This window comes from Saimiri boliviensis, chromosome 2 (assembly GCF_048565385.1).
Source record: "Saimiri boliviensis isolate mSaiBol1 chromosome 2, mSaiBol1.pri, whole genome shotgun sequence".
Taxonomy (NCBI): domain Eukaryota; kingdom Metazoa; phylum Chordata; class Mammalia; order Primates; family Cebidae; genus Saimiri; species Saimiri boliviensis.
This window is the reverse complement of record NC_133450.1, coordinates 206640767-206929124: the sequence shown is the minus strand read 5'-3', so window position 1 is coordinate 206929124 and position 288358 is coordinate 206640767. Positions and strand designations below refer to the sequence as shown.

Here is a 288358-nt window from a genome sequence, read left to right as displayed (position 1 = left end):
CATGGGGGCTGAATTCCCCCTTGCTGTTTCTTGTGATAGTGAGCGAGCTCTCATGGGACCTGTTGTTTAAAGGTGTGTAGTACCTCCCTGTTCGCTCTCTTTCTTGCTTCAGCCATGATGTGCCTCCTTCCTTTTTGCCTTCCGCCATGATTGTAAGTTTCCTGAGGCCTCCTCAGCCATGCTTCCTGTACAGTCTGCAGAAGCAGAAGCCAATGAAACTGCTTTTCCTTATAAATTACCCAGTCTCAGGTAGCTCTTTATAGCAATGCAAGAATGGACTAATACACCTAGTTAGAATATAGCAACAAACATTGATTGCCCTGACCTTACATTCTAGTTGGAGACAGAAAATAAAGGAAGCGCATACATGTATAATGTAATTTTATAAGTACCACAAAGAAAAGCAAAGCAGGCTAAGTGTATTGAATATGAAGAGAAAGATGGAGGTTATTAACGTTGTCAATTACTATATAAAAAATTATAAATTTAGGAGCACAACATGATAGCCATTTCTATGAGCATGGATTCTATGGGTCAGGAATTTGGGCAGGGCACAGCGGAAGGGCTCTTCTCAACACCATGATATCTGGGGCCTCACCTGGAAAGATCCAAATGGCTGTGGGTGACTGGGACAGCTGGGGCTAGAATTACCTGGAGGTGTCTTCATTCACATGCAATAAATAGAACGAATGCCCTTCCCATCTCACAGATGTCCACAATCGAATCCCTGGAACCCATGAAATATGCTACCTTACTCGGCAAAAAGGATTTGCAATATGATTAAATTAAGGATGATGAAGTGGGGAAATGATCCTACATCCTCTGTGTAGAGCTGAAGTAATCATAAGAATCCTTACAAGGGAAAGAAACAGGCACAGAAGTCAGAGAAAGAGTTGATGACAGAAGCAGAGGTCGTAGACAGAGAGAAATCAGGAGATGCCAATCTGTTGCCTTTGAAGATGAAGGAAGAGGCTGTGAGCCAAGGAATGTAGGAGGCCTGCAGAAGCTACAATAGGCAAGGAAATAAAGTCTCCCTGCTGGCTCCTTGATTTTAGCCCAGTGAGACTCCTTTTGGACTTCTGACCTTCAGAACTGACTGAGAATAAGTTTGTGTTGTTTTAAGCCACTAAGGTTGTGAGAATTTTTCATAGCAGCCCTGGGAAGCTAATACAGCATGCTGGTCTGTTGGCTGGGATAACTGAAAAATGCGCCCAGCCAGCACAGTGATCACAGCACCTACACACGACCTCTCTGTGTGGCTTGAGCTTCCCCACAACATGGCAGCTTCCGAGTGGTCAGACTTGCCATGGTGGTTCAGAGCTCCAAGAACAAGTGTCCCAGCAAAAACTGCAGATGCCCCATGGCCTTCTATGACACAGCCTCAGAAGTCATCAGAACAGTCACAGCCCACCCAAACCCAAAGGGAAGGGACAGAGATCTCACCTCTTGATAGGAGGAAGGTCAGAGAATTACGAGCCATGTTTTAAAAGTCACCATGAGGCGAATCTAGTTAGGGCCATCAGGAAAGACTTTGAGGAAGTGGCATTTGAAGAATGCCTGGGGGAAGTGAGGGGCCAGAGCAAGCAGAGAGTCCAAAGGAGAGAAAACAGCAAGGGCAGGGTCCAGAGGCGAGAAGGAGGAAGGCAGATACCAGGCACTTCCACTCCACATGGCAAGTGACTCAGGCTCTAGGGGCTATAGGAACCCAGCTGAAGGCATAGAATACAGTCTGAGGGGGCTCCTGCAGGAAGCGGGTCTGAGTAGAGGGCTTGCGACTGATGATCGCCGGAGAACTTGGCAACCCCTCTCCACTCTCCAGCCACCACCCAAGGACTGGTGCACAGATGCTTCACTCACTCTGGTTGCACCCAGGCTAGGACCCTGATGCCTGTGTCCCAGCCAGGTGCCCACGGCCCCCGCAGACCTTGGTAGTGGCTTCTGCTTCCTGGGAATTGGGTCAGCTCTCTTTCTGCACCCCCATCACCAGCCCTTTCTCGCAGGCGTCCTTCCACCGGCTCCATTAGATGAAGTCTTACCTAACTACTTGAGGGCTCCACCAGCGCACTTTCGCATTAAGATAAATGGAGCTGGGGAACAGGGAGGCAGTGTTCACAGGGGCGCCTGTCTCCAGAAATGGATACCCCCGACCTGTCCAGCTGCCCATCATTCACCATTCGAGGCCCAGTCAAAGTTCTCTTCCCTTTGCAGCTACAGCTGGGGAAGTGGGAGGAGGCAGCCCCAGGTGTAACCAGTCAGGAAGCAGTGGGAGAAAACCTTGCTCTGGTCCTTGGGGTCAGTACAGAGAAGTCAGGTCCTTCCTAGAGAGGCCACGGATTCCAGCACAGGGCCTGGCGTGTAGAAGATGCTCAATAAATATTTTTAGAAAGAAAGAGAGAGAAAGAAATGAGAGAGAAATAAAAGAAAAAGAGAAAGAAGGAAAGAAAGAGAAAAAGAAATAACAAATGAAAGAAAGAATGAAAGAAAGGAAAGGAAGGAGGGAGAGAGGGAGGGAGGTAGGAAGGAAAAGAAGGAGAGAAAAGAAAAAAGAAATGAAGAAAAAGTTTTTTCTCTGGTGCACAACAAAAATCATTAAGAATACAGGATCTTGTCTTGGGTTCAAATCTTGGCTCTGCCTTTTACCTGACTCTCAAGTCATTTTGCCTGTCTGAGCCTCAGTTTTCTCATCTATGAAATGGGGATTACCATACCATCCTTAGAGAATTGTTAGGACAATTAAAGAGATCTCCAAAAAGTCCTGTTAAAGACGCCGTGAGTGACTCGCCTAAGCCCTTGAAATGGGCCAGACAGAGCTCTGAGACCGCTAAGAATCAGTGCATTTCATCTTCGTGACAATGCTAGGAAGCATTTTACAGATGAGGAAGTGGAGGCCCAGAGAGGTTAAGCAACTTGCTGAAGGTTACACAGCTGAAAAGTCACATACTGGGAATCGAACCCAGGCAGTGCAGTGCCTGAGCCCGCACTTGTATGCACTCCCGGAGCCTGGCCTGCAGAAGGAGCTCATTAAGGGGTGGGTCCTCTGCCCACTGGGTGACTCTCTTCTCTCCCCCGTGGTGAGCGTCTCTAGGGTCAGGCTGCTGATTCCTGCCTCCCATGCCCAGGACTGGGCTGGGTCCACAGGAAAGTTGCCAGGATGGGTGTGGCACCAACACCAGTGTCACTCGTGTTATATCCTTTAGCGGGATATGAGTGCTCTGAAGTCAGGCTGCCTGGAATTGAATGGCACCACCACTGACTGGCCCTGAGCCTCAGTTTCCCTAACTGTGGGTGGGGGGAGGGGCTCCGTGTACCATCTCACACAGCCTGTTACTGAGATCGGGATGTGCAACGCTAAGCAGAGTGCTCAGGGAGAGTATGGCGGGGCAGGCACAGCTACGGCTACCATCACATGGTCATGTCTGCTGTCCTTCCGTACCCCAGCCAGGCTCTCAATAGGACCCTGGCTTTGCAGGACCAGGCCATCCTCCCAGGCAAAAAGCAGTTAACCAGGCTCCGTCTGATGGCAGGTAACTCAACTCCCATCTCCCAGAAGCAGAGGCGGAGGCCAAGGCAGAGGTGAAGCTGGAACCCGAGATAGGCCCTGGGCCGTGTGCGCCCTAGCTAAATGGCCAGAGCTTTCACCCCGGCCCTTTCTTCTCCCGCTTTCCAGAGCAGTGGTCATTGATATGGTGAAATGAGATCGGCTTCAAGCACGGCTGGGATTGGGAAGGTACTGGGAGGTGGGAGCTGGCAGGTTGAGGGTGTAACACAAGCTCTCTCAATGTCCCTCCCAGACAACACGGAATCTGCCCTTCCACGTTCCTGGAGACTCAGAGAGGTTAAGGCCCTGGGCCTGTATCCCACAGCTTATCTGGCAGTCATTTGGACTTTCTGAACCTGGAAGTCCTTAATTTTAAACCTCTGTGACTCCTCGCCCCCACTGATCTGGCCCAAATCACATCTTAGGGGATGGGGAGACAATAATGGGGGTTCCTGGAGCCTTGTCTTGGACAGGGAGCCAGGCCAGAGCCTCCAGAGTGGGGAGGGCAGGGAGCCGCCAGGCAGCAGGATCGGGTACCAGGCCTTGCTTCCCTGCCCACGATCTGGGCCCTGGGGAGGATCAATTGCTCAGAGGAGGAGAGGAGACCTGGGGCTCCCAGGATGGGAGGCACTGGAGAGAAATTTCCCTGGGGGAGGTGGAGGCTGTCCCAGCCTCAGTCTCCTTTTCTTGCTCTGCACGAAGCCTGCTCTGACCCTCTCTGTCGGGCTCTGTGTTTGCATCCTGATGGTCTCCGGCGGTCTCTGTGTTTTTCTGCCCTCTCCGGCTGTCTCTGTGTTTCTCTGCCCTCTCCGGCGGTCTCTGTGTTTCTCTGCCCTCTCCCTTCTGCCCTTCTCTGTGTCTCGCTGTCTCTCTCTGCCCATGTCCCTCTCTAGCGCCCTTGCCTCTAGATACTTGCTCCCTGTCTCCCTCCTCCTCTCCTCATCTCTTTCTATGCACCTCCTTCTGTTTCTGCTTCTCTGTGGCTCTGACTCTTCTCTCTCCTCTCGGAGGTTCGTCTCTCCCTCCGTGTTTCTGGGTCCTGTCTTTTGTCCTCTCCCTTCCTCTTCCTCCTCACCCTCCTCTGCCTCCTCACCCTTCCTCTCTGCCCTATCACCCACATTTCCTGGGAGGAGATAAGGGACCCCCAGGTAAGAGAGTGACACAAGCAGGACTGGGAGTTTGGCCAAGTAGCCAGGGGCGGGGGCAGCAGTGAGTGGACACAAGGCTACTGCAAACGTCCAGGCAAGAGGTAGAAAGGTCTGTGGCCGGTGAAAGCGGTGGGGCGCTGAAGGGAGGATGGTTGGGAGAAAAACTGCGAAGTGGGCGGGCATTGACGTGTGGGCTTGGAAGAAGGAGCAGCAGTCACGGAAAACTTCCTGAAAGGTGAAGAGGAAGGGGGATCAATGTGAGCAAGTACAAGGGGATCATTCAGGCTGAACTCCAGGTCTGTGAGTGCGGTGGGTGGGGCGAGGCGGGTGCGCGGACCAGGAGTCCAGGCTGGGGCCAGCTTGGGGAGGGCCTTGAACTCCAGTCAGGAGTGTGGATTCCCCCGTGGGTGGAGGTTCTTCTCGTGAATCTGATGAGACTACAGAACTCACCCCAGACGAACGCATATGCCCGTTGACTGGCACCCATGTCAAGGCTTCTGGGACCCTCTGAAACTCCTCCGTGAGTCACAGACACCCAGGATATGAAGTCGGTTCCAGGCCCTGGGGAGCCATTGGAGGTGTCAGGGCCAAGGAGGTGGCAGACGCCGAGCTGTGCTTTCGGAAGGTGACTACAGAGCTGCCGGCTTCGTTGTTGGGCAGAGAGACCATGACAGACTGGCCCGCAGAGCCAGGGCCTCTCCCTGTGTTCCCTGCTTCCTGGAGACCTGGCAGGGCTATGTGGCCCTAACCCAAGGGAGCAAGTCCGAGCCCCACACCAGGGTGGCAGCAGCCCAGGACACCCGGCGTTACAGGGAGGCGCCAAAGTGGTCTCCTTGCTACCACAAAGGACCCTTGGTCCTGAGCACCTGGGCCTTATCTGAAAGTACTGGACCTTCACTAACTTCTGCATGATCAGCCCAGGGGCCCATCCCAGCCTGGCCAGCTCCTTCCCTCCCACCTCCTCCTGCCTGTACGCCCCACTCAGAGTCTCCACCTCCTCAAACGATGTCTATTTAGACAGGCAGCAACCCCAGCATGGGTGCTGACCTCGTTCTGCCAGCTCGGCAAACCTGAAATGTGCAGTGGTAAACTCCTCTGTCCCGACACCCCATTGGATAGATGGGGAACCTGAGTCCCGGAGAACTGCAAGCCTTGCCCACTTATTCCCCAGTAAGTTGGTGACCCGGGCAAGCCACCTGTTTATCAGCCCTAGGGCTCTTCTGCCTGTGCTTACAGGATGGTGCTCCAGCTCTGGAAAAGCCTGAATCCTGTCCCGGCCATCCCCGTCACCCAGGCTGCCCCAGCCAGTTAGAGCAGAAGTCCTCACCATCGCCACAGCTGCCATCATGAAGCGCCTACTCTGCCTCAGACACTTGATATCATGACATCCTTCCAACAATCCCACATGTATAGGTGATAAGTTGCCCCATTGTACAGATGAGAAAGCTGAGGCTCGGGGAGATTAAAGAAACCGGTGTTTATACTGCTAGGAACTGGCAGACCCAGTTGTGTCCAACGATAAAGCCCAGCCTTTCTCCTACCCCACATCCCTTTCGCTTTCTGTCACACACCAGGAACCTCACTGGCTTGCCTGGAAGCCTGGAAGACCCAGCAATCTGCCTTGAAGACCAAATGTCCAGGAACCCCGTCTGGCACCCAGAAGACCAGCCTGGGTTTCTTCAGTAGCAGAGCCTTAGGGGAGCATGGGATGTCCATGAACCTGGGTTCTAGCTCGGCTATTGACTTGCTGTGTGACTGTGGCCTCGTCACTGCCCTTCTCTGGCTGTGTCTCTGTCTCCCTCTCTGAACTTGGGGAACTGGGCTCCAGGCTCTGAGAGGGCCATGCCCAGTCGAGTGCCTACCATTCCTTGGCTGGAAGGAGATGCCTTGGTGCCCTCTGGTCAGAAGCCTCGCCAAGCAAGGGGTTTGGCATGCCATCTTTGCCTGCTCTGTTAGAGGGTGACTGCCTTATTCCAACAAGGAGCCACCCCTAGGGTGGCCCACTCCAAACCCCAGTGAGTCACTTGCAGAGTGAGGGGCAGGCGGGCGAGAGCTGTTTCTGTGGCTCTTGGCGTCCAGCTGAGCCCACGGGCCCACGAGCCCACGCCGGGCGGGAACTTGAGTCAACCACTGGCTCCTGGAAATCGCAGGGGTAGGACAAGGTGGGACTGTCGGCGGCCCCAGAGAGAAAGCTGAGCCTGTGTGCTCTGGGGAGGTGACCCCGGGGGACCCTGGGCTGCTGCCGGGGGCGTTAATGAGCACTCCATCTGGTGCCATCCTCAACCACTAGCTGACGCTGACACAGCATTTCAACCTGGAGAGAGAGAGCATGTGTGTTCCCAGGCTAGCAAAGGCTCAGTTGTTCCGATACGGAAAAATTCGTTCAAAGAAGGGAAAAGTGCAGATGGGAAGCTGAGGATAGCCTGATTCGTGTCTCCTCAGTCTGTAACTTGAATGGTCCACAGCAGACTATCTCTGTCAATGTGGAGCTGTGGAGACTCAAGCTCAGAGAAGCCCAGGCCCCAGGAGGAGGGCCATGCCAGGGCCAGGATGGAAACGTGACCTTTCTTCTCCCAGCCCAAGGCTCTGACCATCCTGCCATCCTGCCTCCCTTAGTCAGGAGCCAGCTCTGCCCTTGGCCCCAGTGAAATGTGTACCCTGGAGTTTTTTGCCTCTGATTTGGATTTAAGATCATCCTTTCTCTAACGCCACAGAATCAACACGTACTTTTTACTAGGAGGCATAGTAGGCAGGGCCCCCAGAGCCCAGAGCCCTCTCTTAGGAGGATTTATTATCTTTTCCGGGAGACAGGAGGGAGCATAGACATGAAACCATAAAAATGATCATTGAGACCAATGCTTACATGGTACTTGGCACAGCTCTGTTCTGTGGGATGTCCATGCATTCACTCATTTAATCCTTACAACAACATGGAAAGCATTGGCAACCTCATTTTATAGATGAGGAAACTTAAGATTATGCAAATTCCTCTTGATCACACAGCTATGAAGTTGCAGAATTGGGTCTCAGACCTCCAGGCAGCCTGGTTCTTGTGTCTACTCAACCAAAGAAGACACTCACATGGTAAGTGTTCGTCCTTCCAGGCCCCATCCTCAGTACTGGGGACCCAGTGGTGGAAAGAATAAACCAGAGCTCTGTCCTCAAAGAACCTGTCATCCTTCCTTCACTCACTTATTCATCTACCTAGCCACCCATCCACCATCCATCCATCCATCCATCCATCCATTTACCCACCTATCCATCCATCCATTCACCCATCTATCCATATGTCCACCCATCCATCATCCATTCATTTATTCATTTGCCCACCCATCTTCTAACCATCTACCCATCTATTCATCCATCCATCCAGTATCCATCCACCATCTATCAGCCATCCATCCATCAACCCACCATCCATCATCTATCCAGCCAGCCAGCCATCTACCTATCATCCACTCATCGATCCATCCACCCGTCCATCTAGCCAGCCACCATCTGACCAGCATCCATCCCTCCACTCATCTAGCATCCATCCATCTGTGTCTATTTTTATTCACTATGTATCTCCCATGCTTGGCATAGTGCCTCAATCAATATTCGCTAAAGGAATGAAGGAATGAAGACAGACTTGGGCCCCACCCAAGAGCCTGGACTCTGTCCTTTACTCTTTCCCGGTCACAGTGCTATAAGGTAGTAAATGCTGCCATGACCACCTCATGGGATTCTTGGGAGGTTTTAATGGCAAGTAGGTGAATGCTTTGCAAACTGCAAGGGGCTGTATGGGTGTAGTCAGCATCAGGCTACTGAGCTGGTGTGCAGGCACTGAGACCTGAAGAGCTCTGTCTCTCCCCAGTCTGGCTGGTGAGACCTGTCAGACACTTCCCCTCGACCTGCCAAGAGGCCCAGAAAGGAAAGGAAATTGACATTTAATGAGCATCCATGATGTGCCAGGGACCTTCACATACTTTAACCCTCTCTTCTCTTTTCTTGTACAAATCAAAGAAATGGAAGCCCAGAGAGGTGGACGATTTGCTCAAGGTCACACAGCCAGAAAAGAGCAGAGCCCAAGTCTGAGCCTCAGTCTGTGAGCCCCCAAGCCTGTGCTCATGACCCTACCTAGGCTGCACCACTTAAAGGAGATGCTGCCAACTTTCCCTATGTCCCCACCGTTCAGGGTCACGCAGCAAGCTCCTGGCAGAGTCTTTTAAAACGTGTTTCCATCTAGTTTTTCCATGGATTATTTCCTTTTTGTTTTATAGGACACCCCCTGCCCCCACCGCCACCAACCACCACCTTTTACTTGCAAAGAAAAACCAATGTAAATATTCCCTCATTCCCAGGTTAACCCTTGTCTGGCAGAGGCGGATTCCGTGCAGCCCTCTGGGGGAGAGGATGAAAGATCACCCGTGCTTGCCTGCACCTCCTGCAGAGCCTGTTTTACAGACCCTCATGATAGTTCACACACACGTGTCTGCTGCCTCATGCCATGAATGGCAGAAACCCCTGACTCCCAATTTACCAGCTTTTCATGAACCTCGGCACAAACCAGCCTTCTAGGACCCAAGCAGAAATCCCCGTAACCCAAAGCCAAGAAGACAGTCTTCCTGGAGTCTCTACTCTTACACTGTGGGCTGGGACAGAAAAAGCAGTGCCCTCAGCCACTGTTCCCGGACCACCCACTGAGGCCCTGGCATAGCGCTGGGCACTTCACCAACATCCTCTCACTGAGTCTTCTGGAAAGGAGAGCTTGGTCTCAGTGACCCCATTTTACAAATGGAGAAGCTGAGGCTTAGAGATGCAAAGTCACCTCTCTAAGACCACACAGCTGGCCAGGGGCAAACAGCATAAGGCACAGCCCTTGCCTGTAAGTTGCTCTAAGTCCAAGGCTGAAAGGAAGACGCCATACATGTGAAATGACAAGACAGCCCCTCGGGCCGGGCATTACCCTCAGTGCCGGGCACGTTGACCCAACAAGAAACTGGTTGAAACAAGTCCCAGTTCTGCTGCAGACTTGCTGAGTGCCCTTCAGCTGGTCACCTTCCTTCAGTCTTTTATGCTCTTTCTTATGTAGCGTCTGATAAAAATGTACAAAGTAGGACTTGGTAAGGGGGTGGGAGAAGATGGCTGAGGTTGGTGGAATAGCACAGCATTATGGCTAAAAATTAACTACAAAGCCCTCCTCCCACCATATAAACACTCCCTCCATGAGCGCCCCAAGAGCTAAATTGCCAGGCAGGAGAGTTAAGATATACTGCGTTGGGGAGCTGAGAGGGGAGCTGTAAGCCCTGTGCCAGGCACCAAGGGGTGGAAGGGATGGCACGAGGCATTCCACACTGGTGGACAGGAATTCTCTCCAAGTGCGAACTCCAGCTCCTCCGCAGCCCCTCTTCCCAGGCAGCCTTCACCCCAAGACCCAGCACCCCCAGTGCCCCCAGCCACAGCCCCCACGGCAGAGGCTCCTCCTGGAGTTGGCTTCAGCTCCAGCAGGCCAGCCATTGAAGGCTCCACCTCACCCCTTTAAATTCTATTTTTTCAAACCACATTCTTGAACTTGGCAGATAACGTGGCAGCCCGACAAGAGCCCTATTTACTCGGAGAGCCGTGAATGGGCCCTTTATAACAAGCTTCATTAATATTTCTACCTATTGGCCAGCTCTCCGTTTCCTCCCCCTATACAAACAGATTCTCCACACAGAAAGACTTTTCAAATGCTCTTGTTGACTTTCCCCAAACAGGGAGGGCAGCCGAGCCGGCAGGGGTGTGTGAGTGTGTGGAAGTGTGTATGCAGGGGAGGGGGCGGCCGTGGGCTTACGCCCGCCAGGCCTTATGCAGGAAGGAAAGAGGCCCGCTATTCATGGGCAGGGGCGGGCAGCTCGGGTGAGTCCAGGTATCCGTGCCTCACAAAGGCACACTCAGCCCAGCCTGCCCCGTGAATTCCAGAGGCCTGGCCAGCGGAGCTAGACCGTCCCTTCTCAGCTCCTGCTGCCTGACCAGTGACCCCAGGCAAGCCCCTGACTTGCTCTAGGCTTCACTTCTTCTGTCAGTTGGGTCTCTACCTTGCTACTCAAAGTCTGGTCCATGCACCAGTGGTATCAGCAGCCCCCGAGAGCTTCGGAGAGATGCAGAAACTCTGCCCAGATGTGCTGTTCCTGAATTTGCATCCTAGTAAGATCCCTGGGTGACGTGTGTGCACCATCGACTTTCAGAAGCTTCTGATGCGCACCACGTGCCTCCTCCGTCATCCCCCTGCCACCACCGCTAGGGCTGTTCTAGGGCCCAAAGGCCACGATGGACCTGACACCTCACCGAGAAGGAGGCCACCAAAGCTGTTTTGCTCTCTAGTTCAACACCACGTCCTCACCCATGGTTGGGGCTCAGAAAATCAATGAATAAACAGAAAAGTGTATTGTCCAAGTCCGCAGCCTTGTGCTAATGACAGCAATTCTTCTTCTGCGGCATTTGAGAACATTGTGAAGAACTGCCCCTTCCATTGCTCTGAAGGTCGTGGAGCATTGGAAGGGACTTTCTAATATTGCAATGGATGGGATGAGCGCCCTGTCCTCTGGAGCTATGTAAGCAGAGGCGGGAGGGCCTGTGAAGGGAAGTTGGCGGAGACACCATGCCCCATGTATAAGGAGCATGCATTTGCAGCTGAGAAAAAAAATCACTGCAGGGAATATGGTGTCCCCACTGACCACACCCACAGGTGAAATGGGGGCCCCTTGAGAGACAGGCAGACCCAAGTTTCAATGTTCGCAATGCCTTCTTTAACAATGAGGACATGGGCAAGGGCTTTCACTTCCCTTCCGTCTCTTCCTTCGTAACTGCTGACTCTGTGTGTCAAGCCCTCTGCTGGACGTTGGGGGCCTGATAGTTCCTAAAATAAACTCTTTATTTATTTATTTACTTTTTGAGATGCAGTCTTGCTGTGTCGCCAGGCTGGAGTGCAGTGGCATGACCTCGGCTCAATGCAACCTCCAACTTCCTGGTTTAAGCTATTTTCCTACCTCAGCCTCCCAAGTATCTAGGATTACAGGCACGTGCCACCACACCCAGCTAATTTTTGTATTTTTAGTAGAGACAGGATTTCACCATGTTGCCCAGAATGGTCTCAGTCTCCTGACCTTGTGATCCACGTGCCTCGGCCTCCCAAAGTGCTGGGATTACAGGCTTGAGCCATCGCACTCGGCCTAGGCTCTTTATTTTCAGGGGGAGGGAGACAAAAATCAATAAAAAATAAATATGAATGCTTGGGAGAAAGTAGATGAGGTGACAGAGACAAAGGTGTGTGCACGGGAGGTGGGGGAATACCTGTGAGTGAGGGGAGCCAGGGAAGATGTCACTGAAAGGTGACCTTTTACATTCAGACCTGACGGCAAAGGAGCCAATCACGTGAGAAGCCAAAGGAAAGGCATCCCCCGCAGAGGGAGAGCATGCCCGAAGGGCCTGAGTTAGGAAACCCGGGGCACTTGGAAAGGGAGGCAGCGTGGTGATCACATTCCTCACACAAGTGGGAGACGAACCTGTGGGAGGCGGGAATTTCCACCTTACAGAGCTGCAGAGCGTGGATGGCACCCAGTGGGCGTTCAGAGCAGGATGTGTTTGCTCTTCACTGACCCACAGGCCCTTGTCAGAATGGCTGTCTGTTTCCATCTCCCGAGAACAGCAGGGGCAGTGCCTCAGCCTGGGGGCCACGGCCCAGGGCAGGGCCAGGTTGCTGCAGGGGCTGAATGAGCCGCCTGTGTGCGTCCTGGCTATGTATTCCTGCCTTTTGGGGGAGGGAGTAGCCTGCCCTCTCCTGGGATGCCCGCCCAGCTTTGGCTGCCCTGGGTGGCTTGGACAGGAGATCCTGACCCCCTGCCCAGGTCTCAGCAGCCAAAGGCCAGACCCTCTTGGGAGCACAGAACCTGCCAGCCAGCCCACACCCTCCTCCCTAGCCAGCCCTTAAGTACCAGGTTGGAAATAACCGGTTCTCTCTGCCCCTTGAGGCCATGGGCTTGCCCACCCCAGGGGCTGAGGTGGCTGGACAGGGAATGGCAGGAGGGATATCCCAACAGAGGCTTCTTGGAGTCTTCTAACTGGGAGGCTCCCACCCTCGGGTTAATAGGGAGGAGTTGGTTCAATCCTGTATTTGCTGCTGCCTCTCCATAAGCCCTTCTGCCTTAGCATTCTGAGTCTGGTTTTCCTTATCAACACAGCGGAACTGATCACCCTCTCTGAGGGCTGCTGTGAGAATTAAATAGCAGTATGTGAGCTTTGCAAACTGTGACGTGCAATGCACACAGAAGAGTTGGTGGTCGGGTCGGACAGTTCACCTTGCATTCGAGGTCGTGAAAAGACTGAATTCTAGCATCTGGTCCCAACTTCACCTCTCAGCTAGATCACAGCAGTTCTGAAAATCTCAGTGTCCCCAACTGCAATCAAGAAGCTTTTGAGGTAGGAACAACGTTATCATTAGAATCCAATTTATTCAAACAACACGTATCGAACACCTACTACATATATGGCTCACAGTATTCTAGATATCTGTAGAGTCAGGTCCCCTTTCCTTCTTTGACTTCAAAGAATTCTTTCTAGGTGACTGAAGATAAGACAAGGAAATACTCATGAAAGCAGACAAAGGACAAAGGAGGTTGAGAAAAAGGTTCTAGTCCTCAAACTTGGTCCCTGTCGTTGGGTTGCTGGTTGAGGCCTTGGTTCAGTCTTTTGCTGTCTCTATGAATTTGGGCAGGTTACTTAGCCTCTTCAAGCCTCAGTTTCCCCATCAATAAAGGAGGGAGGTTATATTGTCAATCAAAAATAAAATTCTAAGCGCCCCACCCTCCAACCAGCTGGACTCCCTCCTCTTGGTCAAGGCACTCCGAAGTTAACTTGAAAGACTGGTTCAGGCCACGATGGGAAGCAGAGCTCAGACATGCCTCAGTACGCCCTCCTCCCTTTTGGGATTCAGGAAAAGCCGACTCCCACTTAACATCAACACAGACCTAAAGTCTCATCAGAAACACTTACAATTTATTCTTTCTGAAGCCTGCTACCTGGAGGCTTCACCTGCATGATAACATTTTGGTCTTCACAACCTTTTATCATAACCCAGACATTCCTTCCAGGTGCTAATAACTCACCCAATTACCAATCAGAAATATTTTTACTCTGCCTGTAACCTGGGAGCCCCCCACCTGCACCCTGCTTCAAGTTGCTCGCCTTTCTGGACTGAACCAAGTCTATTTTAAATGTGTCTGATTGATGCCTCACGTCTCCCTAAAATGTATAAAACTAAGCTGCGGCCGGGCACGGTGACTCATGCTTGTAATCCCGGCACTTTGGGAGGCCGAGGCAGGTGGATCACCTGAAGTCAGTAGTTCAAGACCAGGCTGGGCAACATGGTAAAACTCTGTCTCTACTGAAAAATACAAAAATTAGCCAGGTGTGGTGGTGCACACCTGTAGTCCCACCTACTTGGGAGGCTGAGTCAGGAGAATGGCTTGAACGTGGGAGGCGGAGGTTGCAGTGAGCCGAGATCGTGCCACTGCACTCCAGCCAGGACAGAGTGAGGCTCCATCTCAAAACAAAAACAAAAACAAACTAAGGCGCACCCAACCACCTTGGGCCCATGTTCTCAGGGCCTCCTGGGTGAGGGCCTGTGTCGTGGGCCATGGTCACTCCTATTTGGCTCAGAATAAATCTCTTCAAATATTTTACAGAGTTTGATTCTTTTTGTCAATAATATTATACCACAGAAGTTTGTTGCTATGATTTAAATTGTATCAATTGATACAGGGTGCTTAGCTCAGTCTTTGATCCATTGTGTGTTTCATAATGTTTGCTGCTGTTAGGAATATCCACAAATAGTATATAGTCATCATTAGAGGAGTAGTAAAGTGGTTGTAGTATAAACACTAAGAGAACAGGGGTGGCAGTACAGCAGTAGGCATACTGGTAAGCATAGTAAGAAGTACTATGTTTTAGTCCATTTTCATACTGGGCATGAAAATGACTGGGTAATTTATAAACAAAAGAGGTTTAATTGACTCACAGTTCTGCGTGGCTGGAGAGGACTCTGGAAACTTGCAATCACGTGGAAGGCGAAAGGGAAGCAAGTACCGTCTTCACAAGACAGCAGGAGAGAGAGACAGTGAGCAAAGGGGAGGTGCCACACTTTAAAACCATCAGATCTCATGAAAACTCGCCCACTATCACGAGAACAGCATGGGGGAACCGCCCCCATCATCCAATCAACTCCCACCAGGTCCTTCTCGCGACACGTGGGGATTACCATTCAAGACGAGATGTGGGTGGGGACACAGTGGAGGCAGTAGAAGCAGTAGCAGTAGAGGTCCTGGCTGCGGTGGTCACAGTAAGAAGTGCTAGCAGTGATAGTAGAGGCGTTGGCGGAGTCGTAGTGGAAGACAGTGACAGCAATACTGGTAGAAGTCAAGGTCGTAGGACCAAAGTTGGCATATGTGCCAAGGGAGGGAGGCAGGACTAAGAGAATCCAGCCCCCCTTTAATTCTGGGGAGAAAAGAGAGGATCTAGTTTATGAGAATTGGAAAAGAGAGGGGTCTAGGCAGACGAGAGGCTAGGACTCTGTCTTGAGATTGATGAGAGTCTCAGCTGGGGTTGTGGGGGGCTGTGTCTTCCCCCAGGGAGGCAGAGGCAGCATGTGCTTTCAGAAATCCCAGATCCCTGGAGCAGGCAGGGTCTTTGACACCTCTAGCCCACACTCCTCCCCATGCACCTGTGTATGCAACACTGAGGCTCTGGGGGCACGTTGCAGGGTTCCCTTGAGAAACAGAGCAGAGAATCATGACTGCGGCTCTGGAGATGGGCTTCCCGCTGCTCCGGAGGGACCAGCTTGGAGGACTTGGCTGCTGGACTTGTGTGGAAGTCCCAGCTCCACGTTCCAGCTCCTTGGCTGCCAGGGGAGCAAGTCAGCAGCCGGGGCTGGCACCCATCCAGCCCTGGGAACTCAGTGTCCTCCTTGCAGATAAAGCGGGTGGAGCTTCCCAGGAAAAGCCTGAAGGAGGGAGCATCCCCACATTCTGCTCATCCAGAAGAGGGAGGGGAAATCAGTTTTTATCGAGGACTGTTCCCCGGTCTTCTGTCCTCTGAAGGCTTGGAATATGACCACCTCTCCCCCAATCCTTCCCAGCCTCCCACCTCACTACACAACACTTCACCCTTCTGCTTGTCCCACCTCTGCTGTTCCCTTTTGCCTGAAATGCTTCCCTTCTTCTGCTTCTGCCTGCCCCCATTCCTGCCCATCTTTTCAATATCTTTTCAATGCCACCTCTTCCAGGAAGCTCGCCTGGACTCTCCATCCCTTACTCTCTGGTCAGGAGTCTCATTCCTCTCCTGGGCTCCCATGACATTCAGTTTCAGCTGCTGCTGTTGTTGTTGTTTAGTTTAATGAACATGACCTGAAAACCTATTCAGTTTATCAGATTATCTTGCCCCTGTCCTCAGAGAGCTTCCATGAGGCAGACAGATGTTGACACCTTCTCCGTACCACCGAATGGGTAAGATAATGGGGCTGGTTGGTGCAGGAGACTGCAGGTCCTCAGAGGAAGGTTCCTAGCCCCAATCCAGGAGGGCTTCTTGGAAGAGGACACATCTGTGTTCACAATCAAACAACACAGTGGGTCATCAGCACCCGGGTAGAAAAACCTAGGAGGGAGAAAAGGTCTGGAAAACTCTAAAAGAATCCCAAGGGCCCCTCAGGCAGAACTTGTAGGCAGCTTGACTCTATTTGGCTCATGATTTCTCAGTGAATTCCAAGCTAGAAATGAATAGAGAGATTCCAGGAAACTCAGTGAAATGGCTCATCAGAAAGTTTGGTCCCAAGAGAAGGGTGGACAGAGTAGAAAGACACACACAATCCTCAAAATAACCACAGAGGCCACGTGCAGTGGCTCACGCCTGTAATCTCAGTACTTTGGGAGGCTGAGGTGGGCGGATCACTTGAGCCCAGGAGTTCCGGACTAGCCCCGTTTCTACAAAAAAAAAAAAGATGGCAAAACCCCGTTTCTACAAAAAAAAAAAAAAAAAAAAAAATTAGCTGGGTATGGTGGCACACACCTATAGTCCCAGCTACTTGGGTAGGCTGAGGTGGGAGAACCCACCTTGAACCCAGGAGACTGAAGCTGTAGTAGGCCGTGATTGCACCACTGCACTTCAGTCTGGGCAAAAGACTCTATCTCAAAAGAAAAAAAAGAAAAAGAAAAATACCCACAGGACCCAGGAAATTACTGTGTCAGAAGCTATCCCAATACATATGCTGGATTAATGACTTGGACATCAAGGAAAGTGAAAAGCCAAGGTTGTCAACCCTGGCTGTGCATTAGAATCACCTGGGGTGCTTAAAAAGGACAGGTGCTCCAACCCCACCTCAATTAATGAGACTCTCTGCAGCTGGGGTCTAGGGTATCCAGGTGATTCTGATGCCAGGGTAGAGCTCCACTGGCCTAAAGCATCATTCAGGATCTCCCAGGGAAGAAGGGAGGGCAGTGTGCAAGATGGTATAGAAACATGTTTCAACAGAGATGGTTAAACTAAGGCAAGTTGTCTATTTAAAAGTTCGACTTTGGCCAGGCTCAGTGGCTCACACTTGTAATCCCAGCACTTTGGGAGGCCATGGCAGGTGGATCACCTAGGGTCAGAAGTTCGAGACCAGCCTGGCCAACATGACGAAACCCCGTCTCTACTAAAAATAAAAAATTAGCTGGGCATGGTGGTACACGCCTGTAATCCCAGCCACTCAGGAGGCTGAGGCAAGAGAATCGCTTGAACCTGGGAGGCGGAGGTTGCAGTGAGCCGAGATCGCACCATTGCACTCCAGCCTGGGCAACAAGAGTGAAACTCCACCTCAGAAAAACAGGTCAACTTCAGTTATCCAAGAAGTTCTGCCTTGCAAAACTGCTCAAGGAAGCAGGGTGCAGAAAGGAGAGGATGGAATCCAGGGACCAGTGAGAGAAAGATCCCCACTCTGCCGCTTGCCTGTCTGCCCAAAGTGGGTGTGGGACTTGGGACGAATTACTGAACATCTCTGAGCCCGTTTCCTCATCTGTAAAACGAGGGCAATCATGATGTCAGTCCCCGAATCTGACAGTTTGTTAAAATGAAGGAAAAAAATAGTGCCCACTGTTCAATAAATATTAATTCCCATCACTCTGACCCAGAAGGTTCCAGATACATGAGGTGTCATTGGGCAAGAGATGGACTTTAATGCCCCTTAACATTCTTACATAGTGACTTCTCATTTTTAGAGGAAAATATCCAGTTCATAGGTAAGCCATTCATGGGTGAATGGTAGGTAGGCATTGACTCAGGAGAAAGCTATGTGTACTCCTAGGAGAAGAGCTAGATCCTGGAAAGGACAGGGAGTTTCAGCAGCCGTGGAGGCCTTTGGTTTCCCAGCCACCCATAGAAGCTTGTCTTTACTAAAAGACAAAACCTGGCTTTAGGACGCTTCGTTTCCTCTTGTTGGACCATCATTCCATCATCAAACAGACATTTAGGGAACGTGTCTCTGCATCAGGCCCTGTTCTGGGCAATGGGATGTGATCCTCACGCTCAAAAATCTCCTCATTGGCTCACACCTGTAATCCCAGCACTTTGAGAGGCTGAATCAGGTGGATCACCTGAGGTCAGGAGTTCAAAACCAGCCTTACCAACATGGAGAAAACCTGTTTCTACTAAAAATACAAAAATTAGCCAGGCTTCGTGGTGCATGCCCGTAATCCCAGCTACTTGGGAGGCTAAGGCAGGAGAATCGCTTGAACCCGAGAGGGGGAGGTAGCAGTGAGCCAAGATCGTGCCATTGCACTCCAGCCTGGGCAAAAGAATGAGACGCTGTCTCAAAAAAACAATCTTTCTCATCTAGTGGAAAGCCTGACGTTAGTATCCTCTGGGGTGGAGCGGGACCAGGCAGTTAGAGGAAAGCATGGCAGCCCAGGGGCACCAACGGGTTACTGCAGCTCTCTCCATCTCTCCCTGGAGTCTCAGCTCTCCCGCCAGTGCAACTGCTGCTCCAGCCTGGCCTGGCCTCCTTTCATTTTCCCATCTGTAAAATGCAGCAGGAAGCCAGATCCAAGTGAGTTCAATCATCTCTGCATAGAGAATCTGCGGAAATGTAATGAGTCTTATGGCCTCCACTTGCGTTTTAATTAAAGATGACAGCAAGCTCTGTTGGGAAAAATTTCACAACAGGCCCTGGACCCATCTGCCTTTTCCTCTGCAGGGGGTACAAGTGGAGCAGTGACAGATGATTGTCGTGCGATTCGAGGAGCACCTCCTTCCTCGTCTCAGCTCCGCGGCAGTTCTGCGCCTCGCTGTCTGGCAGGGTGAGCCCCAGACCGGCTCCGCCTCTTCCCCCCAAGACTTCAGTCTCTGTAGCTGAAAAATGGCTATAAGCCCTCCTGTGTGACGTGCTGCTGGGGTGCTGGAAGGAGCAGAGGGCGGCGACACGGGGGCTCACCTGGGCCTAGGAGAGCCTGGCCTCCATCCTCTGGGGATTCTAGATTCGCATCGGACGGTTTGGTCTGAGAGGCCAGCTTGGCCCAAGCGAGGAGAATGTCACCGTTTCTGGGCGCATTTGAGAGCAGCTTTGTGACAGGAGCTGATGATCTCCATGATAAAGGAGTCCCTAAATGAATCCTCACATCACGGAGCTGTTTTTTGTTATCCCCCAGAGGCAGGGAGGGAAGAGAGAGGGAGGCCGGGGAGGGACACAGGGATGCGCCCGGCCTCTCCCCAGCCTCCCGGGCTCCTTTCCTTCCTTCCACCCGTCTTTGCTGAGCTCCGCGTGCGTGCTGGGTCCCCGTGCTGGCTCAGAGGCCCCAGGGAGGAAGCGGCCACAGTCCCTGCCAACCGGCAGCCAGGAAGAGAAGCCCAGTGTCATCAGCGCTGCAGCGGAGGAGCCGGGCAGGCTGTGGGGACCCGGAGGCGGGCTCCGGCCTGACCTGGCGGGTAGCGGGTGACAGGGAAGGCGCCCTAGGGAGAGCCTGCAGGGCGACGCCACCGCGGAGGACACCAGCCCTGAGAGAGAGGGATCCACTGGCCCAAGCAGAGGATGGAAGCAAAGCTTTGGGGATGGGAGCGCGGGAGGCAGGGGTGCAGGGTGGTGGAGGCGACAGCCGGCGGGCGTCAGCAGGAGCCAGAGCCCGAATGGCCTCGAGTCCCAGGCTGGGAGCTCAGACGCTTCAGAGGCCCGAGGGAGTCACGGCAGGGTTTTCCCAGGAGAGGATGGCCGGGCTGACTGGAGGAGAGAGGATTGAAGGGGATGCACCCGGGGCAGGGGGCTGGGGGACGGCCCCCCGATTGCTCGCGCGGCTTTCTTCGCTCCCTCGGAGAGTGCATCTTGACGGCCTGCTGCTCTCTCACCACGCACCAGCTGCTCGGCCCCTCCAGAGCCGGGCACTGGCTCCGCAGCGAGCTGCAAAGCGCAGGCCCGCACTCCACAAAGCTTCCTTTGTGAGCAGCCCCGGGCCGCGGGGGCGTGGTGCTCTGCTGCCCTCTAGCGAGGGCTGCGAATACGCCCTGCGGGGCTCAGCCGGCTGCTAAGGACACCCTGAAGGTCCCCGCGGGCCTTCCATCTGTCCTGTCCTCAGTCGTCGCAGGGGAAGTGGAGACCCACTGCTCCCGAGGAAGGGGTGCGGTCTGCAGACAAATATCAGGGTGAAGGGGCGGGGCGGACACAGAGGAACTCAGCCCCAGCTGTGGGAACCCGGAGCACCACGGTCGCTGCTGGGAGCCCAGCTTAGCAGCTTTCGTTTCCGGGAGTGAATAAGCCCAGACTCCGAAGGATGGAAGCGTGGTAGTAGTGAGGATGGTGGTGGTCACGGTAGAGATTTGACGAATGACGGTGCAGATGGGGTTTGCAGTCACTAAATGACTATGGTGCCTGCTGGCTAAGTAGGTATTGGTGGTGATGGTTGAACTTTGGTGATGGTGGTGATGGCATTATGGTGATAGTATTGGTAATGATGACAATGATGGAAGTGGAAATGGTGTTGGTGATGGAGATGGCTAAACAGCTACTATGAACAGTCTCGTACGTCTTTTTTTTTTTTTTTTAATAAGACTGGGTCTCACTCTTTTGCCTAGGCTGGAGTGCAGTGGCACGATCTCGGCTCACTGCAGCCTCGACTTCTGGGCTCAAGAGACCCTCCCACCTCAGCCTCCTCACTCAACTAATTTTTGTAGAGGTGGCATTTCACCATGTTGCCCAGGCTGGTCTTGAACTCTTGGGCTTAAGCGATCCTCCTGCCTCAGCCTCCCAAAGTGCCAGGATTACAGGTGAGAGGTACCGCACCCAGTCTCATATATGTCTTTTGTTGGATGTCTGCACTCTTTTAGGCAGAGACCTAAGTGCAGTTGCTAGATCAAAGGATAGGGATACATTTAGCTTTAGCAGATATTGCAAAACTGTTTTCTGGAAATGATTCACTAACAGTATTGCCTGTCTTTTTAGTTGTATTTATTCTGGTATGTGTGTACTTGTATCTCATTATGGTTTTAATTTCATTTCCCTGGTGACTAATTACGTTGAGCAATTTTCCTATGTTTATTAGACACTTGGGTATCATCTTTTATGAAATGCCAGCTCAAATCCTTTGGTCAGTCTGAAATTGAGTTGTTAGTCTTTTTCTTACTGGCTTGCAGAAGCTCTGCATATATTCTGGAAAGAAGTCCTTTGCCAGATATATGTATTGCAAATAGCTTCCCAGTCCGTGGTTTGCTTTTTTACTCCCTTAAATGCAATCTTCTGATGAACAGTTCTTCATTTCAATGTGGTCCAATACTTTTACAGTTAGTGTTTTTTGTGACTTGTTTCAGAAATCTTTGTCTACTCCCAAGTCATGAAGATATTATCCAGATTTTCTTCTAAATTTAGATCTATCATTAATTTTAAATGAATATCGTCAATGATGTAAAGTATGAGATCAAGGATTTTTTTTTCTTTCCCTAAATGGACATCCAATTAATCCAGCCCAATTTACTGAAAAGAACAACATTCTCCCAACTGAGGGCAGTGCTTCCTTTGTCATAAATCAGGTGACGCATATGGGTGGATGTGTTGCTGGAGGCTGTTTGGTTCCATTCGCCTGTCTTGGCACCAACACCCCGCTGTCTTGATTACTGTTGTTTTACGTTAAGTCTTGGTGTCTGGTAGTAAGTCCTCCAACTTTGCTCTTTGCCATTATTATCTTGGCTGTTGTAGTCTTTTGCATGTTCATATAAATTTTAGAATCAGCTTGTCAATTTTCATTTTTAAAAGTCCCTGCTGGGATATTGGTTGGGATTGCATTGAATTGACATGTGTCAGTTTGCAAAAGAGTACCATCTTCACAACGCTCTATCTTTTAATTCATAAACATAGTAATTCTCTCATTTTATTTAGGTCTTCCTAAATATCAGCAATGTTTTGCTATTTTCTGACATTTTATTTCAAACCTTTTATTTAACATTATTTTTAAGACATTGTGTTTTTTGATGCTGCTCTAAATGTTAAAATTGTAGTTTCCAGTTGTGTATTATATATGTAATTAACAAGCAATATATAATATATGCATACTGACACTGTATCAGAGACTTTGGAGATTCTTAAGAATTTTCTATACACACATATATCTGTGTATGTATGTATACTGTGAAAAATGACAGTCTTCTTAATTCTTTTTTCCCAGTGCCACATATATCCATTGTTTCTTTTTCCTGCCTTACTATACTAGGATGATGGTAGGAGAAGAGGAATTTATCTTTATTATTAAATATGATGTTATTATTAAATATGATGTTATTTTTATTATTAAATATGATGTGGGCTTCTTTTTTGGTAAAGAACCTTCATTCAATTAAGGAATTTCCATTGTATTTCTAGCTTGTTGAAAGCTTTTATTTTTATCATAAGCAAGTGTTAAATTTCACCAAATGTCTTTTCTGTATTTATTGAGATGACCATTTGATTTTCTCCTTTATTCTACCAATGCATTGAGTTACACTGATTGACTTTCAAATGTTCAAGCAACTTTTGAGTTACTGGACTAACTCCACATGTATTATGCATTTTCTACATTGCTGAGTTTGACCGATAATTATTTGGAATCTTAACAATTGTGCTCGTGAGATAATGGCCTGCAGTTTTCTTTTCTTATTATGTCATTGTAAGGATCAGATATCAGGGTTAGGCTGGCCTCATTTTTTAAAAAGTGAATTTGGAAATTCTTCCTCTGGCTCTTTTGCTGACATTTTGTCTAAGATTCATTTCATTACTTCCTTAAGTGTCTGGAAGATTCCCCAGTGAAGCCATCTTCTAGGCTACTAGTTTCCTTTGTGGGGAGGTTTTTAATTACAAATTCAAATTGTTTAACAGATATAAAATTATTCAGACATCCTACCCTTTTCTCTTATCCATTTTAGGAAATTGAGATTTCTAAGTGATTGTTCATGAATTCACAAACATGGTCAAGTTCAGATTTATTGACATAAAGTTACTCATAATATCCTCTTATTTTTTTTTTTTAATATCTGTATGATCTGGAGTAAAGTCTCTTTTTTGTTTCTATATTTGTACTTGGAATTTTCTCTTTTTATTTTCTTTATTAGTTTGCTAAGCATTTATACAAGTTATCGATCTTATCAAAGAAACAAGTTTTGGCTATTATGTGTCAGCTGTGGGTTTTGTTGCTCTCTGCTCTTAGCTGCACAATTACTTTCTCTTTTTATTTGGGTTTAATGCGCTATTCTTTTTCTGGTTTCCTGAGATGGAACTTCAAGGACTGATTTTTTCAATTTTTTTCCTTTTCAATATAAGCAGAGCTTATACATTTCTTCTCAGTGTAACTTAACTACATAAATCACCTCTGGATCAAATAATAAATCATGATGATGATTAGAAAATATTTTGAAATCAACAATGAGAGAAGTCAATCACCTCCTTGTAATCTTGTAGTGATTATCAACTGGAGGTGATTTACTTCCCTCATGTTAATTTCAAAATATTTTCTAATCATCATCTTGATTTATTATTTGATCCAGAGGTCATTTAGAAGTGTTTTTGTTGGGTTTCCAATTATTTGGCAGTGGGTTGGGTAGATTTTCTGGTTATCTTTCCATGACTAATTCTAGGTTAATTCTTCTATGGTCAGAGAATATATTTAACATTTTCAGTCACTTGAAATTTTTGAGGCTGGCTTTACAGCCCAATATCTATTTTGGAAAATATTTCATGTACATTTGAAGATAACGTGTATTCTGCAATTATTGGGTATAGTGTTTTGTATATGTCATTTACATCAAGTTGGGTAACAGTGTGGTTCAAATCTTTTATATTTTTACTGAATTTTTACCTCTTGTTCTTCAATTACTGAGATACTTGGGTTAAGATTCGCATCTATGGTGGCGAATTTGTCTATTCCTTCTGGTAGTTCTGTTATTAGATGAATATAATTTAAGATTATTGTATCTTCCTGTTGAATCACATAATATAATAAAATGCTCCTCACGATCTCTTGATACTTCTTGCATTGGAGTCCATTTTGTCTGGTGTTAATACAGCTGTACTGCTTTCTTTTGGTTAGGGCTTGTGTGATATAACTTTTTCTGTTCTTTCATTTTCAGTGTATTTCTTTTCTTAAGAAAAAGCATTTGAAGTGCACTTTCATTTTTTCAACATAGAAACATTTTGCTCTTTGTATCCAATCTGACAATCTCTTATCTTTTCTTTGAAGGGTTTAGCCCATGTACAATTAATATACTTGCTGATACAATTGAGTTAAATTCTATCTTGTTATTTGTTTCTTATTTGTTCCTTGTGACTTTTTTCTTTCTCCCCACCCCACCCCTCCCCGAGATGGGGTCTTACTCTGTCACTCAGGCTTGAGTGCAGTATCATGATTATGGCTTACTGCAGCCTTGACCTGGACTCAGGTGATCCTCGTCCCTCAGCCTCCCAAGTAGCTGGGACTACAGGCATGTGCCATCATGCTCAGCTAATGTTTGTATTTTTTGTAGAAATGAGGTTTTGCCATGTTGCCCGGGCTGGTTTGAACTCGTGGGCTCAAGCAATCCAGCTGCCTCAGCCTCCCAAAATGCTAGGATTATAGGCATGAGCCACCACACCTGGCATCTTTGTGACTTTATATCTGGTGTTTTTTTTTTTTTTTTTTTTTTTTTTTTTGGTCTTCTTTTGAATCAATCAAGTAGTTTTGATTTATTTTTCTCTATTAACTTCTTAGTTTTAACTTCTCTATTAGTTTTAACTTTCTCTATTAACTTCTTAGTCTTATTTTGATAATAGTTACCTTAAAGATGTCACTATACATCTCTGACCAACTACAGTCTACCTTGAGTTACTATTTTTATCACTTCCCAAACAATTGAAGAACCAGTGCTACAATTCTATGGTTTAACTCCATTAACTCCTCTTATCCTTTATACTAGCGTAATGTCTGTTTGCTTCTATACATATTATAATGGCAGCAAAACATTAGTGTTACTTTCTTTTAAACAGTAAAAATGATTTTATAACCATCCCGTATTTATTCTCTCTGGTGCTCTTTATTTTTTCCTTTAGTTCTATCTCACTGAACATTTAAAAAGTTCCCTTGAGTCTTTCTTGTAGTGATTATCAACTGGAGTTGAATTTCTCAGCTTCTATTTGTTCAAAAATGTCTATTTTACCTGCATTTGTGAAGGATACTTTTGCTGGGCATATAATTCCAGGTTGGTTTTTGTTTTTTAATCTGGGCACTTTAAAGATGTGCTGCCCATTGTCTGTTGGCATCCATAGTTTCTCTTCAAAAGTAATTGTCAGTCTTCTTATTACTACTTGGAAGGTTATGTATTTTTCCCTAGGGCTGCTTTTATGGTTTCTTCTTTGTCTTTGGTTTTCAGCAGTTTAAGATGGGCTAGATCTTTCTTTATATTTATCCCTAAAGTGACCTACAAGGTTGCACATAATCAAGCTCCTCTTATCCTTACAACTTTTGTCTCCCATTCTTCTCTTGCTGTGTTGCAACCACCCTGGCCTTTTTCCATGCCTTGAACACACACTGGTCATATTCCACCTCAGGACCTTTGCACTGGACATTTCTTCTGCCTAGGATAATCTTCCCCCAAATAGTTACATGACTAACTCACATTCCTCCTTGAAGTCTTTCCTCAAAAGTCACCTTCTCAATGAGGTTTTCCAGGACTATACTACGTAAACGGCAGCCTGTTCCCCATCACCAACACCAACTGACATGATTTCCATGGCACTTTTCAGCTTTTAACATGCCATGTAAGTTATTTATACGTTTATTTTTATTATCTGCCTCTTCCACTTCGCTAGAGGGTAAGCTCCACAAGGGCAGGAATTTTTATGTTTTGTTCACTAATGTATGCATCTCAAGCACATGGAAACTTGCCTGACAGCTAGAGAAGGCTAAATAAAAACTTGCTTATGACTGTTCAATTTAAGGGTAGCAGACATTTGCATTCACTGTTAGAGAACAGAACAAGGACTTTGCTCCTGCATTTGTGATTCACAGGACATCAAATCATGCACACATTCTGATCCAGGTTGGGAAGCCTGGTGCACAAGTCCCCACTGACCAGCTTGCAACATAGCCTCTTCTGCACTTTAATCGAAATCCCTTCAAGACTGAGCGTGGTGGCTCACACCTGTAAACCCAGCACTCTGGGAGGCTGAGGTGAGTGGATCACCTAAGGTCCCAAGTTTGAGACCAGCCTAGCCAACATGGTGAAACCTCATCTATACTAAAAATACAAACATTAGCTGGGCATGGTGGTGAGCACCTATAATCCTAGCTACTCAGGAGGCTGAGGCAGGAGAATCACTTGAACCCTGAAGGTGGAAGTTACAGTGAGCCAGGATCGTGCCACTGCATTCCAGCCTGGGTGATGAGAGAGAAACTCCGTCTCAAAAAAAAATCCCTTCAGTGTGGCTCATGTCATTCTAGTCTGAGAAGGGACAGCAATCTGATTAAACCAATGCACACGAAGATGCAAGTGACTGGTAGTCTTTAACAATTTCTTTTTTTTGTTTGTTTGTTTTGTTTTTTGAAGATGGGGTTTCACCATGATGGCCAGGCTGGTCTTGAACTCCTGACCTCAGGTGATCCACCCACCTCGGCCTCCCAAAGTGCTCAGGGGCTTTTAAAGGAGCACCTTGTTCATTTACTGGGTTTACACCTGACAAAAGCAATTTGCCACAGCAAACAGCATCAGGATGTACAGCTCATAGTTCAGGGTTTAAACTCTCAGTTCTGCCATTTGTTGCCTTTCTCCTTAGACAACCTCTCCTGCCTACCACTGTTTCGCTCTGCTTTCTCCTCTGAAAAACAGGGATAGAAATTTTTGTCTTAATGCACCTCAAGGACTCAAAAAATACAATAGGTTAAGGAACTTCAGAGTTAAAAGGGACCCTAGAGGTCATCTGGGAATTTTTATTTTTGTTTTTAGGCAATTCTTTACAACTTTCACTTTCAATGACACTCTCTCATGGTAATCTCAGAACAACCATGTCAAATAGGAGACAGGTCATCCATCCCTTTTTACAGGAAAGAAGCAAGTTCAGAGAGGCCAAGGCTCTGTGGCAAGTTAGTGGCAGAGCTGGGGGCAGTGGTTTTTTGTTCTTCAGAACTGCTCCTGTGGCCCCTGCCAGAGGCTCCTCTAATTGGATCTTTCTTTCTTTTCTTTTTCTTTTTTCTTTTTTTTTTTTGAGACGGAGCGCTCTTGTTACCCAGGCTGGAGTGCAATGGTGCAATCTCGGCTCACCGCAACCTCCGCCTCCTGGGTTCGGGCAATTCTCCTGCCTCAGCCTCCTGAGTAGCTTGGATTACAGGCATGTGCCACCATGCCCAGCTACTTTTTTGTATTTTTAGTAGAGACGGGGTTTCACCATGTTGACCAGGATGGTCACGATCTCTTGACCTTGTGAGCCACCCGCCTCGGCCTCCCAAAGTGCTGGGATTACAGGCTTGAGCCACCGCGCCCGGCCAATTGGCTCTTTCTTACACATCCCCATCACCTGGGGAGCTCAAGCTCACTGCCATCCAAGACAGCCCATTCTTCAGCAGGGTGGCTTTGATAGCTGGCTGCCATTTGCGGTGGTACAGAATGTGTTACATTGAGAAGTAATTTTTAGGGCTGTCACCCTAATGTGTGTTTGGGGGGCAGAGCGTTTGCAGAAATATTCAGAGAACATACAGAGACAGCCAGAATGACAATAATAGTAACAATGCCAATTTGATGGTGTCACATCCCTGTTTGCAACCCTTCAGTGGCTTCCTGGTTCCCTAAGAGTGAGTCCCGACTCCTTCATGTGCCCGCCATAAGCTGGGTCCAGCCTCAAACTACCTCTCCATGCACACTCATCTCGCCACCCCACCCTGGCCATCCTGACTCCTGTTTGCTTTGCCTGGAATACCCTCACCTCCTCCCCACCCCCACTGGCTCCGACAGGCCTCTGTACTCCCCGTGAAGGCCCTAGACACTGCTGAATTGTACTTACCCATCTCCCCAGCCAGACTGTGAGCTGGGAAGGGGCAGGGGCTGCATGGGGTTCCTCTGCCCTGGTGCCCAGCATGGAGATCAGCACAGAATAAGTGATTGCCACATCCTTGCACATTTGCAAATGTCTCTGCAGCTCTCATAATCCAGACCAGGAGAGGGTTAAACAATCATGCTGGCCTAGGATTAACTTTGGCATTAGAGAGGGAGGTGCCCAGGATTTACCAGACGCTTGGAAACCTGTTCTCAGCTCAGCTAAGAGACTCCAGCCAGCCAGGTGGTCCCTAGAGCTGACCTGTGCTGCTCCATGGGCCCTGAGCTGAGCTGCTGGGGGTGGGAGAGGGGGGTATGTGGAGGGAGTAGAAAAAGCTTGGTCCTGTGCGGGCTAGCTCTGTGCCCTTAGTTGTGTCCTTCTTATCTGCTTGGTTATCCCCATCTGGGCACAAAGGAGGCCGGTCTGGGTGGTCCCAGGCATACCTCTTGTGAGGACTGGACAAGAGCAAGGATCCTCAGACTCCAGAACCCCCTAGCTAGGGGTCCCCTAGCTTGGGAGAGACTTTCTCCACCGCAGGGGTGGGGAAGGGTAAATCTTTAACAAGCTAGCCCTGGGCAGGCCGGAGCCTTTCCGGATGAATGACTGCCTGGGATGGGGGGTGGGGGTGGGAATGCAAGATGTGGGTGGACAGTCCCAATGTTGCGGAGAAGGGAGGGTATTGGGGAGGGAAAGAAAAGATACGCGGGCGGAGCTAACTCCGTGTGCAGAGCAAGACATGGAGGAACGCGGGTCGCCCGACGGGTAAGCAGATCTTCAGAGAGGTTCGTTAGGGGAGCCCTGAACAGCCGTTAGGTGCAGGTACGGTAACTCGCATTGCTGCCCACAGGGACCCCGCGCGGAGCCTGGAGCAGGGGCCAGAGGGGCCGGAAACGCCCATCCAGGTGGTGCTCAGGTGGGTACAGGTTGGCTAGGAGGCACCTGGGCGAGGCAGGGATCGATGAAGACATCAGGATGTATCATGTGCCCTTCTGTCGGACCCCAGGGTACGTCCCATGAGCGCGGCCGAGCTGCGTCGAGGGCAGCAGAGCGTGCTGCACTGCTCAGGGACCCGGACTCTGCAGGTGAGGAGCCCCTTTCTCTATCTCCACAACTAAAAATCCCGGGGACGCCAAGTCCCTTCCCCCCCCAGCAATTTTGCCCTAGGCCCCGCCCTCCCCTGGAGTGTTTCGCCCCCAGGTGCCCCACCCTCCCCAGAGTGCCTCTTCCTTCTAGGATGCCCAGCCCTCCCCCTGGGTGCGCCGCGTCAGCCCCTCCTAGTGCCGCGCCCCTTCTGAGTGTCGGCCCACCGAAGGTGCCCGCCCTCCCCCAGAATGCCCCGCCCCTCCAGGGTGTCTCGCAATCCCCAGAATGCCCCGTCCCTTCTGAGTGTCCATCCACCCAGGGTGCCTACCCACCCACTGAGTGCCACAGCGAGCAACCTACCCTCCTCCAGGGTGCCCCCTACGGTGCTCCGCCCCTCCACGGTGCCCTACCCTCCTCCAGGGTGCCCCTCCCTCCTTCAGGTTGCCCCGCCCCTCCACGGTGCCCCGCCCCCTCCACGGTGCCCCGCCCCCTCCACGGTGCCCCGCCCCCTCCACGGTGCCCCGACCCCTCCACGGTGCCCCGCCCCCTCCACGGTGCCCCTCCCTCCTTCAGGTTGCCCCGCCCCCCCACGGTGCCCTGCCCCCTCCACGGTGCCCCTCCCTCCTTCAGGTTGCCCCGCCCCCCCACGGTGCCCTGCCCCCTCCACGGTGCCCCTCCCTCCTCCAGGTTACTCCGCCCCCCACGGTGCCCCGCCCCCTCCATGGTGCCCTACCCTCCTCCACGGTGCCCCTCCCTCCTTCAGGTTGCCCCGCCCCCTTCGCGGTACTCCACCCTCCTCCAGAGTGCCCCGCTCCTCCTCCCACCCTCCAGGTAAGCCCCCCAGGCGGGGGTCCCGAAGTGGCGTTCCACTTCGGTGCGGTGCTAGACGGGGCTCGCACGCAGGAGGACGTGTTCCGGGCGTGCGGCGTGCGGCGCCTGGGCGAGCTGGCGTTGCGTGGGTGAGTGAAGTTTCGCCTCCACTTCTCGCCCGGCCTGGCGGGGTCCCAACAAACCCCCAGTCCCCACCCCGGCCCGCCGCCAGGGTCCAGCCACGCCCTTGCGCCTGCAGCTTCTCCTGCACTGTCTTCACCTTTGGCCAGACGGGCTCCGGGAAGACCTACACCCTGACTGGACCCCCTCCCCAGGTGGGCGAGCGCCGGCGGAGACCCCGCGGGGCCGGGCTGGGTGGGCTGGAAGCCCCGGGAGCCGCAGGAGGCGCAGACCCCCAGAGGGAGGGGACTGGGACGATGCAACCTGGCCCATTTATTTGCAGACAAGGACTAGAGAGAAGGGACTTGCCCAGTTTGGAGCATTTGGGGTTCAACTTTGGCCCCTTCCTAGCCTTCAGTTTCCTCATCTGTAAAATGGAAGTGACAGTACCGACTATGAATTAAATGAGCCATTGAGTGGGAACTTGGCGCGTTTCCCCGGGCACAGTATCATACATGCCCTACAGAGGCTAGTCATTACTCTGGCGATAACGAGGGCTCAGCTGGTTTTGCCCCCAGGGGGAGGGGGTGCCAGTACCCCCCAGCCTGGCTGGCATCATGCAGAGGACCTTCGCCTGGCTGTTAGACCGTGTGCAGCACCTGGGTGCCCCTGTCACTCTTCGCGCCTCTTATCTGGAGATCTACAATGAGCAGGTAAGGGAATTCAAGGAATAGAAAGACACCCCACTGCTTCTTTCCAGGGAGCCTGGGTCAAAGGGCAGAAGGGGCGGTAGGGACTGTTGTCAGTAAGATCTGGGGGTTGGTAGACTCAGAGAGATCCCCTTCCCTCTCCCTTCTTCCTCCACTCCCAGGTTCGGGACCTGCTGAGCCTGGGGTCTCCCCGGCCTCTCCCTGTTCGCTGGAACAAAACTCGGGGCTTCTATGCGGAGCAGCTGCGGGTGGTGGAATTTGGGAGTCTGGAGGCCCTGATGGAACTTTTGCAAATGGGTGCGTGCTGACAGCGGGGAGTTTTGCGGGTGGGGGTGCCCATTCCTCAACTGTTCACTGAATGTGGACTTGGTGCTCAGGTTGCAGCTGCGATTTCAGAAATGACTCCTGGGGGAGGTGGGGAAGGATCATAAACTGCAATTCAAAGGCATGACCCAAGGGTACCGACTCCTCCCACTGCCACCAAGGCCTGCTGATTCTGCCTTCCAGACTCCTTTCAGGCCTCCTCCTCTCCAGCTCAGGGCCTCGGCCGCAGCCAGGCCTCATTCTCGCTCTCTGGTGGTCTCTGCACCTCAAGGCTCTCCCCTGCCAATCCATTCTCCTCTGTGCTGCAAACCCCACCTCTCTTTGCCTCCAGATCCTCCACCCTTCCAAGGCCCCCAGGATCAAGGTCACACCTCTTAGCCTAGCCTAAAGGCCCTTCCCTTTCAGCCTCATCCTTTTTTAAAAAATCAAGTATTTATTGGGCATTCCTCTTTTGGCGAGCACTGGAGCTTCGGACTGTGGATTCTGGCCCCAGCACTGTGCCACACCTCAGCAGAGCTCACTGCCTCAGTTTCTCCCCCTCCTTTCACGAAGCAGTGGGAGAGATGTTCATAAAATGCAAATCTGAGTGTCATTCTGCTCAGTTTTCTCTATCCTCCATCCACCCATCTCTGCTAGAGCTGGACCCAACATCATTCCCAGAACAAAACCCACTTTGTTTGCATGCGACTGACCCCTCCACCAGGATTCCTTTGCTCCTTTTTCTTCATTGGCGATGACCTGTTCTTCCTGCCAGGTCCAGCTCCTAATGTTTTTTCCTTCCAGGTCTCAGCCGTCGAAGGAGCTCAGCACACGCCCTGAACCAGGCCTCCAGCCGAAGCCATGCCCTGCTCACCCTGTACATCAGCCGCCAAGCTGTGAGTGTCCCAGCCTGGGAAAGTGCTCGCCCAGGGCCACCCAGCAAGGGTCTGTATCTGGACATACAAGCCAACTTGGGCATGCGCTGGGGGGGTAATAGTGGAAACCCTTGGCCCTGTCACCAACCTTGTGGCTTTGATGGGGACGTTCCCTCCCTAGTCTGCATGAAGCCCTGATCCCTCAGGCCCAGCAGATGCCTCCTGTGGAGCCTGGGGAGCCCCCTGTTGGTGGGAAGCTGTGCTTTGTGGACCTGGCAGGCAGCGAGAAGGTAGCAGCCTCGGGATCCCGTGGGGAGCTGATGCTGGAGGCCAACAGCATCAACCGAAGTCTGCTGGCCCTGGGTGAGACCTGGGGGCCGCCAGTGTGATTTCCTGTCTCTCCTCTGTGCCTAGCTCACAGCTATCCACAGCGGGGGATACCAGAGGAGTTGTAGTACATAGAAGAGGGTTAAAGAACTGCAATCCAGGCCGGGCATGGTGGCTCACACCTATAATCCTAGCACTTTGGAAGGCTGAGGTGGGCAGATCACCTGCGGTCAGGAGTTTGAGACCAGCCTGGCCAACATGGTGAAACCTTTCTCTACTAAAAATACTAAAGAAACAAAAATTAGCTGGGTGTGGTGGCAGGCGCCTGTAATCTCAGCCTATTTGGGACACTGAGGCAGGAGAATTGCTTGAACTCGGGAGGCAGAGGAAGGTTGCAGCGAGCCGAGATAGTGCCATTGCACTCCAGCCTAGGCAACAAAAGTGAGACTTCGTCCCATAAAAAAAGAGAGCTGTGATCCAGGAACCAGAGGCCTCATTCTGGCCCCAGCTCTGCTGTTAACTTCTCCCTTCATAAAACTGATTATGAATCTATAAACTCTGAGGGTGTATAAAATTACATGCTAATTTGGGAAACAACCACTCATCTGCACAGGATGAACCCTCAGAGACATTTGGCGTGTCGCTTGTCCAGTTGGGAAGACTGAGGCCCAGGAAGGGGAAGGGACTAGATCTTTCTCCCCCTCCTCATCCCAGGGTACCGGCCCTGGAGATCCTCAGGGGCTAGGCCCTCAGCAGTCCTCTGTGGCATGTGTGGGAGATGCCCACAAAACTCCTTTGTGTTCAGTCCATTTGTTACAAGTTTCCTGCTGAGTGCCTGAGTACCAGACCCTTTGCTGGGCCTTGAGGGTCAGGGTGTACAGGGCCTTCTCTGCCCTGGAAGAGCCCCAGCCTCGTGGTGGAGACCAATCTTACAGAGTCACAAAATCATGTGGAAAGATGGGTTTTTAGGGCACAACAGGCCTGGGTAGAGAGCCCAGCTGTGCGGCGTCCCAGCCTGATGGCCCTGGGCAAGCAATGTAATCTTCCCGACTCTTGCTCTCTCCCCAGGTCACTGCATCTCCCTGCTGCTGGACCCACAGAGGAAGCAGAGCCACATCCCTTTCCGGGACAGCAAGCTCACCAAGTTGCTGGCGGACTCACTGGGAGGGCGTGGGGTCACCCTCATGGTACTTAAGCAGAGCCTGGCAGGGAGGGTTGGGTCTTGAGGAAGGGGGCCCCAGAGAGGAGCACTCAGGGGGAGTGCATCCCCCAGGTGGCCTGCGTGTCCCCCTCAGCCCAGTGCCTTCCTGAGACTCTCAGCACCCTGCGATATGCAAGCCGAGCTCAGCGGGTCACCACCCGCCCACAGGCCCCCAAGGTGAGTACAGGCAGGCACAGGCCGAGGGACAGGCGTGAAGATGCTAGGGGATCCGGCGGTAGCTGGAGCCTGAGTCTCTTGCTTGAAGCCTTGGACTGGGTCAAAGTTGGGATTAGGGTTGGAATCCTGGAAATGGTGTCATGGTTGTGTAGGGTGAGGTCAGGGGCCCAGCCAGGGTCATGCCAGGGTTAGGGCAGGTCTAGGGTTGGAGTCTAAGTTGGGATATACTTCAAGGTCTAGCCAGGGTCCCGGTTGGGATCATGGTTAAGTGGGAGTTGGGTCTTATTTGGAGTCACTATCTGGCCCAGGGTTTGGACAGAACTGAGTTTGGGTTGAACTTAGAGACCAGCTCAGAGTGGGGCCCTCCAGGACAGTGCAGTTAGGACAAGGTGCCCCTCCAGGTGGTTGCAGCCTTGTGCCAAGAGGCAAGGCTGATGAGTGAAGCATGGGCTGGATGTTAGGCCCCAGTTACTTCCCATACCCGGAAGGCCTTGTGAAGTGCACAACTTGTACAACCGTAAAGGTGGCTCTGGGCCTCTTTCCCTACAGTCTTCTGTGGCAAAGCATCCCCAGCGTTTGGAGACGGAGATGCTGCAGCTCCAGGAGGAGAACCATCGCCTGCAGTCCCAGCTGGACCAATTGGACTGCAAGGGTATGTGCTCCCTGGGGGCAGGGCAGGGTGGGAATAGGGCCTGGGGCTCCTGTGCATCCACCACTGCCTGCTTCCCTGCAACCCCAGGGCTCAGTGGCAGCCGGGTAGCCTGGGCCCAGCGGAACCTGTACAAGATGCTACAGGAGTTCATGCTGGAGAATGAGAGGCTCAGGTAGGGCCCAGCTCACAGCCAGAGGGACGCTGCCCACAGCCCTCACTACTAGGCTGCTTCTGCCAAGCTGCCTCCTTGCCCTGTCTCTGGCACCCCTATGTCCCCACCTGCTTCCTGGGCTGGTGCTGTGCTGTAATGAGGAGGAGCTGACTGATGCCCCCACCAGCCCCACCGCCTACCCCTTCTTGGCTCATGCTCTCTCCCAGGAAAGAAAAGAGCCAGCTGCAGAGTAGCCGCGACCTGGCCCGGAATGAGCAGCGCATCCTGGCCCAGCAGGTCCGTGAACTAGAGAGGTGAGCAGAGCCACCAGCCTGGAGCCAGGCCTCCAAGTGGGGGGCAGCTGGGAGAAGGCATGGCTGAATGGAATGGTTGAGGCTGGCCTCTAGATTCAGACCAGCTAGGTTCAGTTTCCAGCTCTGCCACCTACCAGCTGTATCACCTGGGGCAAGTCACTTAACTTCTCACTGCCTGGGGTTCCTCTTCTGTCGAACGGGGGTCATCGTCATGCCTACTTTACAGGCTTGTTTTAAAGATCAGAGAGAATGAGTTAACATGTTCTCAAGGTCCCACTGAGAACGGGACCTGGAACCTGGTAAAGGGTCCAGGAATATTTGCTGGGAAGGGGAGCTGAAGGCCAGCCTGGCGGTAGGGTTGGGGGCTGCGGCATAGACCCTACTGTTCTTTCTAGGCGCCTCCTCTCTGCCTGCCACCGTCGCCAGCCAGGCCCTGGCCTGGCCCCATCGTGTCCCTGCTTGATGGCCCCAGCTCCCCCTTGCCACGTGAGTCTCACTGCCCAGCCTGGAGGGGTGACAAGTAGGGACATCGTGAAGCCTCTGACGCACACTTTTGCAGGCACTGCCACCCCTCTGCTCCTGCCCCTGCTGCCACGTCTGCCCGCTGTGTCAAGTGCCCCTGGCCCACTGGGCCTGCCTGCCAAGGGAGCGCCACCTGTCCCAGGTAGGAAAGGTCAAGGTGGGAGGGAGGGAAGGCTGGGAAAAGTGGAGACCTTGATCTAGACGTCATCAATCCAGAGCCCCAGGGATTCCAGGGCTCCAGGCTGGATCATGGAGTGAATGGCTGGCTTAGCACTTCCTCTGCCTGGGTTTGAATAGCTGTTAGCCTCACCTCCCTCCTCCCACCCTACCCTCCTTTAGGAATTCATTCTGTCATTCACGTACTCATTCACATACCTACCATTTACGTATTTACTGAATCGTGCATGCACTCACTCCTTCAGTAACTCCCCAGGCTTCTTGCTCTGTGCCAGCCTCTCTTCTGGGCTCTGAGGATTTAGAAATAGACCACCACTGTTCCTGCTCTCAGGAGGCTTCTAGTCCCAGGAGAGGACATTAGAAGAACACCTGCTACACACAGAAGGCGGCAACCAAGACCTTACCCCTTTGTGCCATGCTGACATTCTTGGTACCCTGTGGGGTAGGCATGGCCGGGAGTCATGGCTAGCACCAGGTAAGTGGGACGCAGGCAGAACTGAGGTCACCCAGCGTGGGCTCTGGTCTTTCCTACAGGTGTTGGGCCCTGAGGCCTCAGGTGGCAGGCCCCCATCTGCCCGACCCCCACCCTGGGCACCCCCATGCAGCCCTGGCTCTGCCAAGTGCCCAAGAGAGAGGTGGGTCCCGCCCTGGGGTGCTGGGGCTGGAGGGGGGTGGTCTGGGGAACTCAAAGGCTCACCTCCCATCTCCCACTCACCCTGGCCCAGGAGTCACAGTGACTGGACTCAGATCCGAGTCCTGGCGGAGATGGTGACGGAGGAGGAGGTGGTACCTTCTGCACCGCCCCTGCCTGTGAGGCCCCCGAGCACATCACCAGGGCTGAGAGGTGACAAAGGGAGAGAGGGAGGGGCCCTAATGTTCTCTGTGATCTTGACGCAGAACCCACCCTCCCCAGGCCTCTGTCCTATCTCTGAAATGGGGTGGGTGTTGAGAGGTGATTTCTAAGATCTTTCTGCTTCCCAAACTTGGAATTCTCTTTTTAGGACCACCTGCATGCCCAGATGTATGTTGGAGCCCATGGTGTATGGGGGTGGGGTGGGGGAAGAGTAGAGGATACCAACCCCCTGAGGCTTCTGCAGAGGATATTGGCACCCAGATGGACGGGGGTGAGGAAGGGCCCTGGGGAGGGCAGGCCTTCAGTCTCACTGCTCCTTAGGTGGGGCCGGGGTTCCAAACCTGGCCCAGAGACTGGAGGCTCTCAGAGATCAGATTGGCAGCTCCCTGAGACGTGGCCGCAGCCAGCCACCCTGCAGCAAGGGGTTACGGAGCCCAAGCCAAGTCCTTCCTCCCCATTGAAGGCCAAGAGGGAACCCAGGAGACTGCTGTGTGACCTCAGACCGGGCTCTACGCTCTTGGGCTTCAGTCTCCCCATCTGCTGAATGGAGACAGCAGCTACGGTTCAACCTGCAGCTGGGCTAGAGGCAGGAACTGGGGGTATATTTAGGGGAGCAGGGGGATTCAGCATGAAATAAATGAATAAAGAGAGGCATCCGCTCCAAGTCTGGTCGGTTCCATCCTCTGGGGTCGTCAGTCACTTCCTCGTGGGGAATTAGAGACAGGAAGGGCTAGGCCTCTTGGCACAGGTGTGTGTCCCCTTCTGGTCTGGAATATCCCAAGCACCCATCTCCTTTCATGTATTATACAAGTTTTGATTAAGCAACTACCACATGCCGTTGGGTAGGGCAGGGGGAAATTGAATGACAAGCGTCTCCATGAAGGAGGCATGAGGGAAAGTGATTTGGTCTGGAGCACTTTGAGATGGGCGGGTAAGGGGCTCACTCACTCTGTGTCACCATGGGTCCTGGTGCTGGTGGGGATGAGGAGGCCTGGCTTCTTGTGCCACAGATCTGTGCTGGGACTCTGGGTAAGCCTTGTCCCCTCTCTGGACCACTCTAGTTTTCAGTCAATTAAGTAGGGGACACGGCTTCCTGTCCCATTGAGTTCTAGAGAGGGTCAAGGCTGTGAGCAATATCTGATTTATGTCATAAGTGCCCAGTAAAATCCTGTATTAATCTATTCTCAGCACTGCTGTAAAGAACCACCTGAGACTGGGTAATTTATGAGGAAAAGAGATTTGACTCACAGCTCTGCAGGCTGTACAGGAAGCATGGCTGGGAGGCCTCAAGAAACTTACAATCATGGCAGCAGGTGAAGGGGAGTCAGGCACGTCTTACCATGGAGGAGCAGGAGAGAGAGAGAATGAAGGGGGAGGTGCTACACACTTTCAAACCACCAGATCTCATAAGAACTCACTATCATAAGAACACCCAGGGGGAAATCTGCCCCCAAGATCTAATCACCTCCCACCAGGTCCCTCCCCCAATATTAGAGATTACAATTCAATATGAGATTTGGGTGGGGACACAGAGCCAAACCATATCAGATGTGGCAGGTCTATGATTATGGAGAAGTCCAAGTATGACATGAGGAATTGGGGTGAGGAGGGAAAGGGCCCATTCCAGAAAGAGCTATGAGGCTAACATAACTCTCCCACTTATAGCAAGGGAAACTGAGGCCCACATAATTCATTCATTTGTTCATTCATTCATTCAACAAACTGGTGGCTGGATGCCTGTAATCCCAATACTTTGGAAGGACGAGGTGAGAGGATTGCTTGAGCCCAGGAGTTTGGGACCAGGCTGGTAAACATAGTAAGACCCTTTCTCTACTAAAAAATAAAAAAGTAACTGGGCATGATGGCACACACCTACAGTCCCAGCTACTCAGAGGGCTGAGGCAGAAGATCACTTGAAAACAAGTGGCTGAGACTGCAGTGAGCCATGATCACACCACTGCACTCCAAAACATCACCGCTGGCTGGAAAACACTGCTGTGATCGCACCACTGCACTCCCAAACACCACCACTGGCTGGAAAACACTGCTGTGATCACACCACTGCACTCCCAAACACCACTGGCTGGAAAACACTGCTGTGATCGCACCACTGCACTCCCAAACACCACCACTGGCTGGAAAAACTGCCGTGATCACACCACCGCATCCCAAACACCACTGGGTAGAAAACACTGCCGTGATCACACCGCTGCACTCCCAAACACCACTGACTGGAAAACACTGCTGTGATCACACCACTGCACTCCCAAATACCACTGGCTAGAAAACACTGCCATGATCACACCACAGCATCCCAAACACCACTGGCTGGAAAACACTGCTGTGATCACACCACTGCACTCCAGCCTCAAAAAACAAAGTAAAACACACTGGCATCAACTGCAAATCAAGCTATAAGGTGACAATTAAGACAAACAAGGGCCAAGGTGGCTTTTCCAGGGCGCTCGTGGTCTGGTGGGGGACAGTCAGGCATTTACAACTCACATGGCCTAGGGGAAGCCCAACCCAATGTGGAGGCACAATGGAAGGTCACTTCATCTGTCACCTTCTGAGTCTGGGTAATTTATGAGGAAAGAGGTTTGAGGGGGTCAGGGAAGGTTTACCACAGAGGCCATGACTAAGGCTTGGAGGGTAGACAGCATTTGGTCCACGGGAAGTGGAGGGGCTGTGAGGGCAAAGCTACAGACCCCTGAGGTTCCAAAGGTGGTCAGGGCCAGGAAGTGCAGGGCCTTTCAGGACACACTCAGAGTTTGGGCTTATGACAAGGGCAGAGGGGAGCCATGGAAGGGTCTGGAGGCATCACCAGCCTAGATTTGTATTCAGGTCATGCTGGCCACCTGTGGGAGATAGCCTGACTGGCAAGGATGAGCTGGAGACGGGGGACTACAAAGAGACCGGCACAGAGGAGATGACGCCTCAGTCAGCAGTGCCCGAGCTGCACCTCAGGCTGGGCATCGCCTAGACCCGCGCCCTGGACTTGAGCAAGTTCTGGGCAGGCCAGCCTTAGCCACAGGCTTGGGGATCCCGTGGGAGGGAGCAGGCTGAGGCCAGAGGGCCAGCCAGGGAGCAGCTGGGGCTGCTAGAGGGAGGCCACAGCCATCATCTGGAAGAGAACTCAGACTGGCCACCATGCTCCTCAGACCTGGCCTGAGGAAATCAGAATCCCTTCACCCCACCACACTCCCCAGAGCAGGACCGAGCAAGCGAAGACTCAGTGCTCTCTCAGTCATCATTCTGGAAAGTAGCTCTGGGAATGTACCTTCTCTTTCCCAGCAGAGTGAGGACCCAAAGATAACAGCAAGGTGTCTCAGGGAGACTTGAGAGTGCTGTGTGACTTGGGGTAGGCTGCTGGGCCTCTCTGGGTCTCCCGTACTGCAGGCCCCTGGTTCCTGAGTCTGTGCAGGGCTGGTCCCTGAAGGTGGGACTGGTGGGGTCCATTTGGGTTAGAGCACCTGTGGTCAGAAATTGATAGACAACACTTGCGACTGGGCATTAGAGGTTTTCCACAGTGGTTGCTTCCTGGAAAGCCAGAATCTGTGGAGACAGAGCCCAGAGACAGAAGCTGACAGCCAGATGCCACAGACAGCCGGACCAGGCAGAGCAGGCTGTGGTTAAGCCCACAGATTGAGCCACCCAAGCTCAAACCCATGGCTGATCCTGGGCTAGTGACTCAACTGCTCTGAGCCCAAGTCACTTATACCTAGAATGAACACAAAACACTACCCCCTTACAAAACTGCCTTGCAGGTGAAATTCCCTGACACGTGGAAAGAGTGGAGCATACAGCTTTGCCAGTTGCAGACAGTTTCACCAAAAGCAACCTTTAGTCAACATGACAATTTGATGGAATTGACAATCAGGTTAAAACAATGCATTTAATATATGTTGATTAGAACTGTTTAAGAACAGAGCCTGGCATTAGAGCTAAATAAATGTTGGTTGTCATTGCTGTTATCATTACGCATGGATGCTTTCACCGCAAGCATTCTATGAGAACCTGCTTTCTTTGGGCTAGCACTGAATAAAGCATAGGACTTTTACCCTCATGAAACACAGACAATAAACAAGAAAGAGAGCAAAATACATAGCATGTCAGATGGTGATAAATGCTGTGGAGCAAAATAGAGCAGGAGTGTGTGCTCTTGTCAGGGCAGGGCTACAGTCCTAAGCCGGGAGTTCTGGTGGAGGCGATGGGTAATGTTTGTACAGACACCCGAGCAGGGAGGGTGAGCCTGATGAATGCCCTAACGTCTTTATTTTCTAATATTGGTCATTTCCATGCCACGTCAGCGTGGGTGGTGCTGTGGGTTCGCGCCTGGGCTCCTCCCCACTCCCCAGAACACTTATCTCACTGCATTGTGGGCCTGCTTGCTGGGAGGTGCTCAGCCCCAGGCAGGGGAGGTCCCTGGCACCAAGCGTCAGAGTGTGAGCGCTTTCCTTAATTGCCTTGAGAAGATGGAGGGGGACCCCCCGGGGGGACCCTGGCCTCACTGGTTGATTCGTGTTTGGATGATGCCTGCTGGAGCCAGCCACGATTTTCCAGTTTCCTGGTTCCAGTTCACACTCCAGCTCAGCAAAACCCCAGTGCCTTCTCCAGAGAGAGACAGAGGACTCAAGGAGACTGGTCTTCACTACCCTTGACTCATAAGCCATGCATCCATCTGTCAGTCAGTGGCATGGTTTGGCTGTGTCCCCACCCAAATCTCATCTTGAATTGTAGCTCCCATAATTCCCATGTATCGTGGGAGGGACCAAGTGGTAGGTAATTGAATCAGGGGGCTGGGTTTTTCCATGTTGTTCTCATGATAGTGAATGAATCTCATGAGATCTGATGGTTTTATGAAGGGCAGTTCCCCTGCCCAAGTTCTCTTGCCTGCCACCATGTATGACGTGCCTTTGTTCCTCATTCACCTTCTGCCATGATGGTGAGACCTCCCTAGCCACGTAGAGCTGTGAGTCCATTAGATCTCTTTTTCCTTATACATTACTCAGTCTTGGGTATGTCTTCATTACCAGCACGAGTCAGACTAATACACTCAGCCTCCTCCCTCTAGAACTGCCACTCTTCCAGGATCCCTAAACCCCGGGGGAATTCCACGGGATCCTGGGGACGTATCAAGACCCTTCAAATGCATTTGGCACTTACGAAGAACATGTGGACTCGGAAGGACACTTTAGAAGCCCTGCAAGCTACAGGCCTTCTGTAGATTGCCGGCACTTGGGGGCAGTTCCCTGAACCCTGAAACATGGTAATAGTTCTCAAGAACTGTCAAAAGAAGGTCTCTGCTACCTCGGAACATTAGAATTGGGGGAAGCTCTTGGAAATCCTGAGGTACTGCAGGAATTTCCCAGGATTCCAAACCCCTAGAAGATCTGTCTGAAATTTTAAAACACTGTAGTCAAGTCAGGAGGGATTTTCTGGAATCTGGCTGGATGGGGCTGCAGGGGGGAAGGGATATTCGTTAGAGTTCTGAAGGCCATTGTGGGCTTTTAGAGTGCTGGCTGCCCAGATCCTCAGTTGAGTTTGCCAGATCCTTGAGGATCCGAACTCTCAGCCCCCTCTCTCTGCACGATGGGGAGCACGGTGGGAAGGGTTGCAGCTGGACGGCGCAAGCTTCCGGAAGAGACCTGTGGACACTTGTACTTAAAAGGCTGTGAGGTCTTCTCTAGGGGGCCGCCTCCCACATAGACCCCAAGCCTTGGAGTCATGATGAGAGTTTGTGAAGAACCCCTTGCTGCTTCAGCCACGCCAGCCTTCTCTCAGCGCCCCAAGTGGGCCTGCTTTCCCTCTCTCAAGGTCTTCCTTCTCTTGGCCTAAGGATACATTTGCCCCAAATTCATAGTCATTTTCAGTCCCTTTATGATAGGATTCAGCCCCTTTATGGCCTATTCTGTGTCCTCTTAAATGTCCCTTTTCCATTTGTATCTTCTCCTTTGGCTTCCAACGACTCATCTTCCCTCAGTTTAGGCAAACCAACATGGCGGGGCAGGTTGGGCAAGTAGGTGTGGCCTTGTTCTGAGCCACAGACTGAAAGCTACTGGAACTTGTAGATGGGTTAGCGCTGTGGCTGGAGCCCAGCACTGGAATCTGGAGACCTGGGTTCAAAGCCTGCCTTGCCACAGACCTCCTGTGTATGCCAGACAAGGCCCTGGCTATCGGTGACATCTACACGGGCTGGCTGGGCAAGAAGACCTTTGGGAGGACTTTTTTGAAAGTCAGGCAGAGGTGTCTTTCTCAAGAACCCTCATCCAGTGTATGGCTCTTCTGCTTATCACATGTGTGCTAAGCCCCCACTTGAAGGCCAGTCCTCCTCTGCTGGGTACAAGTGACACCCGCCTGACCCTGGGCCACTGCCCTCTTCTCAAGGAGCTTCCAGCCAAGTGGGGGAAAGGACAAACAAAGCGACAATCAGGAGGCAAGGAGAGAAATAATAGCAATTCGCAAATGTACCTGGTGCCAGGCACCGCTCCCAGCACTCACCATGTTAACTCACTCATTTCTCACAACTCTGAGGAGTAGGTACTGTTAGCATTCTCACTTTGCAGTGAAGAAAGCAAGGCAGGAAGGGGCTCAGAACCTGCCCGAGGTCATGCAGCCAGCAGGTGACGGAAGTGGGATTTGAACCTGGCTGGCCTCAACCACCATGCCAGGTGCCACCCAGTGGGACCACAGAGGATCAGCTTCTCTCCGACTTAGGAACCCCTGAGGACAGTTGGGGTGCCTTCCTGAGACATTGTTCTCCACCGAAGCCAGGCACAATTCAGCAAGACCAGACAAGGCAGAGGCACTTTGATAAAGCAGAGGAAGGGTCTCTCTCTCTCTCTCTCTCTCTCTCTCTCTCTCTCTCTCTCTCTCTCTTTCTCTCTCTCTCTCTCTTTTCAGGCGCAGTCTCGATCTGTTGCCAGGCTGGAGTGCAGTGGCGCAGCTCACTGCAACCTCCTCCTCCCGAGTTCAAACAATTCTCCTGCCTCAGCCTCCTGAGTAGCTGGGACTACAGGCACCCACCACCATGCCTGGCTAATTTTTGTATTTTTAGTAGATACAGGGTTTCACCCTGTTGGCCAGGAGGGTCTTGATCTCCTGCCTGCGTAATCCATCTGCCTCAGCCTCCCAAAGGGCTGAGATGACAGGCATGAGCCACGGGGCCCGGCCGAGGCCAGGAGTTTCTAAACCTCCCCACCAATGGTGGATCCTTCACCATCCCAAACCAAAGGGATTCTTTAAAAAGTACCCAATGCCCAAGTTGGAACCTAGACAATGAGAAGCACAGCCCTGCAGTCCAGCCTTTGTCCGCAGAACAGGGCCCTGGGTGGAGGCAGGACATCCCCGGGGTCTCCAGGTTACAGACCTTTGGGCAAACCCCCTCCCTTTCCCAGCCTCTATCTGCCCTACATACCAGCTGCGGGAGGCTGGGCAAAATAGTTCATCTCTTTGAACCCCAGTTTCCTCCTTTGTAAAGTGGGGATAAAATTAGTTTACCCTATGAGGAATTAACACATGCTCACAGTGGATGACGTGAGAACTAGAAATGAATTCATCTAAACTGTTTAGAACAGAGCCTGACACATGGTTAGGGCTAAACAAATGCTAGATGTTATTGCTGTTATTATTACCAATGGATGCTTTCAGCGTAAACATTCTATCATTTCTGTACTTGCAAGGGAGGAACTGTGTCAATTTCTGGACTCTCATTATTACAGACTCATGAACTTGTTGACATCCAGCTCGGCTAACTCCTTCCTCCAGGGAGACCCTCCTAACACAGATTCTTCCAGGGAAAGAAGCGGAGAGAAGGATTCTGTTGCCCAAGGGCAAGAGCCAGCGAGGGAGGCGTTCCCACCGCTTTGCCAAGGCAACTGATTCAGAGAAATTCATTTGTCTTCACTGAAGAAAGGCCAGTGAGAATTTCCAGAGAGCTCTGCTAGCCTCGTGGTTTCAGGAAAGAGCAATTTGAGTCCTTCCAGAGATGTGGGGTTGCATCAACTCAATCAGTCAGGAGTTGGGACAGGTCCCTGGAGGTCGTGCTTCAATGGACAATAGGATTGGCCTACAACAAGCAAGAATATACCTGCGTCCCCTTCCTGAACACAGACAAGGCCTTTGGAAGTTTATTCTTTGGTAACCCTTTCCTCAGGGGTGCAAAAGAAGCTACATCCTGGGCCACAAGCTCTGTCCCCAGGGCGCTCTGATCTCAAAGACGCACTGAGCTCCAAAGATCATAGGGGCAGGATGCTTCTCGAGGCTGAGCCACCCACTCCTACAATCAGGAACCTGGATTGACAACATCTAAGGGCACCCCTGACCCAGGGCCAACATTTATTATTTACTAAGCTCCCCAAGAAGCAAGGACATGACATGCTTCTCATCATTTAATTCTCATCCACCCCTATGAGCTCTTATTAACCCTCTTTAACAGAAGAAAAGGAACGGTGAAGTGTCTTAGCTAAGATCAAGCTGGCAGGAAAGGGTCGCGGTCATGGCTGGAGCCCAGGTCTGTCTGGATATAAAGTTCAGCTGCCTCATCACCGCAGCGTGCCGGACGATGCCTTGGGAGTACTCCAGGCCACAATGTAGGGACAAACTCAAATTTGATGACTCAAGGAGAAGCCACAGCAGAGCAAGGGGTCCTTGGTTTATAAATTGTGCCATTGAGTAGCTCAATCATTCCTTCCTTCCTTTGTTCATTCGTTGATCATAAGGTCAAGGGATTTTGGCTGTGGTGAGTCCCATTTCCCAGTCTCCCTCAGCTCTCTCCTGCTGGGGTAGTCCTTCTTGGGGTCTGACCTGAATCTCCCCCATGGTTCTGAGTAAGTCAATCAACACTGTTGGCTGAGCACCTATTATGCACCAGCACAGTGCTAGGCCTCAAAGAGAAAGAGAGGGTCCAGACTAGGTACGGCAGACACTGAGATGGCCCTGGGCTGGGGAAGGGGGAAAACGGGCTGTGAAGAGTCCAATGACGGAGGACCCATCAGCTCTGGGGTCTAAAGAACGTGGCTTAACGTCTGGATAAGAGACAAGACGGGATCAGCAGAGTGCCTGAAGTGTCACAGACGCAGATCTTGCTTTGAACTTCATGTCTGGGTGACCTTCAACGCATGATCACCTGATCTCTTAGCTTCAGTTTCCCTACCTGCAAAATAGGGCTACCAGCAACATAAGATTCTTTTTTCCTTCAACTTTTGTCTGAAGTTCTGAGGTACATGTGCAGGATGTGCAGGTCTGCCGCATAGGGAAACATGTGTCATGGCCGTTTGCTGCACAGATACACCCATCACCTAGATATTAAGCCCTGCATCCATTAGCTATTCTTCCTGATGCTCTCCCTCCCCACCACTCAAGAAAAAGATTCTTTTTTTTTTTTTTTTTTTTTTTTGAGATGGAGTTTCACTCTTGTTGCCCAGGCTGGAGTGCAATGGTGGGATCTCAGCTCATTGCAACCTCTGCCTCCTGGGTTCAAGCGATTCTCCTGCCTCAGCCTCCCGAGTAGCTGGGATTACAGGTGCGGGCCACCACACCCAGCTAATTTTGTATTTTTAGTAGAGATGGAGGTTTCACCACATTGGCCAGGCTGGTCTCCAACTCCTGACCTCAGGTGATCGACCCACCTCGGCCTCTCAAAGTGCTGGGATTACAGGCGTGAGCCGCTGTACCCGGCCTTCAAAAAGATTTTTAATAGAGGATTCAGAACGACATGCTCCCGTGGTGATCCACGTGGACTTGGCAGACAGAGCTTAGCAAAGTCATAGTAGCCTTCGTGGTCTGCAGCAACTGCACCCAATTCTGGTTCCCCAACAAAAGTTTTTTTGGGGGGTTGTTTTTTTTAAAGGGCCCCAACCAAGCATCAAGCTCTCTAGCAGGGTAAGGATGGGCAAGGTAGACGCTAAATGTTTTACATTCACCAGGGGATTTTACATGGGCTTGGGGCAAGGAAGTCTGGGCGCGAGCCCTCATTGTACCTCTTTGAGCCTTTTTGCTCCTGGCCTCTGTCTCCATCTGAACAGAATTATCTGTGAGCGAACCCTGGTGTGTCTTTCTGGAAGTTCTCTGCTGCCCCCTGGTGGACAAGGGAAGCTCACACCTTAGCGCAGTTCCACCTACGGATGGAGTCCTTAGCTAGACCACACGCAGGACCAAGTGCCTACAATGATAGGGTCCCTCAAATGTACACACCTTGGGGTGCATCTTCACAGGTGACCCTCATCCGGTTATTACTTCAGCTCTGCAGCCAGGGAGGGAAAGGACTTCCCCATGGTCCCCCGGCAAGCCACAAGGACTAGGACTCAAGTCTCTGGATGGCCTTGATCTTAGAGGCGGATGTGTAGGGGTGAGTAACGATGCCTAGAAATCACAGGGCAGTGAGAACACCCCTCCACGTCGCCGGCCATGGAGTTATGGGTGCTGTGCAGCTCCAGCTACGCCATGGAGCCCCTGAGTGGACAGGCTGTGGCTCAAGGCGGTAGAAGGGGAACAAGGTCAGACACTGGAGGCAAGGAGAGGTCACCCTGCCATTCCACCAGGAACCGCTTCCCCTCCACCACGCGCCCACCCCCCTGCACTGTTGTCTGACTCACTCCTACTCTTGGGGTCTGACTCCCCTGCCCTGGCCTCTGCGTCCCCAATCACTGCAGCCCCCATCCTGTCTTATCATCATCTCACGTCGTCTGTTCCCCAACCCCAGGTCTTGAGGGAGCTCCAGGAGGCCTGTCATATGCCCATCCTGTCCCCAGCACCAAGCGTGGAGTGCGTATTTGGCAAAAGAATAAGTGGACACATGAATCAATGATGAGGGGAGAGCCTGGGTGCTGCAGTCAGGCCTATCTGGCCCCAAGGTCACACCGGGTGACCTTGACCAAGTCCCATTCCCTCCCTGAGCCCCAGTATGTGCATCTGAAAACTGAGGCCTCAATTCCATATTGCACTGGACACCCTGAGGCTCTGAGGCCTCCTGTAAGGGGCAAGACCCTCCCCCACAACCAAATGGTTTTAGAACTTAGCAATTCCCATGGTCTCTGCCCTAGGAAGGCAGGGACCCCAGAACCTCCAGCCTCCCACCCCAGCAGCCAGAAGGGGAAGAGGGGGCGGCAGCTCTCTGACCACTGCTGGCCTTGCAACCTTGTGCCCCAAGGTTAATTTTTAAAAAGCAGTCAAAAGTCCAAGTGGCTCTTGGCAGCATTTACTCTCTCTGTTTGCTCTGGTTAATAATCTCAGGAGCGTAAACATTCCCGGAGGTAGGAGAAGAGATCAACATCCTGGACTTCTCCTCTGGGCCGCTCCCCACCCCCAGGAGAGGCTAGGGCGGGGTTTCTCCGCCCCTGTGAGTCTCAGGCCTCCCATCTGGACAGTGGGGTTGGTAACCCTGGTCATGTAGGCCTAACACGAGGGGCAGCGAGCCATCTTGATGCACTATAAGCAGGCTCAGCAGGGTGATTTTATTCCTATTAATGGTTCATTGTTATTTATTTATTCTTATACCAGGCCTGGCTTCTCCAGAGACGGACGCCCTGAGCCACCACATAGGTAAGGCAGTGGACAGTTTACAGAACACGTCCTCACATGTTGTCTCTCTTGACCTCTTGACAGACAGAACAAGAACTGTTATCTGCAGTTCGCAGATTAGGAAAGTGGGCTTTAGAGAGGGAAAGCCACCCCCAATGTCACACAGAACAAGGAGAAGTTGGGGTTACCACTTCCTCGCTACCATCATAAACCAAATCATCAAAGATTAAGGAACTCTGTGAACACAAGGAACACAAAGATAACTGTTCCAGAAAGCTAAACCAAGACAAGTTTAACTGTGTTAAACTTACATCATGGCTTTGAGCTTCCTAGCAGCCAAAGCAAGAAGGGAATGCCATCACTGGCCAAGGTTAGGGTGACGGAGCAAGAGAAACACATTATAAATAGAAGCACACTTGTTCCGGATACCAGTGAAAGAGGGATGGACTGACTGAATCTTACAGAAGGGACATGATACGCCATTTTTTTCTGCACTGACTGCGTAGGGAACCCCTCTGTTCTCACATAAGCAGGGATCTTATTCTTGGGACTGCCTGCCTGAAGAATTCATTCCCAGCTCTAGCAGACAGGTGGCTGAGAGTATGGAATGTTCCATGCCAAGAGCAGGAATGATGTAAAGACAGTAGCTTTGACGACTGGAGAAAGGAAATTCATAGAGAGGCCTGCGGTATTGTGGGCAAGAGTGTGAGCTCGCAGACAAACTGACCTGGGTTAAAACAAAATTCTCATTTAAAATCTTAAATTTAGGCTGGGCATGGTGGCTCATACCTGTAATCCCAGCACTTTGGGAGGCTGAGGTGATAGGATCACTGGAGGTCAGGAGTTTGAGACCAGCCTGGCCAACATGGTGAAACCCTGTCTCTACTAAAAATACAAAAATTAGCCAGGCGTGGTGGTTAATTAATTAATGACAATTGATTAATTAATTAAACCTTAAGTTTAATAACTACCATATTAGTTTCCTAGTGCTGCTAAGAAATGTGTCTTCTCGCAGCGCCGGAGGTCAGACATCTGAGACCAGGTGCCAGCAGAGCCACATTTCCTCTGAAGACTCGAGGGAAAGTCCCTCCCTGCCTCTTGCTAGCTTTTGGCGGCTGCCATCAGTCCCTGGCCATCTTTGACTTAACAGCTGCACACCTCCCGTGTCTGCCTCCGGCTTCACACCACGCCTTCCCCGTGCGTCTCTCTTTGTCTCTGTGTCTGAGTCTCCCTCGACATTCTCATAAAGATACTGGTCATTGGATTTAGGACCCCTGCCATCAGTTCGATGCCTCATCTAACTAATCACGTCGGCAATCAGGTTCATTCTGTGGTTCTGGGTGGGCATGGATTTTGGAGGGGGCACTGGTCAACCCTCCCCAAACACTTAGCTCTTAATTCTATGCTGGGACTGTCCTGGGGCATTGCAAGTTCTCACTCAACAAGGCCAGGAGCTAGGACTGTGATTACCCCCATTTACAGATGAGGGAAACAAGGCACCGAGAGGTAAAGTGACTTGCCCAAGGTCACACAGCAGTGAGTGCCACCGTAGGCTGTCTGGCCCCATGTCCATGGTCTCAACCACGCCTTTCCCAGCTACTCCACTCCTGGCTAGGAGATGCTGGGCAAGTCACTTCACTTCTTGGAGACTCAACTCGTCTGCCTGTAAAGGGGGCAAATAGCGCCTACGTCATAAGCTTGTTGTGGGGATTCAGCGGATGCCTGTGGCACATGTTAAGTGCCTGGTACGCAGCCAGCACAGAGCAGGGGCCCGGTGAACGGAAGCTCACAACTGTCATCATCGTTAACATCTCTATTACTTGCCAAGGCTAGGGCAAGCCTGGGGGTGGGAGAAGGAGCTCTGGGGACAGGATACCTGGGTTCTGGTCTTGGTTCTGCTCATACACCTCCCTGAGGTCTCTGGCAAGTCACTTCCTCTCCCTGGGCCTCAGTTTTTTCCTCTGAGAAATGGGCCCAATCAGGCTTCACCTGCTGGCTCACAGGGCTCTGAGGTCCTGATGGCATGACTCAGCAGAAAGGCCAGGTCGCCCCACCCTCACTTGCCCCCAGTGACAGGTGGGGAACCTGTGTGAAAGACTTTTGGGGGACCGAGCCCAACTCTGGGGCCCCAGGGCCCTATGGTGCTTGGCCAATGCCTCTTCTGAAGCAGCCAACCCAGCCTCTTGGTACCGCTGACCCCAGCCAGGCTACAGGGATTGATCGCAGCTGGCCTTGACGCCGTGACTGACCCCAGCTGAGCAGGGCAAACACTGAGGTCACCTGCAAGCCACAGGCCCCTTTCCCAGCCTCAGTTCACAGCTACCCCAGGCAGGGAGGCGGTGGCCCTTCTGTCGCTAGACCGAGCCTGTGGGAGACACCAAGCCCGAGGAGCCCAGAGCCATGAGGAGCCTCGGGGCCCTGCTCTTGCTGCTGAGCGCGTGCATGGCAGTGAGCACCAGCCCAGTGCCGACGCCGCCCGAAGGCATTCAAGTGCAGGAAAACTTCAATCTCTCTCGGGTGAGGCTGCCGCTGTCTGTGCTGGGGTGGAGGTGGTGATGGGCGTGCAGGCAGGTGGGTAATGCCGGGTAAATGCGCCTGTCTCGGTGTCTCTGGCTCCCACTCAGCCGCTCTGGGATTATGGGATCCTTGAAGGTACAACTGAATCCCCTGCCTTTCTGTGGGACTCTGGCTGACTGTGAGTCAAACGTCCTCACTTTCTGCATTGTCCCCGTGGGCTCCAAAGGGAACCCTTGTGTTCACGGGGACCCACTCCCGGGACGGCCTTGTCCTGCCTGCCTCATGTGGGCACCTAGCTTTGCCCAGACCTCCCTGCCCACCCCGCTCCCAGCCCTCTCCCTGTGCTGTCTTTCCCTTGGCTCTTCCTGCATCCCCTGCCCATGTCCCAGCCTGACTGGACAGAGACCTGGGGTGGGCATGTGGCCGGCAGCTTTTGGGTTGGGCGTGCGGGGCTTATGGGAAAAGGTGAGGCAGGACAGAGATTGCAGTTGGGGGACATTCGGAGGCTTAGGCACAGGGGAGACCTGCACAGGGGCGGGAGTTTATCCTGCGAGGTGCAGTTCCAGAGCTGCCTTCCAGCCCCCGCTCTGCCCTGAATCCCAGGGTGGCTTTGAGTAGACGCTTATCCACCTAGGGCTCAGTCTCCATGTCTGTATGAAGGGTCTCAGACCCTTCTAGCTGTAGTGTCATGGGTTTTGTTTACTTCTAGGGACAAGGAAATGTTGTGGCAGAGGGGCAGTGAGGAGCAGGTCCCCTGTGGCAGTCTGGGCACATTGGCCCGTTCCACGGGAGCGTGAGGGTTCCCTCAGCCGTCTGTGCACTTTCAGGAGGAAGAGGCAGGAGGCCTGTCCTGAATGACCCCATCATGTTCATTAGACTTTTGAAATGCTTCCCAATATGAGGCTGTGGGCTACCTTGCGAGGTGGGGAGTACCTCATCATTGGAGGAGGAAAAGACAGGACTCCAGCTCTTGGGGAGCAGTGGTTGATGGAGCTTTGGATAGATCCCACATCTCGATTAGAGTAAGCCCTTCTGCAGGGCAGGCTGGGACCCCAGCCACATACCTGCTTCCTGGGCTCGCTGTGGTGCCTGAAACTCCACTCTTGGGGGGTCTGTCCTCCCTTGAAGGCGTGTGGTCGCCAATTAGTTGTAAGACGTTATTCCTTAAAAAGCTAAGTCATTTCGAGGAGGAGGAGGAAGAGGCGGAGGGTGGGGAGCAGATGTCAGCCAGGTCTGCTTTGAGGCCTGAGACTGACGCAGACCCCCAGAGCTCACCTGCCTCCTAGATCTACGGCAAGTGGTACAACCTGGCCATCGGTTCCACCTGCCCCTGGCTAAAGAAGATCATGGACAGGTTGAAAGTGAGCACGCTGGTGCTGGAAGAGGGCGCCACGGAGGCGGAGATCAGCATGACCAGCACTCGCTGGCGGTGAGCTTAGGGATGGGGCGGGAAAGCCCAGAGGGACCAAGAGACCCCCGTGCCTTCCCAGCGCCCCCCCACCCTGGGAAGTGCAGATCTCTGCTTCCAACCCAGACCTTCCCGCTGAACCCAGATCCCTCTCCTCTCCTCCACCAGGACGGCCCTTTTCAGGTGTCCTATCTCTTCCTCAAGGGCAATGTCCCAGCACTGTGCCTGCTCTGCAAACTGCTGCTCCCCCTTGGATGTTCCTTAGCCCCGTGTGGGCACTCCCACCCCCCAGGGACCCAACCTGGGAACTGGGCTCCTCTCTCCACCGTCACCCATCATCAAGTCCTGCCCGTTCTCCTCCTAAATCCCTGCAACCTGCTTGCTTCTCCCCTCCCCAGTGCCACCGCGCCGGTCCAAGCCACATTCCTTTCTTTCCTGGCTGTCTGCCACAACCTCTGCACTCTTTCCCCACCTCTGATCTCTACCCTTCCACCCCATCCACTCTTCACCCGCTAGCCAGAAAGATCTTTTGAAAACTCAGATCTGCTCAAGACTCTTCCATGACTCCCCACTGCCCTGGGAGTAAGACTCAAACCGTTGATGTGGCTTTCCAAGACCCTCCCAGCACCCAGAACTCCCCACCACACGCTCTGCCATGTACTCTGAGTCCTGCCCACGTGGACCTTCTGTCGGTTCTGGAACTCTCACGCCTCCAGGTCTTTGCACCTGATGTTCCTTTTACTGAGAGCACCTCTCCCCACTTCCCCGGGCGAATTAATTCCTGTGGATCCATCAGAACTTAGGTTTCATGTTACCTCTTCCTGGAAGCCCTCCCGGACACCCAGGTTCAGGTTATATGCCCCTCTGTGTGCCCGAAGAGCACCTCACGTTCTACCTCCCACCCATGTGGCACTTCTCACACTGGTTACATCTGCCTCCAGCCTGCCTTCCTGCCCCACACGATTGCAAGCTCCAAGAACTCCAGGGGTTGGGGTTTGTCTTTTGCTTTCTTATGTACCCCCGCATGTAGCACAGGGCTTGCTACATAGATACTGCCCAATAAATGTTCATTGAGTAAACAGTGCTCATTGGAACAGTAATAGCTAATACATGTATAGTGGTTCCTCCAAGCTCTTTACATAGGTGGGGTCAGCAGATCCTCACACTAACCATGTGAGGCAGAAACTATCATCATCCCCGTTCTATAAATGAGAAAACTGGGGCAAGAGAGACACAGCACAATACACGAATGAGTGCAGGAATTCCTCACTCCACTCCTCCTGCCTCCGTAGCATGCGTAGATTTTGATTAAGGAAGGCAGTTCTAGAGCTGGCTTTGCTAGGAGGCTGGCAAGGATGAGTCTCTTCTCTGTCCCTCCGTCATATGTAAAACGGGGGTCTCTTGGGGCCAGTGTGAGGATTAAAAAGACATTTGGAAATGTTCATTTCCAAATTAAAAAGCAAACAAAAAAACTCCCCCAAACCAAGGCATTTGGAAAGAGCCCTGTGGGAGGGTGGGGTGTCAGGAGCATGCTCTCTACCAGGAGCGACCTTCCTTTCGGTTTGTTCATTTCTAGGAAAGGTTTCTGTGAGCAGACCTCTTGGGCTTATGAGAAAACAGATACTGATGGGAAGTTTCTCTATCACGAACCCAGTAAGTCGAGTGGAAAGAGACATGCACATTCTCTCCTTTGCTTGAAAATACCTTGGTCTCCTCAGCTCCCTCTGCCTCTGTAACGTTTTTTTCCCATTTAGCTGTCATCGAGCCTTCCAGACAACTCCTCCTCTTCCTCCTCCTCCTCCTCCTCCTCTCCTCCTCCCCTTCCCTCTCTCATTCCTTGTCCACCAGTACCCTCGCCCAGAGTAAGTGATGGTGCTGATTTCACCACTCTTCATGTCTTCTTAGGTACCTGCTATCAGCTGATAAAAATTTACTAAGCATCTACCATGTACAGTGAGCATTATGCTAAGTGAGAGAGGGATTTGGACATAAATTTATCTGTTAGTTCAGAAAATGTTTATTGAATATGCTCTATGTGCCAAATAATTATGTTAGGGCTGAATATATGAATGTTTGGCAAGATAGATGGATGAATGGACAATGATTGGTAACTGAATATTTTTATATATATATATATATATATATATATGGATGGATAAATGAGCCAATCAGTCAGTTACCTAATAGGTAAATTGATGGGGTAATGGGGAAAGAAGGAAGGAAGAAAGGAAGGGAGATGGATTGATGTATGGAGAGGATAAATGGATTGAGTGATGGTGGATGAAGTAACGTGAGCACATGGAGGAGATAGATGGGTGGATGAGGAGATGATGTGTGGGTGAATAGGTGATGGACCTCCCGCGAGAAGAGTCTTCTGCCTACTGATCCCTTTGGTCTGCCTGCATCTCCCATGCAGAATGGAACGTAACCATGGAGTCCTATGTGGCCCACACCAACTATGAGGAGTATGCCATTTTCCTGACCAAGAAATTCAGCCGCCATCATGGACCCACCATTACTGCCAAGCTCTATGGTAAAGGCTGATTACTAGATGTGCCCACTGGAGTTGAGGGTGGGAGGAAGTTGATTTGTGGACAGCGGAGTGTGTAAGGACGGGGAGTTTTGCTTCCTTCTGATAAAACTCCAATTTGGAGAAAGGTGCAACCATTGAGTCACCCTGGAGGAGGCAAAATTCTCTTCTTTTGATCTCTAAAATTCCAGGCCCAGAGAATTACAGGGCCTCCAGGCCCTTAAAAAGAATCAGCTGGGACTGGGTGCTGTGGCTCATATCTGTAATCCCAACACCTTGGGGATGTTTACAGAGGCCAAAGCAAGAGGACTGCTTTAGGCCAGGAGTTTGAGACCAGCCTGGGAAACATACTGAGACTGCCATCTCTAAGAAAAATTTAAGAATTAGCTGGGCATGGTGGCATGTGCCTGCAGCGCTAGCTACTCAGGAGGCTTAGGTAGGAAGGTTGCTTGAGCCCAGGAGTTTGAGGCTGCAATGAGCCATGATTGTGTAACTGCATTCCAGCCTGGGCGACAGAGCAAGACCCTGTCTCAAAAAAAAAAAAAAAAAAAAGAAGTAGAAAAGAGTCCTCTTTGTGGACTCAGGAGACCTGGGTGGGAACCTGGGAGGGACCCCTCTTCCTCTTGGGAGCCTGTCTTTCCCTAAGTGGATCAAATAGATTAAACTGCATCAGTAGTTTTCAAATTTTCCCTAAGTGAAAATCACTGGACAAAATCATTTCAGGCCCTTCCACTCCAGGCACCTGGTGGTTCTAGGCATCTCCTCTGCTTCCTCCATGCAGGGCGGGAGCCACAGCTGAGGGAAAGCCTCCTGCAGGACTTCAGAGTGGTTGCCCAGGGTGTGGGCATCCCTGAGGATTCCATCTTCACCATGGCTAACCGAGGTACATAGCACCCCCCACCTCAAATTCCTGGCCCATCTTCATCCCTTATGGGCCCCAGAGACCATCTCCGCCCCTGGATCCTTACTGTAACCCTCTGAGATAAAGAGGGGCCACAGCCTCCCCTCTATAGTGAATCAAGAAGCCAATGGATTTGCTCCAAGTCTCACAGCTTATTCCTAGCAGAGCTTAGACTAGAACCCATTCCGTGTTCATTCTACTGCCATGTGTCTCAGGGAGGTGGTAGCCAGAATCCATAGCTACCTCTTAGGAGGCAAAAGAGCATTGGCTCAGGAATCGGAGTGTTAGGGGATCTTTGGGGCATTGCTTTTCTGGCTGGAAACCGCTGTGGCCAGTGGTATCTTTGCCTGAGTTTTGCTTGGGCCTGCTGGGCTTGTTCCATCCGCTTGGCCTAGCAGGCTGTGCCTGGCTCTCATGCTACTGGCCTGGGTCCTACACTTCGAAGGGAGACCGAGACTCAGGCATGAAGCGGCAAGGGGTGTGTGGGTGAGCGTGGGGTCCAGCCACTGCAGTCAGACCCGCTGGCTGCTGCCATGGAGTGGGCAGCTCCAGGTGCTGGCATGGGCGTCAGCTGTCTGTGAGGGTGTGGCTGGACCAGGTGCACCACAAGCAGCTTCCCAGCTGGCACCATGGAATGCAGTGGTACCTGGAAGCTTGGAGATGCCACGAACTGCAGGGCCCCAAAGAAAGAGTCACAGTCCTGGTTCGGGGAGCTCCCTGGTATGGGCTCCCCAAAGGGCTGCAGCTTTTCTCTCCTTCTCTTCACCTGCAATGTGGTGGGCAATGGGCATGTTTCAGCCCTGTTTGTGTTACAGTTATTTTAACCTTGCCATTTGGTGGGTCCCAAGTTCTTGTCCTGTGACAAGAAGGAAGGAGGTAGGCAGACAATAGGAGGGTGAGCAAGATGAAGGGGAGTTTTACTGAGCAATAGGACAGCTTGGAGGAGACCACAGTGAGCAGCTCCTTTCCACAGCCAGGGTGTTCCAATGAGTGTTCAGCTCCTAGCAGAGAGGAGTCCCTGGAATGGGAAGTTCCTCTCCACAGGCAGGTCAACTGCTGAGGCTGCAGCTCTCAGCAGAGGAGCCCCCAGAGTGGGTGTCTCCTCTCCACAGGCAGGTCATCTTAATGTCTCCCCTTGTCTCTCTGTCCTCTCTTCAAATCTGGCTGAGTCTGGGGTTGTCATCTCTGTCCTTTCTTCAAGTCTGGCTGAGTCTGGGGTTGTCATCTCTGTCTTTTCTTCAAGTCTGGCTGAGTCTGGGGTTTTTATGGGCCTCAGAGGGGAGGAAGTTCATACTGTCTGGCCCATGGGTGGCCATGGGGAGGCCCAGGGAAAAGCACTACAAGCTCTCCATCTGGCTCACAGGACTGGAGGCCCAGCCCCCAGACTTCAGGCCCTCCCCAGCTTGAAGGTGATGCTTCACTGTGGACCAGCCCCCTTCCACTCAGAAGCCTGTCAGCTTCCTGCTACTATTCATGGCACCCAGGCTGTTCATGCAAAGGGTTGCCTGCAGGCCAGTGCCAGATTGCCATCAGCCCCCACTTGGCCTTCTTCCCATGCTTGTTGGTACCCAAAGTCTGGAGGGCTGAGGTGGCAGGGGACTGGGGTGTCAGCACTTCCCTGAGCGTGTGCGCACCTGGCCAGCCTGCAACAGTACCCTGGCTTGGCCTTAATCTTGCTCTGAGATCAAAGCAGGAACCAACAGCAGGGAGAAGCCAGGCAGTGGGAGCAGGCACCCCAGAGTCTGCGGTGGGCAGGGGACCTTCCTGGGCCCCTGAGAGCGCAGAGATGCCTAGGTCAACAGCCACAGCAGGGTGGCTACAGACATATTCAGGGAGCTCCTACCCCAGCAACTCAGAAGGAGGAGGGCTCCCACTGTGCCCAGCTCCCACCAATTCCATGGAGTGTGCAGCCCCAGCCATACCCACTACAGCCTGGGGCAGGGGCTGCAGCTCCAAGCTGGGTCTGTGCCAGTGTCTGGGGCTGAGGTGACACAGTGGCAAGCTCTCTCCATGGCCCCAATGCTCAGGGGTGGCCTGAGGCTCTCCTTTCCTAGCTTGCAGCCCTACCCGAGGGTGGGGCAAATTCCTCCAGGAGTAGACTGCAGGCCCCAGGCTTAGCCGCCAGGAGTGTCAGGCTTGGCAGTCACCCCAATGTGGGGCAGACCCTGGGGACATAGTGGCCCCCAGTGGCCCCACACAGAGCCTCCTCACGAGGCACAGGAACCCAGTGCCCTCAGTGGGATGGACATGGTGGTCACACCACTGGCTGGGTCACTTAAGTGGGTGCAACTCCCATTACCTGTCCTGGGTCCATGAAGCATGGTCCCAGCTCCAAGCTCCGGGCCCACCTCCATGCTCTGTGTGCAAGTACGGCACTGCCCTGGGCCCAGGTCTGCCTCGGGGACCCTCTCTGCCCAATTGCATTGCTCCTCTGCTGACAGGTGACTTGGCCCAACCCCACTGTGACGGCCCCCAGGGTGGCAGGCTCCAGGGGGCTTCTAGGGGTGGGCTCCAGGACTGTCTACCTCCTCCCACACCCTCTCTGCCCTGATGGTGGGCCAGAATGGCAATGCGGGCTAGGGTCTAGAGCAGCAGAGGCTCTGGGCCTGGGAGTGGGTTCTACCTGGCTACACAAAGATGGGGGCAGCACAGTTGCCCCCCTCAGGGACATAAGGCACAGGGGTCCCAGCTCCACCACTGCCACTCCCACAGTCACTCCTACCACCACTGCATGTGCCTCCCCCATTTGATGGCAGTGGCCACTCTGGATGGCCCACTGCTGCCATCACAAGCACCTGGATTCCGACTTAGCTAAATGTGGCCTCTGGCTAGCCACCCTCTCAGAGCCTCATTTCCCTCATCTGTAAATCGGGCATAATACTGCCTTCCTTAGAAGTTGCTATAAAAGGCAATGCAATAAAACCATTAAGCCCAACAGCACTGTGCTCATAAATGCTCAGCCAGTGTTCGTTATTGCTATTCTGCCATGATGCCGACAAAATGATGCAGGTGGGGTGGGGTGGGGTGGACAGATGGGAATGATGGTGCAGCCACCAGTCTGTTGCTTTTCCAGTGAATGGCCTTGAGCGAGCCACGCGGGCAGGACCATTGATGAAGTGGACTAAGGCATGAGAAGTTCCCAGCACGATGCTCACCAATGTTACAAATCTGGGTCTAGGATGGCCCCTAAGCCTGGTCCTCTTACTCATGCCTCTCTCCTGCTCTGTGACCTAGGTGAATGCGTCCCTGGGGAGCAGGAACCACAGCCCATCCTACACCGGGTGAGTGCCTCAGCCCCCCACCCCACCCCACTGAACTCTGCCCCAGGCACGCTGCACACTTGATCCTGCTGTGGTAGGAGGCAGAGTCACGGGGAGGGGTTGAGAGAAGGTAGTGATGGGCATGAGTGTTGAAGTCAGACTCACTGGGGCTCCATCTTGATTCTGCCACCTGGGATAGCTGATGATCCATCTGGACCTCACTTTTCTCATCTTTGAAACAGGATGATTACACTTACCTTCCAGGCTTGTGGTAGAATTTAATGCCATATAGAGAAGTTCTTAACACAGTGCCTACAAGCGTCTAAAAGAAGTAAAACACTCAATAATGAAATAACAATACTCAATAATGAAATAATGATATTCAGTCCATGCAAATAAATCAACTAGTCTCCCTAAAAATCAGCAAACCTGAGAACAAACAGCTTCTCAAACCATCTCTTTTCCTATGTTGCCTCCTGATTTTTGGGGCTTCCTTATGCATCCCTTTTATTTTCCTGCCATTTGCCATGTTGATGACACTTTCTTCATTCTTCTCTTTTCTCTGATCATTTGGAAAATTACATATCCTATTCTACTGTTGTATGTATGTACATGGGTGTATATCTGTGTGCATACATATATAAGTGTAATATTTATTTAGAAAAATATTATTGAAAATTGAAAAACGACGAACCCTCCACAAAAAGACAAAATGTCCCTGTTCCTACATAGAGTCAACAGTTAACACATTATATATTTGCTCCCATATTTTAAAAGAAAATGACCATTGCTCTTATAAAACTAATAAATGCTCACTATAAAGAATTAAAGTAATGCAGAAAAGTATAAAGATAAGTAAAAGATTTGTTGTTGTTGTTTTTTAATCACACCACCTCAAAGCTATCAGCAGTCACACAATTTCTGAGATCTTGCCACACACGTGGCAAAGACTTATAGAAAAAGGACTTATAGAAAAAAGGACAAATTGATGATCATATTTAGATATACTATTATTAAATGGGATTATACTACAGGTGATATTTTTAATTTTTAAAAGCATTATTTGTAGTTTTACTTGAATTTTTTTTTTTTTTTTTTTTTTTGAGATGGAGTCCCACTCTGTCACCCAGGCTGGAGTGCAGTGACATGATCTCAGCTCACTGCCACCTCTGCCTCCTGGGTTCAAGTGATTCTCCTGCCTCAGTCTCCTGAGTAGCTGTGATTACATGCACCCACCACCACATCCAGCTAATTTTTATTTATTTTTTTTTAGTAAAGGCAGGGCTTTGCCATGTTGGCCAGGCGGGTCTTGAACACCTGACCTCAGATCTGCCTTCTTTGGCCTCCCAAAGTGCTGGGATTATAGGCAAGAGCCACTGTGCTAGGTCTTTTGATTTTTTTTTTTTTTTTAAAGAAAGTAAAGTGGACTTCTTGAATTTCAAATTTATTCACAAGAAAGTTGATGTCCTAAAGATTCTTCTAAAGTTAAGGTTGTGAAAAGACAATTTAAGAGGCTGCCATCGCTGCGTATTTTTAAAGAGTGGATTCTGACTGGCATGAGATGGTATTTCAATGTGGTTTTGATTTGCATTTCTCTAATGACCAGTGATGATGAGCATTTTTTCATATGTCTCTTGGCCACATAAATGTCTTCTTTTGAAAAGTGTCTCTTCATATCCTTCGCCCACTTTTGAATGGGTTTGTTTGCTTTTTTTCTTGTAAGTCTGTTTTAGTTCTTTGTAGATTCTGGTTATTAGCCCTTTGTCAGATGGGTAGAATTGCAAAAAATTTTCCCATTCTCTTGGTTGCTGGTTCACTCTAATGCTTGTTTCTTTTGCTGTGCAGAAGCTGTGGAGTTTAATTAGATCCCATTTGTCTATTTTGGCTTTTGTTGTCATTGCTTTTGGTGTTTTAGGCATGAAGTCCTTGCCCATGCCTATGTCCTGAATGGTATTAATAGCCTAGGTTTTCTTCTAGCATTTTTATGGTGTTAGGTCTTATGTTTAAATCTTTAATCCATCTGGAGTTAATTTTTTAATGTTCAACAATTTTCTGCTTTCACATATTCATTTCCATCACTGTTGGCTCCTGTTATATGGATGTATGTCATCTTTTTTTTTTTTTTTTTCTTTTGGTTGCATGTCATCTTGAATTTCAGGGAAGGTTTAAGTCTTCCTGTTTCTTATTGCCATCAACCTGAATTCCAGAATATCCAGAATGTCCCCCATTTAGTGAGGATATTTCTTCAGCACAACCCAATTCTGGCAGTTGCAGGGTTTAACTTGTCCCATGATTTTTCTCTGCTTCTCTATCCTCATCAAGGAAAGCCTATATGCCACCAGCTTGAGACTGGTCTGGAAGACAGTAGAAATTATTGACAGTTTTCACAGTGTGTTGCCCCTGAAAAGGAGATGGGAAATTCTGAGGTTACTACAGGTACCTTCTGAGTTCCAGGTCTCACCTGTGGGCAGGGTTGCTGTCTACTGGCCAGCAGTTTCCTGGTCATCTCTTGACAGCTTTGACAGCCTGCCCTGCTCTGCAGTCCCCACCACCACAACAAGGAGTTAGGATCAGTCTCAGGGTCCCTTCTTTCTCTCTGGATTTTTTTTTTTTTCTGCAAGCAGCTAATGATGATCTGGTCAGCCCTTCCTGCAGACCAGGTGCACCAATGCCTTCACGTCTTTAGAGTGAGGGTGCTGCTCTCCCCTGGCTTCCAGCTCTGGGAGATAGCCTTCTTTCATTACTATATTCTTGTAGGCACTTTGGCTGGAAGTTGGATATGGGGCTATTGTCCTAACTCATGGTTCTGAATTTCATTTCAGACCAGAAATCTGTCCTGTGATGCCTATTCGGGAATTCCGGTTGATGCTTTTGGGAAAACAGTTCATTAACCAGTCTAGGAGCTGTGTTCCTACCTATACTCTGATTCCCAAAGCAAGTTGTTCATTTGTATATTCCAGGGGTACAGGAAAGTAATAGTGGCAAGGGGTGTGCAACTGCTTCTTCTCTTTCTGTCCCCCCAGAGAGCCCGGAGGGCTGTGCTCCCCCAAGAAGAGGAAGGATCAGGGGGTGGGCAACTGGTAACTGATGTCACCAAGAAAGAAGGTAATGAGCACCTGCCTTTTCACCCCCCTCTGCCATACTTCAGAGAGGAAAGGCCACCTTTGGCTCACCCTGGCTGCTCTCATCACTGCAAAGTCTCTTTATCTGTTAGAGGCTCAAGGGCTGGACTGAGAAAAGGCAAATCAAGTACTCTGCACTCTGCCACGGGATGTGGGGGCAGAGTGAGGAGCATGAGGCATGGTCCTGGGCTTGAGAACTGTCAGCTTCATAATGAGACGCTGGTCCTTGCCCTGTCTGTATGACTGTGTGGTCTCCTAGCCTTGGTTTCCTCTTCCATATTATGGGATAAGAACCTGTGGGGCTGAACATCAGGGCTCTTGTAGGAACAAGTCGGGCAGGGACATGGGAATGCTTTGTGTAGTTGACAGTGTTCATCCTCTCCAACTCGCTCAGCATACCCTGAACCTGCTCTGCCCCAGACCCTGTCCTGGGCACTGGGGTCATACAGACCACTTGTGTCATTCTGGAATTCCTGGTCTAGTAGGAGGCATCCAAGGGAGAAGGTTATGGACCCCAAAGGAAGGGTCAGTTAAAGGGCGGGGGAGCTGAGAGGTTTGAGGGGTGGGGGCATCAGGAGACCTCATGGATAAAGGGGAATTCTTGTGTGTCCAGGCAACCAGGTTAAGTTTTATGAAGGGTGGCATTTCAGGGGGCAAGGAACAATGGGAGCAAATGCAGGATTGGTGGGACGTGGTGAAAAGGTCAGGCTGGCCAGTGTGGTGCTGGTGAACATGTCATCAACTACTATTACAGAGTTTTGGGGGCAGACAAGACCCATACAGGGGGACAGTGGGTCTGTGGTTCACTGGCAACTCCCCATGACATGGAGTGGAATGTGCACTGGTTTTGGAGGCAGGGTTTTAAATCTTCTCTCTATGTGACCCTGGGCAAGTTACTTCACCTCTCTGACGGTCAGTTTGCTTATCTAAAAAGAGTTGATAATCCTTTTCGTGAACATTAAATGAGATGACGCATATTAGGCACCCAGCCTGATCACAGGTACACAGTCAACACTTGGTCAGTGCTGCTGGTCTGCCCCTCCCTAGATTCCTGCCAGCTGGGCCCCTTGGCAGGCCCCTGCATGGGAATGAGCTACAGGTATTTCTATAACGGCACATCCATGGCCTGTGAGACTTTCCAGTATGGCGGCTGCATGGGCAACGCTAACAACTTCATCACAGAGAAGGAGTGTCTGCAGACCTGCCGGACTGTGGGTGAGTGCGGGCCCCCACCCCGGTGCACTCAGCACCCTCAAGACCCCGTCCCTCCAGTAAACCACCTGCTAATTGAAAAGGTAGCTAAGAGAGAGCACTCCAATAGAACTCCAGGAGGTTTCCTGAAATCATAGGAATTCCACGTTTGGATGTGATCAGGACTTCAGGCAAATCTTTCTGTGGGCATCAGTTCCCCCATCTGTCAAAGAGGGATGAGGTGTTCTAGATGAGCAGGGCCCTCCAGCTCAGCAGCCCCATGTATGTCTGATCAGCTGTCACAAGGGTTTCTCATGTTCCATGCCTCTCCCCACTCCACAGCGGCCTGCAATCTCCCCATAGTCCCGGGCCCCTGCCGAGCCTTCAACAAGCTCTGGGCATTTGATGCTGTCCAGGGAAAGTGTGTCCACTTCATCTACGGGGGCTGCCAAGGCAACGGGAACAAGTTCTACTCAGAGAAGGAGTGCAGAGAGTACTGCGGTGTCCCCGGTGATGGTAGGCAGCCCTGCGGGGTACCAGGCTGGGGCGAGGCGCTGTGGGAGTCCAGCGGGGAAGGCCCTGGGAGGAGCAGGGGTCTGGAGAGCTGAGGTCAGGACTCTCTATCCGGTAAGCAGCCCATCTACTCTCTGAAATGGGATCGAGCCAGGGGCCTTACCCCAGCTAGAATTGGGCCCAGGGGAGGTACTAGTCAGGCATCGGCAGAAGGTACGTAGGGCTGGCTGAGTGGGGCAGAGCTGGGCTCTGCTTCTGCGCCTGCAACGTTGAGCAAGTGCCAGTGAGTGTCAGTTTCCTCTGTAAAATGGGACAAAGCACCTGCCTTCCTGCCTTTCAGTACCTGATGTGGAGTTAGTACTCAGCTAATGGCAACTGCCGCTAATAATAACAACAATGGCACAAGGATGACAGTGATAGCCTTCCAGGGAACAGCAACCATTCAGGGTGTCTGTGCCTTGATTTTCCCACTGGACAATGGCACCTGCAGTGAATCAGAAGAGGAAAAAACTCCAATCGTTTTGTGGAATGCCCTTTGGCGATCAGTCATTCAGCAAGCAGAGGATACTGGCCCCGGGTGATAGCTGCCTTCCCTCCCCTTGAATGTCGCTGCCCACAGACCCCTCCCTGAGTCTCTGTGTCCACAGGGGACGAGGAGCTGCTGCGTGTCTCCAACTGACAACTGGCCGGTCCACAGGTCAGAGGATGGCCAGTGTCTCTCCCGGGGTCCTGTGGCGGGCCACACCGAGCAACCTGGGTCCAAATAAAACCGCAATTGTAAACGCTGAAATTCTGTGTCCTCATTGTTCATCGTCATCACAAGTATAACCGGGAGGCAGAGGGGAGAAAAGTCCAGGGTGGGGCGATCTGCAACCCCAGCTTTCCACAGACATGAAAACTCCGTTGGAAACGCAATAGAACTATCTTCAGTACATGACATTGGCTATGCATGTTATGAAACAAATCACAGCTCTATTTACAGTAGTGTAAAATGGGATGATTTTGTTTTGTTTTAATAAGGTTAGGAAAGAAAGGAGGAAGCAGCTCTGGGAACTTGTTTCTGGGAGAGGTTTGATGGGTCATCAGTGGCCCAGGCTCAGAGGGAATAATTGTGCTCTGCAGTGCCCAGGCAGCTTGGGGCAGACAGCCCACAAGTGAATGAAATGAGTCCCCTGTGCTTTACCACACCAAACACCTCCCCGGAGGTTTTACATCAGCTGCAGCCACATCCCCAGAACCAGCTGCCTGGAACTGGAAAGCCTCAGGTGTTTCTTTGCATGGCTCTGGGGACCCCATCCCCTGGGACCTTCCCCTGGGCCTTTGTCTTGGAAGGAGAGTGCTCACCGGCCTTCGCATCGTGACCAGGGATTTGACTGTGACACTTGCTGCAACTTTTCACTAAAAATAAATTCACAGTGCTCATCTCAGAAGGCACCAGGAATCTTTCCCAGCCCTTGGTCTGGCCCGGCTTCTCATTCTTAGGAAAGGGACTAGGTGGGCTGTCTAGAGCAGCTCAGGACACACCTGGCCCAAGAGCAGGACTCCAAGAGCCTCCAGTGTAGACACACAGGCTTTACAAACATCTGATTTATAAACACCTCTTGCTATCTGCATCCACCCAGAGCCCCAGCGGCAGCTGCGGCCGTGGAGGAATTGGAAGCCCCAGCTTCGTGGGCTCTGATGTGAAGAGCTGACCCTGGCAGAGAAACCCAGGCAGGGACCTACCTCCTCCCCTCTGTGGGTGACCAGCATCCTAAGGGCCGATGGCTAGTCCAGTCCTGGGTTCATCTTTTATGCTCATTTGCTTGAGAGACCGGCCAGGACAGGAGGGATTCCATAGTTCCGGTTGAGGGGATAAAGCTGGAGACAAGGACTCGGGGTAGAAAGCTTTGCAGTCCCCTGGGCCAGACACATCAAGACCCTCCCTTTGTCTCCCCCAACATCAGAGCATGGGGCTTCCGGGTTCTAACAGAGAAGACTGCCCGGAGGGTCAGCATCTGTGGTCACAGCCAGGACTTTCTGGGCGGAAGCAGGTGGGGTCAGGTGTAGGGAGACATGCAATTGTCCAGAAGTGAGAGGCCATCCGGCCTGGGACTGCCTAAGGTCCTCCCATCCTGTGTCCACATCCTGTTCCTTCCACACGTGCCTCCCATGCCAGGGCCGGCCAGCCACGGGAGTTCAAAGAGTGATAGTTGGAAGTGACTTGAACTGAAAGACAAATGCTTATGTTGGAGGGAGTGCACTGCAGGGGCACAGGCCAGCTTCAGCTGGTGGGTGGACATGTTGCTCACGAGGTATTTTTTTATGTTTTCGAGACAGGGTTGCGCTCCGTCTCCGAGGCTGGAGTGTAGTGCCATGATCTTGGCTCACTGAATCCTTGACTTCCTGGGCTCAAGCGATCCTCCCTCCTCAGCCTCCTGAGAAGCTGGGACTACAGGTGCATGCCACCATATCCAGCTAATTTTGGTATTTTTGTTGTTGTTGAGACAGGTTTTGCCATGTGGTCCAGGCTGGTCTTGAACGCCTGAACTTCAGCAATCCTCCCACCTTGGTTTCAGTCTTGGGATTACAGACATGAGCTCCCACGTCTGGCTGATGTATTTTTTCACAGCTCTGAATCTGTCACTTGAAAATTGAGTTTCCACCTAAAAATCTGGGTTTCTCAGTTCTCTTGAAAATAATTGGCATCCTGATGCCAGCGATGAGCTGGGGCTTCGCAGAGATGCCCCCCTGAAGGGCCTCGCCTTGTGTAACGAGCTCTGCTCGCCGGCCTGCCTAGTCCGGAGGCATTTGACTCTGTGACACTTGCTACAATTTTTCACTAAAAATAAATTTAAAAATCAATGTACCCTAGCTTTTAACCCTCAGGGGTGGGATGGGGGCGCAGTACCTTGTGACCCCGAGTCAGAGGAATTCACAACGCTCATCTCAGGAGGCACCAGGAACCTTTCCCAGCCCAGTGGACACCACTACCTTGAAGATTCACTCCATTCTTAAATAGTCTCACCTCAAATTTCTCTTTCAAAGGTGCTGGGCATACTCATTTATTTCCATTACAAAATAAATGTAGCTGTAGCTGCTTAATAAAGAGATCTTTTTATTTTTTCGCTTCTTAAAGCATTTTTTTTTTTTTAATCCACAGAGGCTGCTCCTTTAGCTGTGACGACTCCCGGGCCATGCCCTGGCCTTATTTGACTGTGATGTTCAAAGCATGGAGGAGGACTCTTTCAGCCACAGCAGGACTCCTGACTTTTCATTGCAGGCTACATAGAAACTCCTCTATTAAACTTCAACCGTCAGCTCAGAACGCCCACATAGTCCACTTAGCATGAAACTCCCACGGCAAGATGGTTTTGAGGGCAGGGCTGGTGCTCCAACAGCCTCTTCGTGCGGTTTGATGGACTTTTTCAGGTGATCAAGCAACACATCCTCCACTTTGAAGCAGAGTTGCCCACACCTGGTTAAGATGGTGTCAAGCCGTGGCCTGGGGTGTCTGTCACTCACTCATCTAGATGGCAGGATGGCAGTTTCACCTCATAAGGGGCTGTTCCAGCGGTAGGCCCCCTAGGAGGCGTGGTCACTCCCTCCTGCTCAGGCCCCAGCTGGCCTGCTGGTGGTCTCTCTTCTCCCCTGACTGCCTCTGCTTTGCTTCGATTCCAGAAGAGCACTGGTGTCTACACATCTGAACGACATCAGGCTTGGGGAGCCCACCAGGGCTGGCCTCTAGCAGCTCATGATGGAGGCCACTGATTCCTAATTTGCTGAGTCCCTCATGCCATCAGGAATTTGGCAAAAGCCACTAAGTAAAGGGGCTTGGGAGCCTCGAAGATGACTGCAGCGCTGGGCCAACCTGCACAGATGCCTTAGGCATTAGGCCTGGAGGACGGAGACTAAATCCACCCGTCTTCCACGGGACAATGCTCCACAAGCCCAGAAGGGCCACATCTTCCTCGACTATGTCCCACCCTCATACATCAAATAGCTGAGCAGGTCCAGTGCAAGAGATGAGCTGTGAGCTCACAGGTAAGTCACTAATACCAGCATCACCATGGGTAAGTCAGCGATACCAGTATCACACAGTGTCCTGCTGAGACGGATGTGCGCTGCTGCCCCGGGTGCTCTGCCTCTGGCCCGTCTCCACTCACCTGTGCCCTCCCTGCAGGCACTCTGCCCCGAACTGGACAGTATGACACAACCCCGAACACAAGAAAGAAATGCCACACGCTGCATCTTCCTAAAGGCTGTTTTATTGTAAAACCATAAATACAACACTGACATGAAATCATTTAAGCAACTGATCCTCTCTAACCGTTAAAAGGTATCTTTTTGCCTTGGCATCAACCAACTGGGAAATAGTGCTGCAAGAATTCAGGGGGCAAGGGAGGTACTGAATCCTGGGCTGGGGCTTTTGGCGACTTAAGGAACCAAGTGGAAGCTTCCTCTTCTCCCTGGGAATGTTCCACTTTTGGACAAGAACAGACAGGTAAAAACAGCAACATTAAACAGCTCAGTTTTAAATTTTATTACTTTGTAAAAATCTTTTTTTTTTTTTTTTTCTGTTCCTTTCCTCCATTTGACATCAGCAAAAGTTTTGAACATCATGAAACTGATTTGGCTGTAAATGGAGAAACGGTACCAAAACAAAGTGAAACAAAAACCCAAAAGACAAACAGAAAACCCTAAATAAACCCTCCAGTTTGGTCTCGGGGGTTTACATATCACAACAAGAACCGTCAACTCAACCCCCATGCAATGTGACTCCTTGGAGAGCTGCTGGATCCACACCAATACAGGAGACCGCACACAACGTCTTTTGTTAATTAACACAGCAAGTGTGACACTAGGTAACTTTTTTTTTTTTAAATACAGTACATGGTACACAGGGTCCCCAAGATGGCCCTGCATAAACCCCTCGTGAAGACTTGAGCCAAGCACCGGCTGTTTATAAAAATATTGTGTTGCTACAAAAGTATAAATTAATGCTACCGGTATTAAGAAATATTAAACACATAAAACTTATAAGGATTAAGAAAAATATTCATTAATACCTGTAGAAAACTCTGGCCTAAAAAAGATATTTTTTGTGTGTTTGTTTTTTTGTAAATTTTTTTTTTTTTTTTTTTTTAAGATGACTTGAGTTTCTTGCACTCGAAGAGAGAGACACAGTCAGATGTGTCTATGGTATTGCCTAGAACGTCTTAACTACTGAGAAAGGACGGGGGTGATGTACACACGTGGTTAGAGTGGGGGTGGGCAGGAGGGCACCAAGGCTTTCTCAAGATTTACCTGATGTGAACAAATCACTGATGTGAAAGTGTGGGGGAAAGAAAAAGGCAGGATCAGAAAACAACTGAAAATAATTTATGCTTTTTAAAAAATCTCTCTGCTTCGGGTGGTTGTACAAAATGATTTCCTGATGCTTGGGATCTGAATGGCCCTGGACGAGCTGCCTGGGCCAGCCCCCCGTGCGGCCCTCGCTCTCTCCTGGCTGGCGAGGCCCAGCCTAGGTCAGTCCACGAGCTCCTTTCACCACGTGGGATGCCGCCCACCCCAGCTGGGTGGGAGGGAAGGTTCTAGGCGGAGACCGGCTGGCACCTGGGTTGTGGGAGGAGCCCCTCCTTCTGGCTGGTCTCAGACCTCATCATCTGTGCCAACCTGGAATTCAGGAAGCGCCACAGGAATCCCAGGCCCCTGAGGTTGCGGACAAGGCTGGGCTGTGCCCCTTTAAGGAATTTTGGTTTGAAGAGTCAAGGTGCCCCATAGGATGCATGGTTGGGCGCGGCCCTCGCGAGTGGTGACGCTAACGCCCAACTGCGAACCTCGCAAATCCTTCTCTGTACAAGAACTGACTCTTTAAAGCGACACCCGTGGTGGTGGGCTGAGGGGGCATGAATTATGTCAAACAGTGACCTGACAATCTTCACCCTCGTTAAAGTGGGATTGGGTGCCTCTTCCATAGAAACCACCGGGCTCCTCTGGCGAAAGCCAGGGCTCCCCCGACCACAATCCTCAAACCCAAAAGAGAGAGGAAGAGAAACAACCACCACAACAAAATCCCCCAGAAAACCCTGAAAAGGCGAAACTAGGAGGGAAACATAGGAGGGAAAACACTGGATCATTGGTTCACCATAACTGGCCTAGCAAACATTAGCCACAGTGAAGCGGGGGGCAGCCTCCTACCCAGTTCTCCCACTGGCCCAGCTGGACACAGGGGCTGTGGCAGGACTGGTGGGGACAGGAGCTCCCACCTACTGGCTCCAGGGGATGGCTGGACCTTACTTAGTCTCTCGGTTCTGTCTAAATCATAGGCCTTGTTAGGAGCCCTCCTTAAGATGCATCCCAGAGATGGAGGCATTGCCGCTGTTCCCAAGGTGAGGGCAAAGCTATGGACTTGGGGCGGCTCACTGGGATGCCTCCTCTTCCAGCACATCCACTGTGATGACAAGATGAGGGGAGTGACCCCAATGGAGCCATCCCACAGCCTGCTCCAACCACTTCTCATCTTCATTTCAAAGCTTCCCGACGACCCTGAGGCCCCCCAGAGAGCATGAGCTGTGTCCCTGACATCTCTCCAGATGCCCACTCTTCAAGGAGTCCAGCTCAAGTTCAAGGGGAAGCAGGTGGCCTTGGTCAAAACTAGGGGACTCCTAAAGACAGAGGTTCAGCTTCACAGTGGAAACACGCCTTATAGAATTTTTCTCTGGTGTTTCTTTGAAAGTGCAGGAGATAAAGGGTCAGACAGAAAGAGAAGACTCCTGCCAGCCTACATACCTGGTGGCTTCCTCAAATCCTGGAGACTTACGGCTTCTCATCTGTGTCGCTGCACTGCCCTCCTGTCCTTGCCAGGAAACCCTGGTACCCTTTTTCGGCCAAAAACCAACCCCCAGATGTCAAGTGTGACACCACCAAGCAGGATGGTGGTGAAGCTTGCTCGTGGGTGACGTGGCAGGTGGCCTCTGTGCAGCGAGCCCCCGGAGATGAAGTGCAGGCAGTTTCACCCAGGTGGGATCCGTTTTGCTCCCTGGTTACTAAATGCCATTCGAGGGAGGCTTGGCTGGCTAAGCCAGGCATTGGGAAGTATGGGCATGGAGAACTGTGCCAGAACAAGGGCATCCACCTGGGGCCCGATGGCACCACTGCTCCTGGGGGACCTGAGATTCCTCGGGCTAGGCCACTCCGAGGAACCACCCGCAATGTTGTGGTTCTTGGCTTGGGCTTTGTTGGTGATGCAAACTGACCTCCGACGAGGAGGAAAAACTTGCCAGGTGGAGGCGTGTTTGGTGTGTTTCCTCCACCTCCCCTCTTGGGTCCATGTAGGTTAAAACAAAGGCCGTTTCTGTCCTGGGGACCACAAGGCTGGAGGCGAGTTGTGTCCACATCAGCAGGCCACCACCTTGGGCTGCTGAGAATATGGTAGAAATGGCCCAACTTCCTGGTCCCAGATCCCCCAAAGGCCTGTGATGCAAAGGCCTTCAGTGGCCCCAGAACCGGGAGGCAGCTGACAAAATCCTTCCAGAAGTGAAGGTCAGGCCGGACACCGGGAGATGAACTGGAAGAGCCTGTCTCGATCCTTTGGCTGAACTAGAATTAGGTGAGGTGGATATTGCTGGAGACAAGTGGGCCAGTGGCGAGGCCTGTGAGATCTTTGGGTTTTATGAAGCTGTTAGTTGCAGCAGGATTTGCACTCCGAGAACAGCCTGAGAAGGCAGACTGAGAGGGCACCTTGGTACAGCCTTTCCTGTTGGCGACACCAGTTTCCGGAGGAAACCAGAGGCTGCAAGAAAGCAATGATCACCTGCTACCTTGTTATCTAACTAGACAAGGCCGCCCCAGAGGACAGCTTTCTGAGTACCTAGCGGCATTCACAGCAAACCTGCAGAGGCAAGCCAACCCCTAAGTACTGAATTGAGGTGGAAAAGAATGGAAAGGGAGGTACAAGCTGTGATCAGTTCTCTTCCTGGAGGGCAGACATCCCATGCTTCAAAGAGGAGAATGCTGAGTGCTCTAAATGCACACTGGGTTTGGTCTGATGGCTTTGCAGGAAAGTGAAACGCCTGTTTTCTAATCGACTGGCCCAGTCATGGGGCACCACCAGCACAACTCCGCTCCAAGTAGAGGGAGGATGGGTTCCAGGGCTCTGCTCTCAAAGTGCTAGGTCACGGTCCCTTCCCCAGCAGTCAAGCAAGGCTAGAGGGACCTTTCACTGTAGGCATCCGCCAATCATCAGTGACACTAAGGCCACCTTCCAGAATGCCTCCAAAGGCCCAACTGAGAAGTCTACTGATGTTTCTTTCCATACTCCCTAGGGAGTGACATGAGGTTCCTGTCTGGATTGCTCTCCCTTCCTGCTCCAGGGTGGACAGAGGCTCTTCTCTGACGGTGGGCCCGGCCCCCCAGGTGGAAACGTTGTGGAGGAAACACCTAGAACTTCTCCAGGAGAGGAAATGGCACGGTAGTTCCTGAGACCACGGCTTGCTGGAGCAAAAGTGGAAATGGTCCACTCTGATCCATTTCAGTGTGTCCAAGACTCGAGGGGAGAGTGGGTGAGTTCTCATGAGGCAAAGTGTGCAGGCTTGGCTTCCAAACACCACCATTCCAGGTCCATGGTCCTAAGCCTTCTTGAGGTTTGCAATCAGCTTTCCTCCCTGCTCCCGTCACGGACCTGTGGGGAGAGGGCTGTGGTACAGTGCTTTCTGTAGTCGAGGTATCTCACAGTTGAGTAATGCTTTATTACTGGGAAGGGGTGGAGCGGACCTTGCCAACCCCAGGGTGATAGAAGGTGCCTTTGCAAACGGCCTCCCACCATGATGGCCATTCTCAGCCTGAAGCCCTAGTATAACCACCCCATCCCATGCTAAGGGTCACCGGGGGAGTGTGACCACCAGCACTTTATTTACTGAGAGGTGCAGTGGGGGTGATCTGTGACAGAACCACCTCTTGTGAAGGGAATGGGGTGTCACCCTTGGCATCTGAACTGTGTGTGTAGAACCTAATTTGCTCACGGCTGGAGGAACAGGAGAGAAAAGCCTGAAGACATCTTTCACAGCATTGAGTCGAATGTGACTGAACGCCATCCCACCCTCGGAACATCAACTGTATGGGCCACAAGGCACCATGCTCACCGCCGTCCTGGAAGGAAGTCGGAGGTGTGAGTGGGGACCCCGAGGGCTATGGGCAGCAGAACTCCCGGAAGCCCAAGGGTCCCGGGAAGGGAGGCGAGGCTGTGGCAGGTCTGGGGTGGGGAGGGTGGATGTGACTATGGATCGACTTTGGAGTCCCGGTGGACCGCCAGGGTTGGGGAAGTGATGAGTAGTGACGCACACTGGGTACCACGCATGGCGGACCAAGAGGGCAGCTCTGGCGCTTACATTCAGAACTCCTGAACCACTGCTTCCCCTACGGCCACCAAACCCCACAGCTGTGGAACCCGCGACTCCTCCCCAACCCCTGGTCTCCAAATAGCACAACCAAGAACCTGGTCCTGGCTGTTCAAATACGTGAAAACCAAACTGTACAGGGAAGGCCAAGAAAGACCGTAGGACACTGAGTATACCACTGAGATGAGCTAGTTTACAGTGTGACTCGAGGAAGGAAAGGGGTAAGCAGAAAAACCAAACTCCAAAACATAAGTTATAGACATTCAGTGCCTCCTAGCAGAGTCTAAATCAAATTTGAAGAAACAAAATCAACCCCCAAACAAGGCAAAAACTGCTAAAATGTTAGGGAGAGAAATTATTAGGGAATGGAGACAGTATCTATACTTCTCTGAAAAATGTCTTTTTCTCCTCTCTTATATTAAAAAGCAAAATGCCAGCTTTATACTCTTAAAGTCTCCTTTCCTGATTTGGGGAGATAGATAGGTGTGTTTCTAAGGCGGCTGCCCCGGGACACCCAAGGGGTATCACGAAGGCAGCAGCTCAATGCCCTGAAGGTGAACGAGAAACAAAGTCCAGTGCAGAAACCGTCCATCTGATGCAGCAGGGAGAGTCCACAGCAGAGCAGCCGAGGGGATGGGGGGGGGGTGCACAATGGGATCAGGAGGGTGGGAGGGCCAGGGGAGGGTTAAGGAGGGAAAAGGGGGACCGGGGTGAAGGACAGAGAGCATCAAGTCACTTCAGATCTCAGCTGCCTGAACATTTCACAACATCAGCTTTCTACCAATCTGCACACCTGAAAACGGAGTCTTCTAAAGCCCCCATACTGAGAAAAGGAGGTGAAGCATCTCCCTCTTTCCCAATTGCTCAGCTTTCCTGACACGCCCAGTTCAATGCACACCCGTCCAAGAACAGGCGTGTGTACATGCACCAGGGTGGTGTGTGTGTGTGTGTGTGTGTGTGTGCAAAGTTTCTCTGGCCCCGCAGAGGAGCACAGAGACCCCCTACACCCTCACAACCACAGCACATGTATTCAAACACATGCACACACGTGTGGCTGTGTACACACACGCAGACACACACACACGCATATGGAAAAAAGCACTTAAGTTTCCAGGGGGCATTTATAATGAGGTCCACAGTGTTTAGAACTTAAATTCCTTTTGTTTGTGACAGTGTTGTGTGGTTTTTTTCTAATGTTATCTTCTTTTTTTTCCCCGAAGTCAAGTCTTAAAGCATGTTGGATTTCAGAAACATGAGTTTATTCATATCTTCCGGACTGAGCAGCCGCCTCCGTTTGATTAGAAGCGCTTGTTCACACATATTTACACACCCGCTTCTGGCACCCACGGCCGGAACCGCCAGGAGCCAGAAGGCGAGCTTGGCGAGTTTTGTGTGCTTTTGGGTAACGCATGACCAGTACTGGAAGAGATCAGGGGTAGCCTGGAAGAGGGGCTCCTGCAGGTAATCGTACACTTCATTTTTGCCCAGCCGATCGTCTTCCTGAGCTGCGGGGTTCTCGCCCACGGCAGAGCGGGGCTTCTTGGCGGTGGGCTCGAAGTCGGTCTCCTCAGCCCAGGACTCCTTTACCTCGTTGATGAGCTCGCAGACCTTGCCGATGATCTCCTCGTGCTGGTAGGGCGGCACGGGCCGCAGCTTCTGCTGCGGGTCCAGGATCATGGCCACCTTGTGGGCTGGGTGCACCTTGAAGTTCTCCTTGAGCGCCTCCAGGAAGAGGTGGCAGAGCTTGCTGACGGTGCCCGCGTCATTGGCCTTGGCCGTGAACAGCTTCTCCAGCCTGACATAGGTGGGCAGCACCAGCTGCAGGGTGGGTTGGCTCTCGTTGCTCAGCTCGATGACCGCCTGCTTCACCGGCGTCAGGATGGCTGCCAGGTTGCTGAGCAGGTGCTTGTTGAGGCTCTGGATGAGGTTCATCTTCTTGGCCCGGCTGTAGAACTCGCAGATCTGCTCGTAGCGCTCATGCACCAGCAACAGGGAGTCCGTCACCGAGTTCCAGCAGGGCGGTGGCGACGTCTCCTCCAGCGACCCGAAGGTCTCCTTGGCCAGGCCTGTGGAGCCCGCCAGGTCCTCACACACGTTGAGAAGCTCGATGACCTCGTGCATGCTGCGGGCCTGCAGCGTCCGCTTGCTCAGCACGCTCTGCACCACCGAGTTCAAGGCACAGGCCGAGCAGCGAAGGCACATGCCGGCCTTGGAGAAGGCGGACGTGCTCACTCGGCAATCTGTCACGTACACTGTCCTGATCTCCGACATCACGAACTCCGACAGCACGTTCTGCACCCAGTGGTGCACGAGGTCGCCGCTGTCGCGAATGTCCGCACCCTTCACACCCAGGACGTAGCTCTTGATGTGGTTGCCCTCGGCCTGGTAGGCAGTGAGGATGTAGCAAGAGTCGGGGCCGACGCTCTGGGAGTGGCAGGTGACACCGATGCCTAGGCAGGCATTGCTACCCAGGGCACAGGTCACTTTCACCTTCACCTGGTTGTACATCCGTGGCAGGTGCTTCAGCGCCAGCGTGTTGAAGTTGCCCAGGATTTCAGTGACTGAGAAGGCCCCGTAGCGGGCACCACTGTCTACTAAGGTCTGGGCCAACTTCAGGAACTCCTTCCCGCTGACCACGCTGAGTGCGCCGAGGTCGGCACACATGACCCTCAACAGCCGCTCTGCGATGTTCTGCCGCTCTTTCTCGGGGATCATGCTGTTGGGTGTTAAACCACTGGTGGTGGCTGGCAGAGGATACAAAGAGAGACGGGATTAACTGTGGCATTCAAGGCTGCTTGGGGTGGCAGTAGCCTAATACTCTTAAGCATCTAGTATCGGGAATGAGAAATCAATTTCCTCTTGCACACACCTTGACGGTGCTGGCTGCCTTTAATATGTGATGGTCTCATAGGGATAAAGTTCTATGATTGATTAGTAATGCCTGCTGTCGGCATGGGAATAAAATGTAGTGGGTATGTATGCAACATAATCGCAGTATATGTCATTTACCTAGAGCAGGCGTCCCCAAACTTTTTACACAGGGGGCCAGTTCACCGTCCCTCAGACCGTTGGAGGGCCGCCACATACTGTGCTCCTCTCACTGACCACCAATGAAAGAGGTGCCCCTTCCTGAAGTGCGGCGGGGGGCCAGATAAATGGCCTCAGGGAGCCGCATGCGGCCCGCGGGCCGTAGTTTGGGGACGCCTGATCTAGACCTTTGAAGCTAACTAGTCTAATTTCTTCCTCAATATAGGAATTTCCTCTAATACAGGAGCCTTCAGGAAAAAAAAAAAAATACGTGGAATCATGATGTCAGGAAAGAGTGGCCAGCAGAAATTGTGGAGAGGTGGGTCTAGTTCTCATTCTGGCACAAATTGGTGCTTTCTGACCACAAAAAAATCCACCTCCTCGCCCTGGGCCTCCTTCTGCCCATCCCCTGAGTTAAGAACTCCTGCAAACAAGGTCTTAGGTGGAAAAGTGCTTTGAAAATTATCATGCATCATCTTGCGACATCACAGGAAGCACACCTGGTGGGAATGAGGGGCAGGGAGGAACAAATGGCACATAAGGGACCCTTCAGTTCCAGCCCTGCGTGGGGAGACCTACTGTTATTGGCGCTGTTCCTCTGGGCCTGAGGTTTCCACTTCTCTTCTACAACAGCAGGTGGTGACCGGGACTGGTTGGAGGCAATGTTGTTTTCATTGTCAGCTGTGGGCACAAAGGGGACAGTGTGTTACCTGGAAGGGTAAGAGGCCTGTTGATAACCAAGACGAGAACTGGAGTGTAGTGGGTCACAGCAGAATGTGGCCATTGGGACTCAGGCCTGGTTTAAAATCCTGGCTCCTCTTTAGACAACTATCTATCCTTGCAAAGTCTTATTGTTATCATCGGAGAAAATGAAGGTAATCATATGGACATTACACAATTGCCGGTGGGACTAACAAGAGTTACAATGCAAGGAGCACTTAGCACAGTACATGGTACTGAGCGAACTCTGGAAATGGGAAGCCCTGCGTCCCAAGCCTGGCTGGGAACCCCACATTCCCTGCATACAACCACGAGTTCTAGCTGATACGGAGGGAAGGGAGTACCGGTCGCACTCCCTAAGCGGCCAAAAACTCCTCACACTCTCTGCCTCAAAGTTTGAATTTTTAAACCATATTGACTAGACATTATATTAAATGGACAGAACAAAACCAAAGCCATGTGTGATACAAAGCAGCAAATTATCAAACCCCTCACTGTACGACATGGAGACTCAAGCTGGGATATAAGAAAAAATTTGCCCAAGATCTCAGAGAAAACAGCAGCAGGGCTGGGAAACAACCCCAGGTTCCCAGTTCCTGGATGTGTTCTCCACATGCTTCTCTCGTGTTTGTTGACTTGCACATACACAGCTGTATGCAGTGATAAGTAACTGGTATATGCCTGTTCTCCTGGATGCATGGTTACTCCCTGATATGTCTGTGGGATCATTTCTGAATAGGAGATGGTCTGAGTCATTCTCGTCACCACAGATGCCACATGGACTTCTGTCATATATGATATACCACAGCCCGCTTCACCACACTCTCATGTCCTAGGTTTCCGGTTCTGCCGTTTTCAGTATTACTGTTCTGCTATGAACCTGGCGGCCTCATTGTGATCCTGTGATGTAATAATCCAGCAACACGCACGGAGGATTCCATACCATGACCAAGTGGGATTTACTCCAGGAATATAGTTAATTAAACATACAAAAATAAATGTAATACACCATGCTAATAAAGGACAAAAATCACATGATCATCTCAATAGATGCAGAAAAGCATTTGACAAAATCTAACACCTTTTTCATGATAAAAACGCTCAATGAACTAGGAATGAAACGAAGTTTTCCAGCCTAATAAAGGGCATCTACCAAAACCCTACAGCTAACAACATGCTTACTGGTGAAACAATGAAAGCTTTCTCCCTAAGATAAAGAACAAGGTAAGAACGTTCACTCTCACTCTCGTTTCTTCTATTCACCTTGTACAGTCATGTTAGACATACGTTCTGAGAAACGTATTGTTAGAAGATTTTGTCATTGTGCAAACATTATAAAGTGTACTTATACAAACCTAGATGGTATATCCTATTATTCACCCAGGCTATATGGCATAGCCTACTGCTTCTAGGCTACAAACCTGTATGGTGTGTTACTGTACTCAATACTTCAGGCAACTGTAACACAATGATAAATATTTATGTATCTGAACATAGAAAAAGGTATAGTAAAAACAGGATACTATAGTTTTATGGGACCGCTGTCATATACACAGTCCATCATTGCATCGTGTGGTGGACAACTGTATTAGAAGTTCTAGCTAGAACAATTAGGTGCAAAAAGACAGACACCCAGATTGGAATGGAAGAAGTAAATGATCTCTAACTGCAGACATGATTGTGCCTATAGAAAATCTTATGGACTCCACATACACATAAAACAATTACAGTAAACAAATTCAGCAAGGCTGCAGGATGCAAGATCAATACATAAAACAAAATGGTATTTTTCTATACTAGTGATAAATATTCCAAAAGTTGAGTTAAGAAAACAATTCCATTTATAATAGCTTTGAAAATAATTACTTAGGATTAACATTTTAAAAGTATAAGAATTGAACACAGAAAACTAAAAACACTGTTGAAAGAACTCAAAAAAGACCTAAGCTATGGTGAACGGGACTGGTCTGAGTCCTGAAAAGATATTCCATGTTCATGGACTGGAAGACTTATTGTTAAAATCTTAAGTATTTCAGTCCATGAACATGGAATGTCCCAACCATCTAGATTAAACACAATCCTTATCAAAATCCATGTTGTTGTTTTGTTTTTTGCAAAAACTGACAAGCTGATCCTGAAATTCATATGGAAATACCAGAGATACAGAATAGTCAAAACAATTTAGAAAAAGGACAACATTGGAGGAATATACTTTCTGATTTCCAAACTACTACAAAGCTATAGTAATCAAGACAGTGTAATACTGGTGCAGGACAGACATACAGATCAATGGAATACAACTGGTAATAGAGAAATAAACACCCACATTTATAGTCAACTGAGTTTTGACAAGGTTATCAGAACAATTCAATGGGGAAAATAGTCTTTTCAACAAATGGCGCTGGGACAACCAGATACCCACATGTAAAAGAATGAAGCTGGACTCCCACCCCACACACATATAAAAATAAACTCAATATGAAATAGAGAAATGTAAGAGCTAAACTATAAAATTCTTAGAGTTTTATAAGGAACCATAGGAAACATATGAATTGATTACGTCTTTGTGACTTTGGTTAGAAAGTGATTTCTTGACACCACTGCCTGGATATGACACCAAAAACACAGAGAACATAGATAAATGGACTTCAAAATTAAATGCTTTTACACTTTGAAAGACATCAAGAAAGTAAAAGGCAACCCACAGAATGGGAAAGAGATTTTCAAATTATCTATCTATAGGGATCTTGTATCTAGAATATATAAAGAACTCTCACAACTCAATAAAGGATATAAAAAATACAATTAAAAATGGGCAAAGGCTGTTCACTGATAATATGACCATATACCTAGAAAATCCTAAAGACTCCTCCAAAAAGCTCCTAGAAATGATAAATGAATTTAGTAAAGTTGCAGGATACATCATCAATGTACACAAATCAGTAGCACTGCTATACACCAACAGTGACCAAGCTGGAAATCAAATCAAGAATTCAACCCCTTTTACAAAAGCTGCAAAACAAAAACAAAAACAAAAACTTAAGAATACACTTAACCAAGGAGGTGAAAGACCTTTACAGAGAAAACTACAAAACACCGCTGAAAGAAATCATAGATGACACAAAAAAATGGAAACACATCCCATGCTCATGGATGGGTAGAATCAATATTGTGAAAATGATCATACTGCCAAAAGCAATCTACAAATTTTCAATGCAATTCCCATCAAAACAACATCATTATTCTTCACAGAACTAGAAAAAACAATCCTAAAATTTATATGGAACCAAAAAAAAGAGCTTGTGTAGCGAAAGCAAGGCTTAGCAAAAAAGAATAAATCTGGAAGCATCACATTACTGGACTTCAAAACTATACTACAAGGCTATAGTAACCAAAACAGCATGGTACTGGCACAAAAATAGGCACACAGACCAATAGAACAGAATAGAGAATCCAGAAATAAAGCCAAATACAGCCAACTGACCTTCGACAAGGCTAACAAAAACATAAACTGGGGCAAGAACACCCTATTCAACAAATGGTGCTGGGGTAATTGGCAGTCCACACATAGAAGAATGAAACTGGATCTTCGTCTCTCACCTTATACAACAAATCAACTCAAGATGGATCAAAGACTTAAATCTAAGACCTGAAATCATACAAATTCTAGAAGATAACATCAGAAAAATGCTTCTACACACTGGCTTAGGCAAAGACTTCATGACCAAGAACACAAAAGCAAATGCGACAAAAACGAAGATAAATAGATGGGTCTTACATACAAAACCTTCTGCCCAGCAAAAGAAATAACCAGTAGAGTAAACAGATAACCCAGAGTGGGATAAAGTCTTCGCAAACTATGAATCTGACAAAGGACTAATATCCAGAATCTACAAGGAACTCAAATCAGCAAGAAAAAAGCAAACAATCCCATCAAAAAAGACATGAATAGACAATTCTCAAAAGAAGATATACAAATGGCCAATGAACATATGAAAAAATGTTCAGCATCACTAATTATGAGGGAAATGCAAATCAAAGCCACAGTGCGATACCACCTTACGCCTGCAAGAATGGCTGTAATTAAAAAATAAAAAAATAATAGACGTTGGCAAGGATGTGGTGGAAAGGAAACACTTACACTGCTGGTGGGAATGTGAACTACCACAACTACTACGAAACAGGGTGGAGATTCCTTAAAGACCTCAAAGTAGATCTACCATTTGATCCAGCAATCCCATTACTGGGTATATCTCCTTTGGAGAAATGTCTATTCAGATCCTTTGCCAATGTGGTCAATGAGCACATGAACAGATGCTCAACATTATTAGCTGTCAGAGAAATATGTCAAAACCGCAATGAAATGCCATTTCACACACACTAGCATGGCCATAATCAAGAAGGAAGATGATAAAAAGTGAAGACAGGGATATGGAGAATTAGAATACTCATACACTGTTGGCAGAAATGTAAAAATGTTACAGCCACCTTAAGAAACTATTTGGCAATTCCTCACAGGATTAAACAGAATTACCTTACAGCCCAGCATCTCCACTTCCAGGTATACACCCAAAGGAGTTAAAAATACGTGTCTACACATGCACATGACTTGTACATGAATGTTCATAGCAGTGTTATTTATGATAGTCCCAAACTGGAGATTAAATGACCATCAGGTGGTGAATGGATAAACAAATTGTGGTATGTCTAGACCATGAAATACAGCTCAGTCGAATAAAGGAATTACTGATAACACAGAACACGGGCAAACTTCACAGGTATGTTAAGTGAGAGAAGTTAGACACAAGAGGCTGAATACCATAGAACTCCGTATATAATAATATCCAATACAGGCAAAACCATAGCGACAGAAAGCAGATGGTAGTTGCCAGTGGCAACAGTAGGAGAAAGGGTATGACTGCAAAGAGGCTTGAAGAAACTTTCTGGGTTGATGGTAATATTATTTTTATATTCTAGAGACAGGGTCTTGCTCCCTCACCCAGGCTGGAGTATAGTGGCACCATCATAGCTCACTGCAGCCTCAACCTCCCGGGCTCAAGCCATCCTCCTACGTGAGCCTCCTAAACTGCTAGAACTACAGGTGTGTGCTACCATGCATGGTTAATTTTTAAATTTTCTGTAGAGACAGAGTGTTGCTATGGTGACCAGGACTGGTCTCAAACTCCTGGCCTTGAGCAGTCCTCCTGCCTCAGCTTTCCAAAGTGTTGGGATTACAGGTGTGAACCACTGCACCCCAAGTTTTTTCAATTTTAATTTTTTTTTTTTAAATTTTTTCAGGCCGGGCACGGTGGCTCAAGCCTGTAATCCCAGCACTTTGGGAGGCCGAGGCGGGTGAATCACGAGGTCAAGAGATCGAGACCATCCTGGTCAACATGGTGAAACCCCGTCTCTACTAAAAATACAAAAAAAATTAGCTGGGCATGGTGGTACGTGCCTGTAATCCCAGCTACTCAGGAGGCTGAGGCAGGAGAATTGCCTGAACCCAGGAGGCGGAGGTTGCGGTGAGCCGAGATCATGCCATTGCACTCCAGCCTGGGTAACAAGAGCGAAACTCCGTCTCAAAAAAAAAAAAAAAAAAATTTTCAATTTTAAGTTTTTTTTTTTAGAGACAGGGTCTTGCTATGTTGTCCAGACTGATCTCAAATTCCTGGACTCAAGCAACCTTCCCTCCTTAGCTTCTGAAAGAGCTGGGATTATAGGCGTGAGCCACCATGTCCAGCCAATGTTATGTATTTTGATTGTGATGGTAAACACCAGCATACATTTGTCCAAACCAATCAAACTGTACTCTTCAAATTGGTAAATTTTATATGCCTGGTAATTTTTTTTTTTTTTTTTTTGAGATAGAATCTCGCTCTGTCACCCAGGCTGGGCAAAAACTGGCTAGGCATGGTGGTGCACAGCTATAATCCCAGCTACTAGGGAGGCCAAGGCACAAGAATTGCTTGAGCCCAGAGGCGGAGGTTGCAGGTATACAGTTGAGATCACGCCACTGCGCTACAGCCTGGGTGACAGAGCAAGACTCTGTCTCAAAAAAAGAAAGAAAGAAACCAAGTGTGGTCACCTCCAAAATCCTACACCCCTGAGCTGCCAGGTTGCTTGCTGTCTGTAAGGTCTCCCAACCCCTCTTAGCTGTGGTCCCCCTGGCTGTAACTGAATGAGGAGGCTGAAAGAGTGACCTCTGAGAGGGCTTCCATCTCTGCTCATCTTCTATCAGGTCTACCCAAAGCTGCACAGGGTGGATGCTGACAGCATGGGCTCTGGAGTTCACTGCGAGACCTGGAATCCTATCCACAGCCTGCCACTGTGACTGCATAGCCTTGGACAAGTTACTTAACCAATGTGTGAAGTGGAGCTGTGATGAGCACTTAATGCCGGGGGTTGTTGTGAGAATTAAGCGAATGAATATACGTAAAAGTCTTAGAACAAGGCCTGGCACCAAGTAAAAGCTCAAATGCTACTGGATGCTTGCTTATGAGCTGGGCGACTCTGGGCCAGTGATTATGTTCTCTGAGCCTCTGTTTCATCATCTGCATAATGGGGATTAAAACTGTCAATTACCTAATCAGGAAGATCTGATGAAATAACTAGGTAAAGCTCTCAGTACCACAACTGATGCACAGAAAGCACTCACAAAACTTTAGCTATCTGTGGTCTTATTACTGCCAAAGCACTTCTCCAACGTCACGAAGGCACGCCAGGTTTTCCTACAGCACAGAAAGGAAGTTTATTAGTGGGAATTACCCTGTGCCATTCAGCAGCCCCATAATGAGATTGGTGTTACTCGAGGCTGATCCTCCTTATCGGTGGCGCTGTGAACTGCGCAGCTCATGACGCTTAATTTCTCTCTATGGAGCCAAGCCTTTAATCCCGATTCAGTGTGGCTGGGATTCAGCCTGGCTTTGCGCTGGATTGCTGGCCAGGCATTCTCTGGCAGCGCTGAACCAGAACAAAGCAGCCCAGGGCTCCACTCAGAAAACAAGTCAAGATGCTTGGGAGAGGTGGGGCCACCTCAAGGCTCAGCCCTGATTTGCATTTTAAAGGCCTCCAGGGATGGGAGAGCACTGGCATCCAGGCTCTTCCCTAATCACAGCTCAGCTTCCAGACGCTGGCAGGGTGCGGGCAGAGTGCTGGGGATTCAGAGGAGGAATGCGGGGGGCCTTGCCGTGGGAGTCTCGGGACTGAGCCAGATGTTCAGGCGGTGGTTCCCAAGAGGCCCACCAGCTGTTGTCACTAGCCTGGGGGTCCTGCTTCCCCAAGGAGTCAAGTCTAAATGCCTTGAGGTGGCATTCGAGGCCTTCCCTGGTGAGGCACAGCTGACGACGAGGAAAGCAGGAGGTGGGAAGCGTGGTGTGGGAAAGGTTGCTGGAGATGGGGATTTGCAGGTCCTCACTTTAGAGACGGAGGCAGAGTTTTCTGCGGAAGGTCACATAGCACCAAGACACACCAGTTAGAGCAGGTCTCAGAGGCCAGTGCCTTGGCTGCCACTCCAGAGCTCTGTCCTGATTTTAAGTTCATTAGAAATAAATAATAGGCTCCCCCAAAAAGATGATCTGATTTAGTGCCTCGTATACAGCAGGTACACAATTACTATATGTTGGATGAATGAATGAATGATAGAGATTACACTAATAGATCAGTACTTAGCCCAAAAGAGATTCTAGTCCTGTAATGCTCTATGCTAGTCAGGTCAGACCTGGGAGACGATATGAAAGATCTGTACAATAACAGTAACAGGTGAAATGATAGTAGCTACCAATTACTGTCCCCCATTATATGTCAGGCACTTCTCACCCATTATTTCTAATGACCCTAGAGAATTTCTCTGGGGAAAGGGGTGGAGGGACAGCTAGCTGACTCCCCAGACTCACGTTTCCCTTTGCAACGTGTCCAGCTGTCCTGGGACAATGGCCCTGGGCATGCTTCCACCCATGGATTCAGGCTGGTCATGTGATTAATTCTCCACAGTGGAATTTGAGCATCTACAGGTGTCACTTGTGGTCTAAAATGGTAAAGAAGTGTGCCTGCCCCAGAGCCCCTCTCCCTATCCACAAAGAGAGAGGACTCTTGAGGATCCAGAAGAGGATGGAGCTATAAGGAAAAAAAAGATCCTTGATCCCTGAGTCACCATGTGAAAGCCATCCAGCTACGTCATGTGCATTAGGCTGTACTGTGAGCGAGAAGTCAATGATTTGTATGTTTAACCACTGAGAATTTGTAATTACTTATTCCAGCAAATAGTGTCTCCCTGAGACCCGTGTTATGCTGTGGTGAAATGTGATAAAAAGGTTGCCTAGAGAGATGACTGAGCCTGGAGCTCCAGAGCGGTGATTCTCAAAGGACGGTCCCTGAACCAGCAGCATCAGCACTGTCTTAAGACTTACCCGAAATGCAAATCCTAGTCCCCTCCTCTGCAGACCTACAGAATCAGAAATTCACAACGGAGCCTAGAAATCTGCATCTAGCAAGCCCTCCTGGTGATTCTGACGTGTGCTCAAGTGTGGGCGCAACCGCATTATGGGACATAGGGTGTTAGTGAATCAGACTGCTCGGAGGCGGGCCTCAGCCCAGCTTGCCTGGGGCTGCATGTCTGGCCATCCCCACCTTTTGCCTCTGCTCACCTTGATCTCAAACCATGTTCCATTTCCACCTGGACATTTTGCTTCCAGGTTAGCTCTGACTTGGCCTCTAGGCCCAGCTAAGAGGCCACCACCTCCAGGAAGTCTTTTCAACTCTGTCCCATCTCTCCGTGTTCCCACAGACCCTGTGCTGCCCCTTCACCACCCCCACCTGCAGAGCACAGACCAGCCCGTGTTAATAACTGACTGACTAGGGCCCCCTTCCATGTCCTGCGACCATTTTCCAGGAAACAGTGGCCTTCCCTGGGGGCCTCGGGTCAGGCTCTGGCCATCTCTTCCATTTGCAGGAACTGAGGAAGGGGAGCGGGAGAGGAGCCGTATCCCTGGTGGGCTGCTGGGACCCTTACCTGCATGAGATTGCATGTGCTCCAACAGGTTGTTGTAGAACTGGAACTGGATCCCACAGGCGCCGCAGGTGTAGGGTTCTGGAGGGAGAAACGAGGCAGCCGCGTGAGGGGCGGAGCCAACGCAGACACCTTCTGCTGGGCTGCAGGCAGCTTTGCAAGTGGGAACCCAAACACACACTGGGTCTCTGTGCTCAGAGCCAAGCCTGCCTGCCTCCCCTGTCACTGGACTCATGAGGGAGAGGCTGGGGAAAAACGATGGAGAGGGAAGCCATGCAGAGAGAGACCATCAGCTCAACCGAGCAGCTATTTATTGAGTGCTTACTGCGTGCCAGCCACTGTTCTGCGCACTTGAGATGGGGGGAGGGGGACAACATCAACATCAACAGACCAGTGGCCCTCTCAGGGCAGAGACCCAGTCTCATGGCGTCACAGCCCAGCTCTCTCTGTGGAACCACATGAGGTCACTTTTGCTAAGTGAACAAATGAATGAGTGTATGAATGAACAAAAACCAAGATAACAGACGTAAGGGAAGGGGTAAGAAGCAGAGAAAGCCACAGAGAAGCAGGAGGAAGTGGGCATCCGATGGGGAAAGGGAGGGAGAGGGAGGGAGGAGTGAGAGAAGGCACGTGTGGGAATGGGTGCAAGGGGCACAGGGGCCCGGATCACTCGGCTCTCTGCTCCCAATACTCATGGAGAAGAGGGAGAAGGGGAGAAAGAAGGAAAAAGAAAGCAGGCTGGGAAGAACAGCAAGGAAAACGAGAAAAAGGAGGGCTGCGATGGGGCTCGGAAGAGGTGTCCTGAGGCTGCCTGATGACCGCGAATGGGAAGGCCTGAGCTCCTGCCAGGGCTGGGCAGCAGAGCCAAAGCAGCTGCTGGTCAGGGCTCTGCCCCACCCCATCCAAACTGCTCCACCCGCCCAGGGCTGGACCTGGGCCTGCTTCCACCGGCTGCCGGGTCTGCCTGGGAGGGCGGCCTGAGGCCCATCGCACACAGCCTGGAGGCTCCAGGAGCATGTGGCCGGCTGAGTTCCCTCCCTGCCCTGCCTTGCCCTCTCCAGCCCCCCGGCCAGGACCATCACTTACTCTGTAGGAGAGGGAAAGGGTTGGAAATCAGGGGACTTGCAGTTTCTGCAAAAGAGAAACAGTTTAGCCATCTCTTCCAGTTCTGCTGTTCTGTGCTGATCGGCATAATTTTTATTCTTAATAACCAGTGAGCCAGATGGGCTTTCAGAGAAGCGGGGAGCATTTGAAAGGCAGGCTCACAATCCGGGGTAGGGTTGGGGGGAGACTTGACACAGAGGCCATGGCTTTCAGAGGATCACGGTTCACTGTGGGTGCCGGGGTCACCAGGCAGGGCAAGACAAGTCACTGCCATCCCTCCGGGACACCCTTCACTCTGAAAGAGCAAGGCCACATGAGTACTGGTGAGAAGACATCCTCACATGGCAGCTCACTTTGGGACAGGGAGCTGGAAGCTACTTCTAGGTTCTGGCACCAGAGTGGGGATGTTTGGTACCAAACACGAGAGCAGCCACCGCGAGCGGCTGTGCTGTGGAGGGCTCCTGCCGGCTGGCATCTCTCCTCCACTTCCTGGCACTGCCCACAGTTGGCAAGCCTCAAACGCAGTAGGCACCACAGTGGGGCCAGATGGACTAGATGGGGAATCCTGACTCCACCACTTATAATCTGGGGAACCCGGAGCAGCAATCCACCTCTCCTGAGCCTCAGTTTCCCACTTCAAAAAGTGGGGATAACAATAACATTGACCCCCATGGGCTGTGGTAAGGAGGAAGACAGATAAGACATATAAAGCTCCAAACACATGCCAGGCACACAGTAAGCGCTCAATTAACGGCGGCTGCCCACAGCAGCAGCAGCAGCAGGTCTCGCACTATTGTTCCTGACTGGTTAGCTCTGGGGGCAGGGGACGCACAGGGGGTGCAGCATGGCTTGGCTGGGAGCACAGGGCACACCCGGAGACCTTGGTTCCAGCCTGGCGCTGCTACTCATTCCTGTGTGGCCTTGGGCAAGTCACTCCCTCCCTCTCTTTTGGGTCTACCTCTTGGAGAGGTTGTGTGGATGACACCGTTCAAAACCTCATTCGCTTACGCAGAACAGCCATCACATCACTTGGTTTACTTAAAAAATAAAAATAACCAACTCTCACCACCGAAAAACCCTGACAGCTGAGTACGTAATCTGTGCCAGGCACTCACTGAGTGTTCACAACCACCACGGGGCTACGCGTGTTCGTCAACCACTTTACAGCAGAGGAGGGATTCAGAGACCAGCCGAAGTCACCAGCTAGCAACTGGTGGAGCTAGGGTTCACACTGAGTATGAGCCTGAAGTGGGGCTCCCATGACGAGGCAGATGCCTCCACACTCCAGTCTGGCTTCCTGGCTGTCTCACAGGGTCCCTATGGTTGTGTTGTGTTCATCACCTGTCCACACCAGGGCAGTGCCTGGCCTAGTGCCTGGCACAGGCCGACACCTCATATGTGGTGAATTAAACTTTAACCATGCAAGAAAGTGAGTGGGTGTCTTCCCCTAATGTCACCACAATGTGAGAATTTCTCTCCCCTCCTGCCCCAGCTCTCCAGGTACAGATCAGCTTGCTGTGTCCTGTTTGGACAGAGGCTGCTGGTGACCAGCCATGGCCACACCAGGCTGACCCTGGGTCTGGTCGGAGAGGCCCCTTGGCTGCTGCTCTGGACGCTCTGGGTCTCTGCCACGGTCCTGCACGAGGCAGCCATCAGGGGGCGCCAGATACCACTGGGAACCTCACCTTAAACCCACTTGAGCAGGTAGGGGCTGGAAGGGAATCTCAGTTCCAATGGCTCCAGGGCCAAAATGAGGCCAGAACTTGGGGCCTCTGGCTCTCAGAGCTCTATTTTTTTCTTCTTTTAGACAGTCTCGCTCTGTCACCCAAGCTGGAGTGCAGTGGTGCGATCTTGGCTCACTCCAACCTCCTGGTCCTGGGTTCAAGCGATTCTCCTGCCTCAGCCTCTTGAGTGGATGGGATTATAGCTACCGTATTTTTAGTAGAGACAGGGTTTCATCATGTTGGCCAGGCTGATCTCAAACTCCTGACCTCAAGTGATCCACCCACCCCGGCCCCCACAAAGTGCTGAGATTACAGGCGTGAGACGTGGCGCCCAGCCTTTTAGAGCTCTTCCTACTGTGCTGAAACTGGCTGAGATGTCTACCCTAAAAACATAGCAGTGGCTCTCTCAGGCCCAACCATCTGGGGTCGGCTGAGTTAATGCCCAAGGCTATGGAGAGGGGTATTGCCCTCTCCATGGGGGAGACAGAGAGGAGGCACTGCCCATTGATGCCCAAGGCTCAGAGGAATGTCCCTGGAAGAAAAGGCCCCTCCTGTCTCTGCGGTCCCCCTCTGATTCCCTGCTTCCAGCTTCCTCCCAACAAGATGCATCATGCACCACAAAGACCCCAGTCCACAGGGTGCTGCTGCAGCTGCCAGGGGGGAGCGGGTGAAGCTGGCAGCTGCCACACAGGATGGCTGTCAAGGGGCACACTCACCGCTGGAGTTCTGCGAACTGCTGTTCGTCTCTTCAAAGTGGTTTTGTGCTTTGCCTTCTACTCTCCGACTGAAAGCGCTTTCTGCTGGGTGGGGGACAGGGAAGAGAAAAGGGAACAATGGTGATTGGTCAGCACTAGGTCTCAATGCAGGGGCAGGCTGGGTGAAGGCCAAGGACTCTGCTGGGGCAACCAGCTCTAGAGAGGGCTCCGAGACCCCAAGCCAGACACTCCGGGCCCCTCTGAGTAGCCTAACACCTTGCCAGGGCCCCAAGAGACCCGCCTGGCAGTGCCCAGGAAGCCCAGGCACAGGGTTGGGGGAGGGGGTGACATGCCTAAAAACACACAGATGAAATCCAGCCAGAGAGCAGATGGCAAATGGGCCTGAGTCTCCATCTTTGGCTCCTGAAGAGCCACACCTGTGACTCCGTCACTGGATCTACCGCCCACCACTTCCTCTGTCAGATTCTGCTGCCACAGGCCCCACCAAAGCACAGGGATCACGACAGCCTGTTTTCCGATTCCACTTCCATCCGCTGGATAGTCCCTGGTGACAGGGAGCACATCCTGGAATAGCAGGCACAACAGGGAGCTGGGGCAACCCTAACCCCCGGAGGCCAACACCAGGCAAGGTCTGCTCAGTGTTCACCCAGTGGAAGGGATGGGTTCCTCCTGAGTGACACCTGGGGTGTCTCTGTTTACAGGCTGCCATCTTCCTGAGTGGCCTGCGCTCTCCCAGGTGATCCCTGGAAACCCCGAAATGCAGACATAGGGTCCAACCAGGTAGAAAACCGTGAATGTAGTCCCCACCCCCACCTGCAGAAGGTACTGAAACAGATGATCCGAGCTGGAAGACAGCCCAGCTTTTCCCAGGTGCTCTGGGCATGAGGGCGATACCAGATGATCCAGGAGATCAAGAGCTCAGGGAGCAAGTCAATTTGGGATGTGCAGCTGACCCCGTCCATTTCTTAAGGAGAAACAACTTGCCTAAAGAGATCAAAGGCTCTGAGAAGTCTGACCGGAAAGGGACCCATTTAGCTTGACTTAACCTTGCCTTCTCCAAACATAAGAGGGGATCCCACAGAACCCCATTTTAAAAACATTAGCTTCTGAAATCTCTCACAAAATTGGTGATCTTGAGGACGCACTTCGGGAAATGCTACTCTCACCTGGTCCACCCTGCTCCGGAGAGCAGGTGCTTAGTTCGTGGGCGCCAAGGGTGTGGATGTCCATGGGGAAGATGGGAAAGGAGGCCAGAGCCAGCACCTGCAGGCCCTGCCCAATCCCTACCTCCCCCGACGGACCCCCGTCATCCCGCCGTAACAACGCCTTGTGACAGGATCCTTCCTGCAGAGGCTGCTAACGTTACAAAGACCACCTTCCCTTCAAAAGATATCTGTGAAATGCCTGGGCTGAGAGCCTCGGCAAGCATCTGCAAACGCATAGAAGGCCTCTCTGTTCTCTGTCTAGAAGGGAAGGGACTCTCATTTGCTGAGCACCTCCTATGTAGCAGGCACTGGTCCGGACGCTTTACACCCATGCTCCCGCTAATTCTCCCAAGAGCTCTGAGAGGGCTGCACTGTCATTCCCATTTCACAGGTGAAAACACAGAGGAAAGAGAGGGATTGTCACGTTCTGGGGCTGGATGTGCTCCTAACCCTCTAAGATGGCAGAATAAGACTTCCCTGCGGGGGCAGATGCTTCCTTTTTAGAAAGGTCTGAGGTAGAGAAGTGACTGCCTTCTCCATCTTCATCCTTGTGTACGTCGGGTGACTGGTACTTCAGAGGACTTCTGACCGGCATGCTGGGAGAACTTAGCACAGGTGAGGTTGCAAACTCTTACACTGCTCAGTTGACAGCGCACATCTGGAGCAGCTTTCCTTGCTACAGGTAGCTCTGGCTGAAATGTGCACCACCAGAGCTGAAATCCCATACAGGGACACGCCCATCCACACACGAAGGGTCACTTATTCCAGAACGAGGAAGTGACTGACAGGGTCTTCCTCAAACACACACTACCTTAAATCCCATGCAGGCTCCTGCCCCCAACTGGATGCCCTCTGGCCCGCCCAGCTGGTGAATCCAGAGGTGACCCCCTGCCACCCACAAGTCTTCTAAGGCCCATGAAGGCAGCCCGAGGCCTGTCCCATAGCTGGCTGAATGCCTACTTAGACACACTGAGGTTGGAGACCGGCCACGTGCCACACCCTGTGGGCTGCCGTCGGCAGAAACTGCAGGCATAAAAACTCCCAGCCACGAAGTGCAAGAGTGAAAGCAAGATTTGAAAGGCATGATTCCATGATTTAGTGGAGCCGACACCTATCACCAGTGAGGCCGTGATGACCAATCTGCTTCTAACTAAATTATGCTACTGTTGAAAACACAACGGTTATTGGCTTTTCTCAACATGGTACCTGAAAAACTGTTACCTTCAAGGTTGATTAACTACTCTCCTTTTGGGAGATCTAAGCACAACAAACATATCTTCAAAGACCCAGACCCTCGCCCAAAATTAGTCTCCTGAACGAAGGAGTAAAGGTAAGCATGGCTTAATCCCTCGGCTGGGCCGTCAGTCGCAGAAAGAACCAAGTGGTTCCTTTTACCAGAGTTCTCACCTTAATCATCTATTTATTTAAGAAATGGCTTTGGTCTCCTGAGGACAACTGAAGAGCCCACGGTCCCGAAGCACCATATCCTCACTCTGCTCTACAAGTCACAAGTCCAGGCAGGTGACCCAGCGCTGGCTCCACCCCAGTGTGAATCTAAGAATTCCTGATCAGCACACAGTGGGTCTGGCCAGTTTTCCTGGAGGAAATAACTGCTGGGCACCTTTTACTGTCTGTTTACCCCTCTGGAGCCAGAGTCCTTTGCAGCGTGAACATAGGACATGGTGGCATCCACTGGTTTCCTGCTGGGCCTGTATCTCATGGAAGAGTTTCACGGGTTGTGGTACAAAGGGGGAGGGTGCGAGACCAGAGATCTCGGTCAACCATCTGGCTTATCCTGCTGTGTTGAGAGCAGATCCTTGTTGAAATGAGTTTTTAATTTTTATTTTTTTAATTACGTTTTCTGAAAGGTGGGAGATGCAAACTCATGCTGACAGGGTCCAGGCAGACAGTATAAACAGATGAACTGGGTTGAATGTAAGACAAACAACAGTGCGATCACAATGAGAAATGACACCTGCCACATGGCCGTTGTGTTGGGGAGGCAATAGGGAATGGTGGGGATTGTGGAAAAGTGGCTCTACTCAAGGAGGCAGGCAATTGTTGCCCTGTAGGGAAGGGGGTCCAGGACTGCCAGAGCTGACTTTTCAATGTCAGGTAGAAATAAAAGTTTTACATAAAATCTGAAATACAAATGATGGCAGTTAACTAATTTTTTTTTCTTTTTTTCTTTTTTTTGAGATGGGATCTCACTCTGTAGCCCAAGCTGGAATGCAGTGGCACGATCTTGGCTCTCTGCAGCCTCTGCCTCCAGGGCTCAAGTGATTCTTGTGTCTCAGCCTCCCAAGTAGCTAGGACTACAGGTTCATGCCACCACACCTGGCTAATTTATTGTATTTTAGTAGAGACAGGGTTTCACCATGTTACCCAGGGTGGTCTCGAACTCCTGATCTCAGGTGAGCTGCCCACCTCAGCCTCCCCAAGTACTGGGATTACAGGCGTGAGCCACAGCACCTGGCCAACTAAAAAAAATTTTAAACCCTGTGAATGTCAAATAAAACAGGCCCTTTAGGCCATGATTTGGAAAAAAATATTCTACTAAAAAAAAAGTTTGCAAACCCCTTGTACAACCCTCTGATTCAGGTTGAGAAGATCTGGCTCAGAAAGGTTAGGTGGCTTGCCACGGTCACAGAGCCATCCAGAGGCAGAACTGGGACCCAGATTTGTCCCAGATCACTACGAGACTGCCACTCTTGCTCTTGCAAGGGAACAATCACCCCAGGCACAGCTGTGGCAGGTGGTGAGAAGGGCGGGGGTGGAGAAAGTGTGGGGGTCACAGAGGCCGTTGGTACCTGCGGTCGCCTTGCTCGCTGGAGATCCCGAATTTGGAGTGCGGAACGTCTGGGTTTGGGTGGCTGGAGGGGTGCGGTGTAAGAGGGTCGCACATCGGACCACGGAGGCCGGCGCTTTTTTCCCCGACTGGTTCGTCTGGGTCTTCGCTGCCACGAAGCGTGGAGACGCGGAGACCTCTGGATGTGAACACTCAGAGCCCGTGTCTGGATCGTCCGGCGGCTCCCACCCGGGGGCAGTACCTGAGAGGGTCACGCTCTCAGTCCCCGAGGGGACTCCCAGCCGGCAGAGTGAGTGGCCTCTTGGGCCACTGGCCCCACATTCCAGAGTTGGGACTGTCTCTGCCCAACCTCTTCTTGTGCCACAGAGAACAAGGATTCTCACTTAACTCAGAGCCAGAGAAAGTCCAGCAGTCTGGAACCTTCTGTCAGCTCATGCTTTGTCATCTGGAGGCCACCAAGCAGCCCACTGTGTAGGTCACCCATAACCCTTGACCGGCCCGGTCTCCGGACTCTTGGGGCAACTGAATTAGTTAACCCGGGCCCAAGTGCATCTTCCAGAACGTTGGTTTCTAAGCTCCTTTTCCTAAAGGAAGGCTGGCTTGTTAGTTACAACAGGAAGCAGACAGGCAGGGATGTGCCGGGGCTGATGGGGGCTGGGAGGAGGCAGAGGGGCCTCGTGGTGCCCCCAAGGTTTTAGGGCAAGGGGCTCTCTGGTGCCTTGCGGGCACTGACTGGGAACTGTGGCTCTCAGGGGACACCGTTTGACCCAATGCCTGATGCTTTCATTGAAATAAGTGTAGCAGTTCCTGGAGGCTGTCTGGGGAACCCTACATCACCATTACCCAGGCCCCGTCTCCCTCACCTGCAAATTCCGTAGAAGCCGGAGTCACTGAGAACCAGGGGCTGACTCTCAAGCGGTTTCCACCTCTGATGGTCTTGGGAGAGCATGAGTTGGCCTCCTTCACCCTGCCCTGAACCCTTACCAGTGGTGGCCCACCCCTGACCCTGGCCACACTCCAACCCTAAAAACCAAAGAGGAGGAGGTAGTGGTTTTCTCATTCAGAGATCATGCAATATCCACAACTCTCCCTGAGGGCAGGAAGCAGGCTAGGCAGCAAGAGGAAGGGGGTCCTTCGGTATTGACCAGAGGCTCATCGAACCCACAAGAATGAGTAACACCAGAGGGTAGTTACAAGAGGACCCAGCTGCTGCTCCCCAGGCCCCTGCAGGTGGAGATGGGCCCCATCACCTCCCTGCTCCTGGGCACTATTTGCAGAGCCCAAATGAAAGGGCCCTCTGGCCCGCTACCTCTGCTCATTCCTGGCACAGATGGCGAAGCTCGGGCCCAAAGAAGCAGGATGCAGGGCCTCGTCCAAGGTCACAGAGGAACTGAGTGGCAGAAAGGAGGGGCCGCTCTGTGGTCCTTCATTTACCATGCTGGTGCATGCGGTGAGCTCTGGGGACCCGGGTTGCCCGTTCTCCCCTGTGGAGGGTCACCCACTCCTTGCCCATAGTGGTGGCCAGATGCCGGGCACAGGGGAGTTCTTTAATCATGTCCCACTTAAACAAGCCTGCATCTGCCCACCCCAGCCCCAGAAAGAAATCTCAAGGCCTCAGTCTGCGGAGAACACTAGTGTCCCTCGTACCTGAGAGCTGCCACTGTCAGACTCTCCCCTTCTGAATCAGGAACTCAGAGGTCTGGGTGGCAAAGGACATCGGTATGCCTTCTCGCCCACTCTCTGTCCCTCTTTCTGAGCCAAGGACCTCAGAGGCTCCTGAGTCCCACCACAGGATTGCTTGTCTCATAGTTTCCAATTTTTTTTTTTTTTAAGCCACAGAATGAACATACACATTCAATGTTCCAACAGGCACCTGGAGTCCGTTTCTAATATCTCTGCTGGCTTCTTGTGTGAGGTGTAGTTTGGGGACCAAAGCTGGTGATTCACTGTAATGGAGCCAGCATGAGTCGGGAGCCAGGCAAATCCACCTCTGAAGCCCGGCTCTGTAACCCCCGTCCTCAGCAATCCTGGGGTCTGTACTTCCTCTCTCTCAGCCTTTTTTCCCCGCCTTGCCTCCACCAGCACTGGGATGACCCTCTCCGCATGTCCAGCCTCACAGGGACTTTGTGGGAATCCAAGAAAGTCTCAGAAGCATCCTGAATGATAAACTGCTCTTCAAATGTAAGCAGCTATTACAGGTATTTTTCAGAGATAAAAACATCTCAAGGCCCAAAGGCTTATTTTGGCCACAGACATAATAAGTTTGTTCATGGCCACACACAAAGTTAGTGCTGAGATGAGAGGGGGCTCAAGTCTGCCGGCTGTGCAAGGATGCCTTTGGCAAAAGCCGTGTGCTCCTCTGCCCTCCACGGCAGTGACCCACACAGGAACAGAGAGTTTCTCTGCAACAGCCTGATCAAGCTGCTTTCCCTCTGAGGCCTCACGCTCCATCCCTGCAGAATGATGCGAGGAGATCCTCTGGATCAGCCCTCTACAGAGTCTACAATTCATGCTGTAAAGATCCTGGCATTCTGAGGGAGAGATCCCCCCCTTTCCCTGGGGTAGGGAGCTCAGGAACGTGCATAAAGCACATGGTATAATAGGCCTGAGGGTATCACCTATGTGCTCCGATCACCCTGCCTGGGACCACTCCCCTCTCCAGCTTCCTCACAGGCCTCTGAGCTCCTCGCCTTCTCATATCCTACAATAGCCTTTCTCTTTCAAGCTCAGGGACTTTGTACATGCCATTCCCTCTGCCCTCAAACTTTTGACTGGGTCCTACATACTATACTTAAAAGATCTCTTCCTTAGGGAGTCCACCTCCCACAAACCCCCCTACCTGGGACCATTTATCTGTCATTCCCCTCTCGTCTTCCCTTCCAAGGACTGATCACCATCAGTAATGACACACGGTATGACCTTTGATTAATGGCTCTCTCCCCATGAGCACGTATACTCACAGATGGCAGGAACTCTGCCAGCCTAGCCCACCATGCAGAGTGTCTGGTGCATTCCCTGAAACGCAGTGCTCAAGAGACACTATGGAATCCGTGTATCAATGCATGAGTGGCCAGAAAAGTTACAGTCAGAACTGCTGAAGAAGAGCATATTGAAGATGGGATCCCAATGACGGCACGTAACAATGCCATGAAGCTATCTGACATGTTACCCTCCCAGTGGTCCCAAGGGTGTAAGACAGATGGGGCTACTAAGGCTCAGAGAGGTATGGTTATCACTTCTGGGTCACAGAGTGGGTTGGGCTGGGCAGGGATCGACGTCCCAGGCTCCTGACTCATTCTACTCAACTGTGTGCTCCCTCTGTTGACCTTACAGGGAACAATGTCATGCTGGAATTCCTACCTGAGCTCCTCCTGCGAAAGAATGAAAGAGTCTCAGACACACATGTGATATCTACACACAAGAGATATCTAAAAAATAACAGAGCACTGTAGTCTCCTTTCTGGAAAGCTGAAAATTTAACTGGAGGAAAAAAATGTAGAGAATGCAAGGATTCAAGAAAAGTCATCACACAACCAAGGAAGTGGAGAGACGGGGTTTTCCTGAAACTTTGCACTGGCGGCAAACAGAATCATGTGCTCAAAGGCTGGAGGTGAGGATGAATGAGAGATGGATGCAAGAGGAGTCAGGCTGGGAACCTCTCCTTGTGGATCTTCATCTTAGAAGGAGAACTGGAGAACTCACATTTCTGGCCATGATGGAATACGTGGTGTAAGACCGGCCTTCTGGCATATTCAACTAGAAAGCTGGACAAAGCTGGACATGAGGGCAGAGGGATTTAAGAGAAGTGATTCAGGAGAGAAGACATGATGTGAGCCCCCTGGTCACACTAGCTGTCTGCCTGGGGAGCCCCTCCGGACCAGGGCTGAGACAGGTGGAGCCCAAACATCTCAGTGAACGAAGGAGATGGTGATCTGAGTTCAGGGCTTTTGAGGTGGCGAGAATTTGCAGGGCAAAATCACAAAGAGGAGCAAATTGTGCAACAAAAGAGAACTCCAGAAATGTGTAGATGGGCCCCCTTGAAATCTGGCTGAATACCAAACTATATTTGTGCAGAGTGAGTCTCTGGAAAGCCCAGCAAAAAATAGCTAACGGGGGTTGGGGGCTGTAGGGCTGTGAAGTGAGTGAAGATTCAAAAGTCACACAAGAGTAGGAGATATTTGGAGTTCCCCGCTGCCAGAGAGGAGAGACCTTGCTCAATACTTTCAGGCATTCAGCTAAGACCCAGAAAGGTTATGCCTCAGAAGAGCTGCTCTAATCCCAGAATAAGAACTCCTCTAAACCTGCCTTAACACAGCTTAAAAACCAGCTTTTGAAGTATTGAGTTGCTCTGTAAGTAATTAACTACCTGCCAGAACAAAACTCTTTTCAAAGGAAGACAAAATCAAGTCAACAACACAGCATTCCCAGGGTGCAGCATGGAAGAAACAATTATTTTCCAGGCAACACAGGAAAATGTGACCAATAATCAAGAGAAAAACCAGTTAACAGAAACATATAGAAATGAAAGGGAAGATGAAAAATAATGAAGAGAAAAATAAAAATTATGAAAGGAACCCAATGAAACTTAGATGAAAAATATGATAACTGAAGTAAAAAGTGTACTTGAGGGATTTTTCTAATTAAGCAGATTAGACACTGCAGAAGAGAAGATCAGTGAACTTGAAGAGGTGGCAACAGAATCTATCCAAACTGAAGCACAGAGTGAAAACAAGGCTGAAAACATGAACAGAGCTTCTGTTGATCTGTAAACATGATCAATTACCTAACATCTGTGTAATGAAAAGTCTCAATAGAAGAGAAAAGAAAGATTAAGAAAGAAAAATACTTGAAAAAACATTGACTGAAAAATTTCCACATTTGATGAAAAATGTACACTCACAATCCAAGAAGCTCAATGAATCTCAAACAGGATAAACACAAATAATGAAATTGCTAAAAACTAGTAATCCAAGAAATATTTAAAAGCATCCAGAGAAGATGTATTATGTACAGAAGAGTAACAATCAGAATGATCTCTTAACTTTCCATCAGAAACAACTTAAGCTAGAAGACATTTTTAAACAAAAAATAATAATTTCTCAGCCTAGAATTCCAAATCCAGAAAAAATATCCTTCAAACAAAGATGTGAAATAAAAACACCTTCAGTTGAGAGAATCTTTCACCAATAGACCTACAATATAAGAAATGTTAGAGGAACTTCTTCAAAAATTTTAAAAAAAATGATAATAGATGGAATTCAGATGTACACAAGGGAAAGAAAAGCAAAGAAAATGGTAAATACGTAAGTAAATATAAAAGGCATTTTCTAATTTCTTAGTTACTTTAACAAATAACTAAGGCTAAAAGAATAATTGTTGGGTTTATAACATTTGTAGGCATAAATGTATGATAAAAACAGCACAAAGGACAGGAGGGCAGTACATGGGCGGTATACTGTTGTAAGGCTTTTATATGTACTGTGTTATGATATAAATTCACAGTAGACTATAATATATTAAATGTGTATATCATAAATCACAGAGAAACCGCTAAAGAAAAAGAGTTATGGCTAGAAAGCAAAGAAGCATTTAAAAAATTCTTGATTAATATTAAAGACATGAAAATAAGAAAAAAATGAACAAGAACAAATGGGACAAACAGAAAAAATACAAGATAGTAAACTTACATCTAACCATGTCAATAAAGTATGTTAAATGTAAATGAATTAAACATTTCAATTAAAAGGCGGGGATTGCCAGACTGAATAAAGGCATAAGAACCAACTATATACACACACTTCAAATACAAAGATAAAAGTAAGTTAGAAGAAAATGATGAAAAGAGATATACTATGCAAATACTAATCCTAAGAAAGCTGTCATGGCTATAACAGGCAAAGGAGGTTTCGGGACAACAGGCATTACCAGAGATATAGAACGGCATTGCACGACTTTTATAAAGGGTCAATTCATCAAGGCATATTGATGCTAACTGTGTGTACCTAATAACAAAGGGTCAAATTACATGAATCAAAGACTGACAAACCTAAAAGGGGAAACAGACAAATCCACAATTAGAGTTGAAGCTTTTGATGCTTCTCAGTAGTTGGTAGGACAAATGAATTAAAAAAAAAATGGGAATGAGTACAGAGAATTGAACAACATTATTAACTAACTTCACCTAATTTACACTGCAAGATACATTTTTTTTGGGGGGAGGTTAAGTGGACATGAAACACGCAGGAGAAGAGATCATAAGGCAGGTCATAAAACTTATCTCACTACATTTTGAAGGTGGGAAAACACAGAATATGTTCTCTGAGCACAATGGAATTAAGTTAGAAGTCAATAACAACCAAAAACCTGGATAATTCCCAAATATTTGGGAATGGAATACATTTCTAAATAATCCTTCCTACAAAGAAAATTTCAGGCTTGAAATTTTAACTGTTAAAATTAACTGTTGAATTCTATAGGATACTTATGTAAAATAATATCAATTCTATATAAACTCTTCAAAAAATGGAAGAGGAGAGAATATCCTTCCCAATTCTATGAGGTCAGCATTACTCTGATACTCAATGTGACGGGAACATTACAAGAAAAGAAAATTACACTGCTGGTTGGAATGTAAAATGGCACAACCACTTTGGAAACCAATTTGGCTGTTGTGAAAAGTTAAACAACTATCTACCATATGATCCAGCCATTCCATTCCCAGGTATTTACCCAAGAGAAATAAAAGCATTTGTCCTTACAAAGGCTTGTACACAAATGTTTACAACTGCTTGATTTGCATCAGCTTCAGAACTCTAACCAGAAATACTCCAAATATCCACCCATAAGCGAACAGACAAAGGAAGTGTAGCATGTATAGCTGGAAATGGACTACTACTTACCATCAATGAAAAGAAAATGAACTACTGATACATGCAAGCATAGATGAATCTCAAAATAATTATGCAGAGTGAAAGAAGCCAGACTTTTCCCCTCAAAAAAAGTACAGACTGTAAGATTCCATATATGTCAAATTCTAGGAAATGCAAACGAATTTACAGTAATAGGAAACAGATTAGTGTTTGCCTTGGGATGGGAAAGTGGTAAACAAATTATAAAAGGGCAAGAGAAAACCGTTGGGGCTGATGGGTATGTCCATTAGATTGTGGTGACCATTTCGTGGGTGCATGCATAGGTCAAAACTGACCAAACTGTACACTTTAAATAACAGGCACTTTATTGTATGACAATATGCTTCAATTAATTTTTTTTAAAGTCACCAGAAATCTTCATTTTCTTAATTATGACCATCATTAACACACCACTGATTAAATACGGGGCACTCTGCTAATCCTAAGAAAGTTGTTCCCTGCCCTCAAGGAGACAGTTGGGAGGGAATGATACTAAAAGTAAGTAAAATTCTGAGAATTTTAGATGGAAGTGAGAGGAAAAAATGTTCTTAGAAACAAATTACTGTATGAATTACTTTGGATCTTTAAGTAATTTAGATGCCTATGGAAGTACTTGATTGTGGGGTTATTCCACAATGTTTACATATGAAATAGCCAAGTTATACACCTGAAATATAACCTATTAAAAAAACCAGAAGCTTCAAAGAAGGAAGTAATTTTTTCTGGCAAAGAATAATCATTCCCAGGTTGTAACTTTCTTCAGTTCATTTTACAGTTTGACTTTCTGATATTCTTAATACGTTTTAATAAAGTATAGGAATAGTGAATTTTTTTTTAATCTATGTAATTCACCAGTATTAACAAAAGAGAAGGATCCATAGACTCACCTCAAAAGATGGAGGCAAAAAACCATATAACATCAATTTATAATAAAAATTTTTAGTAAACTATAAATAAGAGGTAACTTCTACAACTGATAAAAGGCATCTACAGAAACCTACTTTAGCTAACACAATGCTTAACAATGAAAAACTGAACTCTGTGACTGGTAACATGGCAGAGATATTCACTAATTTCTCTTCTATTCAACATTGTACTGGAGGGACCTAATCAAAATAGTGAGAAAGAAAAAAAAAAGTTGAATACAGATTGGAAGGAAATAAATAAAGCTGTCTTTATTTGTGGATGACATCAATATGTACAAGAAAATCCTAAGAAATCTACAAAAAATCTATTAGAACTAATAAGTAAATTTTGTATATTTGTAATATACAAATTCAATACACAAAGATTGATTTTTTTATATGTAATAGCAACAGACAACCGGAAAATTAAATTAAAAAGTCACAGTAGTGTCAAAAACCATAAAATATTTGGAGATAGTGAATGAAGTATGTGTAAGACTTCTCTGAAAAGTACAAGCCACTGCTGAGAGAAACTAAACAAGCCCTAAATATACTTGGGGAAATATACCATGTTCATGAATTGGAAGACCCAACATTACTGTAATGATTCCCCCCAAATCAATCTCTAGATTCAATATATACCAAACAAACTCCAAGTTGCATTTTTTGGTAGAAATTAGAGAAGACTCTAACATTAACATGGAAAAATAAAGTTCCTAGAATAGCCAAATATTCTTAAAAAATAACAACATTGAAAAACTAAAGAGTAGCTAATTTGAGACTTACGAGAAAGCTTTCAGTAAGTAAGACCATGTGGAATAGGCATAAAGATAAACAAACAGAACAATGGGAGAGAAAAATACTCATACTCACACATTCAAATAACTTTCCACAAAAGTACCAATGCCAATGCAATAGGAAAAGACAATCTTTTCGACACATGGTGTTGGAATAACCAGGTATCTGTAGGGCATAAAATGAATCTTAACTCATACTTCACATCATTTGCAAAAGTTAACTTGAAATACATCACAGATGTAAAGGAAAAAAGCTAACATTATAAAGCTTCTAAAAGATAATAAAGGAGGATATCTTTACCATCTTGAGGTAGGCAAAGATATCCTTGAGATAGAACCCAGGAAGCACTAACTATAGAAAAAAAACGATAAACTGGACTTCATCAAAATGAAAGACATCTGTTCATCAAATGATACATATGAAAATCAACTGGCATGCCAGACACTAGGAAAAACTATCCACAACACACGTATATGACAAAGAACCCAGACCTACTAGAAAATATAAAGGTATATATAAAAAACTCCTACAACTTAATTATAAAAAGACAAACAGCCCAACCAAAAAACTGGGCGGAAGACTTGAACAGATAATTTCCAAAGTAAAATATATTAGTAGCCAAGAAGTAAATACAAAGATGTTCAACATCATTAGTCATCAGGAAAATACAAATTAACACCACAGCAAGAATCCACTATCCGCTCACTAGAATAGCTAGAATGAAACAGACCAACACCATCAAATGTTGGCAAGAATACGGAGCAAGTGGAACTCCCAGACACAGCTGGTAAGAGTGTAAGATGCTATGGTCATGTGGAAAATGGTGCATCACTTATTAAAAAGTTAAACGTACTATTCCCTATGACCCAGTAATTCTATTCCTTGGTATTTATCCAAGAGAAATGAACACTTATGCCCACAAAATCCTCATATAAGCATTTTCATAGCAGCTTTATTTATAATAGCCCAAAGCTGGAAACAACCCAAAGTAACAGGTAAATGGCTAACCAAGTCCCATTTTCATACAATAGAACACTGCTCAGAAGTAAAAAAAAAATAAAAAATGGATACATATGATAATGTTATGAATCTTAAAAGCATTCTGCTGAGCAAAAGAAGTCAGACATAAAAGAATACAGATTCTATAACACTAATTCTAAGAATTTCTTCCACAGTCAGCCTATGTCCCAGCCCTGGACACCACCCGATAAAGCCCTCAAGTCCAGCCCCTGCCTCCACAAAGAGTCCACTGGTACACAAATCTCTAGAACCAGACAGAGGCCACCAGCAGGAGCTATCTCTTGGTAAGCCTTGGATAAAACAATTCTCTGTTGAATCTAGGCTAAATCTCTCATGCTGTATTTTAAACACAGATGATCCCTGGGTCCCCAGACTTCAGTGGATAACAGAGATTCATTCAACAAGCTGATACAGAAAGAAAGAGCGTTCACAACAGAAAGCACAAGAAAATGAGGAACAGAGAAAGAAAAGCAGACAGCCCTTCAGGAGAGATGCCCCAGGCTGACAGGGAAAGGCTTAGGGTGCAAGAGACACACCCCTTTCTCCTGCACCATCTGACATGGGATATAGGATAGACATAGCTTCATGGTTGAGTATTGGGTGGGGAGCCTGCCTGCCAGAATTCAAGGCCACGCTCCCCATCTTACTAACTCGATGGCCTTACTCAACTTGTCCCAGGAAGCACTAGAGATAGTCTCCAAAGGCTGAACCAAAGGTTGCAGTCTGGCCTTGTAACTAACACCTCACTGAAAGTGCATTCTGGGTAGCATCCGTTCTGGGCACCAGGCAGCAGGGCAGTCGCTGCTTCATTGGAGAACACAGACATGGCTGCCCTGTACCTGTTGTGAAAAGCTGGATCCCCAGAGGGGTGCAGGCCATGGTGTTCAGGCCCCACCACAGCCCTGCTGCCTGGGCATCAGTACCACAAGTGTGTCAAGTGAACGAGCTGGTGCCCACCCAGTTGGGCATCCTGTCTCCCCACACAAGATCTGGCTCTTTGGTGGATACTGAATGACCCATACGGCCCAGGCTGGGAGGCAGAATATGTTTTTCCAGTGGGGCCATAGCAGGTATCTCATGTCAGAGATGTCTATAACCCAGATCCTGGGCTGAAAATATCTTAAGAGCTTTCATAGATGGGCAACTGGAGCCCAGAGAAGGAGAGCAACAGGCACGAGGTCACACAGCAGTCAGGGTCAAGCTGGGATGAGAATCCCAGCCCAGTGCTTGACCTCAGGACTGGGGTTCTTGTTCACGGGGAGACCCCTCAGCACCTGCCACTCTACCCAGCAGGGAAGCTACCGACACCACCCTCCAAGCTCTGACTTCTCCCTCCCTATCCAATAGCCTTGGTATTCCAACAGCAGGGCTCCAGGAGGGACTTGGGCCTTCCTAGACTGTAAGTGGCTTTGAGCCCCCAGTGACCTCCCTCTCTGTTTGGACCCAACTCTTCCCATCCACAGAATGGGAAGTGGGATTCCCACAGCTCCACTGTGAAGAACAAAAGCACTAACACTCCCCAAAAGGCTGCTAAACATCCAGCTCTGAGACTCTGCACAAGCCCTGCCCCTGTCAGACTTCAGCTTCCACACCTGCACACGAAGCGGAGGAGAGTTGATAGGCCTCCCAGCTCAGATACTTGGGGATCCAAGGATGGAGACCCCTCTAATATCCAGAGGAGGTGGAGGGAAATCAGCAAGGTAGGCTCACAGGCACCAGGAGGATGGAAGGCCAGGATGTCCCTGTGGGAAGGACCTTTAGAGCTCTTTCCTTTCTTGGTCAGAGAGGGAGATGGTGACCCAGAGACAGGATGGGGCCTGCCGCAGGTCACAAGCAGATCTGGGACTCAACAGGGATTGACAGCCAGGGCTTGGCTCCCAGCTCAGGGTTCCTGCCACCTCCTTAGCTTCCCACCATCAGGGGCCAAGAGGGAGCTGTCCAGTGAACCATGCCCCTACCCTGGGCTCCTTCCTGCATCTGTTCAGACTGAAGCTGCATTACGGGGCACTGGCTTTGGGGATGGAGAGTCATAAACCTTGTGATGGGGAGGCACCTAGAGGAGGCGGGGACGGGGCCACAGCAGGGCTTGGACAAGCAATGTCCACCCCCCTCCCCCAGTCACGTGGGCACAGGCCTCTGAGTCCACTAAGAGAGGGCTCTGACTCTGCTCTTGCTTAAGAGGGGAACTTCTCAGCTATTTTGGCCACTATGGGCAGGTGGCCCTGGGTCAGACTTAGACACCTAAAAACTGACCCAGAACTGTGCTCACCTTGCTTTCACCATTTCCTGGCCAAGCTCCAGAGGCCTGGCTAATGGCTGGCCCACTCTGTCTCCGGTCCCCCAACCCCCATCCCCACCGGGAGGAGGTACTCACTGATGGGGGCATGTAAGGCCACATGCTCCTGGTAGGGAGTATAGTACTTGTACTGTTTCCCACAGAATTCACAGGTGTAATTGCCAGTTTCTGTCCAGGAAAAAGATGAAGGCGTAAGAACAGGCAGCCGGCCCCCACCAAGAAGCATCAGCGTGCTCTCAACCCCCAGAATAATTCCTCCCCATTCTGGGACAACCAACTAGAATCAATTCTGACTTTGGAGTTAGAAGGCCCCTATTCAAATCCCAGCTCAGACGCTTTGAGCTGGGTGACCTCGGGCAAGTCTCTTAACCTCTCTGTGCCTCAGTTTTCCTGTCTGTAAAAGAGGGGTCATAATGGGACCACCTTGTAGGATTGCTGTGAGGATTAAATTTAGATAGCAAGTGCTTAGAACAGTACCTGGCACATCGCTCCACCCCAACCCCGGTGCTCAGGAAACGTGCTGACCTCCAACACCAACCTCTTCATCAGCCCCTTGGCAAGCCCTGCCCTCTGCAGTGGCCACACCCCGGGGTCCCCTCATCTCTAGGACCTTCCCTGCCCCCAAGCACCCCCCACCCGCTAGCAGCAGGGGTCACTTCTTCCTCTCAAGTCCCACCCGACTTTATCTTTACCTCTCTTTTGGCACTGCCTAACTTCTTTCTTCTTAAAAATGTCTGATGTAATATTGTTCACTGGGGGAAAATTATAAAATACTGATAAATACAAACACAAAATCAAAACTAAAGAGAAATTTCAATCATCTGTAATCCCCAAACAAACAGCAGCATCTGCCCCCCTGGGGGAGGGTGCCCTGGTCCCCACTCTTTACTCTGTCTCATCTGGGGTGTGCTTCTGTCACTGATACCACCTGTCTGGCTCCTGTGAGCCCTGAATTAGCCACTCCTGATCAATACCCTCTTTGTAATCTGGTGTATTGAATTGACATTACTTTGTGGACATTTGCCCAATCGATATTGATCTCCACTGCATATATTGGCTGCATGGTTCTCACTGGACTTTGGAATTTGCTGAGCCAATCCCCTACACCAAGAGACATTGAGATTGTTTCAAAATTCTTTTCCTATTAAAAAAAAATGCTGTGACTCATGTCCTTATAGAAATTTTTACATTCACCCATTAGTTTTGCACATTACTGCAAATTAAAGGCTTTTCCACATAATCTTTGCACATTATTTCCTGGGGAAAAATTCAAGAGAGGGAAAGGGTATGTATTTTTAAGGCTTTTGATAACCATAGCACCATCATCCCAACCAGAGAGGTGTGAAAATGCCGGTGTGTGCACACTGCAGCCAGCATTAAGTATATCATCTTCTTAAATTTTGCCTATCTGATGAGAAGAATTATATTCCACTGCTGATTTTCTTTTCCATTTCTTTGATTGCTATGGAAATTGATTATTTTTCATGTTTAATTAACTATGATTTTTCTTTTGTGATTTTCCTTTTGTGTTTACAGCCAGCATTTCTACAGGCATACTGACATTTATGAAATCACTAAACTCTTTGTAGATTAAGAGTATTAACATTTTGTTATACACATTAAAATTTTTTCTTAATTAGTTTATTAGTCTGTTTACGGTTTTTCTCTCCCGCTATAGAATTTTTAGTAGTTAAATAACTGTTGTAACTGGTTCATAAACATTGGAAAATGTAAGTTATTTGCTCTTTGTAGGATTCACTGTTATTAGATAAACTGTATTAACTATATTATTTAAATTCTATACAATCTTGTCTACTTGCTCTGTGGAAGACTGAAGATTGTGATAAAACCTTCCATGTCACTATATTTCTAAATTTATTTTGTATATTTGGAAACAATGTTGTTTGATGCATAAAGGCTCATGGGATCAAAATCTTCACTGTGAACTGAATTTAGTAACATAAAACTGTTTTCCAACACAGTGATTCTCAAAGTGCGGTCCCTGGACCAGCAACGTCAGTATCACCTGGAAACCTGTGAGCAATGCAAATTCTTAGGACTCACCTAAGACCTACTGAAATAAAAATTCTAGGTGTTGGGTCCAGCAATCCGTGTTTTAACAAGCCCTCCAGAAAATCCTGATGCAAGGGAAAGTTTAAGAACTTGTGCTGTAACATTTAATTATTCAATTTTGTTAGTTTATCTGGCATAAATAATTTGATAATTTGTCAGAGCCTGATTTCTACTTGTTTACATGTACCTAAAGACATGTCCCTGTATTTTCTCATTACTGTCATTCATTAAACAGGTACTGTGCTAAGTGCTAGTACAAAATGCTGAGCAAAAACAGGCAACGTTCCTGCCTTCAAGGACTTTACAGTCTAACAAAAGGAGATTGAAAAATCAGAGTCACTCAAACAAATTTAAAACTCCATCCACAGTAAGGGCTCTCAAGGAGACATATGCAGTGCTATAAAAACCTATGATAGGGAATTCACTCTAGTTCTGGAAGTAGGAAAGAGAAGCTCAAGTGTAGAGTAAAGATAAGGGATTAACCTTGCCTCTAATAAACCATTAATAACTGGATTATTTTAAATCAACCTGACAAGCTCTGTCTTCTAATAAAGGAGATTATGCCATTTGCTTTTATTGCTATAATTGATTTGGTTTTATGAGTCTTCTTCATGCTCCACCCTTTCTGATTGCTGCCTTAATTCCTAGTTGTCTCATATATGAACTCTTTATTTTTCCATTATTCTCTGATATTCCATAATTTTCCAATATTCTCTATTGTTATAGACAGTATATAAGATCTATTTCTCTAATTGTTAATAGTCAAATGGGAAATGACATTTTAAAGTCTATCATCATTGAGAAAGGGAGTATAAACCAGTGTTTCTCAAAGTTTAGCATGTGAAAGAATCATCTAGAAAGACTGTTACAACATAGATTGCAGGGATCCACCCAGGAAATTCTGATCCTATAGGTCTGGAGTAGGGCCTAAGACTATACATTTCTAATAAGCTTCCAGGAACGTTGATCTGCTGGTCTGGGGCCACAGTATGCGTAGGACTGGCTTAACCTACTTTACCGTATCCCTCACCAATTCTTCCTTCCTTTTTTAAAGAAAACCCTCATTTTTAATATTTTAGAATAATCTTCCTTCTGCAATTTTATAATCAGATTTGGAACATTTTAAACTAACTTCTAGTTTATCTGATTTTACAACTCACAGTTCCTCTTATACTATGAATTTCTCACAATTGAGCCTTTAAATGCATTCTACAACTTAGTTCATCAGAGCATATCTTCAAATAACTTTGTGAAGATGGGTATATAGGAAAAAAAAGTATGTTTTTTAAGCCCATCCTTTTCTCTTTACACACAAACCACAATTTTTCTAGATTACAACCTTTTCCCTTCAAAACGTATCCATTATCTTCTAAGATTTAGTATTGCAGAGAAGTCTGAGGCAAGTCCACCTTGAATTCATGGATAGATACCTTGCTTTTTCAAGCCGGAATGCCTTTTTTTTTCCCCCTTTACAGTCACTGAGATCTATTTAGGTACAGGTCTCTTTATACCGACTCTATCTGACATGATGAGCCTATTAAATCTGCAAATACAGATCTTCCTTTAGCTGAGCAAAGGTTTCTTCTACTAGATCTTAGGAGCGCTGTTTCTCACCACTGGAACTGTAGCATCGACTATCTAAAACTGGCTGCCTGTTCTCCCTATTTATCATATTTTCCTTTCATTATCTTCATCTGTTCAAGTTCATTCTTCACATCACTAATTCCAATTTTGCAGATAAACTCTACTCTTTACTATACAGAATGTAGGTTTTGATTCTGTTCTTATGTTTTCTGCTTCCCTGAAATCCTTCCAGGTCTCACTCCTCTCTACCTTCTTATTCTGTTGATTTTTCACCATACAACTTCTGGGTCCTTTTTCACAGGGGTCATGCTATGGACTGAACTGTGCCCCCATCCTCAAATTCATATGTTGAAACCCTAACTCCTAATGTGATGGCATGTGGAGATGGGGACTTTGGGAGATAAGCAGGATTAGATGAGGTCATAAGGGTGGGGCCCCCTTCATGGGATCAGTGCCCTTATTAGAAGAAAGCACTCTCTCTCACATCATCATGTGCAGAAACATGGTGGCCATGTGCAAGCCAGGAGGAGAGCCCTCAACAGAACCCAGCCATGCTGGCACCCTGATTTCAGGCCTCCCAGCTTCCAGAACTGTAAGAGATAAATTGTTTAAACCATCCAGTCTACAATATGTTATTGTGGCAGCCTAAGTGGACTGTAAGACAGGTCATATTTCCTTGTAAGAGAAGGCTGTCAAACAGAATGGTCTTCTAGATTTTGTGGTAGATCATTTTCAGAAGTGTGCTCTTCTCTTGAGTCTTGTAAATTCTCTTTTTCTTGTTATGTGGAATTTACACAGTTCTCTCATTTTTCTTTTTATTTTTTTACTTTTCAAGTTACTCTTCCTTATTCAGGCATAAAAATAAAGTAACCCATACATGATTCCAGACTTAACTCTGTCTCGACAAACCACATAAATGAATTTTCCTTGATTCTCCCTCTGCCCATTATCAGGAAGTAATTCTTGGATCTGGAGATGAAGAGCGAATTAACACATAGGCTTCCTGGACCAACTCTGTCTTTTCTAAAAGGATTCTCTGCGCCGTCACTGCCTGGGTTTCCTCCAACCTTAGTACCTAATTCTCTAATGTGCTCGGCTGATGCTGATGTGAAAGGTGTACTTTCCAGTATTCAGCCCTGCCAGGGTGCTTCCTCTTTGCCTGACTACAAAGCTTTACTTGGGCAATCGGTCCCTTTGGAATACATGGTTCCTCTACTGGCTAATCCTGTTTAGGGTTCTGCGGCATTGGCCTGCTTACACATAGCAGGAGCTGAAGAAGCAACATTTTTGTCTCAGGAGCCAGCTCCTGAGAAGTAGCAAGGGATGGTCTCACACCACCCCAGCAATTACAGCTCCATTCAGTCCAGCTGGGAGCACGCTGGCAGCCAGATCCAGTCTGATTTTCTCAATGCAATCCTATACTCCTTATAATTTGTGATAATTCCTCCCAGGTCCTAGCATTGGCTGTCTGTCAGACTTACAGACACACAGAACACGCTTCATCTTGTTCAGCATCTTCCTGGGTAATTAACAAGTACCACCTATTTAATGCTTTGCATGCACATGCCAAGGACTACGTTAATTCTTTTACAAACATAATCTCAACTAAGCCCCAGGACAATCCTGAAAGGTGAGTTTTATTGTCATTACCCCACTTAGAGTTACAGAAACTATGGATTAGACAGATTAGAAAACTGGTAGGACATCACGCAGCCATTAAGTGTAGAGCTGGGAGTCTATTTGGGTTGGCTCTAAACTCTTGCCCTTGACTCTTTCTCAGCAACACGTCTCACTTACTACACCTTGGATACGAGCCAGGTGTTTGGCGAGACACCTTACGTGTGCGTGCTCCAACGGCACGGGAAAATTCAGAGACAGGCTTGTCCCCAACTTAGACACTCACAGGGGTAAGCAGCTAGGAGGCTGGTGGCAACAGCATTCAAACCCAGGCTTGATTCCAAAGCCCATCTTCCTAAAGACAATGACATGGTTGGAAGAGCGGCAGTACACACTGGGACCACCGCCAGACCCTGGATAGATGCTGAACAGGGAGGTCACAGATCTGCCGTTCCTGTCCTGTATCTGCCTATGAATGCCTGTCTTTCCTACCAGATTATGAATTCTTTTTTATTCCAGACTATGAATTCTTTGAATGCTGCAAATATGCCCGATTCACATCTATGTTTCCCCTGCAGCAACTAACTTCCTGTATTTGAGTGTTGAGGGTTTTGTCATATTCATCTTTTTTTGGAGATGGAATCTCACTCTATTGCCCAGGCTGGAGTGCAGTGGTGCCACCTCGGCTCACTGACCGCAACCTCCGCCTCCCAGGTTCAAGCGATTCTCCTGCCTCAGAATCCTGAGAAGCTGGGACTACAGACGCATACCACCACGCCCAGTTAATTTTATTAGAGACAGGGTTTCACCATATTGGCCAGGCTGATCTTGAACTCCTGACCTCAGGTGATCTGCCTGCCTCGGCCTCCCGAAGTCCCGGGATTACAGGCATGAGCCATCACACCAGGCCATATTCTTCATCTTTAAGATTATTTTAATGCTCCTATTTATCCAGTGTTTACTATGCATGTGACAAGCACTGTGCTAACCACTTTATAGACATTATCTCATCTTCAGTTTCCTGAATGCTTTCAAAAGAGTTAAGAAAAAAGTAAAGAATCATCCCATGACCACAGACAAGGGATGAGGAAGAAAAAGCATTTGGGGGAAGAGGAGACCCACCCAACCCCTTCCAAGGGCTGGGACTGAGCTCTGCCCCAAAGAAAGTATCCAACTTAGCATTTCAGCTCCTCTGATTTTCCTTCACATAGATATCCTCATCTGCTTGTTCTGTTTTTGTGTATATTTTTCTAAGCTGCCTTAGATCCTTATTGGAAGGAAGCAGAGGCCATAAAGGTCTCTTCTTGCTGGGTAGTAAGTAAGGTACAGGAAACAGAGATAAATAGCAGGTGTGTCAATTCCTGAATGGCTGGAAAGGACAAGTATCACTCACTTGTGGTCCCACCGCACCTGCCCTAGGCTGGCCACCGGGCCCCTCCCAATCCATCTTCCTCCCAGCAGCAAAATTGGGCTTACTAAAATGCAAACCAGATCAAGTTCCTTCTCCACTTAGTAAACTCTCTGTCATTTGCCTGGGGATGCTGCCTGCTGGCATTCAAGGCTCTGTAACACTTGAGGTCATCATCGATTCCTGAGACCAGTACGGCTCTCCTGCCTTTGCATGGGCTGCAGGGGCTCATGCCCTACCCTTGTCCCCACCCAAAAGCTTCCGGCACTCCCCCAGGCCCCCCACAGCTCCCTGCAAGCTCTCTGCGTTGGAACTATCTGTTCAAGTATCTGCTGTCCCCACCCCCAAGTCCCATCTTAATTACCCAAGGGCAGGACCACATATGTCCTGCTCCCTGCTATGTGCTACAACACTCAATACAAGTTTACCGAAAACAGGCCGGACAAGTGTGCGGCTCCTGCCCTCGAGGGGTTTCCTAGGACAGAGACAGAGTGTCAGCCTGTGGCTGCCCTGGACCGCTCATTCGCTGATAGGCCCCTTCAGGGACTATGACGTGTTATTTTCCGAGCACCTACTATGTACCAGGCACTGTGCTAACAAGTGGTTTACATCCAGGATCTCATTTAATCCCCCAACAAACCTGTGGGGAAATGTCATCCTCACTCCACAGGTGGGGAGGCTGAGGTTCAGGATGGCTAACAGACCATGAGGACGCCGAGCCTGCAAGCAGCAGCGCCAGGACTCAGCCCCAGCCTGGCTGCCTTCACTGCCCTGACCTTGACCCTGCGCTGACTGCAGCACCTCGAAAGCTCCAGTCCTGACTGGTGGGCACCGTTGCTGCAGGTAAGGGATGCCACCCACCGCTATGCCTGCTCTAGCAGTGAGACTGAGCCCTGCTTTCCTTGGCCAGCCCCCACCCTGCCCTCAGCCCCAAAGAGAATCCCGCATACTTGGCCCGATTTTCTGGAAGGGTTCCGGGGGCTCCTCCTTCACCTCGTCACTGGCCACGACACCTTGGTCGAAGGGGTCTGTGGGAGAACATATGGCCCTTAATACTGTGGTCCCCCAGGTATCAGGGGCCCAGCTGGGGACAGGGGAGGTGATGAGCACCCACCAAGGACTTACCTGCCCGGTTCTCGGGGGCCCCTTCCACACTAAACACTACGCCGGGGCGGGAGGCGGCAGCCGCAGAAGGAAAGAAGCAAACAGGAGCCCTGTTAGTCCCTGCCCAGAGCTGCCTCTGCTGCCGCTCCCAGCCCCTGGCCCCCTGGGATTGCCTGAAGGCCCAGGAGGGCCGCCCTGGCCATCGTGGAAGCCCCCCAAAACCAGGACAACACAAGGACGCATCCCGACCAGGACACAGCCTGGGCTGCAATCCGTCGTCCTCACTGGGACAGGCACCCACCCCAGCGCAGGCAGGCATTGTTTGCCTAGAACTGTTTCTGATTGCCAGCATGCCTTCAAGGGGCCAGGGCAGGAGAAAAGAGGAAGAGACTGGGAGAAGAGAAAAGAGGAGGTGAGAAAAGGGATGGGCTAGTGGTAACAGGTGGTGGGCCCGGCTGTCACAGCTCGAGGCAGGCTGAGGGCGTGGGGCTAGATGGGGAACCCCAAAGGCCCTTCTAAGGTCACAGACCCTCTTTCTAGGATTCTTAAGATTCAAAAATGTGTTAGCTAAATGTGTTGTTCTACTTTCTAATTCTATAATCTAAGATGCTAAAAGGCCATCATTCGTTTTTTTAAAATCAGTTTAATTTCATCAGAACATGAAAATGCTCAACAGGAAACTATAAAATGACTCGACATGACATTCCAATATTCTGCTGATTTTGACCTATAAAAACGGCAATTTCACTACTTAACCTATATAGAAGTGTATGTGGCGTATGATGGGGACGTTCCCGCCCCCAGAATCCTCCAGGGCTGGTCACCCCCCTCGTGGTTCCGGCTGCTGCCTGGCCTTTTTCTGGGTAAGAGGGAGGAGGGAGACGGGGAGGGCTGGGGGCTGTGCCTTGGAGAAAGGGCACCTCTTGGCATGACTCCAGGGAGTGAGGGCCTGACTCACCATCCACTGCATGTAGGTCTCGGTGCTCCTGGAAACAGCTGTAGTATTTGTACTTCTTCCCGCAGATGTCACATGTGTACCTGAAATTGTCTACAAAGGATGAAAACACATACCTGGTTACCAGGGCGACAGTCATGTAGGGTGGGGTTTTTCTGGCCAGATCATCTGAGAAACCAAAGATGGGACTAGCCCAGTCTGGCTCCAACTGAATGACCCCCAAGGAAAAGTCAGTTCCTGAGCCAGTCTGTACCCTGGCACTGCCCAAGTCTTCTGGACATGGAAGGCCACGGCACCACCTACCCCGCCCCGGAACGCCCAGCTTCTCCTCCCCAACGTGCAGGACAGTGAAGCTCTTGCTTCAGTGCTGGCCCTACCCTCTACCCCAAGCCAGCCCTGTATTGCCTCCTGGGTCCACAGGATGTAGGCCGGGCTTTCAGGGGTCCTCTGTGGAGATCCAGACCACACATCTGGTCCTACATGACTGGGAGCCCAGAAGTGACTCCAAAACCAACCCTCAAACCTGCCCTAGGTGAGCTGAGTTCCTGAGGGCCTGGTTCTTAAATGTCCTGGCACACCCTTCACAGAAGCGCTGTGAGAGTAACAGTCCCTGCAGCACCCAAGCCCAGGTGCTACAAGAAGCAAGGCGGCAGGTCTGGCTCTTCCTCCGCATCTCCTCAATTCTTGCAGCAGAGGGAGAAAGCAGTCTCTCATTTTACACATGAGGAAACTGAGGACTAGAAGGGACTTGCCCCAAGGGCACAGCAAAGAGGGCCTGTGATGAGCGGCTTTGGGGACAGCACCCAGGGCTCCTGGCCTCTTGATGCTCATGCCCTATGTCACCTCTTCCCTGTGAGTCTGAGCTAGACCTGGTAACTGACTTCTAATGAACAGAATGCAGTAAACATGATAGAGTATCACTTCTGAGGGTAGCCTGCAAAAGATCATGACTTCTGTCTCAAGCATACCTTCTCTCTCCAGCTCACACTGGCTGGCTGCTGGCTTGTGAGCTGCCCCATGACAGACCCAGGTGACCAGGAGCTGAGGGCAGCCTCTGGTGAACAGCCAATGAGGCCCTCAGTCTAAGGCCCTGGGGAGGGCAGAACCCTAGTAGGGTTGTTAACCCTGCTAAAAACCGTGTGAGTGAGTTTAAAAGCAGCTCTTGGCCGGGCGAAGTGGCTCACACCTGTAATCCCAGCACTTTAGTAGGCTGAGGCAGACGGATCACGAGATCAAGAGATCGAGGCCAACATGGTGAAACCCTGTCTCTACTAAAAATACAAAAATTAGCTGGGCATGGTGGTACATGCCTGTAGTCCCAGCTACTAAGGAAGCTGAGGCAGGAGAATCGCTTGAACCAAGGAGGCAGAGGTTGCAGTGAGCTGAGATCACCCCACTGCACTGCAGCCTTGGCAACAAGAGCGAGACTCTTGTCTCAAAAAAAAAAAAAAAAAAAAAAGCAGTACTTTCCCTGATCGAACCTTGAGATGAGACCCCGGCCCTGGCTAAGTCCTTGCCTGCAGCCAGGGAGAGACCCAGTGCCACAGGCCCCAGCAAAACCATATCGAAATTCTTGACCCTGGAAGCCGAGGGATAATCAATGCTTGCTGTTTTCAGTCATTAAGTTGTAGGGACATCTGCTACACAGCAATAGGTAATAACACGGGGTAAGAGCTGGATGATCCCCCAGGTCTACCCAGCATCTGAGGCTGGACACAGGACATGACCCCCTCCACGATGGCACACTCTAACGTTTTCACTGGTGCGGCCCTCACGTGTGTGTTGCTCGGGATGATGCGGGGCCTATCAATCGCATCTCCCCAGGCGCAGGGACACTTGGTGGTCTGCTCAAGGCTGGACAGAGGGGAAGGGAGAGCTGGGACTCAAACACTCACTAACTCCCAGCTAAGGCTGAGTCAGTGGCCCTTCTCTGTCTGAGTAAGCCGCACATCAGTTCTTGGCTGGGGTACCTGTCTCCTGGTCCCTCTCCTGCCCCTCAGAACCCAAATACAGGATCTGATGCAATCCTCTACCACCAGGTTACACCGCCAGCTAACTCCGTGGGAAGGTTTCTGGCCCTACCTTCTGAACTTGGGGCACAAACGGCGTTAGCCACCCCTCTCTCCCACCACCTTCACCTCTTCCATTGCAATGGTATTCTCTGAAAATGTCTTACAGATGCCAGAGCCTCACACACAAACTGGTCCCTGAGCAAGAAGCCACAGAAGCCTTGGAGACATTCTGAGGATGCTGGGTACCAAAACCATCCAAGAAAGAGGTGGCAGGGTATGGGGCAGGAGAGGCTGATCCTACTTCCTTGTTTTTCCCCCTAACTGGGGGAGCTGGGAAAGGGATGTAGATGAGCTGATTCCTGGGGCCTCCCCCAGGCTGGTGGTTCCAGGATTCTATGCCTGGCCCAGGCTTTAATCCTTTCATGCTGCCAGCAATCAACACAGACAACTTCCTCATCAGGTCCCGTCCAGATCATGGTCTTCAGTCTCCGCTTTGCAACCCTGCCTTCTGTGAAGGACTCCTGCTCAGGAACAGAGACAGAGAAGTCAAGGCCACCTGGGGTCTGGTTCCGGACTGGGCTTTGCCCTGACTTTCCTCTCCTAAGCTGACGAGTGCTGCCCGCCATCTGCTACCACCTGCCTGCTTGCTTGGCTTTACCCACATAGCCTCCTGGCCAGCTGGGCCTGACCCCTTGCTTCAAGACCACATCTATTACCTTCAATAAAACGCGAACCCCCACGTTTCTGCTGCTGAGAATACCCCCACCCTGCTCCCACACTGTGACATCTCTTTGATGTGGATGGGGAGCCTGTTCCCAGGTCTTCTGCAGCAGGAATTGATTAGGGCAAGAGGGTTTTTCTTAAAGAGGAGAACAGAATCATTTCTTTGTCAGTGAAGACACATTTTCAGAACCAGTCCATTTTCAGACATGAAAGCTCGGTGTCTTTCGGAATGCCGCTGTGGTTCTGTTCAGGGAGGCAGGCTCTGGAATCAGGCTGCCTAATCAAACCCAACTGTACCACTTACAAGTGCGACAGACCTCAGACACGCTGCCGAACCTCTGTACCTCCGTTTCCTCATCTGTAAAATGGGAATGAGAGGTTCTCCATTTCCCAGAATGAGAACAAAGAATAAAGGAACACAATACCTAATGTCCAATAAATACCTGCCAAATGTTACCTAATTCAGTCACAAGCATTAATGTGATGTAGCATGAGGGACTGATCTTTTATTCCTTAGTGGACAGATGGGTGAGTGAATATGTCTTTATGCTTCTATGTAAGACTGCACTATTTTCCTAGCAAATAAATGAAAAGTCCTAGAACTGTTAATAGAATGTGCAAGGCTCATTTCTAGGCCCACCTCCACTACTCACAAGCTGTAAGACTCCCTCTCGCTGGGACTTGGTGTCCTCATCTGCAAAAGGGGTGGGCAGGACTATTCTCAGCTGGGCCCTTGTGGCTCTGTGACTCCACGGCCAGGCCCCTGTAAAGCGGAGGCCAGGCGTTCCAAGCAGGCGCTGCCGGCCTGGATCAGGGCGGGGGCGCAGGACTGAGAATAAAATAGCTCTCGATGGCCGTGGGGAGGAAACTCCACAGGGAGGAAGGGAAAAGTGATGGAAAGTCTAAAAATACCCCCGGCTCCAGAGCCCTCAGCAACCAGCAAGCCCTCGGACAACGGAAGCCAGACGGAACACAGCAGATCACGGAGGGGCTGCCGGAGAGGCCAGGGGCCCAGAATAGCTAAGGAAGGAAAGATAAATAGGGAAGTTCTTTAAATGTGTGGCTGACCGCAGTCAGACCATGGGAGCCGGAAAAGAATGGAGCTATTGAGGGAGATGGGAGCCAAGGGGCGGGCTGGGGCTGGGGCAGGAAGGGCGGGGTTGGAGGGGGAGCGCTGGCTCCCACCTCCTCCCAGCTGGAGTCCTGTGGCAGGTGTCTAGCCGACCTGAGTCTCAGATTCCTGTCCAGAACATGCCGGCCTCTCCTTTGGCATAAGAATCCAAACGGAGTGGACGGGAAAGTGCCTCAGAAGAAATGCTGTCAGGACCCAGGCCAGTGAAAATCCTTTCTCAGCCAGCGGCACCCCTTCAAACTGCTCTGCTTTGGGGTTCTGTTGGGCGGGGGGTGGTGATGTTTATTTATTATGTTAAAAATCTTTTTTTATGACGGTGTGGTGTAACAAGCCCGTAGAATGGGGACTGGCACGCTACAGTCTGTGGGCCAAATCCTGCCCACCATCTGTTTTGGTAAGGAATTCATTTACATATTATCTCTGTTCCTGGCATGTTCCCACTACAAGGGCAGGGCTGAATACTTGTGACGGAGACGTCTGGCCTATAAAGTCTAAAATACTTACCATCTGGCTCTCTACAGAAAAATCTTGCTAACCCCTGGTATAGAAAAGTGTACACATCGTAAGTGTACAGCTTGTTCAATTTCCACAAACTGCTCACAGCAGTAACCCGCACCCAGCTCAGGAAACAGAACCCAGAAGCCCCCTCTCCAGGGGAGCCGCTCTTCTGACTTCTACCGGCAATAATTAGTTTTAGGGCTTTCGCCCTTTCTCTACGCAGAGTCTTCGAGGATGACCTCTGTTCGCGCCTGGCCTCTTTTGCTCACCATTTTGAGTCATCCACGTTGCTGTGTGTAGCTATAAATTGTTCATTCTCACTAACACACAGTAGTCCTTTCTGTTACTAGACTTACTTATCCATTCAATGAGCCCTGGGCATATGGGGATTTCTAGTTTGGAACTGTTAGGAACAGTGTGCTAAGAACATTCTAGTTTGCATCTTTCAGCAGATACGCACACATTTCTGTTGGCGACATACTGATAGGTGAACTGTGACTTCTGAAGCTTCGTATTATTGGGTGGTGATTCCATCCTAGCCTCCACCTCACTGGCTGCTCGCTTACCAGGCACTTGGGGTCTAGAACTGGAGGGAAGGTAAGCAGGGCCTGTGGGCAGCCATACTGTCACAGATGTTAAGGCCCTGGGCCACCCCAGGTGCTAGGATATGGCACCCCAGGGCAAGTCACCAATAAGCAATTAGTGCCCATGGCTATGGGGGCTCAAGAGAAAACGCTCCAAAGCAGCATGTCCCAAAAGTCAGCGACGGAGCCCCAGAGTCATGAGTCAGAGTCAAAAGAACATCAGGAACTGCGAACCCCGCGCTTCCAGGGGAGCTGCAGGGCCACATCTGCCAATGAGGGGCTGGAAATACCCACAAGAAAGAAACCTGCTCACCTCAATGAAACGCAAGGTCTCCCCAGGCTACTTGGCCGGGGAAATCGTCATGAACAGAACACCCACTAACCTTCCCAGAAGGAGCTGGCTGCGGAGCACACTTTGGGAATGGCCGCTCTGAGGCTCCGTGTTGCGGTTTTGTAAGGATGGTCTGGCCCCAAAGCTTGAACCCCAGAACTGTGTCTCTCAGAGGCCACCTGGAGCAGTTCTGGGGGAGAGAATGAGCATCTCCTCTGCCTCCCACCCCAAGCCCTTGCCCCTCAGCAGCCCACGAGGAGGAAAAGGTACTCACTGCTTTGGGAGGCTCCCTCCCCTGAGGTGGCTTCGGTGTCTGCAAAGAGAGAGAGAGAGGAATGGGGGTAAGCCTACCGGCCCAGTGATAGGGACAGTGCCAAGCGCAAAAGAACGTGGAAGCCACAGGGGAAGAGCTCACAGTCCTGCCCTGGGCCGCTGATGTCAGCCTCTCCTCCCTGCTTGCCAGGCTCCGGCAGGAACGGACGCCATCCCTCCTGTCCCCGATACCCACGCTTGTCATGAGGAACACACACACTGACCCTAGCACATGCCCTGTAGGGACCAAACCACTGACCCGAACAGTGATGAGGTATCCTGGGAGGCGTGAGGCCCGAGGGAAGCAGGTGTGTTCTTGGGAGTCCCCCTCCCACACCCGTGCTATCCGGCATCCGGAGGCCTCCCTTCTGCCTGGCACCCTGCCCTACTGATGAAAGCGGGAGGAGAATGGGAAAGGCTGGAGCTCTCAGGGCCTCTGGGGTCACCCACGAGGGGCCCAAGTGGGAAACAGACAGGCAGTGGGAGGTGCAGCCCTGCCCCAGCGATCCTCTCACCTCGGTGTGCCCGCACGTGGGTCTGGAAGCAGTTGTAATATTTGTACTTCTTGCCACAGATTCCACATTCGTAAGACCCTGGAAAACAGAAAAAGAAAAAACTTGTCACCCAACCTGTGTGACCGCAAGGTCCCAGGACCCACAGGTGATGCCTCCAAGTGTGGCTGACTCTGAGTCCCAGGGTGGAGGTGGTCCCTGGCAAGGAGGCAGCACCGAGCTAGAAGTCAGGAGGCCTGCGTCTAGACCCAGGTTTGCCTCCCATTCTCTGAGTGACCTTGGGCAAGGCACCTCTACCATCTCTGGGCCTCAGTTTCCAAATATGTAAAATGCAGCAGGTAACTTCTTTAGCTAACTCTCAGCCCTATACCTTGACGGGAGAAAGAAGATGAATGAAGAAGTGCTCTGAAAGGAATACATTGCATCCACGTAAGTAATCCAATAATCATTACTTAAATGTATTATAATTTCTAGTGACCCCTTTTCCTTGCTGGGATGGGACAGAGATTAAGACAGAGTGAAAGAGACACACCTGGGTCCCTGTCCCTGTGCTATCACTTACCAGCAGCATGACCTTGGTTTTTTGTTTTGTTTTGTTTTGTTTTGTTTGAGACAGAGTCTCACTCTGTCTCCCAGGCTAGAGTGCAGTGGTACAATCTTGACTCACTGCAACCTCTGTCTCCCAGGTTCAAGTGATTCTCCTGCCTCAGCCTCTTGAGTAGCTGGGATTATAGGTGCCAGCTACCATACCCAGCTAATATTTGTATTTTTAATAGAGACAGGGTTTCAGCAGGTTGACCAGGCTGGTCTCAAACTCCTGACCTCAGATGATCCGCCTGCCTCAGCCTCCCAAAGTGCTGGGATTACAGGCATGAGCCACCGCACCTGGCCTGGCCTTGGTAATTCCCTTAGATGCACTAAGCCTCAGTCTGCTGATCTGCAGAATGGGACCACATGCACCCACCGTGTAGGGGTGGCCCTACACTCCTTGTAGGAAGTGCCCAGCCCCACCACAGACATGCTTAGCAAGAAGAGGACCCCCCACACCTGCTGAAGAGTTGTCCTGTTCCCTCAGACACACAGAGACCAATGTGGTGTAAATGCCTGCCTCTAGCCCCTCCAGCTCCTTGCCAGGCCCTTCTCCCAAGAGCAGGGAGACTGAACTGGCCAAGCTCCTAGTGGGCACTACAGAGAGGTTAACGGAAGAACCTACCCATGCAGAGGCCAGGGCAAAGGCCCATGGTAGGAGGCCAAGAAAAGCCCCTCGGATCCAGCCTGGCAGGGGCTCCAGGGGCAGAGTCCCTACCTGCTCCCCATCAAAACCTGATGCCACCTGAGCCCAGGCCTTGCTCTTCCTAACAGAACAGCCAGGGAGCGTGGACAAATGCAGAGGCCTCAGCCCACTCCAGGCTTTGCAATCTAGAGTGGCTGGGGTCGGGGCCTGCCTATTATAAGGTCCCCAAGGAATTCTGGTACCCAGCATCTGGGGATGGGAGAGGCAGACCTGGGCTAAGAGTCTTCCCTCTGCCATATACTGGCTGGGCCTCAATTTCCTTGTGGGAAAAACGTGTATGATTCAAGAGTGTTGGTGTGAAGACCGAGTTTACATGAAGAGTGTTCCCAGCACAAGACCAGACCCTCCGTGAAGGTGGAGATCATTTAACTCCTACTCCCTTGGTCTTGCCTGGAAGCAGCGGCCCATTTCCTGGGTGGGGATCTGAGGCAGGAGGTAAAGCTAGAAGAAGAGCACCAATGTGGAGTCTGAAGCCTAGTTCAGCTCTGCTATCCCTTAGCTCAGGGGTCTCCAATATTTTGGCTTCCCTGGGTCACACTGGAAGAAGAATTGTCTTGGGCCACACATAAAATATGCTAACACTAATGATGGCTGATGAGCTAAAAAAAGAAAAAAAAACACAGACTCATAATGTTTTAAGAAAATTTACGATTTTGTGTTGGGCCGCATTCAAAGCCATCCTGGGCCACATGCGGTCGCGGGTCATGGGTTGGACAAGCTTGCCTTATCTGTTTCATCTCAGACACATCCTTTTACCTGTTCAAACCTCCATTTCCCCACCAGCAAAATCGGCCTCTGATTCCTGTATTTCATGACGGAGGTCCGTATCTGATAACCAGGTTCATCCTGTGAGTCAGCTGGCACACCGCAGGTGCTGAAGAACAGGAGCCGGGGCCACTGGTACTACTGTGGGTCACTCTAGGGGCCACTGTCATCCTAACACGAGCATGGGATTTAGCAGCCTGTTATTTAGTGGTCTGTATGTGGATTACCCTTGTCACACAGGGAAAAATACAATCACGTGGAGGGCAAAGATCAGATTGCATATTTCTTTGTATTTAGCCCTGTGATTGGCACACAGCAAGGGCTCCATAAATCCATGGTGTCTTGCTGTTGTACTCATCTGTCACTGAGTAATAATGCATCCAACTCTCTTCTACTGCCTCCACCCACTCTTCAGCAGTTTCTGCCAATTCCCCTTCAACCAGCAAAGAATTTACAGAGTGACTGCAATGTGCCGGCACTAAGGCCCCAGCAATGAGCAAGATGCGTTCCCCGTCCTCTGTGTAACGGGAAGTAGACAGGCCAGCTGGCATGGGGACAATGCAAGGTGATGGCGTTAGGGCAGCAAGTGTGGGGCCTGGGGGCACAGAGGCAGGACCCTGGCTCAGCCACAGTGGGGAGGCCCAAGTCAGTGGAGTGGACACTGTTTATAGCCAAGCCAAGTCCAGACTGGCAGGCCATGGGGGGTTCACCCCAAGCTGTAGGAGAGCTGAAGGCACATGCAGCCTTACCCGCAGGTGTCACCCCACAGAGGGAATCACGGGGGGCATGATGGCTCCTCAGCCTCTCCTCGGCTGGCTCCTGACCCCCGATGAGGGAGTGAAGCAGCATGTCTGACACAGGGAGTCTCTGGATTGAACACCATGTGCTGGCAGGAGGGACCCTGAGCTGCCCTCCTCATGCAGCCTAAAACCCAGGGCTCCACCTGCAATTCACCCAGCCTAAAACCCAGGGCCCCGCCTGCCCCCAACTCAGCCTAAGACCCAGGGCCCCACCTGCCCCCCACTCAGCCTAAGACCCAGGGCCCCACCTGCCCCCCACTCAGCCTAAAAACCAGGGCCCCGCCTGCCTCTCACTCAGCCTAAGACCCAGGACCCCCACCTGCCCCCAACTCAGCCTAAGACCCAGGGCTCCGCCTGCCCCCCACTCAGCCTAAGACCCAGGGCCCCGCCTGCCCCCCACTCAGCCTAAGACCCAGGGCCCCGCCTGCCCCCCACTCAGCCTAAGACCCAGGGCCCCGCCTGCCCCCCACTCAGCCTAAGACCCAGGGCCCCGCCTGCCCCCCACTCAGCCTAAGACCCAGGGCCCCGCCTGCCCCCCACTCAGCCTAAAACCCAGGGCTCCACCTGCCCCTCACTCAGCCTAAGACCCAGGGCCCCGCCTGCCCCCCATTCAGCCTGACTCTGGGCTTCAGGTTCCCCTATATGCAGATGGGACCAGAGAGGTGAGTGGTGAGAGGTGGGGCATGGGAAGAGTTCACCAGAGTGGCAGCCCACAGTGCAGCGATACCAGCAAATCTGGGTTCAAACCCCGGCTCACCACATCCCAGCAGAGGGAGCCCTGGACAAGTCATGGAATGACCTGCACCTCGGGTTTCCTCTCTGTAACACTGGCCACCCTTCAGCGGGACGGGCTATGAAGGATCACACAGTGGGTCCCTAGCACAGGGCCTGGTCCACAGCCGGCACTCGATACACGACAGCTGCTGTTACTTGCAGTGTTTGCCAAAGTTTATTCTTTGGAACCCAACTTCCTGAATGCACCCCAGGAAAAAGAGGACCATGGCTAAACGAGCATGAGGGAGACCTCGTGGCGTGGCCATCCTGGGGAGGCCAGGGCACAGGAGTAGATGCAGGCTCTGAGAAGTCCTGCAGTGAAAGGTCAGCAGCTGGTTTAACCCGGGGTCTCCCAAACACATTTGGCTTGGAACCCTTTTGTCCCCTTGGCCTGTTTCAGAGTTGCAGCCCGCAGGAAGCGCTGCCAAAATGCACTGGACATTCTAGGCATCCAGATTTCCACATGCTCTACCTTCCCTTCAGCACTCCAGTCCTTCTGGGATCCCAGGACACGGGATGAGGAGGGCGACTCCTCTTGACCCTAAGATGCTAGCAGGGCCTGCTTTCTCGGGTCTGTCGCTGATGGCTGTGTCCAGCTGTGCCCCCACCCATGCTGGCCCCGGACCAGGCACTACCCCTCGGCCATCACGTACCAGATGCATATCTCAATGCTTGGTCAAAAATCCAGGTCCCTGAATACCGGCTTCGCACAGATCCACCGTGGGGGCTGCCTTCGGGCGCTTTTCCATCTGAATTACGTAAGAAATCAGAAAGAGCCCTTAAAGTTGGAGAATGCCTGGGAGGTTAGGGAAGGGGCGAAGTTGGTTGGGGAGGGGCTCTGAGTCTAGCGTTGGCCAGTTAGCTGCTCTTTGAGGGCCTCAGTCTCCCCAGCTGCCTTCTGAGAAGCGTGGACAAGATCATACTGTCTACCTCTTCATTAAAAACCTTCTGCTGTCCACGGGGCAACCATGTGCTCCCCAGGGAGGCTGAGGGACCGCAGGATGCAGCAGCCACGGGCCAACAGCTCCCTGAAGTTTTGTGTTTTCTCTGTATTCTGATTCATCATATGATCAGAACATACAATTTCTACCCAAAAACCATCCGGCAAAACGACCCTCCAAGGAGATGGGCCCCACGGGTGCAGTGCCCATGTGTCCCCCTGGCCTTTGACCACCGCAGACCCAGACTGATGCTGTGGGGCGAGGAGGGTCTTCTTGGGGACTCAGCTCAGACGGTCCCCAGCCCCAATGCCTGACTCCCTGCCCAGCACGTTTCCTCTTCTGCTCATCCCAGCCACTTCTTTCCTCTAGGAACCATGGCTGTCACCATCACCGCCTGTCTGGGTTCACTTCACCCGCAATGTTTCCACACAGACTGACCTCTGCTCTGCTGCACGGGTGAGGAAGCAGGAGCTAGGACAGATGTGTGCAGCATCGAGCACAGTTCACGCAGCCAGCTGGTGGGCTCCGGGTCCTGGCTCAGGGGCTTCTCACACCAGCTCCATTCATCCTCACAATTCCAGCAGGTAAAGGTGATTACTATCCCCATTTTTCAGAAGAGGAAAGTGAGGACCAGAGGGGCAATGCATAGCACCAGAGGTCAGTCAGATCTGATTTGCTCCCAAGCCATGCAGCTAGCCTCTTGGAAAGCACCATGAAGAAATGGGGCTTGTGAACTGCGTGCAGTGAATCCTAGCATTTTGGGAGGCCAAGGTAGGCAGATCATCTGAGTTCATGAGTTCAAGACCAGCCTGGGCAATACAGCAAGACCCTCACCTCTACAGAAAACACAAAAAACACAGGTGTGGTATCCTCCTGTAGTCCTAGCTACTTGGGAGGCTGAGGTGAGAAGATCACTTGAGCCCCGGAGGTGGAGGCTACAGTGAGCTGTGATCACACCACTGTACTCTAGCCTGGGCAACAGAGTAAAATCCTATCTCAAATAAGAGCGAAAAAGGAAGGAAGGAAAGGAGGGAGGGAGGGACGGAGGGAGGGAACGTTTACTGATGACCAAGCACACCAGGTCTCATTTCGACCCACCACTTTCCCAGAAGTCCTCATGAGGCTGGCAATGCCACATCCATTGCAAGGATGAGCATAAGGCTACAGCAGCTCAGCTAGTGGCTGGCAAGGAACTGGGCTTAAAGTAGGCTTTGGGGATCCAGAACCATGCCACTGCCACCATGCCAGGTCACCTGCTGGATGCCAAGTGAGTTGTGTGTTCCTTTCAGTCATGGCACTTTCCTTAAATGCCATAGAGCGGCAGAGCCCCCTACTATGTCTGATGCTGCCACAGGACTCCCAAGAGTCCTTTATTGAGAGCCCTGGGACTGCTGCCAGGGATGGCTGGCAGGGCTCACCAGCGCACAGGAGGCAGGAGCAGACTTTTCCTCTCCCCATTCCTGCTGGCACAAGTGATGCAGCAGGAATCCGCAGGCGCCATCCCATCAAATCTGAGTTCACAGCTCCCACTGAGCACTTTCCCTAAACACCTGGCTTAGCTCCCTCCCAGAGCATCTGACGGACCAGGTAAGGCCAGGGGAGTCTAGCTCCTGACATCACAGAGGGAGACGCTGGGAATGCCTAGGAAAGGATGTAGGCTTCTGAGAAAGAATGTGGGGTAGCCACCCTTTGCCAGGTCCAGAGAAGCTCAGATGCCTTTCAGGATTCACAAAATGCAACAAGATAAAAAGCCAAAGCAGGTGAAGGAGAGGAGAAAACACCAGGGTAGGGACAGAAGGCTGTTTCCTTACAACGGGCAGTCCATACTTAGTTTGGAGCATCTGGGGCGCTGCTGTTCAGAGAACAAATGCTCAGGAGTGCCCAGCCCTCTCCGTTCAAACATGCAACAGGAGCTGGGTCCAGGGCTTGCAAAATGACAGGGATCTGAACGGGGAAGTCATGGACAAGTAGGTTTCCTGGGGATCTGGGGCTTGGCCCCAGACCAAATGTCCTCTGGAGCAGGGACTTCTGAGTGAGGCACAAATCTCCTGGGAGTGTGCGGCAGCTGCCCAGGGGGGAAGCAGGTCCACACAGCCTTAAGAGAATCATCAGCTTCTAAATGTGTTCTTTCCGCAAATCAGTGTGCCCGAGAACCTGGCAGGTGGGAGGCCCAACTTGCTGGTTCTTCCCACTCTCACCTTCACCCTTCTGCCACGTTACAAACAAAAGACGATCCTTTCACCCACCGCTAATCCTACCACAGTGCCTGAGTGCCCCAACAGATGAAAACCTCGGGGCTCCAAGCAAAGAGGTGACCCTACCACACCGGTGCCAGGCTCAGAAAGTGAGTGGATCTAACGACCGGGAACGACTCCTTTTTCGAATCAGGGGATTTCTACTTCTTTGCTCTCAACAAAACTGAAGGAGGATCTAATGGAGCTGTCAGGCAAGAGACCATTAAAAATATTGTCTGATGATAGACCCCCGTGTGATTTCTGGCATACAACTTGGAAGGAAGTCAAAGAATTGAGTGACACTGTAAAACAAAACTCTCTCCATTGCCAGCTCCTTATTTATGTGACTGAGAGCTTTCGAAGCACTTAGACCTACAAAAACCAAAAGATAGGAATTAAATTAAAGCTGCATCTTGTCTCCTTCTAGCAATAAGAAATATTAATTCACAGATACAGGAGCCAATTGAGAAAGAAATGAAGCCCTATCCATTTCATTAAGAGATGCGTTTTCAATAATTTTTTACTTTTACATTTACTATTTACCTAAATTTGGTTTTGATGAACTGTATGCTAATAACAACTCAATCTGGAAAAAAAATGTTGGAGAATGTAGAGCTTTATGATCCCAGGAAATTTTTTTTTTAGAAATTTCAATTTCAATTTATGTACATCTTGTTACGGCAGATGAGTATGAAACAGTGATCAATAAAAGACTTTCAAGCATAAAAACATATATTTTACATTAGGATAAAATCCTGTGGGGGCAGTGGACTGGAAATACGAGCTCAAGGAGAAAAAAGAAAGATGTAAAATTTCTGACTGTTAAAGATAGGCTTGTTTATATGTTTCTGAAGTGATGATGGCGGATATCAAATAGTGGTGGTGTTTGGATTCCCTTGGATACATTTTGAAAATTGGTTCACAGTTTTATTTCCAAAATGCCACCTTTTTTTTTTTTTTTTTTTAAACACAGTATCACAATATCCTGGAAATTATATCCTTTGCAATGATTTAAACTTTGGATAAAAATGTTAGATGTCAACTTAAACATGTGAAAAAGAAGATACAGTTTTCAAAATTCTTTTAGGAGGTACTGAGCAAAAACAAGCGTTTGAAATCCGTGGCCTTTTAGGTTCCTGTCACTCTAGAGGTAATCAGTGTCCTAGAGATATCAGCGTCCTGAGGTTTCAGCTAATGGCAGCGGTACTGGTTTTACGTTTTTTTGCCCCCTGTTAAAAACACTTGCATGCCTATTACTTCCCTCTGCCCCTAACAATTCTACTGGAAAGAGGTGCAGGCTTTATTCTACCTACTGATCATTCAAGACACGGTGGCTTAGAGAAGTTAAGGGGCTTATCCAAGGCCCCACAGTAGGGTAAACCCGGCGCTCTAACAGGGACTCTCCAGCCCTTTAGACCACAGGAGGAAGCGTCAGTAGCAGAGACAGGACGCGCCTGGGAGAGCCGCCAGAACGCCTCCTTTCCGAGTGGCTGCAGCAGAGAGCTGAGAGTTGGTTCTGGCAGGCTCTCGTGTGAGGCCCTGCCAACAACCTATTGAAACAGGAAACTAACTATCAGCTGGCAGATGAATCAGGACCTGGCACCTACGCTGCCTGGGTCTGTCACAGGCTAAAACCCACGTGGCTGTGTCTGAATGTCTGTCAAGCTCCTCTGCTGCTTCTTCCAGCGCCACAACCTAGCTGCTGCCTCCTGGCTGGAGCTCCTTCCTCCTCCTTTCCAGGCCCCCCAGGCTGCCCTGTGTGTGTGAAGACACCTCTGTACCTTGGTCCTGAAAGCTTGCTGCCTAGAAACATCCTTGCAGGATCCAGTCTCCCATCTGTCTGATCCTTGACTCTCCCTCCTGCACTTTGTCCAGTGATCCTCCCTGATCACCTATGTCAGGACCAGGAACTCACTCCCTCACAGGCGCACGTCCAATAGTTCCCATGATCACACAAAGTCCTTCCTTTCACTGAGCTGAAATCCCCTCCTGGAGACTTCTTCGTATTGGCTGGGACACCCCGGAATGCGTCTGCTCCATATGCCCCTTGCAACATGCTGTAAGTTGTGAATATTTAGATTCCATCATCCTCCCCCTCATGCCTCCACTAATCCCAGTCTCCTCCTAACCCAGGACAAACAACCCTTAGCTCCTCTATGGAGCTCTTCTCCGCACCGAGCCGACTCTCTGGGGAAGGACCCAGTGGGTCCCCGTCCCTCATCTGAAGAGAATCAAGTCTGGGTCACGCGTTCTCTCCACGGTCTCCTGCACTGCCACTGGGGAAGCTCAGTAAGTCCCGGGTCTCCGGCCCCTACAGCTCTCCCTGGGCTGCCTTTTTAGTAACCACTTCAGGATTAAGGACCACAGCCTGGAGAGGAGCACCCACTGCTTGACAGTACACCAGATCGCCACGATGGGAGGCGGGCATCCTCCTCTCTTAGAGCCAGGAAATGGTCTGTGGGCTGGATGCCCTGATTCTTGTAAACACAACTTGCCTTATCTTCATCGAGAACAAGAATGGCAAGCAGCTTTCCACTTCTAATTTTTCAGTTCTAGCTGACTGTCAGAGACCTCTTGCTGTACTGTTGAGAGGGATTCTGAGGCGCATTGTTGGACAATGTGCGGTCACCAATTTGCAGTGTCTGCTACAAACATGGGATTGAGCAGGAACAATGGCAGTGCCTTGTGTTTACTATTCCTTCCAGAGGACCCCTGCAACCTCAGGTGTGGCTCTGCCCTTCCTTCTTGGGGCTGCCGTACAGAGCTGTTCACGCAGCCTGTCAGGTGGGTGCAAGCATCTGTTAACTTCCTTTCTTTCACTTCCGGTTTTATCCAACAAAGTTATCAAGTTTAGTATCATCTCTGCTGTTCTTGCTATAAAAGGAAGCTCTTGGTCTTGTCCCCAAACCCCACACCAGCTCCAACGGCGGTGACGTTCTTTCTTACGGTGAGAGACACCCTTCTCTGCACAGGGAACCCTCTGGGTAGCAGAGAAGCAGCAGCAACCACTGCGAACTTGGCAGCCAGCCTCCTGGGCACTGATGCCCCTCCTGACTCCAACAGGAGAAGCTGCCAAATGCCATCTGCGTGCCCATGACCCAGGCTCCTCCACAGGAAGTGCCTTGGATAATGTTTGTGTCACTGGGAACATTGTTTGTCTGATGGCTATTAAAGGGCCAGTGTGGACTTGGGGAGGCTCCCTCATGGCGCAGCACTGGGTAACTGAACAGGAACGCTATTCTACTCCGCAACAGAGCCCGTCTCTGAGCCCGGAGCAAGGCTGGCTGAGCAAAGCACTCAGGAGGCCCTGGGCACCACAGCACCCAGCACTCCCCTGCCAAGTGCCCCAGGAACATGTTAACTCTCCCATGCCCGGTGACCAGCACAATGAATGCACTCTGAGGCAGCAGCTCACTTAAAGGCACAGCTCTAACCAGCATCCCACCCAGCCAGGTCCCTGGGTCAGCTTTCCCTCCTTGATATACTTTCAGAAGCAGGGAGGAGGCAGGGGTTTGGAGGTGGAGTGGGCCCGTCATGTCATGAAAGAAAATGTTACCAACTTGCTGGGTGACCCCGGTAACTCTCATCCTTTCCCTAGGCCTTTGTCTGCCCCTCTATAAAATAAGGAGGTCAGAGGTATCGAACTGACAGCATGCCTAGCTCCACTGCCCACCTCTATCATCCAGGGCAGACATCAACAATTAATCATGGCACCCTTTAGAATCTGCAACAGAGAACTCCTTACAGCCAATAGCAACTGCCTGGACTTGACCCACGAGTTAAAATATACTTGCCCTCTGGAGATGAGAGGAGTTCAAAAGGTTCAACTCTAACACTGATTTTGTTTTTAAATGCCTTTCTTTCCTGGTGATGAGGCCAAGCCAGCCTCCTCTGAGCCTGGGCCTTGGAAGAAATCCCCCATCCCCAGGCAAGAGAGCCTGCCTTCAAACATGCAAGATGAGCCGCCATGACAGCAGGGAGCACTCTGCCCCCGCTTCTGTAGGGCTCCACGGTGGCAGCTCCACACATCACTTGTCACTGGGGCTTCTAAACCTTTTTCACAAGGGTCTGCCCAAAGCAGAGTACTGAAAAGTTTCACAAGATACTGAACGTCCCTGAATTGCAGGGAAGCAGTACTAGAAGGAACACCAAAGTCCAGACAGGCTTCCCAGCCCAGTTCTCAGATGAGAAAACCGAAGGCCACTTGGAACCCGTGTCGTCTAACACCCTCTCCTGTGCCAACTTTCTTCTCCAGCCCATCATTTCAATATATCACACTGGTTTACTTCTCAGATGGGAAAAAGCAGAAATGATAACTATTCCTTTCTCTTGAAGAGGCACTGTACACTATTAATATTAGTACTACTAAGAGTAATAGCTAATTGTTTACTACATACGATGTTGAGCACTCTGCATTCATTATCTCATTGACTATCCAGATAGCCTGATGATTTTGTAATTAATTGTAAGAGCAGAGACAGACAGGGTCCAAGGTGGCACACCTATTAAGTCACAGAGCCTGGATTCGCTCCCAGACCAAGGATCCCAGCTCATTCTCCTCAGGCAACACCGTTTCCTTCCACTGCCACCTTGCATGGCCACACCCATAAGGTGGCCAGGACAGGGACCATGCCTCATTTAACACAGGAGGACACTAAGGCACAGTGAGGCCAAGGACCCTGCTGCCGAGCAGCAGCTGAGCTGGAAACCAGCACTGGTGGCTGGCCTGAGGCTCACAGGCCCTGGGGCTCTCACTGTGCAAGCAGCTGGCCTAAGGAAGATTCCCAGCATTTCACTGGCCTAGCTGCCTAAGGCTTTTCCCACTGAATCCAGACCACTGGCTCTATCCCAGGATTCAGATCCAACCACCCTTCACCGGGCATCTCCTGGTGAAGGGCAGAAACAGCTACTGGGTCTAATGAGTCTTAACACACACATACCACAGAGAGCAAGGGCAGGTCTTCTCCATTAACTAACAATTCCACCAGTGATTAAGATAGTCCCTGGCCTCGGGGAGTGAACACTGGTGGAAAAGCGTCGGTGCAGGCCCCTGAAAAGACTCCCTCACTCATTCAATACTCTCCTAAGTCACTCCCACTCCTCCAAACATTCCCGGTTCACCCCTATTCCATCACTTGGGAGGACGGCATTTCCCAACCTCTTTGAGGTTGGGTGGGGCCGTGTGACTAGTCCCGGCCAAGGACCGTGAAAAGAATTAACACCTCTCTCTCTGGCTGCAGCAGTTAATTGCCAGCGTTAAGTCCCTTCACAGCGTGCTTTCCCTCTGTCACTTGGCTGGCAGCATTGTACATGACAGCTTTTAATCTGGATCCAGAGGGGAGCAGAGCTCCCTCTTGACTCCCAATGGACATGTAGTGTGAACAAGAAATAAACTGCTGTGGTTTTGAGCCACCAAGATATCTTGTACCTTTCAGGATCTTTTGTTACTGCAGCATAACCTGGCCCCACCCTGAGAGCTGCAGCACCAAGGTCAACATCACCACTCCCAGAAACCAGTACTTTGTTTCGTATTGTGTAGTGCAGGCAGGGAGCATGGAGACATAAATCTGGCAGGTCCCGGAGCCCCAATCTCTAGGGGTTTCCACTTTCATGGAAGAGGTATGCACAGACAGGTCCCCTCTAATCTAAAAAGAAAGTAGAAAGTCCACCAACTGAGAAGCAGGGTAGAAATAGCCCACTCTCACCTTAAGAGATCAAGAAAGTCTTCCAGGCCAGGCACGGTGGCTCACACCTGTATTGCCAGCACTTTGGGAGGCTGAGGCAGGCGGATCATCTGAGGTCAGGCATTCGAGACCTGCCTGGCCAACGTGGTGAAACCCCATCTCTACTAAAAATACAAAAATTAGCTAGGTGTGGTGGTGGGTGCCTGTAATCCCAGCTATTTGGGAGACTGAGGCAGGAGAGTTGCTTGAACACAGGAGGCGGACGTTGCAGTGAGCTGAGATCGCACTACTGTACTCCAGCCTGGGCAACAGAGAGAGACTCTGTCTCCAAAAAAAAAAAAAAAGAAAGAAAGAAAGAAAGAAAGAAAGTCTTTGGAGAGGAGGCAGCAGTGGAATTGGCCTTGAAAGATTGGTTGGATTTGGGCAAGTGGAAATGGGGGAAGGCATTCCTGGGAGAGGCAACAGCATACACAAACTATAGGAAGAGCAGACTGTATGGGAAGACCTGACGCAAGAAATGGGGCTGGAAGGTTCAGGTTATGGAGCCTCTTAATGCTCTGGCCTCAACTCTGGAGACAGTAAGGGAGTCCCAGGGTTATAAGCAGGGGAGCAACATGGTTGGTGTTGTGTTTTGGCTAAGGCCTCCTGGCAGCCGGGCAGAGGGCAGGTAAGATGCAAAAGCATGGCTGTGAGCAGGATGCTGCCATGACCCGGGGGGGCTGAGATGGTCACAAGCAGCAGGGAACAGCTGGGAAAGGGCATTTGGGGATGATTCTCAGCAGTTGGGAAGAAAAGGCAACAGGGTTTGAGTCTAAACTTGCAGAAACGAGGCCGTGTGTGCTGCATACAGGATGCGCGCCAGGAAGATGCAGGTGAGCCAGAGCTGGACCAGGAAGGCAGCAGAGGCCGGGGCGGCAGCAGCACTTCTAAGAACACACTGAATCTTGGAAACGTGGAGGAGAGTGTGGAAGAAAGAAAAAGTCTGGGGCCAGGTCATTTCCTGGTCTCCATGCCAGGAACGAGGACTTTAGGTTGCAAACGTGTGCCCACAGGGACTCTGACCCACGGATACGTTTTGTCTGGCAGATTTCAAAAGGTCAGTTGGTTGCCAACATTGAAAGCCAAAAGAATTCTCATCAAAATGTTCATTTCTGGCATGTAGATTTGTCCAGCGACGTGACAACGCTGAGCTGCGTCCCCACCCAGCAACAGCGCAGCAGCTGAGCAGCGGCCGCCCTCCACACGCGCGGCGTGCGTTCTCTAACTGGACATGTCCCCACCACCTGTCCTGTTGGCTCATCTCTATTTATGCTAGATACACATATTTGTTGGGCCTTGTGGGCATCTGAGTCTATGAACCTGGCGTCAGTGCAGAGAGCCCCTGCGGGGTATCCCCTAGCTCATGCTGGAGACTGGAGCAGAGAAATCGTTGCTAAGATGTGTTTCCACAGAGCTGCTCTGGGCCTGGCCCAGGCCAGAAGAGGCAGGGGAGGCGCCATCTGTCACTGATCCAATCCTGATGGGGTATCTGCTCTGAGCAGCACCGGCGCTGAGCTCTCCCTCCCGCCAGCGGGGAGAAAAGCAGAGAGGCATTTGGGATATGGAGCAATAAGGGCTGTGCGGGACTCCCTGGGGCTATGGGAGCCCTAAGACAGACACGGGGAGTCACTGGGCCCCCAGAAGGTTCCAGGCTTTGACTTAAACAGGGCACTGATGGATGGGTAAGGTCCTGCTGTCCAGCAGGAAAAAAAGGGCTCTCCAGCCAGAAACTACACAAGCAAAGACAAGTCTAAGAAGCTGAGCGCTCTCCCTGAAGGCAGAGGGAAGCCAGCAGAGGTTCTCTCAGCCAGGGAAGGGGCAGAGGCGCCAGGTCCCTTCTCTCCAGGACTCCGACCCCGTGTTCCCACCCCGGTCTCCGCCCTGACCACAGAGGCTGGGCACTCACCAAGGGTCTGCTGGTTGCGGACACCACCGATCACCACGCAGATCTCGGCGGGCACGTCGCTGGTCCCGTCCTTGCCGACCGCCTTCTTCTCCTCCTTGGCCTCGCCCTGCCAGATCACCTCCTGGATGTAGTCGTCCGGCAGCTCCGTCTTCACCTTCACCTCCGTCATCGTTCCCTGCTCGGCACTGAGCGAGGCCTCGGCTGGCGCTGGCTCTGGGCCCTCCACCTTGGTGCTCTTCTGGCTGCGCTTCAAGCGCTCCCTGGGAAAGAAAAGAGTCCGTTCAATATCTTCTTCCTCCAGACCTACACAGGAGCCCATCAGCCCATGGCACCACAGGAACATGCAAGGCTGTGTGCATAATGAATGCTAGCCCTCCACCCTGACCCCCTTAGCCTTCCACAAGACCCCCGAGGCTACCCTTGAGGGTCATCCAGGAAACCCTAAGGCTTTAAGGAACACAGTTTGAACACCACCGAGCAAGAAAGACTCCAGCTCTGCCCATTTTACAGTTGGGGAAGCTGAGGTCTCAAGAGGTCTAGATGTGCCCGGCTGGCTTGCTTGCCACTGATTTGTTTGCACTTATACCTGGAGTTACAAGTGACCTAAAAGGGCACCTCCAGCTGGTTAAAATCAGTTCTTCTTAGACTTCAGTGTATATACAGATCAGCTGGGGATCTTGACAAAATGCAGATTCTGGCTCAGCTGTTCTGGAGTGGGGCCTGAGATTCTGCGTTTCTTTTCCTTTTTAGAGACAGGTCTCACTATGTTGTGCAGGCAGAACATGAACAAGCTCCTGGACTCAAGCGACCCTCCCACCTCGGCCTCCTGAGTGGCTGGGACTTCAGGCACTGTACCACCACGCCTCGCCCAGAGATTCTGCATTTCTTTTTTTTTTTTTTTTTTTTTTTTTTTTTTTTTTTTTGAGATGGAGTTTCACTGTCGCCCGGGCTGGAGTGTAGGGGCTCAATCTTGGCTCACTGCAACCTCCGCCTCCTGGATTCAAGAGGTTCTCCTGCCTCAGCCTCCCGAGTTGCTGGGACTACAGGCACCCGCCACCACACCCAGCTAATTTTTTGTATTTTTAGTGGAAACGAGGTTTCACTGTGTTAGCCAGGATGGTCCCAATCTCCTGACCTCATGATCTGCCCACCTTGGCCTCCCAAAGTGCTGGAATTATAGGTGTGAGCCACCACCAGGGCAAAATTCTGTATTTTTAACAAGCTTCCAGGTATGGCCAGGGCTGCTGGGCTTCAAGGTAGGCTTTGGGCGGTAAGGGTTTCAGTGCTTTGATGGGCATGGTACCCAGTGCTGTTCCCTTCATTCCTAGGCAAGTAGGCTTGGGATCTTGTCCAGGCTCTTCCCTGCTCATGTTTTACAAATGGGAAACTCCAATTCAAAAAGACACTGGGTTGAGAGGTCACAGAGCCAACACTGTGGCAGGGAGGGGACTCTTCAAACACTGGAAAACATCCTCAATGATGTTTTCATGTCGGTTCTGAAGCGGGCAGGGCATGGGTCACTGAAGGCCTTCATGAGGGGGACAGTAAGGCTTAAAGCAGAGCTGTGACTTGCTCAGGCCAGACACAAAATTGGGGACAGGCCAAGGCAGGAAGCCAGGTCCCTGCCATCTACTCCTGAAGCACCCTCCTTTCAACACAGCAGTCCATGATATCATCCAAAGGGTCCCACAGCCTTCTGACAAGGGAAGCATCCCCATGACTGCTCTCTGTGCGGTGGGGAAGCCGAGGCGTGCACATACTGGGCAATCAAGTCATGTTCCAGGCCCAGAGACACTGCCCTGGCCATGCCTGCCTCTCTTCTGCTCCACAGGAAAGTGTGGTCTGTGAATTTCAAGGCCCAGACTCCAGGGACACCCAGGCCAGGAAAGCCAGCATTCCAACTGCAGCATAGCAGAGGCACTGGGCTGGGACTCAGGGACTCAGGGACCCAGGCTCTGGTCCTCGATTTATGGGGGGCTTGCTGCGTGGCCTTGGGCAAGACGCTTCTCCTCTTTGGGTTTCAGCAGCCCCCATTATAATTGGAGCATGGGTTTCATCACATCTGTTGTCCTTCCCAGCTTCAGCTTTCCCCCAGGGTGGAGAAAGGCTGGGAAACTGAGCAAAGAGAGAGACAGAGACGGAAGGCCCCGGCTAATGAGGGAGACCATGAGGAGGTGCTGTGGACTGAACTGCGTGCCCCCAATTCATATGGTGAAGCCCTAACCCCCAGTGTGAATGGATCTGGAGATAGGGACTTGGGGAGGTTAAGTGTCGCTAAATGAGGTCACACGAGAGGGGCCTTCATGAGGTGACTGGTGGCTTTGTAGGAAGAGATTGCTCTCTCTCCGACGTGAGAATACAGGGAGTGGGTGACCCTCTGCAGCCAGGAAGCAGCCTTCTCCAGAACCCAACTGTGCTGGCAAGCGAATCACAACCTCCGGCCTCCAGAACGGTGAGAAAATGCACTTCTGTCGTTTAATGAGGCCTACGGCAGTAGGCGTGACAACCCACCGCGTTCCGTTAACAGCAGCCCAAGAAAACTCATACAGGAGGCCAGGACTCAGATGGAACGTGAGTGCAAGGGCACGCTGGGCAAACCAGTCAGGAGCAAGGGCTAGCGTGCCAACCACTTCTTCGCTGTGGGCCTCGAGCCAGCCACCTAACCTCTGAGCCTTGGTTTCCCCAACTGCAAAATGTAGCTAACAGGGTTGTCATGCAGATTTTAAACAACTAACACATGGAAAGTACTCAGCACAGCGCCTGGCCTGGCAGGGCTCTCAAGACACGGTTACCATTACCGTTGTTAATAATGACACACGGTTAGAGCTTCACTGGCACCCAGTGACGCCTCCCCATCATGCATCTGCCCCATCAGAGGCACCAGACACACTGTCTGAGCTTTGGCCCTTCTCCACGGTCAGGGAGTGTAAAACTGCATGATTCCATCGCCTCAGAATGCATTGCCTTCATTTATTTAAGAAACGCACTTAAGTGCCCAGCACTGTTCTAACACACTAATTCCTTTCTTCCTTAGCAGTGACTCTAGGAAGAAAATCTTGGTATTCTCTCCACTTTACAGTCCAGGAACTGTGGCACTGAAAGGTGAGATAATATACCCAAAGTCACATGGATCGTACGAGGCCTGGACTGGGAGAGAAAGTCGCAGAGGACAGCCTCCTCGCCCACAGCTGAGGCCACCCCACGTCACCCATCCTTGACCTTCAGCAACCAGAACAGAGTCAAAACCAAGGTGCTCGTGGGTGAGCAGGAGAACAGGAGGTTCCCTGGCTTTGTGGGCTGATGCCACCTCTGTGGGGGACAACATCATGACCTAGAGTCCCCCTGATCTTCCAGAGGGGAGCACAGCCCCGCCTAGCTGCAGGACACCGCAGGGCAAAAAAAATCTCAAGTTCTGTGAGGCCTAAGATATAACTGGGACCGGCAGGTCCAGCAAGTCACAAGGGGACAGCTGTGGCTTTAGAGAGGGAGGTGACTCCTGCTGCTGGCCAACAAGAAAGGGAGATGCCCTGGAGTTGGTGAGCTCTCCCACATGAGAAGCACTGGAGCAGAAGGGCCAAGTACCAGGTTTGGAAGTTGGATCATCCTAGAGCCAAACTTCAAAACTGTCAGTTGCAGGCTCCTACCTAAGTGATTTGACTCCTCCAAGCCTCAGTCTTCACATCCATACAATGAGGATAAACATGGTTCCTACCCCACAGTGCTGTGATGCAAAATAAGGTAATGTCTACATAGGACCTAGAACAGTAGCTACCGGTAGAGACGTTCTACTGTATCTACCTACTGTCCTTTTTATGGAGGGCCGGGAAGGGGCATGTGCAGAGGATGTAAGGGAAGAATCTTAAGCGACATAGACTTTAGCGCATGGGCTGTGAAGTTTGGGCTGTGGAGTTGGACCAACAATGGTTTGAATGCCGGCTCTACCACTGTCCCGTAATGGGATGCAGGCGGTGAGGGAGTGAGGACTTTGCCTAGTGCTGCAGAGGTGGTCATGCCGATGAAGCTGATAGTGAACGATGTGTATCCACATTTAAGCTGGGGGGTCAGGAAGGCAGCTGACGTTCCCGTTTCCTAGCTAAGACCACATGGGTGCTAATGGTCAGAGTCCTGAGACTCACTGGGCAAAGAGATGGGAGGGAAGGAAACAGAAGGGGCCCCCCGCCAGAACTCCCGTACCCCGGCTTTCTTCACAGCCAGTGTTCTGAAGCTCAGCCTGGGGCCTCGAGAGCACTTGACCATGCCATCTGAAAAGATTCAGGCTCCCTTCCTGCTCCCAAGGTCCACATCAGCACCATGGCATCCTGGCAGGGGCAGGGAGGAGCTGTTGGAGTCAGGCAGGCTGGATGGAACTCTCATCTGCCCACCCACACACCCTGCAGCCTTGGGCAAGAGAATCCCTTCTCTGAGCCTCTGTTTCCTTGTCTATTAAAGGAGGACCAAGACTCTTGCCAGCTGCGAGGGTGGGCACAGAGTAGATTTCCGTGAACGGCAGCTGCCCTGATAATGACGACATTGGTTCATCCTTGCCTCTGGGAAGCCTTCCTGGCTTGCCTGAGGTGGAGTGAGACTCCCTCTCTGAATGCCACGCCTTCCTCGCACAGGTGAGGTTACTCTGACAGCCATCCTCCCACTGTGTCCTAACGAACTCATCTTGGCTCACTTGTGCCCTTCCCGACAATCCAGTCTTGCTTCTAGCTCATTGCCTTTTTTTATTTCCTTTGCAGCCCTGTTATCTGAAAATGCACTGTACACTGGCTCACCAGACTGTACCTGCCGTAAGAGCAGGTGGGGCCCTCGGGAGTATCACGTGCCTCTGATTCCTGGCATCCAGGAGGCCTATAGTAGGTGCTCCATAAATTTGCTGAATGACCAAAAGGATACCTGCCTTCCAGTACGCGGGCCCTGGGACGTATGCCTCCTAAGACTCCCTGGGGCCCGCTGGAACAGCGGAGTAGATCCTTCGGATGGGTTTCCAGAATGGATGGTTACCCATTTGCAACAGGGCCAGGCATGAATGTATCACAGGAGAGGCCCTCTCCAGAGGCACAGGGCGTGCAGCAGAGTCGGAACTAGAACTTGCATCTCCAGACTCCCCAACCTTTGTTCTATCCACTGAACTCCCAGCCTCAGGTCACCTGGAGCTCCTAACACCTGAAGCTGAGAGTCGGGCACGGGGGGATATCTTCCTCCCGTGAAAAGCTGCCTCTCCCTAGTTCCTGCACCCACATCTCCCACCCCAAACACATCAGAGGTCACACTGGCAAATACAGCTGCAGCTGCCTGAGCAGCCAGACTCCCGACTTAGCTCACAGAACATGAGGACCAGTGAGCCACCCTCTGTTGCCCAGGGGCACAGCAGCACATAAACATCCCCTCCCTTAAGTGTGACACCCCCGAGTCCTTGCTGCAACGAGAGCATGGGCAACTTCTTTCTCTTCCCCCCGGCTTCTAGGCTTTAGATTTACATGGCCAAATGATGCTTTTCTCGAATGCTTTGCATTTAATTAGGTGTCCTAATAACAATGGAATCACAGAAGTACTTATATCACTTTGAATTAGTGGCCTGGCACCTTCTAACTTCTTTAAAAAAATTTTTTTTCATATATCATTTTTTAAAATAGAGCTCATTATTTTAATTATATCCATTTAAATGTACGGTGGAGCCCTTGGATATTCTCAGCACGAATCATTAGGTATATTAGTGAAAAAGCACTCGGAATCTATCTACATGCTGACACTCCATAATCTATTCTATTTGTGTCGCTGTAAAATAGATTTATATATAGATAACTACAAAATAGTTGCTCAAGATATGCTATGAATTTTATATTTAACCCAAGACACACTTCAACATAAAATCCAAAGTCAAGCATTAAAAGGGTATTTTTCAGTAAGTACATGCATTCCGTGGTCACTGGTTACTAATAGGGCAGATCCACGAAGAGAGAAGCAGACCAAGTGGATTCCCATCCAAGAAGCTGCCTAAGAGTCCTGGCCTTTCTCTAAGGCAATGGTTCTCAAAGTATGTTCCTTGAAGGTCTAGGGGTTCCAGAGCAATGGCTCTTAGATGCACCCATGAGGCTGGAATGGGGAAGGCAGTGTTGAGCAGGGCTCGAAGACTCCTATTACCCTCCATCTTCAATATGCACAGCTTTGCTTTTTGCCTGATGTGTACAGATTTAGGCTTCTTTCTCTCTGCGGTGGGGTGAGCGGTAGCCCCCTAAAAGATACATCTACATCCTAACCTCCTGAATCTGTGAATGTGACCTTATTTGAAAAAAGCCTCTTTGCAGATGGAATTAAGTTGAAGATCTTGAGATTAGGCTCATCCTTGGATTATCTGAGTGGCCCCTAAGTACAGTAACAAATGTCCTTATAAGACAAAGGGAGACTTGAGACAGACAGAAGGGAAGTTACAGAGGAGAGAAGGCAATGTGCCCAGAGAGGCAGCACTGGAACGATGTGGCCACAAGTCAAAGAATCCTGATGGCCACCAGAAGCGTGCAGTGACAAAAATCAGATTTTCCCCTGGGGCTTCCAGAGGGAATATGACTCTTCCAACACCCTGATTCAGACTTCTGACCCCAAGGACTATATAAACTTCTGTTGTCATGAAGCAACAGAAGTGAAAGCAGCCATAGGAAACCAATACATTATGCAACATGACATTTGAAGAAACAGCTCCAAAGCAGTGACGTTTGTAAATTACTATCTTTCACCACCCCTGCTTTTCTTCCACTTTGTTCCTGCTCATCCCTGCTACTGCGTCTGGCTCGGCCCATGTGCCTGCAGACTCTGCCTGGGGAAGTTTCAAAAACAAGTCTCCCTGTCTCTCTGGGTCTCACCTGACAGCTCTTCAAAGAGCTCATGCCCAACTCATCACGCCTGGCATTCACAAGTCCCGTGGCCAGATGAGGAAACCAAAGCATAGAACCGGGCCCGGGTCTGTTTTATTCACGTCTGTATCCCCAGCCCTAGCACAATGCCTGGCCCACAGAAAGAACTCAGTGCACACAGATGAAGGAAAGGCATGGCCAAGGTCACACAACTTTTAGTGGTGAGCTTAGTCTGAAAACTTTCTGGCTCCTGTCCTAGTACTGTTGCCACTAAAGCTTGCAGCCTAAGACAATGCAACCAAGTAAGTTACCAGTGGATCTGAGGCCCAAAGAGATGCCATTTCAGGCATGTCAGAGGACAGTCTGTGCTGATGTTAGGTGCCTGGGAGTGTGGCAGCCTTGTTTCCGGGCACAATTTCCACATTGTTCTGCCAATAATGCTGATGCTTAAAAGTTCTACCAAGTCACAGAAGATGTGAGTAGTGCTCAGCATCCTGGCCTTCAGTCCTACTTCTGCTGTTGATTCCGTAGGCTGGCTGCCCACCCCAAGACTCAGTTCTTCCATCTGCACAATGAGTGAGCAGGAATCAGAGACATCCAAGGCCCTTACAGAGGCCAGACGTTTACCCAGCAAGGCGTGTGTGTCTCCTCACACAGCGGGGAGGAAGGCGCGCATCGGCGTCCCAAGATTCAGCCTGGGGACCCCTGCTCTTCCTCCAAAGGGTGCCATTTACTCTCATACCTCACCTGCCTTAACAATGTTAAGGGTGGAGAAAAAGCCTCTAATCACAGTGTGTAAATAGTGGCTTGGTTAACTCCCTCTAGACTAAAACTCCACTCCTTAGGAAAGAAGGTTAACTGCTCTCCAGCTGAGCTTAAATACACTCTCCATGCATGGGATGTTAAATGCATCATCAACGCACCTCCAGACATGACTCTGCCCACTGGCCAAGTCCTCCAACTCTACCCATTTCCCAACACTGACTCTGTGAGTGCAAATGATTCTTATCTCTTTGCCAGTATCAGCAGGCCATGCCCTTGGTAATCCCTGTTAAGTCCAATAGGCTGTTCCCTCCACTACTCCACCACAGCGTCTCTTTTCAAGGCTGCCAGTGGCTGCCACGCTGTTCAATCCAGTGGTTCCCCTCTCAGTCCCTGTTGGACTCTGCCTCTAGTAGCAGCCTCTAGCACGGTCCCCCTCTCCTCCATCCAGCTGGTTGCTCGCTTGGCTCTGTGCCCGCCTGGTAGACCTCCGGCCTTCTAGACATTCTGTCTCTTGTGCCGAATTCTCTTCATCATTCCAGCTCTTACAAGTTGATATCCCCCAAAGAACAGTTCTAGAACCTCTTGTATTTTTTTAAATTATACTTTAAGTTCTGGGGTACATGTGCAGAATGTGCAGGTTTGTTACTTAGGTATACACGTGGGTGCCATGGTGGTTTGCTGCATCCATGACCCCGTCATCTACATTAGGTATTTCTCCTAATGCTATCCCTCCCTTAGCCTCCCATCCCCTGCTATCCCTCCCCTAGCTCCCCACCCGCCAACAGACCCCGGTGTGTGATGTGCCCCTCCCTGTGTCCGTGTGTTCTCATTATTCAACACCCACTTAGGAGTGAGAACATGCTGTGTTTGAACTTCTTGTATTTTTATCCACACTCACTTCTCAAGTGATCTCATGGAGACGTATACTTTTATTTCGTATTTATCTTTTTTAATTTTAATATTTTTAAGAGACGGAGTCTCGCTATGTTGCCCAGGCTGGTCTTGAACTCCTGGGCTCGAGTGGCCCTCCCACCTCAGCCTTCTGAGTAGCTGGGACTGTATGCCCATGCCACCATGCCCAGCTACATTCTTAGTTTTAAATATTAACTACATGGTGGCGAATCCCAAATTGTATCTCCAGCTTGAACTTGTATCCCCCCAAACTCTAGACCTGCCTAAACCCCCAGCTATTTGACAACCCCATCCGGATGCCTAACAGGCACCTCGTACTTAACAGGTCCAAAACCCTGCCGCTGTATCTCTTCCCTCAAGACTGGAAAACAGTTCTGCCTTCTAGCCCAGCACTCTTCCGGCTAACCTCTGCAATCCAAGACAACACAAATAACTGCCAGCGTCTCCACTTCCGCTAACAGTAATTCCATCCTTCCAGCTCCTCCTGCCCAGACCTTAGAACTACCCTTGACTCTTCCCCTCTGTCACTCCCCACCATGAAAGTATCAGCAAATCCTGCCAACTCCATCTCAAAGTATGTCCAGAATCTGACCACTCCTTTCCATGCCATGACCACCACTCCAGTTCAAACCTACTGCCCCTTTCTCCTGTCTTGTAAACATCTCATAAGCAGTCTCCCTTCTACATTAGACACAGCAGCTAAGGTCTTGTCACTCCTTGGCTGAAACTCACTTAATGGTTCCCCAGTATTTACCCACTCAATGTTCTCTGTTACCTATCTGTCCACTTTACTGTCTATTCCTCAACTAGAACGTGAGCTAGAAGACAAGATTTTGTCTTCTTGGTTCATGATACTCAGAGCAGTGGCTGGGCACATGGGTGACGGTAAGAGGCTGTTTACCAAGTGAACCAAGGACGAAGCCCAGGAAAGGTCAACATCAGCATGGCGCTGGAGGCATCTGTAGCCTCTGATCCAGGCAAGACTTTTCTGTGATAAGTCCATCAACATCACCGTAACTGTCGATGGTTGCGCTGTTTCTGCAAATATTCAGAACTGGAGAGTAACTCATTTATCCAGCCCTCATTATAACATAGGTTGGAGATGCTTCACAGAAGCCAATTTTCTGAATAGACGAAACTTATTTCCTGAGTATCGAAGTTGTATCTTTATCCTTTCCAATGAACTGTTGAAAATTTCCTAAAATGTAACACACTCTTCCCACTTTCTGAAATGTCAAGTTACAGCAGCCTGGTAACACCCTGATATCCTCTCTTGAAGGTGCAGGGTCACCATCATGACCACCAATCAGCATAGACTCAGGCCCTAAGCGATAGGGTAGCTGCCTCCACTCACAGTTCAGGAGCCTTCATTCTCCCACCAGCGGTTCTGGAAACGCTCCTCTCTGCTTCGAACTGTCTCCTGCTCCCAACTCCAAATCTGCCCTCTAATTAATTCCATGTGGTTCTGGAAGACTTCCAGAGGCCAGGGCTCTCCCCACTGCTTTTTGTAGCCTTGTGCCTGGTCCTCTGGCAGGTGTCAGCTAAGGTCTGCTGAATGACACAAACAGAAAGCGACCAGACGTAAAACACCAGCATGCCGGGTGGAGGTGATGCTGGTGAGGGCGGTGATGATGCACATGGCACAAATAACACGGACAGCGATGCCAAGGGCAGCTGTGATGTACTGAGTGCTTATGACCTGCAGGGGGTGGCGTTCCAGGCCCCACACGTATACCATGCCATCCTTCTGCACAATGCCTGATAGGGGTATTTTTTGTTTTCTAGATAAGAAAGCCGAGGACTGCAGAAACAGAGTGACTTTTTCACAGTCTCCCTGCTTCCTAGTGACACAAGCAGAATTCTGCCAGGTCTGTCTGACTCCAAAGTCCAGGCTTTTAACCATTTGGATAATTTTCGTTTTCTCAAGAGAAAAATAATTAAAAACGCTGTTGAATGAATGAACACATACGTGACGAAATGCCAGAAGGCCCAAGACACAGGGAACACATTCCATTGTTTTCTGCTGTTTTCTGAGCATCCAGACAGAACTGGGCATATACGAGATGCCAAAAGTAACACCGACATGGAATAAAGGAAAGGAATGAGGGGTCCCCCCTCTTCCACAGAGAAAAGTGCCTGGGCTCTGTCCTGGCTGCCTGCCTCTCTTTCTCCCTGATGTGTTGTCAAATGCTGCTGTGCTCAAACGTGTCCTTCAGATAGAAAGAGTCTCTAGCTTTTAGTGACAAGGAGAGAAGCCATAGTGGGGAAAAGGTCATAGCTTCATCACTAGCCTGGGAGAGCTGAGAGAGAACGTGGGGTAGAACCACAGTGTCCACAAATGCCAGCGGCGAGGCCCATGCCTGGTGCTATTTCACCTAAGTTTCACATCCTCACACCATCACCTATTCCTTAATAACCCTCAAAATTCTCTGTACTTCCATTTCTGTCATGTATCCCTGATATATTTTAATAGCCAAGTAGAAAAGATTAGATTAATAGATTAAAACTATTAACCTATAAAACAACTCTTAATAGTCTAGAAATGCAAAGTAACCTACAATGTATAAATACATCATTAGTTGAAGATAATTCTTAGGCACTTAATTTTCTTCATTGCACGGTGTCAGTCAGCCACAACATTGGGTAACACTGGAGTTCACAAAGACAGTATATGATTTAAATATTAACAGTAAATTCCCTGGTTAATTTAAACCCAGGGAGGGGGAAAGCAAGAGACTTGGGCAATCGTGTCAAGTCACAAACTCTGAAATTTAGCAGGCTGGGGTTCCGCAGTTACAGCTGGGAACGTCTTTTGAGGGCGCTGTGGCGTGTGCAAGGTTGCCCAGGCTGTGAAGAAGAAGCAGTGTTAATGGCATTTTAAACAGACACACTGTCTTCACTTTCCAGCGGGTCTAGCAATGGTGCAGTTCTGACCCATTAGCAATGTGCACTGTCCTCTGAGGGGCCATGTCTCTGTGTCTTCTAGATGGAATCTCCCCAACAGGCAGGTGGGGAGTGGAGGCCAATGAGGGGCCCATGCTCACTGTCCTGCAGAGACCCTCCGTTCTGCAAAGACCATCCTGCACACATGAGCAGGGAGCTCAACCACTAAAGAGCAAGGCCATCCCTGAGCCCTCACACTGGACGTCTAAACAGAGGACAAACACACTCCTTCTGTTCACCATTACTTCGTGCCAAGGCCAACTTAGCAACTACTCCTTTATTCTCTGAGGTCCAACTCCTCTGGCCATCTTCTCCTAGGCATGAAAGGATAAGGAAGCCCCCCAGCAGGACTGCAACCCTCCACCTTCCTGCCCACGTCGCCAGCTGATGCCCAGTGCTGCCCAGCTGCTGACGTAGCGTTGCTATCACTCCATGGTGCTATCACTTACATAGCTTTGCTATCGCTCCACTCCTGGCATCACAAATGTCCTCCTCCCCTCCACCCTGCAGTCTCTAGGACTGGGAGGGTGACAACCAACCAGCTCTTTCCCCAGCACCCCAGGGTGAGAACTCAGCCCTGATTTGCTCACTGCCTGGAGGCATGCTGCCCTTGGACACACACAAGACTCTTTTAACTACGTGATCCAGTCCTTACAAGGTGCTTGGAATGACATAGCAGATGCAGGGCTTATTGCTAGGGGTTCTAACCTGCCCACACCTCGCCTTCCTCATGTGCCAATCAGAGTTGTTATACTTACCACTAAGAGTGCTTTAGAAGATTAAAGGATGGGGCCAGGCATGGCGGCTTATGCCTGTAATCCCAGCTCTGAGGGAGGCCGAGGTGGGTGGATCACTTGAGGTCAGGAGTTTGAAACCAGCCTGGGCAACATGGTGAAACTCCATCTCTACTAAAAATACAAAAATTAGCTGGGCATGGTGACAGGCAACAGTAATCTCAGCTACTTGGGAGGCTGAGGCAAGAGAATCGTTTGAACCTGGGAGGCAGAGAGCGCGCCATTGCACTCCACCGGCTGGAGGACAAGAGTTAGACTTCATCTCAAAGACAAAAAGAAGATTAAAGGATGGATGGATGCGAGGTGCCACATACCTAATAGGAACTCATACGTATTAGTTCTTTTCTCCTACCCCTACTAAGCACACCAAATAAAATGTGAAAAGTTAGGTAAACTATTAAAAAGATGGGCTCACAGGCCGTCAGGAGAGTACTCATACGTGGAAGTAGAAAAGGAAATTTTAGTCCCTATGGAAACACAAGGAGTAGAAGGCACCCCTCCATGCAGCAGTGAGGCGGAGAGATGGGAGACCCACACTGCAGCCAAACCCGCTGTAGGACGGGCAGGCAGGAGTGAGCAAGAAGGTGGGTCTGAGGTGTCCCAGCACGGTCAACTAGCACACTCCGCATGGAGTCTGGAGGGTGCTCACACCAAGGGTGGGCATGTTCTCTTCTGTCAGCAGAGCCAGGCAGATGGTGAGGTCATGGGAATTTCCTGGGTTGCCTTCTCAGATCAAGGGTCTCTGTTATTGAAGGCGTCAAGAAGCAACTAGGTCAGGTCCGCCTCCTTAGCATTCTCAACACTGAGCTGCAGGACAAGGCAAGACCCTGCACTCTCTGAACTAACAGCCACAGGTTCATAAGAAGAACTTTCCTACTTCGCTCACGGAGCATAAGTCGGGGGCCTGTGCTGGGTGGGAGGACTGAGCTCCCCAGAGACTCCCACCAAGTCCCTTTGCTGGACCACCCCAAGTTCAAGTGCGCTTTAGCACAAACAAATCAAGGATTTTGATGGACGTGAATTGTGGACTGCATTTCTGTGGCTGTCTCCGGAGGACAAACCTAAGACTGCATATGAATTTTCAAGAATCTGCCTTATTTACAGAGCCTAGGTTGAATGGTAACCAATTAAGCAGAGTGAACTCTGTCCACCAAAAAAGCAACTGGCCCCTTTGGAATAAGGCCATAAGCCCCTATTCAACCTGCAGTTTAGGATTTTTGTGGACAAACATTGCCCAAATTTTCGTAGGGTAAGAATATTTCTGGAAATACATTTCTAGAAAATCAAATCTGAGCTCCAGTAACAGGAACATAAATCTAGAGTTAAGATGAAGAAACATACCCTCCCAAAACATACCCAGTTGTCAAATACTTCATTCTGCTAATACCATACTCTTCATTAACTAGCACTGGGCTGACTACAGGTTGAATGTCCCTCATCTGAAACACTCAGGACTGGAAGTCCCTGGATTTTTTATTTTTATTTTTTTCAGTTTTTAGAATATTTTCATGACATTTACCAGTTCAACATCCCTAATGCAAAACCCAGAAATCTGAAATGCTCCAATAAGCATTTCTTTGCACAACATGTAGGTGCTCAAAAAGTTTTGGATTTTGTAGCATTCTGGGTTTCTTTCTGGATTAGGAATACTCAACCTGTACTGCTGTGAAATTTTGTGCAAATGAAATCACGGTGTTTAGGGCTACTTTTATCTTACTGCTGAAAACCGAAATGCTAAAGAAGAATATATAAATAATTATGCAGCCGCTCACATGTGGTTATCAGATAAAATGGTCCACCAGCAAAAATATCTTGGCTTAATTAAAGAACAAGACTTAGCTACAGTGAAAGCCATTTTACCATATGGGTGACTCCGGACAAGTCTTGTCCTCAATTCTTCCTGAACAAGAGGGATGCCAATCACTATCTCAAAGGGCGGCTGGGAAGATCAAATGAGCCACAAGACACATATGTGGATCATGGTAGGCCTTCAACAAATATGACCTCTATCACTGTCTTCCCTCCCTCCAGCCCCTCTCCAACGTCCAGGCTCTACGAGGAATCAATTGCCACCCCACTCCTAGGAACCAGAATCCACTACGGTAGTTAAAAAATAAATGTTTACTGAACACCTACTTTGAACTGGGCATTGTAGTAAGGGTATATATATTATTACACCTAATCTTCATTGACGATACTATGAAGGAGGTACTAACATCATCCCCAGTTTACAGATGAGGAAACCAAAATGCAGGAAGGCTTGGTAATGAGTCCAAGGTCACACAACCAGGCAGTGGACAGTGCCAGAGTCTGAAACCAGGCAGTCTGGGTTCTTCCATTCTGCCCTAGGCTGCTTGGCCCTTAGCAAGGCTGAAGAGACGGCGAGAAAGATGCTTGACAGATCAGGCCAGGGGTGCAGGGGGTCATGGAGAATGAGGACCACGGAAGTACAGCTGCTCCACTCTGGGGCCATCCCAGAACCAAGCAGGAGGATGCGCATTTTTGGATGCAGGCTACACATAATCCTTTGCTGAACTAAAGTCCTCAGGCCTGAAAAGAAAATAGTCCTTCAGAAACTCAGCTCTAAGCCTCCTGTCTAAGGTCCTGTCTGTCCTGAACCCTTGGCAACACCTATCATCACATCTTATCCCCTGCTGCTTATTCTCCTCCGAGCAGCCAGAACGATTCTTTTAAAACCAAATCCTATCGTGCCACTGCTCTGTTCAAACTCCCCAGTGGCTCCTGATCTCACACAGGGGAATGGCCAAAGTCCTGACAACGATCTCCAGGGGCCTCCGCGGCCACACCGGCCTCCCTGCCGCCGCTCCAGCTCCAGGGTCTTTGCACCTGCTGTTCTCTCTGCCCGGGACGCACTTCCCCCAAATGACTGCTTGGTCTGCCCCTGCAACTCTTTCAGGTCCTTGTTTATGACTCACCTTCCGTGAACGCTCAAATTAGAGCGGCAACACTGTCTCACACTCTCCCGACCTCCTCTGCTTCCCCTCACCACACCTGTTACTACCTAACAAGCATCTATTTTACATATTGATTACAGCTGCTCCACTCCCTCTACAACATCAGCTCTACAAGGGCAGGGATTTCTGTCTGTTTCACTCACTGCTGTGTCTCCAGCACCCAGGTCAGTGCCAAGCACTCAGTAGGCGCTCAGTAAATATTTGTGGAATGAATGGAGGAGATTTGATTTTTTTCATATTCTCCTTCCCAGTCTGCAAGATCCTGTTCACTTGTAGGGCAACTAGGACCTACAGCAAAATAATGAGTCCCTTAACCTCTTGCAGCCCAGGTTTCCTTATCTCCAAAATCAAAGGGTTGGATTAGATTTTTTACAGTCCTTCCAGCTCTGAAAATCTGCAGCTGACAAAAGGAAAAAAATATGTAATTCTTTATTATGCCAAGTCTGTAACTATATTTACTTAATTATACAAACTGCACTTCCTTCAGAATTTTCCAAAGTTAAATCCCCACAGCTCCCCTCCCCCGACACCCGACCCTTAGAATAAGTGGGGTTTGGCTGGAGTTGTGCTACGTGAGTTGTAACCTGCACACCAGGTGGACATTAACCTCAAGTGCTGGGATCACTGGTCTTGTAAAATCGACCCAGGCTGGGTTACAAGGAAGTAAACCAAACCACATTCGGTTGTTTCTTAAGATCAGAAACACCACCTCTCCTTGTCCCCCTCAATTTAACACTAATTCCTTAGCAGCCCGTGCTGTTGATTTTGGGGGTTAGCCAGAGGACCTCTGGAGAAATAGAATTATGTGTTCCAGGCCAAGAGGAAGGCGCTGGGATGAAAGTGGACCCTGGCATGGTAGCAGACTGTGCCATAGCAGAGCTGGGGGTGAGGGCCCACGTTAGAGGGCTGGGGGTCCTTCAAGGTCATTGGCTAGCCTAATTCTGACTTTGGGGAACCTCAGCGCCTTCATTTCTCCATCTGAAGCAGGGATCACATGAGCTCTGATGTTCTACAAAGTGTCCAACCCATCTAAATCCTGCCTGGCCATGGTCAGGTCACCAGGGGTATCAGCTAAGGCCACCACACCGACAATGTTCTCTCTTTTTTATTTTCTTTTTGAGACAGTCTCACTCTGTTGCCTAGGCTGGAATGCGGTGCCATGATCTCGGCTCACTGCAACCTCCACCTCCTGGGTTCAAGTGATTCTTCTGCCTCACCCTCCGGAGTAGCAAGGATTACAGGCACACACCACCATGTCTGGCTAATTTTTGTATTTGTTTTTAGTTGAGACGGGATTTTGCCACATTGGCCAGGCTGGTCTCAAACTCCTGACCTCTCAAGTGATCTACCCGCCTCGACCTCCCAAAGTGCTGGGATTATAGGTGTGAGCCACTGCGCCCAGCCCAACAATGTTCTCTTGACGTTTAACATACAATTCGCTTCTCAGACTGAACATCAAGTCACTATGTAAGTAACAGTGTATTGGTCTTTCAAAGAATTAGTTTTCATCACGGAATCAATATAAACTTGCCTGTGAGCTCCTCCAGAATCCCACCTTCTTGAGAGGCCCCCCAGCCTACAGCACAGTCCCCAGCCCCGAGCAGGCTCCCGTAACACGCGTTAACTGGTCCCTTCCCACCGAGAAGCAGGAGGGCGTGGGGGTAACTGCACGTGTCACAGAAGACTCAGGTAGACATCCTGGCTCTACTGCCTACCTCCACCTAGGCAGACTTGGCCTGTAAACCTCTCCGTGCCTCAGCTTCCTTGTCTGTTAAGTGGGAATAGTAAGAGTACCTCTTACATGAGAAAAGATTACATAGAACTAAATAAAGGCTGGGCATGGTGGCTTACATCTGTAAAGCCAGCACTTTGGCAGGCTGAGATGGGTGGATCACTTGAGCTCAGGAGTATGAGACCAGCCTGGGTAACATGGTGAAACCCCAGCTCTACAAAAGAAATGCCAAAATTTGCCAGGGGTGGTGCTGCCTGCCTGTAGTCCCAGCTACTTGGGAGGCTGAGATGGAAGGATTGCTTCGGCCCAAGAGGTACAGGATGCAGTGAGCAGAGACTGCACCACTGCACTTCAGCCTGAGCAACAGAATGAGACCCTGTCTCAAAAAAAAGACAAATTAATAAATTAATATACATCGATCACTTAGCTCAGAGCCTGACAAGGAACTGTTGACCAAATGGTAGTCATTGCTATTAGAAAGCCTTGTTTTTACACCTTAAGCCATACGCGACCCCAGGTTTGGGTGGCCCTTCCTGGTATATATTCCTGTGCCATGGTAGAAGCACAGGCTCAATTACTGAGTATGTGTGATGGAAAGCCCAGACAGCAGGAAGAGCAAATCCGTGTGTCACATGCTACTCTCCCCATCCTCTGACTGGGCAGGCATCTCTAATCAATCTCAGCATTCTTCCACTGACGATAGCCCTCGGGGATAATCCTCAACACAGACCTTCAGGCAGCCACCATGGGAAAACCCGCCTGTTCTTCTCTGGTTATATTCACCAGGCAGAGATGATCGTGTAAGAGAGAGCCATGCATTAGAAAGTGAGGGCAGACAACATGCCCACCAGACTGACGAGGGGTGGGTGGTGCTTTGTCTCTTCATTCACCCAGTGCTTTGAATAAAGCGCCTGCCATGCAGGAGACACTCGAACGTCTACTCGTGTGGATAAATCAGCATCTAACCCACCTGAGTTCCTAGCACACGGTACTACCAGAGTAGGTGCTTAGTGAAAGTGAGAGGGACATGGGAGAGGCTGTCTAGACCCTCACTTGGGCACAGCACTGACGAATGGAGAAGGCACCAGCTTTGACAGGTTCAAGGCCCAACACGGCCATGGACATATCATATGCCCCTGAGCAGGGTCCTTCCTCCCGAAGGCCTCAATCTCCCCTCTGCACAATGAGACGGTGGTCTACACCAACTCAAGGCCCTTTCCAGTCCTGACATACCGATCCGAGAAACACTTCCAGCCACCAGGATGAGGACTGCCACGGCCCCACAGGCCACAGCCTCCTACACTGTTCACACACAAATCCCACTCCTAGGGGCCCAGGAGAGAAACACAAAACACTGGGCAGCTACTGGCTGCATGCGCCACCCCTCCATGACCACAGGCCCAAGTGCACCGTCTCTGTCTGAGCTCTACCTGCTCCTCTCCACACTCGGTGTCCCTACGTCACTCCCACGTCTTCTTCCATCTCATCTAGCATCCCCATCCCATAAACACATACTGAGAGCCTGCTAGGGGCCAGGCCACGGCAGCGAATAAGACAGACGTGTTCCCTGCCTATGGAGCTGGCACTCTCAGAGAGACAGAAAAAAAGGAACACAGGGAAGGGAATGAAATCACGAATAACGAAAACTAAATAATTAAAGAGCTATGAAGGCCACACACCACAGACTGGGGCACAGGTCCCTTGGTACAGGGGGTCAGGGAAAGCTTCCCTGAGGGTAGAACTGACTCCGATCAGAAAGATGAAAGGGCACTCATCAGAGAAAGAACATTCCAGGCACAAGGAACAGCAGTTGCAGAGGCTCTCAGGCAGGAGTCAGTATAGACTGGGGGTTGACAAACTGTAGCCATTTATGGGCATATTTATGTATCACCATGGCTACTTCAGCATTATACTGGCAGAGCTGAGAAACTGCCACAGAGATCATACGGCCTGCAAAGCATAAAATATTTGCCACACAACACGGGTCTCCGGATTCCATGGACCTCAGGCCTGGTATCATGGCCTCCGTTCCGCTAGCCTCCAATCCACCCAACAAATGGACACCAGGGTGGTATTCCTGAAACACCAAGCCCAGCACATTACTCTCCTGCTCAGAGAATGTCAGTATCTCTCCATGGTTTCTCAAAGTACATTCCAAGGAACACTTGCTCAATGCAATGAACTTCAATAAAAGGGTCCCATGGTTAAGAAGTCTGAGAAACATGATTCTCTCTCTGTCTCTCTCTTCTCAAGCACGCACATTACCATATTGAAAAATTTGGAAAGTCCCATAGCAAATAAACCTTTTTAATTCTGTTTAACCCACTGTCCTCTGAACTTATTTGGCTACAGAAAGAACGCTTTCTTTCTCACAAAAAAACTCCATTAACATTTTAAAGAACTAGTGTTCCGTAGGCTCCCGGAACTGAGGGTCAGACTGCTTGGCATTCACAGTCTGACCCTCAGCTCTAACAGGTGACCCTAGGATCGATTCTAAACTTCATGTATGTGCTCTGGGGAGCCATCTCTCATCTGTCCCTTCCCTTCTTTCTGCCTTCAAAGCCCCAAATAAAGGTCATATGGCCATTCCAGCCTTGCTCTACCCAACAGAACAGCAGCAACAGCAGCTGCAGCCTGGGTGCTGCCATCACCGAGTGCCCACCTGTGCTACCTGTCATGCTGTAAACAGCTTGGACCTATCTGGTATCGCTTCCTCCCTTCTTTGCTAAAAACAGTCCAGTTCTCCTCTGGGCACCACCCCTCTCCCCTCTCCAGCTATCCTTGAGGGTGAGGACAGACCCTCCCACCCCCAACTAGTCAGAGTATCCCATCCCCTGCTTTGGCGTGACTGGCCAGAGACATGAGCACACGACACTTGCACATAGGCCAATGAATTCCAGACGAGGATGGGACTGGCTGCCCAGGAGTTGGCCATGCAGCAGCCCAGGTGTGATTCCAGCCCAGGTCTTTCTGCCTAGTCTTATGCTTCATTCTTAAGTTCTCAACTTGAGCAGCCAGTGGCTGGTTCAGGAATGAACCATCCTTGGATTCTGGCCCCAGGTACCCACATGGAAAATGCTTTCCATAACCTCACATTCTCTGGGGGGGTCTGGATACTCTTAATGAAGGAGGGCTGGCCTGGACTATCCATCCTTTCAGGGGGTAGGTGAGGACCAGGGAGTGGCAGCTGTTTGTCATGAAGATCTGAGTGGAGGGGTGGACAAGCGGGGGGCAGGGACAGGGGGTGTACCTGCTCGCAGTGCTTTTTCTTCCAGCTGCACTGGCTCCGTCAGCCTGCAAAAGAAACCCAAAACACTTACATCAGCCAAGGTGGAAGACACAGAATCAACCCAATGCCACCCCACCAAGCTCTCACTGAATACCAGAAGTGGGATGAGCTGGCCATAAGCCCCACTCCACTCCTCTAGGCTGGAAAAACTTGCACCTAGTGGTAAGAGGGAGTCAGGACACATTCCCACAACCCCATTTGCTTGGCCCTTTAAGCCTCACAGAGCACCCACTGCCAACACAAACTCAGCAACTGCACAGCCCTGGGGACTCAGTGAAAAGTAAGTAACCAGCTAAATCTGAGATTGAATTGCACCATTTTTATTTTCAGCTGGGATTTCCAATAAAACAGCAGCTGTAGATTTATTCCTACAACCAGAGGGAAAAAATCCTATTATGTTAAAGTATTCTTTCCCCCAACCCTATGAGCAGGAGAAGGCAAGGGAGTGCCGGTTCTTAATCTCTTTTATTTGGGTGTAGGGGGAGGGGGAGATAAAGCTGACCAAATGAAATTTTCGGAAATCATAAAATTCTGGTTCAGATGCAGAGACTGAGGCCTTGGGTGCAGAGGGAGGTGCCTGAAGTCTCATGAAAACAAACACCAGGGGGTCCCAACTCCTAGACCAGTGCTCAGGGGGACCTCAATGGAGAGGCTGATGGAGGTTGCAGACCTGGGAACAATGCCTAGATTCTCCACCCCCGCCAGCTGAAGATGTATTCCCGAGCTTTGCCAAAACACCTCTAATAAGAATCACAGGATAATACAGGTCTGAAATTCAGGTGCATATGTGTTTCCAAATTCAGAATTTTTCCCATTTTAGAAAGGTAATGTACTGCCTGTGTTTTATATTTTGAAACAACCCTGGCAGAGCCCCTGCTAATCAAGCACATTGATATTTCTGTTGTAAAGCATACGTATAGGTAACCCTACAGAGGATAAATGCCAACGAGACAACAATCACAACCGTAGCCTTTTCTCCCCTCAGGTCAAGTTCTGCTGCCTCATCAGTTACAAAAACTTTTTCAAGTTTTTTTTGAATTTCAAGATTGCGGATAAAGGACTGAGGATCTAAATAAAGCACCAGTAGCTACCTTTTGATAAGTGCTTACGAAAAGCTGCAAACTGGCAACATCAGATGGCAGACTTCGATTCAAACAAATTGGCAATATATAAAAATACGAGAATTGCACTGAAAAAAGGCCAGATCGCCACCTTCTCTTATTAACCTGGATAACCCTGTGATACCCAGTCCTACATGGTGACAGGCAGCTAGAGCTGACACACTTGCTTTTCCACAGTCTCTACCCCTCCCTCTTACCTTATAATAACCCAGCCCCTGTCTGGTCCCAGTGGGCATCCACACTAGCTCCCCATGGAGAGCTTCCCATTGGGCGCTAGGATATGGACATTCATGCCTTCTCTCATTTAATCTTCACCATAGGCCCTCCCTTCCACCCTATAATATCCCCATTTTACAGGCAGGAACACAAAAGGTGAAAGAATTTAAGTTATGTATCGAAAGTCCCACAGCTATAAGCTCAGGTCTGGGTCACCCCAAAGTCCACCTTCCTCAATTCTGGAACATTTTACTTCCCACCAACATTCAGGAGAGTCAACTGGGAAATGGGGTGACGTCAAACAGCCCCTATTTCCCACACAAGGGAAAGGGAAAGGTTAAGGACTAATAGGGAAGGAGAAATGTGAGGTCTGGAAGGGAGAAATTAACGAGCTGCCAATGCATTATTTCAATGGAAGAAACAAGAAAGCAGAAAATGGTTTGCATATCATTTCACTGGGAGCAGAAGAACAGATCAATTACAGCCTCTTTCCGACATCTTGCATTCCTCAAAACTTGTATGCGAGGCAAACATGCTGAAGTTGTTTTAATGTTTGTATCATAAGCAGCAGAAGTGGTATGGGTGGAAATTCTGCCCCAGAGAGCTTAAGAAAACGGTCAACTCCCAAATGGATCTCTCGCCTTTCAGACTTAATTCTGTGCGTCTATTTTTGCATTTCACACACACTTTTAAAGTTGTCATTTTTGTCCTTTTCCTTCACAATTTCACACAGAGTTGACCAGCTCCAGTGCAACAAACCCCATGACACAGTGTGGGAAAAGTGTCTCTGTTTTCAGCACGCCTAATAACCTCCACCTTTGTTTCTCTTTTATTGGGTGAACGACACTTCAGCTTCGTGTTACTGGTAGCTGCACGCATTTCTGTTTTCCACCCATTTACGTAAAACAAAGAGAAAGTGCTAAAAAAATGTTCAAAGAGTTGTCAAATACTTTCACAGAGACTCAGGTGGTGGTGCTGGGGCAACCAGAAGAAGGAGATCTCCCTGGGCAGGGTGTGGGATATTCAGATGGTGGCAGATGAGAGTTGCTTCATTGGGATATGGATGGACAATGGATTCAGTGGGAGATGTCCAAGACACATGTGTCAGTATCACAGCACATGGCAGTCACAGCATGTGGGCCCGGCCGAGTCCAGCTACACCATGACGACAGAGCCGAAGCCCACTGTGTTGGGAGCACCAACTCCCAGGATGAGACCCCCCTACGCCACGCCAGTGTGGTCTGTGTCCTTACAAATACATCACAGCCATTCCTTCCATGTGGAGTAAGCTGAACCTCTGACGTTGCCAAGGCCAAAATGTTCTAACAGCAGCAATTTCATATGATTCCATCTAAATGACAAACTCGTCAGTACCCTGTGTAATCTGACCTGATTCTCAATGTGAGCTGAAGCTTAAGAGCACAGCGTTTAGAGTCAGATGGTCTGAGTTCAAGTCCTGGTTTTGCTGTTTTCTAGCTCTGTGATATATTCCCAAGGCCTCAATTTCTTCGTCTGCAAAATGGCAAGATGCTAATCACAGGACCTACCTCACGGGACTGGCTTGGGACTCAAGAAAAATACGGTAAAACATGTAATAGCATGTAGAAGTACTTAGTGAGTGCTTGGCCATAATAATTAAAATAATCATTGACAACCCTATAGTTATAGAGGCCATTATTTACTGGGGCTAGGAAACGGAAGCACGGAAAACCAGAATGATATGTATAAGATGAAGGAGTCACAGAGCCAGCCTGGATTGGACCATGGGTCTTCTGCCTAAAAGCCTTCCCCGAATCCTAAGTTGCAAGAGGGCATCTCATTAGTGGCCACCACACCACCACAGCCTGAAGGCCTTCTCCAATGGTCCGGTCAGAATGACAATAACGCCAGTCAAGCAGCCCTGGCATACGTAGTAATCACTAAAGTAATGGAAACTCCCACTGCAGCTACTATTGCTCCATCATCTCCTGCCACTGGACTACGTGCTCCTAAAGGATGTAGCTTGTTGCCCTGGCTCTGAGTCTCATTTTGAACCTTAGACAAGCTGTTTCTTTTCTCTGGACCTGAGGTTCTCCATAGGTAAAAAATGGGGATGGGGAAAGAAGGTTAAATCAGATCATCTCCCCTGTCCCTTCCATCTCCCTCATTCCATGTGGAGCAGACCCAACCGTAACCAGTCCCCTCTATTGGCCAATAAAATAAGGAGGACCCCAGGGAGATCCTCCTTCCCACTCTCATGAAGCTGGGGTAAACGTGTATGCAAGCCCTCCAGCCCACATAAGGGTGCCTGTCCCCCCTTCCCAGCCCCACCCATTCCTTATGCACCAGCTTCCCCTCAGGACCTGGGCAAGGCTATTTCGGGTTTTATCTGACCCTCCCCTTCCCTCCCAAATGAATGTGAAGTTGTTCTTTTCCATTCTCTTATTAAGGGTTTTCTTGGAAAGAAAATATTATTCCAAACCCAGAAATTTTATTTCTAAATTTGTGCAAATGTAAGTTGTAAGACATTAGCTGCATTTCACATTTTGTGCAAATGGCAGAAACAGGCAATTCGTGTGCTCCAGGATGGGGGCTGGCCAACGATTTCGATAAAATAAACCCTTTTTTAATTTAAATGCTAATGCACTGAATTAAAATTTAATAACTGAGGAAATTGAAAAGCCGAGCAGGAATATTGGAAATAAATCCAAGCAGAAACAGCTGAAATTAAAAATTCTAGAGAGTGGGAGGATAGCAGCTAAGCTGTCTTATATGATTACATTTTTTTTTTTTTTCAGAATGAAGCAAAAAAAAAAAAAAATCCTATCTCTCGCTGGCTCTAGGGCAGTAAATCCACAGTGCTGTGATTTATTGCTCAATTTTCCTGAGGGAAAAAGGCTTTCTTTCATGCTGAAATATTTCATAAATTTCAAGCCAGCATAAATTCTTAATTTAAAAGTTATGGAGGTCACATTTAGTGCACTGGTACGGTTCCAAAATCTTAAAGAAATAGCAGCGACCAAAAAAAAAAAAAAAAAAAAAAAAGCAAAAAGGAGGGGTAGAATTTGCTCTTTTCTTTTTTCCCTTTTTTTCATTTTGGTTTTAATTCACACAAGTTGAAATTTCATTATTAAAGATTCCTCCTGGATGGATAGAACCCAAGCAGGTGGGGAACCGGTGTGCGTTTGGAAAAAACCTGCTGCAAAAGATGAAGAGATAAAGATTTAATTCAATTATAAAATGGCTTTTTTTTTTTTTTTTTTTTTAAGCCACTTGAGGAATTTCTGGTAAAAATTTCCTCCCTTCATTGCCCGGGAAGGGGTGAGGGTGGGGGAGGGTGGCCAATGTAATTGCTTCTCTTAGATCTCCAATCTTTTGTGCACACTGATATATTCATTTGTTATACAGCTGTTCAGCGGCGGAAAGAATGCTGGGGCGCCCATAATTCTAAGCAAATCAATCAAAAATTAATGATTTGTCATGCTTGCACAATGGAGGAAAAACAGCTCCTTAGGTCCTGGCTGCCTGATCTCGAAGAATGAAATGCCTTTCTTCGATAAGCGAGCCGAGCCTGAGGTGCTGCCACAAATGTGGGGGCCTCACAGTCCCCCCAGCTCTGTGAGGGCAGAGGGGGCTGCCATCTTGGAGGGGTGTTTCCAAGATGGCGCCTCAGCTAGCCAAGCTCAGGATGGACCTGGAGCAGCACATTTTCACAGTGCTATAATTAGGATTTCGTCCTTGCCTCCCCCCACCGCGACTCAAAAATTACTTGGTCTCTGGAGAATTGAATGGCTCCCTCCTCCCCCAGCTAGATTTAATTTGTCCCTGTTCATTGTTTTCCCAACACTGCTGACATGCTGCCATCAACGCCTTCCACCAACTCTACGGGACTCGGACTGGGGCTGCAGTTGCTGAAGCGTCTGTCACCCTCCAGGCTGTGTGCTGCCCCTCCCCCAAAGGCCAGATCCCATACATGACCATGTATGTCACCAGTACCTAGCTCCGGGCCCGGCACAGGGCAAATACTTGGCAAATACAGTTGAATATGTTAATTATGCTTATTTCTCAAAAAATGCTGATAATGAGGTTGCATAGATGAATGATGCATTGGCCATTATGCTTGAACGAAATCTATCAACTGACCTCCAGTAATTAATCATTCTTTTATTCACTCAGCAGATAGTTCTTGAAAACCTACTATGTGGCAAGTACTCTGCTGGGCTCTGGGTGGATGACCTCAAATCCACTAGGGGACAATTTTGAATGCCCGGTGGTCGGTATTTTTCAGGCGTCTCTGCACCCTTATGGAAGGGAAGCGTGAACATGAACCCGGAGAGAAAAGGGAGCTTCTCTGCATGCTCAAATGCCCTTTGAAGTCTGGCGGCTTACTAATTCTTACCAATTCATTTGAATGTTACATTCACAACTACCAAATACATATGACACCATAATACACATTTCACATATTTTTACATGTTAGTACAAACATAAACATTGTGTTAAAGGACCAGCTGGTACAATTAACCCTGCAGGAAGAGATGTGGCCTCAGTAAGTGGGTGCAACCAAGTGCATTCAACCTGGAGGCCCGCAGGGGGCGCTGCACTGGCAAGAAGCACCCACCCACCCAGGACCTGCCCAGAGGATGATTCTACGCCCCCTAATATTTAGAGGACAGTCAGTCTGAAACAACTCAAGCCTTATGTATATATCTCTCTCCTTCCCAAAATCCAGTGAATCTCCCAAAACTTAACGTGTAACTTTCTGTCTCCCTCACTGAGGTACAAGACTCAGATAAGGAAAAATCACTCATTCATCCAACGAACATTTATTAAGCTCCTACTGCGTGCCAGATGTCATTCTTGGCAGTCGGGATACATCCCTACCCTCGTGGCTATTATATTTCAAGCTAACATTAGGCGTAATAAATAAGTAAAACATATAGTATGCTTAAAAACAATCAGTTCTACAGTATGTGGGGGAGACAGGGGCACCATGACAGGGAAGGATAGGCTGGTCAGGAACGCTGAGGGCAAAGGAGGAGCCACAGGTTGCAATTTTAAGTAGGGTGGTCGGGTAGGCATCATTGGGGGAACACTGGAAGAGGTGAGAGAGTTGGCCATGTGGTGTCTGGGGCAAAGTGGATGCCAGTGCAAATGACCAACAGAAAGAATGCCAGGGTACCTGGCGCAGAATACATGAGGAGGAGGAAGGAGAGATCATGGGAGGTCAGCTCCTGCAGAGCCTTGCAGCCCTCCAAAGAGTCTTGGCTTCCACTCCGGGAAGCCGCTAGAAGGTTTTGGCAAAGTGACATAATTTGACTTCTATTTTACAAAGATCACTCTAGCTGCTGTGTTGAAAGGAGACCATGAGGCCAGGGTGGGAAGCAGGAGGCTGGCGGGGCTATGCAGTGGCCAGGGAAAAGATGATGGTGGCGGCGGGGGCTAACGAGGCTGAGGAAAGGTTGAGTTCTGAATATACTGGAAGGTAGAACCATCCAGACCCGCTGGCAAATTCGATGTGGGGTATGAGAGAAAGAGTCAGGAAGATTCCAAAAATCACGGGCCTTAGCACCAAGAAAAATGGAGTTGCATCTCTCTCATACATGAAATTATTAACCAGCAGCACAGTACTTTACAGATGGTTATATTCAGTGAGATCCTCCCAATAACCCTGCAGGGAAAACATTGTGGTTTAACCACCCTCCTTTCACCAAGCACCAAGAGGGGCTAAGTGACTTGCCCAAGGTCATACCACCGCCAATGGCTTGGTCAAGGCTCACACATCTCACCCAAGTCCACAGCCATTTCCTCTATATACTTGGCCCTTCCTCTATAGAATCAATGGATAAAACCTGGCCCCACGTCATATGGATGAACCGTTTTTCTGTCTAGCTACAGAGCTCCAACTCAGGCATAGGTGGCCCCAGCATTTAGTCACCAGGTATCCCCGAAAAACGCCATTAAGAGTGCCAGAGACTGCTGAAAAAGTTATAAAGAGCTTTGCAAGTTACAAAGAGGATTCTCTTCCCAGAAAACCAACTACACGATAATTTCTCTACTTAGACCTTGCCTCTTAGACCATATTCAGTGATATGTGCCTAACACATTGTACTTGGTTTTTGAGTTTTCTTTCCCAACTGAACACGGTAACTCAAAGCCACTGACTGCCCTGGGTTCCAAACTTGAGGAGTGGGTAGAGGCTGCCAGAGAAGACCCTGGCCTGAAAGAACTGGAACTCCATTGGTTTGTGCCATTTTCCCATGCATATTTATGAGGTTCCTATTAGATGTGTGATTCTGGGCAAGGGCTTGGCCGGTGGAGGATACTAAGATGAATCAGACCTGTTTCTTTATTCATTCACCCAAATGCCCCTATGCATTATGATGTAAATGCCTACTATGGGCTGGGAACCAAAATAGTTACTGGGGACATCACAGCAACAAAAATAGTGAAGGGGACCGGCACTGACGACTTAATGACTTCAATCTACCAGTGTGCAATTACCAACTGAGATGCATGCTCTGAAGGGAAAGCTCCGGGTTCCATCAGCATCTTTGCCAAGAGGATCCAACAGACTTCAGGGTCAGGAAGTCCCCTGAGGAGGGATGCTGGAACAGCGAGACCAGAGCTCACGCTCAACAGTGGGGAAAGAAACTCTAGACGCAGGTGAAGCTAACACAGGCTGGATGGCAGAATGACACACACCTCGTGCAGGGCAGTAAGGAGAAGGGTACCACTTTGCCCAGCTGAGAAGCCCAGTCCCTGAGGCTCGCTGGGCTGCAGCCTTCTCTGAAGGCTTCACCAATGGAGGAAGGGCCCACCCACCCAACATGGACAGGCTGACACAAAGAGTTTCTGACTGACTAGACCCCCAGGCCAGAGCCCACACCTCCCTCTGGACTTGGTAGCTTCCAGCTGTGAAGAGGAAGGAACAATGGTTTGATCTTTCCCCTTTTTATTTTCTGCAGAGTGGCCACAATGCTCCATGGAACAGAAATGTGAAGACCATCCCCAAACCAGGTCTAGGTGTCTTCTCTGCAGGGGGCCCCAGAGACATCGCCACTGACTGGCCAGATCTCCAACTACAAGAGGAAGCCCAGGGAAATGACTGCTTTCTCTATGCCTCTCGGTTATGATGCATTTCCATCTTTCCCAAGCCTTGGCTCTCTGAGGTTGTGTTAAAAAAATAAATCATGCTTCCCTTGAATGGAACTAGCCCTGTGAGTTTCCAGATACAGATGGATTCTTCCCCCTCTCCAATGGGCAGCCATGCAGACTGGATGCAGACCCTAATAGAGTCATCATCATCATCATCATCGTTGTCTTGGTCATCACTGCCAACAGTCAGGAGTCAGTAAGTCCGTAAGTCAGGCTAAGGGAGCTGGAGGCTTACAGACAGACTTCGAAGGTATGTGCACCCCAAAACCAAGTGTCAGCTGCAGACCAGAGGCAGTAGCCAGCATAGTGTCCACAGTCCCCTTCCAGGGACAAGATGCTGGTGGTTTGGGGCAGCGAGGAGGAGAGAAAGCTTCAGGACTAAGAGCTACAGGGAGCAGCAGAGCCCAACTGAGGTAACTTGGGGGAAACACGCACAAGACGCTGGCACGTATTAGTTGCTCTGTGAACACAGGTTTTCTTTTGTTGTCGTTTAAAGAAACTGCTGCCACTGTTGCGAGGCCCCTGCCAGTCTTAGACTATGTGCAGAGGGCCTGGTTTCCTTCATGCACAAACCTGAGCCTATGGGAGGGATGGAAAAATAGAAGAATTCACCTCCAAACCTGAGGCCTGAGTCATGAAGTTTAAAGGAGAAGAGGGCCGGGTGCGGTGGCTCACGTCTGTAATCCCAGCACTTTGGGAGGCCAAGGTGGGTGGATCACCTGCAGTCAGGAGTTCAAGACGTGCCTGGCCAACATGGTGAAGCCCTGTCTCTACTAAAACTACAAAAACTTAGCCAGGCATGGTGGCAGACTCCTGTAATCCCAGCTACTTGGGAGGCTGAGGCAGGAGAATCACTTGAACCCGGGAGGCAGAGGTTGCAGTGAGCTGAGATGGTGTCACTGCACTCCAGCCTGGGCAACAAGAGCGAAACTTGGTCTCAAAAAATAAATAAAAAATAAAGGAGAAGGGGGAAATACACAGAGAGGTGGAGGCAGAAGCGCCCCCTGAATGGCTATGCGGGACTCACCACCCAAGGCACAGGGTGGTTCCCATCCCAGGGCACCAGGTACCACCATGGCTAGAGCCCTCAGTCTGCACATGAATCCAACTGGTACTATGACAGCTTCTAGTTGATTAATGTGTGTTCATTCTATTCCCCCAGCTGGGCAGGATCACAAAGTGTTCTAAATGTCGTCTCAAAAAAGAGAGGTTTTTCCTGGATCGGGCAGGCCCAGCGAGGTGTTTTTATTTTTTAAAACACTTTTTATATCGAAGAAATTTCACATTTACGAAACCTTTCTCAGAGACAGTAGGGAGGTCCCATATATCCTTCACCTGCCACCAGGGGCTCCAGGAAGGGCAGTGACATGGTCAGAATTCTGTCCTCCAGTGGGCTGCTGGCTAAGGGGATGACAGACACCAAGACCAGTTAGGGGGTAGATTTCAAAGTCCGGGGAGGGTTGGCTGAGGTCTGAGCTAAGAGAAGAAACCTGGTCTCCCTCCCAGGGACCAGCAATCAAAATGCCCACAGGTTCCAGGACTACACCAGGAAGAAAGAAGCCAGCAGTCACGCCTGAGTCATGAAATTTACAGGAGAAGGGGGCCGGGCATGAAATGGAACCAGTGTGGGTCTTTTCTGCTTCCTGTGAGTTTCCAGGTACAGATGGATTCTTCTCCTCTCTCTGATGAGTAGACATGCAGATTGGATCCAGATCCTAATGGTTACTGGGAGTCAGCCTGGGCACAAGCACCACCACGTGTGAGTGGGACCCTGGACGCATCATGATCCCTCAGTGCCTCAGTTCCCTTATCTGTAAAATGGGGAGATCCCACTGCCCACCTCAGAGCTACTATGAGGATTACATGAGCTAGTCATGCTTGGAACAGGATCTTTACATCTATGTAGTGCCAGCTAATAACATCAATTCAGCATAAAGGGCTTCAAATGACAATAATCTTAGCCATCCAGAAGTGGCCAGCATCCACTGGGCACCTCCCGTGTGCCAGCCCTGGCTCAGGGTACAGCAGGCATGATCTCATTTAATGTTCTCAGCTACCATAAGAGGTGGGGATGTCACCAGTCCCCATGTGCAGGGGAGGATTTAGAGGCACGCCGGGACCAGGGACCAGCTGGGAAAGACTCAGCCAGGACTCCAACCCAGATCCTCCGTCCAAGTCCACATTTTCAAATCCGATGCCAGCCTGGCTCCAAGGTTGGCAGGATGACCTTGGAGAGTGACTTGCCCAGTCGTCTTTCAGCGTGGACACGCTCTTCTGGGTGCATAAATGCTGCTCTGCTTGTTTTCTTTTTTAAAAAAGAAATGCATCTCAGTTCTTTCCAGTCACAGTTAATCTCTCAATTTACAAAAGAGTGAGTCATGTGACTGAATTCCACAAAAATTCTCTCTCCAGGTTTATGATTTTACAGAAAACTCTAGGGAAAACCGCCTGGAGCGAGTTAAAACCAGATCAGCCATAAACCATGTCCTGGTACAGCCTCACCAAGCCAAGACTCAGATTACTCATTAAATATGTGATAAATATTCACTTCAGAGCAGCAGGAAGTGGGGGTTGGGGGTTAAAAAAAAAAAAAAGGAAACTTTGTGCTTCATGGAGAGAAAAACCTATTATAAGTACAGAGGGTTGCAAACTCCAAATTAGGTGAACCCAGAATTCAGGGACAAGGGTTTAAGTCACCCCCTTAGATATTTCTATGTATGGTAGAAGGGGAAGAGGCTGTCCTCAAATCTCTTCCAGTGAACTGAAGGCTTCAGCCTCCTTTGATATGGCCAGGGTAATGCTGGCCTGTATGGCACGTCTGGACGGGCTCACCAGGGAGGGGCAAGAACTTTACACTCCAGGAGACCCTCATCAGCACCAGGCCTTCCTCTGACTTGCTCAAGAGGCAGTCTCTGGCCCTCAGACTGCCCATCTATTCGACGAGGCCGCTGGACTGATGGTCTCTCAGAAACATTCCAATGCTGACATGGAGTCAGGCAGGCCTGAGTTCCAATTCTGCCCGGGCCACTAAGTAGCTCGACACATCCTGTCTCTAAGCCTCAGTTTCCTCTGATGTAAAATAGAGATAAAAATCCCCCCACCCCATGGCTGTAGGGTGGATGAAGTAATAAAAAGCCTGTAATAGTCTAAGCCAGTGCCGACAGTACTACCTGAGCCACAGATCTGGGTGATATCGTTAGGATTACATTGATGGTGGTAAGTAAAATTAATACTTTTTTTAAAAAAAAGTCAAACATATCCTGATCTCTCTGGCTGGCAGGGTTTATCTGGCACAGCATTTCCCAGCATAGACTCTACAGGCCAAAGGGTTGGGTTTAAACCCTGGCTCCACTACTTACATGCTGTATGTCACTGGGTAAGTCACTTAACCTTTGTGACTCAGTTTCCTCATCTGTCAATTTGAGATGATAATAGTACTCCCCTCACAAGGTTACTGAGGACCAAATCAGTTCATGATACATAAAGCTCTCAGAACAGCGTCTGGAACTTAGTAAGCAGTATATAAGTACCACCTATATAAATAGTTACTTTTCATAAAATGATTTATTAGTAGTAAACTCGAGCTATAATTATAACCACTTATTAAAATTTGGGCAAGTCCCTTTTTCCTCTAGGCCTGTTCTCTAGCTATAAATGAGAGAATTTTGAGGACCCTCTGAATTCTGAAACTTGCTAATGCTGTCTCACGGCCTAGATGACAGTCTACTCTAACCACCCCTAGGAAGCCTTCCCTGACCACAGGACAACGTCCTAGGTGCCTGATCACCCCTAAGATCACCCCCACTCTGTAGCCTTGCTCCCCACCAAGCTGCAGGTTCCGGGAGGGTGGCTTGCTATTTTCAGCTTCTGTGTGACTCCACAGTACCTAAGGCTACAGATGTGCTGCATCAAGATAGGGCTTCATACAAGTCAGTTAACTGGTTTAAAACATAAAGAAACTGTAGTGCCAATAGTCAAGAGAGCCAGGGTGGTGAACGGGGTCTAGGGAATCATTTCATCTAGTTGAAGAATGGCCTGCTAGTCACTTAGCAGAGGCTGCCTGGGACCATGTGTTAAGAAAGATTCTGAGGTCACAGCAGAGCTCAGTTAGAAAGAGTGTTATGATTGATTATTGATGTCTGCAGTGAGTATGGTAAAGCTGGGGATGGAAGCATGCCTGCCCCCTCTAATCCAGTCCAACGCTCTTCTTTTTTTGAGACAGAGTTTGCTCTTGTTGCCAAGGCTGGAGTGCAGTGGCGTGAACTTGGTTCACTGTAACCTCTGCCTCCCGGGTTCAAGAGATTCTCCTACCTCAGCCTCCCCAGTAGCTGGGATTACAGGCGCCTGCCACCACTCCCAGCTAATTTTTTGTATTTAGTAGAGACAAGGTTTCACCATATTGGTCAGGTTGGTCCCAAACTCCTGACCTCAGGTGATCCACCTACCTTGGCCTCCCAAATTGCTGGGATGCCCTTCTTGTACAGACAGAGAAACTAGGGCCTCCTGATCCCCAAAGCACCCTTTTTCTGCTCACCACATTTTCATTTGCAAACATATACCCACACAGAAGAAAGAAACTGAGGCCTTTTAAAATGTGTAGTAAAAAGAGACATCAAAGAAGAAAGAGGGGCAGATACAAAAGAAATACACACAGTAAAAAGGAGGTGTAAAGTGCAGGGCTTACTTTTGCTGTAAAAGAGAAATAACTACAGAAGGGCAAAGTAGATGTTCTAAGAAAGACTTCTTTTTTTTTTTTTTTTTTTTTTTTTAAGAAAGAAAAGTCTGGAACACATGCTCAAAGTAGAAATCTTACAAATTCCTATTGCAAAATAACTCCTGGTCAGCCAACCACAATCTCTATAAATATATCACAAGATCAACAGCCCAGGCAAATAGGGGGAGGGGCAGAACAACTGCATGAATTTTTTTCAAAATCAAAATAGTAGATGCAAAATAGTTCCTCTCATAGTTGGAAAGGCAGGAATCACTCGTATTCCTACAAAATGAGAGGCCCACGAAGAAACGAAAGATTGTAACTCTACACATCCCAATGGATGCCTGCTGAGAAATCTAGACAACCAGAGTATTTTGGAATTATTCTAAAATTCTGTTTTCTTTGCAGGGGGAAAAAATCTGGTACTTGAATTCATCAGGGCAGTTACGAGCTTACAGTGACTTCCATGGGGTCAGTCAGGGTGGCAACAGACAGTAAAACACTCTAAGGCAGGCGTCCCCAAACTTTTTACACAGGGGGCCAGTTCACTGTCCCTCAGACCGTTGGAGGCCCACCACATACTGTGCTCCTCTCACTGACGACCAATGAAACAGGTGCCCCTTCCTGAAGTGCGGCGGGGGGCCGGATAAATGGCCTCAGGGGGCCGCATGTGGCCCGCAGTTTGGCAACGCCTGCTCTAAGAGGTCTGATTTGGGAATATTCTTCAGGATCTAGGTGAGAGAGAGAGAGAGAAAGAGACAGAGAGAGAGAGAGAGAGAGAGAGAGAGAAAGAGAGAACTCTTAGGCCCTTTAAATAGAGGCAATTGATAGAAGGATTTGAGAATACAGGTGATGAATAGAGAAGCCAAACAGAGAGAAAACCAGGGCTAACAGCCTATGAGGGGGCTGCTACCACCCATAGCCCTGAAGAGATAAAAGGGAAGAAATGGTGTTATCAGAAACTGGGGTTGTCCAGCAAGAGGTAAACTTACGGCAAGGGCTGCCCACTGGGAGAGGAGCATAATAATTGCAAAATAACTCCTGGTCAGCCAACCACAATCTTCCCACCAGGAAGGGCTGGAGCTGAACAGAAACCACCACCACAGGCAGAGAATGGGTGGGAAGAGGTACCCAGGTTTCTCCCTCCCTTTTCACATTCCTTTCTTGCTCCTGAGCATCCTACTGGCTAAACGTTTGAAGGCTAGGGAGAAAAGCACCTAGGAAATGAAATTCCTTGCAATACAGGGCACAGCAGGGAAAAGGAAGGGACAGAACTGAGGTCAAACCAAAAAATCAGTTCAGATAGGAAACTCCAGAAGTGCAGGACGCACTTGAAGACACCGCTCTGCACAGCTAACCAAAGAGCCCACCTGAGTCCAGCTCCCCCATTTGGACTTCAGCCTCCTCATCAGCAAGAGCTGCCTTGTCTTAAACCGCACCATCCTCAGCACTATCCAGTAGAGTCACAGCTTGAAGTTTAAAGAACTCTGAAAGTCTGAGAAATGGATGCCTGACGACACAGCCCAGGCCCCCAACATGTAGGCTGCTTGGGTAATCTTCCAGCATATTGTAACTTCAGTGTTTGCTGAAACAAGTACAGAAAACTCATAATGTGAAAGGGTAATGCTGTCTCAACCTCCTGCCTGGAAGACTCAAGCACCCCGTGGACACTCTAGAAGCATCCCTTCACCAGACCTATAGGGATGATGATCAGAGGCTCCAGGAACCAAAGTTTGACTAGAGGAAACCCACTCCAAGGGCCTCAGAACTTTCCACATTCAAGGACACTCTGGAGGCATGCAGGACCTTTTTATTGTTTTTTTGAACAGTATCATAAAAGGCAAATGCATTCCTGCCCCACACAGACTCACCCCCCAGAACTTCTTTGTCCTGGTTGTTGCTAAAGGCTTGATTTAACTACATTCTGCAAAGAAAGGGCCCTTCCCCTTCCTTTAAGCCTCCATTCCCACCTCCTCCAGGCCACAAGGGTGATCTCCCTCCCCTGTTTTCTTAAAGCACTTATTGCCTGCCTGGGCCATTCAAAGGATATTGATCAACCAGCTGGTATACTCAGTCATCTTTTTATGACCTGTCTTCACAGCTGGACCATCCATCTTTCCCAGGCAGGGGCTGTGCCTCTGGATTCCCCAGTGCCCACCAGACAGGCCAGCACATAGAGAGCATCTACATAGCATCCTTAAAGGGGAAGGTGACTCAGGTTCCCGGAAGCCTGAGTCTGGGGTGAGAAAGGAATAATGTATTCTATCAATCTCCCACATACATTTGTTCAGTGATCTTTTATATCCATTACTTCATTTAATTCTTCACAAGGTAGGAGTCATGATTTCCGTTACACAGAGGAAGAAGAGGAGGTTAATTAACTGAAGTAACAAGAACAGAATCAAACTGTATATAACTTTTTTTTTTTTTTTTTTTTTTGAGACAGAGTTTTGCTCGTTACCCAGGCTGGAGTGCAATGGCGCGATCTCGGCTCACCGCAACCTCCGCCTCCTGGGTTCAGGCAATTCTCCTGCCTCAGCCTCCTGAGTAGCTGGGATTACAGGAATGCGCTACCATGCCCAGCTAATGTTTTGTATTTTTAGTAGAGACGGGGTTTCACCATGTTGACCAGGATGGTCTCGATCTCTTGACCTCGTGATCCACCCGCCTCAGCCTCCCAAAGTGCTGGGATTACACAGGCTGGAGCCACTGCGCCCGGCTATATAACTTTGTATAAAGTTACACAAACATACACCACATGCACATACACAGTATCCCTAAAAGTGCTTGCCCTGGATGGCTCAAAATTGAATACCTTTCTCCTTTCTGCTTTGCTTTCCATTATTACCACTTTTGAGGAAAAACTCATTATACTTTCAAATACTCAGGCTGTACATCTATAAAGGCAGGTATTAGGAGGAGGTGATTTCCCAGGGTTCCATGCTACTCCTAATTGAGGAAGACTGTCACTCTATGAAGCGACAGTCTTTACCATCTACCCTGAGGATAGGCCTGGTATACACCCATTCAGTGGGAAGTTCAACACTCACGACATCCAAGCTCCACCTGGGAGTTGAACAAGATGACCTCAGAGTACCTTCATGTACTGAGATTCTCTCTTTCTAAGGGACTCTTGGGGAAAGCAATTTTTAAACCTACTGCCTTTTTAATTCAGTAGACCCTGGGAGCAGAATTTTTATATTGCATGTAGTTACAACCACAATAGATCCACGACTGCTAGTACGTATTCAGATACTATTATGCGCCAGCAACTCTAAAAGGCTCATTAAATGTGTCTGATCTCATCCAACATCCTCATTAACTGGGGATTATTCATCTACTTTACAACAGGGGAAACTGATGTCCTGAGACGTGACTTGCTGTTTCAGGGAGTGGAATTCAGTTGAGAATGTTTGTAGGTGAGCAGCCCAACTGTATGGCACAGTCTGGAATGTAAACGTGGGTCAGGCATCCTTAGTAAACCATTTCCTTATGTCCTCACCACGTAAGTGTGTGGTGGAACATACTATGGTCACTTTCCTGAGACTTCTCAGAGTTCCTAAAACTATCAAGATTTTACAGATTAAAAAAATAAGGTTCAGAGAGGTGAAGTCACTTAACCAAAATCACACAGCTAGTTAGCAACAGGGCCTGGATTTGAATCCAAGCTTATCTGACCCCAAAGCCCATTCATTCAACCACCATGCCATCCTTAACTCCTCCAAAAGGGAATGCAATGAGAGGGCTACGAGGAGTCAGACTGCACCCCCAAATGAGGAAATACACTCAGAGTCACAGTCAGTCCTGAAGCGGTGTGCTCCCCGTGAGATGCTGTCATCAGGGGTGGACAGCCACCCAGTGGGGGGAAAAAATCAGTCATTTTGAGCAAAAGGACAGATCAGCTACCCAGTGTTCAGGGAAAGGGTGGTATTCCTTGCCAGGATATTCCAATTCTGGATCCTTCTGGAAGATCCCAGTCCTTCCTAAATGCTTCTTCAAACCAGCCTTAATTATCCAGCTTTTCCCCTCCATATTTAAGGGATACCATCTTTTAGTGAAATGCTGCAGACCAAATATTTCATTTCCTTTATTCCCCTCTTCCTGGCTTCACAAGTGTAGTAAAAAGTTAATGAATCTATAAATTGCTCACTGGCTTAAAAAAAGAAAAAAACAGTTAATGGAAATTTTAATGAAACGCCATGTCCACATAACTGATGGCAAACCCAGGGCCGGAATACCTGGCACTGAATGGTCCAAACAGAATACCACGAAAGCCTCAAGGCAGTTACCAAAAGAAAGCGGGGCTCCAAGCTCATCAATGTCTGAATGACACCCAAGTCTCCACCCCAGACTTCTCCGTGGCAACTCGAATTCCCATCTGCCCAAAGGGAAACGGTGTCAGTACATTCAATCATCAAACTGGGAAACCCAGTTTCTAAGAAAAGGAAAATGGCACAGAAACACACTTGTTCTCCTTGGCCATGAGGTCAAGGCTTGGGACCCGACTCCAGGATGGGAAAAGTCATGATAACTGAAAAGCCGCTATGTACTCAAGAGGCCCCCGCAACATACAACCGCCTGAGATCCCATCCTCTGGAAATACTAGAGTTCATGGGAGAGGAGTGTATATATATTTTGGAAAAAGTGCTCCAAGCCATCCTGGTAAAGGTTCCCTATTTACAAATATTGTTTTGATGCCTATTCTACGTCAAACACTGAACTAGAACATTTGCTTATTTCCGATATGTCCCCTAAAACATAGCAAGGTAAATATAAATACCCTCCCTTTAATCCGATAAGGAAAGGGAGGCTCAGAGAGGTTAAGTGACCATCCCAAAGCCACACAGCTAGTGCAGCCCCATTACAGCAAGTTGTTATTCATCAGAATTTTTCAAAAGGCCCCTAACAGGCCTTCTAGCCTCCATTCAAGCCCTCTCCTATTCAACAACATCCACTGCAGCCTGTTTGGTCATTGAAAGACACAAGTCTGACTGATCCTGTCATTTCCTTGCTTAAACCTTTACTTCATCAACTCCCCTTCCCCGCCCAGGTAAAGCCTCCCCGTTCCTCTTCCCCTTCCCGCCTCCTCGGAGACATGGTCCCTGCTCTTCTCCAGCCTCAGCTCCCACCAAAGCCACCCTCACACCAGACACTCTGGCCACACCAGGGCTCCTAGACCTGCTTCCGCGTTCACCGCCTGGCTAACTCTCCTCCCCATCTTTTAAGTCTCGTCCTAGACATCCCTTCCACCAGGAAACTTCTCAAGCGTCTGCCCTACTCCACTTCCCATCTCACTGTGCCCCCCAAGGCAGGGTTGGAGCCCCTCTGACGTCCACTCTTCCCAGTGGTCCCACCGTTCAATGATTCGAATGCCTCTTTCTCCGAGCCGAGGGCAGTTTGGCTGCAGAGACCAAGGCTTATCCATGGATTGCAGGCCTGGCCCCCAGAACAGACTCGGAAAACCCCGAGTAAAGGCAGGTGGCGCAAGACGTCTCCCTAGGGCAGCCTCGTCACACGACCCTGGGCTCAAACCCCAAGACCAGGTCCGGTATGCCCAGGTTCCAATCTCCCCAAGACAGACTCACACAGATCATCACCCCATGGTCACCGGGGATGATGGAAGGCTAGCAGGAGCTGCAAGAAATGCTACTTCCTCCAACACCTGCAACCCGGCCACATCTAATAGGGTGAAAGTGGTTGAGATGGAGAGAGACAATGAGAGACACAGCCAGCAGAGCCAGAAGCCCAGAGAAGGACAGAGGTGGGGGTGTCCGCTAGCACAGGCTCAGGAGAGGGGGACAGATAAGGCTGTCCTCATGGCATTCCTGAGCCAAAGGCAAGCCAGGGAGACACCAGCCTGCCAGCAACCAGGGCTCTCAAAGAAACACACAGGAATGAAAAATACCTGGAAATCATAACTGCTGCTTTTAGTTTCCGGAGATTTTGAAGCCTCTTTCTCTTTGTTTTTCCCCTAAACCAGTTACAATTAGCATTGAGGGATATAATTACGTTGTTAGTCTAATTGCCTGTTTGAAGCAGGATCTACGGGGGTTTAATGGAAGATTTGAAGGGGGTAGATAAAATAGAAAGTCAGGAAAACCACGGAAGAGACATGTACTGTGACTTTCTTCCCAGGCAGAGACGAGACCTGAACTGCACCAGAGGCCAGGGAATTGCCTCCCGTGCCAACTCCCTCGCCTGGCTGGGCAGGGAACGGCGCTACCAGGCAGTGCGACTTTGCTGGAAATTGATTTTGGAGATGCTGACCTAATTAATCAGGAAACGATCCTAGAAAGGCCCTCAGATTTGGAGGCTTCACACTATTATTGGCAGTGACACAATTACACATCGGCGGGCAGTATTTTCCCAGGCGGAGCCAGTGTGGTGGCGGCTGACAGAACTGTATCATGTAGGACCAGAGACCTGCCCTTCAGTCTGGGAGGGGAGAGAGGAACAGGGAGCAGACAACCCCTGGGGACAGAACTCAGCAGAAGGCAGCTCTGGGGATGAAGAGGTACAGTCTCCTCCAGGGAAAGAGTCTGACTGAGGTAATGAACACCTTGTCAATAGAGGCATTCAAGTTGGATGACCCTGTGGTGGGGATGCAGAGGAGCCAGCCCTGAGGAAGAACCATATGCCTCCAAGGGACTGTTAAAACAACTCCTGTTTCAGACCACACAGAGGACAGGGGTCTGGAGGGATGATGGAGGACAAAGGAACTCTTCACATCAGAGGACCATCTCTGCCACTGACCCCTGGAGTTACGGGACTCGCACTGTGACACCCAGCCCTTGATGTGGGGAAGCAATGGAAATGCTCCTTCTCTAGTTGAATTTTTCCAAATGCATGCAGCAATTTGTAATAGCCAGCAGCCACCTCCACGTGGGAGACGTGAAGCTCCAATGCATCAGTCAGAAGCAAGGTGATGTCACGGCCATCTCACGGCACACCCGCCTCACTCCGCCATCACCCATTTCATCTAATTACAAGATCTGGACTGGCGACCGGGAGGGACTGCATTCAAGCTTCGTCTCTGCCACTTACAGGCTGAGGAAACAGAGATCAACTGCCCTCTGTCTTTGAGTTCCCCATTTTGGGAAGACGTGGAAGAACAGATGATCTCATAGTGAACTCCGAGTTTCAAAATGTAGCAAAGCAGGAACCTTCCCCACCAAGCCGGTAAGTGCAGAGATAACGCCATCAACAGATTTGACCCTGGGTACCCACCTCATCCATAGCGGGGTGTTGGGGGGGCACGGCTTTCTTCCTGTTATTATCAGCACTGCCTTCCATAACTGCCACCACACATCATCAGGGACGCCCATGGCTTCCCCAGCACGGCTGGGTCCTAGCATAATGGCAGGCACATTTGGGGCCCTCAAAACTAAGTGGATGGACGAGTGGCACAAAACAGGTACTTAACTGGCAACAACCAGGCGAGGCTGGTTAAATAACACATGGCCTTGTAATCCACTAAGTTTTGATCGAAAACATCTCAGCTTGAGAGAGCCTCCAGAATCTTTCTAGAGCCTTCTAACTCCCATGGCTACAGGCTTCCTCTAATGCAGTAACTGCAAAGCTGTGAGGCCCAAGGCCTTGGTCATTCTCTTGAAGGCCCTGATACATTCCACAGAAAAGCGTGAGGATCTGGATTTCTGGAGAAGACTCCGGGGCATGAGGCGGGTCCGCCTTCTGACTAGCGAGTGCCTGGAAACTCGACTGTCACATTCCAGGTCTCAGGGCTGCCTGGAAGAAATCAGTTCTACCAGGTTTTCTGCGTTTTCCCCAGCCAGGGCTGACACTGGCGATGGAGTGTGCTTGAGGCCCTTAGTATGAAGGGAGTGAAAATTTCACCGCTCCATTTATGAGGTCACACTGTATGTATGACCCAGAGCAGAAAGACTCATTGAAATCCAATAAAGATGAGGGCGGGGGAGACCGCTCTGTTCCTGGAGAGGCCAACAGCATCTCCTTCCACACACTCTACCCAGCTCTGCCATTGACCGAGGAAGAAACAAGCTGCCATTCTGATGTTCTTTGTCAAGAATGGGAAGATGGCGACCAAAGGGATAGCCTGGACCTCCCCTCTCGCTCCTGTTCTTCTGGGCCTGCAACTTAAAGGACTTCAAAGTCTGAGGCAGCTGTGATTTGCCTGCAGGGAGAAGCGGGGAAGAAAGAGTAAAAATTTTATTTCTAATAAAACGTAACAGAGCTGCAGCACTTGGTTTTCTAGTTGAGACTCTGATTGGCAGCTTTCACATTCTAAAAGGTTGGGGGAGACCTTGAACCCGCTCGGAAGCCTCCACACCAGGGCTGGTCCAGCCCCAGGAAGATGCAGACAGCCTGATCCCAAGGGGTCTCCTGAAGAACTGACTCTGAGCTTGTAAAATGCAGGCCAGGCTGGGCATAGTGGCTCATGCCTGTAATCCTAGCATTTTGGGAGGCCGTGGTGGGCAGATCATGAGGTCAGGAGTCTGAACCTGACCAACATAGTGAAACCCCGTCTCTATTAAAAATATAAAAATTAGCCAGGCGTGGTGGCACACGCCTGTAATCCCAGCTACTCAGGAGGCTGAAGCAAGAGAATCCCTCGAACTCAGGAGGCAGAGGTTGCAGTGAGCCAAGATCGCGCCACTGCACTCCAGCCTGGGAAACAGAACAAGACTCCATCTCAGAAGAAAACAAACAAAAAATGAAGGACAGAACTCTCAATTCAGCTCCGCTCAGATCAACAGTTGTTAAGAATCAGAGGAGGCACGTGGCTGCGGGAGCTGTAAGGTTCCAGCAGGGGTCTGTGTGGGGTCTTCAGTGATAAGATGGTCACCTCAAGGAACATGTTAGCAGGAGGGCCTGGCTGGTGTCACGTGTCATGAGTGTACTGTAATTATTTCCACCACCACACGTGCTCAGCAGTGTACTAAGCACTCTACACACATAACCTCTTCATGGTAATGATGTGGAGCAGGTATTTGTATCTCAATTGTCCAGAGGAAGAAACTGAGAATTACTTGCTCAAGTATCTTGCTCAAGTGAAGGAGCCCAGGTTCAAATCCAGCTCTGATTTCAAAATCCCCTGGATGATCCCAACCAACCAGTATAGAAGCATTCACTAAAGAGCCCCAGGACAGATTCTTTGTCAAGAGCACCAAATTGCTTCATTCTACAAACCTTCCCTGAGCCCCTCCTCTACAGCAGGCACCGCAAGCTCATGGCGTCTGTCAACGGTGGTGCTGGATAACAGGTCCCCACTCAGAAGGGGACAGGGGAGATCCTGTCTGTGTCATCTCCAAAATAGAACACAGATTTAAGAACCAAAGACAGGAAGAGGCAGGTTTTTCTGTAACCTCCTCCAATGGAATGGGCTGCAGGGAACATGCGGGTGAGCCCAACTGGAAACCAGCAAACACCTGTCAGGAATTCTGTGGCGGGGGTGGCATGCAGGAAGGATCCTGGGAATAACCAGCCGCTGGGCTTCCTTGCAGCTCTGCAAAGACAGACAAGTCCAAGAGTGCGAGATCCCCCACTTGCCTGCTGCCATTTCCAGCACATAAACACATGCTCCCCTCCACATCTTGCAAGGGGTGCTTTCACAGCCCATCTCAGAGAGGAGGCAACTGACGATCGCAGACACTCACTCCTTGGCGGTGACGCTGATTAACATCACAGCGTGCCCCCCACCTCGCACTGGTAATTACACACTGGGTCAGGGCTGAGTCCCTGCCTCTAGGTACGGTGTCTGCTGTCAGGGGAATGCAGGTGAGATGTCTTGAAGGAGACTCCCTGTTTCCTTGGAAAACAGTTTCTAGCCTTGTCACCAATAAATTGCCTGAATCTGTTTTTTTTTTTTTTTTTAAGACTTCCCCCACTTCACTAATTGCGTTCACTGTCTTTTTCTCCATAAATTTAATTAACTTGCTATGTGACCTTGGGCTAGGCAAGCCGCTGCCCCTCTTTAAACTCAGTTTCCCTCTCTGTAAAATGAGAATGGGACTGTAATTTCTTGGTGCCCCCAAAGCTTGAACATACCAGGTTCCCGTGAGGGGGCTAAGCCTATGGCCCTGATATTCCCGGCTGCTTCCACCCAGGGAGCTCCGCAGAGCGCCAAGATCATCCTGCTCTGAACAGCTTTTGGCCCTAACAGTGCTGCTGGCTCTCAAGGCCTTGCATTATTCTAGAAGAAAAGGCAGGACAGCCTAACTTGGCTAGGTCCTCTTTGTCCCGCACGGATCCTCAAAGCTCAAATTTGCCTCCAGCATTTCAGCAAAGCCGCCAGTCCCTGGGAGTAGCTGAGACTCCAGATCAGGGACTGGATCAAGAGCATCAGCGTGAGGCTGAAATTGTAATAATAATAACTGACATTTATATCACGCCTTTCATCCCCAAATCCCAAATTAATTAACTTTTTACGAGACATTTTTAAACTAGTGCCATTTAATAAAATTCTATTAGGAGAAGTCTTTTTTTTCCCCCCCAGCCCTATATTTTTATTAACAGCCACCAAAAATATAATTTACAGGCAACCAAAAGCCAGTCAAGAGAGGGACGGGGAGAGGCTGACTCTGCCAGCAACAAACCAGGAGACCCAGGACCAGCCACAGGGGCTGATGTCCTGGCCCAATGTTAGGGGTCCAGGTTCTCTGGAGGTCCCATGGGCCCAGATGACTCCACAGGATTGAATCTTAGCCCTGTGCGTCATTCATCCCATATTTATTGATCATCTATTTTCTGCAGCCACTATAAAAGCTGCCATGGATAAAACGAGTGAACAAGGCAAACATGGCCCCTGTACCCTTGACACGCACCACCTAATACAGTAGAGAAACACTAAGCCAAGATGTCACCAATAACTCGATAACCATCACTGTGTACATACAGAGAACAATCACGCCCCTCTCCTTCCCCCATGACAGCATCCCAAGGGGAAACAATCTAGTCTGGAGTTGGAAGCAAGGAGGTAAGGAAAGGCCTCCCTGAAAAGCTGATATTTAACCTGAAAACACAGTTTGGCTTAAACCAAGCAAAGGGAGGAGATAAGGGAAGGGTGCATAATCCAGGCAATGGGAACAGCATGTGTGAGGGCTCAGAGACTGGAAGATTTGGGCGAGTGGGAGGAAGGAACAGAAGGCCAGCCTCCAGGACAGAATGAGGTGGGAAAGGCGTGGAGCTGGGGCTGGAAAGGGAACCAGGCTGGCAGATTCACCTTGAGGAGAATGGAGAGCTGACCACGGCACGATCAAACGTGACATTCTCATTAGCAGGTTCACAGGTGGCCTGCACACTGCCTCATATCTGTGCAATGTCACTTTTTTTGTGCATCTGTTACAGCCACACTGTCCAATATGGTTGCCACTAGCCCCCTCTGGCTACTGAGCTTTTGAAATGTGGCTAATCCAAATTGAGATGGGCTGTCACAAGGAAAACACACACTGATTTCAAAGACTTTTAACAAAATTAAAAATATAAACCTTAATAAGAATTTTTATTGTAATTACGTGTTGACAACATTTTAGACATAACAGGTTCAATAAAATGTTATTAAAATTAATCTCACCTGTGTCTTTTTCCTTTTGTAACATGGCTACCAGAAAATTTCAAGTTACACATGTGGCTTGCACGACATTTCTATTGGACCAGCTCTGTGTTATGTATTTAAGAATTTTAAATATGGCCAGGTGTGGAGGCTCATGCCTGTAATCCCAGCATTTGAGAGGACTAGGCAGGCAGATCATTTGAGGCCAGGAGTTCAAGACCAGCCTGGCCAACATGGCAAAATCCCGTCCCTACAAAAAATACAAAAAAAATTAGCTGGGTGTGGTGGTACACGACTGTAATCCCAGCTACCCAGGAGGCTGGGGCACAAGAATCACTTGAACCCGGGAGGCAGAGGTTACCACTACACGTGGCCGAGACCACGTCACTGCACTCCAGCCTGGGTGACAGAGCAAGACTCTTGTCTCAAAAAATAAATAATTTTAAATAAAAGATATTTTCATCTACTCTGGGGGAAGACGAGCGTTCACTGACCAGTGAGGCAGAAAAGCCCACATCCAGGGCTCGTTTAGGCCCAAGGGTGTATTTATCTGGCCTTCTCCCCAGTCTTTAATAAAGCAGAAAATGAAGGTGGAAAGAGGAGAAAGTCCACATTGGATCGGACGGTGCAGGGTGAGGCATGAGCAGGGGCACAGGGAGCCTCACAGTTCTAAGAGGCAATCCAGCCTCAACTATCCCCCATCACGTTCCCCATCCAGATTTGAATAAGGGAGGAAAAGGCATTACAAGGAGGATACCTAAAAACCTAAACCTCCTTTGACTCCTACTCTCTGAATCACAGCAGGGCAAGGTCAGGGGAAGATGAAAGTTCTCCAGAGTCGTCTACGCTCGGTTTCAACACCGAAGGCCAAGCCCTCCACCCGCCTTCTGACTACTGGCACAGGGGAGGCTACACAGGGCACAACCAAGGCCAGGGCAGGGGACCTCGGTCCACCTCATCCCCCTGGCTTCTCTCTAGCCCTAAACAGGTTTCACAGACCAGTGGCCTGGAGTGGGACTTTTGGGTTATATAGGACTTTTTTTTTTTTTTTTTTTTTCCAATTAGTTGTCATGATTTGAAATTTTGGAAGGTTGTATGTAACACTCCAGATTTACAGGAAAATCAGATCTGGCCACACTAGGCCTGTGTTCTGCCACGGCAACAATCAGCTGTGGCTGAGTGGCAACTGTTTCCCTGAGATGAGATACAGGAGCGCCCCGGGCCCACTGCACGTGGGTGTGCACCCTGCCCAGACACTCCCCAGCTGCCAAGTGCATCATACCTGGCTCCAGGCTTCTGTACACACGATCACTGCTGCCCAGCACTCTCTTCCTTCTCTTCCCTCTCTCCCCCTTGAGCCTCTCCTGATCCAACAATGTTCTCCCAGCCACAAGCTTTCCTGACGCTCCTGATGGCTCTCCTAAGCTGGGAGCAGAGTTTGCACTTACCACAGGCTATCACAATGATCCATTCCCATGCCTGCTCTGAGCCATTTGAGGGCAAGGACAGCATCCTGCTTGTCTCACCAGTGCCAGACAGAAAAAAGATGCTCAAAAGCATCTGCTCTGTAAACCACGCCAAGAGGAGCAAAGATGTGTTGGAAATCACACCCCAACCCTATCTCCTTCCCACTAGAGTTTCTTCTCTTCCTGGTGATGTTTCCAGATACACCTGGGACGATCCTCAACTTGATGAAACCAACCCAGAAAATTCCCCTAAATAAATGACACTTTCACCAGTTACCTGGGAGGCTAAAAAAGTCATTAAACGTCGAAAATTACATGGAGTTCGGGGGTGACTCTGAACCATGTAACACCTAAATAGTTCTTTCTGTTGAGCAAACAAGAATTTCTTGATTGCCCTTTTTGAACTTGCCAGAGCCTGGCCTTGTTGCTATTAAAATGGAATTTCACAATGGTTCTAAACCAGTTTTTCTCGTTTTCCTGAAAGAACTGACTGTCATTCAACCACAAATAAATTCTTCTATTAAATAGCAAATGGAAGGGAGACTTGCCCAGTGACGTGAGATACAAGCATTTCTCCACATAGGAAAAATGAAGCACCGATTCCTCTTCTGCTCCAAAAGCACTTTTTGAGTGCTTACTGCATGCAATACCTGGGGAAACAAAGGTGAGCTTATAGCCCAACAGAGTGGCTACAGATACAGAGAAGACTGGAGGGCATGTCAGATATAGATCAAGCTCAAAGCCATCTAACTTTTCATTTATCATATCAAAACAGACTAGGTAGGCAGCTCCTTCTCTATAGCAAAGTAAAAGCTTCTTTCAACTGCTGCATCCTATCTTCAACAAAGTCACCAGAAAGACCAAACATTCTGGAAAAAGAGAAGAGAGGGAAGAGGAAGGAAGACTTAAGATTCAGAATTGAGAAATTATAACCCATGAAGCCACTCCTCTGTGTGAAATTTTTTTAAAAAAGAGAGAATTATTACCTAAAAACCTATCAAGCTCCATTATTTTCAGAGGGGAGACTGAGGCTCAGAGAAGGTCTTATCTTGTCCACCTTCGAAGTCCTGCTCAAAAGCCCACTTCATCCTCCATCTCTGATATCCGCGAGGAATTACAGAAAGAACAGTTCCCGTATTGACCGCTTCCTCCATGCCAGACATTGTCCTAAATATCTTGTCTGTTGTGTCCTATTTCACCTCCAACAGTGCTGTGTGGTAGGAACTGTTCATCTGCCTTTTCCAGAGGAGAAAAGTGAGTCTGGAGAGGGTTGACCAGCGGTCCAGCTGCACGTGGCATCCTGGGCAATCTGGCTGCCAGGGTCTCATGGTCTCTCTACCCAGAAGACCCAATAATCACTCAGCTCTGCATAGCAGAGAAGAGAACCAAAAAAGGCTGAAATTTCCATTACAAAACGCCCAAGTGCTAAAGAAGAATAAAACAAGACACCTAGACACATCCTGGGAAAAGTTTCCCAATTCCAAAAATAAAGAGGAAACCTTAAACGCTTCCACAGAAGGGAAAAAAAAAACCCATAGAGAAGACTCAGTCTAGTATTAGACTTCTCATCTGCAAGATCAAGAAGCAGCAGGTACAAGATCCTGAGAAAGGGAACTCTGGACCTGGAACTCAAATGCAAACCAGCTCATCACTCAAATGTGAGAAAAAGTAATGGCCTCTTCAGATATGCAAAGACACTCAAGCCACCCCGGCACATTTTCTCAAAAACATTAAGGAAAATGAATCCAAGAAGGAAGACACCAGACAGAATTTTTCAGGAAAGAGAAAGTAACTCAATAAAACACTGTCTCAACAGTAACTGGAAATAAGCGCTGTGAATCTCAAGGAAGCTCTTACATAAACCCCAAAAACAATGCAGAAAAAAAAAATTTAAGTTGGAAATAAAATTCCATATCATGTTAACTAACAACAAACTATAGAAGGAGGATGAGGAAAATGTAAATGACTTTAGAGGCCAAATATTTGTGTGAGGGAGGATTCCTTGGGGGGAATTAGAGATTTAGTCTTGCCCAAGTTTAAATATGTTCATTAAAAATTTAAACATAAGAAATGAGAAATAGGATTATGACTTCCAAATCAGTAAGTGCAAGGAATAAGGGAAGAGACAAGCAGGAAGGAGAGGAAGAAAAAAAGAGAGAGAAACGAAGAAAAGAGGAGGATAAAGAAAACTGGCAGTCCAATGACACGCTAGGAAAAAAAAACAAACCATGGAAAACCAAAACCAAAATTAGGTGGTAGAAAGAAACTGACACTTAAACCAGAAATCACAATAAACATGAATGGCATATAAATCCTTCTGTTAAAAGACAGTATATCACAAATTGGAGGCACAGGTAGGCCAGGAGCTAAAACAAAGAGTCAGAAAGGCCAAAACAAAGGGGATTACAGGGATGCAAGATGTTATCAACGAGGAAAGCTGGATGAAGGGTGGGAACTCTCAGCAATGTACTTGCAACTACTTGTGAGTCTTAAATAATTTTAAAACAAAAAGTTTTTTTTCACAAAAATAATTAACAAAACCACACCAGGCATATGTCAATTAAAAGCAGAAATGGTAACAAACTCCAAGGCAAACGAAATAATTACAAAGGACACCCCCCCAAAATTTCAACTCATATAAAATTAAACCAACAGAAAGATATAAACAATAATGAATTTTTACGTATCCATAAAATACAGAAAACAAAAACTTGGAAATACAAGGAGAAACAGGAAGGAAAAAAATCAGTTACAATAGGAGACTTAAGTATACTTACCAGAAATGGCCAGATCATGAGGATAAAAAACACACAGGAATAAGGGACTTGAAAACCACAATTAACCAGGTTTGATGTATTTTTTTATGTACTTGTAAAACAATACACATCTTTTCAAAAATCCATGGAACAATTACAAACTGACCATGTGACAGGCCACACACACACACACACACACACACACACAAACACACACAAAAACCTCAGTAACTTTTTTAAAACAAGAAATTATACAGGCTATATTCCCTGACCACAAAGCAATAAAACTAAACAAAAAGCCACAAAAAGTTTAACCACTTGGAAATGTAACCCAAAGGTTATTTGGAGGAGTATTTTTTTTTTTTGAGAAATTAAAACAAAGTGCAGACTATTTAAAAATGAACAATGAGAGCACTATATGGCAAAACCCATGGGATATTTCCAAAGCAGTCACTCAAAAAAGAAACGAACTAAGAAGTATAAAATCAAAATAAGCCAAAAGAAAGTAGAAAATGAATAAAAATAAACAGAAGTTAAAGAAATAGAAAACAAAACACTTGATATTAAATATAAAAGCATGTTCTTGGAAATGACTGATAAAATGGTGAACCCCAACCCCTACCATGTGTCTGGCTAAGAAACTAAAAAATAAATTTGAAATATTAAAAAATGAAAAAGTGGCTATGACTACAGAATGGTGGGGGAGGGAGGAAGGAGGGAAAGAGGGAAGAAAGGAAGGCTTTATATTAACATATCTTTAATTATACACGAAAGAGACCATTTTCAAATAACAAAATTTACCCAAAATTGACTAAAGAAGAAATAGAAAACAAATGGGCCAATCATCAGAGAAAGAAATTTAAATTATTAAAATAACTGGGAATATTTAAATAATTTTATTGGTAAATTCTGTCAAATCTTCAATAAGCAAATTATATCTATGTTTTCTAAATTGTGAGGGGTTAGGAGACCGTTCCAATTCTTGTTACAAAGCCAACATAATTCTCCATTAAAACTGGGAAAGATAATTTAAAAGAAAAAAGGTGGGTATATCTTACATTCCTAAATGTTGGCAAATAAAACACAGCAACAAATTACAAAAGTAATACAACTCCAAAGGACATCATCCTAAGTCTTCTGGGATAGTTTGAGAAAAAAAAAAAAAAATTGATCAATGTAATTAGGAATTTCTTTACATTGCCATAAAGGGTATCTCTCAAAAACCTCCCTCAAATATTTAACAATATATATCAGAACTACTCTAAGTCAGGAATAACCAATAGTATTCACTACCTTAAATCACTACCACATTATTTAAAATTATCCTGGCGATGCTAGCCAAGCTGAAGACAAGAAACAAGAAGCACAAATATTGGGAGGGAACAAACCAACATGCCATTAATCGCAGATAGAATTGTCTGAATAAAAAGTCCCAGCTACTTGGGAGGCTGAGGCAGGAGAATTGCTTGAACCCAGGAGGTGGAGGTTGCAGTGAGCCAAGATCAAGCCACTGCACTCCAGCCTGGGCAACAGAGCGAGACTCTGTCTCAAAAAAACAAGAACAAAACAAAACAAAAGGGAATTTGGCAAAGTAACCAGATACAAAATAAATATTCACAAGTCAACTGCTTTCCTACATAACAGCAATAATCAATCAGAAAATATAATGGGATGGGATGGGCGCTGTGGCTCACACCTGTAATCCCACACTTTGGGAGGCCAAGGCGGGTGAATCGCTGGAGATCAGGAGTTCAAGGCCAGTCTGGCCAACATGATGAAACCCCATCTCTACTAAAAATACAAAAAAATTAGCTGGGCGTGGTGGTGCATGCCTGTAGTCCCAGTTACTCAGGAAGCTGAGGCAGAAGAATAGCTTGAACTCAGGAGGCAGAGGTTGCAGTGAGCCGAGATCACACCACTGCACTCCAGCCTGAGCAACAGAGCTAGAGAAAGCAAAGAACGGGAAAGGAAAGCAAAGAAAGGGAAAGGGAAAAGGCAAGAAAACATAATGGGAGGAAGAATCACATCCTACAAGCAACACGAGCTATAAAACACTAAGAAGCAAACCTACTCAGAATTATGCATTGGCTGGGTGTGGTGGCTTACACCTATAATCCCAATGCTGTGGGCTGGGGAGGCAGATCAAGGAGGGAGGATCACTTGAGGCCAGGAGTTCCAGACAACAGTAAAACCTTGTCCTTACAAAACTTTTTTTTTTTTTTTAATTTAAATTAGCCAGGGGTGGTGATATGTGCCTGCAGTCCCAGCTACTTGGGAGGCTGAGGCAGAAGAATCACTTGAGCCCAGGAGTTAGACTGAGGCTGCAGTGAGCTATGATCGTGGTACTGCACTCCAGCCCGGGCAACAGAGCAAGACCCTGTCTCTTAAAAAAAAAAAGAAAAGGCATGTAACTTTCCTAAAGACACCAAAGACCTAAAGGGACACATTCCTGCATGGGAAAATGTAATATCATAAATATATCCATTCTCTCAAAATTAATCTATAAATTCAATGTAATTCCAGTCAAAATCCCTATAGGACTTCTAAGAGATCTCGTGGAGTTCACAGAAAGCTCACGTAGAAGAAACAGCTTTTTAGAGCCTCCCAGTACAAACCCGAAACATTTTTTAAAAGACTAACATACACCATCACCCTAGGAAGGCAGAGTAATAAAAAAAAAAAAAAAAAAAAAAAAAAGGCTGATCAATTTCAAAGACTAAAAAGCCCAATGGCAGATCCATGTATATATGAGAATTCAGAAAACTGTGATTGTGTCATTTCAAATCACTGGGAAAAGGAATAGACTGTTCAATGTCTCCGGATACAATGCACTGAGCCACAGCATCACTTCTGGGTATTACTGCAAAAAGTGCCAAACCTGAATATAATTGTAAGGAAACGTCAGAGAGACCCAAGTTAAGGTCTGTACCAAATAACTGGCCTGTACTCATGAGACATGTCAAGGTCAGTTAAGACAAAGACAGACGGAGGAACTCCCCAGATTAAAAGACTAAAGAGACAGGGAAACAATTTCAATTGGAATCTGGGTTTTCTTTTCCTATAAAAAACATAAGAATATAAAGTGAAATACGAGTAAGGTCTGTAGATCTGCTAAGAGTAGTCCTATAGTGTTAATTTTCTGATAATGACTGTGGTTATATACATAACTGTCCTTGTTTGTAGAAAACATTTCTGAAGTAGTCAAGGATAAAGGAGTATCATGCTTTCACTTCTGTCTCAAATGGTTTAGAAAAAGAATTTTATAAAGACAGTGGGGTGGGGGAGAGAGGGAGAGAGAGAGAAAGAGAGACACGATAAAAGTAAATGTGGGAACAGTTAACATTTGGGGAATGTGGGTGAAGGGAATGTGGGTATTCTTTGAACTGTTCTTACAACTTCCTGAAATTATGTCGCAGTAAGTTTTTCAAAAGGAAAATGTAAATTCCAAGATCTCTTGGGATACTTACGGTTTCATCCATATATAGCATTATTATAAAACAGATCTAGGAATTATAAACACCAAATTAGATTAGATTGTTGTTACCTCTGGCGAGAGAGGGGAATGAAGTTGGAGACGGAGGTTTCAACTCTCTCCATCAAGTTTTATTAAAAAAATCAGATATGGTTAAAAAAAAAAAAAGCAACAACAAATAAAGAGGTAACAGGCTCAGATTCTGGGATTGAGTTGCCCATGGTAACACAACTGGTCAGGCAGCTCTGGGATTTGGACTTGGGTCTGTCTGCCTCTGGAGCCTGGTCTCTGACCACCAAGCTGCATCACCTTTGGCTTCCCCTGGAGAAGGACAAAGAATCAAAGCCTGTGGCACCGGACATGGAGGCTTGAGCCTATAATCCCAGTGACATGGGAGGCTGAAGCAGGGGCATCACTTGAGCCTAGGATTTCGAGGATGAAGTGAGCTATGACTGCCACCACTGCACTCCAGCCTGGGTGGCAGAGTGAGGCCCTATCCAAAAGAGAAAAAAAAAAGAATCCCAGCCTGTGATCTCAGACCACCTACGCTCCCCACTGGGATAAGCGCATTATCACACTAAATGCCCGGGGGCCTCAGAGCTGCCTTAGTCAGGAGCAAGTAAGCAGGCATGTGATCCACTCAGCAAACATTTGCTGAACAGGCCCTCGGTACACAGCACAGGGCAGGGTGCAGGGGGGCGGGGAGACTTCACCCACCCTCAAAGAGCTTGCAGTCCAGAGAGCATCCATCATCACACCTAAAGACGGAGCCAATTTGCCAGGCACAGTCATGCGTGTCTGTAGTCCCAGCTATTTGGGCAGTCGAGGCTTGACGATCGCTAGAGTCCAGGAGTTCTGGGCTGTAGTATGCTATGCCGATCAGGTGTCCGCACTAAGTTTGGCATCAATATGGTGACCTCCTGGGAGTGGGAGACCACTAGGTTGCCTAAGGAGGGGTGAACTGGCCAAGGTTGGAAACAAAGCAGGTCAAAACTCCTGGGCTGATCGGTAGTGGGATCACGCCTGTGAATAGCCACTGCACTCCAGCCTGGGCAACATAGCGAGACCCCATCTCAAAAAAAAAAAAAAAAAAAAAAGATGGAGCCAATTAAGACTCAAGACTCACTGGGCCTGAGGGAGAAGAGTAGAGGTAAGAAGGCTTCACAGCAACCCCAAGAGGACTGAGGTCATCCAGGAGCGGAGACAAATTCAAAGTTTCCAACTCTGGCCCCAGGCAGTGCTCATTCTCTGGAGTGACACAACCAGCAACAAGGACACACTCTGGGCACAGCACATGGTGTTTCCAGGGCCAGGTGGGGTGCGGGTGGTGCTTCCACCCCTGCAAACAGCTCTCATCCCAATGCGCCTTTATGGAAGCTCAACGGCCATCAGCCGTGCCCTCTCTAGGACCAGCCCCTGGGCTGGTAGCTGTGGCCTGACCTCCTGCAATGACACTTTTCATCTTGGTGAGATGTTCCCTTTCATGAACCCACTGCAGTTGACCATGATGTAACATGGGAGGAAATGTCCACCCGCTCCCGCAGGGGCACTAGCCAGAGAGGTCATCAGGAAGGGAGCCACTCTAAATGGCATGGCAAGCCTCTCCCTCCCAGGGCATGAGCCATTAAGCAGCTTCCTGCCAGGTTAGGGGACCCTGATTGGCAGCCCCATGCCAGACCAAGGGCTCCAGCCAGGCCACCCGAGGTCCCTCTCACCCCTTACCAGCCCCACGTCCCTGTCTTACATCAGGCCCTGGGTCTAACGCCCCTTGGGCTTGCGCCTGGGGAGAGCTGGGCTTGTGAGGGACCCTGGGCATGACCCAACTGCGCTGAGCCTCTCCACGCCCCTCCTCATCCTGCCATAGCTCCTTCACGGAGCTGCCGGAGCAAATGAGCTTAGAAAGCATAAAGAGCTGTACAAATAGGATATTGTGGCGGTCCTCAGCTTCTCCACGCTTCGGCCACGGCCAGGCGCATCCTCATGCCCAAGGCCTTCCCTGACTCCACACGTCTGCCTTGAGTCACAGAGTTCCGGAATTAATTTAATCCAGTTTGTACCATTATGTTTCTTCACGATGTGCCTAAAGACCAATGGTTAACCAGCAGGCCAGAATGCTCACAACCAACAGGGTACATTTCTCTTGAAGTGCCCTTGGGAGGCCGTATTCTCACTCCAATAATCCCACTTTGGGGAACACATTTGCAAATCTCTCTCCGGAAATGAATCTTCCTCGTGTCAGGACAGAGGTGCTTTGGTGAAAAGATTGAGCAGTCCATGGTGCTTTCCACAAACCGAACACGGGCTTCAGCGTGTTCCAGGTGTTCTGTCCACTTACTCCTGGCAATCCACGGAGGATGTTGGTGTGACTGTCATCTGCACTCTGTAGATGGGGACAAGTCACCTGCACAAGGTCAACCAGTAGGTAGGTGGCAGACCCGAGGCTGGGCCTGGGGCGCCCCGCAGGGTGGGTATCCCCCTCCCCGCTCCTTGTCATGTCTACTGCATGGACCCTCTAACTTCCTTCCAAACGCCCACCAGGCCCGGTACACCCTCCACCAGACAACACCTCCCAGCCACCCGGTGGCATCATCTAGACACCATGTACCCGTGAACTGGGTCCCTGGCTCACTGACTCTCCTGCCACCATTACTTCTGTCTTCAATTTTGGCAATTGGAACAACTCATTTGACTCTGGTCAATCAGTGCTTGGATCTCCTTTCTTTCAGTGGCCTTCCTCTCCTGTACCCCCAGCCCACCGGCTTAATCCCTGCTCCCAAGTAACACTCTAGACCTTGTCCTTAGCAATGACACCACAATACTACAATCTCAATTTCTTTCTTTCTTTTTTTTTTTTTTTTGAGAAGGAGTCTTGCTCTGTCTCCCAGGCTGCAGTGCAGTGGTGTGATCTCAGCTCACTGCAACCTCCGCCTCCCGGGTTCAAGCAATTCTCCTTCCTCAGTCTCCCAAGTAGCTGAGACTACAGGTGCCCACCACCACGCCCAGCTAATTTTTTGCATTTTTTTTCCTAGGGACAGGATTTCACTGTGTTAGCCAGGATGGTCTCAATCTCCTGACCTCGTGTTCCGCCTGCCTCAGCCTCCCAAAGTGCTGGGATTACAGGCATCAGCCACTGCACCAAGCCCCGATCTCAAGCATCCTGTCTCCAGACTCCCAGACCCTGGCCCCCACAGGAGCTGCAACCCACCACCCTGTCACTCTTGCCCTGCCATGCCCCTCCCCCACTGCTATCCCTCCCCAGCCAAGACCAAGACCATCACAATGATCAACGCTTTGCCTAATCTTTCCATCGTCAGACCTCTCAACCCTTTTACTCCCTGGCAAAAACCCAAGTCAAGTCCTTGCCTGCCCCACACTAGAACACACACAGCCATGTGGATTGCCTGACTTTAAATGTGTGACCACAAACCTCCAGTGGGCCCTTAGTACAGCCCAACAATTTCCCTCCTCAATTCACCATCCTACATGGGCATTTGAGACTTTCGCCTCTCTCCTCAAACCTCAAACAACCAGCTCTCCACAAACAACTACTTTCCCTGGGAAAATAAAAGCAATCAGGAGAAAACGACTCATCTCCCCACCACCAGATCTAACGGACTCTAAAGTCACTCTTCCTGTGAGCTACCCCGTGGCCCTGTACTTCTCTTGGCTTGGACCCGAGGTCACTGAGCTGGCAATTTCCCTGCTCTCTTGCAACATCAGTTTTCCCTTGCTGACCAGAGGCTTTCCACAGCATAGCAACAGGGTGTAGTATCAGCACCAGGGAACATGCCCCTAACTCTGTTCCTCTTTAGAGCAAAACTCAAAACTCACCCATGCTGACTGGCTCTGCCTCCTCAATTCCCATTTTGATTCTGTTCCTGTCTACTTAGCCGGCTCTGCCCCCCAGGACTCCACTGAAGTCATCTCACCAACGGCACCAGTGGCCAGTGTTGCCAAATCTGACAGACATTCCTCAGACCTCATCTTAGCTGACATGCTTGATCTCTCTTTTCTTCCTGGCTTGAAGTTGGTTGTTCCTTGGTGCCCTTGGCTAGTTCCTCCTCTTCTTCCCAAGTTTGAGGCTCACTCCCTAGGTGAGCTGTCAAGTCTCACTATTAAATGCCATCTATATGCTGACGATCCACTAGTTTAATATTCAGCCCTGACCACTGCTTGCCTGCGCTCCAGACTTACATCCAACAGCTCACATAACATCGGCACTGAGGCACCGCAGAGGCATCTTCAATTTCACCTAATGGCTCCCATCCCCCACCTCCACCCCACCCCACCTGTACCTGGTCCTCAAGAGTCTCACCCCATCTAGCAATGGTGTTCCCAATCACCCAGCACTCAGGCCAATACCTAGGCTGGAGTGCGCTTCAGTTCCCTCATACTCCACATCTAAGGAAGCCAGGAAGTCCTGCCGGCTCCGACATCGGCATTCGCCCAACCTGGCTTCCCCACTGTCCTCTCCTCCAAATCAGCATCACGTCTCACCTGAGCTCCCTCTAAGTTTCCCAACCAGTCTTCTCATTTCCATTCTTTCCCTCACAGAAGCCAGGGGATCCTCTTAAAATGTAAATCGAATCCTGTCCAGAACCCTGCTCAAAAGCTTATAAAATCTTCCAACCCCTTCCCAGTGGCCTCCATGACCCTCCATGACCTGGCTATCCCTGCCTAACCAGCCACACCCTCTCCTTGTTTCCATCTAGCCACAGTGGCCTTTCTACTGTTCATTCCAACCTTTGCACCCACTGTCCCCTCACCTAGAATGCTATTCCCCATCAATCGCAAGGTTTGCTTCCTCATTTCATGCACGTCTCTGCTTATCGAAGTGGTCTTTCCTTACTCCCAAATTCAAATAGCCCTCCACTCCATTACCTGCCCCTCTCTATCCCAAATCCATTTCTTTTTTCTTCGCGGCACCTAACAGTATCTGAATTCCACTAATCATTTAGTTGTCAGGGCAGGAGTCTTGTCTTATTCACTGCTATATTCCCAATGCCCACAACAGGCCACAGCCCACAGCAGACGATCTATAAATACATGTTGAATAAATAAATTCACAAGTGAATGAATCAATCACTACACTATACAGCCTCCCATCAGCCCAAAGAGTAGAGAGCAGCACTGTCCAACAGAAATAAAATATGAGCCACATATGCAATTTTAAATCTTCTAGTAGACACATTTACAAAAGTAAAAAGAAACAGTGAAATTAATTTTAGTACTGTATTTTTTTAAGCCAATGTATCAAAATGTTATTTCAACCTATCAATACTGAAATAATTATTAGTGATGTTTTATACATACTAAGTCTTCAGAATGTGGTATGTATTTCACACTTACAGCACATCTCGATTTAGACTAGCCACGTTTCAAAGGCTCAACAGCCCCATGGGGCTTGTGGCTACCGTAACAGACCAAATCTAAAATGTGAGCCTGATCTGGTCCTTCCCACACCTGAACGTTTCCCTGACACTTCATCACTCCCAGGATGAAGTCCCGGGTCAGCCAGGCATGAAACCTGCCCGTCTGGCCTCTCAAGCCTCGTCTCTTAGCAAGCCCCTGGTATCCAACAAACCTTCAGATCTCTGTGCCCCTCACTCTCTGCCTTTGAGCCTGGGCACATGCTGTCCCTTCGGCCTCAAAGGTTCCTGTGCTATTCATCTGAAGACCTCCTACTCAATTTTCAACACTCCTGCCCCACGCCCCTAAACCCTGCCATCTCCCCGACACTTGTGTGCTCCTGCAGGGAAGGGACCTTGTGCCTCTGTGCTGAGTACACAGCAGGTGTTTTGTGATAATCACTGAATTAATGACTGAAGGTGGCTCCTTGGCAATCAGGCCATCATTCACTCCCCACTTCTGCCCTCTCCAGCTCTCAGCGCCTCTCTGCCCTTACTTACTACACCAGGCGTCTCCAAACTTTTTACACAGGGAGCCAGTTCACGGTCCCCCAGACCGTTGGAGGGCCGCCACATACTGTGCTCCTCTCACTGACCACCAATGAAAGAGGTGCCCCTTCCTGAAGTGCGGCGGGGGGCCGGATAAATGGCCTCAGGGGGCCGCATGCGGACCACACGCCGTAGTTTGGGGACGCCTGCATTACACCATCCAGAAAAAACAGTGAATGGTGTATCTCTGTATCTGTTTCTTCTACATCTAACCATTCTCCCTGAATTCTGTCCTAAAGAAGTAAAACTCCAAGTAAATTTCATTGTCTGCCCCAGTATTCTAATGGAGGGGGAGTAATTAACACGTAATTTAATGTAAAAATAGTTCCAGGTGCTTATTGGCCTTTACTTCCTTTGCCTGCCCCCAAATAAGGCTATAATCCAGAAAAGAGAAATTAATTCCATGTGAAAAACTGATTCTATTGGATCATCACAGTCCTGAGCCCGGAAAAGTGACAGTTCAATACCAACACCAGAGGCACCAACAGCCTCCACTGTTGCCCCCAGCAGCACTGCCTTGTTTCTAGAAAAAGATCAGAGCAAGGAAGGCGAGGAATCAGAGCCTCCTTTGCTTCTGGGCACCATCTTGTCAAACTTTAAAGTACAGAAATGTGAGTACATTAATGCACTCACTAACTCATTCAACAAACACGAACGAGCACTTTGCCTTTACGGAGCACCAGGCCACGTGCTGGGAAACAGCCTTAAAAAAAATAGAAATTACACCTCTGAATTTGTTTGCCTAAAATGGCAATCATTTCTTATCCATTCAAGGACAAGCCTGCTTTTTTTTTTTGGAAGAAGTTTAAAAAAAAAAAAAATAGGACGGCCCTGAACCTATGAAGTTTACCATCATGAAGCTCAATGCTTCAACTAAACATTCATTTTTAAAGGAATTCCAGTAGGTGAATTGGGACTAGGATTTGAACTAAAGGTAGTTTTAAATGTAGAAACCTAACATGAAAGTTTTACGAACAAACAAAATATGTGCAAAGCTTCTCTTGCCCCTAAATGACTTAAGTGACATCCTATCTAAGAAAATGAGCGAAAGGTAACTTTGACATATATTTTAGTTTCCCCAAAAAACTTCAGAACCTACAGACAATGTGGAACACTAGGTCTCCTTTACAAACAAGGATGAATGAAGGCCAGTGGTTTATCACACCCTAGGACCATTCCACTCCTCCCAGAACACATGAAAGCCCCACAGGCCAAGCCTGTTATCAGAGGAAATGCTTGTAAAAACACACTCATCATGGGGAAAAAAAGCCAAGATAAACAAGCTCTGAGTTACTGGTTGTTTATACAATGTCATGTGATGACTGCTATTTCCACTCTTATTAGAAAGCCATTTTATTATTTAAAGCAACAATAAAGACAAAGCTGGCATCTGGAAGTACTGCCATGAAATACCAACTCATTACAAAATCATTGCCTGGTCTCCGGTAATGCGTGAACTAAAGGTTACATTACTATCACTAAAGCAGAGTACTAGAAGAGCATTGGCCTTATCCCCACCATAAAGCTGAGAAAACTGAGGCCCAGAGAGCACATTCAGACCTGAATTCAGAATTCCCAGCCCAGCTTGGTCCACCCATCATTTATCCCCAACAAGTGGCAGGGGTGCTAACCAAACCACAGACTGGTGATCTGTCTGGCCAGGCCAGGGAGGGCCAAAAGGGATGTGCAAAGGCAGCAGGCATTATTACATGCCCCAGCCCTTACTGTATCTGTCTCCCAGTTAATTTAAGGGTGCCACATCCTCCAGCACAGTTATGAAACAGGAGAACATCTACCAGGTGAGGACTTTCAATTTCAGCCCTGATATGTACAGAGCTTGGAAGTCATCAGTCCCATCCTTACAAGAAAAAAGCTGCAAAAACTGAAAATCAACAGGTTTTCTTAGATATATCAGAGAATTGAGGCCACAGAGCAATTCACCCTGAAATCTGGAGAGAAAAGGCAACGGCAGAGAAATACTGCTTACCAGGAGCTGCAGCCGCTGGGGCTGGTAACTGGTAGGAACATTTAAACAGTAACTGACTAGGAGGCTGAGTATGCACTAGCTTGAGAGTTAAAACTCCTGGGGTCCAGTCTTAGGGAAGCCATCACACTTTCAGATTTTAACTTCAGAAGCTTCAACAGGTTCAAACTCCCGAGGGCAAAATCTCCTTCCATAAGCTTCACCAGCTTCTCAGAGTTAAGATCGAAGAAAATCTCCTGGGGTCGGGGGATAGGGGATAGGGACAAATACCTGCAGAATATACTGTTGTATTCAATGGTCTGTTCAACAAAAGTCTGCTCTCAAGGTAAACTACTTACTAGGGTATAACCAAAGTGGGTTTTGCCAGGGTGGACGGGAAATGTCCTTATCCAGCCCCCCATAGTTTTCAACACAAGGGAAAGGAAAATATCAACTCCACACTCCTCTAGCCTTCCTGTCTCACCTAAGGGGTTAAAGAAAAATTTAAGAAGCACTTGTAAAGGTCACAGCATAGGGGCATAGGCCCACTAAGAGACTCAGAACCAGTGAGAGAACTCTAGAACACTACCCCTCACCCAGTCCTTAGCACCACATCAACAGGACTCCTGTATGATAGATAACAGGGGATCACAGCTGAAAACTACAAGGATCAGTCGCTACTTAAGGAATCTTTAAAGAAACCCAAAGACAACAGGTGAGACAAAAACAAGGACCCTAGAGGAAATGTTAGCTTCTAACACCTACAGCTGCAGTAAATTGTAGACATAGCCTAATTCCTAGCCTGATAAACATGAAACCTCACACTAAAGGCCTCTTTACCTCAGTTCCTTTTACCTAACACATCATGCAAGGCGTTCAACCTCACACTAAAATTCTTTTTTTTTTTTTTTTTTTTTAACCTCACACTAAAATTCTGATTGGCTCGGTACCTACGACTAGATACAACATGTCCAGCTTTCAACAAAAAATTACAAGGTGTGCTAAAAAAAAAAAAAAAAACTGCCTGAGGAGATACAACAGGCATCAGAACCAGACTCAGATATAACATGGATTTGGGAATTCACTGGGAATTTATGGAGACAGGGTTTTACCATGTTGCACAGGTTGGTCTTAAACTCGAGGCCATCTCAGCCTCCCAAAGTGCTGGGATTACAGACATGAGCCACAGTGCAGATTTGGGAATTTAAAATAACGGTAAAAAACATACAAAGTGCTCTAATGAAAAAGGTGGACAAAAAGCAAGAACTGCTGATACTATAAACAGAGAGACTGAAACTAAGAATCAAAAGAAATTGCTAAAAACAGAAACTTCACAAATAGAAAAAAAAAAAAAAAACAGAAAAGCAAGTGTAAAAAACAGACCCAAATATCCAAAAAATGTGGGATAATTACAGAAGGTATAGCATAAATATAATGGTAATACCGGAAAGAAAAGAAAGAGAAGAAGAAACAGAAGAAATATTTGAAGTAGCAATGGCTGATAATTTTCCAAAATTAATGACAGACATAAAACCACAGATGCAGGAAGCTCAGAGAGCACCAGGCAGAATAAAAACAAACAAACAAAAAAACTGTATCTCAGCATATCATACTCAAATTGCAGCAAATAAAAGACAAATAGAAAGTACTGAAATATTTTTGCAAAAGGGGGTGCAAAAAACCTTACTTATAAGAAGAACAAGCGTAAGAATTACATTGGATTTCTCTCCAGAAACCATGCAAGCAAGAAGATAGTCAAGTGAAATACTGAAAGTCCTAAAAAACACCAACCTAGAAATCTGAGCCAGTAAAATCATCCTTCCGACATGAAGGAGAAATAACAAAAAACAAAATTTGGGGGAATTTGTTGCCAGAAGACCTGCCTTGCAGGAAATATTTTAAAAAGTTCTTCAGAGAAAAGGAAAGTAATTTGGGTCAGAAACTTAAACATACTTAAAGGGAAGGACAGCGTTAAAGAAGGAATGAATAAGAGTATAATAAAAGCTTTTATTTTTCTCATTCTTACCTGACCTAACAGATAACAGTTTGTTCAAAACAGTAACACCATCAGGGTACCAGATGATTATACCATGTGGATAAATGAAATGAATGACGGCAATGTTATGAGGGAAGGGAGGGAAGAACTGAGACTACTCTAAGATACCTGACACTAACCATGAAGTGGCCAAGTGTTACTTGAAAGTGGACTCAGATAAACCGTACATGTATACTGCACACTCTCAGGAAAATCACTACGTTTTTAAACAACTGATATGCTAAGAGAAGGAAGAAAACAGAATCATATAAAATGCTCCAGAGGAAGGAGAAAAAGGGTTGAAGACAAAAGAAGAAACAAAGAGCAAGGGCAACAAATAGAAAACGATTATAATTATGGTAGATAGTAATAACACTATATCAATACTTTAAATGTGAATGGTCTAAATACCAATCAAAAGACAGAGATTATCAGAAAGGATTAAAAAAAAAAAGATCCAACTATACACTGTCTATAAGAAACTCACTTTAAACATAAAAATGCAGATATATTTGGATTAAAAGTAAAGGTTTAGAGAAAGATATACCATACTAAGACTAATTAAAAGAAACCTAGAGTAGCTATATTAATTTCAGACAAAGCAAAAGTCAGAGCAAGGAAAATTATCAGGGATAGAGGGCATTACATAATGATAAAATGGTCAATTCTTCAAGAAGAATCTTAAATGTGTATGTACCTAACACAGAAACAAAATATGTGAAACAAAAACCAGACAGAACTACAAGGAAAAATAGACAAATCCACCATCAATATCTTCTATCAACAACTGACAGATACAGCAAGCAGAAAATCAGTATCTAGCTAAATTAAACATCATCAATCAACTGTATCTAACTGACATTATCATAGAATAATGCATCCAACAACACCAGAATACACATTCTTCTCAAGGACACACAGAACATTCACCAAGATAGGTCACATTTTAGGCCACACAGTGCACCCTAAAAAGATTAAAAGAACACAAACCACACAAAATCTGCTCTAAGACCACAGTGGAGTTAAACCATAAATAAATAGGAGAAAGATTGCTGGAAAATGCAAAATATTTGGAGACTAAAGAACACAGTCCCAAATAATGGACAGGTCAATAGAGAAATCTCAAGAGAAATTAAAAACTATTATGAACTAAGTGAAATGAAAATATAATTATCAAAATTTATGGGAAGCAGCAAGTGCAGTGATTAGAGGAAATTTTATAGCACCAAATGAATATATTAGTAAAAAGAAAGCTATAAAATCAACAATCTGAGCATCTACCTTAGAAAACTAGAGAAAGAAGAACAATATAAACCCAAAGCAAGCAGAAGAAATCATGTAGAGCAGAAATTAATGAAATTTAAAACAGAAAATGAATAGAGAAAATTAATAAAACTTAAGATTGATCATTTGTTTTGTTTTGTTTTTTGTTTTTTTTTTACCAGGAGAAGCCAGTCTTTCAGGATCAATGGTTGATTATTTGAAAAGATCAATAAAATCGATAAGCCTCTAGTAAGGCTAACCAAGCCAAAAAAAAAAAAAAGAAGACACAAACTACTAACATCATAAATCGAAGAGGGGTCGTCACTACTGATCTCATGGACATTAAAAGGATAATCAGAGGAATGTTACATACAACTCTTTGTCCACAAACTTGGTAACTTAGATAAAATGGACCAATATCTTGAAAGACATAGTCTACCAAAACTCACATGAGAAGAAACACATCATTTATATATTCCTGTATCTATTCATATAAAGGAAACTGAATCCATAATTAACCTTTCAAAAAAGAAAGCCCTAAGCCCAAGTAGTGAATTCTATCAGACACTTAAGGACAAAATGATACTAATTCTCTACAATCTCTTCCACGAAGTAGAAGTGGAGGGAACACTTCCTAACTCATTCTATGACACTAACTTTACTCTAATACAAGTTTAAAATTCCTCATCCAAACATCTGAAATCCTAAGTGCTCCAAAATCTGAAACTTGTTGACCACCAACACAATACTCAAAGGAAATGTTCACTGAAGCATTTCAAATTTTGGATTTTTGGGTTAAGGGTGCCCAATCACTAAACATAATGCAAATATTCCAAAATCTGAAAAGAAGTCTGAAATCCAAAATAATTCTGGTCCCAAGCATTTCAGAGAAGGGATGCTCAATCTATACCAAAACCAGATAAAGATATTACAAAGAAGGAAAACTGCAGACCAACATCTCTTCTGAACAAAGATGGATAAATGATCAACAAAACAGTACAAAATTGAACCCAGAAGTGTTTAAAAAGTGTATGCTTTGACCAAATGGGATTTATTCTTAGAGTTCAAGACTGGTTTACCACTTGAAAAATCAATAGTGTAACCCATCATATCAACAGGCTAAAAAAGAAAAATCACAGGACCCTATCAATAGATGTGCTTTTCACAAGACTTGACACCCATTCATAATAAAAACTCTTAGCAAGGTAGGAAAAGAGGGCAACTTCCTCAAGTTGATCAAGAATATCTACAGTTAACATTATACTTAACAGTGGGAAACTAAATGTCTTCCCCATAAGATCAGGAATAAGGCAAAGATGTCCTCTCTCATCATTCCCATTCAATGTCTTACTGGAAGTCCTAGCTAATGCAGTAAGAGAAGAAAAGGAAATAAAAGGCATAAAGATTATAAAAACAAAACAAAACAAAAAAACAACTATCTTTATTCACAAATAGTATGGCTATCCATATAGAAAATCCCGAACAATCCATTTTAAAAACTGGAACTAATAAGTGATTATAGGAAGGTTGGGGGGTACAAGAGTCAATGGCTTTCATATACGCCAGCAATAAAGAACTGGGATCTGAAATTAAAAACACAACGCCATTTTTAATAGTGCCAAAAAATAAAAACATGTAGGTATAAATATCTAACAAAACATGTATAGGATACCCAAGGAAATCAAAGAAGATCTAAATAAATAGAGATATTCCGCGTTCATGGAGGGAAGATTCCATATCATTAAGATCTCAATTCTTTCCAACTTTATCTACAGATTCAACACAATCCCAATCAAAAGTCTGGAAGCTGTTTTGTGCATATCAACAGACTGATTCTAAAATGTATATACTGAAAGGCAAAAGACCCAGAATAGCCAATACAATTCCAAAGAACTTAAAATTGGAGGATTGACACTACCCAACTTCAAGACTTACTATAAAGCTACAGTAAACAAGACAGTGTGGTGTTGGTGAAAGAATAAAGAAGTAGATCAGAATAAACAGATAGAATAAACAGAATAGAGAAGAATAAGCAGAATAGAAAGCCCAGAAATATACCCACACAAATATCGAGTCAACTGATATTTGACAAAGGCGCAAAGGCAATTCAAAGTGGTAAGGATAGTCTTGTCAATAAATGATGCTGAACTGGACGTCCACATGCGAAAAAAAAAAACAAACCAACACCCTCTCCAACCTGCCCTTGTCTGCCAGTGTACATAACTTACAACACCAACCACAACCACTTTCTTTGGATAGAAGATATTGTCCCTCTGGGTAGCTGCCAATTCATCTTCCCTCTGCCCCATCCAGCCCTCCATTTCATGCCTAACCACTCCAGAGTGAGATCAAAACTCTCACAGCCCATGGTAAATTTCACTGTCAGTTTCAGATCTGTTCCAATTTCTTCTCTTCCTTTTATCTGCATAAATTGTCCCCTAGAAGAACCGTGTCTATTTTTTGGTCCCTGGTTTATCCCCAGCATCATGCACAGAGTAGGAGCTCAATAAACACTTCCTGAATGAACAAGCTTTTAAGTTATGTACATGTCATATGTGTTTTGAGTACATACATCAAAGTATCAATACATCAAAAATCAACACCCAACGTGATTATCTCTGCATGGGAAAGTTATGGGTGATTTTGATTTTTTATTCCTTTTTTCTCATCTGGATTTCCTAACTGCTCCACAGTGAACATGTATTGCTTTGGACAATAAAAATAATAGAAGCCAAAAAAAAAAAAAAAAAAAAAAAAAAAACCTCCCTACAACGTAAGAAAGGCCAGATTTATACAAAGGAAGCATCTGGAGTGATGATTCACTTTATAGAAGGCATCTTTTGCTTTGTATAAAGCTTTGTCATAAAAATATTTTAGGTAAGGAGAAGTCAAAAAAAGGATTTGATTTGTGGGACACTTCTCAGGATGATGAAGTTCAGAAAGTCCCATTTCCCCTGAGGAGAACAGAAGCTGTTCCTTCTTCCTTCTTTCCAGATCATACTCTGTTTCCTCTGCTTGTCAAGGGAGACCACAGCACGTTCCCAGCCGGTCAGTTCCAAGCTCAGTGACTCCTAACTCTGTCTGCCTCTGGAGTTTCTCTTTTAGATGTGGGGGTGTTTTGAGACTCTGGAAAACCAGACTATATTCTCTGCTGGGCCATAACCAGGAAGAAGCCTTTCAAGGGACTGGCTAAAGACAGAACACCCTTAACCTAACACGTGGAAGGCTAGATCAACTCTGGATCTCTGACCTCATGAAAAACCTTCCACTTTAGCCAGGCATGGTGGCACGTGCCTGTAATCCCCGCTACTCAGGAGGCTGAGGCAGGAGAATCACTTGAACCCAGGAGGTGGAGGTTGCAGTGAGCTGAGATAGCGCCATTGCCCACTGCATTCCAGCCTGGGCAACAAGTGTGAAACTTCAAAAAGAAAAAGAAAAAGAAAAGCCTTCTACTCAGTGAAACCAGACATCATGAAGGCAGTCCCCAACAAATGCTACCCTGGGCCAGGCTTGCCTGTGTGCTTTGCATTCATTCTCTCTGAAGTCCTGGAGGCAGAATCTAGGTGCATAACACTGACCTGATTTTACAGACGAGGAAACAGACCAGAGAGCTGAGATAATTTGCCTACAGACACCCAGGTATTAGGTGGGAGAAACAGGACCCAGCATTCCAGCCTTGGTCTAATGGATGCCAAAGCCACATGATAAGTGAATACATATGCTCAAGTAACTTTTTAAAATAGCAAAGGTATTGAACATCTGATCTGTGCCAGGTTCTAAGAGACAGATGCTCAGCCAGGGCCACCAACAGGATAACCACTGTCCATAACCTAGCGTGCATGCTAGCAAGGGAAACAAACCACACAACTGACTTCCACTTGTGAAATGGGCTACCCAGGTAGCACTGTCGCCCTCAGCTAGGTGGGACACAAATGCATGGCTCAGCAAAACTACAACTAGCCGCACAGCAAACTGCAGAAATCTCCAACACTAAATCCTATTAAAACTAAGATAAACTGTCAGTGATTCGGCTCTTCCCATGTGCTGGGTACTGTGCTTGCCACTTCCTATTTTCACTTAATCCTCACCATCTCCTTATCATGTAAGCTCATTAAAAACTGCAACTCTTGGCCCGGCACAGCCGCTCACTGTAATCCCAATACCTTGGGAGGCCAAGGCAGGCAGATCACCTGAGGTCAGGAGTTCGAGACCAACCTGGCCCAAAGAGTGAAACCCTTTCTCTGCTAAAAATACAACATTTAGCCAGGAGTGACGGCAGGCACCTGTAATCTCAGCTACTCAGGACGCTGAGGCAGGAGAATCACTCGAACCCAGAAAGTGGAGGTTGCAGTGAGCCAAGATCACACCACTGAACTCCAGCCTGGACAACAGAGTGAGACTGTCTCAAAAAAAAAAAAAAAAAAAAAAAAAGAAAGAAAGAAAGAAAGAAAAAATTGTGATGCTGCAAATAAGTAAAAAATCAAGATCGACTTCTCTGTTACAGTACCTTCTCCCAAGCGCTGTATCACACTACATGCTGCACCCTGCAGGCTCCACCCCACCATAAATCACCATTAAGGGGTCTCCCTAAAGGGCTCCATGCCAATAGCTTCACTTGAAATGAAAGTGTCAGAGATCAAGCAGGTGATTTCTGCATCACCATGGCAACTGGCTGAGTGAGGCCTGACAGGAACATGGGCATACAAAGGCCCAAGGGAGAATGAACTTGGGATGCCTGGAACCTCTGCCAACAGTGATTCCCCACGCTGGACCCAGGAGCTATAGAGGCCCTGACACTCGGTCCAGGGCCCTGCTGCTCCTCAGGTTCAAAGGTCCAGCCAGGCATCAGGCCCTTGTGTAGCCCAGGCTGGACCAGACCCTGGCTGCAGCCTTCAGCATCCCCATCCACGAGGACTGCATAAGAAGGGGAGCCTGGGGTCACGCAAAAGCTGTGCATCAGCTCTGCTATGGACTGACTGTGATACTTAGACAATGTTCATGACTTCCAGACTCCTTAGACCAGGAGAGCCAGTCACTTCCCATTTTTTGGGCCTCAGTTTCTTCATCTGCAAACTAGAGGCAACCTTCCTTGCCTGGTACACTTCCCAGGACCACTGTGCAGAATCAACAAGAACACAGGAGTCTGCTCTGCAAATCCAAACTGCGGAGTCGAGGTGGCATGGGGACAGTTCCACCTCCTTATGGAGAGCGCTGGCCCTGCTGTCAGAGGACACCAGCAGCAGCTGGCCCAGAAGCCTGCCAGGCCTCTCTTGACTATGAAAAGGCTACCACTCGCCAAGTTCACTCCTGGCAAAACAGCCTGCCAGCACGGATGGCAAGCCCGCCCGCCAGTTTTCCTCTTCGGGGATGCAGATACACACACACACACACACACACACACACAGTTCAACTCATAAATAAAAATCTGATTATCACAGGCTTTTCAAAGCCAATGTGGCTGAGTTTTAATCTTTTATAAAGAAAAACTCATTAAATATTCAAGCAAGGCCTGTGCATCTCAGCAGACTGCAAGAGGCTCTCGACAGCCCCCAGCTACAGACACACTAGTGGGGGCCCCAGGACCTCTGCCATCAGCCACCAGAGCATCTCTCCCTGCTGCGGCTGCTGTTCAACCAAGTTATTAGCCACAAGCAGGTCCAGGCTCTGCCAGCCCCGTCTCACTTTCCTGCCAGCCTGTTCCCCTTGGCTGCTCAGACTCTTGGCTCTTTCTGCTCTACAAGATCAGGGATGCCCTGGGATCCTTTTCAGTCTGGGGATAACTGAAAAGAAGCTGAAACAGACAAAACGTGAGGAGATAGGGGAAAGCCCCTCCCCTCCTAAACTGCTAATTCAGACTAAGCAGGGGAAGCTAGTGAGGATATGAATTACAGCCTTTGGAAGGTGGCCGCTGAATCTTCCTTTCTAGTTTTCATCCATTCATTCATACCAAATTTATTTACTGTGACTCCACCACGTGCCAGACACCACGGGCACTAAAAATTAACTGATTCCAGGGCTGGAGTGCAAGATGTGCCTAAAACATTCTGAAGACCCAGAAAGTAAGAAATGCTCAAAGAATGACACCGACTTGTTCAAAGGACAGAGGAACCTGTGTGAAGGGGCTGCCACTGGCTGAATCTGGAATGATTTGAGCATCAGAAAAAAATAATGATGGTAATTGATTAACCATAAAACAGATATCCAGCAGTCTGAAATGATGTAAATAAGTAAATAAATAAATAAATGGAGGAGAAAGGAGAGATCCTTCTACAGTACAATTCCAGCTAATAAATACAGAAAAAATGATGGCAATAGAAAAATCACTATTTGGCAAACACCAGAGTTATCACTGTTGTAGGCAAGAATCAACAATAGACGCTAAAATTAGTGGATGGAAAAGCATGATGAAAAACGAGATATTTGCATAGTCTCAAAATTTCTCCACACAAAACACTTTTTAATGCAAAGAATAAAAGAGAAACTTTACAGAGAGGAACCCGGCAGACACCACCTTAACTAACTGTTTGGCGCTAACATCACCAGTAGAAAGTCAATACCCTATGTCTCCGATGTCACACACTGAGAAGAAAACATCACTTCTGGGGTATTCTTGCCGGAAAGGCATAACCTCTCATCCTACCAATGTCTCACAAATCCTGGAGAAGCATTCTGTAACACAACCGGTGAGGACTCTTCAAAGGAGTCAAGGGCACACAATTGAAAGAATGACCAAGGAGCTGCCCCTGACTGGTGAAGACTAAAAAGATAAGACAACTAAACGCAATGTGGGATCCTGGATCGGCTACTAGGCCAGAAAAAAGATCATTAATGGAGCCATTGGTGACATGGGACTAGGTCTATCCATTAGTTAAGAGTATGATATTCATCTAATTTCTTGTATAAATGTTAATTTCATAGTATAACCTGAGCATTATACTATGGGCATAGAAGTTAACATTTGAAGACGCTGGGTGAAGGTGTATGGAAACTCAGTATTTTTGCAGGTTTTTATGAGTCTGAAACTCTTTCAAAATGAAAAGTTTTTTAAAAAAAAACGTTAAGCCTTTCCCTCACAAAGCTTACCTTCTTGGGAAAGAGAGGTGGAAAGATAGAGAGGAAGTACATACAAATTATTTTTTAAACGGTCAAATATATACAGTTAGATGGTTACCAGTACTATGAAGAAATATGAAGCCAAAAAGGAGGAAGGAATGGGGAGACGGTATAATTTTAAACAGTATTTAAGAGAAGGCTTGCTGGACACAGTGGTTCATGCCTATAACTCCAGCACTTTAGGAGGCCAAGGCAGGTGGATTGCACGAGCCTAGGAGTTCTAGACCAGCCTAGCCAACACGACGAAATCCCATCTCTACGAAAGATTAAAAAAAAAAAAAAATTCAGACGAGCGTGTTGGCACATGCCTGCAGTCCCTCCCTACATAGGAGGCTGAGGTGGGAGGATCAACTGAGCCCGTGAGGCAGACGTTGCAACGAGTTGAGATCGCACCACTGCACTCCAGTAGGGGTGACAGAGTGAGACCCCCATCTCAAAAAAAAAAAAAAAAAAAAAAGTACAGAGAGAAGACTTGCTAAGCAAAAGATACATCCAGAGGGACTGAGCCAAGAAAGTAACTAGGACAGAGCATTCTTGGCAGGGAAGCAGCAAGTGCAAAGGCCCTGAAGGTGCAACGTCTAGTGTGACGGAGAAAAAGCAGAGACTCAACTACGGCAAATCTCAGCTCCATTCCCGCCTTGGTGGGAGCTGGCCACCCCATCCCACCCTCTCCAAGCCCCTGTTCCTTCTGAACAAGATGCCAGTTCAGCCGCCCAAAGGCAAGGCAGAGTAGCCTCTTAGGGAAGATTCAGTCTTCAAGCCAGTACATAAAGTTTAACTTTCCCTTGAACAAGCTCTCAAGAAGATACCATTGCTGGAGACTGTCTTCCTAGTTTTCTAGAACCCCCAAATCCAGTTTGTCCTACAGAATTGGGACAGAGCAATGCTCTTCTGATTGAGCACCAGATGAAGATGCTGGCTTGTGTTAAAGGACTGCATTGGGTAAAAGATATACACCTTGCAACACAAGAATCGTAGTTAGGTGGGTGAGCTGTTCTTACTCTGAGAGCAAGCAAAAGCTCATCAGTTCTCAGCTCCTCGGCACGCTCATGCCAGGGTAACTGCCACCTGCATGATTCTTACTCTCCACAGTTTTAAGTGCCTATCTGGGAAGATCGTAATACTCATTCATCAATCATGCCTCTGCTTCAAAACCTTCAGCGACCTTCCCTTTCCACAGGACAGTTTGGAGCCTAGACTGGGGCACTTTACCCCTACAACTGAACAGCAGTGGGCAATTCCTAATTGCAAAAGAAGCTTATGAGGGGTCAGAGTGAATTCAGTTTTAGGCTTTTCTTCTGTAAGTTTTCTGCTGAGACCTGTTACCTCATCATCAGGACCACGATGGAACAAACAGCAAACGAACTCTAGCAGAAAGACGCAGAATCCACCAGTCCAGGCTACATCATCAACTTGTTTCGTTTTCTGGGCCTGAGCTCACGGCTGTGATTTTTTATTGCAGCCGTATAACATGGTCATATTTTCTGCTAGTAAAATTGTCCCTGGGTCATACAATGGAATCAAATTGATCAATATTTCACAGAGCTGTTGCAAAAAAAGCTTTCTGGTGTTCCTGTCCTTCTCTCCAACACTGCAATACACATACAGACACACACACACACACACACACACACACACACATACACACACACACCCCTTCTAACATTGCAACACACACACACACACACACACGTGCACGGCACACACATCTCAGAATGGCCTACCTTCGTCAGCACAAAGAGATAAGACTATCTCCTTATATAGTTGCCATAAAGATAAATGTGATAAATATAATAATCATTATTCATTCACTCAACAAATATTTAATAAGCATCTACTATGTCTAGCCCTTGCTGGGAACAGAGGATACAGTAATGAATAAAACAAACACAGGCTGTGCCCTCATGCGACTTACTCATTTCCTTGGTTAGCAAAATTCTCTACCTGGTTTACAGGGTCCTCCACAAGAATAGCTATTATCTATCTGTCTGCTCATCTGTCCATCCATCCACCCATCCACCTCTCTCTATCCCTCCATCTCCTTTCCTCCTTCCCTGAGACCCCACACACACCTTTTACATCCCACCACTCCCCAAATACTCCCTGCTCAAGTAGACTACCTGATATTTTCAGCTTCCCTCAAAAGATATTTTTAAGCATTTTCAAATGCCATTTGCATACAAAGCCTTGGCTAATTACCATCTTTCTACCTTTTCCTGCGAGCCTGGGATAGCTTCATCTTTCGCCTTTACTCATCCAAGCATTAACTACCCACAAGGCTGCACACCTCCTCCAGCCGGTGTCCCTGACCCCTCTCCAGCCCCCAGTCTCCCCAGTTCCCCCCTTCACCTTGGCATCCACAAAGCCCAAAGGGAGCCAACGGCTTGACTTCTCAGGGGTTTATCTTGTCCTTCATCTCATCTCTGACAGTAGCAGATGTCAATGGTAAGAACCACTTCCACCATTTCAGAACCTTCTGCTGAGGTCCAGCATAAGACAGGCAGGGCAGATGCTCTGAGTGACACCTGGCTGGTGGCTAGAAAGCAACCTCAGATGCACTCAGTGATGCCGACTATGGCAGGCAGCAAGCTACAGGGAGGCCAAACTCCAGCACATTGCACAAAGCCTGATGCATAGTAGGTGCTCAATAAATAACGGTTGGTTGCTGTTTAAACTGTTTATCTTTGAAAGTTTTGCTAAGTGAGGTAGAAGACTTCACCCCATAGTTAAAAGGAGAGAAAATGAGCAATTTTATGTGTGCCCTTAAAATACTGCAGAAAACTGTTCTTAGGCAGGTGTGCAAATTTCAACAGATCAGGGGCTATTGCAGGTAAGTTTCATGAGCCAGTCAGGCTGGAGGCCAGCGCTGGAAAGATGAACAGGCAAATCCAGCTCGCTCCTACTGACTGTGGCATCCAAGTTGTCAAAACAGGTGGGACATCAGAATTTTCAAAGATGAGCAACTACAGTAACTATTGTGGTCAGATGGTGTTTGCTCTCTGGTTCAACCTCTGTTTAAACACTCCTCTCTTCCCCTACCCAGCCCTCTATCTCTGTACACTGGTTTAGAACAGAAAAGGTGTTTTTATAATTAGCATAGTGTTTATATTCCAACAGGAGCATTCAAAAGGCTTAAAAATAGAATGAGTCCTTGCACACCTTAGAGCTGTTCCCCCTGAAGACCTTGTTTACACTAGCATTTTCTCTAGGAAATCTTTTGAAAAGGTCAACTACAGTTTACAAAATCATAAACCAGCAACTCCGAATGATTGGGATTTCGTTGCATACATTAAGGCAACTTCAAAGTCCCAACCAATGGGTTCTTTTGCTTCAGTGCTTAGTGGCTCTGAGATTAACGGCTCTACAGATAAGAGCACAGGAAGAGAGCCCCAAGGAGCCTCTGATCCCAAATCTTGAAGGCCTGGCTGCCAGAGGGAACCAAAACAGGCTCTTGGAATTTGGCAGGCCTCTAGGATCCTAGAACAAACACAGACTTTGGTTTAAGGAAACCAGACTTAGAAGACTTAGACCCTACCTTGCGAAGGGCTGGTTTATTCCATTTACAGAAAGAGTGTTCTCATCACAGAAAGAACGGGGAAGCAACCGCCTTAAAAAGCAGCTCTCTCCCGGGGTAATATCTCAGTGGTTACGTCTTATCTTAACCAACAGGATGTTAAATAAAAAGTGTGCTTAGTCAGGCGCGGTGGCTCACGCCTATAATCCCAGCACTTTGGGAGTGTGAAGCAGGAGGATCACAAGGTCAACAGATTGAGACCATCATGGCCAACATGGTAAAACTCTTGTCTTTACTAAAAATTAGCTGGGCATGGTGGCACGCACCTGTAGTCCCAGCTACTCAGGAGGCTGAGCCAGCAGAATTGCTTGAACCTGGGAGGCACAGGTTGCAGTGAGCTGAGATCTTGCCACTGCACTCCAGCCTGGTGACAAAGCAACACAAGACTGTTTTCTGTCTCAAAAAAAAAAAAAAAAAAAAAAATTGTGCTTAGAGGGGGAGAATGTAGTCCAGGTTGGGGGAGGCTGATAAACAAAATTCATCTATTTTCTTTACTGCAGGACTTTTCAGAGCCTTTAAAGACCCAATGGCCACTGTGAATTTCTAAGACACAGTATGTTTCACTCACAGATTTATCTAGCCTTCAATTCACCTCCACCTTCCTCTCCCATGTCCTCATGGAGCATACAGCCTGAGCACACATTTCAGAAGCAGAACAAGCCTCAACTTCTAAGATGAGGAGAGAAAGGGACTTGCCTAAGATCCACAGCTTATTAAGTCTGCCCTTGAACCCAGGGCAACAGTCTTTCCATGGCGCTCACCCTCCCTCCCTCAAGACCGATGCTGCCTGCCCCACTGGTTTAGCCAAACAAGATCTGACCAAAGACAGACACTGACCACAGTGTTCAAGAACCAAAGAGTGATATCTACCAAGCTTCCAAGCCTGGCATAAACTGCTGAAATGTCGGAAGCAACAGCCGGGCCCAGAGCTGCAGGATCTCGGCTCTAAGAGGTCTACCTTAGTGGTCAGCCAGCAACCGCTTTCGTACCTCCAAGGGTGGGGATGTCATCCCCTCCTGCAGGTTCCTCGCAACTGGATGCTGGCTAAAGAACATTTCTGGTGTTTTCCTTCCCATGACTGCAATGTTGCACGTTGCAGGGTTTGGCAGAGGGATGTAGCTTTATTTTAAATCCATCTGCAGAAGAAAGTGGTCAACCACACAGGCTTTGAGGGACAGCAGTCCTGAATTCAAATCTCACCTCTACCATTTACTAGTTAGCACAGAGATCGCTTCAACCCTGTGAGCCTCAGCATCCTCTTCTATAAAAGTGGGAAATACCACCTCTCTGCGTGTGGGCAGGTGGACACTGAATGAGATTCCTGGGGCAGCTGCCTTTCACTCAGCACAGGTGTTAGGGAAAGAGCAGCTCTTAAACGTGGCAGCGGTTCCTGGTGAAATCTACCCTGCTCACTTCCCTTATTGATCACTTGCCCTGACAGCTGCCTCTGGAAACTGCCCAGATGAACTTGCTGTGAAGGAAGAGCAGAGACCAAGCGGCATGTCTGGAGTAACAGCCGCCTCTGACCTTGGAGGGTTTTCTTGAAGACTCAAGGTTCCCCGGTACAAGGCAGCCCAGGCCAGAGATCAGAAAATCCTCATAACTGTTGCTAAAGGGACGTTCAAGTGCTGGTCCATCATTTAACTGTACAGATGGGGAAAATGAGGCCAAGGCGGGTGGGATGTGTCTCGGCACCCACAGAGGTCAGCTGCAGCACCAGACAGGGCCTCCGACATCCTCACATCCCTGCTTTAGAGCATCCCACGGCAGGGGAGGAACTCTGGGAAGGTGATGTGGCATCCCCAACCCTCATCACGTTCCACTGATTTTTTAATAGACTTTAACAATTTACTGACACCAGCGGAGCTTATAAAATAGTTTAATTGAATTAATTAGGCAGTCCCGACTTACTCCTGAGTTCCCCCTTTGGCTCCGGGGAGGCTGTGCCTGCCGCCTGTTTAACCCCTTGCATCCTAGAAAGACTGTCACTCACTCTCATTTAAAATGATTCCCCACATCCTCTGACAGTTTCTTTCCTAAACTGGCTCTTACCCGGGCCCCACCCATATCCCAGCGCTAAAAACACGTCTGCTGCCAGCATCTGCCAGGCCTGAGTTGCCGAAATCCCATCCTAATCCCATCCTAATCAAATTTAAATGGGAGAGATCCCTTTGTGCAGATGAATGCTGCCTTCTCTCCTGTGAGTTCTCAGGTGACAGGGGCAGCAAGGGTGGGGTCAGTGTCCGAGCATAGGAGCCACTCACTGGTCTGGTCAATGGCCACTTCCTCACCACTCCTTCAATCTCCTTAGCCTCAACTTCCCCTGAAGGAGAGGCTGGTTCCTGTCATGCCAAGTGTGGTCAGTGGCAGTATCAGTACCAGCTGGGAGCTTATCAGAAATGAAGCCTCTCAGGCCCCGCCCATAGCTGCTGAATCAGACTCTCTGGGGGTGGGGCCCAGCAATTGGTGTTTTAAGCCCTCCTTCGAGTTCTAGGACAAGCTAACGTGAAAGAAGTGGTCTGAGTGATCACCAAGATTCCCTCTAGATTAAAAAGTCTGAGAAACAATCTAAAACATGAAAACGAATTCACTTACAAGATATTCTTTATAGCAATATTTATAATAGGGAAAAACTGTAAATAGCAAAACATTCCCCAAAACAGGCCACTGCCAGGCAAACTAGGGTACAGCCAACCTTACGGAATACCTATAGTCAAAACCCTCAAGGTTTACAATAACACTGGGAAACAGGAATCTTAAGTTGAGCTTTTTTTTTTTTTTTTTTTTTTTTTTTTTTTATATCAGGAGAGAGCTTGTATCCATCTCACTTGGAACGAAGATCAATACTTGGAAAAAAGATCAAGATGTCAAAAGTGTCAGCACCTGGGTAGGGATCTCTAGGTGATTTTCTTTCTTCCTCATATTTTTCTGTGTTTTCTAACTTTTTCTATAAAGAGCACTTGCTATTTGATATAACGAAGAAAAACAAACTTGGTTTTATTATGTTTTCAGATAGTGCTTAGAAAGCAGAAAGTCTCAGGCCAGGTGCGGTGGCTCATGCCTGTGATCCCAGCACTTTGGGAGGCCGAGGCAGGCGGATCACTTGAGGTTAGGAGTTCAAGGCCAGGCTGGCCAACATGGTGTAACCCCGTCTCTACAGAAAATGCAAAAAAAATTAGCCGGGCATGGTGGTGGACACCTGTAATCCCAGTTACTCAGGAGGCTGAGACGGGAGAATTGCTTGAGCCCGGAAGGCGGAAGTTGCAGTGAGCTGAGATCGTGCCACTGGCACTCCAGTCTGGGTGACAGAGCAAGACTCCGTCTCAAAAACAAAAAAGCAGAAAGTTCCATGCTAACTTGGAATTCACTCGGACTTGGGCTAGGCTGGACTCTGAGCTTCTTTTCAGCTGAAACGGGAGGACAGGCCCTGAGCACAGGTGTAAAGGAAAGACGGGAGGGAGGATGGAGGGAAGGGCTTTCAGATGAACCACGTTAGGAAAGTGACTTTGTCCTTGGTAGGTAATTGGCCAAATTACTGAAGTAAAAATGTAATGGCGGGAAAGGAAACAACCCTTAGAAGCCAGATCCAAGCGCACGGAAACTGCATGCTGGTGAAGACGTCCTTCACAGCAGCCGCGCACACCTGAACGCACCTGGCCGGCAGGAACGCACTCATTAGGCCAATAATAAGGCACTGTTTCCAGAAACTTCTAAGCCCCGGAAGCTGGTGCTGGGCTGCAGGTCCACCCCAGCTGGCTGGAGCTAAGTGGACTCGGCAGGAATCAATAATTACAGAGTGAAGAGCAGGGACCAGGTGAACAAACACAGACCTGGAATTAGAAGCTGGCTGGCCAGGTAGCTCCCCCACTTAGAGGCCAGAATGGAGACTCATCCTGCACCCTACTCTCTTTCAGTGGTCTGGGAAGCATGGCACCAACGGCCTTCAGCAGGAGAGATGGCATGAGCAAAGTGTGGACGTGGAAAATCAAGGTGTATCTAGGAGAGCCATTTAAAATAGCAGGGACAAGGGACAGCCAGGCAGGGGCGGTGAGTATTGTGAAGCAGGATACAGCACAGGAGCATCCCACATGCAAGCAGCAGGGGCTAGGAGGCGCTGGATTAGGGAGGGAGGAATGAACATTTCCATTCTGCGGAACTATCACCCATCCCTAAGCAAGCCCAGGCCCTGAGACAGTGGTACCTTCAAGCTTGGGCTAGCAAGTCTCAGGGAGGAAGGCAAGTCACCATCCTCATTCCCCTCTCCCCCAACCTCAGGGGGCATGTGCATGAACCCCAAAAGTGCTGGACAGCTGCCCACCAGGCCCTGAGATGGCCAAGTTTCCCCAAACAAATCTCAGGAAAAGTCCATCTGCAGCCTCATAGGGCACAAGGAGTGGAGCGATGGTCTGAAGCCACCTGACTTTTCCCCTTTCTCATCCACACCTGTGGTCAAAGTCCAGTAACAATGCCCCACCCAGACCCAAGAGGACAGGGACACACAAGGCCAAGCAAGAGCCACAAGTCCCAGAATGACCTGAGCTGCAGGTATCAGGCCAGGACGTGCCTCGATCTTCCATTAGCATCACTGCCTACAACTGTGACAGGTGACAGGACCATCACCTCCAACCCACTCCTTTACCAAATGAGGCACCTCAAGCTCAGAGAGGGGGAATGTCCCTGCTCAGATCCCACAGCAGCCAAGGGGCAGAGCTGTGCCTTGAACCCCAGACTCCTGACTCCTATCCCAGCTCAGTAGTGGCTTGGCCACTGTGGGATTCACTGGCTTCAGGGTATAAATGGCAGTTGACCCAGGAACTTACTGAAGCCCCACAGGAGACCAAAAAGGAGGATTAAGACAGCGTCATGAGATCGCTGTCCCTAGAAGGGACCCAAGCAGAGGCAGGAAAGATGATTATTTAGCAAGAATGGCACTTAAGAGATTGAAGGGCAAAACCTGTTTGTTAGAGGGGGAGGGTCGGTGGGGTATGAATGACCTTGACATTCCATCCTTATTACGATATCTCATGATTCTGTGATCCTCACTCCCCAGTGACGCAGAAGCAGAGGCCGAGAAGGGGCAAGTAATAACTCTGACCAGTGGTCTTCACACTGGGTTCCTCCCGCTGCCTGAAAGCAGGCAGGAGCCTGCTCCCTCGGGGCTGACTTCCCCATCAGACACAGCAACCAGGGCCCAAGAAACTTTTTGGGACCCACAAAAATGCTTTCATTCCTCTTAAAGTCAGAACTTAAAAGATGAACTTTCAGGTCAAAAAAAAAGTTTGACATAGAATATTAATATAGTCATCTCTACACCACTGCCGTCATAAAATATAATTTTTAATATTTTTAATATTTTTGCACAGAGGAAACAGCTCATGAAGACAAAAGTGCCTAAGGCCCACCAAAGTCATAATATGGCCCTCCCTCCTCCATTTTCTAAAATTCTGTCTTTTACCTACATATTTAACCTCCTGAGCACCTATGTCAGACTGCATTGATGACAGGGTTCTTTGGCTAAAAAGGCTTTTGAAATCTCATAGTAGATCAAAATAATGTTTTTCTCTACAATTGTTAGGGTCTTAACATCAGTCACTGAGCTTTCCAAAGCCAAAGGCTCAAGACGTGAAGATTCTTCTGACTGCCTGAGCCTCCCAGTTCTCAGGCCCCACCTGCTGAGGCTCTGGGTGTCACTGTTTCATGGAAATGCAGGCACACTGTGCATCATCCGTGCTTTTCGTGTTCCTCCCGATTTAAGTCTTGAGACCCAGAAAGCACTAGATGGAAAATAATCGTGCTGACTTCTTGAAAAAGGGATCCCACACTGCAGACTCAACCTCCCACAGTGACACCCCCATGATTCTGGAGGGGGCCACTCTCATGGAAAGGAGGGGAATCCTTATATTGGGATAAACCGAACGATGCCATCGGGAGGAAAGAGAGTCCCTGAAAAAAAAACCCGGCTCATTTGAGGATCATCATCTAACTGTGGCTGTCAACCTCCCATGTGGAAGCACCGCCTGAGGAGCTGGTTAGACCCTCAGCTATTCCTCCCCACGAGGCAGAAACACCAGTCTACAAGTGGCCCCAGGGGCCTCTCATGCAGGGGTCCTGGACAACCCTCTGGAAAGCACTTGCCTACTCATGATCAAAGAGGCAGTGTGGAGGTGTCCTCAGCCTGCTGGGCCTGGGTTTCTTGGTGCCGATTATTGGGTTGATATAAGGGTTCAGCAAAAGGGAGCGAGAGCCAGGAAGCCTCACTGCCCAGGTAAGTCCCTGCCCGGGGTAGTGAGAAAACAGTGGACGGTCAGCATCTGGGAAGATGGAATGCCAACATCGGGCCAGACGAGGAAGCCACGTACCAGGGCAGGAGCCAAGCAGACCTGCAAACATCATGAACAATGGGAGCTGCAAGGACCAGAGTGGTTGAGCTTGTTCTAGAGGCCAAAGCAGGCGCAGTGGACACTGTTTTGTTTTTGCCTCCTCAGCATCCCTTCTTGCAGTACAGAACTATCTCATCCCTTCAGGTCCTCACAACCTAAGTGGTGTCAATGGGCTATCCCCAGCCCCCAACTCCAGCAGGAGAATCAAATAACCCAGGGCCATCCAATAATAACAACACACCCCTGGGCCAATGACAGCCTTCCTTGGGACTTCTGTTAAAGACCTTGGAGAAGAGATACTGTCTTTCCTCCAGGACGTCTCCACTGGGGGTGAGAAATAAGCACCGTGCTGCTACAGCCACCTCTGTCACCTGAAGAGGGCCTGCCTGAGGAAGTCAACACAAGGAAACAAGAGCTAAGAGATGGAGAACACCACATTTCCGATGACATCGGCTGCAAATGTGGGCCAGCCATGCCTAAAACTGGCTAACCTCTGGCCTTTTCAGGAGAGATGCCAATACATGTCCCTTTTGGATTCATCAACTTTGAGATGGGTTTCTGTCACGTACAACCTAAGGGATCCTGACTACAATGGATGGTCTGTTGTATGAATTGGCAGATTTGGTTTGAAGGCAGAAAAAAAGCCTCACTTTACTAGGAATTCGCTGCTTAACCTTAAGCAAATCATACCATCTCTCTGTTTCCATTTCATCTGGAACTTTCTAGCTTGTGGTGTATAATTAAATTACATCACATGACTATTCAGAGCACTGGGATGTTATTTAGCATTTGTAGGTGTTCAGTAGATGTCAGGAAAGAAAGCAGCAGCCTAAAGGAAGACTCCTTTCCAGCCACCCTCACTTGCTAAGGAAATAATAGCCCTACAGAATGGCAGTGACTAAAATGACCCTATAGTCCGACTACAGCATGTAAGAGTAAAATGCCCATCAGAGACCCCAGGCAAAGGAGGAACAGCCAGGAGAAGCCCTTTCTTCAGAGCCATAACCTCTGGCATCTTCCCAGCATTTTATGGAGCTCAAAGCAGTTTCATATCCATCATCCATCCCCACAACCCCTGCTATGAGAATGAGACTCTCAAAAATATAAAACAGCAGAGCTTTGACATGGGCCAATTTGGCAATCTCTTTGAAATGCACAGAGTCTATGACCCCACAATGCCTCTTCTGGTATGCTATCTTCCAAAAGTACTTACATCAATGCAAAATAATATTGATATAAGACGCACTGATGGCTTCTAGTCATGACGGAGTAAGAGGGACCAGATTTACCACCCACCTTAAACAACTAAGAAACTGCCAAAATATATCAAACAATAACTTTTAAACACTGGGTAACAGGCAAAATGCCCTAAGACAGGCAAACAAACAAGGTGGGTCCTACAATTGTCCCAGCTTGCTGCCTGGAGAATGATCAGGCTGCAGCACAAGGAGGGGAAACCCAAGCAGAGCTCAGGATCTCCCGAAGTTGAGAAGATAGAGTTTAGAATTTGGGAAGAGCAGCCGGGTGCAGTGGCTCACACCTGTAATCCCAGCACTTTGGAATTACAGCTCACACCTGTAATCCCTGCACGAGGTCAGGAGTTTGAGACCAGTCTGGCCAACATAGTGAAACCCTGTCTCTACTAAAAATACAAAAACTTAGCCGGCTGTGGTGGTGGGTGCTTGTAATCCCAGCAACTCAGGAAGCTAAGGCAGGAGAATGACGTGAACCCGAGAGGCGGACGTTGCAGTGAGCCAAGATCGCGCCACTGCACTTTAGCCCAGACGACAATGAAAGATTCCTTCTCAAAAAAATAAATAAAATAAAGAAACAAACACACACACAAAAAAAAAGAATTTGGGAAGAGCAAGGAAAGTGAAACATACAAGGGAGAGAATCAGAGAAGAGAACGCTGCAGAGAATGAGCTGTGATTCTTCAACAGCTTCACCCAAGTGGTAATCAGCGCATGTGTGTAAGGAAAGCACCTGAGCCTGGGGAAAGAACCATCAGAAAGAACCAAGCAGAACCATTCTCAGAGCTCATTCAGGGCTATGAACAGTTCACACTCCCAACAGCCAAAGTAGAGAAATCTCATAATATACAGGGCATCAGATTGAGGACTCACAAAGATATGGCTTCAATAGTGATGGGAAATTAGCCTACAGACCAGGGATCGGAAAACCTTTTCTATAAAGGTTCACAGAATAAATATTTTAGGTTTCATGGGTCATTATGGAATGGAAGCAGCCATGGACAGTACAAGAAATGAGCATAGCTGTGCTCCAATAAAATGTTATTTATAAAAGCAGATGGCAAGCCTGATTTTCCCCATGTTTGGCCTACAGTTTGCCAAACCCTGCTCTAAATAGGTTGCTCTGGTCTTGCTGAACAAGGCTGAATAGCAAACCTCAAAGATCAAACGCGCACTTTGGGAGGCCACGGCAGGCAGATCACTTGAGGTCAGAAGTTCAAGACCAACCTGGCCAACATGGTGAAGCCCCGTCTCTACTATAAAGTACAAAAATGAGCTGGGTGTGATGGCGTGTACCTGTGGTAGGAGGCTGAGAGGCACAAGAATCACTTGAACCCAGGAGGTAGAGATTACAGTAAGCCAAGATCATCATGCCACTGCACTCCAGCCTGGGTGACAGAGCGAGACTGTCTCAAAAAAAAAAAAAAAAAAAAAGATCAAATAGTTTCCAAGTTATTTAACAACTGTGCTAGGCAGAATAATAGAATAATGCCCTCCCCGCACCTGGCAAAGATATGTGCGTCCTAACCCCCAGAACTGTGAATGTGTTACGCTACGCTACATGCAGATGTAATTAAGCTTGCTAATCAGATGACCTTGAGATAGAAGATTATGCGGGATGGCTGGAGTGGGCTCAAAGCAAGGGTCCTTCTAAGTGGAAGAGGGAGGCAGAAGACAGAGAGAGCCAGAGAGACAGGCAACGTGGGAAGAACCAATGTTGCTGGCTTTGAAAAAGGAGCTCGAGGCTAAAAAGTGCAGGTAGCCTCTAAAGGTTGGAAAAAGAAACAGATTCTCCCCTGGGGCTTCTAGAAGCTCGGCCGCCATCTTGATTTTAATCCAGTGAGGCCCATTTCAGATTTCTGATCTCCAGAATTACAAGATAATAAATTTATGTTGATTTAGGCAACTAAGTTTGTGATAATTTGTTAGAGCAGCCAAAGGAAACAAATACAGCTAAGACTTCACCAATTAACAGAGCAAAGCACAGCACAAAAATACTTAAAGAAACACCAAAACAGCCAGCACCAAAACGGTCAGCAGTGTAAAATTCAGAATCAAAAATGGCTAGGCATGAAAGAAGCAAAAAAATTAATAGGAAGAGATACAGAGCACCACATGAACGTGTCATTCTGAATCCTCTATTAAAAATCTTTTTGGAGGCCGGATGCAGTGGTTCACACCTGTAATCCCAGCACTTTGGGAGGCCAAGGTGGGTGGATCACCTCAGGGCAGGAGTTGGAGACCAGCCTGGCCAACATACTGAAACCCCATCTCTATTAAAAATACAAAAATTAGCTGGGCGTGGTGGTGCGCACCTGTAGTCCCAGCTACTTGAGAGGCTGAGGCAGGAGAATTGCTTAAACCCAGAGGCAGAGGTTGCAGTGAGCCAAGATCATGCCACTGCACTCCAGCCTAGAGACACAGTGAGACTCCATCTCAAAAAAGAAAAAAGAAGAGAAAGACCCAAATCCAACTTTTAGAGATGAAAATTACAATGCCTGGGATTTAAAAAAAAATACACTGAGTAGTATTAAGAACAGATTAGATACTAAAGAAGAAAAGATTGATGAACTTGAAGACAGAGCAATAACTATTAACAGTGAAACAGAGAAAAATAAAAGATGGAAAATGGGGCATCAATGAGCTATGGGACAGATTCAGAAGGCTTAATATACATGCAATTGGAGTCCCTGGGGAAAAATAGGAGCAGGGGAGAAGGGGAGGAGAGAAAGATACTTGAAGAAATAATAGCCGAAAGTGTTCTACTTTGGTGTGAAACCAGAAGCTCAGTAAATCCCGAGTAGAAGAAATAAACACATCATTAATCAAACTGCTTAAAATGAGAGATAAGGAGAAAATCCTAAAAGTAGTAAGAAAAAAAATTTAAAGACATTACCTACAGAGGAGCAAAGAGTTACAGCCAACTTTCCATCAGAAACAAGCCAGGAAACAGTGAAGCAAGATCTTTAAAATACTGAAAGAAAGCAACAACAACAACAAACCTGTCAACCTAGAATTCTATAGCTAGCAAAAATATCTTTCCAAAAACAAAAGCAAAATAAAGAAGTACAAAACCACAAAGAATTCAGCAGCAGCAGACCCACACAGGAAACACTGGTTCTCCAGTGATAATAGCCAGAAAACTTGGAACACCAAAATACCCACCAGAAGAAGACTAGTTATATAAACTATGATAGATCCTTACAATGGAATACTGAGTGTTAATTTAAAAAAAAAAAAAAAAAAACAGAGGCAGATTTATTGGGGCTAACATAGAATGACCTTGCGACATCCTATTACGTGAGAAAAGCTAAGCTGTAAAACAGTATGAATGGCTCACAGTGGTACCTGTCAATGCATAAGAAAAAGACCTAGGGTAACATACTCCACTGTCGCCAGGGCTTACATACTGGAAATGCGGCTTAAGAGGATGGAGAGTAACGTCAAGGGGTCCTTTCCATTTTTATTCTTCATTCTACTTATTTCTATGTCATTCTGTGTTATTTTCAAAGAACATGTATTTGCTCATGCATTTCAAGTTAAAAATAAAAAACCAAAAGAGGTCCTTAGATGGGATTCAAGGCAAGCCCAACAGGCAGTCAAAGTTCTTTACTGGCAAAGTGATTTTATGACTTACTCAGTTCAGGTCAGGAGTTCAAGACCAGCCTTCATTCCCTTTGCTTCCTTCAAATATCCTCTATTCCATTCTATCCTAAATTCCACACCCAGGTACACATCATTAAAAAAAAGGCCTCCCAGAGGTCCATGTGGAAGCATGTACAAGGATGTGCACTGCAGTTTTATTCAGTGTAAGTGGGCCCAGTTAAGGCAAATGAGAAATACACAAGCTAAGGAACTCAGCAGCAGCAGCCCTAGGCTACATGCAGCACTGGTTCTCTGGTTATAATAGAAGAAAACTGGAAACACCAAGATACCCATCAGAAGAGGACTGGTTATATAAACTACCATAGTTCCTAACGGTAGGATACTGGGCACCGATTAAAATGCCGGGAGGTGAATGGGTAAAATGTGGTGGCTGTGCCCAGCAGCTGGAAGTAATGTGGATGGAGCTCAAAAACAGAGCAGAGGCACAAAAGTGAGAAATAAAATGACATTCAAACACTATACTATTTATGTAAATTTTTAAAGCATGCACACAAAACAACAGTGCATGTCTCTAAAGACACAGAAACAAAAAGATGCATGTTAAATTCATTAAGTAAGTGGCTTGGAGATAGGGGAGGAGCAGAGAAGCTGGAGAAAATGGGGATGAAAACTAAATAAAGCTAGAAAGGACCCTACATGAGCCAAAGATGGCCATACACCTTAAACTGACCAAAATGAACTTGTTGCACATAAGCTTAAAAAGCGAGGGAAAGAAAACAGGTAGCAGCTGAGTTCTTAATATGTGCCGAGTGTTTACAACTAACTCCACATGGGATACTCTGAACCAGCCCCCGCCCCTGCAATTTACAGAGGAAGCTGAGAGAGGTTTAGCAAACTGCCCAGAGTCACAGAGGGAGGAAGGAGCAGAGGTAAGACTTGAATCCAGGCTGATGGACTCCAGTGCCTGCACTCTTCACCCCCACACAGGCAGCTTCTGATGGTTCTTATGCTACGCAGCTGAGAAAATGGAAGCACTGCCCTTCCTTCCCAGAATCACAGAAAGTTAGATGAGAGCCTGTATTTCACTGCACTGGACTCCTTTATGTGGATGCAAAATCAGGACCAAAAAGGCATGAGGAGGCACCTCAAGGCCACAGATGCCCAGCTTGATGTTCCTCCCACGACACTTAATACCACAGCTTTAAAAGAGGTGGGCAGATCACTTGAGGTCAGGAGATCGAGACCAGGCTGGCCAACATTAGTAAAACCCCATCTCTACTAAAAATACAAAAATCAACCAGGTGTGGTGGTGCACGCCTGTAGTCCCAGCTACTCAGGAAGCTGAGGCACCGGAATCGCTTGCACCTGGGAGGTGGAGGCTGCAATGAGCTGAGATCACGCAGAGGAAAAACACAAAACAGAAATAGTCCAGAGAACAGGAGTTTGGAATAAAAGACACGGAGGATTAGGGACCAAGGAGGCAGCAGGAGAGAGAACAAAATTTGCTTGCAGGTTTGGGACCCAGACACTAGGCGACACTAGGTCACTTAGGAAGCCGTAAGCCTTAGTTCAGCCACTAAGCAGCGGCGTTTATGAGCCACAAGACCCCAAGATAACCCTGTCCCCTGGCTGGAGCTTCCACCCTGCTAGAATGGGGACTCCAGCCAGGGAACAAGGGCTTTTGCTGGGCCCGGGTTTGGCATGGCCCGGAAAAGCCCATGAGGCCCTGGCACGGGCGCTGATGTATCAGCTAATGTCTCATTCAAGTTGTCAGCGTTTTGTTAGAGCCAATTCAGTGGGTAATTAAGAAAAAAGTTGAGACCAGATGGGGAAGCAGATGCTAGCTCAGCCGCAAGAACAGTTCCCTACAAGTGTCTGGCAAAGCACCGGGCTGGCCAAGTGCAGACAGAGAAGAGCGGCAGCAACAGCTGCCTAGACAGGAGCGGAGGTAAGCAGAGGCCCATTTTAAAGCTGCAGACGCTGAGGCCACACGAGGCAGGACAACTTGAGGAAAAGGAGTAATTCTGCCCCGAGGAGAACTGAAGAGAGTGTTTAGACCCTCAAGAGCAACCGAGGCTGTCCTGCAGAGGAGGCGAGGCCGATGCTAGGAGGCAGGAACTCGGGTTCCAGCCTCAGCTCTGCCAGCTTCTCTCGGGTTGCTGCCTCACCGCAGAAAAGTCACTTTTCCTCTTCCTCCCTGTGCCTCAGTTTACTCATCTGTAAGATGAAGGAAAGAATCCCTGTGCAGCTCACCCAACGTAGTGATGAGGTTAACTACTGTGCAAAACTGTTAAGGTTCAGCGCATTTAAAAATGGCAGTTTATCAGCCAGGCATGGTGGCTCATGCCTGTAATCCCAGCACTTTGGGAGGCCAAGGTGGGCAGATCACTTGAGGTCAGGAGATCGAGACTAGCCTGGCCAACATAGTAAAACCCCATCTCTTCTAAAAATACAAAAATTAGTCAGGTGTGGTGGTCCCGCTACTCAGGAAGCTGAGGCACAAGAATTGCTTGAACCTGGGAGGCAGAGGTTGCAGTGAGCCCAGATCACACCACTGCACTCCAACCTGGACGACGGAGAGAGACTTGGTCTCAAAAAATAAAATATAAAATATAAATAAAAATGGACGTTTGTCCAAAAATTAAACGCAGAATAACCATATGATCCAGCAATTCCATTTCTAGGTATATACCCAAAAGAACTGAATGCAGAGTCTCAAATAGCTATTTGTACACCCATGTTCACAATATCATTCATAACAGCCAAAAGGTGGAAGCAACTGACATGTCCATCGATAGACAAATGGATAAACAAAATGTGGTATATGCATATGAGAGAGTATTGTTCAGCCTTTAACGGAGGAGACCTGCCATGTGCTACAACACAGATCCCCCTTGAGGACATCATGCTGAGTGAAACGAGCCAGCCATAAAGACACAAATGCTGTGTGAGTCCACTTCTATGAGCTACCTAGAGTCATGTAAGTCAGCAGTCCCCAGCCTTTTGGCACCAGGGACCAGTTTCTTAGAAGACAGTTTTCCACGGACAGAGGTGGGGGTGGGGTGGTTTCAGGATGAAACCGTCCCAACCTCGGATAATCAGGCATTAGATTCTCCTAAGGACCGAAACCTAGATCGCAGTTCATAGCAGGGTTCTCCTGTTGTGGGATAGGAGAATCTAATGCCATTGCTGACCTGACAGGAGGCGGAGCTCAGGGCGGAGCCAGTTCCCAATAGGCCACGGACCAGTACTGGTCTGCAGCCTGGGGGCTGGGGACCCCTGATCTAAGTCACAGAGACAGAAAGTGGAATGGATGCTACCGGGGGCTGGGGGAAAGGGAATGGGGAGTGGCTGCTGATGGGCGCCAAGTTTTAGTCTGGAATGATGAAAAGTGTTCTGGACATTGCCAGCCCCACAATGTGAATGTACTTCACACTGCTGAACTGTGCTGTAAAGTCGTTAAGATGGTAAATTCCATAATACGTGTATTTTACAATAAAAAACTAGGGAAGAAAAGGAGGTCTTAAAATCTAGAAAAGGAGTCAGGCACAAGCCGCCTACTGAAGAATTTCTGCTACATGTTACAGATTGTGGGGACAAATCACGGCATCATGGGGACCATCTCACAGCCACCCTCCTTGAGACTGATGCAGGCTGGTAAGAGGAAAACGACGGTGACAGGACCTACGGGGAATGCCAGGAGAAGCTAGCGACTTCCAGCCAGGGCTTTCCAACCCACCCCGCATCCCACCAGGAAAGAACGTGAGCATAAACCACTGGGCACTTCTCAGCACAGCTTCACCAAGCTGAAGGAAGGAACCGCACATTGAGGCAACTACAGTCTCAGCTTCGCCTCACCAACCTTGGGCGGGTGCACCACTGATCTGTCTATAAATGTGTAACACTGAGCCCTCCTCTTTCCACTCGAGATTTGAGGAAGTAGTCTCAGCTATTCCAGAGGCAGAGGCAGAAGGACCCCTCGAGGCCAGGAGTCTAAGACCAGCATGGGCAACATAGCAAGAACCAGTCTCTACAAAAAATTTAAAAATTAGATGGGCGTGGTGGTGCACACCTGTAGTTCCAACTACTAAGAAGGCTGAGGCAGGAGGACTGCTTGTGCCCAGGAGTTCAAGGCTGCAGGGAGATATGACCCAGCCTGGTGACAAGGCAAGACCCCATTTCTCAAAAAAAAAAAAAAAAAAAAAAATACCTGAGGATGCTACTGGCATCATTTTAGGATATATGCCAGGCCAATCCAAACCTGACAAACACGAGAATTCCCTTATTTTGAATGAATAAATGAGGCAAACAGGGAGGGCAAAAGAAACAAAACGGGATGACAAAAGTAGGAGGTAAGCATCACACTCACGATTCGGAGAAGAAATATACAGAGCATAGTGTTACTCTAGGAAACAGAAATGCATCTCAGACCCGCTCCTTTTTGTGCTCAGTAAAGTTAGAGACAAGAACAGAGTGAAATAAAAAGGGAAGCCCAATGAATAAGAAGTTCAAGGAATCAAATAACATAATTAAACCAGTATCAGGCCAGGCACAGTCGCTTATGCCTGTAATGCCAGCACTTTGGGAGGCTGAGGTGGGCAGATCACCTGAGGTCAGGAGTTCAAGACCAGCCTGACCAACATGGCAAAACCCCGTTTCTACTAAAAATACAACAATTAGCTGGGTATGGTGGTGGGCACCTATAATCCCAGCTACTTGGGAGGCTGAGGCAGGAGAATGGTTTGAACCTGGGAAACAGAGGTTGCAGTGAGCCAAGATCATGCCATCACACTCCAGCCTGGGCAACAGGGCAAGACTCCGTCTCAAAAAAAATGAAACAACAACAACAACAACAACAACAAAAAGAAACAAACAAACAAACAAAAAACCAGTATCCAAAGCAGTAAAGGGCAGAACTGTCAGTGCAGAAAACTGAGTAAGTGATCCAAAGGAAAAGCTGGGGAAACACATATAAAACTAAAAAAAAATTTAAAGAGATTAACCCAAAGTAAAGGTAATTATGGAAGATGAATGATAGGGGTATATGGATATATAGAGATAATTGCCATTTTAAAAAGATGAGACCAATGGAACATATGGAACAAAACATTTCCTATTATTAAGAAAGAAATTCGAGGCCGGGCGCGGTGTCTCAAGCCTGTAATCCCAGCACTTTGGGAGGCCGAGACGGGTGGATCACAAGGTCAAGAGATCGAGACCATCCCGGTCAACATGGTGAAACCCCGTCTCTACTAAAAAAAAAAAAAATACAAAAAATTAGCTGGGCGTGGTGGCGTGTGCCTGTAATCTCAGCTACTCGGGAGGCTGAGGCAGGAGAATTGCTTGAACCCAGAAGGCGGAGGTTGCGGTGAGCCGAGATCACGCCATTGCACTCCAGCCCGTGTAACAAGAGTGAAATTCCAGCTCAAAAAAAAAAGAAAAAGAAAGAAATCTGTGGACTGCAAGTACCAGCCATGTTCCTAGCAACTAATTAAAAGACATTAAAACATAGATGGAGCCTGAACTAAGACTCAAATTTCAAGGGTGAAAAAAGAATAATAGAGGCCTTCAGGAAGGCTGGGATGGGGAGAGAATTAAGCACAAAAGCAAAATACCGTATATCCTCTAAATTATCTTCTACAATATTAATAACATAAGACTACAGAATATCTATAGAGTACTGAGGAATAAAATATAACCAAAAATGCTATATTTATCCAAACTGTCATTCACATACGAAGGAATCAAAAACATCGTGTTAGTTGTACCAGTACTTAGGGGGGAAACTGTAATTAGATGAAACAAAACACATCAGTTAGGATAAATACAAACAGGGATAAGTTCCATATTAAAAGACACAGATCTCAAGACTCTCAGTGTTTAAATATAAAAAAAAAACAACCACATGTATCCAAAAGTAATACATAGTAGCTATTTTTTAAGTACATAAAACAATCAAAAGTAAAATAAATATGTAAAACTATACAAGGTAAATTCCAACAAATACATGGTAGCTATTTTTTAAGTACACAGAACAATCAAAAGTAAAATAAATATGTAAAACTATACAAGGTAAATTCCAACAACAGAAAGCAGGAAGTGCTTTTATAAAAATCACTAGAATTAAAGGTAAAAGCAGGAAATTAACTATAAAAATTAGAAAATCCAGAACTGAAAGCAGAAAGCATAAAACAGGTCAAGGAGGGCCTATTTTTACAGATTAAGGGTACAACCCATAATAAAATGTAGCAGGCAGGTATATTTCTGTTAAATGACCTAGCAATAAAATACATAAAGTAAAATACATAAAGCAAATGGTAAAATCAAAAGAAATATTTTAATATTAGAAGACATTAACAGGCTCTCAATTTCTTGAAATAATTAGAAAAACTTAATAATATACCTAAGGCCCTATGGGGAATTTGAAAAGTATAATTGATAAAATCAATGATATATAAAATTGACTTATACTGTATGTGAAAACAAGCAATAAATAAACCCTAAAAACAAAAATTATTTCTTTTGCAAGCAGATTAAATATTTATATAAATTAATATTTAAAAGGAATCCAAAAATTTCAATAAATTACAAAAAGCAAAAACCACTATTGGCAACGTTTTCTCACAACAGAATAAGCTAAAAATGAATAAAAATAAACAATGAAAAAGGAATAACACAGAAATTTAAATTACACTTTTAAATCATCTTTAGGCAAAAGAGAACATCAAAACTACAATTGTAGAATATTTAGGGGAGAAAGTAATACCAACACTTCACAGTAAGTGACTTTGATCACTTAACAGATGTGACCAAAGGCATACTCAGAGGAAAATTCATTGATTAAGCACTTTCATTACAAAACAGAAAAATACATGAAGAGCTAAGCTTTCACTCAAGAATTTTTAAAAATTTAAAGAAAGCAGAACGATAGGTTTACTTAACATAAAAGTACAATAACTCGGAAGCAGTTAGAATTGACAAATAACTTGTAAAAATTTAAGGGGAAACAATAAAATAATAAAAATCAACAAAATGCCCCCTGAATACTAGTCATTCAACCAAGGAATAAAGAAAAAAATAATATGACTACAAAAAAATCAGATTAGGAAACAGAACTATACAGAGCACATTCTTAAAATAACATTATATTCTGTTCTATGCAAATACAGTTCACGTTCTTGATGAAATGCATACATTTCTCAGAAAATATAAATGGTCAAAACTGTCATGAAAACAGCAAAAGCCAAAATGTTATTGAAGAAAGGATTACAGTGGAAAATAATTATCTCCAAAAACCTGACAAGATAGAGTTTAATGGCAAGTTATTTTAAACTCTGAAAAGATAGATAATTCCCGTGCAATATAAATCATTCCAAGCAGGGACTACAAATAAACATCTGGCATGCACACTTAAACCCTCATTTCCTATACTCTTACAAAACACTAAATTGTTTACACATGACAAGGCCTCAGAATCCTCCTCAACACAGCAATCTCAGCAACCACTACCAGTAAGTACATAATCTGAAACGTATTTATCCTCCATGTTTCAGATCACTGGAAATGCTGGAAAGCCTTCTAATTTATAACCCCTATACTAGCATAACCCCTCCGTAAAAATGACAAAACAGCACACCAAAAATAAAACTGCAGGGCAATCTCACTAATGGACACAGACGCAAAACACTGCAAATTGGACCCAGGATGCATTAAAAGAATAAAAACACCATGAACAAAATGGATTCCTTCCAGGATAGCTTAATATTAGAAAATTTATTAATATAATTCATCACATCAGCAGATCAAAGGAAGAAAACCATATGGCCATCTGGGTACATAATAAAAAGGCATTTGTTAAAAATTCATCATCCTTTTTCCCCCTCTTATTACTAAATAGCTTTCTAGTGGGGGAGGGGAATGATTCACACCCCATTGCAAAAGAAAAATTCAAATACAGAAAATTGAAAGTCACTCCTCTATCGTATCACTCACCTCCATCTTGACAAATTTTAAAAATAAAAAACTCTTAACAACACAGAAGGATGCTTACTTAGTGATAAAAAATATGTATTTCTGAAACCGAAATAAAATATCATACTTGATTACAAAACACTAGAATCCTTCTCGCTAAAAAAAGAAATGACAATACAAGAATACTTGTTATCCATGTTGTTATTCAGATTGTTCTAGGAGGTCTAGTCAATGCATAATATAAGAGAAAAAAAAGGACCATATTGTAAAAGACGAAGGGAAATGAATATTATTTGCATATGATATTATCGCCTACCTAGAAACCACAAGAAACTACTGGAACTAAGAAGGTAATACAATAAGTTATCCACTAACATAACAATCACATAAAAATCAATCGTTTTGCTATGTACTCACAGTAACTAGGTAAAATATACAATGAGGGCAATGATCTCAGCCACAACTGCAGTCAAAAATATCACATACCTAGAAATAAACTTAAAAATAAGTGCTCAAAACTTATTTGGAAAACTGCAAAATTTGAGTCATATAAAGGAGAATGGCTGAATAAAAAACAGACCATGTTACTGGCTGGAAAAACATATTGTCCTTTCTACCCAAGTCATTTTACAAATTCAATATAATTACAATTACAAATAGAAAGCTAAGCTCAAATACCACTTTCCTCAAGAAGTTGCCTTGGATTCCCTTTACCAAGATTCATCTTTCCCTCCACCACCCTTGGCAATCAGTCTGAGAGCACTGAACTTCCTGCAGCACAGTCCAGAAGGCTGTGAACAAAATCCATACTGATTCAGCACCTTGGCACCTATTAAGGGTCACGGCCCATAGGTGGCACAAATATGTAATGGTCAGTCAGATGGATGGATAAATTGAAAAGGTGTTTAGGATCTTGAAAGACAAAGAATCATCATCCAAACACAAACTGTCAGCAAAAATGCAGAAAAGCTGGTTATTAGAGAACTCTAGCTAGTAAAATATGAGATTAAAAATAATTTACTGAAAAATTACTATTTGTATAAATAAATAATGCAAGGATAGACATGAAGTTGACAAAACCATCTTGGAACACTGAGGAATTATGGCTTTTTGCATACATACTGTACGTTTTCCTCATTGAACATGAACTCCTTTCATAATAGTAAGTCAGTAAAGCCTTTTTAAAGAAGATACTTTACTTATTTTCCAAATGAACAAAGCTACAGGGGCAGGTGGAAATATGGAAATGTGTTAAACTAATATGTACCCTGGACCCAATAATCTCTCATTGGGACTATATCAAAAGGAGACGGTTTTAAAATATCAAAATTTTTTATATACAGAAGATGTTCATTACAGCATAATTTTATAAGTGAAAAATCAGAACCAACCTAAATGTTCAACAACAGAATATAAGTTAAATAAATTATTTTCATCCTCGTCTGTGAACATTATGTAGTCTTGAAAAAATGACTTTGTCATTAGGAAGACAAAGCAGTTTAACAGAGATGAGGGAAGGAAAAGGCAGGAACAAAACTCTAATACATTATGATTTAAATAATAAAAAATATGCTTACAAAATAACCAGAGACAAAGATGTCAAACTTTTAATGGTAAATGTAAGAGGGATGAAATTGATTTAGCTAGATCTTTTTATTTTCTGATTTCTCTGTATTACTAGATTGTTTAAAAATTAACTTAGAGTCAATTCAGTAAAAGTTTCTTTAGAAAAAGAAAAATAAATAAAAAATAAAAATTAACTTAATAAAACAAATATTAGCATGCACCTAACTGCAGCCAGGGAAACATTTCAGAAAAGCCATGACTATCACATTCTATCTGATTCAATAAGGTAACTTATATGGTCCCTAAGGAAAGATACCAGCACATCCATAGCATGTTTTGAAAGGAACTCCATAGGCTTTGGGGTTGAACAGACTCAGGGCAGCCTCTGCTCTGCTGCTTCCCACAGCAAGTCTCTTAACCTCACTCAATCTCAGTTTCCTTATCTAAATGGCATTGGTGCCAGTCTCGCTAACAAGGAGAGTCTGCCCAGTGAAGGAGTCCACCAGAAAGCTGCCTAACTTAGTCAGCACAGCAGGCAGTGCAGTAATTTACATGCTATTTCCTAAGTCTGCTCTTAAAACATGATTCTAATGTTAACGTTTACTTTAAAGTGATCAAATTAAAACAGTGTGATACCTGCACACCAAGAGAACACAACAGAAAGTCCAGAAACAGACCTAAGTATATGGAAATGTAACGTAAGATGAAGACAGCATTTCAAATCAGGCAGGAAAAGATGGATCATTCAATTATTGGTGGTATAGCAAGGGGCTCACCATTTGGGAAAAAATAAAGCCTGATCCCTATGTCCTTCCTTTACACCAAATATATTCCAAAAAGATAAACTATTGAAGTTTAACAAAACCTATATAAAAAATACAAGAAATTTATAATTTCTGTAAACACTTTTCTGCTTGTTTCCAGTTATTTCATATTATTTATAAACCCGATTCTACTGTGACCACTTCTGCACATATCACATGGTATAAAGACATAACGTTTGTATGTACGTTCCTACAAGATAAACTGTTGAGGTGTTAGGTTACAGAAGTGTTTGACATTTTTCTTTTACCATCTTAACCATTTGATATGTAGAATCCAACAATGTTAAGTATACAGGCAGCCTACCTGTCTTCATGGGTTCTGTATCCACGGATTCAACCAACCTTGGATTAAAAATATTCAGAAAAAAAAAAATGAACAGCTGCATCTGTACAGAACATGTACAGACGTTTTCCTTGTCATATTCCCTAAAAATAGAGTATGTACACAGCATTTACACTGCATTAGGTACTACACATAATGTAGAGATGATCTGAAATATAGAGCAGGATGCTCATAGGTTCTATGCAAATACACCATTTTATGTCAGGGACTTAAGCATCCACGGATTTTTATATTGGGGGTGGGTCCTGGAACCAATCCCCCTCAGATACTAAGGGACAACCATGTTCACATTGTTGTGTGACAGATCTCTACAACTTTTCCATTTTACAAAACTGAAACTCTCACCCATTTAACACCTGCCCATTGTCCTTGCACCAGCTGCTGGCAACTACCATTTCACTTTCTGCTTCTGTGTTTGACTTCGATTTCTCTTATAAGTAGAATAACACAGTATGTGTCTTTTTGTGATGGCCTTATTTCACCAAGCAGAATGTTCTCAAGTTTCATCCATGTTGGAAAATGAGAGGATTTCCTCCGTTTTTAAGGCTGAATGATATTCTTCCATATATTGTTGATTTGTTAGGTTATATAAATGTTTAACTTTTTTCTCTTACCATCTTAACCATTTTTAAATGTGCAATCCAGTAGTATTAATAATAGAATATTATTCGGCCTTAAAAACAAAGGCTGAATGTATCATACTTTGTTTATCTATTCATCTGTAGATGGACATTTCGGTTGCTTCCACCTTTGGGTATTGCAAATAATGCTGCAATAAACACGGGTGGAAAAACATCTCGAGACCTTGTTTTGAATTTTTAGATATATACCTAGCAATGGGATTGCTGGATCATATGGTAATTCTGACTTTAATATTCTGAGAAAACATCCTACTGTTTTCCATAGCAGCTGCACCAACAACACACAAGGGTTCCAATTTCTCCACATCTTCACCAAAAGTTTTTTTTTTAATAACGGCCACATTAATGGGTATTAGGTGATATCTCATTATGTTTTTGAACTGCTGAGTGACATTGGGAATCTCTTCATATGCTTATTGGTCATCAGTATATTTCTTTGGAGAAATGTCTACTCAACTTCTTTGCCCATTTTTAAATGGAGTTATTTGGTTTTTGTGGTTGATTTATAGGATTATTTAAAATATATTCTGGACATTAACCCCTTGCCAAATACATATGATTTGCAAATATTTTCTGCCATTCTGTAGGTTGCCTTTTCCCTATACATTCTTAAGGTGAGGAAGTCTTTTTAAATGTGACACACATAAAGACAGAATCCAAAACACAAAAATATAAATATTTTTCAAAAGTAAATATTGCATTTAACCACCGCTTCCACTAACATTAACTAAGTTTTTAAAAAGATCTAGAAGAAAATTGGAGCCTAAATAACAAAGTCAATATCTCTAAAATCCAGAGTTTCTCTTTAAAAATGTTTTTTAAAAAGATCAACACCCCAAGAGAAAAATGGGCAAAAAGGTTGAACAGGCAATTCACAAAAGAAATGCAAATAGGTAATAAAAATATACCAACAGATATTCAACCTTATTAGTTTGCCCAACAGGCCATCAAAGATTTAAAATATGAGCACAAGGTGATGGCCAAAATGTATAAAATGGGCACTCACAATATCTTAATAGAAATGTAAACTGATACGATCTTGCTGGGAGACATTTGGCAAGTTCTCTCTACATGTAGAATATAAATCCACTGGGGCCCTGCAGTCAGCTTTCCAAACAGTGACATTAAGGAGATGATCATACAAGTGAGAAGTTGTATGAAAAAGATGTTTCTCACAGAGTAGATTATAACAATGACAAATTAGAAATAACCAAAATCCAATTGTGCACTGAATTTTGGGCCATACATAACAGTGGAAATGCAATGTAGTCAGTAAAGCAATAATGAAGATCTACCTACATTTGCTGATTATGAAAAACATGAGTTTAAAAAGAAAAAAAGACAGCAGGCCTCAGAACAGCATGGTATATAATCCCATTTGTGTAAAATCATATGTACTTAAACATGTAGAGATGACTTGAGTAACGCTCATCCAAATGGGAACAGTGATTATCTCACCATTTCAGGTGATTTTTTAAAAATAATCATCTTCATATTTTTCTGTACTGCTTGAATGTTTTTGTAATGAACATGTTATTTTTATAGTCAGGGAAGAAAAACTATTTTCACTTGGAAAGAAAAATAGAAGTGGAGAACTAACTCTTGGTGGACATTTCACACTCAGAAACCAAAATAGAGCCCGTATCCTATGTAGAGACAGTGTAGTCAGGAAGTCCTGAGTTCAAGTGCTGGCCCTGACACTAGTTAGCTGAATGACCTTGGGCAAGTTATTTAGCTTCTTTGTGTCTTGGTTTCTTCCCTGTAAAATAAAGATGATAATTCTGTCATGGAGTTGTTTTGAGGATAAAGGGACTAACATTGACTATGTTCTCAACAAACATTAATCTCATTCTCCCTTTGAGCTGATTACTGAAAACACATAGCTATGCCTGGCACACAGGTCCTCAAAATGTGTTAGGTGATTGAATGGGTAGACAGATTAACATTCACATAGAAGGACAGATGTCTGAAGGGTTTTGGTGGGTAGAAAGAGAGATGCATAGATAGCTAGACAGACAAATTGATGGGTACACTGATGGTATGGTGGCCCGTGTTTTCCAGAGATAGCCACATCAGGATATATCCCATCCTACATGCTCAATGTGATGTTGACATGCCTCCATAGATAGACGGAGTTGATGATCCACTCTTTGAATGGCACACACCTTTGTAACTGCCTCAAGCAATACAATGTGGTAAAGTGATGCTGCATGACTTTGGAGGCTAAGTCATAACAGGTGAGGCTGCAGTTGCTTAGTGCTATCTATCTTGGCATGTGCATTTTTGCAGCCTCAAGATGCCACGTAAGAAGCCCGGCCCTATATGAAGCCTCTATGCTGGAGAGACCACATATGGAAAGGGAGGGAGAGAGACAGACAGAAAAAAAAAAAGAGAGAGAGATGTGGCAGAGGGACAGGCCCAAGGAGCTCAGTTGTTCAAGTCTTCACAATCCAAGCACCAAATATGAGCATGGAGAACACTGTGAGACAACTCTGCCCCAGCCACCATATGACCACAACCACAGAAAGACTCTGGGCCAGAAGTGACCAGCTGAGCCACTGCCAAATTCCTAGGCCACAGAAACCATGAGAGACAATAAATGATCGTTGTTGTGTTAAGCCACTAAGTTTTGGGGGTGATCTGTTGCACAGCAGTAAGTATCTAATACAGACAGTGAGGTGAGTGTTTTGTGGGTGGGAAGATGAATGGCACTGACTGAAGGATTGCTGCATATGGAACCCTGGCAATCAGCACCGTCTTGCACTTGAAATCAGACCTTACCTTGTACATCTCTCTTGTCTGTTCCACTAGCCTCCTGCTTACCTGGCTATTCCAAGCCTCTCTCACCTTGGCTGTTTATACTTCCAGTCGCCCTCCAAGCTCAGATTCTCTGAATAACTGCCCTCCTCACAGCACATGCTTTCTGAGACAACCTAGTCCAAGCCCTTATTGTACAGCAGGGAAAATCGAGGGTAAAGAATGTACCCAAGACTGGAGACCATGGTTCTTGTCCTGCAGCCCAGGGCTAGTTCTCCTCCAGCAGCCTGTGGGCTCCAAATATTCCTGACTCCACCTCTCAATGTCTGTTCTTGTCCCATCAGGGCAGCGAGTGACACTGCAGGCCCTGGCTGGGACATGCCAGAGCTCTTGGCTCTAAGCATACCTTACATCTGTCTGGGCATAAATTTGCATTCTGAATCTGGGAGGCCTCGATTCCAAGTATGTCAAATGTAATTAATTACAGCAAACCTTCTGCAACTGTTTTCAAACGTGGTATTAAAGGCTTTGTGAGCATGGAACACACAACCCGCTGGTCCGCTGAGGCACATGGGGAGCTAGGGAATCAAAGCCAGGGAGTCTCAGACCCAGGCCCCAAGGAATGGAGAGAGCAGCTTCCCCAGATGCCATGGCTCAGAACAACCCACCACAGACAAATGGGTAGCTGTATCTAAAGTCCCAGCCCAAACACCAACTCCACATCCTGAGCCAATACCTGTACCTTCCTCAGCTGTACAACGGGAATGGTAAGATACTACACCTCAAAGGGCTCTTGTGAGCTTAGAATATGGTGACCACCTAAATTCGAATCCAACTGCTGCTCACCAGCTGTGTAGCCTTGGGCAATTCCTTTCACCTCTGAATTTATACTCTCTCATATTTAAAAAAAAAAAAAAATCCCTACTTTACAAGGTGACTGTTTTTAATGAGATAATAGATATTAAATGCTTAGTCCAAGGCCTGTCATATAACAAGCACTCAGCAAATGTGCGATGATTATATTTCAAGGCAGATAAATTCCATTGTGCAAAAATAATGTGAGATAAATAAGAATGCTAAACTTCAGTCCTTGAAAAATTCCTAATTAAAAAAAATAAAATTTTATAAGGTTGAATTTCCAACACATGGCTCAAACTCCTTGCAAAACATGAAGAGCAGGAGTACTGAGCTGGAAAAATAGAGACTGTTGCTCCTGACTTGGGCCACTCACCCACCTCCAGGTCTCTGATCCAGGCTGGAAGTCAAAGGAGATGACCTCCCACCCTGCCAGCTCTGCCCACTATAAAAAGATGCCCTCAATCTTCTAGCAGCCGTCCTTCCCAAATCACTATAGGAAACAGACATGACTTAGCAAAAGAATGGCTTCCAGTCCCCACAGGACCCAAAATCCACAGCCCACAATGTGACCTGGGTCTCTGTGCCCAAAGTAACTCAGAACTGCACCCTGATCCAAAAAGACCCCAGTTCAAACTCAAAAACGCAACAGACTTTGGAATTTTTTGGTAGGCAAAGAAACTGTTGGGTTATCTTTTAGATTTATTTTTCCTCATCTTGTTGGATTTGCTTTCTTTCAAAGTGTTCAACTAGTGTTCAGGGAAGGGAAAAGCAAAGTGGGAAACAATATAATTTGTTCCCTGAATTACTCATCTCTCTCTGTCTTAGAAATTCCCATTACCTCCTCCATTTAACCACCTACTTATACTGATGCCTACATCACTCCACCATCATCCATGCCAGCCTCTGAGTCCTGCAGTCTGTCCAGGTAGCCGATGATGATGTTGTGTGACCCTGAGCAAGCCACTTGCCCTCTCTGGGGTTCCACTTCCTTTACTATAAAAGGAGCAGCTTGGCTTAGATCAGCACTGTCCTATAGAAATATCATATGAGCCACAGAGCAAATTTCAAATTTCCTAGTAGCCACATTGTTTAAAAAAAAAAAAAAAGTAGAAAATAAAAAGAAATCAGTGAAATTAAGATTAATAATATATCTTACTTAATCTAATATGTAAAATATCATTTCAACCTGTAGTCAGTATTTTTTAAATTACTACTGATATATTTTATGGTCTTTTTTTTCCTACTAAGTCTTTGAAATCTTGTATGAATTGACTAACCACATTTCAACTACTCATAGCTACGGGTAGCTAGTGGATACCACCACATACTGGATGGCACAGGCTTAGACGCTGTCTGCAACCCTTATAGCTCTAGACTCCTCTGATAAAAGCCAGCCACACAACAAATTCCAACTAAGGCTAGTAGGACCCCAAGGAAGTATCTCTTCCCTGAGGCCTCATTTCAGATTAGTTTCAGTTTTATTTCAGATCAGTTTCACTTTCTGCTTTTCTAGCATACATTATAAGAAACACCCACATAAATACAATTAAATTTTTATAGTTATTTTTCCCATGAAATTAAGAAAAAAAAAAAATCCCCAACATCCAAAAATGTCTTCGTCTATTCTTTTTGAGTATTCTGAGTTGCCCAACTACATCTTCTCGGCTCGCAAAAACTCTTGAGTCCAAAATAAAACAAAACACAAATTCTCTACTAGCTCTCGCCTGACAAAAATTCCCACCCTTAGTCCCCCAATTTTCCATAAAAATGTTGGGACAGGCAGGAATTTGTATGGCACAGGCTCAAACCTAAGAGGTAAGAATGGCTGGCTCCTCAGATATGCTGTCTTGGACAATAATACATCCAGTAAGCAAGCCAAAAGAGCTTTTGACTTTGAGTGCTACCAGCAAACTGCAAGCCAGGGACTTGCCAAGAGATATTCGGGCCTCCTCCGCTTGGCAGGAGCCGTTTCCACCCCTGGGGGAGATAGCAGGTTTTACCCTTCCCTGGGTCCTCACCCAGGAACAGAGCTGACCTCTGGTAATCGACCCCTGACACAGGGCTCACTTTACTAGAAAGCAATGTTTTTCCCTGTGTTTTCTACAGCAGAATGGGGAGACAAGCATCACCGGACTCCATTTACTCTCTTTAGCTTCTATATAAAGCCTCATTCTGCTTTGTCAGCCAAAATATTTATATCATTTTTTTGTCGACTCAATACAATCCTCACCTCAGCCTCCCTCCTTTCCTTTTTAAGAAGAGAAAGGAGTTGTCACCAACAGGTTTCTCCAGTTCTTTGCTGTTCATGAAGCACTTTCTAGTCCATTAATTCATATGACGCTTGCAAGAAGCCTGGAGGGGTTTAAGGATGGCCTGTCCTCCCACTTAACAGGTGAGCAAATATAGGCTGTGTCGGGGTCCCAGACCACAGGGTCTTCCGGGGCGAGGCAGGCCACATACATGATTGAAACAGGATGAGGCTGGGGAAGGACGTAAACAGGAAGGAATCTGTGAAAGGCCCACAAATTCCAAACGTTTTGAACCCTAGGCTGGCAAAAAGATAAAATAACTTACAAAATAAGAGATCCACTCACCTTGTGGGCCTTAGTCTGTGACTCGATTTACAAAACTTACCCAGCATAGCATTAATAATTGGTATTTGTTATAGAAAGTAACGTATATTTAAAAAGTAACACATGTCAGACTTTACAAGGCATTTTCAAACACGTCATCTAATGTCATTCCTGTGAGGAATCATTACCAGCCCATCTCTCAGACACAGAAATTAAGATACAGAAGGACTAAGGAACTTGTTTGTGGACTTAGAAGTGTGTAAGCAGCAAACCTGTCCCAAACCCAGGTCATCACCCAGGAACCCCAGGGCCTGCCTTGCCCCACTGACACTGCTGAGAGACACCGTCCAATCCAGCCGCCCAGCCACAGGCGTCTCCCCTTTGAAACCTGATCACTCCAGGATCAGGCAGAGAAGCAGGTCATCCAGCCCTGCTTTGATGACAACCCCAAGGGTATCTAATTATAACAAGGCAGGGAGGAGTCAGGATTCTCTCGCTATTTCTCAAGACCAAATTAATTTTAATTCCTTCTGATACAATGTATAAGCACAGGGCAAGAAAAGCACTGGTTGAGGAATTAAGAAATCTGAGGCTGTTAGTCCCTCTTCTCCATGTTCCCTGAGGTCCTAGGCAAGTCACTCCACCTTCTTCCCAAGGCCTCAGTTTCTGTGTGTGTGTGTGTGGTGGGGGGGGGGGGGGGTGTATCCGGAAGGACAAACTGGCTTCCTGTCCCATGCTAAGCCCAACTGATGGGTGGCATTATATAATACTAGTGACTCTGAGGCCACTAGACAGACTCAACAGAAAGGACTGCCCTGATCAATTAGTGATGTCTGCCCCAGGCTGGAGGATGAGGAATGGCAGCATGTACGTTACTCATTCACCATCCTTGGGCTAGATGATGCACAAATAACATGCTGCAAGTGAAAAGAACTTTGCCCTTTACAAAACTTTTTCCTTACATCCCTCACGACTTTTACAAGAACCCTGTGCCTCGTCATCAATATATTATCATCTCACCTTTACAGATAAGGAAAATAAGGTGCAGGGAAATCAAGCACTTTGGCAAACACCACAAAATGATGAACTGGTAGGGCAAAGAGGGGAGCCATGCCTTTTCTCTCCGACTATGCTCTGCTCATTCTAGCCTTGAAAATGTCAAACTGGTGTTCCGCTGCTGTCAGCCCAGCTCATGCATGTGGCTGTGCAGAAGAGACCCCCCATTTACAGGGCTTTGCCTCCCTCCCACGGGCTATTTGCCCCTTTTAGAGGAGAGGCCACAGAAAAATTTAAAAACCTCCACAAAGACATGGCAGGGAAGTAGTGCTAAGTCAGAGTTCCAGATGTTTCTTCCCAAGGTGAAGTCCTGCCTTCACTGTACAGGGTGAGGGGGCCAGCCCAGAGAAAAGTGACGTAAAGAGAGCATGGAGCCCCCCATAGTCCTCCCCACTAGGAGGACAACACTCAATCCGGGATGCTTTCAACTGATAGATGCACCATCAATTTTCTAACAGCTTTTTGAGAAGAAAAAATAAGTGGGAGAAAAAGTTCACTAGAAGACCGAATCTATTGTAAGGCACAAGCTCATTTCAGAAATATGGAAACACTGGCGACAGATGGTCTACCTTAACTTAGGACAGATGGTCTACCTTAACTTAGGATAGATGGTCTACCTTAACTTAGGATAGACGGTCTACCTTAACTTAGGATTCTATGCTCACTTGCTGAAATTGGCCATAAAGTGTCAAAAATGACAGCGTTTTATAAAATGTGCTGGGAAAAAAAAAAAAAAAAACTAAGTGGCAGAGGGTTCTGTTTTCTCCCGTAAGTTTTCCTCAAATCTTCGACATCTGCAAACCAAAATTCAACCAAAGATGGGGTCTAGCTGAATGTCACTTCACACATTTAGCTCCTTCAAGTTGAAGGGGCCCACGTGCCCAGATATTCTGCAAACTGGCCCCTGGTGTTCAGTTCCAGGACCTCTGTCTAAGACCAGGCACAGGGCACTATCCCTGCAAATCCGGCATTTAGTGGCCCCCCGCCACCGGCCCGCCACTTTAAAGAAATACTTTATACCAAAAGAGTAAGGAGGGCAGGGGTGAAAACCATCAGATGAACTTTTTTAAAAATCCCCGAGACATGTAAAAGAGCATTTCCCCATCTAAGGACCCCATTGGACTACTTATTGCAAGGGAGCCAAGGCTTCAGAGCCAGCTGTTAAGAAAATGTGCCTCGGGCTCCCTAATCAAACACTGGCTTTGACCAAATGGCCAAACCCAAACTGGTCATCCACTCTTCACTAGACCCAAAGCTCACTGATGGGAGCTATTTCCAAAAATCAAATGAAGTCATCAAATATTTATGGAGCTGCTGCTCTGCGCCAGACCCTAAAATGAATAACCAGCGATCTACCCTCAAGGAAGTTACAAGTTAGCCAGAGAAGCAGAAATGCAAACAACCAACTCTGACCTGTGGGTCCACAGTGTTTGGGAGGTACCATGGGGGCAGAGAGAGGGGAACTCTGCCTGGGGTCATTTGCTGGAGGCTCTACAGAAGAAGTGCAGCTGGTCTCGGCAGGGGAGTTGGAGGGGGGTGGAGGGTCTCGTTTCTCATGAAGCAGATATGAATGAGGGAAAGGGCACCAGAAGCATGCAGCTCAGCATGAGCAGAAGCTCAAAGACGCACAGGTCCACCTGCGACTGAGACGTATCCCTTTTAAAGCCTTGCCACAGGCTCAGAAATCCAGAAACATTCCAAGGAGCTAGAGCAGCCCTGAATGAAAGCATCCAGAACACTTTCACAAGAACGTCTCATGGCAGTCTGTTTCAAAGCAACAGCCAAGAGTGTACATTTTTACTTGTTGCCTCATTTTGCCTGCTAAAGATGAGCCACCAAGCTTCCAGAAGTACCCCAATTGTTGTCAGTGGGACTCAATGTCTCCAAATGGAGAACCCCTGCCTACTGGGTCGAGTCAACTCACATGTGCTGAGCACTTTCTCAGGCCCTCAGACCAGCTGAGAGTCTCCACATGTGACCCTTTCACTTCATCCTAAAACGCCCCTGCAAGGCTAGGATCATTAACCCCCTTTTCCCAGATGCAGAAGCTGTGGTTCCAAAACCAGAGTGACTTTCCTGAAGTCACACAAAGCTAACCACACCGTGAGGCTGAATTTCAAACTCTGGTCTGGCTGACCTCAAACCCAGCTTTCCATTTTGCCAACTGGGGTGGATTCGGAAAATCTCTATGCATCTGACCTAAGGCCTGGCCTGGGGAGCTTCCAGCTGATGCCAGGTTTTGGGCTCAGAAATGGATTTCACTGCCAGGCCATCTTTTACTTCTGATCTCCTACCTCTCCTCAGCTCCCCCACCCCACCCCTGCTCCCGGCCACCTGCTGCTTTTCTGTATCTTCAAGCTTCTCTCTGCAACATTTTATTTAAAATGTACTTCCAACAACTGCCTCCTGGACCTGCATTCCTTGACTTCAACAGCACATAGGCTCCAACACATCATCCTGGAGTTCCTAGCCATCATTTGTCATTTTTAACTACAGCACTGTGGCCCAACCCTGGCAGAAGACTACTTTGGGACAAATAAAAAGGAAACATGGGCCACTCTAGCCAGGAGAGCTATATGGATGGAACTCACTGTCACTACAGGCTGAAATGCCTCAGAGCAGGTGAGACTCAGATAGGAAGTCCTACCAACGAAACCCAGAGGTCTCAACGATGTCCCTACCCTTCTGGGGCCAACCAGTGATGGCAACAAGATGGAACACTGGTCCAATCCTGTGCTGTCCAGTATGATCACCACTAGCTACATGTGACTCCTGAACAGGTGAAACGTGGCTGGTCAGAATTGAGATGTACTATAGGACTAAAATACATTAGATTTCAAAGACTCACTACCCCCCCCCCCAAAAAGATGTAACTTGTCACTTTAATAATTTTCATATGGATGGCTTGGTGAAAGAACAGCATGGTGGATATACTGAGTTAAATACGTTAAAATCAGTGTCACCTGTTTCTTTTACTTTCTTTAGTACACTACTAGAAAATTAAAAATTACACATGGCTCGCATTGGGGACCTGAATTATATTTCTATTAGATAGCGCTGGCCTGACATATTTAAAAGACGAGGAGACTAAGACAGAAATTCTGGGATTTTTAAGGAAGTGCATACACACAAAAATACAGACTGTGTTTTTAAGTCTGATTAAATTAAATATAGCACTAACACAAACTCTCTAACTCCAGAAAAACTTCTCTGACCATTTAAACTAAAAGTAGGGAAGAAAAGACAAGGGCTCCACACACTTTAGACCTCCTCTCCAGCAAGAAGACCTTGCAAAGATGCTGCCCTCAACCTTGCATCTGCCCTTCCATGCTATCCAAGGTCAACAAGCTGGGGTATGTTCCTGGGCTGCCCATGCGGCTGAGCCTTCTTCATAGGTGGCCCTTGAAGTGGGCTCCACCAGGGCTGAAAATATGTGGCACACGTCACTTAACCCATAGGGTTCACCTAAAAGTTAGCTGAGACAATAAACGAGAAAATAAAGTGCCGTATACCTGCGGCACATCATGGCGGTTCATTGAGTCCAGTACCTTTCAAACTCTTTCAACCGTGACCCACAGGAGGAAATATATTTCACATCACACACATACATCCACAAATACAAACAATAGTTTCAGGAGAGGATACTTACCTGTACCCTGTGCTTTGCCTCTGCTATTTTTCTTCCCCTATATTCTAGTCTATTCTTGTTTTTAAAAAATTCTGATTGTGATTCACTAAATTGATTTCACAACCCATTAATGGCCCATGATTAAAGGTCTAGCCTGGGAATGGTAATTAAGATGTGCACTCTCCACTCTGATTTGCACTGCTGTTTGGCCACTGTGGCCCTCTCTCCAGCATACAGGAGTTGGGATATGGCCTCAGAATCCTTCTAAACACAGTGATCCAGGCAGCCATAACCAATTCCTTGGAGTTACATTCAGAGATGAAACCTATTTACTATTATCCTTGATCTGATCCAAAGTGTTCATTTTATAAATGCTGAAATTGAGGCTTTGAAGGAAAAAGTGATTTGCCCAAGGTCATACAGTGAGACCTTGGGTCAGGGGGCCTAGGGCTCCTGAAAAAAGAAGCCACTTCATTTTATATCACCAGAAAGAAGGCACAACTAACACAAAACATCACAAGAAGATGGAAAAAATTCAAAATTCCTCATGACCATGAAAAGTCAGCTTATATACATCCAGTGAAATATGGCAAGGAAGTTCTTATCACCCACCAAGGAGAAGACGTAAGGATTCTGAGGTCAGAGGAAGCAGCATGCCAAGAGCTGAGTCAAAAGTGAGAAAAATATTGTATCTGACACTGGAGGAGTTTTAAAACTCAATTTCTCAAGTGAAACAAGCCACTGGCTGTTTATTTTCTAGGACGAGGGAGAGGTCAGCCTTACACCTACCAGCCATCTTTGCTGCTTTCCTTCTGCAAAAGCAAGAACCCTTGTTCAAGTTCACCTCTGTGCGGGGCTGAAAGTATAAGTAAACCTCTTTTCCTAGCTTGGTCCAAAGTCAAGCTATAAAGCAGGCCCTTGAAATTTCAAACCTTATTAGAAAAAAAAAAAATTTTTTAAGCCTCCTTAGGCAGAAAAGCAAAACATTAAGTAATAAGAGTCTCCACTGTGAAACTGAGTATAAATGATCTTTCACCAAAATAACTCAGCCCATCATCAAATTACCACCCCTCAAGTCCAATTTGCCAGATATTTTGCCCAATATTCTGAGAGAATGTGGTAACAGGCAAGAGCTAATAAAAATTGGCTCATGTATCCATTTCTGGTCACCCGTCCACCTAAAATAGGAGGTGAGAAAGCCAAGGCCAAGGTCAGATCTCAATCCAGAGAGAGACACCAATAGAAACAAAAGAAAACTGGCCCCGCCCCCAACAGAACCATCATGCACCTCTACTTCCTTACAACAAACATGATCAGAACAACCAATTTTTTAAAAAGAAAAGAAATAAAAAACAGGTTTACAAAACCAAAAATGATTTTCAACTTCTAGCCACAGACAACAGAACAAAATTTCAGCAGAATGGAAAGAAGGAATCTGAATTGTGTGTCAGGAGATCCAGGCCACACAAAGGGACGTGCTGCAATATTTTTATTCCCTGCACCAGAAATAACCTGTTATCTACAACCCTGACTTTTTCTCAGACGCCCCTACCCGTCCCCTCCACCCCTCCCCAGCCCTTCTCTCCTTCATCACTGCTAAACTCAGGCCTTCTGCCTCGTGAGGCCTCCAGAGCCCCTCGGAAATTATAAATTCCTTGACCGTCCTAGTCATCGGCCTAAATAATTCAACAGAAAAAAAAAATTTTAATTATGCTACTTTAAAAAAAAAAAAAAAAAAAAAGCTCATTCCAAATATGTCAGAATGTGACCAGTCAGCCCTGAAGGATTTTGTTACTAAAAAAATGAAATCTCCCAAATGCAATGGCGATGATGGGAAATGTCAAGCCTCTGCCATTGTCAAATATATTTCACAGAGATAATATATTTGACTTATTCCACTTAAACATCCAAATTTCCACAAAACAGGGTTGGGAATCTATGGACTGGGGCCACCAGTTCTTCCAAGACCAGCTAGTGGCTGGCAAAAGTGGCAGAAGGTTTCCTGTTCTTGCACCAGGTGACCCACCATCAGTTTCCAATCCAAGGTCTCCCCAAGATCCCGCCCTGCAAGTGCTAATAATATGCTCCTTTTGGACAGAAAAATTATAACTTTTGGGGGGAGGTAGGCTCAAAATCCCCAGCAAGCTCAATCAGATACTAATTGATCACAAAACCCTTCATCTTTGGGTGGGTACTTAATTTTCATCTGTCAAATTTCAATGCAGTCAATATTTATTTGCCTTCTGAAATTCTGTTTTTGCTGTTGTTTCACCTTCATCTGATTCATTTTAAGGCCAAAACCTCCACAGGAAATATTGTTTGCACAAATGCTTTCATATACCAAAGGCAAATCTTTGGGTTTGGCTTTTGTTTGTATTTTGATTTTTTTTTATCTTTATATTTTTTGCTGCTAAAATCAGCTGAGTTGGTGTTTTAGCACATTTCTTCAGCAAAGTAAGTGTTCTACCAAGGAACATAAGAATCAGAATTATCATCTCCTTTCTGCCCAGCCCTCTTTTACCTTTTTCTTGTTAAGTCAGTAAAATTGTGCTTTTTTTCCTTTTTTTTTTTTTTTTTTTTGGTCAAAAATCCCCCAAAATGATCAAGGCTAATGGTTTTCCCCCCTTCTGAAAGTAACCAGGTTTTTGAAAAATAACAAATATTGATAAACTCCCAACCTCACATCACAATCAAAGAGGCCTGAAACCAATCTAAATTTTTTTAAGTAATAAATTTTTCAAATTGCAAGAGTGAACAAGACAGAAAAGGAAAAATTTTCTTCCTTACGAAGGATTCCTCAATCCTTGTCTTCACCAATTGATTCAGTTGCATGTCATAAAAAATGAGCTTCTGTGAATCCACTGTTAGTTTTTTCATAATAATGTTAATTATGCATATCTTATTTTAATGGCGGTCTCTCCTACAAATCTGTGGGCTACTCAATTTGTATAATGTATGAATTTACATTTTTTCCCCTGATTATTGCTCAGAAAAGGTTCCTGACATTTTCTGGATAAAACAACAACAAAAAAGAAATGCCTAGACCTTTCAGGAAACAAAATCAGAAAACAGTCTTAATTATTCCATCAAAACAAAACAAACAAAAAAAAAACCACACACACAAAACCCAACAAATACAGAAAAAAGAAAGGATTTCACTGTAACTTTTCCAGTTTCTGTTTTCTTTAGAATCTTAGGATTTAAATGCAGTAAAATGTAAATGCAAAATTTAAAAAAAAAAAAAAAAAAAAAAAAAAAACTACAATTTTTGGGTGTGTCCAAAGCCAACATTTTAGGGTTTATTTTCTCTTTTAAATCCTTCCTTCGTGGAAATAGAAAAACTTTAAATATTGTCAAATAGAGAAATTAGTCTTTTTTTGCCCGCTGAGCTAAACAAGTTCCAAATTACAATGAAGTACAATTTCTAATTGCTTCATAAAGCCAATTCTCAGTTTTCCCTAAACTCAACAATTTCCCTCTTTTCTTTATTCCAATTAGTTTTTTTCTCAAACTGAAATGAGATGAGTAGCCAAATTGACTTTCCTTTTAGGAGGATTTTTGCTTTCTCCCCTCCAAGAACTGAATTCATTCAAATTCCAGCTTAATTTTCATTTACATATTATCTGGATTTGGCTTGAGAAATAAAAATTGTCTCCATGCTTCTGGAAAGATCAAAGTGAAAATTTTCACCCGAAAAAAGGAAAAAAAAGAATCTCTTACCCCTCCACTGCCTGGTAGTGCAAACTTTTGAAAAAATAAGAAATAAAAAATATTTCTTTTCAATTTTAATTTCTTTTTTTATTTACAAAATAGTATCCTCTAGGTGGCGTCGTTTTAATGGGAAAAAACTACCGTTTGAAGAAAAATTAGAAAAAAAAAAATTGAGAAAGGGAAATATGGCCTAAAAAAAAAAAAGATTGTTGTAAAAATGGGGGGCCTGGGGGAAGAGACCACCCGGGGGGTCATCGGGGACCCCAAGTGCAGAGAGGGTCAAGGGAAAATTGCAAATTTGGGGGGGAGGGGGCAGAGCTGGAAGGGGTTGCATTTTTGCAAAATGTGAATTGTCCAAACTGAAATGGCTGCTCTGTTCTCTCGCCGCTTTGTTTTCTGGGCTCCGGTCCGAGCCCGGGGCCGGAGGGGGCGCTGAGTGGGGGCCCCAAAAGACCCCCTCGTCACCCCCACTCTCCTCACACCCCGCAGCGCCCGGGGGGGTGCTCTCTGGACCCCGACCCTCCCGTTAGCGCCCACAAAAAGCCCGCTAACGTGCCCAGGCACTTTGCATTTTGCAAATCTTGCAATGAAGTGGCGCAGCGCCCCGGGCCCCGGCCCCCCGGGGTTCCCCGCGCGGTGCTTGCCCCCGGCCCCCCGTCGTACCTGCGGAGCCGCCGCGCCGCCCGGCTGGTTCATGGGTCCGTGCGGGAGGAGGCGGCCCCGGCGCGTCCTGCTCCTCCCGGGCCGGGCTGCTGGTGCGCGCACAATGCCGCCGCCGCCGCCGCCGCCACCGCTCCCTCCTCCGCCCGCCCCGCTCAGGCCGGGGGGGCGGGGGCGCTGGGGGCGCGCGGGGGGGGGCGCCGGCCCTCGCCCCCACCCCCGGCCCGCACCGGCCGCGCCGCGGCCGCCGCCGCCGCCGAGCCGCCCCTCGCGGGGCCGCCGCCGCCCCCCGCCGCCCTGCCCGCCCCCGGGCCGGCCTCGCCGCGCGGCCAGCGAGCTTGGGGCCTCGGCCTCGGCCTCCGCACCGCCGGCCTCCGCGTCTCACACAAAGCCGACGGGTCCTGGGGCGCGCCCGCCCGCCCGTCCGCCAGCCCCCGGGCCCCGGCGCACCCGCCCCCCAAACTTTCCCGCGCCGCGCCCTGCCCTCCCCGCGCCCCCCGCGCCCGCCCCCCGGCTCCCTTCTGCCCTCCCCCGGTCCTCCAGCCCCTCGGAAATGTCATTTTGACGCTGGAAAAAAAGTTTGGGGAGCCGGCTCTCAGCGGAACGCAAGAGGTTAATGGGAGCTCTGTACCCCGCTGTCCCCCCCACCGAAAAAAAATCGCATTGATTTTTGAAATAAAAGTTTTTAAGAGCTGGATTGCTGAAAGACTGGAAGGCTTACTGGGGATATTCCTATTGCCCCTGCCACCACTCCCCAAAAAAAACTAATGTAATAAAAGTTTGAAGAACTGACCCCATGTCAGACAGGAGGGGTTAAGGGGACTCTAGACCCCCCAGCCAGATTGATTTTTAAAATAAATATTTGAGAAGCTGCTTTTATGTGAAATGCCAGTGAAACGGCTGTTTCTGCCTATCCTTGCCAAATTTATATATATATATATGTATTTTTTTTTTAATAAAAGTTAGAAAAACCGGTCCTGCAGGAAGACAAGAGGGGTTGAAAGTTAAGGAGTATTGGACCCCCATATGCCCCAGTCAGGTTGATTTAGAAAAGGAAAATTTGATAAACTTTTATGTGAAATAAAAAGTGAACCAGCAAATTTCTTTCCAACACCCCAAAAGAGCCAGTTTTTTGTTTGTTTGTTTGTTTTTTAACTTGAGCAACTGCTTCCTTGTGAGTTGGGAAAGTTTAAAAGGAATTTTTTTTTCCCGTTCTCTTCCCCATCCTCCTAAAAAATCAGATTTTTTAAAAATTGAAAGTGTGAAGGACCTGCCCTATTAGAGAGACAAAGAGGGATTACTGGACCCATCCTGCATCTCCCACGACTGACTGATTTTTGGGATAAAAATGTTAAGAATTGCTCGTCTATGAGATGTAATGTGAACAGAAATCCTTCTTTGCCCCTGCCCAAGACAAAACTACAAGGATACTTTTTAAAAATAAAACCATTGGAAATTAAGCGCAAACAGGTGTCTTCTCTCTGCCCCCACCTTCAAAAATCAAATGTTCTTTTTTGTAATGTTTAAAATACTGGAGCAATATGGGACGGGAAGGGTTACAGAAATGTTTTCCCTAAAACCCTCAAAAAGCGTATTATTTTTTAAATTTTAGGAAATGGAGGCCCTGTGTAGAAGACACCTCCTTTCCCTAAAAAAAAAGTGAAACCAGGAATTGAATCCCATATGGAAGACATGGAATTCAGAAACACAACTCTTGACCCCTTTAAAAACTCATACACAAGACATTAAGAGGATTCTCCTGTTGAGGCACCAAGGCTCACACCTGTAATCCCAGCACTTTGGGAATGCCGAGGCAGGCAGATCATGAGGTCAGGAGTTCGAGACCTGCCTGGCCAACATAGTGAAGCCTCATCTCTACTAAAAATACAAAAATTAGCCAGGTGTGGTGACACGCGCCGGTAATCCCAGCTACTCAGGTGGCTGAAGAAGGAGAATTGCTTGAACCTGGGAGGCGGAGGTTGCAGTGAACTGAGACCACGCCATTGCACTCCAGCCTGGATGACAGAATGAGACTCTGTCTCAAAAAAAAAAAAAAAAAAAAAAAAAGGAGGGGTCTCCTAATCACTTCCCCCAGACCCCTAAAAGTTGGAGATTCATTACAAATTAAAAGTGGCCATATTTCTCCCCACCAACCTGGCAAGTATGTCCCTGGCAAAGGTTTGGCAGCTTCTGCTGAGGCTGGTGTGCAGCAGGCACCGAGGGGAGTGGAGCAGCTTGTGGAGACTGGCAAAGCTGGGTCCAGTAAGCCCTGGGCATACGTGCTGGCCGGGCAGCTCCTAGTCCACCTGCCCCTCATCCACCAGCTGGTTGGAGCCTTATTATCTGGAGAGATCCTCCAGGTTTGATGTCTGTCTGGCTCAATCCTAGTTTGAAGGTTTCTGGGCACCTGACTCAAGGTCAGTTCCCCTCCTCTGCCCAGTGGAGCCAAGCCTAATCTTAGGCCCTAGAGTAGAAACTAGATCTGAAATGACATGAGGTCTCAGTCACCACGGCTGAGAGCCGTATGGTACCAAGGAGAAACTCCTGTCCTAGGAGTCGGGAAAACTTGATGCAATAAATATTCATTTGAACGCTTACTATGCGGCCAGGCACCTTGTATCTAGTAGGGCAGACACACACCATGAAGAAGAGAACTGTTTGCAGCAGCTCTTCTCAAACTCTTCTCAATCTCAAGTGATCCTTGGAATCACCAAGAGAGCCTGTTCAGATTGCTGGGCCCCACCCCGGAATTTCTAATTCATTTGGTCTGCGTTAGGGACGGAGAGGTTCATTTCTAATGCGTTCCCAGGTGATGCTGATGCTGCTGGTCTAAGGGCTGGCCACCTTCTTAAAACCCTTGCGTGACAATGCCAACAGTGAGGTGTTCGGTGCAGCTCAAGGAAGGGTCCTGCCCAGCCCGGGCGGGGGGCAGCAAAGATTCCAGGAGGGTCTTAATTAGATGGCAGGGTCTCTCTAGAGCACAGATTCTTAAATAGGGTCCTTGCATGGGTTTGGGGAACCAAGAACTACTCCTTAAGCAAATGTATCCCTGTATGTGCATTTTGGGGGAAGAAAATCTCCAGCTTTCACTCAAGAGTATCCGGGACTGTCAACTTGGAATAATCCACAGCCTGTCTCCAGGAACCTCTGGGCTATAAAGTCTTGTGGTCGTTCTCAGCCATCTTTTTCTGGAATCACTGCAAGCCCTTCCTGTTTCTCCACCACCCATGGGTCCCAGGAGCTGGGCCTTCCATCAGCACATTCCACCTGTAGAGGTGTCTCCTCCCCAGGGCTCGGTCCTGGAGAGTGTGTCCTTTCTTCATTCTGTCCCAGATGGGCCATGAAGGGTATCCTCAGGGGACAATGGCTGAGCTTGAAGTCATCCTGACAAAATCTAGTTTATAAATGAACCCACGTATTTCCCAAACCACGGCTGAAACTATGCAGTCACCCAGAGCTGTGCTTTGTCTCCATTCGGGAATTAACTGAGGGTGCGCTCACCATGTGGAACTTTTGGAGTGTGCTGAGGACCTGCCCAAGAAAGTGACTAGGTACTGCACAAGGTGGCTGTGGTCCCATCAGGTGCACTGTGGTCATATCTCAGCCCCTCACTTTCCAGAGCAATGACACTGGGACCAGCGTGGGGAAGCCATGAGAAGGGAAGGACCCCCACAAACACCAGAAGGCAGCACTTGGGGAGGTGGGGGGTGTGGTGGAGGAGCCAGTGTATTTTGTGTGAGCCCAGGGGACAAGACCAGACCTGCTGTATGATGGAGCAGGCTCCGTGATACAGCGTTGGAGAAATGACTATTGGTCAGGGCTGCAGAAGAACAGCCGCTCACATCAGTGGAAGCGTGGTCCAGCAGGGACCTCCAAAGGCTCTCCCATCTTCTGAGAGTCTATGGTTCAACTCGGCGTTCTTGGGTTTACCAAATTCTGGAAACGTTTTACTTTTTCCATGCCTAGCCCACTGCCTCCAGAACTAGCACTACTGCATCATTTTAAGAGTCCAGCCCCTGGCATCAATTCCCAGGTTCACCTCTGGCTCTGGTCTTCCTCACTTGCGGTGTGGTCTCAAAGAAATGGCTCAACTTCTTGCCTCCACGTCCTCATCTTTAAAATGATGCTAACAGTTTTATCTACCTCGTGGGGTGCTCTGAGGATTAAATGCTGTAACATGTGTGAAGTCCTTAGAAAGTGTCTCATGTAGAGAAAGTGCACACGTCCACCAGTGGAATGTCCCCGGCCCCTCACTACCTGGGTGATCCTGGCCTCGGGGCTTCATCTCTGAGCCTTAGTTTCTGTCTTTGAAAAATGGGGATTCTAAAACCTAGCAGTCTTATCGACACTGTTCAGTTGTAACCAATAGAAAAGAAATCACGCTAAACTAAAGAAAAAAAGGAAAATGTGACTTTACTAAATTAGAATGTAGATCACAGTATCCAAGGGCAATAAATGAAACAAAGCCTTGAAAGGATTTGGAGCCAGGAACTAAAAGTTTCAGGACCTGGGCTTTCTCTCTCCATCACTCTGGACCACAGATCTCTTGGCATCTCAGTCCTAACTTCTCCCTCCTTCCCACCTTTTCTTCGGGTGGGGGGCCATCTCTGCTTCCCTGGGCACGAAGTGAAAATGGTCAGCATACCATCCTCTCAGTGCAGCAAGTAGTGACTGGTGTCTCTGCCCTCTATCCAAATTCAGGAGAGAGAATGGGATGGGTGAAGCTTGGCTCAGGTGCCACCAGGAGCTGATCCTCTATGGCCAATGATGACAGGGTCGCAAAACACACAGAGCCTCTTGAGACCCAGCCCTGAGAAAAGGGACGTGGAGAGCTGAGCAGACCCCTCAGATGTTGTTTCTCATAGAGTACTGTGAGCGTTCTGAGACCGGGACTGGGGACGGGACTTGGAGACACGCACCAAAGCTGCATTTCTTTGTGCTAGAGTCTGGTAACATTTGGGAAACCCAGGAGGTTAGGATGCTGAGGCTTTTTCCAGCAGGGGATGGGCAGATGTCAAGCTTATGCCACAAGCAGGTGGCAGGAGTTGCTGCAGAAGAAGACTTGGGGTCCCAAACAGAACCTGAGGGCTTGGCTAAGATCTGGTGGGAAGGCCTTGGTGGAGAAGTTGCCTTTATAGAGAAACAGTCGTCTGAGAAGGGCATGGGAAAGAATAAAGGCAAAGGCTTCACGAAATAGTGTTTTCTTCCTCAAGCTGAGTTACTTTTCCTTAAGTCTAAAAAACAAGGGAAATCCTCTCTTGTGACAGCCCAGCCAGGGTGAGTTGGGCTTTCAAGTCTCTACACAAAAGGGAAAAAATCACACGATCCGGTCTTAGAAAATTCCTCAGCAATTTATCAAACAAGTTGGCAGCATTTTCTCGTTTGATTGACTACTTCTCCAAAGTGGGCAGAGGAAGTACACTCACCCCCATTTTAAGGCTCGTGTGTCTTGGTCCAGTGCAAAATTCCAGCTTTTGCTCTGGAATTTTCTTCTTTTCTTTCATTCCTCTACCTCCCCATCCCGACACAGGGAGAAGCTGGAAAGGAGCTGGGATGAGCTAGCAGCCGCGTACTTCCTCAAAGAGGGGCCTTGCAAGTCATGGTGAAGTCTCCAGAGAAGCAGGTACCTGAGGCTTTGGCAGTCCCCCAGGGAGGTGAATCCAGGAGGGAAAATGGAGAGAACGGAGATCCAGGACAAGACACTGGCAAACAGAAAGAAAGAAATCAAACTGGTCGCCCAGACAAAGAGCACTGAGTTAAAAATCTGTGTAGTTACTGGGGTCCGTTGGGGGGAAATGGGGGAGGGACAGTGGGGGTGGGAGTTGGGGAGAGATAGCATGGGGAGAAATGACAGATATAGCTGAGGGGAAGGAAGGCAGCAAATCACACTGCCATGTGTGTACCTATGCAATAATCTTGCATGTTCTTCACATGTACCCCAAAACCTAAAATACAATAAAAAAAAGTTAAAAATAAAAATAAAGGCTGGGCGCGGTGGCTCAAGCCTGTAATCCCAGCACTTTGGGAGGCCGAGGAGGGTGGATCACGAGGTCAAGAGATCGAGACCATCCTGATCAACATGGTGAAACCCCGTCTCTACTAAAAATACAAAAAATTAGCTGGGCATGGTGGCGCGTGCCTGTAATCCCAGCTACTCAGGAGGCTGAGGCAGGAGAATTGCCTGAACCCAGGAGGCGGAGGTTGCAGTGAGCCGAGATCACACCATTGCACTCCAGCCTGGGTAACAAGAGCAAAACTCAGTCTCAAAAAAATAAATAAATAAAATAAAATAAAAAATAAAAAAATAAAAATAAAAATAAAAAATAAAAATCTGTGTAGCCTGTCCCAGGATTCAACAGCAAATGCTTCTTATGTTTCATAAAGCTATTCCAGGGAGCCTGCCAGCCCATGAAGCCCGGAGAAAGCCTGGTATCCTAATGATCTCATCTGGTCTCTGTACTTAGATCTATGCAGATTGTAACATTAGCCCCTATAAAAGCCTCAGTTTTTCTCATCTGTAAAATGAGTGAAATAAGGTACCTAACACCACAGGGTTATTTATAGCCCTAATTCATGTTGTGCACCCAATGCATGGTAATTATTATTACCATTTCCAGCCAATATCAATCAACTTCAACATGTATAAGGCAACTCAGGCTCTGGGGTGGGATGAGGGTAGAGTCACCTCATTTGAGCAGGACTAGTCAGCCGAGAAGGGAGCAAAGTCAGCTTTGAAGGCAGCTTCCCTAAATCCAATTGTCAGTGCCCCCCACTATGGTAGTAGTCCTGATTTTAATTCAGCTGGATCTCAGAATGGAGATGGGCACAGGCCATGGGAAGAAAAGAAGAGGAATAAAGATGGCAAGAGCTGGTCCATTTCGTTTCCTCTTTTGCCATCAGGAGGCTCCCAAAGGAGGCTGTAATAATCCATCCTTTCTGCTGAGGAACACACTTGTGAATGCAGTTAGCTCACAATGTGCCATAGTACAAGGCTCAGGTTCTGTCTGGACTCAGACCCAACTGGGTTCAAATCCCAGCTCAGATCCTTTCCAGCCATGTGAGCCTGAGCAAATCACACCACTGTCTCTGAGCCCCAGTTTCCTTAACTGTTAAATGGGGATAATAACACAGATATGCATGTTTTCCATGAGGGTTAGAAAAAACAAAAAAACAATGAATGCCAGCACACAGTAGGCATCCCAGATATTCGAGATGATGATGTTAATAATGATATTGATCTCAGTGCCTTCTATCTGCAAAACTCTCCAGTGGGCGGGGCATGTCTGGAATAACAGCTCAGCCATGAAGCCATCCAGCTATGTCTCTCAGTTATCTCCATTAACAGATGAGGAGAGTGAGGCATAGAAAAGCAAAATGGAATGTTTCTTTCACCAGTAATTGGACAAATGGCCAGCGTGTGACTCTGGATGGGATGCACGGAGAACCAACAGCACTTACACAGAATTCCTGCCAAAAACGCATAACCCAAATCTAATCATGAGGAAACATCAGACTAATCCAGATCCAGGGACATTCTACAAAACAACTGGCCTGTACGTGGCAAAAATGTCAATGTTATGAAAAACAAAGACCGAGGAACTGTTTCAAATTAAAGGTGACTAAAGAGATAAGTACGACAACTAAATGCAAAAAGCGATCTTGAACCAACTTTTTTTTTTTTTTTGGCTCCTGGATCAGAGTGGGAAAAAAATTTCTATAAAGGACATTTTGGGGACAACTGGTAAGGTTTGAATATGGTTGCATATTAGAGAATAGTAGGTATTCATGTTAAATTTCTATGTTAATAATCATTTTCTGGTTGTATAAAATCAGGTTCTCCCTCTTAGAAAATACACACTTTTGATGGAAAGGCACATGATTATCTGCAACTCTCAAAACATATACACGTATGTCTATGCCTATATGCATATATATATATGATAACGTGATTATATGTGACTGAATATGAATTGGCAAATTTGAACGAAGGGTATGTGAAAGTTCTTTGTTCTACTCTTGCAACTCTTCTATAATTTTGAAATTATTTCAAAATAACAAGTCAACAAAAGTGAAATACTTGAAATGTTTGAAAAAGCTAGAAGCCTACACTGACATTATTTTCATCAGAATGGAATCTTTTCATTGTATATTCAACAGAAAAAAAATTGATTCATTGATCAATGGCTTGTCCACATCAAAATTTGCTGATTATCTTTTTTTTTGCAACATGACTATGTTCTTTTGTAGCTACTATTCCCATGAGGTCCGATTTTCCTAGGCACATTTTTTTCTTTTTTTCTTCTCTTTTTTTAAATAAAACCAGGCACAACAATAGAGGAACTGGGCAAATTTTATGATCTTAATTTTGTCATGCAGATGTAGGGTCTTCCATCAATGTTCAGTCACTATTTCCTGGATGCAGTGTTAGTCTTCGTGTTTTATTTTCTGTTGCTTATTTCTACCAAGTAAAAGTTATTTTAATGTTTGCAATTTTCAGCATTCTCAGTCAGCTATAATTCTTCAAACAGGATATTCCCCCCCAAAATTAATTTTGGTGTGTATAGTTTAGAGGCATTCTCTAACCCTGGCTAGGCATCTGAATCTCCTGGGAGCTTTTGAAAAGTATATGTTTTCCAACTTCTAATCACTCTCCTGATTCTGATCCAGGCGGGGTCTGGATATTTGTATTTTTGAAAGCTCCACGCCTCTCAGGTTCGGTGGCAGTCACTGGCCCATCACTTGGTGTGGGTATCACCTTGCCTTGTATTATTGGTTATCTTAAACTCTTTGGGCCTTGGTATTCTATTTTAACCTTCCCTTTTCCCAACTTAACTCTGAGGTCATTAAAGAAAGGGACTGAGCAAATGACTCCTTTAAGGCCAGCACACTCACTACAATTATTAGGTAAGGTAGCAAAACAATATTAGTTGATCAACTGTTGGCGCAACCAAAACCTTGAATAGCAACATCAAGAGATGGAACTTTAAAAATAAAAAATTGTGAGGCCAGTCACGGTGGTTCAAACCTATAATCCCAGCATATTGGGAGGCCAAGGCAGGTGGATCCCAGCACTTTGGGAGGCCAAGGCAGGAGTTCGAGAGCAGCGTGGCCAACATGGTGAAACACCATCACTACTAAAAATACAAAAAATTAGCCAGGCATGGTGGCAGGCGCCTGTGATTCCCAGCTACTAGAGAGGCTGAGGCAGGAGACCTGGGAGGGAAGGTTGCAGTGGGCTGAGATTGCACCACTGCCCTCCAGCCTGGGCAACAAGAACAAAACTCTGTCTCAAAATTTAAAAAACATTGTGCAAGAATATATATAACATAAAATTTACCATTTTAAACATTGTGAATGTATAGTTCAGTGACATGAAGTGCGTTGACATTGTTGTGTAACCATCACCACTATTCATCTCCATAATTTTTCATCATCCTGAAGGGAAATGCTACATGTATTAAACACTAACATGCCATCTCCTACCAGCTCCTGGTAACAACTATACCACTTCCTATCGCTCTATGAATTTGACTATTCTAAGCACTCTCATATAAGGGGAACCACACAGTATTTGTCCTTTTGTATCTGGCTCATTTCACTGGCACAATTCATTCATGTCGTAGTGTGTATCAGAATTGCATTCCTTTTTAAGGCTGAATATTATTTCATTACATGGACATACCAATGTTGTTTATCCATTCATCCATTGATGAACACCTGGGTTGCTTCTACCTTTTACCTATTGTGAATAATGTTGCGATGAATATTCATGTATCTGTTTGGTTCTCTGCTTTCAGTTCTTTTGGGTAGGTACTCAGAAGTCGAGTTGTTGGATCTTATGGTCATTCTAGTTCTAACTTTTTGAGGAATCTCCATAATGTTTTCTACAGTGGCTGAAGAAAGACTGTTTTTAAAAGCTGCGTTAAAAGAGGTAGAATGATGATCGATCCTTTTCTGAATTTCATGCTAACTCTGTTGAGAAACAAAATCCATATATCTATCTTTAGCAACCTTAAAGAGTCATGAGAAGTTACCCTTCCCTCTATGCTCTGTGGGAAATTGATTGCAATAACAGCATCAATTCTGCATACCTCCTCGAATCTAGCCCTTTTTGTCATGTGACTTCGCAGTTCTCACTAAAGAGTCTATTTCCCACTCCTTGCATCTGAGTTTGGCCATGTGACTGTGGCCAGTGGGATGTTAGCCAATTTCACATAAGTAGAGACTTTAAAAGTGCTTGTGCAGGTCAAGCACAGTGGCTCACGCCTGTAATCCTAACACTTTGAGAGGCCAAGGCAAGAGGATTGTTTGAAGCCAGGAGTTCAAGACCAGCCTGGGAAGCATGGTGAGACCCTGTCTCTACAAAAAATTTAAAAATTAGCCAGGCATGGGGGTGTATATCTGTGGTCCCAGCTACTCAGGAGGCCAAGATGGAAAGATGGCTTTAGCCCAAGAGCTTGAGGCTGCAGTGAGCAGTGAGATCACAACACTGCACTCCAGCCTGGGTGACAGCACGAGACCCCCATCTCAAAAAAAAAAAAAAAACCTAAATAAAAATAAAAGTGCTTGTGAAACTAAATTTGTACATGCTTTGGCACTTATGCCTTCATCGTGAGAATACAGTTGGCCCATCCGTGAGGTCCCCATTTGTAGATTCAATCAACCATGTGTTCAAAATAGAGCTAAGCCTATGGTGGTTGCGTCTGTACTGAGTATGTACAGATTTTTTTTTTCTTGTCATTATTCCCTAAACAATGCAGAATAACAACTATTTACATAGCATTTACATTGTTTTAGGTATTGTAAGTAATCTGGAAATGATTTAAAATTTACAGGAGGATGTGCATAGGTTATAGGGAAATACAAGTAGTGCTTGGCTTACGACCACGGTCGGGGCCGCGGAACGGTCATAACACGATTTGGTCATAAGTTGAGTAGGCTATATGTACAGTTGAAATGGTGCACGCAGAGATGGTAGTGCTGCCAGAAGCTGGTCCCCACTGTCGTACACCCAGCTTACCAGACGCGGAGCAGTCGTGGCTACGATTGTGGTCGTAAAGTCGAATGGTCGTAAGTTGCATAGGTCGTAAGTTGATCAGTACCTGTATGGCACTATTTTACATGAGGCCCTTGAGCATCTGCAGATTTTGTTTTCTACGGGGGTCCGGGAACCAATTCTTCACGAATACCCAGGAACAACTGTATACCCAAGCTAGTCTGCTGGAAGAATAGGAGAGAAAGGTGAAACAGAGTTCAGTTATTCTAGCTGACCACCACATGCGTGAGCCCCCAGCCAACAGCCAGCTACCCCCAGAGAGTGATAGAGCCCAAAAGAGGCTAGAGGAACTATCCAGATGAAATCTCCAACCCACAGACTCAAGAGCTAAGTAAATGCTTATTGTTTTTTGTAACTGAGTTTTGGAGGTGGTTTGTTACACGGCATTATTGTGGCAATAGATAACCGATACATCTACCCTCCTCTGCCGTCAATATGCTGCATTTTCTGCACCAGTCAAAGGGTGATGAGACGACTAATTTTACTGACTCCATAGTGTTCGCATGAAAGTAAATGCCAGAACTGGCCAGGTCCAGCATCTGGCAGTTATTATCTAAAGGTAGATTGCTCTCTTCCTTCTTGAAGGTGACCTTCCTTTTTTGTGTATTGGGAAAGAGGGCTGTAGAGGGCATTTGTTCTCCATTCTCCCGCATTCTCAATTTGTGTCTCAATTTTTCATGAAGAAAAAGCCTTTTTTCATGCTCAGTCTGTGTGTTTTGGGTGGACTTACTCTACCCCTGAGTGCCATCAGCAAATGACCCAGGCTTGGCCAATCATGTATGCCATCCCCTTGGCAAGATGGCCATGTGACAGGCCAAGTTAATGAAATCCAGATTTAAAAGGTTGAATGGAAAGTTTTCTTTTCCACTGAGATAACTGAGGATATAGTTTAAATCTAGAGGAGCCGAAGGCTGCCATGTGGAAAGAGCCTGCCTGAATTCAGCTAACACAGAGGAAAGCAGAGCCCAGCTATGGGAAGACACAGTCCCGATGACATGGTTAGAACCCTAGATTTAGCCAGGCCTGAAGCTGTAATTCTTTTGAACTTTTTAGTTATGTGAGTCAATCCATATTCCTTTTGCTTGTTTCTGTTAAAATAATTTAAGGAACGCCTCTGTCCCTTGTAACTAAAAAAACAATTTGTCTTGCGTTCCTCCGAGGTCACCTTCCTGACTGCATGTTCCTTCTCATAATGGGCTTCTCCACAGTGCTCTTAGCCCCACTGTTGTGAAGAACCACTGTGTTTATCCTTCCCGATAATATTTGGGATTCCCAAGCTAAGTCCACCTGATAAGGTGACAGTACTTCCCATACAGGCTGTGGGAACAGGGAGAATATTGGCAGGTCTAGGCTAACCAGGCATCCTAGTTTGCCCTGGCCAGTTCTGGTTTATGCCTGTTGTCTCAGCGTATTTACTAATAGCACCCCTTTCACTATCAATAGTGTCATTGCTTGAGTAATCGTTTATATAGTCACCCTTAGCAGGTCGTACTGCCTTTTATTCTGTCATCCCTCTATTGTCCACATAAAGCTGAATGGCAGAGAACGAAGATCAGCCATCCCACATGCTCCTACAATGTAACCTCATCTCTCTTCCTCAAGAGCTGCAATCTGATTCTCCTCCACTTGAATTTGGGTGGACCTCCAACTGCTTCAACTCATAGACCACTGTGGAAGTGATATGGAGTAACTTCAACCTGAGTGGCAGAGAACAAAGATAGCTGGGACAACATCAGCCATCCCATGTGCTCCTACAATGTAACCTCGTCTGCCTTCCTCAAGAGCTGCCATCTAATTCTCCTCCACTTGAATTTGGATGGACCTGCAACTGCTTCCACCTGTAGACCACTGCAGAAGTGACAAGGAGCAACTTTCTAGACTGAGGAAGTCTAGGAAAAAGACAATGTCGCTTCCCCTTTTTTCATTAGATTGCTCATACTTGGATTTCTGAGCTGTTCTGTAACAAGTCCAACTTCCCTGAGGCCACCGTGTTGTGAGGAAGCTCAGCCATATTGAGAGGTCACGTGTGGCCACTGTGGTGGGCCTCTGTGGCAGAAGGACTCTAAGATGCTGCCCCTCCATTGCCATTATCTCCTATTATTCACACCCTTGCATAATCCTCTCCTCTTGGTGAGGGTGAGATGGTAACTTGCTTCTAATCAGTGGAATGCTGTGAAGGTGAGGGATGTCCCTTTTCTCACTATGTTACATGAGATTATACCTCTCATCTGCCTAGTGTACTCTGCCTTGCCGCTTTTGATGAAAGAAGTGGCCGTGCACGGGAGTTCCCTACGTCCAGGAACTGAGGACAACCTCTGCCCAACAGGCAACCAGGAACCTTAACCCTCAGCCCAGCAACCCAAAAGGAACTGAATCCTGCCAACAGCTATGTAAGTGAGCTTAAAAGCATATCCTTCTCCAGTTGAGCCTTCAGTGAAACACTAGCCTTTGACTGCAACCTCATGAGCAGAGTCCTGCCCATCAAAATTGTGGGATAATAAATGTGTATTGTTCTAAACCATTGTTTGTGATAATTTGCTACTAATTAGATAACTAATTTACAGTCTTAGTCTTTGAGTCCTCCCTACTCAGGCACCAGACACATGAGTGAAGAGATTCCAGATCAATCCAGTCCCCAACTTTTGACTCACCTCCCAGCCATTAAGTCCCCTGGTTCCAAACATTGTGGAGCAGAGACAAGTCACCTCCTCCATACTCTGTCCAAATTTTTGGCCACAGAATTCAGAAACATAATAAAATGGTTATTACTTAAGGCCATTATATTTTGGAGTAGTTTTTAAGACAGCTATAAAAAATAAAACAGAAAGTCAGATTTTTTTTTTTTTTTTTTTTTTTGAGATGAAGTTTTATTCTTGTTGCTCAGGCTGGAGTACAATGGTGCAATCTCCACTCACTGCAACCTCTACTTAACAGGTTCAAGTAATTCTCCTGCCTCAGCCTCCCAAATAGCAGGGGTTACAGGCACCCACCACTATGCTCGGCTAATTTTTTTTTTTTTTTTTTTTTTAGTAGAGAAGGGGTTTCACCATGTTGGCCAGGCTGGTCTTGAACTCCTGACCTCAGGTGATCTGCCTGCCTCGGCCTCCCAAATTGCTGCCGCATTTTTTAAACTCTACCTTAAATATGACCTTTTCATGATCCATAACATAAGTGACCCCCCTGTAGCTAACATTACCACTGGGTCTTCAGGTCCTTCATGTTCCTAAGAGCGTCACCTGCAGACAGTTTCCATAGACCTTTTCTCAACACTTGTGCCAAGGATGTAGTCTTGCCCCTGGTTGCCCACCAATAGTAAATTTCTAAGCAATTTAAAGCTCCTGTTAAAGACTTCATGCTAATTCTTATATGGACTTAATTGAGTTCTGGACAATAGCTAGTCCTGTTGCCATTATTTGGGTACAAGGGAATAGTTATGTTCTTTCAGTTATACTCAATTCAAATCTCCTCACCTTCTACCTGTTCCCAAAAGGCTCTGGTTAAAGACTTAAGTCTATTGGGGAGAAGGAGGAGAGGGATGGAGGGAGAAAAGCGTGGTCAGAGAACTCAGCAGGAGGATGGAGGTTAAGCTCTTCCCGAAATTGCACAATTTCATTTTTCTCTCTGGCAATCTCATTTTTCTCTCTGGGATAGCACTTAGGTGAATGGACCTCTAAGTACACACATGTACACACACACACACACACACTCCTTGTGCCTTCCCTACCATAGCAGGATCATGAGATTTTGACTTGCATCTATTACCTTTAAAAATAATGGAGTCGGAAGCAGTGGCTCATACCTGTAATCCCAGCACTTTGGGAGGCCCAGGCGGGTGGATCACCTGAGGTCAGAAGTTGGAAACCAGCCTGGCCAACATGGTGAAGCCCTGTTTCTACCAAAAATAAAAAAAATTAGCCAGGTGTGGTGGCACCTGCCTGTAATCCCAGCTACTTGGGAGGCTAAGACAGGATAATCACTTGAACCCAGAAGGTGGAGGCTGCAGTAAGCCAAGATCACGCCACTGCACTCCAGCCTCAGCAACAGAATGAGACTGTCTCAAAAAATAAATTAATTACATTAAATTAAAAAATAATGATGCACACCTGGGTGCGGTGGCTCAAGCCTGTAATCCCAGCACTTTGGGAGGCTGAGGCAGGCAGATCATCTGAGGTCAGGAGTTTGAGACCAGCCTAACCAATATGGTGAAACCCCATCTTAAAACTAAACTAAACTAAAATAATAATAACGCAATAAAGTCAAGGTTTTGGAGATTCTTCAAAGGAAGAAATATTTTTAGCTGAGTTTTTTTCAAGTAGGTGAGGATTACTTCTCTAAGCACCAAAACTTTTATTTCAATATTTTGGAATGGATATCTTTCTGAAATGTGGTGTACCCTTCCCTACCTCTTAAAGAATGGATAGCATTATTCCCCCTGCCTTGCCTGAAATCTCACATTGAGTACTGCCCCCAAACATATTAAGATGAATCAACTGAGCCCAGGATATTGACACAATAACATGGATTTTCAAAAGGAAAACATTGTCTTTCCCCAGATTTTTGAGAGCTATTGGGTATGCATTCAGTTCTTCAGAAGTCAATGTTTGACTATATGAAATGAGAAACAGCCCCTCCATGATGCAAATATATCCTTCCTACCAAAAGACAAATGTAATCCAGACATCTCCCAGGCTTGATCAGCCTGTGGGTAGAAATGAGGTCACACTTTATTTATTTATTTAACAAATACTTACCTAGGGCTTGCACTGAGCTATTCCAAGTGCATTAAGATCAACTGATGTTTGACCAAGATGCCAAGAATACACAATGGGGAAAGGACAGTTCTCTCTTCAATAAATGGTGCCGGGAAAATGGATATCCACATACATAAGGACATTAGACCCTTATCTCACACCATATGCAAAAATCAACTCAAAATAGATTAAACATTTAAAAGCAGACCTGAAATTGTAAGACTACTAGAAGAAAATGAGAAACATTCCATGACATTGGTCTGGGTAATAATTCTTTTGAGATGTGAAACCAAAAGCATAGGCAACAAAGCAAAAACAGACAAATGAAATGGCATCAAACTAAAAGTCCCTGCACAGTAAAGGAAACCATCATCAGAATGAAAAATTTAGGAGAATTTTTCTCCTAAAAAATAGGAGAAAATATTTACAAACCAATCATCCAATGAAGGGTTATATTTACAATATTTACAAACCAAACATCCCAGATCTGCAAGGAATTCAAATAACTCAATAGCAATAAAATAAATAGCCCTATTTAAAAATGAGCAAGGGACCTAGACACTTCTCAGAAGAAGATCTGCAAATGGACAGCAGGTCCATGAAAAAATGCTGAATGTCTCTAATCATCAGGAAAATGCAACTTAACACTGGAATGAGGTATCACCTCACACTTGCTAGAATGGCTATTATAAAAACAAAAATGAAAAGAGAAGAAGTTGGTGAGGCTGTGGAGAAAGAGGAACCCAAGAATATACTGTTGGTGGGAATGTAAATCGTACAGCCATGGTAGAAAACAGTATAGAGCTTTCTTAAAAAATTAATAACATGTGATCCAGCAATCCCATAACTGGATATAGATCCAAAGGAAATGAAATCCAGTGTCTAAGAGATTTCTGCACTTCTCTGTTCACTGCTGCATTACCCATGATAACCAAGATACGGAACCAAGATAACTGTCATCAGCAAATGAATAGTTAAAGAAAATGTGGTAAGAAAATCACCAGGAGAGTAGATTTTATGTACTCTCACCACAAAAATAGCATCTGAGATAATTCCTGTGTTAAATAGCTCAGTGCAGCCACTCCACATCATTTCAAAACATCACACTGTACACCGTAAATATATATACATGTGTCAACTAAAAATAAACTCAAAAAAAATTTAAATCTTAATCCTCCTAACAACCTTATGACATAGGTATTATTTATTATCTCTCTGTTTTACAAGGGAGGAAACTGAGACACAAAAAGGTAAAGTAACTTGCTCAAGAACACGAAGCTCATAAAAAAACCTGGATTTTGGACCCAAGAGCCCAACTCTGGGGCCTGCACTTATATTTACTTTACTCTGCTGACTCTCACTGACATGGATCTCCTACCTACATGGTAGAAGTGTTTGAGTCTCCTTGGTAAGGGTCCCTCCTTCCTCTGTTTATTTCCAGAGTCCCTGGGAGGTGTTATATGTGGGCTCAGTATTCCCTTGGATTCTGCTCCTGAAGAGCATATTCTAAGCCACTATCTATTCAAAGCCACTATTACCATGACAATGCTATACCACACACAACCCCAAAACTCAGTGGCTTCACCTAATGAGCAAGAATTTGGTTCAGGAGTCCACAGGTCTGTTGAAAGGTTCTTTCTGTCTTAGCCTGGCTTGTTACATGTCTGGACTTGGCTGGTTCTTAGCTGATCTAGGTTGGCTGGGACAAGCAGGGACATTTGATTCTGGCGCACATGTCTCTCATCCTCCAGCAGGCTAGCACAGGCTCGTGTACTTGGTAATGGCAGAGGAACAAAAGCCAACAAGCTCAATGTGCAGACAGTTTTCAAGTCTCGGTTTAAATCATATTCACTAGCATCCCACTGGTAAAAACAAGTCCCATAGCAGCCCCTGAGCCAGACTGGTAGAATATGTACAATGACGGGTTATCAGGCATGAATACAGGAAGGGACAAGGAAGTGGGACCAGGAACGCTTTCAATCCACCACACTCGTCACCAATTTTCATTCTTCTCAGGAAATATCAGAATAAAATTAAATTTCAAAATCAGAAATCATTTAGAGAAAGCTGCCAAGATTCTTTAAATTAAAACTGTGCTCCGAGAAATGGTAATGAAGAAACCCAAAAATAACGGGTAATACACACAAATGGTTTCTTTATAAAAGGAAAACAGCAGCATTCCACTGTATCAGTAGGAAATGAAACTGAGAATTCAGAACACAGCCTGCCAATGTGCCAGGGAGGCCCCACATTCTGGTGGCAAAGTGGCAGCCAGCAGGGTAGCCATTGTGTGGGCCTGGTGTCTGAGCAATAGTGTTAGCAAAGAAGTCACATCAGAGAAGGCCGCCCGCAAAACTGACTCAGTTAGCAACTTCTTAGCATATCAATGTCTCATTTTGTTTCTCTGGCAGAAAGCTCAAATATTGGATTGCCTGATTCAAAATTGGCCCCTAGGCAACCTCAGTTTTTCCAGGAGAGTACAGTGAATATCTGTGTATTCCCATTCCTGGAAAGCAGGAACTGTCATTGTCTGGCCTCACACAGCCTACCCACATAGCCTGATTGTAATTCTCTCTCTGAGAAATGGGGAAGCCCTGTTAAGACAGCCAAGCTGGTCTCCAGACTTAAGATGCCTGGTCCATTTCCTCTACTGCAAGAATCACTGGAAACACCAATCTCCCTGAGATGGTAAATGTCAAGACCTGTTGATACATACTGAAAAATCAGAAAAGCCTCAGTAAACAGTAAACTTACCAAAACCAAAAACAAAACACCAAATAAAAAAAATGAATCAAAGATCCTGAAGTACTCTGCTTTTCATTACAGGGACATCAGGATGTTTAGAATGGTAGTTCATTGCCTTAAAATAGGACTTCGATGGAGGAAAACAGGTGATTCAGGGATCCCTGGGCCCCTTCCCAGAGTGTGTCAGAGTTGGGAGGAATCTTTTGCAACCTTTGAATCTGTTTTTAGTCTTTGCCATATACTGGGTGCTTCATGAACAATATCTCACTTAACTCCTAAAGAATCCCCTATAAGGTAGAGCTGTATACATCCTCATTTTACACATAAGGAAACTGAGGCACAAAGCTTCAGTGAAGGAAGTTGCCCAAGTCAGCGCATCAGTCTAACTCCAGAACTGGCTCTCAATATACATGACTCTGTGAAGCTTCCCATTCAGGGATGCCCTTCAGATACCACCAAGCCCAGTGGCCTTCAAACTAGGTGCCTCATCCACGGGGGATACCATTTCCAAGGAAGAGTTGCCACAGTTTTAAGATACTCCATTTTTATATTCTCAGCTTCCATGTGTACAGTCTCTTAAAACTTACCTGCCTGAGGCCGTGCACGGTGGCCCACGCCTGTAATCCCACACTTTGGGAGGGCGAGGCGGGTGGATCACCTGAGCTTAGGAGTTTGAGACCAGCCTGGCCAACATTATGAAACTCTGTCTCTACTAAAAATACAAAAATTAGCCGGGTTTGATCTCACGCCAGTTAGAATGGCAATTATTAAAAAGGCGGGAAACAGCAGATGCTGGAGAGGCTGTGGAGAAATAGAAATGCTTTTATGATGTTGGTGAGAATGTAAATTAGTTCAACCATTGTGGAAGACATTGTGGAAGACAGGGTGGGGAGTCCTCAAGGATCTGGAACCAGAAACACTATTTGACCCAGCAATCCTGTTACTGGGTATATACCCAAAGGATTATAAATCATTCTACTATAAAGACACATGCACATGTATGTTTATTGCAGCACTATTTACAATAGCAAAGACTTGGAACCAACCCAAATGCCCATCAATGATAGACTGGATAAAGCAAACGTGGCACATATACACCATGGAATACTATGCAGCCATAAAAAACAATAAGTTCATGTCCGTTGCAGGGACAGGGATGAAGCTGGAAGCCATCATTCTCAGCAAACTAACATGGGAACAGAAAACGAAACACCACATTTTCTCATTCATAAGTGGGAGTTTAACAATGAGAACACATGGACACAGGGAAGGGAACATCACACACCGGGACCTGTCAGCGGTGGGGGTAAAGTGGAGGGAGAATATTAGGACAAATACCTAATGCATGCGGGGCTTAAAACCTAGATGATGGGTTGATAGGTACAGCAAACCACCACGGTGCATGTATACCTATATAACAAACCTGCACATTCTGCACATGTATCCCAGGACTTAAGGTTAAAAAAAAAAAAAAAAGGCCAAGCGTGGTGGCACGTGCCTGTAATCCCAGCTACTCAGGAGGCTGCGGCAGGAGACTCACTTGAACCCAGGAGGCGGAGGTTGCAGTGAGCTGAGATAGTGCCATTGCACTCCAGCCTGGGCAGCAGAGAAAGACTCCATCTCAATCACACACACACACACACACACACACACACACACACACACTGACCTGCCTGAGAACTCCTGCGTGAAGGTGTGAACCCGGATTTCCTTTCTCCCCTTCCCTTTCTCAGCTACCCTTTTCCCCTTTGAGACAGTAAAGGTGTATCTCTTATCCATCCCAAATCTTACCTGGAGACATTACCTGGAGAAGATATTGCCTGGAGAAGAAAAACCCTGAGTTGGGGTAGGAAGAGAGAGAGCACCAAACAGAGGGCTGGGGGCAAATGTTGGCAAGTAGACGTTCTTTTAATCAAGACTCCCCAGGCCCTTCCCCAGTCATTTCAGTAAGAGATGAATTCCTATTAATTTTACTTTTTCTGCTTAACAATTATCTAAGTTTTAATCAGTTGTATCCCAAAATTCATTGCGTTGATATCTCAATTCAGAAAAAATGTTTAACCCTTAAAGCCTTACTATCCCAGGAAATATAAAAATTCTGAAATTTTCACCTATAAACATATTTTTGATTTAGATACTATGACATGATGATCCATACGAGACTTACCAGCAGAAAAATATATGGCATTTCTATAAAGTTCTATGGGGGAAGTAGACTGGAAATAATGATTCAAAGGAGAAAGAGGAACATTGTAAAATTTCTTACTGTTAAAGGAGAGTTTGTTCATCAATTTTTCAATGGATGATGGTGGGTATAAAATTACCGTGATATTTAAATTTCATTGGATATATTTAAAGGAGTGATGTTAGCAGTTTAATTTTAAACATTAATATTTACAATATGTAGGATGTTACATCCTTTACAACTATTTAAAACCATGATGAAAAATTTAAAAAATATTTGATTATGTATTTTTTTTCAGAATGCTTTTGGTGGCACATGAGTAAAAAACCGTGCAAAAAACTGTACACAAAGCTGTGCAAAGCCCTCTGGTTTTGTCCAACTGTTTTTTTTTTTTTTTTTTTTTTTTTTTTTTTTTTTTTTTTGAGACAGAGTCTCACTCTGTCACCCAGGCTGGAGTGCAGTGGCGTGATCTCAGCTCACTGCAACCTCCGTCTTCTGGGTTCAAGTGATTCTCCTGTCTCAGCTTCCCAAGTAGCTGGGACTAAAGGTATGAGCCTTCACACCTGGCTAAATTTTTTTATTTTTATAGAGATAGGGTTTCACCATGTTGGCCAGGCTGGTCTCGAACTCCTGAGCTCAGGTAATCTGCCCACCTTGGCCTCTCAGAGTGCTGGGATTATAGGCATGAGCCACTGTGCCTGGTCCAACTGCTCTTTTTACAGATGAGCCATTTGAAAGTCAGAGAGAAGAAAGGACTTACTGAAGGTCATATGGCATAGCAGTGCCTGAGCTAAGACCAAAGCTAGTCTCAGGACACCCTCATTTTTTTTTTTGTTATTAAAAAAAATGGCTTTGTCCTTTTTTTTTTTTTTTTTTTTTTTTTTTAAACAAATGCTGACTTGCTGTATCAGGCAAAGTCTAGCAGGTCCCAGCACTCAAATGGGATGAAAGGTATGCAAGTTCAACAAGTGTTTATTTACAGACCTGAGAACAGGGCTAGGGCAAAGCAACAGAGGCTGGTCAAGCACCAGGGACCTGCAACAGTGCAAAGCCATTTCCACCCATGGGCCAGAATGGGTAGAGAAAAAGAGCCTTTACCTGGACCTGATGAGACCTGTAGCTGTAGGAGAAGGTCCCCAACAGGAGCTGTGTCTTTAGGGGAGGCACCAGGGCACTGCCAAACCACAGTTAGCAGCTAAAGAGCTAGGGGAGCAAACCCACTGAATTCTCTCTCCTCTTGTGCTGTTTTCCTGCTGGTACCTCCATTGGTCAAATGAACGAGAAGCCAAAGGGCAGAGGAGCTAATTGTTACAGTCCTTAGAGGTCACTTCTTTGGGCACAGAGTAAGGCCGAGAAGGGCAGAGTCTAGAGGGCCGACCAGAGACTGTCTACCACACATTCCATTTTGAACTTGACATTTGTATTTAAACCAGAAGAATAAGCTTCCCAGTCAAAGTAAGTCACAGCAAAACAAAGAAATCTGCTCTCAGAAGAATCAGAAAGCCTCTATTTATGAGGCAGGAGGAATTTCAGAGCAGTTTAGAAGGATTTTTATTTTTCATTTTGTAACTATGATACAAGATATCTACTTATTTTAATACTATAATATTTTGTCATCTCCTTTCATTGAAAACTGATTCTCATTTTTGCAAAAATTGCCTGATTAAATCCTCACTCATGAATGCTTCAATAGGGTGCTACAAACTACAACTGAAACCCAGGAGTTGAGGGAAAGTCCCGGAGAAAAAGCAATGTTAATGGACACTTTAAACAGAATTATATTATCAAAGATAACATAAATTATTAACAGCCATATACTAAAGACAGGTTAATCTGGCTAGAATTAGATTCAAAGAAAGTATGCAATTGTCATAATCAAAAATGCTTTCACACTTAAATCACCTTCCTAGGCAACCTGTGTTCATGTCATAGAAAGAGCAGCACCCTCTAGGGGCAGGGCCCCCCAACAGTCTATTGCCCTTTCTACCTGCCCTTTTTCCTCATACCAGTAAGGTCATGATGGAGGTGGGGTACCAGTCCTTTTCCAAAAGAAAGCAAGTGGGTGATGCACAAAGACCCTCAGCTGGAAAACAGAAGACTCAAGTTCCAATTCTGGCACAGTCATTGATTAATTTTACATTCTTAGTTAATGTTCTTCTCACCAAACTCAAGTTTTCTCTTTGTAAATATTTATCTCCAGTATCTCTTATACTTCGATTGCTTCAGCTCCAAAACTAGAAAAAAAAAGTTACGGAGTTATGGGTACTAGGTAATACATGTGAAAAAAGCTTTGTAAATTGTCAGATGCTAAAGCAACATAAGGGAGGCCACATGGCATAGTAAGAATGCACAACTAGGGTTAGTTAATCTAGGTATAAAATTATAGCCTGAAATTTCAAATTTCTGGCTATGGTCTAGCAAGGAAACCAGCAAATATTTTCCCCCAAAAAATACTCATAAAGCCAGACAAAAGTGATAAAACAACCCTTTCACTTCTCTTGAAATCAACTAAAGTCACACAACAATTCCAGAAGCATTTATGTCGGAAAAACTACTGAACTTTGGGTAAGAACTGTGGAAGTGTGGTGTCTACCTGTGACTGCTCCTTCTTCCCAGTTTAGCTGGTGCTGAGATTCTGCCAGGATATGGCAGGTCCATGAGGACAGACAACTACACTTATTCAATCTGGAGCAACAGGTACACATATCCAACAGCACTAGTGAAAGTGATTATCCTGGCATCAAGTGAAGAGGGAGGGGCAATGGCTCTTCTAGTCTGAGATTACAGTCACGGTTAAGGCAAGCATATTCCTGGCTGAGGGTGCACATACGAGCAGCAGAGACCCAAAAGAGTACAAATCATATACACAATCTTGGCTGACCATGAGTCTGGACACATGTGCGTAGGAGACCCAGAACGGCCTAGCTGAAATTAAAATGTTGAAGCAGACTTAACAATAGCCTAAATTTTGAATCTATTCCTTTACCCACATACAGATTTAAGCACAAGACAGAATCCTTACTTGCCTGAGGCACTCCAACACAACCTCTATCCAATCATTAGCTGACTAATGGGCTCCACAGGCACAGGGATGAGCCTTAAGAAGTGCGTCTTAAAGAAAAAAACAATAATTTTTTTAAAAGATCTGAGCAGAGATATCAGCAGCTGCATACTGCTGGGGAGATAGATTTAACTCAAGTAGGTTACCCAACTATGAACAAATTTTTAAAACCACAAACCTTTGTGGAGAAGTACAGAATCCAGAGTAGTTACAATATACAATCTAGAATCTTCAGTTTTCAAAAACACCACCAACAAAAATGAGACATGCAAAGTAAGAAAATAAGACTCATGCTAAAGAAAAAGGGTAAATGATAGAAACTCCCTCAGAGTGATTCTAGATATTTGATTTATCAGACATCAAAACTACTATTTAAATATGTTAAAAGGGCTAAAAAAATTTAAAAAATTAAAGTAAAGTATGGAAACACTGAATCAACAAATAGAGAATCTCAATAACAGACAAGAATTATTGAAAAGGACCAAAGAGAAATCTGGAGTTGAAGGTTTAATAACTGAAAGGAGAAATTCACCTAGAGGGTTTTAACAGAAGATTCAAGATGGCAAAAGAATGAATCAGTGAACTTGAAGATAAAAATTGAAGAAAAATGAATAGAGCTTTAAAGACTCTTGGGACAACATCAAATATATCAATACACATACAATAGTAGTGCCAGAATGAGAGATGAGAAGAAAAATGAATTAAAAAATTGAAAGAATAATGGTAGAGGGGTGGGTGGGTGGGCGGCGTGGCTGAGTGCGGCTGGACTGCGGGGGCCAGAGATGCTGGCCTGCACTCTGTGCAGCCACCTTCTGAGAATCCTCCTCCAGAAACAAGAGAATCAGTGTGTCAATTTTGTTAATCAAAAGCTGAGTCAATGGTAAAGTCTCACATTGTGATTATATCAATAACCTAAACTTTGACCTAAAAAGCTAAGAAAACAAGAGGAGCCATTATTCAAGTCTTAACATGAATAAAAAAGATTATAAAGAAATATTATGAACACTTTGGCACCATTCATAACGTAATTAAATGAAAATTTTTCCCACAAAGAAAAGATCAGACCCAAGATGACTTCACTGGTGGATTTGATCACATATGTAAAGAAGAAATAATATCAATCTTTTGCAAACTCTTAAAGATATAGAAGAGGAGAGAATACTTCCTAGCTCATTCTATAACAACAACATTATCCTGAAACGAAAACCAAAGATATCATGAGAAAACTACAGACTGCTATCTCTTATGAATGTAGATGCAAAAATACTCAACAAAGTACTAGCAAAGTGAATTCAGCACCATATTCAAAGGATCATACATCATGACCATATGAGTTTTGTCACGAGAATGCAAGGTTGGTTCAGTATATGAAAATCAATTAATGTAATATACCATTTTAATAAAATAAAAAGAAAAAACCCACATAATCATCTCAATAGACTCAGAAAAAACACTGGACAAAATCCAACAACTAGTATTATTGAAAAAATTCCAACAAATTAGGAATAGAGAGGCATCTATAAAATAGCCACAGCTACCATCCTACTTAACAGTGAAAGACTGAATGCTTTACTGTTAAGATCAAGAACAAAGGAAGAATATCTGCTTTCATCATTTCTATTTACCACTGTACAGAAAGTTTTCACCAATACAATAAGGCAAACAAAGTCATGCAAATTGGAAAGAAAGAAGTAAAATTGCCTTTATTCAGAGATGACATGAACTTTATGTGCAAAATTCCTCAAGGAATCCTCAGAAAAACTAGCAGTGAAAATACAAGAAGAATGTACAACAACGAATTGCATTTCCATGTGCTAACAACACACAACTCAATTAAATTATTCCATTCACAATAAAATAACAAGAGAATAAAAAACATTCTAGCCCAGTGCAGTGATGTGTGCCTGTAGTATCCGCTACTTGGAAGGCTGAGGTGGTAGGATGACGAGCCCAGGAGCTTGAAACCTGCCTGCACAGCATAGGGAGCCCCTGTCTCTATTTAAAATAAACAAACATTTCATTCACAATAAAATAAAGAATAAACTATTTATATTACACTTAACAAATGAAGTGCTAGACATGTATACCAACAACTACAGAACACTGCTGGCAGAAATTAAAGAAGATCTAAATAAACTAAAAAACATCCTTATGTTCATGGATTGGAAAACTCAGTATTGTCATCATGGCAATTCTCCCAAAATGGATCCATACACCCCTTCTCTTTCTGAGGAATTTGCCTAAATCCTTTTACTCTTCTTCTTTATCTATGAAATGGACACAATAATCTCTTTCTCACAAGGTCACTGTGAAGATTCATTGAGAAAAATACATGTTGAATGATTCGCATGATATCTGGCACAGAGTAAGGGCTGGATAAATGAGAGGAGAAAGACAGGGATATCTAGGTGTTACTTCCAATGGAAACATTAGTTATTTTTGAGAGTTGTCTATACTTCTGCATTAATTTCCAATTTCACAGAGCTGATGTTAATTTGTGCAACCAAGTTAGTTACACCAGTTGGCTTAGAAATTTGTGTCTGAGACAAAGGAATGAGCCAAGACCGCCATTTGTGTGACATCCATAAAAACTGAGTTCCATGATGCTTAATTCTTTTGCAGGAATGTTCATTTGTTCAAAAGCATCTAATTAGCAGTTACTGTGTATCAGAAACTGGAAGTATAGCAGTGAAAAAATTTGCCAACATGGAGCTTACATTCTAGAGGGAGGTAAATGATAAACAGATAAATAAGTATAAAAAGAAACATTGTGCCACATGTCAAGTGCTATAAAGAAACAGAAAGCAGATTGAAGACCCAAAGAGACTTGAGGTCCTGTTTTAGCCAAGGGGACCAGGTAGATCCTCTCTGATGGGATGACACTTCATCAGAGACCAGAGGGAACCAACCGTGTGGTAACTATTTTGCCTTTTTAAAAAGTTATATTCTGTGATTACATAAATTTGGAAGACGTGAGATGACAAGTCCATTTCTGACTACTTTTCAGGGGTTAGATCATGCTAATTTGCAAGGAGCATTTCCAGGACAAAAATGCGATTAGCACCACTTCCCAAACCTGTCTGACCATGGTACCCTCTATCCCAGAGTGTTTTGCAGAACCACCATTCCACAGGGCAGGAAAACACTGAGCTGGCAACTTCAGAGAATGGGAAACATGCTGATCCTGACCAGCTGGTGAGGCAGTTTTGTTAGGAGCAGGCACTGGCATTTTAATACCCCCATGTGCTGTGCTCCAGATTCATAAGCCACACAAGGGTGATGGCAGACTTCCAACCAGAGGCATCTTTTTCACGAAGAGAAGGGAAGCTTGGCTCTGCCAACTCTTCTTAGTAAGCCTCTTCAGGGTAGACTAGTGTGTGGTGGCTGAGATGGAATTAGCAAATGTAAAACATGCATCAGAAAACACCAGCCCACCTTCACACCCACTGATGAAAGACAATTGTGCCAGGGAAACTCATGTCAAGGCAAGAATGAGGGACTCTCTTTCTTCCTGGAGGGTAAATTTCTTTTTAAAAGGCTCAACTTTTCCTCAGAGAGAACATGTGCCTTGTTGGAAGGCATTTGCCTGGAAAGAAGATTTGGGTCTTGATGGCCATGATGACAGGCTTACTTGGTGACCTTGAGCAAGTCACATCTCCTCTGGGCCTCAGTAGCCTCATCTGTCATATGGGAGTTCTCCAGTCTCACCATGACCCAAGTCTAAGGGCATGGCAAACAGTGGTGAGGTCCAGGTGATATAGTTTGGATGTCCCCTCCAAATCTCTTGTTGAATTGTAATCCCCAGTGTTGGAGATGGGGCCTGGTGGGAGGTGTTTGGGTAATGCAGGTGGATCCCTGATAGCTTGGTACTGTCCTCACAATACTGAGTGAACTCTTTTTATTATTATTATACTTTAAGTTCTGGGGTACATGTGCAGAGCATGCAGCTTTGTTACATAGGTATACATGTGCTATGGTGGTTTGTTGCATCCATCACCCTGTCATCCCGTCATCTACATTAGGTATTTCTCCTAATGTTATCCCTCCCCAATCCCCCTACCTGCTGCTAACCTTCCCTTACCCCCTACTCCCACCCTCCAACAGGCCCTGGTATGTGATGTTCCCCTCCCTGTGTCCATGTGTTCTCATTGTTCAACACCCACCTATGAGTGAGAACATGCAGTGTTTGTTTTCTGCTCTTGTGGCAATTTGCTGAGAATGATGGTTTCCAGTTTCGTCCATGTCCCTGCAAATGACATGAACTCATCCTTTTTTATGGCTGCACCGTAATCTGTGATATATATGTGCCACATCTTCTTTATCCAGTCTATCATTGATGGGCATTTTGGCTGGTTCACTGGTTCCAAGTCTTTGCTATTGTAAGCAGTGCTGCAATAAACATAAATGTGAATGTGTCTTTATAATAGAATGATTTATAATCTTTTTGGTATATACCCAGTAATGGGATTGCTGGGTCAAATGGAATTTCTATTTCTAGAGCCTTGAGGAATTGCTACACTATCTTCCACAATGGTTGAACTAATTTATACTCCCAGCAGCAATGTAAAAGCATTCCTATTTCTCCACATCCTCTCCAGCATCTGTTATCTCCTGATTTTTTAATGACCTCCGAGTGAGTTCTTATGAGATTTGATTATTTAAAAGTGTGTGTCACTTCTCCCCTACTCTCTCTCTTTTGCACCTCTTTGCCTTCCACCATGATTGTAAGCTTCCTGAGGCCTCACCAGAAGTCAAGCAGATGCCCCCACCATGCTTCCTTAAAGCTTGCAGAACCACAAGTCAATTAACCCTCTTTTCTTTATAAATTACCCAGCCTCAGATGTTTCTTTCTGGCAACACAAGAACAACCTAACACACAAGGCAAGGTCCTTCAGTCTCACCAGAATTAACTCATCTAATAAATATCATCATCACAAGAATAATAACAGCAACAACTAAAGCTCCACTTATTGAGCCTGAGGCTATGCACTTTACATACATTATTTCATATAATAATCAGAATTGTTTCATAAGGTGTGCACTTATTAGTCTCAAGTTTACAGGCAAAGAAACAGGATCGAGAGGTGAAGTCAGTTGCTGAAGGTGACACAGGTTCTAAGAGACTGAGCTGTCGTTTGATCCCCAAATTCTGTGCTCTTGGAATACTCTGTCCAAATCCTGGGCTTGTCTCTCCTTGTGAGGGGACAATGCAGAAGAAGAGAGAGGAAGGAAGCCAGCCCTTTCTCAGCTCAGACCAAAACCCCATCACTCTGGACTTCTCACTAGTCACTGACAGGTGTTTGTCAGTTGCTGGTGGGTGCTGTTTAGTCAAAAAAGCAGGTAGGTATTAGGCACAGATGTTCCTCAATGACCACTTGTTCGAATGTGTGAATGTTATTGGGGAATAGCAGGCAAAATGAAATCTCCTCTCAAATTTTTGAGGATTAGTAACAGGTTTACTGCATCTGGCCAAATGCCAGGGCCTCAGATACAAACTAGGTGGGTTCCTGAGCTAGTGGAAGCAAAGTCTAATGGCAGACACAGGCCTATCAGTAGAAAATAATGTGGGGTGCCATGTCACTTGGCTGAACAAGGGGCTTGGTGAGGCAGAAGATGGGAGCCATAAGCTGAGCATGGTCATACTTACCCTTCCTGGTAACACCATTGGACATACAGCAGAATGGTGGTTGTTGATCCCAGAAATAAATAAAACCAGAATTAGAGAGGTGACTGGGTCATGTGGAGTCCACACTCAGCAGGGACCGATGTCTGATCCCCTGGCAGAGAGGACCAGGCCCAGTAACATTGAAGATTTAAACATCAGTGAGACATTTAGAGCGATTAGACAAATGAGATGGGACAACTGAACATGTGGAACCCTTGCTGACTGGGAGTCTGGGGCAGCTGAGATAGCTTTCCTTCCAGCCCGAGGTGGATGCTCATGGTCTCCACCACACCAGACACCCAGGCAGGTTGGCGGTCTCCTCTCACTGCACGTTTTTACCATTTATATGAGCCAACAACATCAGTCTCCAGGAGCCTGAGCCAGTCCTTCTGAGGCCAATTCTCCTCTTCCCCTCTATATGAAGCCAACAGAGCACACACATTTGAAACATTAAGAACCAAAGCTAATTGGTGGCAACCTAAGCAATATTTTTAAAAATATATTATTGTAGAAGTCATCATGTCAAAGTGTTGAAAAAATACATATCAGCAAAAAGAGCAAAAAGTGAAATCATCTTTAAGCTTATTACTGAAGCTGAGGAGTATTCGTATTTTATTATAAAGCTTGACAAATACTTTCTATGCTTACATATAATACAGATATATGAATAATAAGCTTTTAAAAACAATGAAATCAAAGTCTATATGCTGTCTAAAATGATGCTTTTATGAATCAGATTGTATCATGACCTCTTCTCCAAGTAATATATATATATATATTTCTCCAAATAATATATATATACTTCTCCAAGTAATATATATATATATATATATATATCAAAAGATACTATACCTCTTCTTATATGAATATACCAAATGCAGATTGACCATTTATGTCATTTCTGATTTTTACTGATAGACAATATTGTGAAGAATATCTTGAACATTCCTTATAAACATGCCCAAATATTTTCTTATAAACATTCCCAAATATTTTCTTAAGTATGGATTGACTGCATCAAAGATTATGAACATCTTAGTTAAACTTAGTATTTCCTAGTTGTTACTCCACTCCCACTTCAAGCAACTGCTCTAATTGACACCTTTCTTTCTCCGTACTCTAACCACTATAGACGGCATGGTTCTTTCTGCTTTTGACCGACATGATGGGTGAAAACCGATATCTTGCGTTTGTGTGCATTCTCTGAGTACAGCTGAGTTAAGCATCTTTTCTTATGCTTACTGGCTGACTGTGTTTATTCATAAGTATGTTCCTGTCCACTTTTCTATTGGAATGTTCAAATTTTTCTCACTGATTAGTTTTTTTTTAATTTTATTATTTTTATACAACTATTTTATAATAGTTAAGAGTCCTTTCTATTTCAAGATTATGTAAATATTCTTCTATATTTTTGTCTAATTGCTCTAAATGTCTCACTGATGTTTAAATCTTTAATGTTAATAGCATTTACTTTGGTGCATGATGTGAGTTAGGCATCATTTTTTTTTTTCAAAATAGTTAGCCAGTTATACCCCCATTTATTGAATAGATGTTCTTTTTCCTTTGATTTTGAGATACTGCCCTTATAATGCAGTAAATTGCTGTATACCTTGGGTCTTTTGGGAACTTTCTATTCTGTGTTGTTAGTGTCTTCATTTATTCTCATCTTAGAGCTGTATTATTTTCATACTGCAAACTTTTAGCACATATTAACATTTCATAAAGCAGATCCAATGCACCTCTCCTTTTCTTTTTCTATTCTTGCATTTTTAAATAAAATTTAATACCTGTATAGATACCTTTAAAATAATTTTATCAAGTATAAAAATAGTAAGATTTTGATAGAGATAGTGTTAACATACAGATTAATTTGGGGTGAGTTCCAATATTGAATCCTTCCATTTAGGATAATAATATATCTTCTTTTATGCCCCCCCCACCCCCAGTTCTGTTCTTCACAATTATATGCATGTTTTTATTAAGTTTAAATTATCCTTGCTATATAGAAAGGCTAGTTACAGATGTAGAAGTACATATAGATGTTCATATACACATACATTGTTGATATTTTTGCAGTACAAATTCTTACTAAATACCTTGAATGTTTTTCTTTGATCTTTTGGCTTTCATAGGTCAATACATCAGCTAAAAAGAATGACAATTGTAACTCTCCCTTTTAAATATATACCTGTCAGCAGGGTTGGCATTCTGGGGCATTTACCAGTATGCCTTACTAATCTTTAAATTTTAAAACACTTTAGTATTAGTTGATAGTGTACCAGTTAACAGCTAGGTACAGCAAAATCTATTAATAATATGATAGGATTTGGATTTGTGTCCCTACCTAAATCTCATGTCAAATTATAATTCCTAATGCTGGAGAAGGGACCTGGTGGGGGGTGATCTGCTCCTGGGGGCAGATTTCCACCCTTGCCGTTATTGTGATAGTCAGTGAGTTCTCACCAGATCTGGTTGTTTAAAAGTGTGTAGCACCTCCCTCATCACTCTCTCTTCTTCCTGCTATGATTGTGTAAGATGTGCCTCCTTCCTCTTAGCCTCTGTCATGATTGTAAGTTTCCTGAGGCCTCCCCCAACCATGCTTCCTGTACAGCCTGTGGAACTGAGCCAATTAAACCTTTTTTCTTTATAAATTTCCCAGTCTCAGGTAATTCTTTATTGTTACGTGAGAATGGGCTAATACATGATACATATTCTAATATAAATTTGTCATTCAAGCTAATGGCTATAGCACATGACAACAACTGCTGATAAATGGGCCTTCCATCGCAGTGACATAGGAACAATTTTCTGCAGCATTCTTCGCCAGTTTGGTCCATTTTATAGAAGGCAGTGTAGCTTCACAGCACATGCTTTAGGAAGTACAAGACATTTAGTGAAATGGGTCTCAATATGTAGGTTGACAACCCCTGGGAATATCTTAGATCCTTTCAGGGGTCTGTGAGGACAAAACTACTTTTACAATAATACTAAGACTCATTTGCCTTCTTCCACTCTCGTTCCTTCTTTCTTTTTTTTAGATGGAGTCTTGCTCTGCCACCCAGGCTGGAGTACAGTGGCACGAGCTCAGCTCACTGCAACCTCCACCTCCCAGACTCCAGTGGTTTTCCCACCTCAGCCTCCCTAGTAAATGGGACTACAGGTGCATGCCACCATGCCCAGCTAATTTTTTGTATTTTTAGTAGAGATGGGGTTTCACCATGTTGGCCAGGATGCTTTCGATCTCCTGACCTGGTGATCCACCCGCCTTGCCCTCCCAAAGTGTTGGAATACAGGTGTGAGCCACTGCACTCGGCCATTCTTATTCTTTCATGAATGTAAGTGAAGTTTTCCAGAGGCTGCATAGATGTGTGATATCACAACATATTTAACAAAGATCTGAGAATCCAGCTGAGTTCTATTAAGCCACACACTAAAGAGATTTGCAAAACTACACTTTTCTCATTATTTTTTTGTTTTGGCACATATAATTATTTTCATTAAATGTTTTTTATGTTAGCATCCAATAAGTTTATTACTGTTATTTTTAATTGAATAAATATAAAAATTTTAAAGTTCGGTCTTTATTTCTAATATGGTAAGTATTGATATAACCACATAAACAAAAGCTCTCTGGGTGTCCTAAGTAATTTTTAACACTATAAAAGTATTCTGAGACCAAAAAGTTTGAGAAAGACTACTTTAGGAGAATCCACAATTTATTATTAAGCCTAAATCAGGTAATTGCTCCTGTTTCTTAATAGCTTAGTTTCAACTTTGGTTTTATTGTTAGTGTGCTATAAGTCTTTGTTTAAATAGTAATGTGTAGTGTTTTGATGTTTATAAATTCAAGACTTTATAATAAAATATTAAAAATGAAACCCAGATTGAAGATACAGAAGAGTTTGGATAAGTTTCTTAATGTTCTTTTTAAATATTATAAACATGAATCTTCTGACTGTGGAAGAACAAAGAAAAAATGATATTAATAATGAACCATGCTGGGAATAGCTTCTGACACTGTGCAGAAACCAGAACCTGGCACATCTTTTGATACTGGGTAAGAGACGGTGCAAAATAAAACAAATAATATATATAAGGGGAATGAGAAACAACTGCCTTATTTTAGTGAAAATAATACAAGTGGCTTTGCATCACTAGTGTGTAAATGTTACTCAGATGATCAAAGACTGCTCAAAACTTTTATAATTAAAAGTAGAAAGTGTTATACTTCCACATTTCACTGGAATGGCAATTATGTTCTGTTAAAACTCATGGTTTAAATAAAGAAAAATTTATCTCATCACTGATGAAAATTATAAAAACATTATAAATCAGTTTCATATAAAAACCAAAACTTTTAAAATAACTTATGAGAATATCAATAAAGCAAATGAAAAACATCTAGAAAATATGATCTGTATGTTTAAAAATAATTGAGCCTTCTCAGACATAAAATATTTAATAGAACTTCAAAAAAAGAACAATATCAATATGGGCTCATGATGGCAGCCTAAATTATGACTTTGATTGCTGCAAAAATATTTATCTACTAATATGAGAAAACAACTTTTTGGAAAATGTATAAATCAAGGACGTAAAATTTCAATTATTGAGGAAGCTTCAACTGTTTCATTTAAAATAGTTTTAATAATTTACTTAAAATGTGAAATTGAAGACTTTGAAGATAATTCAATGGTTTTTGTAGAGCTCATGAAGCAGGAAAAAACATCTGAAATAATTCATCAAAATTTATTGTTGTAACATGAGAAACATGGTTTCAATAAAAAATATTTCCACACAAACTTTATTAGATTTTGTACAAGCAGTGCCTGTGAAAAGCTAGGGAGAAAGCCTACAGTTTTAGCTAAAATTTTGGGAAAATTTCTAGATATTTTAATTTGGTACTGTCTAATTCATTGAATTCAATTATCCCTAAATAATGCACTGAATACATACAGAAAGTGAGTAATTATAAACATTTTAATGAATTTTTTATTTATAATCATGCATCAGGAAAAATTTAATAACATATCTGAAGATTTGGGAATTGAAACAAAGAAATGTAGAACACCTGGGCCATGATGGGCAGCCTATAATGCTATAATTACAAAAGCACAATGAAAATTATGTCAAGTTTTTTTTAAAAAAGAAAATTATATCAAGTTTATCAGTTTAACAAAAATAGAGTAATAGGAGCAAACATTTTTAAAAATTACCTATTTAAAAAAAGATTTCAGTTTTTGTCAATTTAGAAAATAAAATATCAATAATATCTTCAGTTTAATAGAAAGTTTTACAATCATAGCAAGTTAATGTATTAAAAATAAAAAAATTTTGAACATAGAAATCTAAAGGAAAAGGGAGACTTTATAGACATAAAAAACATAATATACCCTTTCAATAAGATAATCAATTCAAAGAGAAAATATTTGGCAGGCCGGGCACGGTGGCTCACGCCTGTAATCCCAGCACTTTGGGAGGCCGAGACGGGTGGATCACGAGGTCAAGAGATCGAGACCATCCTGGTCAACATGGTGAAACTCCGTCTCTACTAAAAATACAAAAATTAGCTGGGCATGGTGGCACACGCCTGTAGTCCCAGCCACTCAGGAGGCTGAGGCAGGAGAATTGCCTGAACCCAGGAGACGGAGGTTGTGGTGAGCCAAGATCGCGCCATTGCACTCCAGCCTGGGTAACAAGAGCAAAACCCCGTCTCAAAAAAAAAAAAAAAAATTGGCAAATTATCAGAAATGTATTTGTTGTTTCATGGCAAAAGTAAAAGAAAAATACATCTTTGTTTTCTTGCTAAATTTTTTTAAAATTTATAATTACAATTGCTTTGGCACGCCAAATGGATCAAAAGTAAATTAAAATTGATAAATAATTTTTATAACTAAAAATATTATAGCAAACAATTTTGTGGTTTATTTGGTAATATAGATTCAAAAACATAAAATCTGAGTATTTTAAAGGCTAGAAAAATTTTGGATTAATTGCTGTAAGTTCAGAGGAGGCTGAGAGATGAGTCAGCACATTGTTGACCTTAAAAGATTCGTGTTGCAATGAACAAACATGTGTATGTACCTTTCTAATAGAATAATTTCTATTCCTTTGGGTATGCACTCAGGATTCTGGGTCAAATGATATTTCTGCCTCAAAAAAAATTAAGGAATGATCACACCGTCATCCACAATGGTTGAACTAATTTGCACTCCCACCAACAGTGTAAAAGCATTCCTTTTTCTCCACTATCTCACCAGAATTTGGCGGTTTTTTAAACTTTTTAATAATAACCATGTTGACTGGTGTGAGATGGTTGTCCATCAATGATAGATTAGATAAAGAAAATGTGGGACATATACACCATGGAATACTATGCAGCCATAGAAAGGAATGGGATGATGTCCTTTGCAGGGACATGGATGGAGTTGGAAGCCATTATCCTCAGCAAACTAACTACAGGAACAGAAAACCAAACACCACATGTTCTCACTCATAAGTGGGAGCTGAAAAATGAGAACATATGGACACATTGGGAGGGAACAACACACACTGGGGCCTGTCAGAGGGTGGGGGATGGGAAAAGGGAGAGCATCAGGAAGAATAGCTAATGGATGCTGGGCTTCATATCTAGGTGGCAGAATTACTTGTGTAGCAAACCACCATGGTACACAATTACCTATGTAACAAACCTGCACATGCTGTACATGTATCCCTCAACTTAAAAGTTGGAAAAAAAAAAAAAAAAAAAAAAAAAAAAGGCACGACCGGGTGCAGTGGCTCATGCCTGTAATCCCAACACTTTGGAAGGCCAAGGCAGGCAGATCAAGAGGTCAGGGGATCAAGATCCTCCTGGCCAAAATAGTGAAACCCTGTCTCTAATAAATACACAAAAATTAGCTGGGCATGGTGGCGCATGCCTGTAGTTCCAGCTACTAGGAGAGCTGAGGCAGGAGAACTGCTTGAACCTGGGAGGCAGAGGTTGCAGTGAGCCAAGATTGCACCACTGCACTCCAGCCTGGGTGACAGAGTCAAAAAAAAAAAAAAAAAAAAAGACACGTGTTTACCAAGTCAAGTCATCCACTGACCTGAACACCACTTAATGATAGATTTTTGCAAGAGTTTGGTGTGGTTTTTGTGTTAGATTATATAGCTCGGAGAGGAGCATCAGTTAATTAGTGATAGCAGTATTTTTAAAAAATTGCACCAACAATTTCTAAAAATAGACAAATGATTTGGAAATTATGAGACTAATTCAAGGAATAATTTTAATTATAATCTTATATAAGTGATTTTATGATATATTGATATAGATTTATAGAGCTTTGTTTCCTTAAAGAGTAAAAAAGACTAAATTTTAACATTTTTAATGTATTGGTTTATATGAGTAAACTTCTTGTTAAATATTTTAAATATCACTCATGCTTTTATTCAAGTTTATCACCTAATTGCATTGTCAGGCACTTATATGATGAAGTTAAATAATACTGATTATTGGGGGCCTTGTTGTCTTCTTCCTGATTTTGATTATATTTTTATTGCTTTGCCATTAAGCATAACACTGACATTTGATTTTATATAATTTAAAAAATTAAGGCTGGGTGCAGTGGCTTGTCACACCTTTAGTCCCAGCACTTTGGGAGGCCGAGGCAGGAGGATCACTCGAGACCAGGAGTTCATTACAAACTGGACAACATAGCTACACTCTGTCTCTAAAAAACATTTAAAAAAATATTCTAGCATAGTGGTATGCACCTGTGGTCCCAGATACTCTGCAGGGTGATGTGGGAGAATTGCCTGGGCCTAGAAGGCTGCTATGAGCTATGATCATGCCACTGTTCTATAACCTGAACAACAGAATGAGACTGTCTCTAAAAAATAAAATAATCAAATTACATGAGTATTACCTCTGGTTTAAAGAGTTTTATATGATTTTCCATTTTGACATATTAATATGATTTATAATAGTGAATTTTAATACTGAATTGACCTTCTTATTATAAGCCCTATTTGGTGGTGGTGAATTTTTTTTTAATGTACAGCTGGATTCAATTATCCTTTAATTTGTTCAAAGAAATTTAATATCCATAATCCAAAGCACAACTGGTTTTTAGTTTTCTTTTCTATGTACATCTATAAATGTTATCAGACTTGGATTTGAAAGATTCACCAATGAAATAACATAGACTTGATGCCTTTGTTTGATACCATTCTTTGACAATCATTTCAAATTCAGCTAAGGTTTTTAGTCTATGCAGATTTTCAATTTCTTTTTTCCCTATTTATTTATTTTTGTAGTCTATTACACGTGTTTTTCCTCCCAACTTCTGTTTCTCTTTTAGTTCATTTTAGGGAGATTCTTATAAAATAATCTAGTTCATTAAAATGTCTAATATTTCTGCATAGTATTTTTGTAATTTCTGTGTAATATGCACTTACAAATAAATTTTTTTCTCTAAATCTTAGGTTAAATCTGCCTTATTCTGAACAATGTAATTTTTATTGGGATATAATGCTCACATACCATAAGTACCATTTTAAAGTGGTAAAATGGCAAATTACTTTGGTTTTTTATATATTCACAAGTTTTACAGTCATCACCATTATCTAATTCTAGAACACTTTCATCACTCTTAAAAGAAATCTGGTGCTCATTAAGCTACCATTCCCCATTCCCCCTCCCTGCCGCCCCTGGCAAGCACTAATATTTCTGTATCTGTGGATTTGTCTATTCTGGACATTTCATAGAAATGAAATCATACATTGTGTGGCCTTTTGTGTATGGCTTCTTTCACTTAGCATAATATTTTTAATATTCATCCACAATGTAGTATGTATAGTATTTAATTCATTTTGTGATTGAATAATATTCCATTGTATAGATACGTCACTTTTTTTTCTGTCCATTTACCCTTACTGGACATTTTGGTTGTTCCCACTTTTTGACTATTATGAATAATACTAAACATTTATATACAATTTTTTTGTGTAAACACGTTTTGAATTTTCTTGAATATATAGCTGAACTGATACTGCTGGATCATATTGTAACACTATGTTTACTGTTTTGAGGGACTGCCAAACTATTTCCAAAGTGGCTGAATCATTGCATGTTCCTTCCAGCAAAGTATGAAGGTTCTAATTTCTCCATATTCTTGCTAATACTCTTTATTGTCTATCTTTCTAATTATGACCATCCTACAGTGGGTGCGAAGTGGTATCTCATAATTTTTACTTGCATTTCCCTAAAGAGTAATGTTGGGCATCATCTCAAGTGCTTATTTACAATTTTTATAGCATCTTTGGAGAATATCTATTTATATCCATTTATATCCATTGTCTATGGAATCATTTTAAATTGAATTATTTTTCTTTTTATTGTTGAGTTGTAAGAGTTCTGGATACAAGTCACATATCAGATATGTGATTATCACATAAATATGTTATTTGCAAATATTTTCTTCATTCTGTGAGCTGTCTTTTCAATTTCTTCATAATGTCCTTCGTAGCACAAAAATGTTAAATTTTGGTGAAGTCCAACTTTAGTTTTCCTTTGCTTACTTGAATGTTAGGTGTTACATCCAAGAAGCTACTGCTTAATTGAAAACCACAAGGATTTACACTAATATTTTCTTCCAAGAGTTTTGTAGGTTTAGCCTTTATATTTTGTCTTTGATCCATTTTGAGTTAATTTCTGTACATGGTGTGAGGTAGTGATTTAGCTTTATTCTTTTGCATGTGGAGAGTCAATTATTCCTGCACCACTTGTTGAAAAAAGTATTATTTGCCCATTGAATTTTCTTGGCACTCTTGTTAGAAATCAATTGACCATAGATGTATGGGTTTACTTCTGGACTCTCAATTCTATACCATACATTTACACTTATGCCACTACCACACTGCCATGATTATTGCAGGTTTGTGATCTAAGTTCTGAGGTTGGGAAGCATGAATCCTCAAACTTATTTCTCTTTTCAAAGTTGTTTTGGATATTCTTAGTCTGTTGTATTTTCATGTGAATTGTAGTATCAGCTTGTCAAAAATAAACAGCTAAAATTTTAATGTAACATCAGAGCCTCTCAAAGCCCCTATGAACATCTCATTCCTCAGCTTCTCTTATTAGGTTTGTTTTTGTTTCGTCTATTGTTTGTTTCAACAGAAATCTACACCCAAGGAAACCAAAAAATTAAACAATTGCCTGTCATTGTTTTTGACAAACAGCTCTGGACTTTTTGCACTGGACAAGCCACTGAATCAGGTCAAATAAATATACCCTTGAACATGAGGACTTCCAGGGACTCATCAGACAGGTCAAATAATGAAAGTTCAGTACGAATGAGGCTCTGAAGGAGCCACAGCCCTGTTCTCTCGCTGGTTGCTATCAGATTGATCATTTTCACCGCATATGTAGGCTGTTTGTTTTCAAGGCTACTGTAACATTGAAGAATGGGATATTGGACTAAAGCAATTAAAGCACCACAAAGTTTGATATTCTTACCAAGATTCAGCCATCTTGGATAAATGCTCTCCGCATTGCTAGAAGGCTTTAATTTATTTCCATGGTTCTGAAAAAGGTTTTATGAAGGAGATAATTTCTGGAAGTCTTCACTTTGCCATTTTCCCTAACATCACTCAAAAATGTTCATCTACCTTTCCTTTCTCTTTTATTATTAATTACTTTTACCAGAACTTTGTTTTCTTGTGATTTTTAAAAATCATATCTAGCAATCCCAGCACTTTGGGAGGCTGGGGTAGGCAGATTGTTTGAGCTCAGAAATTTGAGACTAGCTGAGGCAACATGGTGAAATTCCATCTCTACAAAACATACAAAACTTAGCCAGGCATAGTGGCTCACACCTGTAGTCTCAGCTAATCAGGATGCTGAGGTGGGAGGATTGGTTAAGCCTAGGAGGTGAAGGTTGCAGTGAGCTGAGATTGTACCACTGCACTCCAGCCTGGGCAACAGAGTCACACCCTGTCTTAAAAAAAGAAAAGAAAAGAAAAACAAAGAATTATATCTAAAATGTATTAATTATCTTGCTTTCATTTTTTCCAATTTATTGGTTTTAATCTTATTCTTTTCTCCTTCTTCAGTTCATTATATTTTCTTTTTTTACTTTTTGAATAAATGCTTAGTTCCTTTATTTTGATTCTTCTTTGTTTCATAATAAACAACATTAAAACCTAATTATCCTCTGAGCATTACCTTGGAGTCTCATAAGTCTTGATATACGGTGTTACCATAATTATTTTCTAGCCTGTTTTTGTTTTTGACTGAAGCTTATTTATGAAGGCATTTTTAATTTTCCAAGTGATTTTTATTTATTATTTTGCAACCCATTCCTTATTTTATTGCATTGCACTATATAAATGTGTCAATGAAATCTTCCTTTTTAGAATTCATTTTTTCTGTATAATTTATGAGATCATTAATTTTAAAAATGTTCTATGAAAATTTGAGAATAATATATTCATAGACTATCTTATTTATTCTCTCATCTATTGTAACTAAATATATAATTAAGTTCTTCTATTTTCTTATTTGATCTATCAAAGACTAAAAATTCTTTAAGCCAACTTTATTGATTGAAACAAAAATTAATTTATACATATATTACATACCTTAAAGTCAACCTGTTTTAAGTGTACATTTCAATGAGTGCGACCCAATCAAAATAGGGAAGATTTCCATCATACCAAAAAGTTCACTGTGCCCTTTACAACCCCTTCCAACATCAGACTGAGCAGCAACTTTCCTGTTTCCTGTCACTATAAATTACTTTTGCCTTTTTAGAATTTCATATAAAGGAGAGTATACAGATTATACTCTTTTGTGCCTGGTTTCTTTGTTTGACACAATATTTTGGGATTGATCCATGTAGCTGCTAATATCACTAGTTCATTTCTCTTTGTTGCTAAATTGTGCTCCATTGTGTGGTAAACTATGATTTGTTTATCCACTTATCAGTTGATGAATGTTCGAATTTTTCCAGTTCAGGATACTATGATTAAAGCTGCTATAAATATTTGTATACAGTCTTTGTGTGATGTACGGTTTCATTTCTATAGGTTGTGTCATAAGTGTATGTCTTAGTCTATTTTTGCTGGTACAACAGGG

At 46.7% G+C, this 288358-nt stretch overlaps 3 protein-coding genes and 1 long non-coding RNA gene across 20 annotated transcripts; 2 read left to right on the top strand and 2 right to left on the bottom strand.

Annotated features, from left to right (window-relative positions):
• The first annotated feature begins 28879 nt into the window (after positions 1–28879).
• On the top strand, positions 28880–37162 carry KIF12 (kinesin family member 12). 4 transcript variants are annotated; one of them, XM_074395213.1, is made up of 19 exons: positions 28880–28999; positions 29085–29150; positions 29241–29319; positions 30152–30279; positions 30390–30465; positions 30896–30963; positions 31122–31257; positions 32068–32159; positions 32354–32501; positions 33534–33652; positions 33739–33843; positions 34393–34495; positions 34583–34667; positions 34874–34960; positions 35356–35446; positions 35520–35624; positions 36194–36294; positions 36385–36503; positions 36834–37162. In XM_074395213.1, the coding sequence occupies exons 1-19, from the start codon at positions 28895–28897 to the stop codon at positions 36971–36973; spliced, it is 1953 nt and encodes a 650-aa protein (XP_074251314.1). In that variant the 5' UTR covers positions 28880–28894; the 3' UTR covers positions 36974–37162. The 4 variants fall into 4 exon arrangements, with proteins under 4 accessions (XP_074251314.1, XP_074251315.1, XP_010334218.1 ...); XM_074395214.1 differs by having other exon boundaries at positions 32345–32501; positions 36976–37162; XM_010335916.3 differs by having other exon boundaries at positions 32345–32501.
• A 13138-nt stretch (positions 37163–50300) lies between these two features.
• On the top strand, positions 50301–64264 carry AMBP (alpha-1-microglobulin/bikunin precursor). Its single transcript, XM_003925206.4, has 10 exons — positions 50301–50549; positions 51836–51978; positions 53534–53610; positions 54374–54490; positions 55269–55370; positions 58623–58669; positions 61672–61753; positions 62818–62985; positions 63304–63477; positions 64122–64264. The coding sequence occupies exons 1-10, from the start codon at positions 50433–50435 to the stop codon at positions 64151–64153; spliced, it is 1059 nt and encodes a 352-aa protein (XP_003925255.1). The 5' UTR covers positions 50301–50432; the 3' UTR covers positions 64154–64264.
• An 8760-nt stretch (positions 64265–73024) lies between these two features.
• On the bottom strand, positions 73025–246938 carry ZNF618 (zinc finger protein 618). 14 transcript variants are annotated; one of them, XM_039474825.2, is made up of 17 exons: positions 246781–246938; positions 154595–154638; positions 134370–134629; positions 124219–124314; positions 119936–120013; positions 119383–119421; positions 113832–113921; positions 112895–112930; positions 112720–112797; positions 105780–105839; positions 105166–105255; positions 93162–93401; positions 89147–89230; positions 86689–86733; positions 85606–85683; positions 76458–76559; positions 73025–75595 (listed from the first exon to the last, which is right to left on the bottom strand). In XM_039474825.2, exons 1-17 carry the CDS (start codon positions 246811–246813, stop codon positions 74079–74081), a joined length of 2970 nt encoding a protein of 989 aa, XP_039330759.1. In that variant the 5' UTR covers positions 246814–246938; the 3' UTR covers positions 73025–74078. The 14 variants fall into 14 exon arrangements, with proteins under 14 accessions (XP_039330759.1, XP_039330746.1, XP_039330748.1 ...); XM_039474812.2 differs by having other exon boundaries at positions 89147–89227; positions 246781–246881; XM_039474814.2 differs by lacking the exon at positions 86689–86733 and having other exon boundaries at positions 246781–246881.
• A 5463-nt stretch (positions 246939–252401) lies between these two features.
• On the bottom strand, positions 252402–260559 carry LOC141582890 (uncharacterized). Its single transcript, XR_012515798.1, has 3 exons — positions 260485–260559; positions 257798–257997; positions 252402–252479 (listed from the first exon to the last, which is right to left on the bottom strand). It is a non-coding gene; the product is annotated as an uncharacterized LOC141582890 (long non-coding RNA).
• Between the last annotated feature and the right edge of the window lie 27799 nt (positions 260560–288358).

What these genes read in the sequence shown, in the direction of transcription:
- AMBP (XM_003925206.4), top strand. Translation starts at nt 50,433, where the DNA reads ATGAGGAGCCTCGGGGCCCTGCTCTTGCTGCTGAGCGCGTGCATGGCA. An exon ending in GTTTCTCTATCACGAACCCA is followed by an intron (nt 53,611 to 54,373) that starts GTAAGTCGAGTG and finishes TCTCCCATGCAG; the next exon opens with AATGGAACGTAACCATGGAG. An exon ending in CTTCACCATGGCTAACCGAG is followed by an intron (nt 55,371 to 58,622) that starts GTACATAGCACC and finishes TCTGTGACCTAG; the next exon opens with GTGAATGCGTCCCTGGGGAG.
- KIF12 (XM_010335916.3), top strand. Translation starts at nt 28,895, where the DNA reads ATGTTGCGGAGAAGGGAGGGTATTGGGGAGGGAAAGAAAAGATACGCG. An exon ending in TGACTGGACCCCCTCCCCAG is followed by an intron (nt 30,466 to 30,895) that starts GTGGGCGAGCGC and finishes CCTGGCTGTTAG; the next exon opens with ACCGTGTGCAGCACCTGGGT. An exon ending in TGGAGATCTACAATGAGCAG is followed by an intron (nt 30,964 to 31,121) that starts GTAAGGGAATTC and finishes CTCCACTCCCAG; the next exon opens with GTTCGGGACCTGCTGAGCCT.
- ZNF618 (XM_039474825.2), bottom strand. Translation starts at nt 246,813, where the DNA reads ATGAACCAGCCGGGCGGCGCGGCGGCTCCGCAG. An exon ending in GGCCCCCGAGAACCGGGCAG is followed by an intron (nt 112,798 to 112,894) that starts GTAAGTCCTTGG and finishes GTTCTCCCACAG; the next exon opens with ACCCCTTCGACCAAGGTGTC. An exon ending in CCCTTTCCCTCTCCTACAGA is followed by an intron (nt 85,684 to 86,688) that starts GTAAGTGATGGT and finishes TTCTCCCTCCAG; the next exon opens with AACCCTACACCTGCGGCGCC.